The sequence below is a fragment of the Canis lupus genome, chromosome 5, assembly GCF_048164855.1.
Source record: "Canis lupus baileyi chromosome 5, mCanLup2.hap1, whole genome shotgun sequence".
NCBI lineage: Eukaryota > Metazoa > Chordata > Mammalia > Carnivora > Canidae > Canis > Canis lupus.
In genome coordinates this window covers 61,696,404-61,984,761 of record NC_132842.1, presented here as the reverse complement: position 1 = coordinate 61,984,761, position 288,358 = coordinate 61,696,404, and the positions used below count along the sequence as shown (strand labels likewise).

Below are 288,358 nucleotides of genomic sequence, written 5' to 3'. Positions count from 1 at the left end.
AAAAAAATTTGCCTTTCCTGCCCTTTGCCAACCTCACCAACACCACTGAAATCCAGCCGGGTGATTATCCAAGGATAAAAGCTTTTATCATGAAAAGTTTTGTTTGAGAAAGCAGGAACTGTGCTTCTCACTGCCGGCTTTCCTGCGCGCCGGGATTCTGTCCACACTCCTACAAAGGCCAAGATTATCTCTCTCTGTTAAGGGTTTAAAATCCTACAAGCCGGCCATGCAAGTGACCAGTATCAGATTATGATAACAAGATCATGTCCAGTTATAAAAACAAGTGTCTAAACTTTTCTCATGTCACTTTCGCCCGGGGTCCCTTCTGGGGGTGGGGGGGAGCTCAGCTCATTTTGAAGGCAGCGCTTTGAACTGAATTCATGGGGTATTTGCATAAGAAGATTTGAGGCTGAAGAATGGCCTGCTATTGCATCTGCCCATTAATATGCCTGCTAATTCAGCACATTGTAAGCCTATTGACGGCCCACAAAGAGCTCAAATTCAAGGACAGTTATCCTATGGCCATTGTGAGTGCTTCAATTCAAGGAATATGTTCACTGGAGGAATACAGTTGTTACAATTAGATATTTTTCATGAAACATTATAAAGAACTAATGACAACCAGGAACACAATACTGCAACAACCACCAAAAAACATTCAGAACTCCATGTGTCAGCTTGCCCCTCTCTCTCTCTCTCTCTCCCTCTCTCTCTCTCTCTCATAATCTCCCCCACACTTATTTTCCCAGATGCAGCCGGCTGGAGATGGATGGAGACCTCTAGATGTGAAAGCGCGTTTATCTGCTCCCTAAATTTAAATAAAAAGCAAAATGAAATAAACAGATCCCGGCAGAAGAGGAGAAGCCCACATCGCCGGCATAAATAGTGGTTAATTTAATCCCGTTTATGAAAAAACGTCACACTGTCACCTCTGAGGGACACACAAGGCAATATTTTAAAAAACGTCACACTGTCACCTCCGAGGGACACGCAAGGCAATATTTTAAAGCAACGATGAATTATTTGAGAAAGCCTCTCTTTTCTGAAGTTGAGGAAAGATGTTTATGCAGATCTAGGAAAATTCCAAACAAGCAGAGAAATGGTGCTGACTTGTGGCCGTGTTTAGGCGCCTGGGGGACAGTGGCATTTTTGTAAGAGAGTCCTCTCTCTCTCTCTCTCTCTCTCTCTCTCTCTCCCTCTCTCCCGCTCTCTCCATCGGAAGGGTACTTGCAAAAAGGCCTGGTCGGGAAGGCAGGCGGTTTAGCTGGGCTGGGGAGGCCAGCAGGAACTTTCTAAGAAACTGGAGGCTAAAATGCTCTTTCCAGCGGGGAGTTTGGAGCGCCCGGCGCGCCCAGGGACGCCGGGGATTGGGGACATTGTCTGGGCATTGTCCTCGGCTCCCACTCGGCCGGCCATTGTCACAGGGGCCCATCAAGCCCCGGGCCTGAGCACCGGTTGTATTTTTCTCACTCTACATCCCTCAGAAAAGACATCAAAGACCAGGGAGATGTGCTTTTTGCTTTGTTTGGTGTCTGATTCTCAACATGTGGCTTCCCCGGCCAAACTTCGGCACCTTTTAACCTATTCTGTTCAGCTTAGGCCTGAGCTGTATTTGAGCATTAGGGAAACTATAGTAACCAATAATCTGCCTGTTGCTGAAAAGAAACTATGTATCTTGTCACACAAGAACTGTCGGACGATCACCGTCCTAGACCGGACCCTTTAGGGGCTCCTGGCTTTCTTTCCTGGGGCTCAGCCTGCCCCTCTGAAAAGGCGTCCGAACCCTTTGCCTTTCTAGCATGGAGGACCCGTGTTCATGTTCATTTATATTTAACAAATAAGGCATTGTCCCTTGCAACATATCAGCATTTGATTATCTATTACAAATGTTTTCATCAAGTCAGAAATGAGGCCTCTTAACAAAAGGGAGGAAAGAAAAAACCCCTTTGGTGCAACCCAGGGATGAGCCAGAGACTGGGATTTTCTTGGTGGGATATTTGGGTTCTTTGGCACATCGCATCAGACCTGTTGCACACAGCGCCACCAAAAAAAAAAAAAAAAAAAAAAAAAACTAGGGTGGTGGGGGGCCGCCTGGGGCATCCCCTAGCAAGAGAGCTGAAGATGCAATTATGTGGACAAATGTGGGCTGAGCAGAGCCGTGTGGGGTATCTTTTGAGAATAAGCTCCAGAGCCTGACTCCAAAGGCTCAAATCCCACCTCTACCTCTTACTGGCTGTGCAACCCTGAGCAAGCCTCCTGAGGTCTCTGAACCCCGTGTTCCCTCACCTTAAAATGGTGATATCAACAGACCCTACACGGAAGGCCTGTAGAAGGATTAGCTGAGCTAATCGTTGGGACAGCACAAGGCCCAGCACACAGCAAGAGCTCATAAAGGGATGGTCGAAATTGTTCTTTCACGGAGCAAATACTGCACGGGTGGTACACAGGTTTGGGGGCAGGCAAATCCACAAGGAGGATCCAAATGGATAAATAATAGTGGCAACTATTATTATTATTGCATTACATTTCTACTGATACTCAAAGGAGGAGACAGACATGAAATAAATATGAAATATAAGAAAACTAACAGAAATAAGGAATCGCTGCCAAAACAATTACATTGCTTCAATAAGCAACTATTTACTATTATGAAGAATAATATCTCAAACAGAAATGAAGAACAAGAATGAAAATAACTAGGATAATAAAAAATGTAAAGCTTTGTAAATGAAAGCTTCACAGACCCTCACCCAGGATCCTGAGTGGCCATGGGAATGGGGCGAGGGGTGCAGATTGAAGGAGGTGCTGACTCTCAGAGACTTGCAAGTGCAGATTTTTGTGCCCCAGGAGCCCCATGGCTTCCCAGTCCCCTCCCCCCTCCTGCTCCTGAGATGGGCACTGTGAAAAGTGTGACCTATTGACTTGCAGAATTTTCTCATTTTGCATACCAGCGTTTCACTGGCAACGTGACCTCCACGCAGACTGTTGCAGAGCTCACTTTTTCACTTATCCAAGAGATTTTGGACATCTTTCCATGCTGAACCTGCATAAGCACTGCCCGATCCTTGTCTTTTTTTTTTTTTTCCTTTTTTTAAAAAAAAGTCTTAACTTTTTTGTTTGTCTTGCACTTAGGTAAGGCAAAAATGATTGGTGACCATGATTATCATTTAGGTACAAATCCTGTCAGGCTTTTTTTTTTTTTTTTTTTTTATGCTTCTATGGAACTCATGATGGCTCACATTTTGCTGGATGTGTATTAAGAGCCTGTGATAAAAAAACTTACACTGTATTGACTCAGTTTTTAGAACAACTAGTTGAGGCTAGTGGGTGTCAACATCATCCTCATTTTACAGAAACAGAAACTGAGGCCAAGAGTGAATTTAAGTAACTTGTCCCATCGTGAAGCTACCGAGTCCAGATCACAACCCAGTGTACTTCCTGGAGCCTATGCCCCACCCCCCACAGGTGTGTTAGGGATGTGAACTCACACTGTGCGCACACACCCATTTTACAAAGACACCATGGTGCTCCGCATATCGCCTGAAAACACTGTTATAACCGACCTTTGCTTTACAGACAGTGACATTTGCTGATGGCAAAGCGGCCCATTGCTTGGATGGATGGATGATGATGTACTGAGGTTGTTTCTGGTTTTCTGTTCTATCAGGCAAACATATTGCCTGTGGTCTGGGAGGGTTTAAGAAAGCTCAGGGCTCAAAGGCCGTGGTCTTTCGGAGCAGCCGTGCTCACACACAAAGCAAACACTTGTCCTAGCAGCAACAGGTGTTTACTATGATCCCTCCAGAGGTGCACAGTGAGGCTCAGAGAGTCTATGATATGACTGGGTCAAGATCATGAGTGAGTTGGCCAGGCAGCTAGGTTGAAGCATATCCAAGAAGCACCAGATCCTGGCTCCCCAGGAGGTCTGGTAGAAATGTCCAAGTTGGAGCACCCCCTTCCTGAGCCAGATACACAGGGAGAGCTTAGGGCTGGAGCATGAGCAACACCTCCTCATGTTTCCATAGGTAAGGCTGTTGACAATGACCCAACCAGATGAGCAATCAGATCTTTTTCAGCCAGCTCTGAGTTTGGGATGCCAAGCCTATCAGGTTCTTGCTCTTACCATATCCCTGAGCTCTGGAAGGCAGCCCAGCACCCCTTCCCTAGCCCCACTTGTCAGATAGGAACCAGAGCGGCAACACCACTGATGTGTCCCCTGTGAATCCTGTGCTCCCCTAAACCCCAACTCAAGCTGTCTAATGAACCCATCTTGGTACCTCTCTGCTAGCTCAATGTCATTTGGAGCCTTTTCCTGCTGCCTGGGTTGGGAAAGATAGCAGCCTTGTCCTAGCTGTTACTTGTCCCTTCACCTTGCTCTCTCCACCTCAGTCTTCGATTAAAGGCCAAATCTCACTGTCTCTGAGACCCTAGGAATCACCCAGACCAATTGGAAGATGCAGTTGTTTGGGGAGGCTGAAGGACAGAGAGGGTGAGTGACTTGTCCAAGGGCACAGAGCATAGAAGTGGTCAAACGAGGACAAGAAAAGGCCCAGGGCTCTCTTGACACACAAAACTGTGTTCACCCAATTACATATTTAACAGATACTTATTGAGCACCCACTGTTATACCAGGCAGTGTGCTAAGCCCTCAGGATATAAAACCAGATGAGTCATGGGGTCTACCTCTAAAGAACTGCAGAGTCCTACTGAGCAGGTGGACATATAAATTACAAGAATAGAGAACTCTGATGGGCTGGAGCATTAGTCAGCTTGGACTGCCATAGGAAAACACCATGGGTGGGGGACTTAAACAACACAAATGTGTTTTCTTATGGTTCTGGAGGCTGAGAAGTTTAGGATCAAGGTGTCAGCCAATAGAGTGCCTGATGAGGGCCTCTTCCTGGCTTGTAGATGGCCACCATCTTGCCAGGTCCTCACATGGCTTTTTCTCAGTGTGGGCGAGTGGCCCACATCAAGGTCCCAGTTTCATCGGATTTGTACCTCACCCTTAAGACCTAATTTAACCTTAATTATCTCCTGAAAGCTTTATCTCCAAATATAATCACACTGGGGGTTGAGGTTCAACATATGAATTTGGGAAGGGCATCATTTAGTTCACAGCAGTTAGTAATAAATACAATAATAATAATAATAATAGTAATAGTAATAACTTGCATTTATTTAGAACTTCTGTGCCAGGCATCATGCTAAGTACTTTATATACATATATAGTTTATTCCTCCCAGGTACCAAAGGGGTCTGAGCTACCATCATCCCTGTTTCACCAATGGGTTACCTGGGTCCGCTAGAGAGTTGAAGTAACTTGTTGCAAGGACACACGGGATGACCCCACAGCACGCCCCCTCCACCAGTTCTGTGGGGGGGAGGGTGGGGAAAGGTTCACAGAGGAGGTGATACCCTAGAGAAGTTTTGAGGGACCAGGAGGAGCAAGTGTCAACCCACGTTCCCTCCCTCCAAATCCGGTGACATGTTTCTTTTCCCAACCCACCTTTTCCTTTCAAAAGTTTGTAACTGTGGCCAGGCCGGGGGTGGGGGTGGGGGGTGGGGGGTGGAAATGCTGCATTTGCAACCAAGTCTCTAGGCTCCAGACTTAAGTTCGCCTGCATTAAGTGCTTTCCCAGTGACCCAACACCGCCTGGCAACTGGCCGCCTTCTGCTTTTGACAGCTTGGCATATTTGGTCATTTACTGGGTGCATGTGAAGATCAAATGGGTTAAGATTCTTCTCTTTAAGCAGCAGGGTAAAGAACATCAAAAAGGTGTACATTTCATTTCCCCAGTTTTGATTAAGTCAAGCATGAAATGAAATGTAATACCCTCAAGTGGCCGGGGTTTACACCATTCATGTCGTTACTTCTGCTTCAGGAAGCCCAATCAGCCCTGGGCGAGGGGAACAAGCTAACAGAGTTTTAGGGTGGCCAGATGGACGGGGTTTACCGTGGTTGAAAAGGCAGCTTAGTGCTTGCCTCTTCAAGCCAACTGTGTGAAATCCTGGTGTGGCCCCTTCCCCTCTGGCTGGCCCACCCCCCCACCCCCCACCCCCTGGCCCGGCCTCCCTCTCTGTGCTGTTCTAGATGGAGCAGCCAGTTCCCGGATGCCATAGCGTCCATCCAGGGCTGCTCTGCCTCTACCCTGAGATGCTTCCTGGTCCAACAGGCAAGAAGAGGATCCCCCCACCCCACCCCTTCTCCGGCCTTGGAGTGTGTCTGCTGGGACAGGGTGGCCCTAAGAGGGAATTAGCATTCAAGGAAGGACTACAGGCCTGGGTCCCTCCCTGGATGCTGTCTGGGGAACTCATTAATGAGTAAACTCATTGTGTGGGAAATGGGGGGAGGCGGGCACCCTTTTGTGCCAGGTACACTGTCCAGCCCTGAAGAAGTGAACCCAGCCACCTGACCCCATTTGGTCTAGCCAAATCCTAAAAGGTGAGCTGGGAGCACCAAGTAAAGATTTACAGGCCGGCCCTGGGGTTTACCAGCTGACTCAACTGAAGCTGAAACTAATACTGAATCAGTATCAGGGAACATTTTTTTGCAAGTAGAAGCCGTTGTATTCATTGGTCCACTTTTCGCGAGCCGGGGGATTGTTTCCTATTGGGAAGCCAAAGTTATAGTGTTGGCTTCCGATTATAAAAAGAGAAAACTTCAACCGAACTTACCAAATGTCTACTTAAATATCTAAAGAGGGAGGATGATGTTGCTGCCTCTGAAATTTAACCCTTGTCCGATGGTATCTAAACAATGAAGAATCAACCAGAAGAACACAGTAGACCATTCTTTTCACGAAAGCATATTGAAATGCTGAAAAAAAATTAAAAATGTTTTCAGAAAAGATCTTTGGAGTTGAAGAAATCCTATCTAAGGTGCGAGGGGCAAGCATCTTATATATCGGATAGATTGCTGCGGGCAGGGCGGTGGGGGGGGGGGTCCAAATTCAAAGCTTCGGGAGCTGGCAAAGTTTGGAGACAGCCAGGCTTGGCAGTGGGGAGATGTTGTTGCTCTGCGGCCACAGGCCTGAAATCGGGGGGTGGGGTCTGGGGGGGGGGGCGGTTCTGAGGCTGGAAAAGACCCATTTTCCAGAGGTGCTTTCTGGAAGGTTCTACGCCAGGCTCAGCAGAAAGCTTCAGGCTCTCTCAACAGCTGGAGGAGAATAGCAGGGCTTTGGGAAGAACTTAATAGAATCCTTAATGCCGCTAACAATCCGCTGCTATTGAACTGCATTAAGTAGATATTATGGAAGGACAAAGAGATAAATAGCTCGACATCACCCTCATTCGCATGCGGCCCCCGGCCGGGACCATTTTATGGGCAGCACCATTGTTCCTGCACTCCCCAGGTTAGCTTTAACTTGCAAATGATCCCCTGAAAAGGAAAAGAGAAGTGGTTTTCTTTTCTTCTCTCCTCCCCCACCCTCCCTCCTCTCTCTCTCTCTCTCTCTCTCTCTCTCTCTCTCTCTCTCTCTCTCTCGTTTCTGTCTCTGGCTCCTTCTCTCTCAAAATGCCCCTCACAGAAAGAAAATCATTTTAGGCCGTAAGAAAATGAAAGGCATTGTTACCATGGCCTGGACCGTAGCAAATGAGATACATCACGGGCTCGGGAGCTGAAAGCTACACTCGAGCTGTTTTATTTTGGTGCTTTGGAATGTGGTCCACATGAGAACATAAACAATGCTAAATCTGTATGAATTAATAGGCCGGGTTTGACATATTTCCCTTTGTTTGAGGCCAAACAGGCCGGGGGGTTGGGGTGTGGGAGGAGAAGGAGAAGGGAGAGGAGAAATCTTATTTGATTAAAAAAAAAAAATCCAATAATCCAGCTGAATAGGAGGAGTGCGCGTGGCCACCCTCCTTAAGACGGGCCTTCAGAATCAATGGCCAGCCAGCGGCCAGCCCGTGGAGTCTCATCACTTGCTATGATCAAAATGCTTTTTTGAAAAAAAAAAAAAAAGAAGAAGAAGAAGAAGAAGAAGAAAAAGAAGAAGAAGGTCTCCGTAGAATTGTTTGCAAACTGCAAAGTGCTTCAGCGGCTGACACGAAAATGCTGGAAGCCGGAAACCTATTCCCAGGCAGAGGCCTTCCCTGTCACCTTGGTGGGTGAATAATTGTGCCTTTTGCATACGCCTTGTCATCAGCAGCAGGAATGAGGAGGCCCCGAGGACCGCCCTGGCAGCGCGGGTGTTGCACCAGCAGAGTAAATTAAAACACGGATTACAGCTAGTATGATTGGGGATGACAAGCAGGGCGGGTGTAGCCACAGAACGAGCCGTGTTGCCCATATGGTCCTCGGGAAACCCACGCAGCGCTGCTTTCTCCCCAGCCTGCTCCAGCTGCCCGGCTGAAGGGGGCATTTAGGAGGCCTCGAGCCATTTTCTGGAACTGGGAAAATCCGTTTCTCTTCTTTGCAAGTTCAGAAATGCCACCAGCTGCCACCAGGTACCAGGAGGTTTAAGTGGGGAAACCCACCCACCCCCATCAACCCCTACGTGGGTGGCACTCAGGGGAAGGTGCCTGGTGCAGGTGGCCAGGCCAGCAGGCAGGGCCGCTCTCTTTTCTTGCTTGAATTCAGAGAAGCATCATTCTGGGCCATTGGAAACTAGGTTAAGGTGGCACCCCTGCCCACGTGGTCGCCACCATCGTGGGAGCCGTAAGCCAGGGCTGCCTTGAGAACACCACTTAGTAATCTGGCAAATGTTCATCAAGCTGGTCCTATGTTCTCAAAGTTGTAGGTGTCGCTCCAGGACCGGTGTGAACAGCTTGGGCGGGCAACACCCTGTCAAGATGCCCAGGAGGGACCAAGTAGGGACGAAACCTCCACGCGATGTCCACCAAGCCATTGCTCCCGTGTGGGGTAGCATCCCCGGGAGGAAGGGGTGTCTTTCCCGTTTTCCACGAATGCACCATCTGGGCATGCAGTGGCCCTGTAGACGGTGCCACTTTGCTCGGACTCTCTGGACAGGTCTGATCATCAGTCCCATTTTACCGATGGGAAAATTGAGTCTCAGAGAAGTTCACCATTTTGCCTACGTCACATAGCTAAGAAGCGGAGAGCTAGGACCCCAACCCGCGTTGTCTGAGTCCAGAGCCTGTCCCTCTCAACCACCTCGTGGCATGCGGGGAAAAACAGGATGAGCCGGGGAGAACTGGAAATTACCTCTTGCCCAGAAGCTTCGTGAGCACAGGGGGCTGGAAGCACACTGTGGCCATGGTTCCTGGCATCAGGACAGGTAGAGGGAGCTGGAAAGGGGGGGGGGGGGGCGACAGGAAAGGCTGAAAAATGCACCAGGGGACAAAGCAGGGTGAACCCTGCCAGGACATCAAGAGGAGGGTCACTTCCAGCAAAGCCCAGGAGTATCTTCCAGGCCTTTGTGATTTCTGCACAGCCCACACCGGAGTCCTGGGGTGCTCACACACGCAGTCCAACGCAGGGCACTTGGGAAACCAGGACCAGTGGACAACAGGCTCACCTGCCCTCCCGCTGAGGAAGCATTTTCACTCCCATCCTCTATGACAAGGGAGCATCACAGGGCAGCCTTACCCTTTAACCGCTCTTGCTAAACTTACCAAGTGAAATAAATCTTCTAGCACATCTTCTGTGGAGAAAATTCCATACAACCGGATCTCTCTCTACGTGTCGTCAAAGGTCAAGGACTCACGTGTGAACTCCAACCCTGAAAAGTCACAAATTACATCTCATTGACTTGATTCCTCCGTGACCTTAACCGTGTAGCACGAGGACAAGAAAATACCTTGTCAGAAATGTGCCGTCAGGGGCGTAAGGATGGTAGGGGTGGCACACAGAACATTTGTCTTTAAAAGACTCAAATATCAGAGTCAGGGAGGAGAGTCACCTCTGTCACCACTTGGACATCAAACAGGGGTTTCATAGTGCTCCAAGATGAACTTCCCTCGTCTACCCTTGGCTCATCGTCTCACCAAAACCAGCCCTGGCACGTACCTTGTCTCCATAAGTGACGAGTCCATCTTTCCAGTTGCTCAGGGCCAACACCACGGGCCTGTCTTTGGCTCTTTTCTCTCCCACATCCCACATCCCCTTCATAGCAAACCGTGGCAGTTCTACCTCCAAAGCACGGCTGTCCTGAAGGGTCCAAGCCCTCATCATTGTCCAGATAGTTGTCATATCCTTCTAACAGCTTCCTGGTTTTTACCTGCTTCTACATCACAATCTTCGAAAAGATTCTTCAGCTCAGAACCCTGCCATGGCCTCTCATGTCACTCAGAGTAAAAGCCAGAGTCCTCACCAGGACCTGTAAGACCCTACTTTCTCCATACCCTCGTCACATCTGGGCTACAGCCACAGTGGGCCCCTCATGGTGTGTCCCATGCACTGCAGGCATTCCTGCTGCAGGGCCTTTGCACATACTTGTTGCTCCACCTGGGCTGTTCTTCCCCCAGATATCCATGGGCTTTAGGCCATCATTTCCTGCCTTTGCGGTTCTTCCCAATACCCCAGCAGAGAGGTCTTCCCTGGCCTCCCTAAGAGAAATAGCCACATCACTCCCACATCCACATCGCTTTCTCTTCCCCCCACACTCAGCTCGCTTTGTTTTACTTCCTAACACTTCTCCAAGTAGACTTTGTTCAGCTTATCTGCTAGTTGGGAGATAGAGACCAGGAGTACTGGGCTCCTTTATGTCCTTCTCAAGCCCAGACCCGAATCACAGGCCCAGGGGTTCAAACACTGGGGTTTTTAGGAGGAATAAAAAAAAAGGGACCTGGGACATTTCTGGAAGCCCCTTTATTCTGTGCTGGGAGAGAGAAGGAGGCCTTGAAGGGACAGGTGCTCTCACAGAGAATCTACTTAAATCACTTAGCAGAGGGCCTGGCACATAGTAGGTGACCAATAAAGGTACACATTCATCGTTGTTATTTTTATTCCCCGATTCTTGGATTCCACACAGATCAATTAAAAAAATTGGCAAAAACTTAAATTTGGGGTATCTACGTTAAACAAGACAGTGATTTACCAAATACAAACTTTTTCTTTTCTTTCTTTCTTTCTTTCTTTCTTTCTTTCTTTCTTTCTTTCTTCCTTTTCTTTCTTTCTTCCTTTTTCTTTTTTTTCTTTCTTTCTTTCTTTCTTTCTTTCTTTCTTTCTTTCTTTCTTTCTTTCTTTCTTTTCTTTCTTTCTTTCTTTCTTTCTTTCTTTCTTTCTTTCTTTCTCTTTCTTTTTCTTTTCTTTCTTCTTTTTTCTAAACACAACCAAATGCTTAAAATTGATATACCTTTAAAAAACTTTGTTCAGGGCAGCCCCCCGTGGCTCAGCGGTTTAGCACCGCCTTCAGCCCAGGGTGTGATCCTGGAGTCCCAGAATCGAGTCCCACGTCAGGCTCCCTGCATGGAGGCTGCTTCTCTTCTCCCTCTGCCTGTGTCTCTGCCTCTCTCTCTCTCTCTCTCTCTCTGTGTCTCTCATGAATAAATAATAAAATCTTAAAAAACAAAACAAAACAAACAGACAAAAAATATTGTTCAAACTGAAAAGGCTATGATAACCAATGTAATACCCAACCCTACCCTGGGTCTTCTCTTGCAGGGGGAAATTTCTTCCAGAAACATCGCTGAATCCCCTGAAACACAGATGATAAAGGAGATAAAAGTTATTGTGGCCAGGTTCATCTTACTGAAGTTGAAAACTATATTGTGGCTAAGTGAGAGAACATCGCCGTTGGTAGGAAGTCTCCAGGAAAGTATCTGTGGGTACCTAAGCTGAGCTACAGAGAGTAAAGAAACAGATTTGGGGTGTGTGAATGTGTGTGTGTGTGAGAGAGAGACACGCACAAATGTTGAAGCAATGAGATGAAATATTAAAAGTAGGAAGATGTAGGCCAAAGGAAGGGGTTTTCTTTATACTGTTTTTAGTTTTGTAACTTTTCTGTGAATTTGAAATTATTTCCAAATAAAAAGATTTAAAAAAACCAAAAAAACAAAACACCCAACAACGACCCAAACACTGCTTATGGTTCAGGACTTTCATGTCACAGGACTTGCATGTTATTTTTAAAAACAGGAGGGTAGGATACCTGTGCAGATTAGTTGAAAACATAGGGAATTTGCTTATCGACCTTCAAATCAACAAAAGAAGATAAAGTTCCAGCTGGTAATGAAGAAGATGGGTGTTCTGTTGGTTAGTTTTTGGTGGTGGGGAGGTGGGGGGGCTTTTTGTTTTTTGTTTTTGTTTTTTTGAGTGTTTGCAATGCCCTCAAGACTCTGAAAAGTGAGGTTTCATCTTAAAGTATGAGAAAACTTTGGAAGATTGTTAAATGAAGCCTGCATTGAGATGCTTCGAGACAGGGAGCTTCTTTGAAGTAGTTTAGCATTTCAGAGCTTCACATGTTAATTGTATGCAAAGAAATAAAACACTTAAGCAAACTTCAATCTAAGGAGATTTGCATAAAGGATTAGGACCCATTGGCCCTCCAAAACACTCTTCCATCTGAAAATGGGTGCGCTGGGCTCTCAGATCCCCCAAATTTCTTTGTGCTCTCACTGAAGTCCGATTTAATCCCGCTTTCTTCATTTACACCTTCTCCCCAAACCTCCCAGGCCTGTGCTTTGAGAGCTAGGGATCATTCTCCTCCCTGGTTGAGGGGGGTTTTTCCTTCATTAATTTCTCTAAGAAGATTACCGAGTGCTTGTTTGTTGTTGTTGCAGCAACTAATTTCCCTAAAGCTCTTTGTTTTTCCAACTGGTTTACACTTTAATGCCCTTGGATTGAATTTCAACAACAAGGGATCAACTTGACCAGCTCTCTTTAGGAAGAAAACAAAAACTGGAAACTTGGTGTAAACTATTTTCATCACAGGCCTGCTTTAAAAAAAAAAAATACATATTCAGCCCTCTCGACAGTTTTCAAAGAGATGTGTCCTAATTAGCATATCATTCAGGCACTGTTTCCTTTCCTAAGTCAAGGTGACCTTCACTGGAACGGAATTTCTCTAATTCCACTGGCTAAGTGATGTGAAAAGTAACATCCCACAGCATCCTGTCGGCAGAGCGGGCTTTCAAACATTTGGCCTGTGTTTTCTTTCTCTCCTGTTTGTTTGTTTCTCTCTTTCTAATATGCCTCGCTTTTAAGAGCCCAAGGTTGAAGCCGGATGGCAGACACCGCTGCAAGAACTTCAATATTGTGACATTTTGAAAGTGATCAGAAGACTGTGAGTTAGATCTTGTTTAGAAATCCCTTTTTACCAGGATAATTGTATGGAAGCTAAGTGGTAACCCCCTTCACTCTGATTCACAGCCATTTAAACATTTGTGCCAGTTAATTACCATAATTGGTTTGTTTAATTAGCATGAGGAGCACAGGCGCTTTCGCACACAGGGACGCCTTTATTTGCTGGGAGATGCCGCCACTGTCAAGCACCCCAAGGACACCAGCCTGGCTATTGAAGGCCTGAGTTTGGCTTCAGGGCTCTGGGGACTTGCTCTGGCCCTAAGTACCTTGAAGATTGACCCTTGAACTTTCTAAGCCTAAAATGCTATTGATAGTCTGTACTTGATCAGAAGAAAGGAGGTGGGGGGGGGGGGCCGGCAGGGGTGCCCTGTGGCGGGGCTGGAGCTCAGCAGACCTTGGGGGTTCACCAGATTCATAGGCAGTGTGCCCGGGAGTCCCTTCTGAAGGCAGGATCTGGGGGACCCCGGGCTGTTTTGCTCAAGGACTGTTAGCCCGCACCTGATGAGGTTTTCTGCTCTGAGTGCAGCGGATGGGAAACTCCTGGCCAAATTCTCCAGCCCAGGAATGACTGGGGAGAGCCTACTAAGTGCAGAGTAACCTGCTAATCGGAGCATCACCCATTGGGAGAGATCGTAGAGGCGGAATTCAGATCGTCCGGGTGTAAGACCAGCATCGCGCCCGCCCTGGGTGAGAATGGCAGGGAAAGTTCGAATCAGGATATTCCATTTACAACGTGCAGTTTTGTGTCCTTTTCTTTTCAAGATTGATCTGTAGGACCCAACAGGTAAAGAAAAACCTGTCATGCTTTTAAAGTGTTGTGAGTCTTTGGTTGTACCTTGCTATCGATTTGGGACGGGGTTCCTCCCTAGGATAGTAGAAATGTGTAGGAGGGGATCCCTGGGTGGCTCAGCGGTTTGGCGCCTGCCTCTGGCCCAGGCGTGATCCTGGGGTCCCGGGATCAGGTCCCGCCGGGCTCCCTGCATGGAGCCTGCTTCTCCCTCTGCCTGTGTCTCTGCCTCTCTCTCTCTCTCTCTGTGTCTCTCATGAACAAATAAATAAAATCTTAAAAAAAAAGAAATGTGTAGGAAAGGAAGGATTATTGAAAACCATCCCAACAACAACAACAACAAAAGAAAACCATCCCAACCAAAGGAGTCCCACATCCCACAGGTGAGCTATCTTAGATTCCCAGTGAGTGACTTTGGCCTCCCCTAAAACATTCCAAGGAGAAGGACGGAAGTGCTCAGAATTCTGAGTGGCTAGAGTGTAAATCAAGGACAGAGCACCTTCTCATGTCCTCAACCATGCAGAACCTGCAAATACATATATTTAAAAAGCGCTTTGAGATAAATATCTTCAAGGACCTCTAGAAGAATAACTTCAAACCACTTGAAATCCATCCATCGTGATTTTGGTCAATAATTGAATTGAGAACACTCAAGGAATAATTTTTTGCTTTTTTTGGGGGTGGGACAGAAGTCCCACATTCAGATTCTTTTTTTTTTTTCTGATTGTGCTTTAAATTTTATTTGTCATTAGCTTTTTTTTTTTTTTTAAAGGAATCCACCGTCCTAATTTGAGCTCTGATACGACCTAGCTAAAGGTTCATGGCCAAACGGTAGCCTATTGTACACAATCATATAATTTAATGAAAGCGAGTGCACTCCATCTTTCAAAATCTGCACCAGCGCCCAGCTATTGATCTGACATTTATCCAGGCATGTCTTCTTGTCCAAGTGTCTTAATAATCTAATTTGAAAATAGGACTCTTCTTTGAGAATATCTGAATTTGACCTCCACACTTCCTGCAACCTATGGTAATGTTGGGCTAATATAATTAGGAGGTAAGCTAGCATATGCCTGGTTTTATGAGGAAGTGAGCGGGGGCAGGGCATCATTATTTGACAGTTATTATAACTTTAGAAAGAGTCTCCACGTACTGAGGTGTCATGAATAATTAAGAGAAGTGTTGCCGCCCACTTTAATTAGATCTCCGTGCATTTTAAAATAAGTATGTGGAGGCCTGTGTGTAACAACCAGAACTCTCTTATTTGGGCAGCAGAAAATACTCGTACCAGGGACCCTACTGTCATTATTACTCAGATTGCCGAAAGGGCGCTGCCACAAAAGGGAGCCTCTGCGTCTGTGCACCTTCTCCCAGAGCTCCTCTCCCTTGTCAACACCCTGCTCCCGGCATCTCACCGCCCTCCTATCTGAGCCAACATCAAGATGTGGCTGCTTCTCGCATCATTATTGTTATCAACCAGAGCAAAGTCAATGTGAAAGCCACCACTAAAAGAGCAGTGTTTGACATCACGTTTTGGACCTGAATAAGCAAATAGGCAAATCGAATCTTCAGGGTCAAGCTTTATAGTCATTTTTATGACCCAGGAAATCAGTTTTGGTGACAGTGATGACAAATGCTGAACACAAAGGCCTGTATAAATACATCTATGAATGTTGCCTTCCAAACCCTCGAGGCCATTGGTCAGCCCAGGGCACTCCCACCAGGACACCTACTGCTCCGCAGACACCTACCCCACTGGAAGAAAGAAGGCCAGAGGGACCAGCATGTTGACTTTAAGTTGACTTTAAGTTTCTAACAATATGTGTAAGAGCGTGAGAGGGCCCTGCTTAACGGGGGTGGGAAGTTAATGAGGTTGTGACACCTTTGAATTTTCCTGACGCTGCTATTAGCAGGGAATAGTTGGTGACCAAAGTTGTCAAACTTGGCTACTCACTGGAATTATCTTAGGAAAAAATCTTCATCGATTAAAAAAAATTTTAACTGAAATGATCCTCCTCCTCCTCATCATCATCCAAGCTTTAAAATTTGTCTTCATGCCCAGGCCACACTCCTGACCCACTAAAGCAGAATTCCTGGAGGTCGGACCCAAACATCAGAGTTTTTAAAAACTCCCCAGGTGGTTCAACATGGGGCTACGTTTGGTTTAATGTTTTGAAACAGGAGGCCGCCTTAGAGAATATTTTTATTTCAGAACCTCGAGTTTTGATGGCTATGCTGTAGTTCTCCAGAAACAAACAAAATAATAACGATCAGTTAAAGACGTGGACATGTAATAGCCTAATTATACAAATATTGTCGGTAACCAGACGCATTTACTGGAGAGCCTCCTGCTTCTCCAACAGAGCGTGTTTGTGTTGCTCATAATGGAAGCCCACCTCCCACCTCCCCCTCCCTCCATCTGTTGAACTAGCTGGCACAGGGGCTGCCCTTTATCTCATATTTAAAACACAAGCAATGACTGAAATTCATTTTCAATTTATTTTCCAATCATATGAAAGGAAGAGAGAGAAAGATTATTCTATTGAATCTTCTTCTGGCTGGTAAAAGGTTGGTAAGGTTTGTTCTGGATGCACGGAGAGCTCCCAGGATAGTCTATAGGGAGCGGAGTTAATCGAATAAACTAATCTTGGCTGTGGAGATTAACTCTCTGGCTGCAGGAGGCGAGGTGAGGCAAAATGCAAACAGCAGAGATCTCGAGGTGCTGGAGGCAGTTCAGCATCTCCCTTCCCTCGCCCTCCACCCCATGCAAGGGCTCACTCCCCCTGTTAACATTTGGGAAAAGGGTAATGCCTGGCCAGCCTGCTGGGTGGAGCCCAGCCCCGAGTGTGGTGCCTGGAGGCTGAGGTCCCTATGAGGTGGTCCTTGGCTTTTCTCAAGGGGCAAGACTGCTGTCTTGGGGAGCTGGACCTTTGCCAGCTGCGAGTGTGCTGGCTGCATATACTACCTGGGGGTGAGAGTTTGGTTCAAAGCGGCCCCTGACAGTGGGTAAGCAGCCTGACTCTAAGAACACATCCTTTCAGCCTTTAGTTCCCTTAGCCAAGGCACGCAGGCCGCATTAAGGGGGGTGGAAACAACTGTTTCTGAACCCAGCCCCCAGCCTTCCTGGCAATCAGCCCCGAGGGTGGGAGGTGGGGGTGGTGCTGGTGGCCCGTGAAGGGTCTCTGAAGGGTCTCTGGTCGGAGAGGGCCTCCTGCACCCTGGGAGGGCTGTCTCCCTCTTTGCACAGTTCTTGGGGGAGGCAATCTGAGTGCTGCTCCCCTGGGTCCACCCACTCCTACAACCCCCAGCTTTAGTGGGTCAGGGGCTCTGAGCCCCTCGCTCTGACAGGAGAGACAGTCGAAAGTGACAGCAGCAAGGTCCCTGGAGGGACTGCTGAGGCTCTCTGGTGGGTTGACACCTCCCTTCTCCCCCTCAACAATGCCCCCCAAGTGCTAAGCCAGTCAAGAGTTAATTTTGTTATTCTACAGATAAAATTAGTGTAAGCACAAAGGTGAGAACACCTACTTCCCTAAGATTGATCACTGCTCGCCAACTCCTGCAGCACCAGTGCAGCCTGGGCTCTTTCTAATTTCTCTTGTCCCAACACTTTCAAGGGTTCTGCAGTGGGTAGCTCTCTGGACTTCACTCCTAGCGACTTCAAATCTATCCCTTACCAACAGCCAGCCGGGTGAGGTTCTTTAATCCATGCCCCGTGCCAGTAGAGCAGACCGGTCCCACGGGTGCCCGTGGAAGCCGGGTGGCCTGGCTTTAAATCCCGGCTTTGCCACTGACTGGCTGGACAAGTCACAGAAATCTGTGCATGTTCTTCGGGATCATTTATACAACCGGAGAAAGACTCTAGCACTGATCGTGTGGGCTTGTTGTGAAGCCTGGGTGGCTCAGTACATGCTGTTCCCTCCTCCATGCCTTGCATCTTCCCAGTTAGAGAAGAGACCTTGAAGCTCCTTTGGCTTTCCCATCATCAGCCCTGATTCATGCTGAAATGAGGACAGATCCTTCCCTGTCCCCAAGGGAAAAGCAACTCTCTCCCCTCCCAAAGCCCCAAAGCCATCTTCCCCAGACTTGGCCAACCAAATCCATGCTGAAGACTGTTGCAGGCTGGCAGCAGGTGGCTTCCAGAGAGTAAGCTGGGAAATCGTAACATTTCATCATCTCCAGAGGAGTGGGGCTCTAGGAGGAGGAAGAGGCTACATAATGAAAGACAGCAGAGGCATTTACAGCATTAGGAGGCAACCCAGGGCACTGGGTACTGGGCACTGGTCTTTGTGCTCTACCTGTAGAGGATTCTCATCTATCCTCAGAGGAATTTTTAAGGTAGGTATTTTTATCTCCTCTTTTTGATAAACTGAAAGGGCTCAGAGAGGTTAAGTGACTTGCCCAAAGTCACATAGCAGAGCTGGAACTTGAACCAGGTTTTTCTGAAGGTGGAGGCTGTGATCTCAAACACCACTCTCTATTGATACTCACGATAGAGTATGGTCCCGATAGAACGGCCTTCCCTCATGATTGAGCTAGAAGACTTGGCATTAAATCCAAAGTCCTGTCTTCTAATCATGGAGACCCTCAGTTCTCCATGTTTCAGGGGAAAACCTAGACCCAACAATGTCTTCCAGTTGTAGCTGCTCTCTTTCAAATCCCAGTTCTGATGATACCTCTTCCAGGAAATGGTCGAAGGCTCCCCCAAGGCAAGGTGATCTCTCAGAGACTTCTCTAAGCTTCACTCTGTCTGATGATAAAAGGTAAACGCATCACTTCCTGATGGGAGGGGCTATTTGGGTTCAAACCAGTATCTCCGGGCACCTGGGTGGCTCAGTAGGCTAAGTGTCTGCTTTCGGCTCAGGTCATGATCTTGGGGGCCTGAGATTGAGCCTACGTTGGCCTCCCTGCTCAGTGGGGAGCCTGCTGCTCTCTCTCCCTCTGTGCCTCCCCCACTCATTCTCTCTCTCTCTTCAATAAATAAAATTTTTAAAATACCCAGTGTCTTTGTCTTCTTTCTCTTATTGCTACAGTGCCAGGTTCACGGGGAGGGTTTCACACACGTCTGTGGACCAAGACAGACAGCGGGCTGTCCTCTCTAGCTTCTCCATAGCAAGTGGCCGAGGTAGCAGGTGTATCCTTCCCAGCCTCAAACTCAGATGTACGCAGAGACCTTGATTCCCTGACGACCCAGCTGAACTTTGCTCTCCAGCCTGGATTCCACCCAAGGGCAGAAAACAGAGGTGATAAGCCCAGTGCAGGTTTCCCCCCTTAGTCCCTTTTGGATAAAGAATCCAGGCAAATGCAAGGCCTCCCTGCCCTCCTCTTCTCCCTCTCTCGACAATGTGGATTTAAGTTCTGGGAACTGGGGAGCAGGACATCCAGCGGGGAGGCCTCTGGTCCATCCTTACCAGCGGCTGTCTGTTCTGGGTCCTGCCAGTGGCCATGGCTTACTGGCAGCCAGGCCTGGTGGTCTCCATACAGAGATGTGCAGCCATTGAAGCAGTGCCTCTGAGGCTCTGACGTCTCAAAGACTACGCCCAAGAGTGGATGGGACACGGGACAGAGGAGTCTGTCTTTTCCATAGTCGATCTTTCTCCTGCGTGTTTTCAAGAGTAGCGACGTTCTATGTCTAAGACATGTCTTTTTAAGATTTTATTTATTCATTCTATGAGAGACACACAGAGAGAGGCAGAGACACAGGCAGAGGGAGAAGCAGGCTCCCTGAAGGGAGCCCGATGTGGGACTTGATTCCAGGACCCCAGGATCACGTCCTGGGCTGAAGGCAGACGCTCAACCACTGAGCCCTCCAGGTGTCCCTCTAAGACATTTTTGATACAACTTGGCCACTAAACACAAAGCAACTGTTTCATCTGATGCTCCACCAAGTGACCAGTGGTCTTTTCCAACACTAAGTCTATTTGGAAACTTCTCGAAGCTTCCACATTGTGGTTAACCTGCTCTTCCCCGCTTCTTTGCAGGAAGGCCATGTTCCCACTACTCCCTCTTGCAGTTCACATTGCTGAAGACTTGCAGGGGTTCAGGCCTGTGCTGAGCAGTAAACAGGCAGAGCCACTGGATTCTCACCCGCCCTATGAGGAATGTTCAGTCATTAGCCTTCTGTTATACAGATCGGGAAAGCAAGGATCACTGAGGGCCGCTGTATCATGTCCAAGGCCCGTGATGGTAAGTGGCATCCCAGAAGTGAATTGGCACTTCCTAACAGTGAAGTGCATTCAGTGGCTCAGGGTGACATGTCTGAAGTTTGCCCCGATCGTGCCCCCATAGCAGCTCTTCTGCATGAAAAAGTTCTCCAAGGGGGATCCTCAGCATCTCTCAAACTCACATGTCCTTTGTGTCTTTACTTGTCATTCCTTTGATTACCAGCCTCCATCCCATGCCCACGCTGTCCACCCAGCTGACTGGTGGTGGCCTCTCCGGTTCAGATCAGATCCTCAGGTCTGGGAACAGTAGCTGCTACATAGCAGATGTGCCCTATATGTCCCTCAAATAGATGCTGACCCCTCTATTCTATGTGCTCCTGCCTAATTAATTCTCCCTAAGACAGTTGCGAGTTTTGTTTCCTTTGCTCAGACCACTTTGGTGGCTCTGTGTTGACACAGAATGATATCCGTGTCCTTCTGTCTGGCATTTCACATCCCTAGAGTCCATCCTGAACTTCAGTGTTCACTCTGCTTCTATTCCAATCCAGCTTCCACTGGGAGCCATTTCTCTAGGAGGCTGCATACCTCCCTGTCTTCCTCATCTTAGCCAAGCCGTTCCTTCTGGCTGGCAGCTTTGTCCTGCCTACCCCCCATCCCCTGCAGAAGAGCCCTGAGAATCCCTAAATGCTGCCTCCTTAAGGCAGCATCCTCTATCTCCCCATCCAAACCCCCAATATACTGGTGTCCTCCTCTATGGTACAGTAATTAAGGGCCCAGCTTTGGTATCAGAGAGTCCTGGGTGCAAGTTCTGGCTCTTGTCTCTTCTGGCTTCGTGACAGTGGTCAAGCCATTGAAGGAATTGGAGAGCCAAAAAATGGAGGTAATACACATAGGTCAACTTGGTAATTTAAGAGAGATGATGCTCCCGAAGGGGTTAGCACTGTCCTAAGTGCTTAATGATAGCAATTAATCAATTATTAATGACTGTCCACCAGGATATCTTATCTTCTCTCTTCTATAAGACCCATGGTTCTCAACTTTGACATCAGAATCCCCAAGGGAACTCTTAAAAACCCTCTCAGAATTCTGCCCAGGATGCATCCTCAGGGATTTTGACTTAATTGGTCTGGGTTGGGATCCTTGCATTAATACTTTTTATTTATTCTTTTTGTCTATTGTTACAAAATATACATAATATTGATCATTATTTTAAAAAGATTTTACTTATTTATTCATTCATGAGAGACAGAGAGAGAGCGGCAGAGACATAGGCAGAGGGAGAAGCAGACTCCCTGCGGGGAGCCCGATGCTAGACTCGATCCCTGAAACCTGGGATCATGCCCTGAGCTGAAGGCAGACGCTAACCGCTGAGCCACCCAGGCGTCCCAATATTGATCATTTTAACCATTTACAAGCATACGATTCAGTGGCATTAGACACATTAATGCTATTGTACAAACATCACCACTACCTATACCAAAAACCTTTTCATTACCTTTGGGAAAAGCCATGCCCATTAAATAATCACTCCTCCTGCCCCTCACCCCAACCCCTTGAAACCCCTGTTCTAGTCTGTCAACGAATCTATGTATTTTAGGGTCCTCATATAAATGGAATCAGACAATCTTTGTCCTTCTGTTTTTTTTAAAGATTTTATTTATTTATTCATGAGAAACATAGAGAGAAGCAGAGACACGGGCAGAGGGAGAAGCAGGCACCCTATAGGGAGCCTGATGTGGGACTCCCAGATCATACCCTGGGCTGAAGGCAGGCACTCAATTACTGAGCCACCCAGGGATCCCCCCTCTTTCTATAACCAATTTCACTCAGCATAATGTTTTCCAAGTCTATCCATGATGTAGAATATATCAAATTTTCATTCCTTTTTATGGTTGAATAATATTCCATTGTATGTATATCCCGTATTGTTGATCCATTCATTTGCAGAGGGACATTTGGGTTATTTCCACCTCTAGGCTGTTGTGGATGATGCCACTGTGAACATGGGTGTATATGTATCTGCCCCAGTCGCTGTTTCCACATCTTTTTTTATTATTCAAATTCAATTAATTAACACATAGTGTATTATTAGTTTCAGAGGTAGAGTTTAGTGATTCACCAGTCTTAAGTAACACCCAGTGCTCATTATATCACGTGGCCTCCTTAATGCCGGTCACTCAGTTACTCCATCCCCCTCCACATTTCCCTCCAGCAACCCTCAGTATGTTTCCTGGTGTTTAAGAGTCTCTTGGAGCACCTGGGTGGCTCAGTTGGGTAAGCATCTCCTCAGCTTCAGGTCATGATCCCAGGGTCCTGGGGATTGAACCCTGCATTGGGCTCCCTGCTCAATGGGGAGAAGTCTGCTTCTCCCTCTCCCTCTGCTCCTCCTCCCCCCACCCTCCCCAGCTTATGCTCTATTCCTCTTTCTCTCAAAAAAAAATATATATATATTTTGAGAAAAAATATTTTTTGAGAAAAAAAATTTTTTTGAAAGAAGAGTCTTTTATGGTTTGTCTCCCTCTCTGATTTCATCTTTTTAAATTTTCCTTCCCTTCCCCTATGTTCATCTGTTTTATTTCTTAAATTCTACACATGAGTGAGATCATATGACAATTGTCTTTCTCTGATTGGCTCATTTCACTTAGCATACTACCCTTTAGTTCCATCCACATCATTGCAAATGGCAAGATGTCATTTTTTTGATAGCTGAGTAGTATTCTGTTGTATATCTGTACCACATCTTCTTTATCCATTCATCTATTCATGGGCGTCTGGGCTTTATCGATAGTTTGGCTATTGGACATTGCTGCTATAAACACTGGGGTTTCCACTTCTTTTGAATGTATACCTAGGGGCACAATTCCTGGGTCATATGGTAGTTATGTATGTTACCCTTTGAGAAACTATCAAGTGGTTTTCCACAGCAGCAGCACCATTGTTATATTCCTAGCAGCAATTCATGGGAATTCTAATATTTCCATATCCTCACCAACACTTGTTATTTTCTGTTTTTTTTTTTAATTGTAGCCATCCCAGTAGGTATGAAGTGACATCTCATTGTGGGTGTTTTTTTAAGATTTTATTTATTTATTTGAGAGAGAGAGAGAGTACAAGTAGGTGGAGGGGCAGAGGAAGAGGGAGAAGCAGACTCCCCGCTAAGCAGGGAGCCTGACCTGGGGCTCAATCCAGGACTCTGGGGATCATGACCTGAGTTGAAGGCAGATGCTTAACTGACTGAGCCACCCACATGCCCCTCATTGGGGTTTTGGTGTGCATTTCCCTAATGACTGATGGTATTGAACATCAGTGTGTTTATTGGCCATCTGGTTATCTGGTTATCTTCTGCAGAGAAGTATCTATTCAAAAACTCTGCCTATTTTTTAATTGAATTGTTTGCAATGTTGTTTCAGGAGTTGTAGGAATTCTTTATCTATTCTGCATATTCATTCATTTGTGGGTATATGGTTTACAATTTTTTTCCCATGCAGTAGGTTATCTTTTTGCTTCCTCAATAGTCTTACTTGGTACACAAAGGCTTTTAATTTCAATGAAGTCCAATTTATCTATTTTGTATTTTGTGTTTTGTATTGTCTGTGCTTGTCATGTCACATCTATGAAACCATTGCCAAATCCAACGTCATGATGATTTATAGAACTTTATAGCTTCAGGGCGGGCTCCCTGCGTGGAGCCTGCTTCTCCCTCTGCCTGTGTGTCTCTGTTTTGCTTTCTCTCTCTCTCTGTATCTATCATGAATAAATAAATAAAAATCTTAAAAAAAGAGAACTTTATAGTTTCAGCAACTCAGCTTAAATCTTCGATTTATTTTGAGTTTATTTTTATATATGGTTTAGAGTAAGAGTCCAACTTGATCATATTGTGTTTTTTTAAGATTATTTATTTATTTATTCATGAGAGACAGAGAGAGAGAAAGAAAGGCAGAGACACAGGCAGAGGGAGAAGCAGGCTCCATGCTTCTCTGACGTGGACTCGATCCCAGAACTCCAGGATCACACCCTGGGCCGAAGGCAGGCACTAAACCGCTGAGCCACTGGGCTGCCCCAACTTGATCATATTGTACTGTGAATATCCAGTTTTCCCAGCACCATTTGTTGAAAAGACTGCCCTTTCCTCATTGATTTGTCCCCTAGCCAAAGATCAACAAAAATCTTAGTTTGGGCTGTTATGGGCTGCTATAGTATGGCTAGACAGTCTATGTTTAGTTGAAACAACAAATGTTTGTTTTTCACAGCTTTGGAGGCCAGAAGTCCAAGATCAGGGTGCCAGTGTAGTTGGGTCCTTGGTGAGGGCTCTCTTCTTGGTTGGTAGGTGAATACTTTTTTGCTCTGTCCTCACATGACAAAGAAAGTCAGCATCTCGCTCCTGTCCATTCTTATAAAAGCACTGACAACATCAAGAGGACCCACCTTCATGGCCTAATCATTTCCCAAAACCCTCACCTCCAAGTACCATCACGTTGGTGATTAGAGCTTCAACATATGAATTTTGACACAAATGTTCAGTTTATAGCACCATAAAGGTGAGGGTTTATTTCTGGGCAGTTATGTTGCATTGGTCTATGCTTGCCCTCATCCCAGTGCTGTATTGCTTTTATAACTATAGCTTTATAGCAAGTTTGAAAGTTAGGCAGTGTGAGATCTCCGTCTTCTTCTTTTTCAAGATTGTCTTGGCTATTTGGGACCCCTTGCAATCAATTTCATATGAATTTGAAGACCAGCATTTCCATTTATGCAAAAAAAAAAATGCTTCTGGAATTTTGATCAGACTGTGTTGAACCTGTAGATCATTTTGGGTAGTATTGACATCATAACAATGCTATGTCTTCCTATCCATGAACAAGGGATGTCTTTCCATTTATTTAGATCTTCCTTAATTTCTTGTGTTTTTGTTTTTGTTTTGTTTTGTTTTTGGTAGCTTTCAGTAGGCAAGTCCCTCACCTGCATGGTTAGATTTATTTCTAAGTATTTAGTTCCTTTTAGGCAGTAATGTAAATGGAATTGTTTTTTCATTGCATTAATATTTGTCAAAAGCTCCCCAAGAAATGCTCATGTGCAGATGGAGTTAAAAACCACCCTCTTAGGGATGCCTGGGTGGCTCAGTGGTCGAGCATCTGCCTTTGGCTCAGGGCATGCTCCCGGGGTCCTGGGATCGAGTGTCACATTAGGCTCCCTATGGGGAGCCTGCTTCTCCCTCTGCCTGTGTCTCTGCCTCTCTCTCTGTGTCTCTCATGAATAAATAAATAAAATTTAAAAAAAAACAAAAACAAAAAAAAACAACCCATCCTCTCAGTCAAAGTTGCCTAAGGTGGATGGAAGGCTTGCCAGGAACCCTATGGGACCTGGCAAGCACCATCACACCAACTCACTGGTCAGGAAGTATTTTCGGATGTATGTGTGCACAGCTTCCTTCTTGCAAAATACATTTTTAATTTTAATATATTTTGGGGTGCTTAGATGGCTCAGTTGGTTAGGGGTCTGCCTCCAGCTCCAGGTCATGATCCTGGTGTCCTGGGATCGAGCCCTGAGTCAGGCTCCTTGCTCAGTGGAGAGTCTGAGGCCCCTCCACCTCTCTCCCCAAGCTCATGTTCTCTCTCTCTCTCTCACTTGTTCTGTCTCTCTCAAATAAGTAAATAACATCTTAAAAAAAAAATATATATATATATATACACATGCATCTATGTGTATGTGTATATATATGTTATGTCCTCACCCTTTCCATATCTGACAGTCAGTTCCCAGAGGGAGGGCCTATTTCTCACTGACTTCTCTGCAAGACTGGGCTTGTGGAGGGAGGGCGCTGGTATTGCTATGGGGCATCTCCTACGGGAGTAGAACTTTGGGGACCTCCCCAAAGAAAAGCAATGAGACCTGATTTCAACCAAGCAGTACTTGTGAGAATTGACCCCTGGGGACCAATAGTGGCAGATAGCCTAAAGGGGCCAGACTGATGGACGGGTCAGCTAGAGGAAGGAGGGCGATCTGCTTTGATCAAGGAGGTCAGCACGGACACCCCACGACGCACATATGTGCACTCCCTCCCACCACCTTCCTTCACATTTATTATAGGCACCCACCATGGCTTGTGTCTGGGGCCTTCCAGCACCCCCAGCACCTCTCACTCAGGGACAAGTGGCCTGCTGCTGCGGGGTTTCCGGTCAGGAATTCGTGACAATGAAGACTCCAAGTTCACCAGCCTGCCTGGCAATGCTCACTGAGAAACCCAACAGATGGGCTCTAATTGCAGACCTGTTGTGGGGACATTGTTAACAAACACACAAGTAGCAGTATACAGGGCTTTTTGGAACCGAATGTGACTTGGCAGCTGGGGACGGCTGTCTAATTACCAACATCTGAGTTTCTTGTTTAATGAAGGGGAATGTGGAAACCGGCCGGGCTCGAGGCAGCCGGGACAGGGGAGGATGCCAGGCAGGGCTTCGATGACCGTGCCTGTGCGCCCCCTGCCTTGGCAGCCAGGTGCCTCCATGTCACACGGGGACCTCTCTGCTCCCTTCTCCCAGGGACCCAGGCAGCACTTTTGGGAGTGAGGATGGGAATACCTGAGATCCTCAGGAATCCTCAGCCACAGACCATTAGAAAACAGCGCAGGTCCCTTATATTCTTTAGGTTTTTCTTCTTAGGTCATCAGACTGACACTCGGGGAAAATCCACCGCTCTTAATCTGTGACTTCCTGTATCCTTTTGCACAATGCTATTTAACCTTGAAATATACACAGCTCAGTCCCCCAATTCATAAATTGGCAATCGTGCTTGCTTGGGCTTGTGTAGACTTACTTTGTCTAAGTCCTGCATTAAGTGCTTTACCTGATCAGCCCACTTAACAATCTTCCTAGACTATTTTCAATTTATTTTAATTTTATTTTTTCTAGCTTTGTGAATTATGATTGATGAACAAGTATATATTTCGGTTGTACAGTGTGATTTTTAAAAAGATATCCAAGTTATGAGTTCACATATAGGTAAATCATAAAAATATATAGAAATATATAGTAGATTGGGATAACTGGGAGTGAGTTTACCATTTATCCTATTCTAGGATAGAGAACAGAGGAAAGATTTATCAGTGTATTGAAAAGTACCAGGGAGATAATAAAGAGAATAGAAGTTAGGAAAGCAACTCCATAAAGTTGTTTATGAATTCCTGGGCTTGCCTCTGGGCTGCAAGCATGTGGATCTGATACAGATTAGCATATCAAAGACTTTGAAACTAAACTGACTCATAGATCACTGGCCAAGTGCCAGACTGGTCACTGGGTTGTGTGCACACAGACCAGAGTCAAGAGCACTACAAAGACTTACAAAGACTTTAAAAACCGAGTTGGGCTTAGAACCCTATCCCACAGAAGACAGGTTGAGAACCTGCAGTCCTACCAAGCCAAGTCAGTTGTCTGCTAAAATGAAAACGTGAACCTTCCTATATTAGGAATAATTAATTCCTAATATAATAATAGGATTTATATTAACCCCTGTGTTTCATAACACAATATTCAGAATGTCCATGATAGCATTCAAAATTACTTGGCGTGTAAAGAACTAGGAGAATCTCAACTTTTATGGGAAAAGACAACAGAGGCACAATCTATAAATTCAAGAAGCTCAGTGATCTTCAAACAACTAAACATAAAGGAATCATAATCAAACTGCTGAAAACTAGATCAAAGAAGAAAAATTTTTACATGAGCCCTATTAAAATGATACATTAGCTATGGAGGACAATGATTAGAATGATTGTCAATTTTTCAGCAGAAACCAAGGAGGCCAGAAAGAAATAAAATGGCATTCTTGAAGCACTAAAAGAAAAATACCAACCCAGAATTCTATAGTCAACAAAAATATCCCTCAGATATGAAAATGGAATAAACATGTTTTCAGGTGAAGGGAAACAGGAAAAAAATATATACTACTCTCCTCTTCTTAAGATCTTTAACATATGTTTAATGTTTCAAAGCAAAAATGATACCGTTGTCTGATGGGGTTTTCAGTGTGTGTAGATATAACATATAAAACAATGATAACATAGAGGAGGGTGGGTAAAAGTACCCAAGATTTCTACTTTTGACTTGAAGTGCTAAGCTATTGATTCTAAGTAGACTATAAAAGTTAAGTATGCATACTGTAATCTCTAGAGCAACTAATAAAAAACTAAACAAAGAAGTATGGTAAAAAAAAAGTGACAGAAAAATTAAAATCAAACACTGAAAATGTTCAAACAACACAAATGAGGGCAAGAAAGGGGGAACAAAGAACAAAAAATAGAGATAATAAGAACAAGGAATAAAGATGGACTTAAACTCAAACATATTGATAATTACATTAAATGCAAATGGTCTAGGGGCACCTGAGTGGCTCAGTTGGTTAAGTGTCTGCCTTCAGCTCAGGTCATGATCCCAGAGTCCTGGGAAGAGTCCTGTGTTGGGCTCCCTTGCTCAGTGGGGAATCTGCTTCTCCCTCTCCTCCTTGCTCATGCTCTCTGTCACTATCTCTTTTTTTCTCTCAAATAAATAAGTAGAATCATTTTAAAAATAAGTAAATGCAAATTGGTCTAAACATCACCAACTAAAAGACAGAGAGTGTCAGAATTGATAAGAAGACTTGGCCCATGTATATGCTGTCTACAAGAAATTCGTCTCAAAGACAATCAAGAAGGCTAAAAGTAAAAAGGTAAAAGAGGATATGCCATGCAAACATAAATTTAAAAACAGCTGCTGTGGCTATATTAATATCAGCCAAGTATATTTCAGACCCCCCAAAATGACTAGAGATAAAGATGGACATTAAATAATGACAAAAGGATCAATATTCCAAGTAGACATATGATCCTAAGTGAGTATGCCCTGAACAACAGAGCTACACAGAGACATGAAGAACAAATCACAGGTGTATTTCCTTTTGTTGTGCTTTGCTTTATTCACTCTACAGAAATTGTGGTTTTTCCAAACTGAAGGTGTGTGACAACCTTGCACTCAACAAATCTGTTGGCATTTGTATCCAACAGCATTTGCTCACTTTGTGTCTCTGTGTCAAATTTTGATAATTCTTGGGACACCTAGGTAGCTCGGCGGTTCAGCATCTGCCTTTGGCTCAGAGCATGATCCTGGGGACCCGGGATCAAGTCCCACATCAGGGTCCCTGCATAGATCCTGTTCTCCCTCTGCCTATGTCTCTGCCTGTCTCTCTGTGTCTCTCATGGATTAAAAAAAAATGGTAATTCTCACAATATTTCAAACGTTCTCATTGTTATTATATTTGTATGGTAATCTATGATCAGTGATTATGACTCACCAAAAGCCCAGATGATGGTAGGATTTTTTAGCAATACAGTATTTTTAAATAAACATAATGAACATTTGTTTTTTGTTTTTTGTTTTTTGTTTTTTTTTTGCATTGGTTTAATTTTTTTATTGGAGTTCAATTTGCCAACATATAGCATAACACCCAGTGCTCATCCCATCAAGTGCCCCCCTCAGTGCTCACCACCCAGTCACCCCCACCCCCTGCCCACCTCCCTTTCCACCACCCCTTGTTCGTTTCCCAGAGTTAGGAGTCTCTCATTTGTTTTTTTTTTTTTTTTTAAGACATAATGCTATTATGAAGACATAAAAATGCTATTTTTAAATAGACTACCGTACAGTGTGAATATAACTTTTATATGCTCTGGAGAACCAAAAGACTCATTTGGCTTGCTCTACTGCAATATTCACTTTATTGTGATACCTCTAAGTGTGCCTGTATTAGAACTGAAAGGAGAAAAAGACAAATAGACAATTATACTTGGAAACTTTAATACTCCTTCTTCAGTAATACACAGTAGACCCCAAAACTGCAAGGATATAGTCAAACATAATAATCAACCAACTGAATCTAAATTTAAAAAGTTACTCTACTAATAGCATGCTCTTCTCCAGTGTACATGGAACATCCATCCAGATAAAATATATGGTGGTTCATAGACTGAATTTTAACAAATTTAAAAGAATCAAAATCATACAAAATATGTTTTCAGATCATAATGGGATTAAACTAAAAAATTAATAACAGAAAAATAACAGAAAAGTCTCAAAACACTTGGAAATGAAACAACACAGTGCTAAATAATCGATAGCTCAAAGAATGAGTCTCAGGGGAAATTAAAAAATATGTTGAACTGAATAGAAATGAAAACACAGCATAACAAAATGTATAGGATGTAGACAAAGCAGGGCTTAGAGGGAAATTCATAGCATTAAAATGCTTATTTAAGAAAAGGAAAACGTTCTCAAAAGTCTCAGCCTCTACCTTAAGAAACTAGAAAAAGAAAGGCAAAAAAAAATCATAAGCAAGCATTAAAAGGAAATAAAAAAGGTAAAAGCAGAGCTCAGTGAAATAGAAAACAGAAAAACAATGGAGAAAATAAATGAAACCAAAAGTTGTTTCTTTGGAAAGATAGAGAAAAATTGTTAAACCTAAACCAGGGCTGACAAATATAAAAATACAGAAGACAGAAATTACCAATATCAGAAATGAAAAATCATGGACATTAAATTGATAATAAGGAAATACTATGAACAAATCTAGGCACATAAGTGAAACAACTTAAGTAAAATGGACCATTTCCTCATAAATCATGAACTATCAAAACTTACACACAATAGTCCTTTTAACTCTTTAGGTCTAAAGCTATCAAAGAAATTAAATTCATAGTTTAAAACCTACCAGAAGAGAAATCTCCACTCCCAGAGAATTTCACTGGCAAATTTTATAAAACACTTAAAGAAAATGTACCACGCGTTATCTACAATCTCTTCCCAAAAGTAGGAGAATAATTCCTAACTTGGTGCTGAGGGCAGCATTATCCTGATACTACAACCAAACAGTTTAGACCAATATTCCTCAAGAAGCAAATCCTCAACTAAATATTAGCAAATCAAATCCAAGAATAGGTTAAAAGAACAGTATGTCATAACCATGTGAGATTTATTTGAAGAATGTAAGACTGATCAAATATTAAAAAATGAGTCAGTGTATTGTGCCATAACTAGAGTCTAAAGAAAAAAATCATATATCCATATATATTGATGCAGAAAAATAATTTGGCAAAAGTCAACATACATTCAAGTTAAAAACTTTCAACAAACTAGACATAGAAAGACACTTTTTCAACCTATAAAATAAAGGAACCTGCAAAAACCTATATCTTACATAATATTTAATGGTGAAGAGCTGATATTTTTCCCCTCCAAGATTAGAAGCAAAGCAAGATGCCCACTTTAACCATTTCAGTTCAACATCATACTGGAAGTCCTAGCTGCTACAAAAGGGTAAGAAAAAGAAATTTTATATATTACATATATATTTTTTATGTTTATATTTATATATATAAATATGAAAAGACAAAACTGTCCCTATTCTCAGACCATATTATTTTCTTTACAGGAAGCCCCAAGGAATTTACAAAACCTTCTAGAACTACTAAGTCAGTTTAGCAAAGTCAATAGGAGACCAGCTCAACTCAAAAGTCAATTGTATTTTGATACACTAACAGTGGACTATTGGAAACTGAGATTTAAAAATTTATAATGCATGCCTCCCTCCACCCATAAGTGAAATATTTAGGTGTAAATCCAACAAATCATACATAGATAGGTTCTATGTGCTGAAGACTACAAAATGCTGTTGAAGGAAATTTAAAAGGACCTAAGCAATAGATATATGGTGTTCATGGACTGGAAGACCCAACATAGTAAAGATGCTAATTTTTTCTATGTTGATATTTAGAAATAACTCCATTTCAGCTGAAAATTCCAGCTTTCCCCTTTGCTGTTGATATAGATAAGAGGATTTTATTTTATTTATTTTTATTTTTCTTCAAAGATTTTATTTATTCATGAGAACACACACACAGAGAGAGAGAGAGGCAGAGACACAGGCAGAGGGAGAAGCAGGCTCCATGCAGGGAGCCCAACGTGGGACTCGATCCTGGGTCTCCAGGATCATGTCCTGGGCTGAAGGTAGTGCTAAACTGCTGAGCCACCTGGGCTGCCCTAGACAAGAGGATTTTAAAATTTGTATGGAAAGCAGAGGAACTAGAACAGCTAAAATAATGCTAAAATAAAAGAATATTGTTTAAGGAATCAAACTATTTGATTTGAAGACTTGCTATAAAGTTACTATAATTAAGACAGTTTGGTATGGGGAACAGATCAGAAACATAGATTAACAGAACAAAATAGCGAGTCCAGAAATGGACTCACACAAATATGGAGAGTTTTTAACAAAGGTGCAAAAGCATTTCAATGGAGAAAGAAGGGGATCCCTGGGTGGCTCAGCAGTTCAGTGCCTGCCTTTGGCCCGGGGCGTGATCCTGGAGTCCCGGGATCGAGTCCCACGTCAGGGTCCCTGCATGGAGCTTGCTTCTCCCTCTGCCTGTGTCTCTGCCTCTCTCTTTCTCTCTCTATCATGAATAAATAAATAAAATCTTTAAAAAAAATAAATCAATGGAGAAAGAATAATCTTTCCAACAAATAGTTTTGGTACAACTGAACATCCATATCACAAAAATGATTCTTGCCTTAACTGTGTACCTTATACAAAAATTAACCCAAAATGGATTTTAGATTGAAATGTAAAATATAAAACCATAAAACTTTTAGAATATTTTCATGACTGAGATTAGGTAAATCATTTTTAGACATGACACCAAAAGCATGATTCTGAAAGAAAAAATTGATACATTGGGCTTCATCAAAATTAAAAAATTTTGCCCTGCTAAAAGCACTATTAAGAGAATAAAAAGATTGGACCTACTACCTATATATTGGAAGAAAATATTCACAAATCACATACCTGACAAAGGACTTGTATCCAGAATATATTTTTTAAAAACTTTCAAAACTCAACAAGAAGAAAACATTTAATTTAATTTAATTAAAAAATTAGCAAAAGAATAATATTCCATTGTATATATATACCATACCTTCTCTATCCACTCATCAATTGATGGACACTTATGCTGCTTCCATATCTTGGCTACTGTAAATACTGCTGCTATAAACCAGGGGTGCATGTATCCCTTTAAATTAGGAGTTCTTGTATTCTTTGGATAAATACCCAGTAGTGTGATTTTTGGATCAGTGAGAGAAACACAAATACCATATGAGTTCACTCATATGTAGAATTTAGGAAACAAAACAAATAAGCAAAGGGAAAAAAGAAAATAAGAGAGACAGCCTAGGTGGCTCAGGTGGTTAAACTTCTGACTCTTGGGTTCGGCTTGGATTGTGATCTCAGGGTCCTGGGGTTGAGCCGCACATTGGGCTCTGCACTCTGTGGAGTCTGCTTGAGATTCTCTCTCCCTCTCCCTCTGCCTTTCCTGCTCATGCTCTCTCTCTCAAATAAATAAGTCTTTAAAAAAAAAGAAAAGAAAAAAGAGAGACAGACAGACAGACAAAGCAAGGAACAGACTCTTGACTATAGAAAACAATCCGATGGTTACCAGAGGGGAGGTAGGTGGGGATGGGGGAAATAGGGGATGGGGATAAAGAAGGGCACTTGTGAAGAGCACCAGGGGGTGTATGGAAGTGCCGAATCACTATATTGCGCACCTGAAACTAATAGAACACCATATGTCAACTAACTGGAATTAAAATGAAAACTTAAGATAAATTTTTTATAAAGGAAAAGAGAAGCAGCAGCACCTGAAACCAAAAAATTGCCAAAAGATTTGAACTGACTAAAGAGGATATACAGATGGCAAGTAGGCTCTTGAAAGGATGTTCAGGGGCACCCTGGGTGGCTCAGCAGTTTAGCGCCACCTTCAGCCCAGAGTGTCATCTTGGAGACCCGGGATCGAGTCCCACATTGGTCTCCCTGCATGGAGCCTGCTTCTCCCTCTGCCTGTGTCTCTGCCTCTCTCTCTCTCTGTCTCTCATGAATAAATAAATAAAATCTTTTAAAAAAAAAAAGATTTTTTTAAGATTTTCTTTTTAAGATATATTTTTTAAGATTTTTAAAAAAGATTTTTCCCTTTCTAGCTATTAGGGAAAATGCAAGTTAAAATCATGTTAAGATACCTCTCCATTCCTTTGAAATAGCCACGAAAGGCAATATTGACCATACCAAGTGCTGACAAGGATGTGTTTTTCTCTGGAAAACAGTGTGGCAATTTCTTATCAACTTAGACATATGCTTATCCTATGACCCAGCAAACTCACTTTGGGGTATTTACATTAGGGAAATGAAAAGTTATGTTTGGGAACCCATACACAAACATTTCCAGAAATTCTATACAAAATTGTCAAAAGCTGAAAACAATCCAAATTTCATTCAATGAAAGGATCAACAAACTCTAGTACAGCCATACAACGAAATATCACTCAACAATATAAAGGAATGAACTATTGATACAACGCTGTCAACTAGGATGGATCGCAAAGGCATTATGCTGAAAGATGCAGGTATTATTTTTTCTTTTCTTTTCTTTTCTTTTCTTTTCTTTTCTTTTCTTTTCTTTTCTTTTCTTTTCTTTTCTTTTTTTTCCTTTTCTTTTCTTTTCTTTTCTTTTCTTTTCTTTTCTTTTCTTCTTTTCTTTCTTTCTTTCTTTCTTTCTTTCTTTCTTTCTTTCTTTCTTTCTTTCTTCTTTCTTTCTTTCTGAGAGAAAGAGAGAGAAAGTGCAAGAGAGAGGGGCAGAGGGAGAGAATTTTAAGCAGGCTCCATGCCCAGCGTGAGGCTCGATCTCATGACCCTGAGATCATGTCCTGGGCTGAAATCAAGAGTGAGATGCTTAACTGACTGAGCCCCCTGGTGCCCCAAGAAGCCAGTCTCAAAAGTTCACAAAGTGGATAATCCCATTTATATAACTTCTAAAAAAGACCAAGCTGTAGTGACAGAGAACAAATAAATAGACACCAGGGGTTCTGAGTGGGGAGAGTTGTGAAAGAGGTAGCAGGAGGGAATTTGGGGGTGTGATGAAACTGTTCCGTGTCCTGAGGGCGCTGGTGGTTATATGAATCTATACATGTGTTAACTTTCATAGAATTGTACACTAAAAAAGTCAATTTTATGGTCTGATTATTAATCCAAGAGAACATTTGAATTAATAATTTTTAAAAAGATGACATAGCTTCGCCTGGTCATCTCTCTTGGGACACAGACCTTTGGAATCATGAGCTCCCATGAAGCCACCCTGCTGGAGCGACCACGTGGAGAGCCTTTGGGGATAGAGAGATGCTGGAGGTGTCCCACCTGTTCTAGCTCCCATGTGTTCTGTCTTTTTTAGCTCAGCACCAGCTAAGGGAATGAGCTAGCAACTTCAGATGACTCTAGCCCCAGCTGTCCATCTGCAACCATCTGAAGACCCTGAGTGAGGACCACCTGGCTGAGTCCCCTCCACCTCTGGAAGTGATCATTAAATTGTCATTGGTGTTTTAAGGTTTGGGGTGATGTGTTACATATGGCGGATAACTAGGAAATTATTTTTTTAAGATTTTATTTATTTATTCATGAGAGAGAGAGAGGGAGAGAGGTAGAGACACAGGCAGAAGGAGAAGCAGGCTCCCTGTGGGGAGCCTGATGTGGAACTTGATCCCTGGACCTGGTATCATGCCCTGAGCCAAAGGGAGATGCTCAACCACTGAGCCACCCAGGCGTCCCTAACTAGGAAATTATTGTTTTGTAAATCATTGTAAGCGATCTCAGATCCTTTTAGGTGGTATCGAGTAGAACAGAGACAAGGAAGTGACACAGGAAATAGGAAGTAATTGAAATAATAAGCTATGATGTTGTAAAAGCCCAGCCTCACCTGGCTCATGGGTGTCTGGTGATGTTAGGACCCATACCTAGTCCCAATCACAGTCATGTGTCAAGCTTCTTGCCCCCAGGGGCTATAGCTCCCCGCTCCTGATTCCTGGCCCTAACTAAAGGGCATAGTAAATCCTTATTTAAAAAAAAAAAAAAGGAAAGAAAGAAAGACATACACACACACACACACACACACACACACATATCCCATATATTTACATATAGTTAATACATGGGCCTCCAGGGCTAGGAGACAAGAGAGTAGATGGTATTTCAGAGTCCAGAACTCAGGGCTGTCACGTGGGAGCTGGAACTTTGGAAGAGGTAAGGAAGCCTGGGAAGCAGTTTATAGAAGTCAGTTATCTGTGGTACAGAACAGAACAGGGGGTGAAAGGAGGAGTGGGAGAGTGAATCTTCAAGCAAGACAGGGCAGGTGAGCAGCCTGGAGACTGATCACAGCATCTGTCTCATGGAACGGGTTCAAGGACTACCTGAGTTAGTAGGAGAATATCTGGAACTTACTTAAGGGACAGCTGCTATTACTGAATCATAGGAATTACAGCATCCCATGTATGGAGACAAGAGGCAAAGTGAGGCTTTGAGAAGCTGATGGATCTGTCACACAGCTAGGAATGTCTTTTGATAGGAGAGAAACCAGAAAAAATGGAAGAGAGTACAAAACTCAAATGCATTTTGGGGTTCAAACATGAAGCTTCAAAGACATTTCTACAGTTCACATCCACATCGAACTGATTCTGAAGGCCTTGATCATCTGGCTGCCTTGAAAGACAAGATGGACTTGCAAATCCAATGAATGCATTTAACAGAAAGGGCCTGTATTTGCGAGAATCTATGTTCCATGAGAGCATGGGATTTGTGTGCTTTATTCGCTGATGAATCTGTAGCACCTGGAATAGCCCTAGCATTGCGTAGATGCTCAATAAATACTTGTTGAATGACTGAAGTGTAATTGCTGACAGAGTGTTTGTTCTTAGTGTTAATCAGTCTGCCTGATGAAACAATGGTTTGATGGAAGGGGTTGGAGGTTGCAAAATTGATGGGAAATGGGATGAGGGACAGTTCCTAGGAATAGCAGGAACCAAAGTAGCTCGGGGTCTACAAAACAGGAAGAAGAGACTCAGAAAATTCTCATTCCAGGAGCAGCCTGTCTGGACATGGCTTCTAGGGGGTCATTGTTGCCTCTGTCACCACCAACTTACTTATGAAAACAGCCTCCAAACATCATTGCTGTTCTAGATACAGGATGGGGGGGATCTAATTTGGTGACGTCATGTCACACACTAGGAGTGTTAGGAAGACCATTCCCCTTTACCCCAACCCCTCCCAAGCTTCTCTAGGAAGAGGTCACTTTGGGATCTGGGATGTCGACCTGGGAATTCTTCTCTTGCCAGATATGACTTAGTAGAAGGGAAGTAATTCTCCATAAGCAATAGCAGAAAAGCACCATAGAGGAATGATCAAAGGACATGGGTTCTGGAGCCAGACTGCCTGAGTTCAGATCTTGATTCCTGTAGCAAACACACCATGCAACCTTGGGCAAGGCCCACTCTTTCTGCCTTGGGTTCCAGATCTGAAAAATGATAATAAAGTAGTTAAATGAGCTAATGCATGCAAAGTGAAATAGTATCTGGCCAGAGGAAATTGCTCATTGAATGAAGAAGGTCATTAATAGTAGGAAGAGGAATGGACTCTGAGCAGCTACACACTGACGTGGGCAAATGTATCAGTTATCATCCATAATATGCCACGTAACAAACAAACACAAACCCAGTGGTTTAAAAATGAAAAGCTTGGGATCCCTGGGTGGCGCAGTGGTTTGGCGCCTGCCTTTGGCCCAGGGCGCGATCCTGGAGACCCGGGATCGAATCCCACATCGGGCTCCAAGTGCATGGAGCCTGCTTCTCCCTCTGCCTGTGTCTCTGCCTCTCTCTCTCTCTCTGTGACTATCATAAATAAATAAAAATTAAAAAAAATAAAATAAAAATGAAAAGCTTTTAGTTAGCTCATGGATCTGCTGGTTGAATGGGTGGTTCTGCTGGGCTAGGCTGGACTGAGCTCACTCAGATGTCTTGGTCAGGTGACAAGTCACCTGCAGGCTGATTTTGCAGCTCTTGGCTCCCATTTGGAGAATTGGCAGGCTATTGTTCAATCTAGGATGGTCTCCTCTCTACTCCATGTAGTCAATAGGCTAGTCCAGGCTTGTTCACTGCTGGTGGCCCTGGCAGGGTTGTAGAGCAGAAGCATGTGAAGTCTTGTGAGGCCTAAGCTTGGAGCTGGCACATTCTGCCACATTCTGTTGCTTCTGCCACATTCTGTTGGCCGATGTGTGTCAGATTCCACATATTGAGATCTTAACTTCCGGGACCTCAGAATGAGACTATATTTGGAGAAAGGGTCTTTAAACAGGTGATCTGGGAAAAATGAGGTCATGTGGATGGGGCCCCAACCCAATATGACTCATGTCCTTAAGGCATAGACATGTCCAGAGAGAAGACCATATGAGGCCACAGGGAACAGACAAGCATCTGAAGCAACCCGGCAGACACCACCGTGGACTTGACCTTGACCTCGGATGGCTGGCCTGAGGAACTGTGAAGGACTAGGTTCTCGCACATTGAGGTTATGGAAGCCAAGCAGACTGTGGCCCCTCGCCATGGCAACCTGAGCAGACAGGTGCAGGTGTCGGTAGACTCCTCCACTTCTCCATGTGAGAAACAGCGGTAACATTGCAATCCATGTGTTTCCAGGGAGGCGGGAGGAAAGGGGGATTTTTGCCATCACCTTACTGCACCCAGAGATGGCAGTGAGTAGCTGCTGATCAAGTGGCAGAGTGATGGGCTGGAAATCAGCAAGCTTGGCTGCGCTTCTAGCTCTTACCTGTGCGGTGAGAAGGGCTGGACCAGGTCTTGCAGTGACTCACCCCCCCGCCCCCCCCCCCAGGTCTGACAGCGGAAGCTCAGGTCCCCGACTGAGCTCCTGCTCACCTCTCTCCCATGCGTGAGGACGAGACCCTCCTGCACTCATCTGCTGGGCACCCCTCTCCGAGGACTTCAGCCTCCCCAATAACCACTTCCTGCTTTGCAGATGGAGCCTACCTGCCAGGGAATGTTTACCTACCAGTGCGAACGCAGCGCCTAAAAGCCCTGCGTCAAGGAAAAAGCAACAGTGGTATCTTTCTTGTTATCTCCTGGACTAGTCCCCTTCCCCTCGGGAGGGCGATTTAATGAGTATGGATTTGGGAGAGCTTTGCTGGTGGCCTTTGGAGAATTTGGCTGACAGTAACGATAAGAAGGGGAAACTCAGACAAGTGAGAATTAATGAAATCCCAGCAAAAAAATATCTATTAAAGGAGGAGGGGGTACCTGCGGAGAGGGAATACTTGGCAAATCTGAAAACACATCCATCAGGCGACCTGGATGAAATGAGCACCTGGCCGAGAGAATTCCCCAAGCACCCAAGGCTGACTCCTTAATCCTGTCAAATCGTTGTGGCTGGAGGAGATGAAGCCGCCAGAACATTTGAAAGAGCAGCAAATGGATGTCACAGATACCTGAAAAGAAAGAAATCAATCCTCCGATAATCATCATCATCATCATCATCATCATCATCATCATCATCATCTGAGCTCTTAATGTTTGCTGGGCACTGATCTACATTTTTTAAAGTGTGTGAACTCATCATGCTCTTACAAAGGTCCTACGAGGCAAATGCTGAAATGCTTTTGTCACTCATTTTATAGACAAGGCAAGAGGAGTACAGGGAGATTGACTGTTCCACCCAACTTCTCACAGCTAATAAGTAAGAGCACTGCACTTGACCTTGGGTAGGCTGTGTCCAAAGACCAGATTTTTAACTACTTTTGCTGTGCTGAGTCTCCCAACTTTCTGGAGCCTGCTCCATGAGAAATGGAGAAATGGCTCATTTTACAGATGGGGAAACTGAGTCCCAGAGAGGGCTTTCAGTAACACCAAGCATCTGTAGTGTCCTCAAAGTGCGGGGTACTTCTTCACCCGAACGCCTGATCCTCTTCATCCAGCTGGTGAGCTTCTACTTACCTGCCGGGGTTCTCAAATGTGCCTCCTTTGGGAACCTTCCACACTTACCTCGGGCCAATCATGTTCTTTCTCTTTGGACTCCCATGAACGGGATAGCATGTGTCCTTATTAGAATGTTTCTCATAAGAAGTAAGTTTTTTTTCCAGAAGTTTTTAAAAAGAAAAATACAGAAATAAAGATATTTAAATATTCATATTCCCATGAACTAGAATTTATGTTTGTTAACATTTTGCCATATTCAGTCTATCTTCCTAAATAAAAGCACTCAAACATAGCAAATAAAATTGAGGTGCTATTATTATCATTTTTTAAATAAAAAGGATGAAACATTGCCAGTGAAGTTGAAATACCACATCTGTAGTCTCCTTCCCCTCCCTCTTCACTAGTGTGAATCTCTTGAGTGTCCTAAGGATTTCTTTTTATATTTTATTTATTTATTTATTTATTTATTTATTTATTTATTTATTTATTATTTTGAGAGAGAGAGTATGCCTGGTGGGAGGGGCAGAGAGATAGAGAAAATCTTAAGCAGACTCCATGCCCAGCATAGACCCCCTACACACGGCTCAATTTCATGACCCTGAGATCAAAAAATCAAAATAAAACGTATACGCATGATTGGACAAAAATTGATAACTACCACCAATGACAAAAATTGAGTATTGCAAATACCTCAGGCTCACTGCACTTCCTTCCTCATTGTAATCCTCCCCTTGTACCACCTGTAGATCCTAGACAGTGTAATTTGTTTTTTTCCTGATTTTTGAGATTTGTAGAAATGGAATTATTCATTAAATATTCTTTTGGGTCTTGCTGCTTGGGCTTGGATGTTATGGTGGTAAAACATTGTTGCCTGTATAGTGTGCTATTGAATGATGCAGTATGCTATTTTTAGATGATGGGAATTTGGTCTGTTTCCAGTTTGCGGCAACTGTAAGGACCATGTCCAACAATCACACTTTCAGATATTTATCCAAAAGAATTGAGATCAAGATCTTGAAGAGACATTAATACTCCCATGTTCAGTGTAACACTACTCACAATAGTCAAGATATAGAAACAACCTAAATGTCCACTTACAAAAAATGGATTTTTGAAGTAACACACACACATACACAAACGCACGTACGCACACATGCACACTGAAACTTGGTTCAACCTTAAAAAGAAGGAAATCCATGAGAAAATGCTCTGAATCACTCGCCATCAGGGAAATACAAATCAAAACCACAAGATACCCCCTCACCCCAGTGAGAATGGGGAAAATTAACAAGACAGGAAACAACACATGTTGGAGGGGATGTGGAGAAAGGGGAACCCTCTTGCACTGTTGGTGGGAATGTGAGCTGGTGCAGACACTCTGGAAAACTGTGTGGAGGTTCCTCAAAGAGTTAAAAATAAAGCTACCCTATGACAATCCTGCAGCAATTGCACTGCTGGAGATTTATTCCAAAGATACAGATGCAGTGAAACGCCGGGACACCTGCACCCCAATGTTTATAGCAGCGATGTCCACTGTAGCCAAACTGTGGAAGGAGCCACGGTGTCCATCGAAAGATGAATGGATAAGGAAGATGTGGTTTATGTATACAATGGAATATTACTCAGCCATTAGAAACGACAAATACCCACCTTTTGCTTCAACGTGGATGGAACTGGAGGGTATTATGCTGAGTGAAGTAAGTCAATCGGAGAAGGACAAACATTATATGGTCTCATTCATTTGGGAAATATAAAAAATAGTGAAAGGGAATAAAGGGGAAAGGAGAAAAAATGAGTGGGAAATATCAGAAAGGGAGACAGAACATGAAAGACTCCTAACTCTGGGAAACGAACTAGGGGTGGTGGAAGGGGAGGTGGGCGGGGGTTGGGGATTACTGGGTGACGGGCACCGAGGTGGGCACTTGATGGGATGAGCACTGGGTGTTATTCTATCTGTTGGCAAATTGAACACCAATAAAAAATAAATTTACAAAAAAGAACCCTGTAAGGACCATGTTGCTATGAACGTTCTTGCATGCCTCTCCTTGTGTACTTTGCACATTTCTCTAGGACACAGGCCTCGTGTAAGAACTGCTAGGTCACAGGGTGTGTGTAACTCCAGTTGCATTGCATGACACTAAATTGCCTTCTGAGAGCTTGAACTCTTAACCGTGATATCAAACCACCTTACCCAAAGCATGTGTTGAAAGCATCAGTGGGTTTTAGAGAAATTGAAATAATGCATACGAGGAAGGGATTGCGTGAACCAGAATCCGAGCGCCTGTCTACTGAACTATGCATCTCCCTGTGGCACACGCAGGCTCAGGACCCTGGAAATAGCTGAAATCAGCTGCCCTGGAGGGTTGTAAGGAGCACATCACACACTCATCCAACTCTCTGCCTGGACGGCATCTGCTGACAAAGCAGAAGGATAGATGTTACCAGTGATTTGGACTTTATCTCCTGACTGCTTCATTACATCCTACCCACAACGGCACTGAGGAACGGTCCCAGGGAGGCGACACAGAACTCACAATGCTGTCACAGCTGCACTGGGTGGCCCTGCCTCAGTTTCCCTTTTGCTTTTCTAGGACTTCTGAGGACCTAGAATTATTGCTGTGAGCCAGTGCCAGTGTCCTCTTGGGGAGCGCTCTGGTACACACCCATTCCACCTTTATCCACAATATCCTCAAGTGGACCCCACCGGGGTCCCTCAGAATGACCAAGAAGCCCCTTCATTATTCTGCTCAATATGTCAGCCAGGGCTGTTTACAGATCCAAGGATTCTCTTGCCAAATGTACAGCCTGCTCCCCAGGCTTTCATGTTATAATGAAATGAAGAACAAGCAAGACATCTTAATATCCCATTCTGTGAGAAAGTGAGATTCCCCCCCCCCTCCTTTTCTCTTAATAGATAAATTAATATCATCAAACATTCTGGAAAGATCCTTTATGAAAACATCTCTCTTGCCAAAAAAAAAAAAAACTTTATTATAAAACTGGAGAAATTTGTTTCAACTTGTTAAAAGCCTTATTCTCAGCCGTGAATTCGGTTCCCATTTTTTTTCTCCTCTTCAATTAATTTCACACTAATCCATTTCTTTATCAGACGCTGGAGTGAATGCTGTGGAGTCAGTGATGAAGATGAGGGGCAATGGAGGTGTTTGGCTCTGTAATTTCATCCTTGAATTTTGTGATTACTAACAGGACAACTTTTTTAATTTGCTCTTTTGTCTGGATTCCCTGGCTGGCAATCTGCTCGGTGAGCTCGGCTTTTTAATCAATCACCTAGATAATCAAATGTCACTGGCTATCTGCTCCGTGTAATTACTTTTGCAATTAAAAATCAACCTCAAGTTGCCTCATCTAATTAGAGGGATGGGCAGATTTTCATCTAGATTGATTTTTTAATAAATATTGACTTAAAATGCCATAATCTCATCATATTCTTTCATTTTCTTTGTACCAAAAATCAAACAAATGGAAGAATTAGCAAGCAGAAGGAATCGTGGGACTTCAAAAGCTTCAGACACACAAAACTATGCTGTACAGAAGCCCAGCTTAGCTAGCCTAATAACAACACTCAATGGCTTCCACCTTTTATTGGAAAAAGGAACAAAGCAATTCAATGATTATATTTCACACTAATATTGTTGCAAGTGCACAGTTTTAAGGGCTTCTAATTTCATTTATTGTGCTGCCAGGGACAATCGTTTCTATTAATGTTATTGTTTCTTTTAAAGCAATCTCATATTTGCTATTAGAATTTTTAGCATTGACAGAAAAAAAAAATACGTGTGTGCTTCATACTGGAACCACCACCGCTGTGAGTTTTCTTAAACACACAAATGCCACTCAGGGCGGACAATTTTCTTGTTTTGCTGTCTTGTGTCTTTCATGTATTGTAATTAAAACATTGTCAATAACACAGTTGGTTGCTTTTGGGTTGTAGCGGCTGATGTTGAACATGGAAAATCCACAATCTGGTAAGGGATTACCTCCAGGAAAATAACACACTTTGCTCAGAGAACAATTGTCCCAAGATGAAATGTAATGGTATCTTGTGTGCCTGTTAAAAAAAAAAAAATCATGTCGGTGACCCTGACAGAACTCCATTTAAACCTCAGCTGATTGGAGCGATGATGAAGAAGTAATAATCCTTCTAGCATCCCTGCTTTATTCTGGCACAAAGGAGGTACTTCTGTCTCCTTGTGTGTTCACACTATAAGGCAGGGACAGCGAGATGCCCCCATCTGACTGCACAATTCCCTCAAAGAATAGGGGCGACAAAGCCATAACTAAGGCAAGTCAAACTTTTGGCTCTTGGTGGTGGCAAGACAAACAGGGGAGTAAGGACAGACCTAAACAAAAGAGCCCAGGGCGATGGGAAAGAGAAGAGTGACTTCGCCCACGCCTCCCTCTGCCCCGGAGAGAAGTTCCTACCTGTGTGACCATCTCCTCTATACTTTCTGCATCCAAGCCATCACTCCCCAGAAGGACAGTCCCGGGGCTATTAGTCCCATAAAGTATCATTCCAGAAATGAGGGCTTTGTGGTCAAATCACTTTCAGAAAAACACAGTATCTTCTACTTCCTTGTTTGAGAGGAAAAAAAAATACGTGTTATCCTAGAAAGTCTCTGAGAAGTCCTGCGACCGAGAGGCTCATCTGGTGCGGAATTTATCAAATCTATTGTTTTTTAGATTGTTCTACTGCATATCTGTCATCGATCAATCATTTATTTATTCAGGGCATACAATATGGAGACATTGTCTCAGTATAGACTTTGGGAAAAGGTGGGGTTTTTTTACACTAACACCAAAAAAATCTCATTTTCTGCACCATCTGCCTCTCTGGGGGACAAATGTTGTCTTCTAGATGTGTTGTCGCTGATTTTTTCTTTTCTTTTTTTTTTTTAAGATTTTATTTATTTATTTATTTATTTATTTATTTATTTATTTATTTATTTATTTTAGAGGGAGTGTCCCCATGCGAGAAGTGGGGCGGGGGGGAGGGTAGAGGGAGAGGCATGGGAGAGATGGGGAGGGAGAGGAAAGGAGGGGGAATTTCAAGCAGACTCTGTGCTGAGTGCAGGGGGTGATGTAGGGCTCAATCCCAGGGCCCGGAAATCATGACCTGAACCAAAACCAAGACTTAGGCACATCCCTGACTAAGCCACCCAGGTGCCCCTGATTCTGTTTTCTGAGTGCACAGTGATATCTAGCCCATGTTTTCATATGGCCATCTCCAATGACCTACTGAGAATGAGGCAGGCAGTGGGCAGTGCTGGGCGTTGTCTGCGGTTCTGGCCAGAGGGACATCCCACAGGTGTGTGCTCTGGCATCACCAAGCATCGTGCAGGGTGAAAGAGTTGTCTTGGGTGCCCGCTGCCATGGGGAGGAAAGGCAAAGCTCCACCAGGAGTTGAGAACATACTAGGGAGAGGAAAGGGGAAGGTGCGTGAGAGAGACAGGTTGGTGTGCATGGAACACTTGCTGCACAGTGGGCCCTGGGCTACATGGGCTGCCTTCATGCCTCCTGGCATTTGATGGCCACAACAACTCAGTGAGGTGGGCATCGTTTGGGTTATTGTTCTCCCCATAATATAGATGGGGGAACTGAGGCTTCCAAAAATGAAAGGCCTGTGAAGGGCGAGGGAGCTGAGCGTTGGAGGAGTTAAACCCCAGACCCATGTCTGAAGCACACCCAACACTTCAGGCTCTGAACCCCTTCATCTTCTAGGAGTAAGCCTGGGGACAGGAAGACAAGGCCCCTGATGTGAGGCAGGGGATTGTTGCTGCTGCAGGAGAAATATCACTGCGGGGTGGGTAGCACCATAACCCTGTCACACACCCCAACCGCAGTGGCCTGGGCCATCAGCTCCCTAGTCTGCCAGTGGAGAGTCTTCCAGCCTGGATTGGTCTAACTCGTGAGTATGTGGCCAGCCCTGGGCCGGCTAGGGGCTCCCCTAATGTGGGCTAGTTCTCTCCCTTGTTTCAGGGCTAGCTGGCTGTCGCCGGTCTAGGATGGCCCTGGCTTACATAGCTGGGCCACTTGGCTCTGCGCCGTGAGCCACATCTTCCCACGGGCTGGCCTGGCTGTGTGTTCTCGTGGAACAGTCAGAAGAAGAGGAGATGTGCGAGCACATTTCCAGCCTCTGCTTGCTTCGTGTCTGCTCCCAACTTCTTGACCAAAGCAAGTCACATGACTGAGCTCAGAGCCAAGGGGGGCCCACAAAATGACAGAATGAAGGGTGTGGATCCAGGAAGATGAAGGGAGAAGTGTCGCGATTGTCAAATCAAGTCTCCAGTTTATCAGCACCCGCCTCATCAGACCACTGGTCACCCAGGATATGTCATCTGACCAGACCAAGGTCCGAGCCCTGTCTTTCTCCCCAGGCTTGCCTCATACCAATGAACCATGTATTCCCTCTTCCAGAAAGGTCGGTCAGTGCTTGGAGGCCCTCCCTATCCAGATGACTTACATACCTCTCTCAGAGAAAGGGTTCATGCCTAAAGGGCTGCCTCTGGAGGTGAAATTGGTGACCAGCTGTCTGCTTCTCACCCTGGCCTCTGTTGGGACCGTGTCACTGGCAAATCCCTGACTCAGGAGTCAGAGGGAAGCTTTAGAGACACACAAAGCCCAGGATAATGCCATGAGGAACACTGATAAATGAACATGAATTCTTTGAATGCAGGCACACTTTTGTTCATATATAAAAATGCATAGAAATCTTCCCAAATTCAACACGGGAAATATGCCCTTTGTTATTTTCCTTAAAATGTGATTCCTTTTTTTGGTTTAAATTTTCCTTTCCACTTTTGTTAGTACCCTGTTTGTAAGAGGCAGATTTCTGCTATCCTCAGGAAAAAACCCCACCAGTTTGCAATACAAACATGAGGATGAATGGCCATTATTAGCTGGTCTTGGTGTTGGGCAGCGATAGGGAGTAGTGGAGACTGTGACAAATTGACAAGCCCTCGGTTCATCTGAACAATTCATCTGTTTCTTCTTTCTAGCTGCCTCTGGCTGGGATGGGGGTGGGGGGCGGAATGTGGGGGCCATCTGTCATGGCTTTATTTTCAAAAGCAACTAGAAATCTGGATTTTGATATGACCTCTTAGATGGTGGCTGTCTGTTAATGAAAGGAGCATGCAGACCAAAGGCAACTTATCTGTTGACCACATCCAGCCCACAGGTCACACTAGTCTGGGCTAAGACTTCATTGCACTGATAGGGAAACTGAGGCCCAAAGATGGGAAGGGTCTTGCATGAGGTCTCAAATAGTCCTTTTCAAGGGTTTAACTAGTGTCAAACTCCTTGGATTGCTGCATGGTCTGGACTTTGATACCTTCCCAGCCTTAGTTTCCAGAGGTGCTATTTTTTTTGTTTTTGTTTATTTGAGAGAGAGAGAGTAAGCAAGAGAGAGAAAGAGCACACAAGCAAGGAGAGGGGCAAAGGGAGAGGGACAAGCAGACACCCTGCTGAGCAGGGAATTGGACATGAGATTCAAACCCAGGACCCCGAGATCATGACCTGAGCCAACGGTAGATGCTTCACTGAGTGAGCCACCCAGGTACCCTGAGAAGTGCTCTCTTCTCAATCATCCAAGTATCCCTCAAACTGGCCTCACTGGACTTCTTTAATCTTTGGCCAGACTGTTCCATATGCCTGGAATGTTCTTCCAGGCACAAGTCAAATGTCAGCCCCTCTTGCAAACCTCATCATTCCCTCGGACAAAATCCATCACTCTTACGCATCTGTATTACAGCATTTCTTGTTCTGGGTTCTAATGTTTCATCCTTTCTTCATTGAAGTTAGTCTGAGCTTCTTAAGGGCAAGTACCCTGGGGATCCCTAGAGCCTAGCACAATACACGGCGCATAATAAGTTCTCAATTAATGTCTGTGGAACAAATGAAGACAGAAATGAGAGAATAATGAACGGAGTATGTGACCGAGAAAAGCAAACTCTGTTCACCCAGCTAGTATTCTTCGCCACACACACTACCATCAGGGCTCTTACAAGACAGGAAAAATTAATGTACACACAGGGGGCAGTAGAGCAGAGAGGCTGAGAGAGTGACTGTCTTGGGGTCAAAGGCTGTCCCTGTTATTTACCAGCTGCGCGATCCCTGGCGAGACAGTGAGCGGTGAGGCCCAAGTGTTCTTGGCTGTGAAATGGGCTCATAATGGCACCAACATCAATCGGACTGCATGGGCTGCACGGGACAGTGTACATAAAGCACGTAGTACAGTTCCCCGCATGCAGTAGGTGCTCACTAAATACCAGCTCACATCATTATCAAGGAGAGAAGCTTGATGCTCTTTGTCCTCCAGCAGTCCCCAGCCTGCTGCTCTTCCCCCTCCAGGGATGAACAGGACCCCGATACCAGCTACATGGAGCTCCGAAGCCAGGGCGGTGCTGGGCAGGAACTCACGGCTCTGGGCCTTGAGCACAGCCCTCCTCCTCCACCCCTGCGCCGAAGTCAGACCCCTTGCAATCAGCAGCCTCTTCAGCAGCCCGAGACATAAACGCAGCCGTGACTTGCTCATCAGGGCTTTTCCCACGTAAGCCTGGGTAAACACGTCCCGGGAGTACCTGAACTCAATATCAGCCCGGGCCCGGGGATTAGCAGGCAGAAGGGGCTACCAAGTGGGATCCTTTATACGTTTTCATATCTCTCCTCTCCAGGAAAACAAACAGCCTCTGCCGAGTCTCAATTGTCCTTTCTGGCAGCGCCTGTGATCATCCTAAGAAGGCAGCCAGCCCAGCCGCCACGTAAGCTTGTCATGTGCTAAGGCAAGGATGCTCCTGGAAACCCAACCATGATCACTGAGGTGTGGGGTCCGCTCAGACAAAATGTGCTCTTTCCAAATTCAATTACGCTTCTTTAATAGTAATTATTATTATAATTATAATTATTTTTATTGTTCTCATTTCAGTGTTATACGTAATAAGGCGATCCCCACAAGTTGAATTTATGACCAAATAAATCAGCTGACAAAGAAGAATAGCCTTGCATTTTTCAGTATAATATTTTAGTTGCATTTGCATTTGGAGGAGGATTTGTGGCGAGCCGGAGGATTAAATCCCATGAAATCATTATACAAATTTCAAAATGTCAAGTGCTCTGATAGAGATTATGATTTTATCTTCTTATTTTGACAGGAAACCGTGTGTGGCCACCTCTGTCTTAGAACAAGCGAGGAAGGGAGGCCAGGGGAGACCAAATAAAGATAGAGGAGCTTGCAAGTTTCCTGATCAGCTGTCTTTATTCTGCTTGCTTGTACGACAGAGCGTAATAGACATTTTCCTTTGCACAAAATAATAAGAGCGGTACTTATCGCGCGGTGCCTCCAGCCAGTGGCAAAAGTAAATTAGAAAAGTCCAATGAAGCTGAGAAGTAATTAATCATCATACAGTGGGGCCTGTCAAATCAGAAGGGTCCTTCCAGCTGATAATGCTCCCCAACTCAATTTAGACTGATAGAAATTAGAATTTTTTTTTTTCCTCTGGCAAAAACAAAAAGACTAGAGTTAGCACAAATGTGGCCAACTGTTGGCTTCCTTGACTGCCTGACCCATTTACGGCGATGTTTGCATCAAGTTTAACTCAAGCCCAAATTGAAGCAACATCGTTTACTCCTCGAGGCAAAGAGAAATCATAAATATACTGTTTTAAGACTCCACCCCCCACACCCCCCTTCCTTTTGCCCTTCACCCTCGCCATGTAGCCTTAGCTACGTAAGAAAAATTAAAGTTTGGTTCTATGAGTCAAGTTAGCTCATCTCCCCATAGAGCTGTGGGGAGGGAAGCATTTACTCTGTTTCTAATGAGTCTAGGCTCTTTGGAGATCAAATAAAACAAATAAAATGGGTCCAATAGAAGCCACTGAGGGCTGCAGGCAGAGGGAAGAGGATAGCAAGCTGCTTTCAGATTCTTGAGCCCTGAGGGGATGGGGAAGATGGAGCCTCCTCAAAGGGAGATGGTCACCCCTCCAAGGAAGACATCTTCCTCTTGAAACAATTTATGCTGCTCACACTGTAGTCCAGTTCCCCCACTCAACCTCCACCACCAATTCTGGTCGTACCACGATCCAAAGGACAAGGTATTATTTTTATTGCTTCCTCCAGATACTCCTGAAGGTGAGGGGCTTTAAGAGGCTGCTAGGACAGGGATCTTGAATTCAAGTGTCCACAGAGACCAGGAAATGGGTGAAGCTGGCAGAGGGTGAGCAATAGGGAGCAAAGGGGACTGTGGCCAATTGGAGCTTCCTTGTCTTTCCCAAAGGGAATAGCCTTTACCTGACTCCAAATTATCATTGTTTTGTTTTGTTTTTAAGATTTTATTTATTTATTCATGAGAGACAGAGAGGCAGACACATAGGTAGTGGGAGAAGCAGGCTTCCTGTGGGGATCCTGATGTGGGACTTGATCCCAAGACTCCAGGATCACAACTTGAGCCAAAGGCAGATGCTCAACCACTGAGCCACCCAGGCACCCACCAAGTTATCATTGTTGAGGGACAGTTCATATGCTGTGTTGCCAGACCTTCTGATCAGTCATGATAGGCCCCAGCTCTAGAATTTAACATAAATTGTTAAATTCTTGTTTTTGCATGTAAGCAATTTATGGAATTTAAAAAAATATGTGAGTGTATCCATCATCATCTACCATTTGTGGCTTTGGTCTATAGAAAACTGAAGGCCCTCAGCAGACACTGTGTTTTCAGGTGAGGCTTTGGGTCCTACAGACCAGGGTTTGAACCCTGCCCCCCCCCCCCCATTATGAGTCAGGAGCTCCAGGTCAAGCAGCTTTGCTTTTATAATCTCAATTCCTGCATCTGTAGAAAGTGGCCCATAATTGCTACCAATTTTACAAGCTGGTTAAAAATACAGAGTCCTCCCCCTTACCCTTACCCAGCCCACATCAGTGTACAACCAAGGGCAGCAGTTCATTGGATCATCACACTGAGCCACTCCAAGTGCCTCAACTTCCACATGCCTGCATCCATGGTCGCTAAGGATAGCCCGTGTCCTTAGCACTTACACGAACTTTCTGTCAGCCCCTCACTTGGAATTTGCTATTCTGACACTTAGTATTTCCCTTCCATTTGAGAAGCAAAGCAGGAACCCACCAAGTGGTCGGAATCAAAGAATTTCAGACTGCAATTACACTGTTCAAAGCTAGCACATTCTTTTTTTTTTTTTTTTTTTTTTTTTAGATTTAGTTATTTGTTCATGAGAGAGACAGAGAGAGAGGCAGAGACACAGGCAGAGGGAGAAGCAGGCTCCCCATGGGAGCCCGAGGTGGGACTCGATCCCAGGGCCCTGGAATCACTCCCTGAGCTGAAGGCAGATGCTCAAGCACTGAGCCACCCAGGCGCCCAAGCTAGCACATGCTTATGTAGGAAACCTAACTGTCACCATCTCCCCTCCCCAAATTAAAATGGCTGCCGTGTTGGTTGCGTTGTCCTGCTTATCATTCGAGGCCTGGGGGCACAAGTTAATTTGAAGGCAAGATGGTGACTCAGAGGAAGATAATCTTTTGTATGTGTTATTTATACAGTGGGCTTTGGACGCCAAAGGTCTCAGTGATACCTGCCTGCGTCTTTCACTTCCTCCATATCTGATGGCAGAGAAATAACCACATGGATGACAACCACGACGGCAGACAATCACGGTCATGTCTTCTACATCGTGCCTTCTACTTGTGTTATTTCTAATCCTGACAGTAACACTGGATGGTTAAATATTTCCATCCCCCTTTTACAGATCAAGAAACTAAGGTTCAGAGAGGCAAAATAACTTACTGAAGGCCACACAGCTAGTGTGCACAGGTATTAGGTCTTGTTGCATTCGAAACTCATGTTGTATCTGCTGTTCGACTTTGGGAAGAACTCTCTGGTGGGTCTCTTTCTCCTCTCTCTTGATTTCTTTCAAGACTTCTTCTGTCCTGCTCATTCATTCATTCATTCATTCAAGTATTTATAGAGTGCCTACTGTATTCCAGGCTTTTCCTTAGGGTGTCCCAATAGGATTGATTTCCAGCCATCGTGACAAATGGCCTGTGGGGCCTTAGGGAAGAGAAGGGGGTAGTCAGTGCTGATAGTCCTCTCTGAGGCGATTGCTAGAGATCATGGCAGCTTGCACTGGGGTACCCGGCCGTAACAGAGGCTCACCCATGCAGAGGCAGAGTGAATAGAGCACATACAGATCCAGACACTTCACGATAGTCCTGACATGAGCACCCCGGCTCTGCTCCATGCACTGGTTCAGAGTCTGGCTTCCTCTCTAGTTACCTTGTCATCCCCTCGGAGAGGGGTCAGCAGACAGTAAATGTCTTTGGCTTTGCCAGTTATATGGTCTCTGTTATGACTCCTGATTCTGCCACATTGGAGCAAGAGCAGCCCGAGGCAGTATTCAAATGATGAGCATGGCCAGATTTGGCTGTCTGTGGGCTAGATTTGGAGTGGAGTTTGCTGACCCTGCCCTAGGGCATTGTCACTGTCTGCTGAATCTCTGCTTTGTCCAGATTCCAGCCAGTCCAAGGGGCAGGAGAGCATGGAGGAGGCACACCTGATGTGTTAAAGCCCAGGACTGGAAATGACACACAATGCTTGGCTCATGTTTTATTGGCAAAAACAGAGCACGTGGCCACAGTCAACTGCAAGGGAGTCTGGGTAATATAGTCTAGTTGGTCCAAAGGACCAAAAGAGAGAATGGAGTTTGTATGGATACAGTGCAGTTCCCACCATAAACCTTAACCAGAGCAAGGGAGTCTGCACGGACAGCGATTCTCTTTCCTCAGTGACATGTGTCCTTCATTACCCCTCTGGTGTCATGTTCTGCTTGGGGCTGGTGAAGCCCATTTGGAGGCTGCAGGAGAGTGTCTTGCAGCAAAGATATCCTTTTGGATTTGATCACCTGGCTGTGAATTACATCCCAAAAGATTCTCATTTCACTATAGGTCCTTTCAAAAAGCCAGCTATCCTTGAACATTTGGAGGGAAAAATGATATGCCAAATTTCTTCTTGTGCACAACCAGTGAGGGATGCACTCCGATTTTTTTCAGATTCAGTTGTGCTCTTAGGGCTGCTCTTGCCCTGCAGAATGAGCTCCAAAGAGTCTGGAGAAGATGCTTTCTGTTTGGTGCCCTGGCATCTTGGGTCAGCCACCTCTACTGGCACCAAACGTCTGAGAAATCAGCAAGGGTTTTCCTCTAATAGCCCCAGAGATGAGGAATAATGGGAGGTAGGGCCCCTGAGGCTTTCGGGTGGAAGAGACAACAGCATCCATCCAAACTGCCCTGGGCCCAGTGGAGAATCTGGAGGTCCCAGCGTGTGCAGAACAGAAGCAGGAGGATGCCTGGGCCTTATGTTCTGCTAGAGGTCCAGAAGCCTGGGTGTGTTCAGGCATTCTCTTCTGAGGACAGGGCATGGCCAGGAGGCTACTGCAATCCCTCCCGGCAATGGGAGCCCCTGACCACCAAATGCTTGTCTGTCAGCCTCCTGACAGGGCTTGTTTTGACCAGTTTAGTCTCTACATTTGAAATATTACCACCACAGAGGCCCTGCCATCCTGCCATCCTTCAAATGCTGGGGAGGATAGAAGTATGGAAGGAGAGGCCTGGTCAGGCAACATTGTTGGCCTTTGGGAGTGTTGGGCAATAATACCTACTGCATTTTCCCTTCATCCATCCTTGAGAGGATGAGGGGTACTGGGAGTGACTGTGGGAAATGCAGTCTGTGCAAGAGGCTCACATGCTTGTCATGGAGGTATTAGTCCAAGGCCACAAGGTAGAGGAGTGCCATTTTCAGAGTCACTGATACCCCAATGAGAACCACCTCAAAGCTTTCTGCATGTTGGGATGCCTGGGGAGCTCCGTGGTTGAGCATCTGCCTTTGGCTCAGGTAGTGATCCCAGGGTCCTGGGATAGAGTCCCACATCCAACTTCCTGCGGGGAGCCTGCTTCTCCCTCTGCCTGTGTCTCTGCCTCTCTCTGTGTGTATCTCATGAATAAATAAATAAAATCTAAAAAAAAAAAAAAAAGCTTCTTGCATGTTAATAATCACAATACATGGTACCGGCCAAGACTTCATGTGTGCTACATGCCACATCATGTGCCCTTCTGAATCCCTCGATGTGTGTAAAACTCATTTAATCCCCACAGCACCCCAGGGCATTGCTCTTATTACCCACACTTTACTGATGAGAAAAAACAGGCACAGAGGAGTTACGCACATTGCCTAAGGTCACACAGCTTGGACCCGCACAACCAGAAGTCAAGCCCAGGCAGTCTGGTTTTGAGTCTGTGTTCCTACCACACTGGACTATTTCTTGGTACATGAGCTGAAGAAGCATACATCAAAAAAAGCAGCCACCCTCTTCACCTTTTCTTTTGTTATCTGCAAGTGGCCGAAGGAAAGGAAGGGAGGCAAGGAAGAGAAGGGCAGGAAGGGGAGGAGAAATGAAGGGAGGAGAAGAGGAGGGAAGAGGAAATCCAGAGAAATAATGAGCAAGAGGGAGAAATCGGCCTGGCTGAAAGCAAACCACCCTCCCACTGCTGTTGAAATCTACATTTTCTCCTGGCTTATTTACAGACTGGGTGTTAGATCCTAATAAATGGGAGGATTTTTTAAAAGGTCCTCAGGATAGCAGAGCCAAGCTAAGCAAACGGCTCGTGTACACAGCCCAGGCGAGATGAAAGGCCCCAGCCGTCCAGGACCACTCAGGCCCCTTATCTGCCCCTGGCCCTCTGTGGGTTTGAGAAAGCCCAAGTGGGTGGCGCTGGCGGAAAGTTCAAAGTCACTTTTTGAACAGATAGCGCAATCAAAAGTTTGTCTATCTGTTGAAATATTTAGGAGAACAAGATATCACTTTGACCCGCCTACACCTGGGACCTTTCTGAATGCTGTTAAGATGTGTTTCAAGCTTGTTTGTAGTCTTAATCTTTAATGGGCTTCTGCGTTTTTCAAAGGGTAGAATTTGGCACAACAAAACCAAACCAAAAAAAAAAAAAAAAATTTCTCCCCATCAAGAGAGGTATGCTTGGTGACCTTAGCCATTCTCATGCCTTCTGGAAATCAAAAGAGAAAAAGGTGTATGGTCCTATCTCAACCTCAGAGTGGTAGTAGTGTACCTCTAGTCTCCTTTCTTCAACCCAAAGCGCTAAGATACGGAGCTGAAGCCACCACCTGACTCCCCAGGAACTGGCCCTCAAAGAAGGCAGGGAACCTAGAAATGAGGCTTGGAGTTTATGGCGAAGTTGTTTTTGTCCTGGGGATCCTGGGTGTTTGAAACCAAACAGGATTAGTTCACAGAGTACAAGGATAGCTCTTTTGAAGAAAAGTAATCTAGCAACTGAACAAAAGAAGGCAGTTAGGGCACAGAAACCCTTCAGTAAAAACTGGAACGTCTTGACTCTCTCACCCCCAAACCAGACTGTCCCTGAGTCTGCTTATTTTTGTCCCTTACAATCTTACTGGGACTGTAAAATGGAGATAATACTGTCACCTTAACAGAGTCAGCATGAGCTCTAAAGGTACAGAGAAAAAAATAAATAAATAAATAAATAAAGGTACAGAGTGTAGGTAAGATGTCCACATGCTACTTGGCATATAGAAGGAGCAAAATGTGTAGTATTGAAAACAAGCAAACAAAAAATGTAGCTTCTTTTGTCTCTTTTTCCTCCTCATCTGTATCATCAATCCTCAGGATGACTCCTGTGAGTCCCCCAAAATAGATCTTCTAGCTTGAATACAAACCCTATTTGGTTGTGTGGAGATCCCTGCTGCCTGGGGGATACCTCCTCCATCCCAGAGATGACCTCATGGCTAGCTATCCTCTCCCTAGCCCATGAGCCAAAAAAGAGAGTCCGATCTTTGACCTTCACATTCCAGGGGTAGTCTAGAGCCAGAGCAGGTGTAAAAGTAACTAGGAAAAGGGCAAGCGTTGTTCAAGATGGCAGCCCCCACCCACCTGCCATGGTCTTTCCATGTGGTGGTGATCCCAGCAGGTCAGCTATGGATCACAGCCTATTCCCCACCACCATCACCTCCACTGCTTATGTTTCTCTGGATCTATCTCTTTTTTTTAAATATTTTATTTATTTATGTATGAGAGACACACAGAGAGGCAGAGACACAGGCAGAGAGAGAAGCAGGCACCATGCAGGGAGCCTGACATGGGATTCGATCCCAGGACCCCAGGATCATGCCCTGGGCCAAAGGCAGAAGCTCAACTGCTGAGCCACCCAGGTGTCCCTCTCTGGATCTATCTTGTTAGAGCTACTATGTTTCCAGATCCTGATTCCTCGTCTATGAAATGGGGATAATCACAAGATGAATCATAGTAATAATACTTAGCCATTAATAGAATAATTAATATATGCTAGGCCCTGTGATAAGCAATATTGCTTTCTACAATTTCATTTCAATTTTCTTAGTAAGCAGACAGCTGCAAATTAAAACTGCTCTGCGACACCGTTATGTTTCCATCAGCTGGCAACAATTAAAAATGTCTGACAATACCAAGCACTGGCAAGAGCATACGATCGCACCACTGTGTCGGGAAAGAGTTGGCAATAGTCAGTAAACTAGAGTAGTGCATACCCTGTGAATTAGCCATTCTACCTCAGGCAGAGCCCTAGGGAAAGTCTCACACATGTGCCCTGGGAGACACATATAAGAATCTATACCTGGGTGGGGGGCGTCTGGGTGGCTCAGTTGGTTAAGTGAGTGACTCTTGGTTTCAGTTCAGGTCATGATATTGGGGGCGTGAGATCCAGCCTCCTGAGTGGGGCTCTGCATTCAGTGCTCAGCATGGAGTCTGCTTGAGATCCTCTCCTCTCTTTCTCCCCCTCCCCCACTATCTCTCTCTCAAATAAATAAATAGGTAGATAGATAGATAAAATCTTTTTTAAAAATGTATTTTCAGGGGTGCCTTGGTGGCTCAGTTGGTTAGGTGTCCAACTCTTGATTTTAGCTGAAGCATATGATCTCAGGGTTGTGAGATTGAGCCTCATGTGGGGCTTCGGACTGTGTGTGAAGCCTGCTTAAGATTTTCTCTCCCTCTCTTTCCTTTTCTATCCCTCTCCCTGCCTCCTCTCTCTCTTTCTGTTAAAAAAATTTAAAAAAAAATTTTTTTTTCACAAAACATTACTCTTGAGATCAAGAAAATTGAAAATAATGTAAATGTCCATCCCCAAATGGAACATTCTATGGCAATGAAAATGACTGCTTAGTACCATACATATTAGCATGGATGAAGAAAGCATATAGCAGAAAAATATGAAAAATATTTTGTAGAGGAACATATATAAGTAGTTCGAGTATAAAGAAATACTTGGAAACGAGCAACCTTAATTCAGAGCAGCCGTTCTCTCTGAGGAAGGGGTGGGGAGAATGTAATACAAGAGAGAGACACAAAGGTGGTCTACTATATTTGTAATATTACTTATATATATGTATATGTGTATATGTATATATATATAATATATACTTTTTTTTTTTTTTGAGAGAGAGAGAGAGTGCAAGTAGGGGGTAGGTGGTGGGGATGGGCAGAAGGAGGGAATAGAAAGAATGTCAAGCAGGCTCCATGCCCACTCTGGAGCTTGCTGTGGGGCTCAATCTCACAACCCTGAGATCGTGACCTGAGCCAAAATCAAGAGTCGGCTGCTGAACCGACTGAGCCACTCAGGTGTCCCTGTAATATTATATTTCTTAAGCTGGGTATATGCATGCTCATTATATGATTTTCTCTTAATATTTGGGGGATATCTTAAACATTTCATAATTCATTGGTAAAAATAAATTAAATTTATTAAAATACAACAAGCAAATGAAATTGAGTTCAACCGTTCAACCTCTTGGAAGGAAGAACCTGCTGGAAAGGAACCCACTAGAGCTGCAAAGGCAGCCCACTGAGGTCAGCCAGGGCCCCTGGCCACCCTTCCAGGGCCATACCAACGGGTCAGGAAGGCTGGCTCCAGTCCCAGCCATAGGCCTCAGCAGAAGCACCCTGGCAGGAATTCTAGGCACAGGAAGGGTCAAGACAATGGGCTGAGAGCAGATGGGGAGCATGAAGCCCCTGGACCAACAGAGGTCCTGTCGTGAGTCGGAGGGAAATGATGGATTTATATATTTAATGGAAAGGAAACTGTGGCAGAGCAATAAAACTATGGTCATGTAAGCAGGTATGTTTGGGGGGGGGGGTGTTTAAATCTACACTCTGGAGCTCCTGCTCTGGTACAATTCTTTTGTTAGATCAGGTAATATTTTTGAAAAACAGCATTACAAAAGGTTAAATGTAGAACAGATGTAAGTTATAAAATACAAGCTGATCAAAGCTGAGATTTTGAGACAGATATGTTAGCAAATGATGATAAATCCGTCCCAGTAGGACTGTAAGAAGCAGACAAATGTAACTATGGAAGAGCGAAAGTCAAGGGTTGAAACGGGGGGAAGGGGAAAGAGTGAAAACAAATGTTGGAACTAATTCTGGGGAACTCACACAGAACATCAATGAATCTGTGCCGAGAGAGGACCGAGACAACGGACACAATGTACTCCGTTTTCTTTCAAAGAATAATCAAATTCCTGGGTTTTGAATAATCCAATTACGGATTCCGATCCCAGAGCCTCAGCCATCTCTCCTTGCACCGGTTTCTGACTCTGGAGTTCAACCTTCGCGAGCAACAGATGCTGGGTTCTGGTTTAAGGCTTTTAAAAATCGGCTTTTTCGAATTTGGGCATCGAAACCCGCTCATTAAAAAGCCAGATAATTTATAGTCACATCATTAAACCGCTTCCTCAGCCTACCACGATAAACTTATCATGGGAAGGGGGGGTGGATTTCAACAAAAACATTACCACTGCTTTCTGGGAAGGCAGCAGAGGAACAAAATTAAATAAATCAAGCCTCTCTGTGTCAATAAATGAAGCCCACGAGAAGTAAACTATTTACTGAGGCTTGAGTGAAACAGAAAACATTTAAAGATCAAGAAAGAAAAAAGGGGGTAATTGTTCAGGCTGTCAGCAGGGGACTGCTGTGATAATTTGATCTGAACTCTGCTAACAAATGACCGAGCCGTTCTTCCAACTTTAGTATCTGTTTATGCTCCTACAAATTGAAACCCCGCCGCTCAGCTGCGCAGAACAGGGCCGGGTACAATAGCACATCAGCCCGTCGATTAGTTCAAGGTGGGGATGGATTAGCTGTCCATCCCAGGCTTCCAAGCCCTCCAGAATATTTTGTCTTTCCCTGCTGGGGTAAAAGGGTGCAGACATATGTAACTAATAAAGAAACAGGCTTCTATGGACTGGAGGTTGAATGGAAGGAATGCAGAACAAAACTATAAAATAATAATAGACAAAGGGGCAGTGAGGACCAGGCGGCGGTGGGGACGTGCAGGGGGGGTTGGAACTCAATACCTCTTCTGCTTACCCAGGCGGGGCTGTAGCACCGGCGTCCCCCAAAAGTTTTCAGAATGGAAGGGGGGCCTGTTGTGTGTATGATCTCCTAGCACACGGCTCCGGGCCAGGCGTGCCAACATTCAGGACTGACGGGAGATCAAAAGCCTGATAAATGAGAGGAAAGGGAATGTTTGACCCGCTAAACCATATTCTACAAGAATCCCAGGCTTTTAAAGTAATAAGCAAGGCCATAAATTACAATGTCTTGGGTATATTCTGATATATTCTGATGCACACGAATGCTATTCGTATATAACATTTTTAGAGAGATCTATGAGCACTTGAATGCATAAGAATCTAGCTCACTATTAGAATTCTGCGTCTAGAGTCCCCATTTGGAGAAAAGCAACTTATCTTCCTGGGGTTTCAGAAGCTAAAAGGGATAATTAGGTGAAAAATATGCTTTAAATAAATGGGAGCAAATGCAAAATGACACCAGCCATCCATACACTGCTTTCTTGGATCAATAATGAGTCACATTTAGAAAGGGAACTTTGGGATCAAATGGGAAGAAAAGACGAATAAGTGAATGCTTAGGCATAGCATAGGGTTAAAACCAAGGGCTGTCGATTGATTGGAGGCGTTTCTCCACCATTTTGAGCCTGTGATCTTGGTCAGCATACTTGGCCTCCTCAAGTCTTGGTTTCCTCACGGGTGAGTAACAGCAATAATCATAGCCCCTGCGTCCCAGAGCTACGAGAAGGCGAGAGTAGGCAGGGCATGTAGGACACAGTGACCTAACCCACGGGAGGTGTTCAGTAACTATACGTAACATTTTGTTGATATGGTTATTATCATGATCACTGACAGTGTACAGATGGAAGGAGAGGTATATTTGGTTAATCTATCAAACAACTCTGCAGAGAAATCAGAAAACTTGGGGAGACAATTATAAAGGAAGCCACTGCAAAAGTTTCCTACTAATTGGATTGTTTCATTGGCCTCCCTTTTCCAAATTTTCAAACCATTTGCCCCAACCTACTCTGAGACAAGGCTGACAAACTTTCCAGCAGAGGGCACTGGCCCCATTGAAAGTTGAGGAGGCCATTTTGAAAATGGCTGCCTTAACTGTCCCAAAGAAAACACGTCTGCTAGCCACTGAGACAAAAACATTTATTTCCGTCCAGGCAAATTTGCCTTCAGACCAAAAGCATCTCAAGATGGTCAATGGTTTTGCCTGCTAGGATGCTGCCAGATAAAACAACTGCTTACTAGGACCAAAATAACTCCAAAAGCCATGTGATGAAGAAAGCATGAAGAATGCAGAAGGAAAAGCATCCTTAACCTCAAGCCTTTCATCCTTCAGCGAGCTTGGTCGTTCTCAACCAAGGGTGATTTTGCACCCCAGGAGATATCTGGCAAGGTCTGGAGGCATTTTTGGTTGTCACACGGAGAGAGAGAGAGAGAGCTTGCTACCGGCATATGGCAGGCAGAGGGCAGGGATGCTGCTAAAGCTTCCACAGGATGTTTAGGACAGGAGTCCACAACACAGAATAGTAGGGCCCAAATATGAATAGTGCCAAAGTCGAGAAACCCTAAACTACACATAGATGTGACGCTGGTCTTCCTCTTGCCTCAGCTTAGCTGGGGCATACGTTAATGGCAGAGATGTGATGTTACTGAGTCTGAGTCTCAGCAAATTAAAACAGAAAATTATAGTGAACAAAAGCAGCTTTTGGCCAATCAAGCTTCAATCAGGAAGGAGAGAACACAGGTGCTGAAAACACGACTTTGATTTTTTTAGCCCTGAGCTTCAGAGAGAACAGCATGATTCCCGAGATTGTCCAGTTCTTTTTATTTTCTCAAGGTGGAGAAGCTAATGGCCGGAGACTGAATACTCACAGCTGTCCTTAGAATCTCTGGGGGATGCTGAATACTCTAGAAACTAACCAGAGATGGGAGCTAGATTGAGTGGGAGGAAAATCCAGAACGGTGTTAGTGTGGATCCCAGTTTAAATCATAGCTTCATCTCTTAATAATTGTGTCACCTTGGGCAAGTTAGTTAATCCCTCTGGGTCTTAGTTTCATATCCACCAAACAAGGTTATCCCCATCCACCTTGCCAGACTGCGGGAGGCTTAAGTTAAATAACGTATCTAAAGCTCCATATTCTTAACTTCAAGAATGGAAGACGTGTCAAAGTGCCCAGTGGATATTGACATTAAGTTCCAAAGGTCACCAATATTTACTGAGCACTCAGTAAGTGCTGTGATTTGCATTGATTAGCTCACTTTAGCCTTCTATTACTTTCCCCATTTTACAGATGGAAAAACTGAGTAGGAGAAGCAGGGTTTGAACCATAGCGGTTGGATGCCAGAGGCCATACTCATAACCTCTACCCCACCTGCCACATTTAAAGAGGTTAGGGCTGGAAGAAATATCAGAGATCATTTAGGCAATCTTCTTCATTTCTCAGATGGACAACTGAGTCCCACGGGGACTGAGCAGTTTGCTTGTGATAAAGCTGGCATGGAAACTAGGGGTAGGGTAGGGTCCTGACTCTCATTTCTTCCAACAAAGAACAGCTCTGAATTTTTTTTTTTTTTTTTTCAAAATCAGATACCATTTTCCCAGCACAGGGTAAACACAGGACAAATCACTTAGCATGTGTATCTTAATAACCCGACTTGACTGAGATGAATGAATTCACATTCAGTCATCATATAAGCCTATTAAATATTCCAGGAGGCTGCAGTATACATTTTAATGGATGTTGAAACACTAAGCGTGTGTGTTTATGGCTCTTTTAATCTTGCCAGTTTTACTAATATGATTAGTTCAGGAACCATTTCACATTGAGACTCAGATATCAAAAGAGAAACACAGAAGTTTCTAGAATATTTTGTACCTTGAAAAAAAAATTTTTTTTGAGTGGAATATTTGGTTCTCAACCATGAGCTCAGTTAGGAGAGGAAAACATGAATGGCCGAAATCATGACTTCAGTGCCTCTGACGCATCCATGGGTAGAAATCTACCATTGCGTACTTTGAAATGCCCTCCTCTGTGGTTGTTAATTGTGCTACTTCCCTTTTGGGGGACCCCAGGACTTCACACACAGATATTCCCGGCTTCACTCAAGTTCCAGGCATGAGGGTACATAGGGCACCAAGTGGAGTGCCCCCAGTCCTGCCTCTTCACTCCCTGTGCCTGATATTTATCAGATCACCCACTGTGCCATGGTGAACAGCGGCCAAATGAGGAGCTCGGTGTCTGGGAAATGATTGAAATGGCCAAGTGCCATGGTGAGAGTTGTTTGTTCTGGGAATGGAAGGAGGAAATTGTCGGAGGAAGTGAAATAGGAAATGAAGAGATCAAAGGGAGGAGGAAATGAGATTGAATTGAACCCTTTCTGGATTCAACTTTGCACTCTTAACCCATGTGAGACAAATGATCAGGCTTTAAGCAGCTGGGGCCTGTGAAACACTCTCCAGCCGGTGCATCCTGGCAATGGCAGCCCCCATTACCTTACCCCAAAAATGACTGCAGCTGGGAAGCTGAGGGTAAGCCAAACCCACTTCTCATGGAAAGAACAGTGGTGAGTGTCCCAACCAAATCCCCAAATGCCAGTTTAACCAATAAGCCCCTTAAGCTATGGGATAGGATGAGTATATAGAGCCTGAGCCAGACTCTCTCTCCAAGAACGAAGTGAGGTCTCACCCAGAATCAGCTACTTTCCTAGTCTCCACGGTGGGAAATGGGGTTTCCAGAAGACACAGTTAACAACAGAGATTGGGTTCCAGGGCATAACGGGGTTGTGAGCTGTAGGGATTCAAGCCCCAGTGATGGTCCTTTGTCCTGGCCTGCATGTCTGGGTCATTGCAAAACCCAAGGGCAACTGTCTGCTTCCGGTCTTAAGGAGTTAATTCCTATATTATCCAACTGGAGTTCTGATCCCTCACCCCAGGTGACACAAGTCTTTCAATAACAGAAATTTATTGATCACCTAGAGGAAGACGTTAGGGAGACAGAAGTGGATAAAACAGACTAAAATCTCTGCTCTTGCTCAGCAGATGTTCTAGTGGGGCAGCAGGCAGTTAAATGAGACCAAGGTCTCTTGAGGTTAAATACATGGCATGGAATGTTCGAAGATGATAAATACTAGGGAGAAAATAAAGATAGGGAGATAGGGAGTGTTCTAGGAAAAGGGTCCAAGGGGAGCCTCCCTGGGAAGGTGAAGTTTAACGAAGGCCCTGAAGGAGGGAAGTTAATGAGACTGGGGGAACATCTGGGGAAAGAGCTTCTTTCCTTCTCTTCTCTTCTCATAGCAAGCACATATCCACATCCTTTTTGGGTCTTAAAAGGGTTTTACTTCTTGCAAATAGGAAAACTGGTAAGACAGAAACAAACAAAAGAAGGGTCTCCTCCTATTGCAGTATCTCCCAAAGGCCCACTGAGATGCTAAATATAGGACTTTGGGTGCCCATCTCCAAATCTCCAAACCAGGCCAATCTGCATTCCAGAAAACACAGCTGGAGGGTCTTCTAGGCACTTGACCTAAGGATGAGGTGTGGGAGAGGCTGGGAGGGAAGAGGAAGGGTAGGGAAACGGCCCTGGGCCTGGAGGAGCATCCATGGGTTTGCCTGGCATCTGTCCTTCCTTCATCACCTCCTGTCATACCTCTACAGACCCTGTTGGGTTGGTAAGACTTGGGACCTGGGGTAGGGGTAGGGGTTGGAGGTAGCGTTATTCCAAACAGTGGAGAAATATCAACAGGCAGAAATTGAGACAGAAGAAAGGGGCAGGAAGATGATTTCCAAGGCCACTTTTCTGGGGAGGCTACTGTCCCTGCTCTAGGGATCCAAACAGCTGCCTTTAGACACCTACACTCCACAGCTTTGCACAGTAGAGCATGAGGAGGTCTATGGTATCAACAAGCAATACCAACATTTATAAACATGCACACACACACCCCAGACAGGATCCTAGAGAGCTGAGAGTCATTGCCAGAAGTACATGGTAATGAGGTGTATCCATGATATGCTCGAGGTCTGTAATTTCCACGTCACAAGGACTTGAACTCTGCCATCCTTTGGTTCCTTGGTGTCTGAATACCATTCCTTGTCTGAGGACAGTTTGAAACCTGACCTTCTAGTCATTTCTACTTCTTTCTGGAAACCCAGGTGGATGTTGGCTATGGTTTCCCATTCTGTAAGAACTAGATGAGATAGCTCTATCTCTCAGCCTGTGCTCTCTGTAAACAACACTGTCATCCCAGTGGCTGGCTCCTTGGGACAGTTCTGGTGCTTGAGTGCCTATTTCGGTGGCATGATCTCACTACCTGGCATGTGTGGTCCCCATGCTCCATACTCCCAGGACTCAGAGATGGAACCAGGCCCACCGTGACTCCCAACCCCTCTCTACACCCAATGCACACACGCGCACACACACGCACTCCTTTCTGTACCTAGTAAAGTTGACTTTGCTGAAGTTTTGTGATGACAGGAGAGGAAGAATGGAGATTTGGATCACAGGTACGCAAATGACTTCCTAATGGCCAACCCTACTCTTGGAAATCCTTCACTTCCAGCCATCAGAGATTTTTCAGTGGCTGAGTCACTCCATATAGCTAGCCTGCAGCCATTTCCTATTCTCTTCTCCTGGCATACCGTCCCCGAGAATTTCTAATTGAGTTCTTGTCAGCTCCTGCTCTCACACTCAGATCCAAGAGGTCTACCGTGGGCAGTCCCAAATCTATCGAGTTGTCCAGCAGAAACCAAAGATCTTTTTCATAAGATTCCCTCTTCTTGGAAAGCAAACTCCCATTTCAGATATATGTCAATAAGCTCTATAATTTGGGGGCTCAAATGGGTTAATCATGGGGCAGGACAACTCATTTCTCTGTGATGCCCCACATGATGCCAGAACACATTTACCTCTAGCATACATTTCATAGTTGTTTGGTTAAGCTAAAAACGCTGTTGGGGGAAATCTAGGAGAAGGCTCTCAGGGACTTAGGGGAGAGTGAAGGCTCTGAGTGCTCGGAGGCAGGTGGGGAGTAGGCACAAATCTGTGATGTGAGCCTACGAAAGCAGTAAGAAGAAATTTTGTTGGCCCCTCTCTCTGCCTGTCTCTTGAAATCTGACCCATTTGTGGTGGCTGATTGTTATCCTGCTGACCATCTTTTTCTCAAGAGCGTTTACACACATCAATTGAGGCTGCCAATCATATGGCCTTACGTCATGGGCTGTGTGGTCGGCGTGTGACTCAAGCTGACCAATCAGCATATCACAGCTGTTGCCCATCAGAGGCATCTCAGGTCTTCTGCTAGAGCTTAGAGGAGAAGTGTGTTCTTGTCTCTGGGCACTAATTAAAAGGATGATGTGACTATCTTGGGTCTTGTTTTCCCCATGGGAGATGGGGGCAGGTGTCAATGCATATGCTGGTGTCGGGGCTTGAAGGGGGTTCTGCTGAGCTGCTCGTACATCCTCAGACTTACTGCCCAGGATTTCTGCCTTCATTGCCACAAGGTCAAATGGTGCCATGCTGTCTCTTCTCTCCCAGGCTGGATTTTTCAACTCCTTTTCCTGTCTCCCCACCCTTCTGTGCCCTTCCTCTGACCTGTCCCTGATGGTCATCTGCCATCTGGTTTAACACTTGATTCTGATAACCCCGAGTTTCACAAACTTCAGTCCCCTATACATCACCTTTGCTTTTATTCTTTTTTTTTTTTTGCTATAACCACCTGCCATCTAAGCTACTAATTATTTAATTAGCTTCTTCACTATTTTTCTTAACCAGCTTATTTTAAAAGCAAACTGTATTTCATAAGAATAAACTGAAAACCAGTGGTTACTTGGCATAAATAGAATGTAAATAAAGACACACAAAAGTCGTGTTATTAGATGCTAGCTAAATTTGTGCCTAAGGTTCTGTCCTGAAATGCCCTTTTCATGTTAGAAGGGAAGCTGGCAAGATTTAGCAAAGTATTAAAGGCATATTGGCACCAAACTTAGACTTGCTCTTGTCATTATGAAAAAATTGAGAAGGGATGGAAATGAGTTAATTTTCTCATTAATCACTAATTAATGCCATGTACATGTACCACCTAAAATTGCTTGAGTGCCAACAGAACTTTGGAAAATGCTAAACTAATCAACAATCAATAACTATGCCATTTTATTTTATTTCCTTTTGTCCTATGCTCACCATGTTTTCTCCAACTAGACCATAAACCCCTCAAATGTGGAGGTCAGACTCCACCTTCTTGATAATTGTATCCAAGAACCCACAATTGTGGGGCCTATTAATAGTCCATCAATGCTCATCGTCCTGGTCAAAGGTTTGGAACTCTTGGCAAATGGGGCGATATTTCTCTAAAGCTTTATGGAGTACGCTCATGTTCTTAAGAGTCTCTGAATGACAATGAATGAAATTCTCAGAAATGATCGACTTCTCTCTAAAATTCACAGCGGAGAGCCTTTTGGAGGCCACATTCTGGTTACTGTCAAGTTCCCCATGCACCCAGGCTATTTTCTCTATATTGCCCTTGAGGACGGCAGTGAGACAGATCAGCTTTGCCATCAGCTCACCAGACATGATCTGACAATGCGATTCCCCCCCACCCACGTTGAAATTGATCCATACTATGGCACTCACACACATGACAAATACTGGGATTCTGAATTGGATCTTAAGGTCAGTTTTCTTTTCCATGAGTATTTTATGGCAAGATCAGGTTTCAGAGGAGAAGCACACAAAGACTCAAGAGTAATTTTGTCTCATTAACAGCCCAGGGGAGTCCTAAACCTCTCTTCACTGTCCTGCCTGGTTTGTTTAGTGGCTGAGTTGTAGGTGGGTGGGTGGGGGTGGGGGATAGATAAATTGGTAATGAAAATTATACTTGAGAACATAAATCCTTTTTGGGAAGTTAGCAGATAGAGTGCTGATTTGTTACAAGAATAGGATCCTAGCCTTCTTGGACTAGGAATCTAGTTTTAAAATTAGCCTGATATTTAACATTTAAGGACAATATCATATGTTGCTGTAGTTAAAGACCTGAGCAGAATCTCAATGAACCCTCCAACAGGAGTGATTTGTTAGCAGGCACTTGAGATCACCAGCGACAATTCATTTCTGTAGAGTAATGTAAACTAATTATCTACAACGCAGAAGCAAGGACTGTGCCTGCATGGTAAATTGCAGAATATTGCATTATAAGAAGAAATATTAATTCACATAACATAACATTAAAATTGATGACAAACTTTTTCCTTTTTTAATTGTTTAATTTTTTAATTGCTATTGTCTTACAGCAGCAGACATCACGTACCTCAAGAGGCACACAAATGTATTTGCCTGAAAGCACATTCTTTGCAAGAAAAAGACATGGTTATTCAGAAATGACTGTCTATTAGTTCTTTCTTTCATTTCATGGAAATTTATTTACTCTCCTGAGAAATACATTTTAACATGGGGGGGGTGGATTTTTTCTTAGTGTCTTAGTGTATTTTTAATCAGAGCAGGTCTTAAACTTTTAATAAAATAAAGGAAGCATAGCCATCAAGATAAACATGAAATCCTAAGAATTAGCATTCTGACTGGAGGGTTGGCACTTTATACTTTCTCTCGATCACAAATTGTTATTTGCCACCATTTTCTGTCCCTGAGTGCTCAAGATAAAACTGACAATTTGATGGAGAGATTCCTATCACTTAGTTCTCTCTATAGGTATAGCAGAAAAATGCCTAATTGAATTATTTATTTCTTTGCTGTTCCAAATGAAATTAACAGTGTGTGCCCAGAATGAGTAGATCTTGCCAAGAATGTCAATCAAGCAAGTGGCTCTCAGGTCATTACACTTAGATCAGATTGGGGTGGAGGAGGGGCAGAGGGGGCGGGCTTTTCAGGGCACCATGTTGTCAGCTCCAGGGCTGGTTCTTCATTCAAACTACCAGCTGACTCTTCCCTGGATTTCTCTACAGCTTTCACTTTTGTGGCACTCTGAAACTTTCTGGGGTTTGAGCGTTAAGACCCAGAGCTAAAAAAAAAAAAAAAAAAGACCCAGAGCTCCAGATTAGTGGGCATGGGCTGTGTGACCTTGTTCCCCTCCCTCCCAACCCCAGCTGATCAGACCAGAGGTTCTGACCCAAAGGCAATAAATAAATTGCTAGACAGTTCTATGGCAGAGTCTGGTGCCAAGAGTTCTGCCTAAATCGAGGCAAGGGAGTTGAACAGAGTTCCCTCCTGGGCATATGGGCTGAGAGGCTGAGTTAGTTAAGGTTGTGCAGACAGGTTGTGTAGAGTTGTGGCTGGAGGCCATGCTGAGTCAGCAGAGGTCAAGGAGGAGTGGGGAAGAGACAGAAATAGAGAAGGCAAGAAAAAAACAGAGAAAAGAAATTATGTGCCCATGGGAGAGAGGTGAAGAGGATTGCCTGGCCCTTGATCGTCAACAAATCCCCTGAAACCTGGCTGTATTGTCCTTGGATTACAGTATCCTTCCAATAACCACATATTTTTATTTCCACCAGCTTAAGTGGCTTTCTGTGCTTTGCTACCTACATCAGGATGACTAGCGCATCTTTGGAGGAAGCACATGGACTGTTTCCTGATGGTCACGTGTCCTCTTACCTTTGGATGTTTGCACACATTGCTGTCTGCCTATAGCACCTCTTCCCTGCCTTTGCCCAGTCAACAACTGCTCTTCCCTCATGTCTCAGCCAGGGAACCCCTCTCCCAGAAGCCTGCCCGTCCTACCATGAGCTAGGTGCCTCCTCTTCTGTTCCACAGCCCTCTGCTGTGGCCTTCACCACACTGTGCAGCAATCAGCATCTCGCCTGTCTTACCAGGAGCCCTGTAAAGGTAGGGCTGTAACACCCAGCTCTTAATTTGAAGAGCTGGAACACTGAAAAGGCTGTATATCTTTTCATTGCAAGTTTAAAAGTCTAAAAACCACTTCCATAATCTTGCATTCACATTCTTCAACTTGGCCTTCAAGGCTCTTGATAATCTGACCCCCATTGCAGTTCCTGACCTATTTCTCACTACCGAGTCCCATATGCTGTTCTAGTCAATCAACAAAGACATCAAGAGCCTACTTGGATGTGCAAAACACATGGTTGCCAAACTCGATGTTTGCTGTTTTTGGATCCTGTGAGTCATTTCCTCACTTCAAAAGACTTCACTTGGAGAATTATTTCTCTAATAAATGTCTCTTCTCATCCATCTCTGGTTTTCAAAATCTCCAAATTCTCAAAAGTTTCCCCCTGAATCCAGTTTAGAAACAAATTCCTTCTCAAAGTGGTCTCTGGTCCACTTGATTGATCTTCTACTTCAACTGAAAGGGAAAGTGTATCCCTAGGAATCCCTCTGCACATACCAAAGAGCAGTCTTACAGTATTCAGAATCGTCTGACCTGGATCTGCCTTATGCCCTCCTTTAAAATCATACCCTCCTCAAGAACAAGAGCCATGCCTTATCCAGGGCACCCTTGCCCCAACATGCACACAAACTAAACAAAAGATTTTTACCATGTACAACATCCTTGGGCTTAGAGAAGCTTAACTTTCCATAGTACTTTATTCTTTTTATCAGAAAGTGGGAAGTGACAGTAAAATGACATTTTGCAGACTAAGGAAAAATCCTGCAAAATTAATGCCTGGGATATTTGGCCCCATACCTATTTTCTGATCCACAGGCTAGAGGATGATACATCTTAGGTCATTCAGGTTTCAGTGACTAAAAAGAGGTTCAACCATGGCCACTATTCTACTCACTAGGTCATTTAAATGGACTGGTCCATCTTAGAAAAGATTTCAACAGGGCAGCCCAGGTGGCTCAGTGGTTTAGTGCCACCTTTGGCCCAGGGTGTGATCCTGGAGACCTGGAATCGAGTCCCACATCAGGTTCCCTGCATGGAGCCTGTTTCTCCCTCTGCTTGTGTCTCTGCCTTTCTCTCTCTTGTGTGTCTCATGAATAAATAAATAAAATCTAAAAACAAAATATATTTAAAAAAAAAGAAAGAAAAGATTTCAACAGATATTATTCTGGTTTAGTTGATTAACCCGGATCTTGCTTACTGAATTATTGTGCCTTCTTGTCCACTGAAGTGTTACTGAAGTTAAGAAACACTGAGGAGGAAAGATCTTACCCTATGTATTTAATTTTAAGCCTCAGCATTAGTACTTACCATTACTAATACCCCAAAGAGAGAATGGGTATCATCTCTGTAAAGGAAAATAAAAACAAAACAGAATTTCAGGAACATGTTACCAAAATACTACGTGTTGAATGCTTACTACATGCCAGCGATTGTTCAAAGAGCTTTATCTGTATTAGCCCACTCAGCCCTCACAGCGTCCCTGAGAAGTAGGAGCTGGTTTTTTGTAGATGAGTAAAATGAAGCACAGAAAGATTACATGACGTGCCCAATGGAAGAGCTAGTACTGATGGAGCCGGGATTTGAACCCCAGCTGGCTGGCCTATTAACTTTTTCTCAATCGCTGTGCTTTACTTCACAGAGCATATGGGTGAGCTGGGCTGCCCTACTGCAGGGCTTTTAAACTAAACCTTTGTCTGCTAATAACTGATCACTTTGCTCTGTACTCTTGCAGCCTAAGGATTTTAGAGGTGGTTTTCCTTCATCTTATCTGTCCACCAAGGAACTAAATAATGAAACAAAGCAGGTCTAGGATATTTGACCCATGGCAAATGCAGGATAGGATCTGAAAAGTCAGTTTCTTTTCTCTAAATCTCCATTTTCCCTCTTGATACCTGTGGCGGTATTTCCAGAATTCAGCCACCAAAGCGCTGCCCTTCTGGCTGTTCTCCATCTGCCAACTCCCACTCCTGATGCACTTTCATCCCTGCTCCAACCTGCTCCTTGCCCTGGGAGCCTGACCTCTGAGGACTGCATCTCTCAGCCTCTCCCTTGACCTTGGCTTCCAGTTGGGTTAGGCTGTTAGAAGGCATCAGCAGGATGGGGAAAGATTTCCCTGCTTCCCTTTGGGCAGCAGCTATCTTATTTGGCTCTGGGGAAACCTTCCCTTCCCTCACCATTCAGCCCTGAGAGGCTATGGCTTCCCACAGATCCTGATCCTCGATGCACCCCATCCCTCCTTGGTTCCCCCAATCCTGCCCACATCTCTATTACTAGTCATTTCATTAACCTCTTTCCAGCTAAAATTCCTTGAGCATGGCACCTTTGCTTTACAACAACCTTCTTGATTTTGCCATATCTGAGGACTACTCATATTAGTATTTCCCTAGTATTTTTTCTTAAAAATCAATTAATTCATCTTATGTTTTAATTCTTTTTAAAGTAGATATTCAATTCCTAGCACCTAAATTAAAAACCAGGGGCATCTGGGTGGCTCAGGTGGTTAAGCATCCACTCTTGGTTTCAGCTCAGGTCATGATCTTGGGGTCATGAGATCAAGCCCTGCATCAGGCTCCATGCTCAGCAGAGTCTTTTGGGATTCTCTTCCTTTTCCTCTCCCTCTCCCTCTGTCCCTCTTCCCACTCCTGTGTTCTCTCTCTCTCTCTCTCTCTCTCTAAAATAAACAAACAAATAAAATATTTTTTAAAAAATGAAAAACCATGTTCACTTACTCTAAATGAAATATAACTATATATTTAAAAAAAAAAAAAGTAAAGCAGAAATTTTGTTATCACTAACTCTGGGCAGCTGCCGTGCTTGCCAAGACTCTGAGCCTGAGTCCTCCCCCTCTTTGGTAAAAATGGAGATGAACAAGTATTTAAAAGGTTGTTAAGGGCATTTTACCAGCAAACTGAGACATCTTGATTGATACAACCAGAAGGATCTTGAGATGACTATGAAGGTAGGGACTTTCTCATGGTGGGATCTATGTTATTTGGTACGCCATCTAAAAGGCAATTTGTATCTCAACTTGTGGATAATACTGCCCCACAGCAACCAGTAGCAAAGTTGCTACTGACTCAGTTTATAGCCTCAAATTATGTCTTTGAGATGAAACTAGAAGATAATAGAAGGTAACAGTTGCTACTACAAGATACTAGAAGATGGCACTAGCATAAGGAAGCATAATAGACACTTACACAGTTGCATGAAATAATTAGCCGTCTCTCAACACCAACAGCAACCACCCTGACAGTAATAACAAAGACACATGCTTTTTGCTTCGAAGAGATGTTGGTCTTTCTCTGCTAATACTCTTCACTACGCCAACTTGACAAACAGGAACAAGTGGGTAGGTCAAGTGTCAATGTCAACACGCGTGTGTGCATAGGTGCGTTCCTGTGAAGTTGTAGGTATGTGAGGAAGTTAAACTTTACCAGAGCAAACAGTGTGAGCCATGCACACGGTGACACTTCTTATTGGCTGGTGTGGATGGTGCAGAGACATCTGTATGTTTCTCTTTCACAGTTTGATCACCAGACTTTTCATTTCACAATCTCAGCATCAACTGTGTTGATCAGATGTACACATGCCTAATCAAGAGTTCCAGCGAGGTTGAAAACACTGGGTTAAATCATGTCCAGGGGCTTTCTTTTGTTACATTTACCCAACCCTGTTGCTCCTGCTGTGTTTTATTAGGCAAATATAAAATTAACAACACAGCAATAATTATTTCCTAAACTGGTTCCAACACAAATTTCCAATTTGAGGTCAGATGTATTGCCTAATAAAATTTTTACAGCTGCAGTCAAATGGTGGTAGTTAATTCCTGGAAAATACAATTCTTAATTCGCCAGAATTAGTTTTAAGTCTTGATTCATCCTATAAAGACGAATGTGTATTACTGCAGTTTATACAAAATGTTCAAACAGTAATATCCAATATAATAGCTTGCATAATTTCAGCTAATTCTGTTAGCGGTATTTGACCTACTTATACTTTCACTGAACCATACATCACGGCTTTAAGATCATTGGGTCTGATCTTTCTAAATTGCCCTTTCTCGAACTGTATGAGCATTGCTTAATGTTATGCAGCTAAACACGGAATCATGTCAAAGAGGAAAGAATAATTGGAATACCCATGAAGGAGGATTCTATTTGTACTCCTATTGCCACCAGTCATTTGTTACTTCGAGACCTATGCCTTAATCACAGACTTTGAGCCACTGTTCTGAACTGGAAAATTTACACCCATAGACTTGCAGAATTCAAAACGTTTCATCTGCTCAGGTTCCTTGGTACCTTAAAATTAAAAATGTAATTAAAAATTTAAGGATTAAATTCAAGAAGAATATTCATAGTCAACACAGCACCTGCTATGTACCAGGCCCTGTTCTAAACGTTTCATATACGTTACCTTTTTAATCCTTACAACGGTTCCAAGAAACATGAGTTTTTTGTTTTGTTTTCTTTTTTTTTTCCCCCCACCCATGTACAGATGAGAAAACAGAGGCACAGTGACAGGAATGTATCAAATACAGTGAAGTTGCAAGACAAGTGGAAGATGTGGGATTCACACCCAGGAAACCTGGCTGTAGAGCCTCTGCTTTTGAGCATTTTGCAATATCATGCGAGATAAAGAATCATACCTTAAACAAACAAATGATCAACAGTCCCCATAGATGGTGGGTCCCTCTCCTTTTCTTTTTAGCTATGTAGCGACAGCAGCAGGAGAGGATTGGGATACATATGAACGATTTAGAGATATAAAAGACCAATAGGAAGATAGCATTTGAGGTCTTCCTTTATGATCTATCTCATCTAAACATTGTTTTCTAAGTGTCCAAGACATGCATCAACAAAAATCTAGAAACTTCTCTGAGGATAAAACCTACACACTTCTGAAAGAGGCCACCTTCTGCAAAACAAATGCAGACCAACTTCTTGGCGAGAATCACGCAAGTTCAGTCATGCTTTCTTTGGCCTCTAGAAATAATTTGTTCCTTGGCACCTGGTTGCAGAGTGGTTGGAAAAAGCAAAACTGTTGTACCCTGTCAGGCCTGAGTTAATTCCTGTTTGGCCACTCCCTAGCTCCGTGGCCTGAAGCAAAGCACTTAATGGGTCCATACCTTCATTCTCTTCATTTGCAAATGGAGTAGATTTTTTTCTTTCTGCCCCGTCCTTTATACTCTACTTTCCAGGCACTGATTTCTCTGTCAGGGTTCAGGAGTTGCAAGCAACAGAATCCGGCTCAGACTAACCTAAGCAAAACGAGTTTGTGAGAGAGATGTGGAAAGTAAAGAAAAAGAATCAGCTGGGGAAGGAACAAGAAGCAGAGCTTCTCAGAGTTACAGCCACAGCTAAAGAGATAAAGCATGCCAAGTCCACGGCACGCTGAAAGTGCTCAATAAAGGCTCATTCTTTCCCCTTCCATCCTGGGCTTCTTTTCACCAAATTCTTCATCCATTCCGACACATACTGTGCGCCTACTCTGTGCAAAGCACAATGATCAGTATAAAGAATGTGAAAAGGAATAACTCAGCCCCTGCCAAAAAGTCAGCAATGCCCTCATCCAGAGTATTATTTTATGTTGTTGAGAAATACCCAAATGAATCATTCATCTCTGAAATAAATGGCTAATGTCAAAACATTTACTAATGCAGACAACGCTGACTGAAATAAATGGCTGAATAACCCATTGTTTGGAAATCTATGAGAGTAATATATATTACAATCAGATAAATCAAAATTACAAAGGATTTTCTGCTGCTTTTCAAAATGCTTGCCAGAAGTTGGTCAGATGACAGTAAGAAGGATAATCAGTTTAACAAGTGGTTGCCGGTTACCTCTGGGGAATGAGCTGGGGAGGGGGGTGCTGAGACACAGGAGGGGGTGGCGGACACGGAGGAGGACCACATTTCATCATATGATCTCCTGGAGAGTCTGAATTGTTCAACTAAATGTGTTTATTCTAGAGTAATGAAATAACAAGTTGAAATAAAAATATACTCATCAGGGCACTTAAGGTTGATTTAAAAAAAAAGAAAAAAAAAAAAAAACAAAGAGCTTGAGCTAGGCTAAGCAGAAAGTGGGGATTTAGTGGCTCTGAACTTTAGGTAAGGGAGAGAGTAAGAGTGGAACCAACCAGCCAGACATTCTCTCTTTATATCTCTGTCTCCACCACTGCTTCTCATCCTGAATCTCTTCTGGTGGCTGCTGTCATGAAGTTCAAAGTTCCATTAACAGTGGTTCCAGGGCTTGCATCCTCACAGCTTTGTGACTGGAAAGAACAAGTGTTTGTCCCTAGTTGTTGTTGGAAAATCCCTAGGGGAGGACCCCCTTCCCCCTTCCCCCTCCCAGTCACCCTTAGCCTGGGGTTGAAGGAGTGTAATTGGCTCTGCTTGGGTGAGGCGCTGACTCATCGACTAACCCCTGGGGCAGAGAGGAGGTGGTTGTCATGTGCTCCAAAAAGAGGAAGGTGGGAGAGGAGCGGAGTGACATCATCAATCTAGTCCCTGGGAGGGGGGTGGCCCTCTCCATGTATGGCTCTAACCTCCTGGCTCAAAGAAGACCTTAGACACCTGATCCTCAATTTTGGACAAGTCTTAGGAGAAAGAATGTGAGCATCTGAGTTGTTCATACTAAGTCAGGAAGTAAAGAGTGAGTCACTATTCTTGCTTCCCTTCTAAGCTAAATCCAATTAGATAAAGATTAGGACTGCAAGTCCCTTGACTTTTTATCTTTGCATCCTCCGGACTGTGCATTCATGTCATGAACGTTTATAGAGTGCCTAAGATGTGCTGGATACCATGGGCATATAGCCATAGGCAAAATGCACCTGGTGGAGCATGGGTTCTAGTGAATGAGACAGCAGTAAACACACACACACACACACACACACACACACTCACGCACTGTTATACAGTTCTTCAACCATTTCAGGTTATGATGGGGAGCTAAGAAAAAGCTTAAAGCAAGGTAAGAGGCTAGAGTATCAGGTATGGGGGCTGCATTATAGAGTGTGGTCAAGGACAGCCTGTTAGAGGAAGAGACCATTCAAATGGAGACCTGAGTAGATAGAAGAGAGTTTTCTGGACAGATTCAACTGCATGTGCAAAGGCCTTACCATGAGCATAGGGTGCAGCAAGGAAGGTACCTGGTGGTGGGGGGGGTGGGTGGCGCAGAAGGGGAATGGGGGCGAGGCAGAGTAATGAAGAGGGACAGGCTGGTTGGCCTGCTTAGAGGCGGCCTTGCAAACCAGAGAGGACTCTGCACATTGGTGTGTGATGAGCAGCCAGGGAGTCCTTGAAGTAGGGAAGTGACAGGATCTGATCCATGTCTTTAAAGTGCCTGGCCAGTGGTAAGCTCTCAATAAATATTAGTTAACAATTAACAAAAATGCTCAGACCAAAAAAAAAAAAAAAATTAATAGTCTCCCTGGCAGGAGAGAGACGGTGCTACTGGCTACTAATGAAAACAGACTGACATTTGTCCAGTGCTTTATACTTTACAAAGCTCTTTCACCCTGATGATCTCATCTGACCTCTCATATGGACACAGATCTATGACCACAGACACCAAGGCCCGTGCGTGGCACAGACAAGTCTGCTGCTGCACTGCACACAGGTGTCTCGAACAGCTGTCAGAGGCCAGCGTGGGCTGAGAGCTCTGAAGCCCCCCCTCCTTAGCATGCTCTCCCAAACCCAAGCAGGGAGATTCTCACACTCATCTTCCTGAAACTATCCTGAAGGCTTAGTTTTGCAAACCAGGGGCCCCGGGGAGACCAGATCAAGAGCAGATTATGTATGCTCTGGAGGATTTCCTTTCTTTCTCTCTCTCCCTCTCTTCTACTCAAACATGGGGGCGGGGGAGGTGGTTTGGTGGCTAGAAAAGAAAAATTATTTAACTTGCCCCTCAGGCCTGGGATTAAGGCTATTAGAAACAATGGCAGTGGGGAGCACCTAAAGGAGTCCCTGATTTAAAGAGCTGATGACAAGGCCCTCAGTGACATCATGGGGCCACTCTTGGGAGCAGAGCTGGACAGTCACCACCCCCAGACTCACGGCGCCTCATGCCAGGGCCTCAGAAATTACAGTGTCCACTGGGTTTCTCGGTTTTCGGCTAAAGTCATCTTTCCTGGACTATTCCCCCATCCAGACAGGAAAGGGGAACTTTTACCCTTCTCTGGGCCGCCCTGGCACACAGGGAGGGGGCTGGGAGGGACGAAGATACCCAAGGAGATAGGTAGGTTCCCCCCCTCCCCGCCTCCACAATCCCAGGTAGGTCCGGGTGCTGGTTCCAATCCTCTGGCTCGCAATCTTCTGTGACTGTAGGCAATGGGTTTAACAGCTGCCCAGCCAGACAGTGCCAGATTTGAAGCTTAAAGGAGCTCCTGGTTCAAAGGCAGCGGTAAAAGACACATTTCAAGGGCAAGCCCCTTAAGACGCGGCCCAGGCAGGGATGGGAGCCCTGGAGCTCAGGGCGCCGCTCTCAGAGGCTGGCCTGGCCTCGCAGGCTGGCCTTTACCATCTCAAAATGCCATTTCTACCCTGGCATTTCACTTTAGATACGGTGCTTCAAATGTCCTCCATCTCAGTGTATTTTTAAACATTTCTTCGTGCCACTTTCCAGCTACTTCTTACAAGAGTCATAAGCTGGGGGCCTTTAGAATTTGTGGAATGAGCGCAATTGTTAACGGGCTGCCACAGACTCAGCAGCAAAATGCATGTGTGCCTTCTGGACCCAAAAATACAGTCATAGCGGAAAGAAAGCAAATCGACATTCTCTGTTGTCAATCATGTTTATTAAATTAAAAAAAAAAAAAAAGTCCTCTCTCCCAGGCAGTATGAAAAGTGGGGGCCTGGGCGGGGAGCTGGGGGGCGGGAGATGAATTTATTCTGTGTTGGAGAGCTCAGCTAAAAATGTCATTAACAGACACAATTATGCATTCTGATGCAAAGTGCTTCAAGCTGACAGTGTTGGGGGGGGGACGTACAGTGCAGCTCCCAGACCACAGGCTGCAAAGTCTCTAACAACTTTATTCATCGACGCTGGCCCGCAGTTCAATCCCACTTCCTTTGAGTATCTCCTGCAAATAAAAGGCCCCATTCTTTGGCTTCCCCGGGCTTTCTTCGGAGTGAAAACATCACTTTGTGCCCACGTTGTGTTAAAATAACAGATTTGTGTTCATTCCTGTAGGTTTCGGATGAGGGGACTGGGGCGGACTATCTTCACTGCGGATGGCGAGGCGCCTTTTTGGGGAGGAGGCTGCAGAGAAAGGGTCTCCCACAGGGAACCTTTGTCCCGGAATGCAAATGAGCCTCCGCGAACGGCGGGACAATGCCAGCCCGGTCCCAGCCGCGAACCCATCCATCTGCAGCTACTTTGTTAACCCGATGTTACGTGCGTTCTTTCTCTCACACAAAATACTTGATGTTGACAGCTGTGAATTTTAAACAACCGTTCCGTGGTATGCTTTTCTAATTTTGTGTATTCAGATCGTTTCTCCATATTGGGGCAGGAGTGGGGGGGGGGGGTTGGAAGCCAAGTACCTAGGTTCCTTCCTTCGTTGAGAGATTTCGTGCTTTTGCAAAGTCAGAGCGGCCCTGGTTGGTAAACACAGTGAAGTGTGCCCCACCCCCCCTTCCCCCAGCAGCATTTGGCATGACCTGGGAGGGCAGGAGTACTTTCAAAACAGCAACGGCTGCCCAAGATGACAAGCCAAGCTGGTCTGGAGGCAGGAGCCTGGAGTGACAGGCCCACTCAGACATACTCCGGGGGTGCCCAGAAGCTGGGGTCCTCCTTCATGACTCCCCTTGCTTATCTGTAGAATGGGCCACGACTAAACGTTCTCCAGAGGCCAAAAAGAAAGACCTCCTGTATCTGGGCCGACCCAATTTTATTTCCCCTGTCCAGTTCCAATCACATTGTTCTGGCTGCCATTTTTCTTCTTAAACAGAGTGCAAGAGCGTGGATGTTAAGTTTTTAAGCATAAAAGAAAACCGAGAGAGCTCTCAGACTGAGGCTTGTGTTTTTAAGACACTGGATTGGCTGCACAGTTTTTTAGTTTGTGTATTTATTTATCTCTTTGCATCTTTGACATGAGGCCAACCAAACACACACGTGACAGAAACAAGAACGCTAAACAAGGAAAAAGAAGGTTTGCGGTAGGGCCCTCAGAAGGCTCATTACGTTTGCTGTCACTGAACTTTGAAATCTGACTCAGAGCCTCCTGGCAGCAAGAGTGAAAGGGGAATGATGACCGATGACAAAGCCTTACTGCACTGCTGCACACAGTTCTTCGGACAGGAGAAAAATTTTCCAGAAGCTTCATTTTAAAGTAAACTTTAGAAGGCACCTGGGTGGCTCAGTCGGTTAAGCATCTGACTCTTGGTTTTGGCTCAGGTCAGCGTCTTAAGACCCTGAGATCCAGCCTCATACTGGGCTCCACACTCAGCTTAAATCTGCTAGAGATTCTCTCCCTCTTCCTCTCCTTCCCCCTCTGCTCTTCCTCCCACTTGCTCACTTAAATAAATAAATTAAATAAATAAATAAATCTTTAAATAAGATAAAATAAAATAAACTTTACACTCAGAGCTCTTCAAAAGGGGGCAATGAGAACAGAAGTTTGATGCCAACATGAGATTAAACCCAGTTACACAATTCTCAGAGCTAGAACAAAAGAGTGGGGCAAATGGGTGCCTAGACTGTCTGGGGCCCATTCCAGTTGCTTGTTGGCAGCTTTGAAGACTTCTGTTGTGAGAAGGATTCAAGGCCACATCTAGGCTGGACAAAGAGGGCAGATGTTAGCCCGCATGTGCTATGTATCTCCTCACCTTGGGCTAAATATATACAGCACAAATGAGCAGATTTCTGGTGTTCCACTTAATCCAAAGATAGAACTGGAGTAGACCTCAAGAGTATATATGGCTATGGTTACCTTTAGGCGTCCCTGAATAACACTCTTCTTGGTTGGTTGGGTCTTCCAGAAGATCTAGAAGGCTGATTCGTGTTTCTATCAATGCTTATAAGTCAGAGGAAGCAAGTGACAGGGTTAATAGCCTACACTGGAGAAACCTGCCCTGTCATCACATCTCCCTTCAGAGCCACACCACCTCCTTGTGGGCCTGGGCCATATACTTTTTTTTTAATTTGTAAAATATTTATTTCTGCAGGACTTTGGGGGACTTCAACTTTCTTTTACTTTTCTGTATTGTTTGAACTTATTATAACACATACTACTTTTATGATCAAAAGGCGGTGGATAAATAATTTTAAATTAATCAGTTTTGTTTCGTCTTTTCACCTCAAGTCATACCAACATTCTATAAGGAAGGGCTAGTCTCACAGTGTACTAACACACCGAATTGATGAGCAGAACTTCATCTAGCTGAATTCCAAATGTCCAGAACCTTGTAGCTCAGGCCACCCTTGGAGGAAAGCACATGAGATAACAGTTTAGAGCATTTGTGATGTCTACAGATTCGTGTCTCTGACGGAGTCACCCACTCACACCTACGTCCCAGGAACTCCACATCCACAGGACAATGGCCCATGGTGGGGGGGTGGGTATTGAAGGCTTGCCGATTCCCCTATAATCATGAAAACAATTTTTTAAAAATCACTAATAATCCAGGCAGGAAACACAAGAAGGACAAGAAGGAAATGCGTAAAAAACAATTTTGGAAATGTGTTAAAAAATGGAAGGGGTTGTGCCAAAGACATAAATTCCAGGTAACTCGGCTGGATCCATAGGTCCTGCCTTCCACCTCACGGTGGGGATCTGTGCATGTGTGAATTTTCAAAGCAGCTTTTCTGGTTAGCCTTCAATTAACCAGAAAATCAAATTAATTGTGCATGAAGTTCTATTTCCAGGACACAGTCTGACCCATGGAATATGCAAATCTGGGTAAAAAAAAATAAGTCATGCTAAAGTGGGGCTCTCTTGTATTTGTTTTAGAGCATGGAAGAATGGAAAAACAAGACAGTGAGGGCCCCGGGCCAAAGAAAATGCTATATTTAGATGCGAAGGGCTTTGTTTGGCCCTGCTACCAGTGTAGACACAGCCAGTCAGGAACAAGGGGGCCATTCAATCAATCCACCTGACACGCTGCTGTCGCCGGCTCGGCCTTGAGTTCCACAGGCACGGAGCTCAGAACCATCCTGAAAGAGGCTGTCGGCTGAGGAGGGCTAACAGCTGCTCTGTGGCAATTAACCAGCAGTTTCTGTTGCTGAAGGAGATTATTTTGGATGGCGTAAAGAGATTCAAATAAAAATGTCAACGTGCCCATTACGGATGAAAGTTAGAAAAACTTAAGTGGCCCCGAATTAATCACTATTTGACAGGGCGGCCCGTAAATGAGTACTGAAAATCCTCCACAAATCTATTTTCCTGCCTTTTTGGTAATTGTAAAGAAGCTCGTCGGGGGTGGGGAGGGCATTTCTTGGCTACAACCTTAATTCATCTCGGAGTGAAGATTTAATGACAAAGTTACAAGCCCTTAAAGTAGCATTTATTGAGGGGCTAATGAGCGTCCCTAAGAACTCTGTTAAAAAAAAAAAAAAAAAAGAGGCAGCCACCATCACAAGAGGCCTTTGAAAATACCGAAGAGGGGGGAGTTCATTAGTCTTTTTTTTTTTTTTTCTTTCTTCCCCTTTCTCAACAATGAATATTTCTGCTGCCAAACCTTCAGGAATAGGGTTGGTTTCCTTTCAAGTCATTGATGCAGATTTTGCTTCTGCGCGGAGTCCAGACAACCTCTCGGAGGAGAAGCAGGAAATCACACCGTCAAAGGGAAACTGTGCATTCCTTCCTCCCCGGCTGGGTCGGCCCCTCACAAACACTGGATTTATGCTGCGTTGCCAAACCGCCTCCGATTTCCATGCCCTCCCACGGCTAAGATAACGAACACTGCCTTCGGCCTCTGAGAGCTGCACTTATTTAAAACTCCAGCTATGCGGTAACAAAACCGGCTGCTGTCACCCCAAATCGAGCAAATGAGCTCCTGTCCTACAGCATAAAAGGTAAGAGAGTTATTGAATGTTCCCCGCAGAGCCGGCCCCATTCGCCCTTGCCCTTTCTTGGCACCTACCCCCCCACCCCCACCCCTTCTCCTGGAATCTTCTAGGCCCTCCTGCCTCCAAGCCTCCTTCTGTCTCTGGGAGCACAGGCAGGACTAGCTGGGGCCAGTCTGTTTGAAACAGATCGAGTTTTCTTAAGTCAGGATATTTTTTTTTCTCTTTTAAGTAAAAGTCCTTATAGGGAACCCTGTAAGGAAAGTGGAAACTAGCAAAGCACTTTGACTTCCAGTCTCTTCTGGGCGGTGCCCAGGCACCAAAGTATGGTACGTCTTCCAGAAGCGTGAATACAACTGAACAGTTAACGGGACGTGGGGAAGAGACGAGGGTGGAGGGGGAAGCTGTACACCCTCAAAGGTGAAACAGGTATCCTGACTCCTCCTCACTCACGTCCAAGAGAATCATGGTTTTTGGAGCTCTTCTGCCCTGGGAGTCTCGAAAATGATCTACAGCTGCGGTGAAACTGACACGCAGAAAATATGAGTGTTTAGAAACTACTCCCGTCACAGTTTGGCCAAAACATCCTACTTCTCTTAGGACAGAAAAGAAAGGCTTTGCACTACAAGTGCCTCCATTGGGAGAATACATTCATTAAAATGACATTTTGCACAGCTGCATGAACCCGGGATCTGGGAGATGCTTCCTGTGTGTACCATAGGCCCCGGCTCGTGAGGGTTCACACCCGGTGGCACCGTACCAGGGCTTTCATGGCCAGGTCACTCGTTCTGAAGGAACTGCCCCCTCCATATCACCTGGGAAGGACTCTAATTCGCCCCTCACTGGGGACATGTCTGTATTTTGGAGACCATCTCTTTAAATACAGTCACCCCCGTAATGCTGCACATCATAGGTTTTCCTTCCGAAGGTTGACAAAATTCAACGGGCATCGGGGTTTTTTTCAGCAGCACATAGGTAGTCTTCGGCTTCCAAGAGTGAAGCTACAAAGGGGGCTGACAGCTCAGGTCATGAAGGAGAAAACATACTTGCTCTGCATCCTCAGGACAACCACTGCTGAGGATGTGAAGGGCCACTAATAATCAAGAGTGATTATATATAATGTTATTATCAGAATAGCTTTGGCTTAGGTACCAAATGATGGAGTAACACTTTGTATCCTTTTTTTTTTTTTTTTTTTTTTTTTCCAGTTAGGCCAGGCAACATGATTTCAAGACTGATGGCACGACCTTCACTTATCTTCACCACTGAGAATCCAAGAGCTCGGAGAGGTTCATTACTGTGCCAAGCTCCCGCCGCTAGTGTGTACGGAAGATGCAGGACTCAGCCGGAACTGGCCTACGTGCAAAGCTTTGTCCGAAATCACTGCTCTGGTCCGCCCCTTACACTGCTGCCCACATTCACACCGGCCTGACTGTGTAGCCACCCTTCTAGCAACTCTGGCGCCGCAACACTGAGCCCTGCGCTCCCCAAGGAGGGGCGTCCCCGGCCAAAGCGAGGGCATGGGCTGGAGTCAGAATGCCTGGGCTTGTTCCGAACCTGGTCTGCCGCGGGCCGGCGGGGCGGGCCTCTGCACATTTCCTAGCCTGTGTCTTCATCTTCAGAATATCAAGCTTTTCTTTTTTCCTTTTCTTTTTTTTTTTTTTTTAAGATTTATTTATTTATTCATGAGAGACACACAGAGAGAGGCAGAGACAGGCAGAGGGAGAAGCAGGCTCCCCGTGGGGAGCCCGATGCGGGACTGGACGCTGGATCCCGGCATCGGGACCTGAGCCAGCGGCAGACGCTCCACCACTGGGCCACCCAGACGCCCCATGATCAGACATTTCTAACTAACATGGTCGCTGTAAAAAGCGAAATGGGCTAACGTGTTTAGATACAGGATAGTTTCCGGCACGTAGTAGCCACTCAGTTAATGCTAGGGAAGGAGGAAGGGAGGGAGGGAAGGAAAGAAAAAGAAAGAAGAAAGGAAAGGGAGAGGGAGAGAGAAAGAAGAGGGAGAGAGAGAGAAAGGGAAAACGAGCGAACCCAAGGAAGGGCACCTGTTCTCCGGCGCACTGAGCCACCGCAGAGGGGCGGCATCACCATCACCCCGCGAGGGTACTGGGAGCACCTCGAGGCTTCGCACGAGCCTCCCAGGCAGGCGGCCCCGGGGCCTCCCACGGCTCACGATCTCCGCGGCCTCCTCCGCACGGCCTCGTCCCCACCGGCTCCCCAGGCGGCGCCAGCGACGTCCCCGCCCCGTACCGCCCGCCCGCAGGAGCCAAGCTGCCGGTCCCAGCATCCTCAGCGCTGGGCGGGTCACGTGACCACTCCGGAGCCAATCACGGGGCCCGACGGGGGCCGCGCGCTGATTGGCTCTCTCCCGTCACGTGCCTCTGCGCTGCTCAGGGCGGGAGCCCCACGGAGAGGGCGAGGCGGGCTGGTCTGCGGAGGGAGATGGGGTGCGTGAGCGCCGGGGCCGCAGGGCGGGGGCTGCCGCGAGGGAAGCGTGCCTGCTGAGAGCGGTTCCTCGTGTTGCTGGCGTCGCTGGTTTCGAGGTCGTTGGTGTGGTCAAGGACTAGCGCGTGGGTGTGAAGCTTGGCTTCCTTCCTTGGAGCTGCGTGGCCCTGGGCAGTTAGTCCCCCTGCGCCCGCCCAGCTTCACGCCTGAGTGCGGTTAGTGCTGCGCCGCCCTCGTGGGTGGGTCGCCGCCCGCCGCCCGCCGCCCGCCGCCCCGCGGGTGTGCGTGTCAAGTGTTGAGCGCGCCCGTTGAGGCGTCTGCCGAGCGCCTGGCGCGCCCCCGACCGTTGCTAGGTTGGTGGGATGCCCCGGGGAACGCGACAGAGCAACAACAAGATCTTTGCCCTTGTGGACCTGACCCTCTAAGGCAGAGAGAGGGGACAGAGAAGAACGAGATAGTCACGCGCAAGTTAGGTAGAAGCAGGATGAAGAAAAGGAAGTGGGTCAGGGTGAAGGCGCCTGCAAGAGCAGGGGGGCGGGGGGGCCGGCTGGAGCCGGGACGCGGAAGCCCAGGTCTGGAGGCGTTTGGCGGGTTAGCGCTTGGTGGAGTGGGGGTATTGCAGGAAGGGGGCCTGGCAGTGCAGAACCCCAGGGTAGGAGCGTGCTTGGGATTTCTGAGGAGCAGCAAGGAGACCAGGGCGGCTGGAGACAGCAAGACAGAGAGGGCAGAGATGGTGGCGTATGACCGGGCAAGGCAAGAGAGGAGTTCAGGAAGGGCCTGGGAGCGCAGGGAAGACTTGGGATTTCACTCCTAGGAAGTGGAACCCCTTAACAGGTTTGGAGACTAGGGGGGAGCGGATGTGACTTCCTCTGTGACGGGCCGGTGGTGGCTGCGGCGTTGAAAATAGAATAGCTCTGGTTATGATTGTTCTGATGATGACTACATTTCAGTTCAGCAGGTGGGAACGCAAGTACCTGGTATGTAAAGCTCATTTGGGGATACTCCTAGAGCAAACACTCCAAGGGGGCTGTCTTGCTCTTATCTGAAAAATAAGATGCACCTCCGATGCACTTTTGGTGCATTTTCTCTTCCAGGGCTTCCAAAGAAACAGGACCAGGAGATGTGCAGATTCTTGATGTGTCAGGCTCATTTGGTATTGTAAATGACTCCTCTGAAGAGGCCTCCTTCATTCAAAGGCAACATCTGTCAGGAATACCACGGATCTCTGGGAAAAGCATGGTCTCCTGAATCAACAGCCATAATGACAGCTTGTTGAAGATTTACATGGCTTCTGATTTCAGCCTGATAATTCCGTTTTAACATGGTGAGCTGGCGGTATTGGCACTCAGCTTGCTGAGCGTATCTTATGTCATCGGATCATAAGAACTGGCCGATGGAGCCTAAAAGATAAGTCCGAGGAAGTAGATTAAGAGTGTCTATGGTGATTCTCAGCGAATGGATCCGAGTGCCAGAGGGATGGGGCCCGATGGGAGGTAGATTATATGACAGGTGCTTTTAAGAGAATTGTGTGCAGTCTCCTAGTAACCTCACCCTGTGCTGGCTAAGCTTTGGGCTTTCTTTGCAGAGAGGAGAAAAGAAGGTCCCCTGTGTGGAACACCTTGTTAGAAGGGCAGGGCAGGACAGTGAGACTTGCAGATCGTTCCATCCACTGCGTGTTTGGGATGGAAATCCATGGAGACCCTTCAGAGGAGAAAGATGCGTATTTAAATGCTTCGTCTTCCTGGTCTCTTAGAAACCATTAAGGCGTCTCATTTGCAATTTGTCTAAAATCTTTTGGGATCCATCGAAGCTTCCAGCTAGTATCATCCGTTAAGGCTAATAAATCTCCTATGTTTGTTTTTCTACCTTTTGGTCTTTTAAAAACTTTGTATTACAGTATAGTATTTATACAGAAACGTGCACAGATCATACTGTACAGTTCGATGAATTTTCCCGAAGTGAACACCGTGATGTAGCCAATACCCAAGCACATAGAGTATATTGCCAGAACCTCAGAGACCTTTACAACAGAAACCACTATTCTAACTTCTAGTACTATAGAGTATATTGGGCTGGGTTTTTAGATTTTATTTAAGTGAAATTCTGTATTAATTTGTGTATAGTTATAGGAAATTCTCTATTAATTTTATATAAATGAAATTCTACAGGACATCTTTTGTATCTAACTTCTTTCACTCATATTAATTTTGTGCGATTCATCCGTGTTGCTGTGTGTAACAGTAGTTCATTTATCTTTATTGCTATGTTCCATTTTATGAATATACTATGATTTCTATAGCCAATTAACTAACAGACCTTTGAGTTGTTTCTAAGTTCTTACTGTTGTAAGTAAAGCTCCTATGTATATCTTTTGGTGAACATTATGCATTTCTCTTGGGTATGTATCTGGGATGGAAATGTCTGGGCCATAGGGGACACCTATGCTTGGGGTAAGTACATACTGCCACAGTTTTCTCTATGTGATTCTACCAATTTGATCCCTATCGGCAGTGCATGAGAGTCCCACTTTTCCACATCCTGGACAACATTGGCATTTTCACATTAGCCAGTCTGGTGAGTATGAAGTAGTAGCTCATTTTCATTTTAATTTGCAAACTATTATCTTTTTTAAAAAAGATTTTATTTGTTTATTAGAGAAAGAGCACAAGCAGAGGGGAAGGGTAGGTAGAGAGGGAGAAGCAGACTCCCCACTGAGCAGGGGCTAGGTTCCAGGATCCTGGGATCACGTCCTGAGCAGAAGGCAGATGCTTAACAAACTGAACCACCCGGGCGCCCCTGCATACTATTATCTTGTCTTTCAACTATCAGACACTTTCTGGACTCCTCCTCTATACAGGGTCAATATAGCAGACATCTGCACACACATTATTCTCACACCAACCTTACGGGACTCAGGGTTTTTTCTCATTTCCCACAATCACATATAGGGTCTTGGTTTGGCCAGAATATGGGACTTTCAAATGCCAAAACCAGGAAAAGTCCCAGAAAACTAGGATGATTGATTATCCTATGGCTAAAAAAAATGACAGAGCAAAATATTCAGAGATGTCCTCACTTCAAGTTTTCTTCATTATATGTTATGTTCTCACTACTCCAGGGGAGGTCCCTGGACCAGCAGCATCAGCTCTGCTTGGAAGCCAGTAAGAGATGCACTATCTGAGACCCCACCACAGACTTTCTGAATGAGAATGAGCATTTTTCCCCAGGTGCTGTGTTGTACCCTCACAGTTTGAAAAGCACCACTCTGTGCCGGTAGTTCTCAAACTTGATTGCACTTGGGAATCATCTAGGGAGATTTACTGTTACTGTGGCCTGGATCTCATCTCTAGAGGTTCTCAACTAGTTGGTCAGGGAAGCTGCCTGGACAGTGGATTTTTTAAAGCCTCCTGAGTTATTCCAACATGCATCCAAATTTGAGAACCAACGCTCTCTCTCATCCATGTCATGCAACCTTGGATAGTATACCTTTATTGTAGTCTTTTCAGGATTTCATAAGCAAGACTCTGATCACCTTCATTTGCATAGTTTAAAGAGTTTAAAGATTTAGGTCATCATGTCTTTAGACAACTCCCTCCTCAGACTGAAGCATCCAGCACCGGTCTTTGTTTTCTGCTCATCCTTTTGCCCTCAAATGGAAGCACTACAATTACCTTACAATTCTGAGTGTAACTCATCCTGAGTGGATCTTCTTGTCTAAGGAGAAAGAAAAAGGATTCAAGCCTGCATAACAGGTCAGAGCTCAGCTGCACAGACATTCCCCAACACCCACATACTTGACAGCAGAGACAAAACATCCAGATTATTGACCGTTTCTTCTTTTCATCCCAATGATCTGAGTTCACAGGGCTGAGATGCAATTAAAAGCTAGTCCAGGCTAACAGCCAGTGGGCCACAGTAGCTCAGGGGAGCAGTAGCTCTAAGAGCTGGCAAGCCTTTGCTTTACAGATCCTGATTATTCTTTCATGGTTTAGCTTCCAGCACATGGCCTGGTTTCCATGTAAGACGATAAGGCCTCTGTGTTCTTTCACATGCAGACTAAAGACTTCTGGTTACTTAGATGAAGAAATCAGGTCCTAGTGATGGCAAAATATTTACATGTTGATTTAAGCTTGTCCATGAAATTGGGGATAAGGAACATTTCCATTGAGAGGGGGAAACAAAGAGTTCAGAGCTACAGTGGCATTTCAGTGGTATTTATTTAGGTAGAAGAGGCTTTTCCAGTGCCTACTCCCTTCCTTTTCTTTTCCCCTGGATGATTTTGGGAAATCCTTAAGTTCCTAGTACAAAAACAACCAATATTGTGTTATCTTGTTGGGGTGTTTGTGTTTGTGTGTGTATGAAGGGTGAGAGTTGGAGAGTACAAGAGCTGTCTGAAATGTGGAATCACATAGCTCATTGCAAGATAGTTTTTTCCATATTTGCAAATGTTTCAGTCTGTGTCACACTATAACATACTGTGATTATACAAAGGGATTTCCAATTTGACTTGTTATTTGCCAGTATCTGCAAAGGTTAGTTTTTTTCTGCTTCAAAATAACATTGTTTGGGAACAGACACACTACTGTTTTAAGTTTTACAACATTCAATTATTTTTAAAGATTTTATTTATTTGAGAGAGAGCGTGCACATGAGTGTGGGGGAGGGGCAGAAAGAGAGAGGCAGAGAGAATCTGAAGCAGACTCCACACTGAGTGCAGAGCCTCATTCAGGGCTCAATCCCATGACCATGAGATCATGACCAGAGCTGAAACCAAGACTTGGACGCATAACCAACTGAGCCACCCAGGTGCCCCTACAACATGTAATATTTTAAAGACTTACAAATCTTGAGAAAGATACTCCCGGAAGCATCCTCCGGACTCTGGTGGGAGATTTTATATAGTTAGGCATCATTATAATAATTTACCGTTTGTTGACATTGAGCGTGTACTATGATCCAAGGTGGTCCTATGTACTTTATACATATTAGCATATTTATTTCCAAAGCCCATTGGAAGAAATGTGTTGTTATTTACCTTTTACGAATTAAAAACTGAGTCTGCAGTTGATAAGTAACAGAGCCAGGGTTCAAATCTAGGTTGTCTGATGTCCAAGCCTGTGACTTTCCAGTTTTAGTCCTGGAAGTCCTGCGTCCTGGGCAGCCCTTCAGTCCCCAGCAAACCTGGACAGTTGGTCATCCTACCCGTAAACACAATACTTGACCTCCTCCTGTATACAACTTCTTAGACTTAGGATATTCATATTCTTGCAATTCCAACACTGCTGTCCAATCCAATAAGCATTTTCAACCATCAACTGTAATCAAAAAGCTCTTTGCTAGGTGCAATTAGGATCCAGAAATAAAGATGTAAACCCTACTTTTTAGGCCACTTGCAAGTAACCTGAAGGGAAGAAAATACATGTTATTTTATCAAGAAATCATGCATTATCTTTGGCACTGTACCTGTACAAACACCAGATTTCGGTGTTTGTGTGTAACGCAGATGCTGATTTTTAGTTGGCCGCATAATTATTTGCTATGACAGTACAACATCTTTGTGAGAACAGTGTGGGGCTGGGGTGCTTGGAACTGCTCATCCATGCAAAGAATTCTTGTCAAATATTTTAATGAGAAGAAAAACATGGCAGTCATGATGAAAATCCAAGGTGACCTTGGGCTGAGCAACACATTGCTGATCACCTAATGGTTTTTTAAGGCCTTTTTTTTTATGATGATGATGATGGTGATGATGATGATGATGATGGCTTGTTTGCAGAGTTACTGTCTAGATGAGGGAGAGGAGGAGAAGCGGATTGGGAGACCACCTTAAGAAAGCATCTTTGTCTCAACATTAAACTTTCATTCCAGCAAATACCAGATAACCAGCCTCTAAAGCCTGTTTCTCCTTGGAAGAAATTCCCCTTGGTTATATGGTAGGAGGAAGCAGCATTGGCCTTACACCACCCTCTCCTCACTCCGTGGCAGGCAGAGTGCACACCTAGCCTTGGCCAGCCTGACATCTCCACGCAGGACTCTGTGTCCTGGATGAACAAAGAGGAGGGCACAGTTAGGAATTCCCTTGAGAAGCAGTGGTGTTCAGAACCAGGCACAGTGACCTCCATATGTCCCATAAAAGATGGTGGAGATGTCCTGCCCATTGTCTGGGGTTCTAAATCTTTCCCTAGCTTGGTGTTCTTGGTCTCTCTTTCAGCCAGGACTGATGTTCAGTGGGTCTGAATTAGTGACCCCATGCCAGTGGTTAAAGAGTTAAAATACTTTGGCTCATTTGATGAGGAACCCACAGCCCCCAGCTCCCCAACTGCACCTGCACATGGTGCTGCTGTGGCTGAGTGAGCCCCCTTCTTTGGAATCTACTCAGTTTCCCCCATCATCCAGGAACCTAAGGGTTCACTCTCAGAACAGCAGGAGGCCACCAGGAACTTACTCTAGCTCCCTTCTGATTGGACAATTCCAGGTCCTGTGAGTTACTATGTTGAATATCAATTCTATGCACTCTGATAAACTTTGAATACAATCCCCTTTTCTCCTTAAGCTAAGAGAGTCCATTTCTATGTTTGCAACCCAAAGCCCTGATTGATACATGCACTTCTACACATTTAATTTTATGCAGGCTATATTTAGGGAAGGAAAATTTATTTCTGATAGGTATGGGAAAATGAGTTACAGAAGTGTACCTGCTGTGAGGGACTTATGTGAAAGTACTCCATCTTGACATGAAAATATTAAGACATGAAATTAACTTGGTAAAAAACTAACACGGATTTAATGTTTATGTTTGCAAAGGTCTTCCTTCTTTACTGTATCTCATTACAGAGCACTTTGCTCTACCCTCTACATTTGAGATACAGGTTAAGGCATGACATGTTTTGTATTATCTCAATTTAGAGTGAGGAGTGACTAATCACACAACCATGATAGCACAGAGCAGGGGTAACCAGCTGGGGCTCCTGATCTAAAAACCTGCCCTGTTCCCTTTGTATTTTGTTGCTTCTCCAGGTGGGTTGTTCACCATGGTTGAAAAATACCGAAGTCCCCTGCCTGCCAATTTCAGAAATTCTACTACTTCTCTTCCCCCTTTGGATTGAAGTATTGTCTCTAGCACAAGTTTTCCAGTTATATTTAAGCCACAGTCATCCGGAATACTTTATCAGAGGTTACTTTTAAAAATTAGCTAATGCCTACCTAGGAAAGCAGAACATTGAGGGAATGGGAGCTTCAGAAGGGCCACAGGATCTTTGTACTTGCTATTTCCTCTGCCTGGCAACCAGAAATAGTTCATAGGCTCTGATAAAGGTCAATGTAATCCTGTTGTTTTGATTTTTTCTTTCTCCACTCCCACCCTCAGTAACACCAGCTCCCTAAATTGATGGAAGTAGAATAAGGATCAGGAGAAAACGTCAGAGAGTATAGGTTAAAAAGTCTCCCTCTTTAGTCAACAGAACATTTATGTGGAAAGTTTTGGTCAATGCCTGAAAGTAATTTCCTGGGATGGACTGAATTGGAACATGATTACAGAAATTAACTTCATTTAATCAAAATATAGCGGGTGGGTGGGAGGTTGGTGGGGGGAGCAAATCATCTAATCTGAAACAAATCGGATTAAGACCTTTAGAGTTCCTAAACCTTGGAAATACTATGGTGCTCCCCTGATCTACCATATAGAGTTCACAAACGTATGCCACCATAAAATACAAAACTCCTATAGAATATATATGTATATAAAAATAGCTCATTGGAAGAATTTCTTAATGCAAAATTCTGGCTAAGCTCATCAGAACTTAAATTTTTGTGATGTCTCTGTTTTTTCTTATGCCATAAGCACATGTTTTGTTGGTTTCTTGAGCAATCTTGTACTCACCAGGAGTCAGAATACAGTGTCTTAGACATTTATGAACAGTGTGGTCCTGGTTTAGCCTCAGCTTCTTCGGATATAGGACTCATGATGTCTATTTGCCTCCCACAATGAGATTTTGGCTATGACAATGCTTGCTAAATAGTAAAGGGCTGTATTATGTAGGCCGTTATTAATTCCGAGTGGTTAGTGATAGATTGTAAAGACATACTCAATGTTCCCTAAAGTCTGAAAGTGCCAATGACTCTAAAAACATGTTCTATGTTATGCTCAAAGAGCAATAAGGTAGGGGAAAGTACAGTAGGTTTTTATGCTTTGAAAAGGAATCACTTGCAGCCTTAACATTTGTTGGAAAGGCTAGAAAAAGGGCATTTTCATACTCAACGAATATATATCTCATGATCATGAATCCACAGTCAGAAGTTACTGGATGATGCCCACCAAAAGATAGGGACATAGATCCAGGAAACAGAGATCCAACTTAACAAAAAGAGTAAAGGGTCTCTCCTTTTTGCCGCCATCCTGGTTGTGTGTGGTTGACTGTAATTGCCATGTCTTCTCACAAGACTTTCAGAATCAAGCGATTCCTGGCCAAGAAACAAAAGCAGAATCGTCCCATTCCCCAGTGGATTCAGACAAAAACTGGTAATAAAATCAGGTACAACTCCAAGAGGAGGCACTGGGTCTGTGAGGAAGCATCGCACATCATGAAATAGCAAACATAATTGGCACACATATTTAAGCCACGTGGAGATCACATGTTCCTATCCTATCAACATGGAAACATCCTTCCTACCTGGCCAATAGACATGTCTTATCAAGGAAATGATTTTCTCTGTTACTATGCCTCTATACCAGTAGGTTGGTTCAGTAATAAATGTGAGACCTTTCAGCCGAGCTGCTGTTGTGTCCTGATTTGTCAAGTACTGAATTCCTCCTCCTGTCAGATCTCACATAGCACTGTCTGATAGAACTTTCTGCAGTGATAGAAATGGCCCTTGACAACCAAGTATTTAAAGTGCGGCTAGGGGACGCCTCTGTCTGCTAAGCATCTGCCTTTGGCTCAGGTCTTGACGGGGAGTCTGCATGTCTCCACCTCTCTGCCCCTCCCCCTGCTTATGTGCTCTCTCTCAAATAAATAAAATCTTAAAAAAAAAAAAAAAGTAAAGGGATTCCTGGGATGATGCTGAAGAAACATATAAAGAAGTCAAGGTAGAGGACAGTCAGTCCAGACTGAGTAGGAGAATGTGGTGCTGCTAGAGTCCAAAAGGGATGTCTCCTAGAAGAATCCCAAACTGACCAAATAGCAGATGTATTTTAAATGCTGAGAGAAGAGTCACAGTTTTGATAGGGAGTCTGCAAGTGGTAGCTAGAAAACAAGGCTATTAGCAACTCCAGAGAAAACAAAAAGTTCTACAAGAAGGAAATGTAATCATAATTAGTGGCTCAGTTGAGGGTAATATTGATATGAACATGACAAGGTAAAGGCTGATTATTGAACTAAATCAAATTGTGACATGACTCTATTGGGAGGAAGGTGACAGGAAGTCAGCCTGTGTGTTGCCAGGCACGTGTGTTGGGGGCAGTGGTGAGAAATGCATTAAGACCAAGAACACTCATATTCTACGGTAGGAAGTTAACAGACAATACCTGGATTTAAAAAGAAAAGCCATACAATCATGTTATTTAGAAACAAGGAAATGAGTTTCCAAACATATGTCAGAATGAACTGAATATATCTTTTAAGGGTGCACGATTGGGGTGAGTGAATAGGAAACTGAGGAAGCAAGGGGGAGCCTTATTGAATTTTAGAACCAGGAACATGTATAACTTTGGGGGAAAGTTTTTAATTCAAAAAGAGACAGGAGAATTCAGGCTAGGATGACAATAGACAGGGCAGAGGTCTGAGCTCTTCAGCCACAAACAAGGGGGAGTTAAAGCAGAAAGTGCAGCAGCCAGATTAAGAGCCGCCAGCTCTCTAGCTTGACTCTGTCTTCGCCTGGGAATTAATAGGTTACAATGAACATCTCTACCTGGGAAAGGCCTGGCTGGCGCACAGGGTCAGCACTCCACAAACACTGACAACAGCAATAATGAAGCTGCCAATCCCAGGGGCACGCCGGGGACGCATCTGCCACAGGCTGGTCTTGCAAGCTGTCAGCTTTCTTAAATGCACATTGCCAGGCCAGAGGAAAGATGTCACCTGCTCTCCCTGGTGTACCTTCACTGGTTACTGTGTCTGCTCATTTCCACAAATTAGGTCCCAATATGTCCAAATATGGGTTTCTTTTGTTATAAAGAAGGTGCTGCTCTGACTTGGACCAAAATTATTGGAGAGCCCACAAAAGTAGTCTGAAAATGGATTACTAATTTGAGATCCAGGTAAGGAAGTCTTGGTGGGTTCTTTGACGCCCCCCCCCAAAAAAAATCTACACAAACTTGCATATTTATGCAGATGTGCATCTGTTTTGTGAAGGTTCAATACTTAGCTGTGCAAAGGGCTGGGGTTGTGACCCAAAGCACCAGACTAAAAGCATCAAATACCCAGCCAGGATAGAATGATGTCTCCATCTTCGGGCATCTCACCTATTAAGGACTATAAGAAAACACAAGCATTTTGGGGGTCCATAGGCTTCTAGATAATTCCCAGCACCATTATTTCAGGTTTCTTCATCTTGCAAGAGTCAACCCATTCAGCAACTACATGTAGAGGTAGGGATGTCAGCCTAATGTAGCAGGAAAGATGCAAGGCATCATGGAGAGCTCATTGGCGCTTCACTCTTGAACAGGACCCTGGAATTTACAATACCCTCCACCTCCGACCCCACCCCACCCCCAATGCTATATTGCCTGGTGACCCTCCAACAGCCTGGAAAGGAGCTCATTTTAGGGACTAGAGGTGAAGGCTGAGATTCATTAAACATAGGAGACTGTCAGGGCACAGTACAGGTATCTGTAGCAAAGACCTCAGGACCAGAAACACACAGAAGTGGTGAAGAGCACTGTTGTCAGAGCCACTCAGTCTTGGGTCCTGTTTGTGTCATATTAACAGATTGATTTGCGGCAAGAGGTTTAACGTCTGCAAACCTCAGCTTCCTGGTCTGTGAAATGGGAGTCATTTTACCTGAGTCTTCAGATTTTTCCCAGGATTATGTAATGATATTAAAGGATTTGATGCCAGGGAAATGGCTAGCATTCAGCAGACAGTCATTAGTATCATTACTTTATAAAAAAAAAATACATAAACAAACATGATGGACTCTCATCTTTTAAGGAGAAAATAATTGTAACATTATATCTGTTTTTCATTCCAACAATAATATTCTTATCTGATTACCTTCTATTTCTTTAGTTCAGTTGTTCTCAGCTGGGAGAGAAGGTTGTCCCCCAGGGGGCATGGCAATGTCTGGAGACATTTTTGGTAAGTCACTACTGGGGGGATGCTACTGGCATCTAGTGGGTGGAGGCCAGAGATGTTGCTAAGCCTCTGTAATGCACAGGGCAGCCCCCACAACAAAGGATAATTTTGCCAATGGTGCTGAGGTGGACAAAGCCTGTTCTAACACTAAAAATGAAACTTAAATGGGAAAAATATACCCTAAGGACCCTACTGAGGGCACCCCTCCGTTCTTGGAAGAGACAGTGGTTCCATTTTAAGAACATCGTTTCCAGCTGCTCAGCTTGTCATTTCTATTCTGACAATCAGAGAGAATGAACGTCAGCGTTACTGTGTGGCCGCAGGGTGAGGCAGCCCAGCGCTGGGGATGGGGGGTACCCCTCCAGAGGGGCAAAGCTAATGTCTAGGACTTTTGTAGAACAACAAAGCTCTATGAGTGTCCATTGTGTTATTAATTTCAACTTTTTTTTTTTTTAAAAGATTTATTTATTCATGATAGACACACAGAGAGAGAGAGAGAGGCAGAGACACAGGCAGAGAGAGAAGCAGGCTCCATGCCAGGACCCTGATGTGGGACTCGATCCTGGGACTCCAGGATCATGCCCTGGGCCAAAGGTAGGTGCTAAACTGCTGAGCCACCCAGGGATCCCCTAATTTCAACTTTCAGTAGGAAATCGGTTTCCAAAGGTAAATTGAAGCTTAAGGTATGTTCAAAGCATCAGAGAGCAATTTCGCAAGTGTAACTTTTTAACATCCCCAAACCTCTCAGACATCATTCTAAAATGAGGCTTACTCTGATTGAGTTTGCTGACACCGGTATTAAACGGTGATTTTCATGTCATGGTTTTGGAACCGTTGACCATCCTTGCAAATATTACCAACATAAAAACCATTGCACAGAGACAAAAATTTTAGATTATTATTTACTCAACGACACCCTGCCTGTTTCTGATTGGGTTTTCAAAGACGGAAAGGCTAAATTATAGAAATAATACAATCACCCACACATCCCTTTCTCTTCTGTTATAAATCCATACCCAGATATGTTGACATGAAGATACACGATATCACAGAAAGGACATCCAGAGTGACAGGAGGACTCCAGCGGTTGAATGGTGGGTTTTTGTTCCAGCTCCCAGAGCCCGTCATCCTCCATACCTCTCATCAGTCTTTTGTGTGAAAGTCTTTGCTAAGAGTCAAGTCTCAACTGATAAGGCCTTGGAGACATAATCATTTTCCATTGACAGCACCTTGCAACCAATTCACAAACATTTTCATATTAATATTGAGCAATTTCCCTACATTCTAATCCATCAAAGTAGGCTATTAATCCTTCCTGTACCATTCTCTATTCAAATGCTAACAATTTTCTTCTCACAAGCTAAAACATTTGTCCGACAGCCCCTCACACAAAGACCCTGCATTGTTAGCGATGATGGATCAGAGTGTTAATATGAAGGATGCAATGTAAATTATATCATTGATACTGTACATATGTAGCGGAAGAAAATCTTTTTAAGAGATCATTTGTATGCTAAAGATAATGAAAGTGATCCCATGGTACAGCAACCTTAATTTTCCTTCCTAAGAGAAAAAAAAAAGGTTCTTTATAGTAGAGAATATGGAAAATCCATCATGATTTACAAAGGCACAAATGCCATCGTTTACTTTCTGAAAAAAAATACCCCGTTTCATTTATTTATTTATTTATTTATTTATTTATTTATTTATTTATTTTATTTTAAGGATTTATTTATTTATTTATGATAGACATAGAGAGAAAGAGGCAGAGACACAGGAGGAGGGAGAAGCAGGCTCCATGCCGGGAGCCTGACGTGGGACTCCATCACGGGACTCCAGGATCTTGGGACTCCAGGATCGCGCCCTGGGCGAAAGGCAGGTGCTAAACTGCTGACCCACCCAGGGATCCCCTACCCCATTTCTTTTAAAGAACTTATTGAAATAACTGGATAAACCATGTTAAAATCTCTTAAGAATCACATACCCTATGGTTACCAGGAGAACAGTATGGATAGCAGAGCTCAGTTTGGGTTGGAAAATAAATTCAGGGTAGTGAGAGGTCAGATGATTTATATTAATTATCTAATTTATTGAATAGTATAGAAACTTGGAGGGGACTACATTTGTGGTCCCCCCCCCCCCCCCCCCCGCCCCAAGGAGAGTGGTGAAGATAGCATGTGTTAAGAAATAGGATGGAATTTGGTTGATGTTCACATAACAATGTTTGTAATAGCACCTGGGCTCTACATCATTATAAACTCCTGGGGGCAAGAACTGACCATCCAAATGGGGTCTTGTGTTATTTTTCCAGAATACATAGCAAATCAGAGGTCTTAAGTAGCACTAAACTAATCACTGTGATGCTTGATTCACTTATATTTATTTATTTTCCACTTCTGAGTTGTCTGGTCTCCGAGTTTCCTTCTGTATTAAATGGCTGCTTGAAGGCAGGTATCTTAAATTCACCCTTGATATCTTTTCACCAGACCCCACCTCCATCCAGTCTTAAGACTTGTCACTTCTTCCTGAAAAAACTCCCCCTTCCTCATCTGTCTCTCCATTAGCCACTTCCACCACCTTCCTCTGAGACACCACCATCTTCCATGCGGATGCTGGCTCATCTGGTCCCTTTAGGGGTCGCTTCACCCCTTCCTCACAAAGCAATCCTAGGGATCTTTAAATGCGCATTTAATCATGTCACTTCACTGCTTTAAAAAAAAATAAGTTAAAAATAAAACAGAATCAGTGGTTTTTCTTATCCTCAGGTTCATGTTCCAGTGTCTTCCTGGGGGCTGACAAAACTTTGCTAATCGGGCTCCAGCCTATCTATGTGACCTCAGCTCCTGCCACTTAAGTTAGAGAGTTCTCCCTGTTGGCCAGTGCCTTCCCTTCCAACTGTCCTTGCCTATGCTTTTGCTTGCCTGGAAAACTGTTTCTCATGTTCTTTTCTAGGTTAAGTTCTCTATGTATCCTTCAGGAATCAGCTAGAACACCATCTCTTAAGGAAACCTCCTCTGATGACAACTCCTTGTACCACCCTATCCGGCCTCCAGTCTAAACCAAATCTCCACGTACCGCCTTCATTTTCCCTTCAGAAAGATCAAGGATCTGCCTAACATTTATCTCCCATTAGGACTGCACAGTCCAAAAGAAGAAAGATAAGGTTGGTTCTGTTCATTCTTGTATCCTCTTCACCCCACACAGTACTTGTCATATAAACACTCACTAAACAGTTGAGAAGTGTTAAATGAATAAACTTATCTGCACAGAGCATTTTACTAGGAGCTTGGGGGGATAAATACAAGTATAAGACACACTATCAAGAAATTACCATGTGAAACTTGCACTCATTTAAAAAAAATGACAGCAGAAAATCTGAATCTTTATGCTTTTATCTATTTGGAAATTCTCTCCCCCATCTTTGTATGCATTTGGTTTCTTTCAGGATTTACATAGTTTTGCATCTGAAAAGATACTTGGTGGCTCTCCTCTCCTGTTGAACTCCATTAAACCTCATTATTGCTTTTCAAGGATTAAGACTTGCCCCCAAGGAATTAGTGGGGAGCACCCCCCTCTTCTCAAGCAGCTCTTGTGATAGGCTGGTCTCCAGCCCAGGGAGTAACATCCAAGGAGTTTAAACTGCTTCTGGCCATGAACCAGTCAGGTGTGATACTCAGGCAAGAGAGAAAAGAGGAGGAATGAGTAGAAAGGAGAGAGAAGGGAAGAGAAGATCAGAGAAGGAGAGTTTTGAATGGAACGTCTTCTGTGGGCATGCTCAGATAAGGACTTATGCCTCAGATCGTTCTCTCTGCTAGCTTCCCAAAGCCCTCTGTGATAGGTATCGAAGACAGGAAAGGACCCTGATCCAGAACAGAAAGAGCTCTGGGAGATCACAATGAGGAAAACCAACCATCCAGGGTCTCAGCAATCAGGGCAGGCCAAATCCCTCCATTGGGAGGACTCCCTGGTCCTCCCTGAGTGCAGCGCTGGGCATCAAACATCCTGCGAATGTCTGTACACTTGGGCTTCATTTCCTCCAACACTACATCCTGATGACTCCCTGATGATAATAAGGATCTACTTGGCACAACCAGTCTCCTTTCGCCTGCACAGAGCGCTCAGAGACCATGATAGAAAGGCTCACTCTTCTTTTTACTTAAGGAAAAGACCTGTCTGTTTACAATGTACTTGTCATCTCCACTCCCTGCTGAAGATTTGCTGCAGACAGTGAGCAATCATTTTAAACCAGATCTAGGAAGTCTTGGTATATCAGGTTTTCAGAGTATCACCTTCTGCTTTGGCTCATTGGCTTAATCTATTTTTCTTAAACCAAGTGACTCTCAAAGAGATGGTTACATAGTCACAAGACAACATGTGGCTTTTATTTCCTCTTTCCTATCAAGTGTCTGAAAAGCCCCGTGCTGGAAGTTAAAATAATCCAGGCAGTCGTAATCCTTGCCTGCTGAAGTGGTGGTGAAATGTGTGACCGAGGAACGTTTCTTGCACCTGCTGGTTTGCTATGCAGGCTGAACTTGGTGAAGCACTGGAAAGGTTGGTGGCAAGATGTCAACCCGGCAGCGTTTGTTTCTAATAACCAAACACTGAAAACAGCCTGAATGCCCACGGCTAGGGATTGGGTTATGCACATGATGGCATAGCCCTGTGGGGGAATAGAATGACCCTATCAGCCAAAGCTTGGAGAAATACATGCCCATGATATAATGATATGAAAATTGCTGAATACCCAAACACCTACATAGCATCGTCTCAACTATGTAACAATGCACAGGGTAAAACAAAACAAAACAAAACAAAAACAAACAAAAAAAACCACCCTCAAGATCTTCACTGGGAAGTAAGATCACGTACATTCCCCCCTGACTTATTTTACACTTTTGTACTTTCTGACTTTTCAATGAGGGAAATGCATTCTTTGATAGATAGAAAAGAGTTTTGTATCTATTTCTGTTTCTCTCTCTCTCTATCTATGGTCTTCTTAAGGCCAGAAAATTGGTTTCCAGAAGATATCATACATTGATCTAGATAGATAGTAAAAGATCGAACATTAGCCCCAGGCTTAGCTGCCCCCTGCTCACCCCATCTCCCTGGAGACCTGGGTCCAAAAGAGAGGAGTTTCAACCATTCTACCTACACTGGTAAATGGGCCAAAGAATCCTCCTGAGAAAGCCAACTTTTCCCCATCCCTGGTGGCCACAGGGACTAGTAGGATCCAGGCCAGTTTAAACAGAACGAGATAGTTTATCTGACTTTCAAAAGAGCTGGATAGGCATTTTGGAAGTGGAAGTGAGAGGAGAGAAACCTGCCCCTTTTTCCTGGGGCATTTAGCGGGGCGCCTCACGCAATTGCACATTTACGTTTCCTAATGAGGCTTACGTTCAGGGGTGTGGTCCACACACAACCACATGGTTGCCCAGAGCCTTTCTGCCCCTGGTGCTGAAAGCCAGGGGCTAGATAATTATTCAAGGTCAGATTTTTCGAGTTGGATGCCAGGATAAAAAAAAAAAAAAAGCAAACATTAAGGGTTAGCCAATACTTCGCAAACACTCATTTAAGGATTTCCTAATCACTCTAAGTGGCTCCTCCAGCTCTTGCACTTAAAAGGCTGCTGTTTTGTGTGATGTCATCTTTCGCCCATTATCTCAGCAGTCAATTTGCAGTGTTCGGAGAGGCAGCAAGAAAATGTTTGCAAACATCAACATTCTCGAGTCTTAAAAGATAATCCCCCTTTCAACTCCCTATGAGTGTATCAGCAGCACAGTTAGGTTTTCAGATTCCTCTAAATGGTAACACCACCAGCTGGATTGTACAGAAAACCTTTCTTCTGAAGAACTCAAAGACGTTTCTGAGTGGTATCACATCAATCACCTAGCAAGTCCTCAGAAGACTGGCCAGGCAGGTAGTTGGAGGGTAATTAGAAATGCGAATTGATAAAGCCCCTTTAAAATAGCTCCCAGAGGCAGCTCCTACCTGAGGGAATCTGGTGTACGATTTTAGTTTAAGGATAGCTGGTGCCAAGAGGTTCCGACCCACTGGACATTTGCATTGCTTCATTAAAGTCTTCAAAATAGCTATAGTATCATTAGCATCTCCATATTGCCAGGGGAAACTGAGGCAGGCAGAGGTTCAGCAACTTACGCAAGGCCATTTAGTTTAAGTGACAGCCCCAGAATTGGAACTTAACCAGATGTGTTTGACTTTTTAAAGTTTCACGTCTAACCCACCACATGGAGACACAATCTCCTTTCCCTCCTGTGGAACATTTTCACGAGCACTGTGCCAAGAAGCCTTCCTCTACCAGTGCAAATCTTGCCTGAGTAGAATGTTTTAAATCTTGGTTCCTCCAGGTATGAGCTGGGTGACCCTGGCCAGTCCCTTAACTTCTCTGAGCTGCTGTTTCTGTGTTTGCATAATGGAAATTATAGTTCTTACCTTGGAGGGTCTTTTTTTTTTTATAGAATTATTAACACTTTTTAAAAAATTTATTTATTTATGATAGTTACAGAGAGAGAGAGAGAGAGAGGCAGAGACACAGGCAGAGACACAGGCAAAGGGAGAAGCAGGCTCCATGCACCGGGAGCCCGATGTGGGATTTGATCCCGGGTCTCCAGGATCACACCGTGGGCCAAAGGCAGGTGCTAAACCGCTGCACCACCCAGGGATCCTATGGAGGATCTTTTTTTAAAAGATTTTATTTATTTATTCATGAGAGACAAACATAGGCGGAGGGAGAAGCAGGCTCCATGCAGGGAGCTTGATGCGGGACTTGATTCCAGGACTCCAGGATCATGCCCTGGGCTGGAGGCAGGCACTAAAACTGCTCAGCCACCCAGGGATCCCCTATTGTGGACATTAAATGAGATAATGCATGTTAGATACCTACCAGGGTGCCCGGACACAGTAAGTGTTCAACAAATGCTTATGTATTATTATTAGGATGTGTAATCTAGATAGTAATATAACACATATAGTTTTTATTATATCTTATTTATATAAAAGTGCAAAGAAATAGGATTGTTATTATTAGTAGTATATACATTATATATTACTATAATGCATATATTTATTTTGATATCTTATTTACATATGAGTATAACAAATAAATAGGATTATTACTATTACCATTATTAGTATATATTCATATAATGCATATTATTATTATATATTATTTACTTGAGAGTATAATAAATGAACAGAATTATTATTGCTATGATTAGTAAATATATCCTATATATTTAGTATAATGATATATTTATTTTTATATCTTATTTACATATGAATATAATAAACAGGATTATTACTATCACCATTATGATTAGCATATATATTCTATTTATTAGTATAATACATATATTTATTATCATATATTATTTATATGAGCATAATAAATGAGTAGGATTATTTTTATTACTCTTAGTAGTTATGTATCTTATATATTTGTCTGACACATATATTTATTATATATTACTTACAAACAAGTATAACAAACAGGATTATTGTTACTATTCTTCTTATTATTATATTGTCCCTAAACTCCCATCATGCTCTTCAAGGGCTCCACCTGACTTATCCCCAAACTGACCATTTGTTTAGAAGGATTGGCACGCAAACTCTGTCTTTGGGATCTGCTCACCTGAGCCTTCAGCTTCTTGAACGTGGAAGAGAAATGTTCCCACTCTGCTCTTCCTTGAGCCTGGTTCTCCCTCTGCAGTCACAGGGGAAGTATTTACTAAGTAAATCCTCAATCCACTTCCAAAGCAAGGAAGCTGCAGTTAATTTCATATGCGGGGAGAGAGCCCATGGCTCAACATTAGTATCCTAATTTATGAAGAGTGAAATAAACTCCAGACTTGGCCAGCTGATTCAGGTGAGGGGATAATAGAATAGCAAGCAACACCCTGCCAAGTAACTCAAATTGTATAAAATAAAATTCAGCAATATTTAAAAGTAATTCAGCTCATTTGAAGCTTCTAGCCATTCCCAAACTCAGTAATAACTAAAGCATGCAGCGTAATGAATAAAATGAAAATGTGACCTGGGATCTCACCATTTATTTAGAACTGAGAAACTGAAAATTGCTCTCTCTAACTGATGGGCCTAAAGTTATTACTTCATTCACTTAAGCATTTTACATAAGGCAATTCTCTGATGATAAATCACATTGAAATTGATTTCAGTTTAAAAATGAAAAAAAATCCACATTAACATGTGGACGCTTAAAGATCTGTAGATCTGAATTATTGGGGTGCTCATGCTAAGAATGGATGACAAATTGAAAAATAAGCATGTACTCACTTTTAGAAAATAAATCTGCTCCTCAGAACCACCCATTATGCAAGGAAAAATAAACTGCCTCTCATTTCATTAGGAAAACTCATTTGCATCAACATTTATACTTACATATGTAATAATGCATGGTCCCAGCCTGAATACAAGGTGGTAATTCAATCAAAAAGCTCCGTTGATATGCTATCATAAACAGCAAAAATGGAAACAGAGCCTTGGGAATAAATCACCCTCTTACTATTCAGCTGGGACCATACTGGGCTATTTTACACTACATGCATTGGTGCAATATTTCACAAATATAAAAAACTGTATTTTCCTTTTATTTACTGACATGTGGCTGTTGAACTGGCAGCTTATGGGACTCCAGCAGGTGCAGGGATGGATCCCAGTGGTGGAATCAGACGGCAAGCGATGACAATAAGGCAATTAAAAATTTTTTAATTAAAATAATTTTAATCAAAATTTCGAGGGAAAAAAAAGACACTTGAAATTTTAATCCAAAGCATAAGGTTTATACACACATCTCCATTTGGAGGGAAGAAACCCTGGTGAAAATTAGCATCATTTTCAATGCAGCCATATTTTCAGTTGCTAATTAGACATCTTCTCTTGGCTGATCATATAATTTAGAAAATGGGTAAGTGGCATTTTACAAGTCTTTACAAGGTTATTTCTTAGACAGTGTTGAGTAATCTGGGTGGCATGGTACATGCTGTTTCCTCTGCCTGGAATATTCCTCCAGTGTATCCTCCTGCGGCTGGCTCCTTATCATTCAATTTTGAATGCATTTTCTCACTGAGGCTTCCTTAATTTCCTCCCTGTCACTGACCCTGCCCATCGTTCTCCTACATCATCCTGTTTTTTTTTTTTTTAAGATTTTATTTATTCATGAGAGATGCAGAGAGAGAGAGGCAGAGACACAGACAGAGGGAGAAGCAGGCTCCAAGCAGGGAGCCCGATGTGGGACTCGATCCTGGGACTCCAGGGGTCAAAGGCAGACGCTTAACCCCTGAGCTACCCAGGCATCCCCCCATTCTGGTTTTTAAAAAAACATTATTGCAGGAATCTTTAAGCATGTATTTTTTTTAAGATTTTATATATTCATTCATGAGAGACACAGGGAGAGGCAGAGACAAAGGCAGAGGGAGAAGCAGGCTCCCTGCGGGGAGCCCGATGTGGGACTCCATCCCAGGACCCCGGGATCACTACCTGAGCAGAAGGCAGATGCTCAACCACTGAGCCACCCAGGCACCTCTCTTTAAGCATATTTAAAAGTAAAGAGAATAATGAGAATGAGTCTCAGTTTCAGCATCACTGACACTTGGTCCCCGCTTCGTTTTCCTCTCCGCGGCCCCCCACTCCACCCCTGCCCGCGGCCCCTGGCTACCTTCTCTCATGCCCTGCAAATTCAAAGCACATTCAGAACATAGTGTCCTTCCCTCTGGAAATCTGTTGGTGTGTTTCCCCAAAATAGAAGGACTTTAAAAAAATATAATCATAACATCATTATCACATCACAATTTTTTATCACAATTTTTAAATTCATAGTAATTACTATCCATATCACCACATCACCAGGCAAAGTGTTCACATTTACCCAATTTGTTTGAATTGGGATCCAAATGAGGCCCAGTCCTTGTAATTTTCTGTGCTATATCAGTCTTTAGGATTTTCTTACATCTCTTTCTATTTTTTCACTTGCAGTTTTTTGGGGGAGGATATAGTTGTGTTAAGCTAGGTCAGAGGTGCCTGGGTGGCTCAGTCAGTTAAGCATCTGCTTTTGGCTCAGGTCACGATCCCAGGGTCCTGGGATCCAGCCCCACATCAAGCTCCACACTCAGCAGGAAGTCTACTTCTCTTTCTGCCCCTCCTTCTTCTAGCGCTCTGTCTCAAAGTTTTTAAAATCTTTTTCTTTTTAAAGAAGCTAGATCATTTGTTTTGTAGAGTCTTCTATAATTTAGATTTGCTGATTGCATCCTATGGGTCATTTGATAAGTACCACTATCCCTTGTATATCCTGTAAATTGGTAATTAGGCCTAGAAGCTTGAGCAGATTCAAGTTCAATATGGTTTTGCAAGATCATTTCATTGGCAGTGTTGTGTTCTTTCAGTCGGAAGTATACACTATCTGTTTTATCTCTTTCCATAACATTACAACTCATTGGTATTCATTACCTAGATCCGTTGATTCATTAAGTCTTGCAAAAGTGATGCTCCACTTCCAACATTCCTTCTCCATTTATTAGCTAGAAAACTTTTATAAGGAAAAATTTTCCTTCATCAACTATATGGATACCCTGAGATACAAGTCATATAAAAAAGTAGGATAAATACTTGATTTATCAGTTTTTCCAAAGATTTAAGTGGTTCCCTAGAATTCCCCAAAGGGACCAATGACTCAGTGATTGATCTATAACTATCTGTCTAGCAACTATCTGTATCTATCTATGTATCTATCTAGGACCAAAGTGACCTTATTGTAAGTAAATTTATTTAGGGGGACATATAAATGTGGTTAAAAAATAAGTCAATTAAATTATAGAGGAAGTAGGACAAAGATATGTCCCAAATTGGGACAGTTGTAAGTAAGTGATGGAAGTTTGGAAAATGTTGCCTTAGAAAGCAGTTCTCACCAGGGTTGGGTAGGGGTTAGGAAGAACTGGGTTTGATCCATATCAGCCAATGGTATGAGCCTACCTGTTGTTAGAATTGATCCACCAACGGAGGGAGGTCAGCTTGGAACCTGGGAAGCACTGATACGAGGAGGCAGAATGAGATGAACCTACAGGAGGGGATAGCCTGTCCCATCAGAGTTCTGATGCCCCTGCAGGGCCAACCTGCAAAGGGTCAGAGGCGCTGGACTGTCCTCACATTTTCTTTTTTTTTTTTTTTTAAGATTTTATTTATTTATTCATGAGAGACACACACACAGAGAGAGAGCGAGGCAGAGACACAGGCAGAGGGAGAAGCAGGCTTCATGCAGAAGCCTGATGTGGGACTCGATCCCAGGACTCCAAGATCACGCCCTGGACCGAAGGCAGGCGCTAAACCACTGAGCCACCCAGGGATCCCCTGTCCTCACATTTTCTTTTATTCATCCAGCAATGGACACTTAGGTTGTTTTTATGTCTTGGCTGTTGTGAATAATGCTGCAATGAGTGTGGGGTAGAGATATTTCTTCAAGATAATAATTTCATTTCCTTGGACTAATGCTTAGAAATGGAATTGTTGGATCATATGGTAGTTCTATTTCTAATTTTTTGGGGGAACATCCATATTATTTTCCCTGGTGGTTGCACCAATTACATTCCCACCGAGAGTGCACCAGGATTCACTCTTCTCTACATCCTCCTAATGCTTGTTATCTCTAGTCTGTTTGGTAATGGCCATCCTAACAGTGTGAAGTGATATCTCATGATTTGCGTGTCCCTGATGATGAGTGGAGTTGGGCTCCTTTTCATGTATCTGTTGGCCCTTTGTATGTCTTTTTGGGAAAAACAAGTCTATTCAGTTTCTTTGTCCAGTTTTTAATCTTTTACGTTGGGAATTGTATGAGTTCCGTATATATTTTCATTTTTAACCTCTTATCAGAGATAAGGTTTGCAAATATCTTCTGCTCTTCCCTGGGCTGCCTTTTGATTTTGTTGGTTTTCTCTGCTGGGCAGAAGCTTTTTAGTTTGATGTAGTCCTAACCTGTTTATTTTTGCTTTTGTTGCTTGTGCTTTCGATGCCATATCCAAAAAAATCATTGCCAAGACCAATGTCAAGGAGCTTTCCCCGGTTTCCTTCCTCCGCCCTCTTTGAGGTTAGTCATGGTCATGTGATTTGCATTGGCCAATAAAATGTGAGCAAGTGACCCCAGTGAGGATTTGTCATGTGCTCTCCCCCTGCCACTGCAATCTACTACATTACAAAGGTGCCTATTCTCTTAGCCTAGATCCTGGAGTGAGGATGATCCTTGCAGATTGGGTAGGGAGTCCCCTACCCAACCTGCAATGGACATGGAGCATTGGTAAGGAATGAAGATTGTGGAAGTAAGCCATTAAGATATGAAAGTGTGTGTTACTATTACCTTGACTGTTACAGATAGGCACAGGTGGGTGGATGGCTGGTGGAAAGTATTCTCTGGAAAGATAGAATCCAGCCCAGAATGTCTCAACCCTGGCACTGTTGATATTTGGCCTCCATAATTCTTTGTTATAAAGGGGCTGCCCTGTGTACAGTAGGATGTTTAGCAGCATCTCTGGCCTCTACCTATTAGGCGTCAGTGCCACTCCCTTCCCGAGTTGTGACAACCAAAAATGTTTCTAGAAGATTATTATATGTTTCCCGGTTGGAGGGCCACACTCACCCCCATTTGAGAAGTCCTGCTCCAGACAGAACACGGCAAATTCAGCAAATACGTATGGGTCAGGGTGGGGCTGAGAGAACAGGGAATGGAGGAAAATGAGGCAGGAAAAGAAACGGGAACAACTCATGACAAGAGATTCAGGCTGCGGACAGACGTCATCAAATCTGTGCTTTGGAAAGATCGTCCTGGCTGTTCTGGATCACTCTGAAGTTTCCAGGCCTCTTGCCAGTGAGCCTGATCCCAGCGAAGTGACATGTGGGAGTTGCTGCCCACAGCACAAGTCCTAGTTAGCATGAATTAGTGTACTGGTTTGCATGAGCCCATCCCAAACACGGTCTGTCACCACTGGGTTCAGCATGAGCTTCTGGAAGTGAAGTGGCAGTGGGGTGACTGCACCCATTTAATACATGGGGAATTATAAGGCTCAGATAAGAGAAGTAACTACCCAGGGCAGCATGGCTAGGAAATCCACATCAATGGCACAAGACTGAAGACTTTTGCAACACACAGCCCATGCTTGACTCCAGTGAAGGGTGAACATAGATTTGAGATGAGTAGGAGAAAGAACTTTCTGACACTGAGTCATCGTAGAAGTGGTGTTTCTCACGATACTCCTACATATGGCTTATGCACGGCAAACACTCTTCAAGAAACCTTAGCAATATCCCCTCACTTAATCTGCATAAAACCCTATATGGTAGGCACTATTGTTATCCTCTGTAATATGCATGGAGAAAACAAGGCAGAGAGAGTTCACATAATTCATCCAAGCTGTAGAGCTGGGATTCAAACATGATTTGTCCATAGGCCGAACTATATTGCAGTGCTACCTCTTAGAGATCTTATCATGTTGTGGGCTTCCAGCCACTGGAAATTTCAGCCAAGGCTGCTCATTTTACTAAATGAGATAGGACATGTAAAAACACCAAGTATGGCGCTTACCACATACCAAATGCCCAAGCTCTGGAAACCGACCTTTCAGGGGGTTCCCGCATGGATGCTGAGAGCACTAGAAGTCTCTTGAGGCCCCTTGCAGCTGGTGTTGCTATCAGCATCCCCACAGAGGCATAAGCAGCCCTGCACCCTCCAGGGCTAGTCTTGCCAGGAGAAAGCCAACAGCTTGGACAAGCACCACGGCACAGAAACCTGAGCAGCTTACATGGCATAGCACCTGCCATGCGCCAGACCACATTCTGAGCAAACAGCCAAGCATTAACTCATTCAATCCTCCAACAATCCAGACTCAAATACTGTTATCACTTGGGGTTTACAGATCAGGAGGCAAAAGCTAAAGGAGATCAAGTAACTTGCCCAGGAACTAAAACGAGACTCAGATTTTTTTTACACAGTGATGCTGAAGTTACAGACTCAGAGGCTGGTCCTGAAGCCACCACCTAGTTTAGAATCGAAATGGGCCTAGATGTTATACGTTCACAAAAGCGACTCCAGTTGGAGAAAGTCAGATATTCAAGAAAGGGATGCTCACCTGTCAGTGATAAAACCAGAGGCAGAGCCTGGGTGGTGAGAGCTGTAGCAGTAAAGAGGCCCTGTGCTTGGTCTATAAAGAGCTCAGAATCCAGGCAGGGAGAACCAAGGCAGTAGGAAGTCTCTCAGAAAGAAGGGAGGACCTGGTTAGTGCCATCACAGAATGGATACCGCCCGTCTGCATTTCAGAGACTCGTTGCACGCCCCACCTCCTTTTAATTCTATCAGCAGCAAGGAACAAAGCCAACCTTACCAGTGGAGTTCTGAGTGGCCTCAACAATTCACGGAGACCTTGATACCCTGGAGAGCAAGGAATGCTCCGTTTGTTAACTATATCTCCTGCAACCGCATGCACACACACCTGCAGGTGCACACATGTGCACACACGCATATGCACACGTGCAGCAGGAAAAGGCATCAGCAGCACTGCCATTGCCTCAAGGGCTCTTGATGGTCAGGTGGGAGGAGCAGAGGCCTGAGTCTGGACACTTCCACCATCCCCCTGTTAGAGCACCTGCTTTGTGCCATGCCCTGGGATTAGTTAAAGCCAAAGGTTAATTTTTTAATTAATTTATTTTTTAAAAAGATTTCATTATTTATTCATGAGAGACACACAGAGGCAGAGACACAGGCAGAAGGAGAAGCAGGCTCCCTATGGGGAGCCTGATGTGGGACTCCATCCCAGGACCCCAGGATCACAACTTGAACCAAGGCAGATGAGACACTCAACCACTGAGCGCCCAGGTGCCCCAAGCCAGAGATTTAAACGAAAGGTGTGTGAGGTGCCAGGGAGCAATGATAGGATGTTTTCTCTGAGTGGCCTGGTCAGTGGAGGCAGGACTCTGTCCTCTTTAACCTTCAGATGCCCAGGCCCTTACGGTGTCAGCCACACAGAGTCAGCCAACAATACACATCTCTTGAACGGCTGAATGAAGAGGTCTGTGACCTTGGCCAAGGTCAGCTTCTTCCTGGCTAGCATGAGGACTCTGCAACCCTCCGGGAGGATGCCTTGTGGAAGGTCTAATGAATGAACGTCTGGGAGAGGCTTCCAGGAGTGCAAGGCAGGTGCCCACTTCCTAGGGAAAGAATCTACTTTCTGAAAATGGACCTATTCACCAGATCTCCTGTAACCATGAGAGAATAAGCTTCATCGTGCAGTTCTGAGTTTTTATTTTACTCTCTGGCTTGCTCCCAGCGAGTGAGCAGAGCTTCCTCGTCCTCTGACCCCCAGCTAGTAGGCCTGCAGAACGTTTGGGGGCACCCCCACCCCCATGCAGCTCAGCCTGTGGGCAGCCCACTTTCCCTTCCTCCGCTCGTCTCTCCAGCACGCGCCATAAAACCTTTCGCTGGACCACGGAAAGGCAGCACTGCCTCAAATGCTGGGTGATTCAGGAAGCTTCTTTCTCATTTTAATTGGTTTCCTAATTGGACTGTTTATGGGGTGTGCAATAGCCTGGGATGAAAAGGCTAGGCGAGCAATTATGTGCCTGGCATTCCTATCTGGCAGGAGTTAATACTTTCATAACAAGAAGGAGAAACCCCCGAAGTTCACCAAAATGCCATGGTTTTGTTCTCAAGAAATACCTAGATTTTGAAACAATCCCCCAAGTCAGAAATGGTGTCAAGCCCTGCTTACCCAGTAGCAAGCGGGCGCTTCGTGAGTCTTTGGGTTCCTTTTTGATTTAGTGGAACTTGCAGAACGGGGGGCTCTCTGGGGCCTGTCAGGTTTATAACTGTGCACTCCCTTCCTGGCTGCAGATAAGGGGGTAAGGAGGGCCCTTGAGGGGCCTGATTGATTCTCTGGAACGAAGGTTTGTCTTCCCTGGCGGGATGGATGACTTCATTCTGGTAGATGAGGTCACCCGAGTCAAGGCAATAAAGTGTCTGATATTCACATGAAAGCCAGTTTTCAAAGCAGCCTCTGAAGGCAGGCCTCCCCGTGCCCCCATTTGCCTATACTCCATCAGCAAGCTGTGTCTACACTAAGACCCTTCTTTCCTTGGTACAATTTATTCCAGAAACTCCCCTCCCCACCACCAAGCAAATTCTGAAATTGGATGGTTCTGATTTATAAAAATTTGGGGACGGGGCGCTGTGCAGAAAACCTGTCCTTAATGACTTGGACATTTGGCTGAAAGAGGCTGAGTGATGTTTTCCCAGAGGAAAATATATTCTAAACACTGCCACATCATTTCAGCTGGGTCTTTGGTTGTTTTCAACAAGCTCACTGGGCTCTTTCAGCCCTGGAAGTCCCTGGTATCAATTTTCTGGTAGAGAGCAGATCGGGAACATAGCTGTGGTCTAATCCTGTAGATTACAAGTAACTTTTTCATAATGCTGCTGCGCTGACATGGCAACACTGGGGGAAGGTTTGGTTTGGGGGGGGGGGGGACAGAAAAGAATTTGTTTTCCAAGAAAGGAAGAAGAGGGATGCCTGGGTGGCTCAGTGGTTGAGCGTCTGCCTTCAGCTCAGGTCATGGTTCCAGAGTCCGGGGATCGAGTCCCACGTGGGGCTTCCCGCAGGGAACCTGCTTCTCTCTCTGCCTCTCTCTCTGTCTCTCATGAATAAATAAATAAAATCTCTTTAAAAAAAAAAAAGGAAAAAAAAAAGGAAAGATGCTCTCTATGTCAGCAAATTTGAAATCTTAGTCCCCAGGGCAAAGTCTGATTATGATTTGGGTTTTGAACTGATCTTATTTGGTCCCATTTGACGTGCTTTCTAGAAACTGGTTCAGCACTTGGTGCTTGGTGTTGGATCTGAGTCATTAGCCAACTTCCCCAAGCATTGGTTTGTTATGTTAAGTAGTTCCCACCCGAATGCAAATAAGGAAATTCTCCTGTATTTTATAGAAATTGAGATGCTCTCAGTCTGAGATGTAACATCGGTGTATGTGTCTTGGAGAAAGGAAGACCAGTGGGTATTTAAACCATATCCCAAACCTTTCTTATCATTTGGAATTTCTGTTGAAGAAGTTTTTGGAGGTTTTGTTTAGACATAGATTTTTATCACGTATCATCCTTGGCATTCATAAAAAAATGGAAGTGGGATATATCAGTTAAAGCAGTGACAACCAGGTCATGACCACTACTTGGCTGGAAGCAATTGTAAGAAACCATCAATTGAAAGATGCATGATGACCTTAGAGATGGTCAGATGAGACCTGGTGTGTGTTATAGCAGAGGGAACACGGGAGCTTGGCACAAGTAACTGCTCAATAAAGTACAATCATTATAGTATTAATTATTAATCCTGAGGGGACTTGTAATGTGTGTAATTGCAAATTTTCTCCTTTTCCACTTTTTATCACAAGGGAGATTTCAACAAGTTTAATGTCTGGGTTTTCCGGGACAAAGGCAGTGCTTGCCACCTGTCCCACAGTACCCTGGGGTCTGACAGCCAGGATCTCTTCCGGTAATTCCACTGGGGGTCATCATTGACCCCATGTAGGTCACATGTCCACCCTGAAGCCTGGATTTGGGATGTTCTGGTTTGCCAGACTTGAATCAAGTGCCCACCTCTGCAGCCAGGGCTGGAATCAGCCTTATCTCAGCATTCTCATGCAGAGGGAGTGGGAAGGAGTGGTTTCCCCGGAGGAGGATCAAGGTGATGATGCATTACCATAAACAGGAGAGATGGCTGTGGGCAGTTAAAGCCACTTCATTGGATTCAACTTGGCACTCAGACATCCACCTTGATGAGCCACCTTGAGCCCAGTCCTTCCCAGGAATTCAGGAAGCCCCTGATACCCTCAGTTCCCCCATGAGGACCTGGAGAACTCACAAGACCCTGGCAAGCAGTAAATAAGGCACAGGGTTACTGGACAGAGGACTCCCAGCTCCCCATGTGAGACAGTCATGGAGCACTGCATCTCTTCCCAAACACATGTGCAAGGATGGCAGGGGCCAGTGCTGAGCATTCCTGGAAGGGGCTTCCAGCTACACTCAGCAAGATCACCACCCAACTGTGCTTGTGCTTCCTCTTTCATATTGCTGGCTATTGAAAAAAAAAAAATGTAGTCAAACACATCTGAAATACTTCAGCTAGGTTAACATTCCTAAAAAAGACAGAGGCCATCAGTTAAAGAGATTGAGAAAAATGTGTCAGCTGCTCATTTGTTGATGGGGAATTCTAGCTTTATCCCTTAAACACCCACCCCTTCAAGAAATATGCTAGCTTTAAGTTTTTCTAGCTGTAAAACATCACATAACTTGCAGAGATGAATTTCCAATATTATCAAATCTACTGTCGTATTTCCCAAAATGTGGGTGTGAGTGTGATGTGAAAAAAATAACTACTGTCAAATAAGTTTGGGAAATACTGTGATCATTTGTTGCAGAACTTCTCAGAGACTTTGATGATAATGGTGTTACTCAATAGTTGCTGTATTATTATTAGCACATCTATGTGTCGTTCACAAATAGTTAATTTTCTCAACAATATCTTTATAAGGTAAGGAATATAATAATATCATTCCCATTTTATAGTCAAGGGAAATGAGGCACATGTGTTCAGTGACTTGCACAAGGATGTGGCCAGAATTCAAATCCAGGCTGACCCCAGAGCTCACATTCTTTTAAGCTCTGAAACCACACTTAACACCACTTGAGTGTTGATATGCTTCATGAGTTTCCAACGGAAAAAGGAGAAAAAGTTGATTTTTTTCAAATTCATTTGACACAAATCCTTTCTTTTATAGGATCTCATGAAGTTAAGCTTGCACACATCCTGTGTTGGAAAATGCTAGCCTACAACAATTGCTCAGTTTTCTAAGCTCCACTGAGCCCATATTTATGGACCATGAACACCTAGCATATTCCAGGTGCTGCATCTGTGACTGGGGTAAGGCAAGATTCCCACCCTCGGGGAACCCACCATCTAGAAGATAAAAGGACAGATACTTCGGTGCCATGTTGGACATAAGAAAAACAGGTTGTGGATGGGGGGGCAAGGAAATCAACTCTATCTGGGGATATAGGCTATTAAAAAAGGAGGTGGGCCTTACAGGGTGAGTAGAACCCACCAACCAAAGAAAAAGGGACAAGATCATTGCAAGTGAGGAAGAAGCACAGCTACTTCTACTCCTCCCCTGTGGTAATGTTTCAGAAAGAAATGCCATCTGGAATGTTACAGGAGGCCTCAGAATTGCTTGTGAACTCTCTAACTCTTGTGAACTCTTTTCTCTCGAAGCCCCTCTAACCAGGAAGATGGCACACAGGTGATGCTGGGTCCCTGTCCCGTGGGAAGGTGGCTCGCCAGACTCGATCACCCTTACTTGTCTCCAAAAGGTGCCAACTGAGTTTTGTGAGGTCTTGAGCATCATCCAGAAGCAGATCTCATCACCGATGGGGCAAGGCTGCTCTGCACAATGACCTTATGTGGTGGTTTTAAAATAGGACTTTCTTTGACTCTCTCCTTTGAAAAGATAGAGGCTTAGTTCCCTCCCCTTGAATGTGGGTCAGATTCAGTCACTTAATTTTTTAAAAAGATTTTATTTATTTATTTGAGAGAGAGAGAGAGAGAAAGAGAGAACAAGTGGTGGGGAGGAGCAGAGGGAGAGAGAGCCAGAAAAGCAGAACTTCGCAGGGCTGTATCCCAGGACCCTGAGATCATGACCTGAGCTGAAGGCAGATGCTTAACCCACTGAGCCACTCAGGTGCTCCTAGTGACTTGATTTTAATGAAAACAACATGACCAAAGGGATTCTCTGTGGCTTCTGGGGCTAGGTCATAAAAAGCCTACAGCTTCTGCCTGGCTATGTCTCTGTCTCTCTCCCTCTCTCTTCATATTTCCCTGTCTGTCTCTTTGTGTGCCTCCCTGTCTCTCTGCATCTCTGTCTCTCTATGTCTCTATCTGTGTGTATGTCTCTATCTCTCTCTGTGTCTCTGTCCCTCTCTGACTCAGTCTCTTGATGTGTCTGTCTCTTTCTGTGTGGGTCTCTGTCTCTTGTTTATCTCTCTTCCCCACTCCGGACACTCATGTCTGGAATGCAGCCACCATGTCTTGAAGAAGCCCAGACCACCTGGAGAAGCCACATGGAAGGATTCCCCGGCTCGTCCCAGCTCAGCTCACCACCAGTGCAGCCACACATGGAATCACGTGATGAGTGCCCTGAAGCCACCCAAATTTAGCTCCACAGCCAGGTAGTTGTAGTGGTCAGAGATGGGGAGTATCCAGAGAATTCCTCTCTTTCTAAAATGCCTACTTGTGTGTATCTCTTATTCACTAGGCCCCATGTGAAGAGAACCACAGGAAAAATGCAGAGGACAGCACATTTATTGGGGGCCTTGGGACCTAAGAGTGCCCAGGTCCAGAAAGTTCTAAGATTTTGGCTCATACAGAGGCTTTAGAACCTTTTTAGCAGATACCATGCAAATTCCACCAATGCTCAAAGCACAGTAGTGATGAAAAGCCTTTCAAAAGGAGTTGGAGACCTCCATGGCTCAACCAGGCACTCCTGGGCATATTCAGTCTGCTTTGCTGACTCTTGCCAACTGGCGGAAGTTTCTCTTCACTCAAGACCAGCCACTTCCCTGGAGGATCGGTGACAAAGCAGCTCCAGTGTAGCTGGGGAAATCCTGACCTTGGCCTCTGATAGTTCCTGAACCCCTCTACACAGGGGCAGGTGCTGGGTGAGGACTGTGCAGAGGAGGGAGGAGGCCATCACGCCACCCTTCGTGAGCTTCCAACCAATGCCACCCTTCTAGCCTTGGTTGGGTGAAAGCTGCTGGAGGCCACTGTCCCAGCGCAGACACTGCCAAGCTGTCAGCTTTCAATTACGGGTTGGAAGAATCTTTCCCAATCTTTCTCCTTGGAGGAAGGTAATTGGGTGTACCTTTTCTTAAATGCTTTAAGAGCCAGGATTGAAATTAAAAGAGTTTTCTCTTCAACTGTTAAAGAGAGAGCTGAATTACCCAACAAAGGCAACGGTCTAAAGCATTCTGGGGAATGGGGGTTTTTGTCTTCATTATGGAGGAAGGACCTGCTGCTTGCCAGGCTCTGCGGAGCGACAGCTCTGAGCCAGGAGCTCTGGACCCTGGGTGGAAACAGGTGGTGAATAAGTAGTGGCTGAAATGGTTAATTACTATGGCAGTAAGTGGCACCGAGAAATACAGGGGACTCTGAGGGTGGCTATGGAGGGAGAGTCAAATGCACCCAGGGAGTCAGGATTCCCTGCTTCCTTCCATCTCAACCTTGTCGAGGCTGGTGCAAAAAAGTCCCTCCCTGAGCTTTGTGGCAGCCTTGTGAGAGACAGCTCAGAGGAAGGAAGGTTGCAGCCAGCTCCCCCCTTTCTTTATAACCAGCATCCATATCCTTCCCCACGGGGCGCCTTCAGCAGGTGCATGAATCCATCTCCCACACCCGCTGCCGTCCACACAAATAAAATCCTAAGAATGGCCAATATATTCTGAGCCAAGTCACAATAGCCCGCGAGAAGAAATGCATAAACTCATAACTTCAAACCTAGGCTATTTAGCATCCCATTAAAAATATTCAAAATATAAATCAAAATTCATAGGAATAAGTAATATTCAATTTAGAATTTATGGCATTTTAAAATAGGATGATTTCCTCAAATGTGCAATAAATTTGGTTTTGTGGAATTGCGCTTGCCACCTTATCATGACAGTTGCTTTATCTACACAGCCCACCAAAGCGGAGTCACTTTATAGAATCTAAATTCACAAATCAACTGTCGTCTTCACTTCACTGATTCATTGCTGATGGGCCTTTCACAAGGTAAAAAAAAAAAAAAGAAATCCCTTCCGAGTTGACAAGAGTAATAAATGGGGAGGTGAGCGCTGCCCATCCATCCGCTGGCCCGCTGACCCGCCTATAGTGATACACAGCAGAATAAACTCATAAACCAGCCGCCTCTTTTGACCTCTCAGAGTAAATGGAAACAGAAGAGCGTTTATGATGATCACTCTGAGGACTGGGGGTCTGACCAGAGGATTATACAAACTCGAAGAGCACCTTGAAAACAGGAACCCAGGCCAGCCTGTGGAGAATCCAAAATTTTGAGATTTTTGGAGAGGTTTTCCCTTCATCAGTTTTCATTGTCCCCGCTGTTCTGTTGTTTATTCAGGTGAGAGAGTGCCGGTGCAGGACACACAACGGGGAAGGGGCACCTCAGAGTCTTGCAGAGAAAACATGGCCTTAAGTCTTAGGAAGAAGGGAGGAAGGAAACTGACCAAATCAAAGCACACGTTTGTATTGCAGAGATGCCTAGAGCCGCCTGTGTGTAGTTTCTCCAAACAGCGAGTTCTAGACCCAGACAAGGTAAGGAGGACCCCTACTTTGTTAATGCAAGACATGATGATGATTAATGAATACACAGCCATTAGTTCTTTACTAAAAAATATAAAATTGTCTTTTATTTAAAAGTCAGAGCTAGAAAAAAAATGCCCTCAGTTAATTTAAGAGTGACCCAAGCTTAATAACCTGGTTAAAAAAAAAAAAGAGCAAAATTTATAGAATGGAAAAGCATATTTCAGTCCCCAGTTGACAATATTCAAAGCCAAACTCTTAATTGTGGTTGACAGAAAAGTCAGAAATGAGTCCAGTGGCATCTTAGTCATGACACAAGCACATGGGTTTCAATTTTCTGAACTTAATTCTGGGACAGAAATAGCATGTATGGATTCAGATGACTAACAAGATGTTGAATATCAGCTAGTATCCAGAAATGCATTTCTGCTTGCAAGAAGTACTCCACAGTAGAGATGTATATAAGCAAGGGGTAATTCTGACCTCGTATTTAGAATCTGTACCCAGATGCTCCATTGGCAAGGTAAATGTAAGTGGGTTTTTTTTTTTTTTAAGATAAAGGAATTTTAAGGAACTATTTTTTTTTAAAGATTTTATTTATTCATTCATGACAGACACAATGAGAGAGAGAGAGGCAGAGACACAGGTAGAGAGAGAAGCAGGGAGCTCCCCATGCAGGGAGCCCAACGTGGGACTCCATCCGGGGTCTCCAGGATCACACCCCCTGGCTGAAGACTGCTCTACACCGCTGGGCCACCGGGGCTGCCCAGGAACTATTTTTAATAGTAAATATAGCACCACATTATTATAGAATGGTTGGAAGAGGAGAAAGGTCATGCAGAAGGACATCACCCTACTACCACAACTGCACTATTATTATTTTGTGTATTCACATTTACTTTCACGTATGTTCATGGGATAGCATATACATAATTTTATATTTTTTATTTTAATAAGTTTTTTTTTACTGTTTGCTTCCTGTTTTTTGTTATTATAGTTTTAATGGCTGCATAATTATCTATCAAATAGATGCACTCTAATTCAGGTTATCATCCTTTAGTTTATGACTGTTGGATATTTAGGCAGCTTCTAAAATTTCAGATTATAAATAAGGTTCTGATTACTAATTTCATATTTGTGAAAAATATACTCGTTGACATTTAAATTTCAAAGGACTGGTTAAATAGCAAGTTAAATATAGCAGAGGAAGGAATTAGGGAACCACAAGATAGATCTGAGAAACTTACTCAGCATGCAGAATGGAGGCATAAAAAGATGGAGCAGGTGAAAGAGAGATTGGGGGACACACAGGATGAAATCAGAAAATCCAAATACATTTCAGAAGAGTTCTGGAGATGAGTATAGGAAGAATGGGAGGAAATATCATGCGAAAATTGTAGATGAAGGCTAAGAGTTTCTCAGAATTGAATTGTCATGAGACCTCAAAAGAAACATATTATATATTGGGGAGAACAAATTAAAGAAATCCACACTCCTGTGTATGGTAATGCAAGTGCAGAATACCAAAGACAAGGGAAAGATCCTTAAAAGCAAATCAAGACTGGAATCAGAATGACAATAGGCCTATTAAAAACAATCAAGGCTAGTAAACAATAAACAATGGAAAAATGTCTTCATGTTGCTAAAGGAGAATACTTTTCAAAGTACACATAGTTAATTACTCAAAAGTAAAAATCACGGAAGTTTCCAAGTAAAGACTGATAAAACTTACTACTCAAAGATCCTTGCTACTAACGGATGATGTAGTGAAGGAAGGAACTGAATCTTGAAGGAGGAAATGGAATTCCAGAAGCATAAGGAGTAAAACTGACAAACTTTCTACAGACCACATTCTACAACCATAAAACAACTAAGTTATAAAGAAAGAGCTAAACTTAGTGTGTATTCAGGAATGAAACAACATGAATGACTGCAACCGAAACCTCCCATAGAGATGGGTCACAAAAGAAGCTATAATAAAAACAGTGAAATATTTAGGACCAAATAGATAATAGATTGGTTATCAAAATTCATGCTACAAAGACAAAAGTATACTAAGTAAAATAATTGTAGCTCTGAAGTCACAGATTATAAAAGAATTAATGAGATCCAACTCAAGACTTGGAAAATACACCATGTTTAAGATAGTAGGGATAAAGAAATAACAAAGAACAAAAATCAATAAAATGGAAAGTAAAATACTTTGACTAGCAAAATTAAAAGCTGCTTCTTTGAACAAACAAATAGATAAAACTCTGGCAAGATTCCTTAAGAAAATCAAGGAAGAAGGCCCAATAAGCAATATTAACAAGAAGGGGAACATAACCATAAATACATAGGACTTTTCAAAATCATGAGAATGCTATGAACAGCTTTATGTGAATAAATTTTAAAACTCAGAGGGAATGGAAATGCTCCAGAAAGAGATGGAAATAAAAATTGACTGAAGAAGAAATAGAAAACCCAAGAAGTATGTTAAATCCACATAATCAGGAGTCACAAAACCACTTTCCACAAGCATTAGGCTCAGATGGCTTTCTAAGTGAGTTTTATCAAATCATCAAAGAATTGATAACCTTTGCTTTATACAATCTTTACCACAGAACAAAAGAAGGTAGAAAATTTTCCATCTAAGAAACTAGTTAATCTTGACATAAAAACAAGGACAATACAGAAAAGTAAAACTACTGGCTTACTTATGAATGTAGATGTGAAAATCCTTTTTGAAAAATCTAGCAAGGAAAAAAATTCACAAGCAAGTAGGATTAATCCCTTCTAGAGCAGTTTAAGATTAGAAAAATGCATTAATGCAATTCACCATATTAATATATTTCAGTATAAAGACTGATCATAACAATAAGTGCAGAAAGAAAATTCCAATTCAACTCAACTCTTATTCATGATAAAAGTCATGGCAAACTGGAAATTGAAGAGAATGTGTTTTCCGTGATAAATAGCATCTATCAAAAACTCATAGCAGATATTCTATATGGTGGTAAAACTTGAGAAGCATTATATTTAAAGTCAATAATAAGGCAAAAATGATTTCTATTATCATTTTTATTCAACATTATTCTGGAGGTTGTATAAGGTGTAATAAAATAAGAAAAATAAAGCAGTAAAAGAATTTTAAAAGCATAAATTTTAAAAATTGCATTATTCCTATGCATTATTAATATCATTGTCTCCATAGAAAATCTAAAAGAATTTATAAAGTCTAAGATAGTGCGGTAAGGTTGCTAGGTACAAGATCAACATACCAGAAGCAGTTACGTACCTACATGCTAGTGAGACACTATCAAAAATGTAGTTGAAAAAAAAAATCTCATTTATAATAGCAGCAAGCATTATGAAGTGCCTGGGATTAAATATATACCAAAATGTGCAAGGCTTTCATGATGAACATGATAAAACTTTATGGAAGATCATGAAGTACTATAAAAATAAATTCAAACTATTTGTGGAAGGATGTCTCAACATTACAAACATGGCCATAATCCTTGAGTAAATCTGTAAATTCAGGGTGCCTGGGTGGCTCAGTCAGTTGAGTGTCTGACTCGATTTTGGCTCAGATCATGATCTCGGGGTCCTAGGATCAAGCCCCACATCAGAGCTCCATGCTCAGTGGGGAGCCTGCTTGAGATTCTCTCCCTCTCCCTCACCTCTGCCCCTCCTTGCCTGTGTGTGCACTCTCTCTCTCTCTCTCTAAAATAAATAAATAAATCTTTTTTAAAAAATCTGTAAATTCATACGATTCCAAGCAAAAGTCCAGCAGGTCCTCTTAGAAAGTCACCAGTTGATCCTGAAATTCATATGGTGTCATAAAGGTTGTTCAATCACACTCAGTAACTCTAAGCTATTTTCACCATCACCATCATCTCCATGTACAACATGGACACAAAGCAAGGACTTCAGGTCTCTCTAGTGATAATCAATTTCTGTTGTGATTTTCTTCTAAGAAAATGCATCTTGGAAATGGCAATTGCCATTTCATCAGCTACTGGAAAGACAAGTCCCATGACATTGCTTTTGCCAGCACAAAGACATTTGTTTACTGGAACTATCAAGCAGTTGCTGACGTCCAGGCCCCCGTGAGGCCATTACAAATGACAGTTTCTTACACACTAAGGATGCCTCACCTGACAGTGCAATGCCAGGAGACAAAAAGACACCATTTGAGCATGAATAAAAAACAGAGGTCTCTTTAGAATGTGAAGCAACACTTGTCGAACAAACGTGACCTTTCTGTTTTCTCAGGAACCAAGGAAACTTCCCACCATTTCTCTGGTTGTGATATTTGGTATTTTTACATGTCTTTCAGGAAATGCCATCCTTAGAAGGATGAAGGCTGGACTATCCCACTCGATGCTTAGGCTTCTCATTTGATCTTCATTCATTTACATAACAAATATTTATTGAGCATTTACTACATGCTGGGCATAGTTCTAAAGGCTAGAGGTGCAGCCATAAATAAAATGGTCAGAAATACCTTGCCTTTGAGGGGCTTACGTCCTAGTTGGGAGAGGTGGGTGTAAATGAGGTAATGAAGTAAAAATACATAATATGTTTGCTGGTGGTGAATGCTTAGCAGAAAGATAAAGCAGGAAATGGGACAGGCGGTATGTGTGAATATATATATGGTAGTGGCTTAGGGCTGAGGGGGTGTCTAGAAGAGAGAAGGTGACACAAGTAAAGATCTGTTGGAGATGCAGGAGTGAGGAACAGTGTTATGAAAAGAAGGAACAGTAAATACAAAGTATTTGAGGAAGGAGAGTCCTGGCTCATTCAGGAGACATCAAGAAGTCCATTATGACTAGAATAAAATGAGCGCAGGGCAGAGTAACAGATGAAGTGGAAGCAGTGGGGAGGAGCCCAGTTGATGCTGGGCCTTAGAACCCTTGTGAGGAACTGGCTTTTGGAGAGGTATGGGGAGCTCTAGAAGGGTTTTGAGCAGAGGAGTGACAAGACCTGACGTATGTTGTTAAGGTATCCCTCTGGCTGCTGCCCTGTCTGCATACCAGAGGGGGCTTAGGTGGAAGCTCAAAGTCCAGGTGAGAGGCCACTGAAGTGCATTTGGTGATCAGTGGTGGTACTTGGGCCAGGAAGGCAGCGAAGGAGAGGGACCCCAAGCTTCCACAGCATCATCTTCCCCTAAAGCCCAGACATTGCAGGAATTCAAGCCTCTCAAGTGCCCTGTGGCCCCTGAGAACACTTTGTTGAGAAATTGCATTATTTCAGGGGGAGCTTTATCACAAGCATATGGGGATGGTATTCAGATGAGGTAGCCACCATCTAGTGGGGGGTGGAATGGATTCTGTTTTGCCCAGCCGTGGCTGAAGATAGTCTTCTAGAAGATCCTTCCCCTGGGTGAAGATCCAAAGGTGAAGCCATGAATCCTTTGCAGAACCTACTGGAAAGAAGAATTTTCTGATGTGGTCAACAGCCCCTCCAGACGTTTCCAGTTGTCACCAACACCCTGGAACAACAGTGGGTTAGTGACCCTGACTTCCTCTACTTGATAATAAATATGTGAATGTAGATAGATATAGACAAAAAGATATACAGTGATAAATCCCTGTGTTTTTCATTACTACTTATTGATCTACTACTATGTGCCAGGCATCACATTAAGACTTCAACATAATTTATCTTATTTAATCCTCTAAAACAAACTCAGCGTGGGGGAGGTATAAATAGCCCAGTTTTACAGATGGAAAATCAGGACTCAGAAAAAAGACACAAGTCTATACATCCATTAAGTGATGGAGTTAATATGAAAGCTGGCCTGGCCTCAAAGCCTTATGCTCTGTCCACCATCCCACACTGCCTGGAATTGGTTGACAGACACTATTTCTCTTTTTTTATTATATAGTTGGCATACAATATTATATTAGTTTCAGGTGTACTGCATCCGTGATTAGATATTTATCTATATTATGAAATACTGACCACCATAAGTGCAGTTACCATCTGCCACCATAAAAAGTTATTACATTATTATTCCCACACACCCTATCCTGTATGGCCAATGGTATAGCCACCGTCATCCCTATGACTTATTTACTTTATTATTAGAAGTTTGTATCTCTTGATCCTTTTCACTTATTTTGCCCATTGCCACATGTCCCTAACCTCTGGCAACCACTACTTTGTCCTCTGTACTTACGAGTCTGTTTCTATTTTGTTTGTTCGTTTTTTGTTTTGTTTTGTTTTTCTTTTTAGATTCCACATATAAGCGAAATCATACAGTATTTGTCTTTCTCTTTCTGACTCATTTCACTTAGCATAATACCCTCTAGGTCCACCCAGGTTGTTGCGAAAGGCAAGATCTCATCCTTTACTGTGGCTAAGGTATATTCCATTGCATGTAAATACCACTTGCCTTTTGACCATTCATCAGTTGATAGACACTTAGGATGTTTCCATATCTTGCCTATTATAAATAATGCTGCGATGAACATAGAGGCACAGGCATCTTTTAGAATTAGTGTTTTTGTTTTCTTCAGCTACATACCCAGAAGTGGAATTGCTGAATTGTATGGTAGTTCTCTTTTTTACTTTTTGAGGAACAGAAAAAGTACCATGCCCAACCGATGAGGTCCCCTTTTTGCTATATCCTCCACAACGCTTGTTATTTCTTGCCTTTTTGATACTTGCCATGCTGACAGATTTGAGGTGATTTCTTATTATGGTTTTGAGTTGCATTTCCCCGATGATGAGTGATGTTGAGCATCTTTTCATGTATCTGTGGCCATCTGTAACCTTCTTTGGAAAAATGTCTATTTTGATCCTCTGCCCATTTTTCTTTTTTTTTTTTTTTTAAGATTTTATTTATTTATTCATGAGAGACACAGAGAGAGAGAGAGAGAGAGGCAGAGACACAGGCAGAGGGAGAAGCAGGCTCCATGCAGGGAGCCTGATGTGGGACTCAATCCCGGGTCTCCAGGATCACACCCTGGGCTGCAGGTGGCACTAAACTGCTGCGCCACCGGGGCTGCCCCTCTGCCCATTTTTCAATTAGATTTATTTTTTTGGTATCAAGTTGTAGGAGTTCTTTATATAATTTTGATATTAACCCCTTATCGGATATATTGTTGATAAATATCTTCTCCCATTCGTTAGGTTGCCTTTTTGCTTTGTGGATGGGCTCTCTCACTATTCAAAAGCTTTTTAGTTTGATGTAATCCCAGTTCAGACACTGTTATTTCTGAGGGTGGTTTCTGGTTCATTTCAATGGGAGGTTTTGTGGACATGAACTTTATCTGAGCTGTCACTTGGATTCTTCTTTATTCCTAAGTAAATGGTGTAGAACAGCGGTTTCCAACCTTTTTCCTAAAGGATCAGACAGAATATTTAGGCTTTGTGGCTATCTGGTCTCCATTACAACAGCTCACTTCTCCTGTTGTAGCAGGTACATGACCATAGGCAACACACAAACAAATGTGTGGGGGCCGTGTTCCAGTAAATCTTTCTTTATAAAAACATGTGACCTCGGCCCCTGGGCCAGAGTTTGTGAGACCCCTAATGTTGAGGCTGAGAGAATCGTTCCCAGATCTGGGCTGACTGGTTCACCACCCACGGAATGTGCAACCTTCAAGAATTTATTTCATCTCACTGCATGAAATTGAGACAAGGTTGTGAGGATCAAATAGCTAAATATGTATGTTACTTAGAATTTCTCAAAATGAAAAGTATTATTGTGTGCCTTCCTTCAACATTGATTTCAGCATAAAGAACTCAAGTCTAAGCAAGCCTACAGACCTTAAGATCTCAGAGGAGAGAGCACTGTGTTTTGGATGACATCCTATTGATTTTCAGCATAGTCCATATTTTCGTTGAGTACCAATCATGTGCCAGTCATGAGATGAGGATGGAAGGTGCTGATGCCCTGATGTGCTCTGTGATAATGTTTGAGTTTGAGAGAGTACGTATTTTGTTTATCAATGAAAAAAAAAAACAACTTTCAGACCAAACAATTATTTTAATTTAGTGCTTTTTTGTTTTAAAACCAATCCACTAAGATGTGACTCTGAGGTCCTTAAGTACAATTCACATCTGAATTTGACTCCAGTCGAGTTTGGTCATTACAGTTTAACCACAAGGGTATTAATTGAAACACTAGGAAATACCTCTGGTCAGTTTCATTATCTAATGGCACTTGGGCTTTCTAATGCATCTTAATAAGAGCTCCTGCATATGCATAGACTATTAGATTTTACAAGGAACAGTTTCTACTGATTAAAAAAATAAATAAAAACTGGCCACATTCTCCTTAGGCTTCAAGTACTTATTTTTTTTCTATTAATTTTTCCAAATACGATTGTACTTTAGGACAATCACTGGATTTCATTAAACGCTATTAGAATTTTTGCTGTTGTTGTTGGTCTATAAAATTTAAAATCCTCTGCTGGTTCAACTTATATATCTGAATTGAGTTCCCTAATGTTACTGAGTGCAAAGATGCATTCCCTCAAGTGTTCATAATTTCTACAAAAAAATGGTAGCTTTATGCTAGACATAACATTTTGTTTTCCTTGACTTCATTTAAGAATTAAGTGTACCATTTGCTAATTAAATTACTCAGTATTGACTCTAAAACTTTCTGTTTAAAACCTGATTTGATAAAAAGCCATTTGAAATGTTAGTCCACTGTGTTCTTTCAGGGTGTGGGAGCACTGATACTTCATGCTCGACACATGATCTGGGTTCCACAAGATTATATTTTTGTTTTGAAACATATTGAGAACACAGTCTAAAATAAAAATGCTCAAAGCTGTAATCATATCAATTTATTAAGTACTGACTGAGTTCAATTCAGATTTATGAGGGGAAAAAAGGAAATAAGAAATAACAAAGTCCTAACCTAATAGAAATTGTGAAAAGACCTCCTTTTATTTTTTTCTTCAAAGTTGGCTCTTGTTCAAGCTACATATGGTCACATAATCTTTTAAAAAGCACAACTCAAGTCTCAATTTAATTATGTAATAGCATAAATGGAATTACATTGTTGATGAAGTTCAGTGCTTTGGCTTAAATGCACCAGGCTGGCTGAGTGACCCTGACTCAGTGCACTTGGCCATTGAGGCAGCCCAGGGCGCCTCCACTTCTCGCCTCCCTAGAACTAAATCACAGTCACTGGGCTGGATGGATCCTTCATATTCATGGCATCCCAGTCACCTTGTAAACATGTTCATAATGCAAGGTTAATAAGTGCTTTACAGGAATGCATTCTGTACTCTCTTTCTCCTTTTTGTATTTTTGGGGGGCCAGGGATTAGCTAATGGAAAAGCGTTGGCTCTCATAGAAGAATTCTAGCTTGAACTCTGAATGGAGACTGGGTAAATATTTTACCATGCATTTTACCTTGAGCTCTATACCTTTCTAGCTGTCTGCCGCAGAGGCCAGTCTCCATATGGCTAATGATCTGCAAGGAACATAAAGGACCTGCAGATCAGCCTTTCTCTTATAGATGAAGCAACTAAAATATGGGTGAGTACCTTTGGCTAAAGGTCATACCCTCAGTGGCTTGAACTCTGGAGCCTGGCTCTTCTGATGTCAGCCCCAGACGTTGGGTTAACACCACCCTGTGGTGTACAAATCACCAAGCTAGACTCCCTCCTGTCCTGGCACTGTCAACATATGCTTCCGTCATGGAACACATCGCTGTGTCCTGGTGTTTTCCAGTAGAGTTGAAATTCTTCAAGGGATTGCTTTTTTTTCCTCCTCTGTATTCTCGGCATCTAAAACAGGGTCTGTCACATATTTATAAATGGCACTGTGACTGGACAACTGTCTCTGCACGATGACAGATCTTGATACTTTACAATTATTAACTCCTAGAGATCTGTTTTCTCAGATAAAGAAACAGACCCAATTAAAGTTAGGTCATCTGCCCAGGTTCTCATTACCAAGCAAGTGGCGAGTAGGATTTGGACCTGAATCTGTCTCCCAAACCCACACTTTTTATGTCATACCCAGGACTAATGGAGCGTGAGGTGGAAAATGACAAGTTCCTACAGGAACCATATTTGAAACACCATGGGACTTGTGGAAGGAATCACCATTGGCCAGGAAATCTCCTGGGCATATCTACCCTCCAGGATTCTCAAATAACATCTGAGTGAGTCCAAGAGCTTTCTTCCCTGCTCATTTTCCAGTGGGAGTTTGTCCATGGCAGTGTGCTATACCTTTTTGCCATTAGACCCGAGAGCCATAGGAGATTAGCCTCTTCAGTGGAGGAGAAGGAGAGCACTGTGGCCCGGTTAATCAGAAAGCATGCCAAGGTACTTCCACTAAGCCCCAAATAGCTGTGCTAATGCAGGGCAAGCAGCAGCCCGTGAGCCACTTAGCAACTGAGCTTGAGCCTCTTAGTGGTGGGTAAATCCAACCATGGCTCACACAGGAAGCCACCTGCCAGAAAACCACTTGGTCACAGCACCATCCCCTGCCTGCCGCCATGTGTCATGCTACCTCATCAAAATCACTCAGCTGCTCCTTAAAATTTGTGAAGCTAATCCTTGACCATTCAACCCATTCTTGCCAAGCTCATGCTTACTGGTCATTAGCTACAACACCAACTTACATCGTCTGTGAAAAAGGATTTGTGGTGATATTTCTGGCCTTTGAACTTAACATACGATGGAGGGATGCCTTCTCACAACTCACTAACCTGCTCCCGTTAGAAGGAAGACTTCTGGTTCAAATGAACCAGGGTAACTTACAGAGTAACTATTTCTGTTGTTTCCTCTTCTATGACCTTGCCTTTTTAAAGAAACATCTATGGTTTTGTTCACTTCCTTACTTTTGAAAAAAAAAGTCATCCTCTTAGAAATCAAAAGTCATCTCTTCTTCATTTTAAGTAGTAGGAGGTAATAACTCATCAGGCTTCCCTTTTTGCTTGGATTGCCAGGAAGCTCCAACCAGAATTTTTCATTGCGTATGCTTTCCCTTAGCTTAGATAGAGTCACCATAATCACTACCCCCTTATTACTCAACATTGTTCTTTTTCTATTCTTTTACTGTTTCTGACCTTTTTTGGGGGGAAGGGGGGAAACTACCTAATTCTTTTTTGAAAGGCAGAGGAGTATAAATAATTGAATCATTCTTGACCCCAATACACACTGCAGATAAACGTAGTCTTTCAGAAATGATTCTTCCCTTCACCCCGCCATTGTAAAATTCCCGCTGGCACATCCTTCATATGAGCAGAGAATCACTGATTCTATACCTTGCATTTGGCCTCCAGCCTAGACCTCAGACACAGACGCGGAGTTAAGGCCCCTCTTTGAGAACTCAGGACGATCAATGTTATTGCCACTGGCAGATTCCGGGCCCCTCCCACAGCCTCCCTCCAACAGGTTACAGGATCAAGATATTCTGATGCTTGTTATCACTTATTATGGCTGACATACAACCATCCGAGAATAACATCTATTTTAATGTCTGAATTATTTTTTCTAAAATTAATGGGCAAGATCCTAAAACTCTCCTTATTACAAAAGACAATTTGATTAATCACAAATAAAACCCCTCTGAGCATAAAACGAATAAGGTTTGAGCCACTTCGAGTTATTTTTTCCTGTCTGATAAAACCATTATCACGTTTACAGCTTTTACAATGCTGAACCACATTCCTTTGATCATCTTATAAAATTAATTGATCTTGCTTATCTATTGTTCTATTTTAAATCATTTAATTGAGGATATTAAGAGAAGTAATGGTAACAACTAAGGCATTTATTAGGCACTGATGTTCAAACTTGCAGTATGATTTTCATAATCTGAATTTCTCTATCACCAAATTCTATTCTTGTGGGAATTTACATATAGAACACCTCTAGCCACAAATAATTTGCTATTGCTTAACGTTCTGAAGGACAGACATACGCTGTTGCAAATCACTGTAGCTATACTTAATTTTAATTATTCTTTTAAATCAGATAGATACCCTGCAGTGAAATTCTTATAATTAAATAGAAATTAAAAGTTTCTAAAAGCCTTAATTTCAACTTCAAATTTAAATGCAAATGAATGCAGGGAAGAGTCTCCCTCCCCCACCCACACTCTCCAAAATTGTGAGAGAATTCCCTAAAAGCTTGGGCTGATTATGAAAGCTTATTTTGGCTTCAAAGAGACCCCTCAGCTCCAAAGCCATTTCATTTTGTGAGGCCTGGCCAGTGCCACCTACTAGATAATCTGGAAGACCCAGTTTCCCCAAATGACAGATGCCCAAGAGAATTCTTTTAGTTTGAGTTCCCCTGGAAGTAGAACCTGTGAGAAGGATCCAAGTGCAAACTGCAGGGAAGTGGTCCCAGGAAACTGAGCCGTAGAATAGAAGAGCGAGACAGAAAAGGAAGGTAGCCAATAAGAGGTATGTTAAATCAGTTGAACTGGGACTTGAGCCTGCTGGAGAACACTGGAAGTCAGTGTAGAATGCGGTGGGTCTCAGACTTATCCCATCAGACGAGTGAGGGAGCTGGGGTGTTTAACCACCCCTCCTGTCAGGCCTTGATGTGGTGTGCTTCCGAGCAAGTCAGCTCCCTGGCACTGAAGTCCTTGTGTGTGAGCCTAGTGAGGGCCTCAGCCTGAGAAAGACCCCAGGGAAAGGGCCTCAGGTCCTGAGAATCCCCGAAGGACCTGAAGAAATCAGGCCCCAGGGGGTACCGACAGCATCCCCTGCAAGGAGCTAGCCTAGAAGTTCCAAACTAGATGCAGCTGGCAGCTGTGTTTCCGTTGACTCATACAAAGTTGTTTTGTTTTTGTTTTTAACATTGAAAAGTTTTACCCAAGAATTGGGATGTCTGCATTCTTTGAAAAAAAATGATCTAATCGATATAGGACAGGATTGGAAACTTTGGAGCAAATTGACTAGCCAAAATTTGGCGACTAAGTTGTGTGTGCCAAGTATGTAGCCTGTGGCATATATTTACACAAAAGACCCCAAGACTAGGTCCTTGTCCTCCAGAAAGTGACAGATCCTCCCTGCAGCAAAGCGGTGCCAAGTGGTCTCTGAAGCTCGGAGGAAGATGCAACATGAGAAGGACTAGCTCTGAGTCCTGGGCATATGCACCAAACTTTTTTTTTTTTTAAAGATTTATTTATTTATTTATTTATTTATTTATTTATTTATTTATTTATTCATGAGAGACAGACAGAGAAAGAGAGAGAGGCAGAGACACAGGCAGAGGGAGAAACAGGCTCCACGCACGGAGTCTCCGACATGGGACTCGATCCTGGGACTCCAGGATCACGCCCTGGGCTGAAGGCAGATGCTTTTTTTTTTTTTTTTTTTTAAGGCAGATGCTTTTAACCGCTGAGCCACCCAAGGATCCCAAATGCACCAAACTTTGTTCTCCAGCTATATCCTGGGACAAATGTGCCCTCCAGGCCTACCCATGGTCCAGCCATGATGGACTTATATAGCACTTGGGGGTGCACCAGGCACTCTTTTAAGTGCAGTGCATGCATTTAGACTCTTTGAATTCTCGTGACATCTTATGGGGGTAGGGACTATCTATGGGGCAGGAAACATCTTTCCCACAGAGAAGTGGATGCTCAGCAAAGTTAAGTAACTTTGTCAAGGTAACACAGTAAGAAGCAATGCAGTCTGAATGCACTCTGAGTCCAGAGTTTGGGCCCTTAACCAGTAGAGCACTGTCTCTAAATGCCTTCCAGAAACAGAACCAATGCCTACCTCCTCTCTCGTGTTCCTGTCACTCCTCCCAGCTAGAGCCCTCCTGAGTCATCCTGGTAATTCAAGATCCAGCTTCCTGGCTCCCTCCAAGGTCTGCCTAGACTCTCCACCACTCCAATCACAAACTTTTGCTGAATTTCTGCATCACCTTGTGTCTGACCTCTGCAACCTGACACTGAACCCCACAGGGTCACTGACAGGGATCACAGTTCTGAGGGTGGGAAAAAACATATGGCAGGCAAAACCACAACTGGCTAGATCAAGTTCTCATCCAAAAATAAGAAAAGTGGCATTAAACATATTTTAAAAAATACATTGATATCGATGTTTCAGACAGCATCTGTTTCTGAAAAAAATTAGCTTCTTTGCCTCTAGGAACTGCTGTGGAAGGTGACATTGGCTGTGACCTCAAGGTGCCCCAAGAAAGATGTGCCCTTGACTTTTACGCCATAGATCTCTATTAAAGTTATCAGACTGGCTCTTACTGATTTGAAATTTTAATGTCATCTGCACCTGAAGTCATATCTCTGTTTTCCAAAATCCTCAACAAAATGTTAGTGTCTTCACAAATGATTAAGGTCCTTATGGATACATTTTTTTCTGGACTATCTCTCACTCAAAATTCACAAAACTCTCTTTATACAACACCCTATGTCTTTCCACATCTTCATGAAGTAAACTTAAAAGTCTTCAGGGGCAGGTAGGTTATGAGAGCAAGTAAAGTGACCCAGGTAAGAAATAGGACAAATTGAAGGTCACTGGAATGTAGGTACCTTCTATTACTGAGGGAAACCCCAAAATCCATATCGCAAAAATCTCCCCGATGATAAATATTGCCAACTAATTTAATTTTTTTCAATGTAATGCAGACCAAATTTCATACGTGTGTGTGTGAGCTGCAGAGACCCAGTTAGTAGGCTAGTAGGCAGTGCGCCTAGTAGGCAGTCATTGTCATGTTGTTTAAGCACGTGAACTTGTCACATATCAGTGGTGACAGAGGTTAAAGTTCTGAAATCTACACATAAAACCAGTGCTGTGATTGCCAAGGGTTTCGATGCTTCTTTTGAGGCTTTTCCTTCCCAAAGCAGTAAACACCCAAAGGAGACTTGCACCTGTCAACCAATTGAGTCTTTCATTCAACAAAAATTTGTGAGCACCTGCCCTATGCAAAGTCCCGCACTAGACACTGGGGGAACAGGAGTTAACAGGAAGACCAAAATTCTCCTCCTTCATGGAACTTACCTCTTAATTAGAAGATGACATCCACCACACCTGAGAAAATAGGAGTTGGGGCAGGTGCCGGACGAGACACATTGAAAGGACTGATGTCACTGGGTGCTGAGCTCAATGCAGCCAGGCTCTACCAGCCCAGCCCGCAACCCACTTCCACTTCAAACCCGGGAACCTCACGGTCATTTTGGATCTCATTTTTTGCCTACAAGTAGCCGTATCCCAAGCCAGATTGAATATAAGCCCTGGCACTTTCTCTGCTTCATCTCTGCCCACGCTTCAAGGCTGTACACGGCAGCTTTGATTGTTTCACTGAAAACCATTTAGCAGACGAAATATCTCCCCGCAACGAGTGATCGTCCCTTGACCTGTCCTTTCAGGCTGAAGTCAGCGGGAGATGCTAAGAAGGCACGTGTGTTATTTGACAAGTGTTACATCTGCTACAACAGCAGAGACACAACCTTAACGCTCATCGCATGGTGCCATTTTGAACCCGGTGCGCTGGCGGGATGGCATTAAGGGGTAATGGGAAAGCTGATGGCTCACGGCTGACACACCGGGATGCACAGACAGCAAAATAGCAGAGCGGTTATTTGCTGTGATTATGATCGTAACCCTAACACGGGACTCAGACACTCATTTTGCTCCAGAGATGTGCATGTGCGGCGCGGGGGTTCTTGAGCCGCTTTGTGGTTGAGAGAGTGGGGACATCTCGGTGACACATAGCAAATCAAAGTGAGGCTCTCCCCCACCCCCATTCCCATCCTCGCAGAAATAACACAAACTCAAGGACACTTGCAATAGGAGCAGCCAAGGAGTAGTGTTCTTACTAGAAGGGATTAGATGAAGTGTGGGTAAAAGCAAGTCTCATCTCCTCATGGAAAATACTGGATGTGGACATAGTAGAGGAGTAGCAGCAGGCTATCCGGGTTCAAGTTTTAGCTCCATCTAAGCTGCATGAATGGAAGGTATTTTTATTTGTTTTGTGAGGTTGGTGTCTTCTTCAGTTGCCACAGGACTGCCACTGTCAAATACGGAGCCCTAGTAAGGGGCTCCATCCGAGGCCCATTTTACAGATGAGGAAGCAGAGACCAAGGAAGTTGAGTGCTTCCTGGAAGTCACACACCAAGTATCTCCTCTGGGCCAAGCAGCACTGTCCCCTGTGCTGGACCCAGAGAGGATTCAGATGGGCCCAGCAAGGAAGCATGAAGTATCACTTCTGCTTGGGGTAGAGATTGACCAAGGTGAGGGGAAGCCCACAGGAGTGTGAGACAAACTTCAGGATACTGGTAGTGGGTCTGTCTGCACCCAAATCCCATTCTCCTTTTTAAATAATTGCCTATTTTGACTTACAGAGCCATTTAGATTCCACTGATCTATCTACCATGGGCACTAGAAAGAAAGAATATATATGTTCTAGCTAACTGATATAGGACATATCAGTTAAAAGCTTTTCAGTCATGAGTGATGGGAAATACAACTCAAACTGCTTAACAAAGGAATACTTTGCATTTTAATTTTATTCTTATTTTTTTCACAAACTGATCATTTTTGTTATTTTAATTTTTTTCAACAAATAATTTTTAAGTATGTTCTTATAGGTAAAAAAAAAAATAAGATTGCCACCTTCAGGCATGGCTGGATCCAGTGGCTCAAGCAACATCATTAAGATTCAGTTTCTCACCACTTCTTAATTAATGTTTCCCTCCATGTTGGCTTCACCCTCAGGCGAGTTTTCTCCATGTGGCAGGTCCCCAGCAGCTCCGGGTTCATTCTTCATAGCTCCCAGCCTGACGAGAAGAGAAAGCTTCTTTTCTCCACGCAGCCTAAACAAAATTCCCATGCCTGACTCTCATTAGCCCAAGTTCTCTAACATGTCTATCTCTGAACCAATTGCTGTGGCCAGAGATAGGATTGTCTGATGGACCAAATCAAACCACAGGCGGGCAGTGGAGTCCACACTCCCCAAACTACGTTGGCTGAGGTTACAAGAGGGGGCAGTTGCCCTGGAAGAAAACTGAGGTGGTTGTCAGAGGGCTGATCTGAGACACAAAGATGCCCACCAAAGGAGGCTGGCCTTTGAAGAGAAAGCTAAGACCATGAGGAACCCCTGTGCCGGTGGTGGGCCTGGGGAAGGTGGAGTGGAGGTCTCCCCAGGTTGCTAGGATTTCATTCAGTGGAAAACATGCAGGTAATTTTAATTCCAAAGAAATAACCAGATTGAGCAATTCCTGTATTGGTATTCCAAAAAAACTAACTAGCAAAACCGAAAACCAACAGCGACAACAAAAAAGCCAACACCAGCCACACACCAAGCACCTCTGCCTCCGGTGCCTACTGCTAGAGCGCTGACAGATTGCCAACACCCCTGCCACGGGCCTTGTTCAGCAACCTACATATTTAGGCCGCCTTCTCGGGGGCACTGGATTCCGTGGCAGAGACACTCTTGCATATTTATTGCAACGGTGCTCTGCGCACATGCTGTGTGTTGGCTTGCTGGCTCCTCACGTCTATTTCCTGGCTTTCTATTGATTTGAATAAAATCATAATTGCCACGGAAGCCTTTGTAACTCAACTGGAAGTGATCCACTCCCCAGTGTAAGATGTACCATTTGATGTCATTCTAGAGTGTTCTTATCTCGTCTCCGAGTGACTCAGAGTATTCTGGGTTGCTTGACTCTCTCCCCCTTGCAGATGCCAGATGGAATCCTGCAGATTAAGGGGTCGAGAACAGTCAGTGTCCACAGCTGAAGAGAGAGCACTGCTGCAAGCTGCGTGGGGCTGGGGTTTGCTTGCGGAACTGTAAGCCCTTCAAATAGCTCCTGTCCTAGAGTTGGTGAGCACTACTTTGAGATGATTCTTGGCCTCAGTTTCTCTTATTGGAGAGAAAGGGGTGGGGAAGCAGCTGTAGGAGAAAAAGCTAGAGTCCAGCTGTGTTAAAACTTATTTGAGTTTCATGGTTTCCCACAAAGTTTGAAATAAACAGCATTTGGGCACGAGTCACCACGCCACCAGCCCCAGAGGTGGGTCTTCTGATGGACTCATCCTGCACGACACAAAGACACTCACTGTTCTACGCTTCTAAAGATGATGGGCCGTTCTCAGGCACGAGTCTGAGTGCACACCCCCAGGCTTGGAAAATCTACTTCCTCTGACCGCGGCTCCCTCATGACCGGCCTCATGCATCAGTGAGAAGTCTGGCCCAGGACCGGCCCACGGGGAATTTGAGCATCAGGCTAACTGGCTTCTGGAGGGAAGGGACCATCGGAGGGATTGGGAATCTGGGATCTTGCAGTGTTCCCTATGTGCGGGTATGGACGGCAAGGGGGCTGGAGACAGAGGCCAGGAGTGACAAGCAGGAAAATAAAAAAGAGAAAAAGGCTTGTTTGCCACTTAGACAGAAAGGGATGATCATGTGCAGTGTTCCCTAGATAGTTCAAAGCAAAAAAAAAAAAAAAAAAAGAGTTTCTAGATGGACTTATTGGCCACTACTTTCGAATGGTACCGTAACAACAAAAAGGTTTGCCTCTGGAGGTGTCTACTTCTCTGAGCATTTCTCCTCTTCTGTGGGCTGTAGACTCATAAGTTCACCAGCAAATCGGGGGCTCCTGAGTCCAGGTATGGATGCTGCTTGAATTTGCACCTCCCTCCCACTCCCCCTGCCACCAGTTTCAAATCCAGAAGCTTAAACTGAGTGTCCGTGTTAGCTTGCACTCCAGGAGTCAAGAGAGTCTTCTTGGCCTTGGTTTTCAACAAGAGGGGTCAGCAGATATGGATTCAGCCAGTTTGAGGGGAGAGTACCCTCTGTGGCGGGAGCTTGGCTAGGGCAGGAGATACTCAGGTTCGAAGGTCCTCGGAGGGCTCTCATTGAGAACCGCGCACTGATGAATCAGTTATGAACAATAAACTGTTCAGACAGTGGCAGTGGGGGTGCAAAGGAAGGGGTGCCAGTTTGTGAAGGGGGAAGCACCAGCAGGAAGGGCTTGAACCGGGCCCTGAGCCCCCTGAAAGATGAAGACGTGCGCTCATATAGCATTCAGTCTTTGCCAGGAACCGGCCCAAGAGCTTTGCATCCATGAAATAATTTCATCTTTACGAGTCTGTGATACAGGCACAGCTGTTATCCCAGATAAGGAAACCGAGGCACAGCCACAAGACCAGGACAAGGGGGAGGCCCTAGAGTATCTCCCCACATTTTACACCCTACCAACTTCCCTCACTCTACTCCTAGCCCTGTGCGCAGAGGGCCCGGGACTGGCTGAAGGTCAATGGCTAGTAAGTGGCAGAGCCGGGATTTGGAGCAAGGTGGTCTGGCCGCAGAGTCTGAGCAGAGTCAAGTCATGCTGGCCCTCCACAAGTGCGTATGGAGCCCCCCCTAGAAGCCAGGCACTGCTGTGAGCACGGAGTATAAAGACAGGAAAACCCACACTGTCCCTGCCCACAATCTAGTATGTGTGGAGGATTATCAAGGAAGCAAACAGAAAATGACAGCTCTGATATGCACTGCAAATGAGAGGTCCATAGCGCTATGAGGATAATAACAGAGGGATCTGAGCCAGTCCAGACGAGGGCCAGGATTGGGAGGGAGGAGTGAGCTTCCCAGATTGAAAACAGAGCCAAGATCAGAAGCCCGAGTAGCAGTTTGCTACAGAAAGGAGTCAAGTGTGTCAGGCCAAAGGAATAGCACATGAAAAGCCCCTTCCTGCCGCTGGAGTGAAGGGAGTGGTCAAATGTATACCTACCTGGAGAGGCAGGTGGGGGCACAGGCCCTGGGGACTATGATAGAGTTTGGTGCTGATCCTGAGGGTGCTGGGGATGGGCTGGGAGGAGCTCCAGGAAGAGCAGACAAGTAAGGAGTAAGGAAGCCATGGCAATAGTGGAAGGAAGAACGGGGAAAGACTGTTCTAAGACAGGTGCTAAGGGTGTGGAGCAAAGGAAAAGGTCCCAGGAGACATAAAAGGGGGACAACAGCCAAGACGTGGCCACCAGATGGAGGTGGAAGATGAGGATGACCATGGTGGCTCTCCAACACTTCTTAAATTGAGCCACTCTGCTGAGTGTTAGTGGTGTCCCATTAAGGTTTTAATTTCTCTCTCCCTGACGAATCCTAATATTAAGTACCTTTTCATATTCTTCTTGATCATTCGTGTATTTTCTCTTCTGAAGTTCCAGCTCAAGTCTTCTGGCTTTGTGTGTGTATGTGTGTGTGTGTGTGTGTGTGTGTGTCTTTTTGTTTTGTTTTGCCCATTTTGAAATTGGTTTGTCTTCTTGATATTGATTCGTAGGAGTTCTTTATATATTGTGGATATGAATTATACTTTGTGAATATCTTCTCCCAGCCTGTGGTTAGCTTTTTAAATTTTACAACAGTTTCTTTCATCAAGAAGAGGCTTAAATTCTGATTCAAGTTTGGTTTATCAGTATCTTCTCTTACATGGTTAGTTCTTTTTGCGTCCTACCAAACCTGGCCTGCCCCAACATTATAAAGATATTCTCTACATTTTCTTTAAGAAGTCTTATGGTTTCAACTTTTACAATGAGGGTATATACGCCCCCGCTGGTGTCCTGGGGGTGCTGGGAGGGTAAGTGAGATGACAGGTCTGGGGTGTTTTCTTCTTGCAGAATGCCAGCTCACAGCCTGGTTCCACCCACTGCGTAGCTAAGGACTTGGTTACTACTTGCCCTCTAACTCCCCCTTCTAACCCACTGTGGCCCTCCAGTGCTGACTTCCAGAGGGAAGAGGCCGACATCCTGCTCCCGGGGAGAAAACACGCATGCATTTTTGGTTTGTGTTTAATCACTGCTGGCACAGAGTGTGATGCTGGTGAAATCTTACTTGCTCCATCTTTATAAAATATTTCGTCTTTTAATTATATGAACTGCCAAGATCCGGGTGCCTGCTTTAGTCATTTCCCCACTGAGCTCTCAGCACCATCTCTCTGTGGCCTCTTCCGAGCATCTATCACGTGTTTGCAATCGCTCCAAACCCATGAATCATATTTAAATGCTTTCCATATCCCATAATTCTCCTTTTACTGCTGTATTCAGTTAATTACACTTGCTCCCTATTCATTGGAGACATACAGTTTGGGCTGGGATTTGGAGAGAGAGGGAGAAAAAAATGAAAACAAACTTCATAATGAAAGTTCCTTCATATTTGTGAGGTTTAATCCAGGTTTGTGTTTCAGCTTGCACTTTGAATTCTTTCTCTAACTGCTCCTAAGTAACTCCATCTGCCTCTGGGTCGGTTCCCATCCTTAGACTCATTGGTGGAAATCCCTTTGTACAAGGATTGCCTTCATATTTAATATATTTCTAACATATCATCAGCATCGCACCCACTCATGTCAACCACATCAGGCCAGATCGCTCCATTTCTCCAAAGAACTGAAGACTTAAAAATGTGCACAGCACAGCCAGCTGGTGGGTAGCAATGCTACTTCTTTTAAATAGTAAAATTGAAAATGTTTGTAAATGCACGTGTGTGTGTGTGTTTGTGTGTGTGTGTGCATGTGTGTGTACACAGTTGGGGAGAACGGGTGATTGAGTGTAACGCAGAGGAGTTAGCAACAGGAATATTGACCTGATGCTGGCATCAGCCCACAAACCTGGCATTTCATTAAACAAAGAGAGAAATAAAATAATACTAAAGCTTTATCAGTTTATAGAAATTCCAACCTGGGGGAGGGCGCCTGGGTGGCTCAGCTGGTTAAGCAGCAGACTCTTGGTTTCAGCTCAGGTCATGATCTCAGGGTTCTCTAATGAAGTCTTGCCTGGGGCTCTGCACATGGCATGGAGTCTGCTAGATTCTGTCTCCCTCTCTCTCTCTCCATCCCCTTCTACTACTGCTCTCAGGCTTGTTTCAGTGCGTACTCACGCACACGTGCATGCACACACACACACACCCTCTCTCTCTTTTTCAAATAAGTAAATAAATAAATATGGAAAATCTTAAAAAGAAATTCCAACTGGGAACACAAGGTGAAAAATGAAAGGTGATATCCTGCCTATGGTCTCCATGGTCCACATGATGACTCCCTGCTCTCGCTCTGACTCCTCTTCCTCTCTTCTCCCCTGTACTCTGCTTTAAGCACACTGCCCTCCTTTCTGTTCTTCAGATACACCAAGACACTCCCACCACAGGACCTTTGCACTGGCAGTTCCCTCTTCCTGAAATGCTCTTCCTGGAGCTAGCTTCTTCACTTTCTTATGTTTGTATTCCAAAAAGTGCCTTCTCAGTAAGGTCTTCTTTGGTCCTCTTATCTAACATTTCAACAACCACCACACCAACACTTTCTTCACCTTCCACTGCTTCCTTTGCTTTGCCTTAGTACTTGTGACCATTGGGCACACTACTTATTGTAGTTATTTTTTTTTTCTTCTCTCTCATCTTTTTCCCTACTAAAATGAAGCTCTGGGGAGTGGGTTTTTTTGTTTCCTTTTGCTCACTGCCATATCTCCTGGTGCTGGCATGGAGAAGGTACTCAATAAAAATTTCAGCTAGATGAATAAACAAAGCCACAAAAAAAGATAATTTTCAATGCAGGGAACAGTGTAGCATGTTGCTGTGGGAGAATCATTCAAGTGAGTGTGAAAACTGAGGACCATCAAAGAAAGTGCAGTTGGTGAGATGATCTACTGGTTACCAATCCCTTATCCCATCTTTCTTTCTATAGGTAATTTGAAGTCATATAATATGTAAGCCTTTGTGTGGCTTCTTTTACTTAACACCACGTTTTGGAAGTTCACCCATGTTGTAGCAGATAGCAATACTTCATTTTTTTCATAGCCAAATAATATTCTAGTTTAAGTATGTACCACATTTTGTTTATCCATTCATCTGCTGATGGACATCTGGGCTGTCTCCATCTTTGGCTATTGTGAATAGTGCACAATGACCATGGGTATACAGGTAATTGATATTTAAGCAAGTACCTGTAGATATTCCTGACTTTTGAGTATATGCTTAAGAGTGAAACTGTGGCTTTATGTGATAATTCTATGTTTAATTTTTTGAGGGACTGCCGAATTGTTTTCCATAAAGACTGAACCATTTTACATTCTTCCTCCAACATACAAGAGTTCCAGTATCTCCACATTGCCACCAAGACTTGCAATTTTCTGGGTTTTGACTGGAGCCATTCCAGTAGGTATAAAGTAGTACCTCATTGTGGTTTTGATTTGCATTTCTTTAATGACTAGTTTGTCATTTCTCTAATTTCCCAACTGACTAGTGATGTTGAATATCTTTCCATATGCTTATTGGCCACTTGTATATCTCCTCTGGAGGGCTACATTTCAAGTCCTTTCCCCATTTTCAAAATTGGATAACTTGTCTTTTTGTGGTAAGATTTTGTTGTTGCTGTCATAAGAGTTCTTTATATATTGCAGATACTAAACCTTTATCAGATAGATGATCTGTAAACAGTTTCTCACATTCTGTAGGTTTATTTGCTTGTTCTTGACAATGTCCTTTGATGCACAAAAGTTTTTAACTTTCATGGAGTTCAATTTATCAATTTTTTCTTTTGTTGTCTTTGGTGACACATCTAAGGATCTTTGCCAAGTTAAAACTCATGAAAATTTACTCTTATGCTTTCTTCTAAGACTTCTATAATTTTGGCTCTGGTATTTAGGTTGTTGATCCATTTTGAGTTAGTTTTACCATATGGTATGAAGTATAGGTTCAACTTCATTCTTTTGTAGCTACATATCCAATTGTTCCAACATCATTTATTGAAGAAACTATATTTTCTCCATTGAATGGTCTTGATACCCTTGCTGAAAATCAACTGGCCATGGATGTAATTTTCATGCCTTGGCTTTGGGGACTTAACACTCACTCTGGCCTCTATCTCCTTTTCAGGCTCCACACCTTCTTCCTAGCCATTAAGGCTCAGTTCTGTGAATATTTTTTTTTTTTATCACTCCATACTTGCTCTTTAGGCAATCTCTAGCCTTAATTACCACTCATTTGTAAATAATGCATAAATGTGGATTTCTTGCTAACTCCTTTTCTCAGAGGTTCAAACATGCACATCCAACTGCTAACTTGCATGGGTGTACGTGGCTGTCAGAAAGTCATCTCAAAATTCACATGTCTGAAACAAAACTATGGAGCTTTTACCTCATTACCTGGTTCTCCTCTGATGTTTCCTATCTTAGTTAAGAGTATAATGAGTTCTCCTGTTACCCAAGCCCATTGTCTAAGGGTCAGTCCTCCCTAACCTCCCATGGCTGATCTTCCAGCAAAGCCTATGAATTACATATCTTATCAATCTCTCAAATCCACCCATTTTCTTCCTTCTCTACAAGTACTGCACTATATTTGAGGCCTATGTAAAAAAAAAAACCCATAAACATTATTTGGGAACATAACGTTTTTAAAAACAAATGAAAGGATATACCATGTCCATGGACAGGAAAGTTAATATTGCACAGATGTCAATACTTCCCGGTTATAGACTCAATTCAATTATAGTCAAAGTAATTATTCATTTGCACAATAAAAAGTCACATTGGTTGAGTACTAAATGTTGACTGCTAAGTACTAAGTGACAAGGCAATTTAAGAAGTGTTCTGCAAAAAGAAATTAATAATAATAAATAAATGAAAAACTAAGAACCCTTCTGCAAATTAAATGGGCAGAGATATTGAAGATGTTGTGGAAAATAATAATGAATAATAAACTGATAAACACAAAAACATAGCATAAAACTGTAATTATTAAGCCAGCACGTTACTGACATAAGAATAGACAAAGAAATCAATGGAACTAGACATAGATTTCTGGAATGTCAAATTTCTGAGCAAATGATTGCAATCAGCAGTTTTAGAAAAACCAGTTAGCTACAGAACAAAAAGACATTTTGCTTCATATCCTATACCGGATAAAAATAACTTCTAAATCAATACAAAACTGTGTAGAAAGTGAAAAGCTAAGTATCTAAGTAGACATTAAGTAGATATATGTTTTTAGAAGGAAAAGACATTTCTAAGCCTAAATGCAAATGGAAATACCAGGGACATAACAGGAGGTTTGGATGCATAAAAGTGGAAAAGACATTACAATATCTTACATTTAATTAAAATCAAAATGTAAATATTGAATTAAGTAGAATGCAAAATATCTTATATACAGAGGGTTAATATCTTTAAGCTCTAAAGAATGTTTACAAATCAGTAAGCAAAAATGAAAGCCCTTGTAAGCAAATAGTTAAAGAATCCAAACAGCTGTATATATGTATATATACCTACATATACATACATACATATATAATGCATATACACTTATATACATATACACACACATATATATAGCTGTTTATTAAAATGCTTAATTTAATATAGCCACAGATTGCAGACAATAAGAAGGCTTGAAAATGTCTGAATGAATTAGGTATACATACTATGATGGAATACTGTACAGATATTGAATACACTATTTTAAAAAATATCTGATAAAATGAAAGTATGCTCACAATATAATGCAGTGGAAGGAAGAGAGAGTAAAGAAATATATAGGATTAAAGTGTGGGAAGAAATACCATAAAGTGTCATCAATAATTTTTCCTGAAAGGTAAGCATATGGGTGACTTTTATTTATTTGCCATCCTTTCTATCATGTTCTAAATTTTCTATCAAAAGAAAGGTATTTTTGTTACTTAAAATTTCTTTTAATAATATATGCATTATTATTATAAAGCTTTCAAATTGTGGGTTAAAATATGGAATCCTTCCCTTGCCTCCTGTCCCCTCTGTGCCTCTCTAAGAGTGATTACTATTAAATTTAATATATGTTCTTCCAGACACGTCTCTACATGTTTACAACATATGAATATACATGATAAATATTTTCACAATAACTAAGGTTATTTAATACAAAACAAAACAAAAAGAACTAGGGGAGCATAAAGAGGATTCGCTAGGTATTCCAGCCAATTATCCAAAAAGTAAAACTCAAGGAATGATGACTTTGCCTTTGTCTCAGGGCTCAATCATTCACTTTGATTTTTGAATGAGCAGAAAAGAAAATCTATGGAAAAATGCTAAGGTTGTGGTGGTGGGCAGGGTACATTACTAGATAGCTCAAATAAATTATAAGCAAATGATATATATATATATATATATATATATATATATATATATATATATAAATGTTAAATATATATATATTTATACTAAAATGTTAAACATGCCCCAGTTGGTGCTCTTTGACGCTTTTGAATAAGTATATTTGGGAGAGTAAAAGTAATGTTTGAAATACCAATAAATACAAGGGGAAAGATCGCCTGCACAATGGGAGGGCAGAGCAAGCCATGTGGGGTGTCCCTGTCCTCAAGCCTGGCTCCTGTCGCTCCCCGGGTGCGGGTGGTGGGCAGCAAGGTGAGGCCGAGGATATTCCACGGCTCTAATCCCATTCTACTTTATGACTCGCTGTAGAAATGACCTCTAGCGAGATCTGGCCCTTGTTCTATCCAGCAACTAGATTTTTCTTACAGAAAATAAATTAAAAAGGTGTGACCTTGCTGAAGGCTTGCCGAGAAAATGAGGTACATCTTGTCACAGGCAGAGGAGCCTATTTGTTCAATTTGAAAGGCTGCCGCTTTGCTCCGATTAGAAGTTAAGATAAAGGCTGGGGATGAAAAGAGGGGAAACATTTCTAAGCAAGGAAATTAAAGGGCTACATTGGAGACCCTTTCAGCACTACAGTGGGCTTTTTGTGTGGGGTTTATCGGGCCCCATCAGCCACACCTTGTCCCTGTGCTTGGGGCTCCCTCTCCTCCGTGCACACAAAAGCCTGCCGTGTAGGGAGCGAGCAGAAGCCCCCCCCCCATAGCCATCAGGGGCACCCCCCACCCCCCCACCCGCTGCAGGTCGACGCTGGGAAAGTGACCCACCCAAATTTGACTCACTGGGTAGAAGACTCAAAGTCATTTCGTCCATTTCACTGAAGGGACTCAGTCAAGAAGCTTCCTATCCTCCTGGCCATTAAATGTAATATATCTTGGGAGAACTCCTCCCAAATTCACTCAAATGAAGGGACACTGAAATGCCTTTGTGTCCCTGAAAGTTTCAAGCCAACCCATGTTTCCATCCAAAGCCCCTGCAGCAAAGAAGCCTTCTTTCAACTTCTCTCCTCATGGTATAGACATCTTTTATGTCCCAGAATGTCTTTCAACTTTTGAAGTCATGGCTCATTTGGGAAAAGAGGAGGCAAGAAAAAAAAAATGCTGGGCTTTTCCACATGCTTTACATTTCTAGCCAACGTTCTGTTCCCTGGTTCTCTTTGCCCACGATAGCTGTATGGGCCAGACTTCTTAACCTAGGATTCAACGTCTTGATCACATGAGATAAACTCATCTCTCCAGTTTTCTCCCTCCTCATTCTCTCCTACATTTCAGTCTTTAAAAAAAAAAATTATTTATTCATGAGAGGCACACAGAGAGAGAGGCAGAGACATAGGCAGAGGGAGAAGCAGACTCCATGCAGGGAGCCCGATGTGGGACTCGATCCCTGGACCCAGAGATAATGCCCTGAGCCAAAGGCAGACGCTCAACCACTGAGCCACCCAGGTGTCCCTCTGTTCTAGTCTTGAACATATTTTTCACATTTCATATTTCACCTCCATGTCCTTGTGTGAGCTGCTCATGCTGCTGGAATTCCTCTCCTCACCGTACTTATGCGATCATGTGTCTTTGCTTGCTGAGACTGCCTATTTGGGGAGTGTGTTTGTTTGTGAGGGCTGCCATAACACACTAGTAGCACAGACCAAGTGGCTTCAACAACAAAGATTTAGGGCAGCCTCGGTGGCTCGGCAGTTTAGCGCCGCCCTTGGCTCGGGGTGTGGTCCTGGAGACCCAGGATCGGGTCCTGCAGACCCAAGATTGGGTCCTGCGTCAGGCTCCCTGCATGGAGCCTGCTTCTCCCTCTGCCTGTGTCTCTGCCTGCCTCTCTCTCTCTCTCTCTCTCTGTCTCTCATGAATAAATAAACAAAATCTTTAAAAAAACAACAACGACAAAGATTTATTTTCTAGCAATGTATTTACTGTTGCCCCACGAGGGCAGGGACCATACCCAGCTGGTCTCCATCATCTGCCTAGAGCCTGCAAGAGTTCCACGTCTGCACTTCATCCATCATGGACTGCCCTCCACAGAGCCTAGCATGGCTTCTCATTCTTAGCAAGCCCTCAAAGAAGGTTTGTTGCCACTGGAGTCTGCAGTAATGTTCTAGAACCAGAACAAGATCCAGAAGTGTCTTCAATTTATTAAGAATAACTTAGCTTTGTTCACTCGGGTCTTAGCACAGAGTGCGTAAACACTGAATTATTTGAGAACTGGTGGTAGTGGGAGCCTGAGGATACATCTGTGGAAGTATGCGTGGTGAGAATGGGGCTCAGAAAGAAGGTCATGTATCATCAGCCTGGCTGTCTATCAGGGTCCTGGCTCTGGCATTTACCTGCACAAATGATTTCCCTTCCCTAGGCCCTGTTTACCTATTTGAGATATACCTCAAACAATGAAAAGCCCCTTCTCCATCCCGAAGACGAGGAGGAGAAATAGGGCTTCATCTGGGCCCTCGGTGGTAATTTCATAGTGGTCTAGTCCAATTTCCTTTTCCTCTTCATGAGAACAAGGAGAGAACTGGGGTGGGGGTGATGGATTCCCCCACCAAATCCTGTGGCAAATACCATTTAGCACAGGAATACCTACTATTTCACTTCAAGGTGGCTTCTCTTCCATGATGTCAGCACCATCCCTCTCTTTTCTCAAACCTTAGCCAAATCTGCTGGGCATATGAAGGGCTCATGTGGGTGGGTTTTAATGCAGAAACCAAAATGACTAAGTCTCATACCTGAGCTGAAGGATCTCGAGTGATGGGAAGCATGGAAGTATGGCAAAGGAGTCCACAGAATAACACAATGAACCAAAAAAACAAAGTCATGTGGGATGGAAAAAAATGCCCCCACCTCCACCAAGTCAAGGAGTCAGTTACCAACTACCCTCCAAAATCTCCTGAGAGGTTAGGAAGGTCATGGGACTCTCTTCATGCTTGGAATGGGATCAGGTCAATTTCTTTTGGTTCTCAAGAGAAGGATACCTCAGCCAACATCTGAATGAGGCTAAGATGCCACAGTTGGAGGAGTCAAGTCTCATGGCCTTCTCCAATATTAACACTCCAATCAAAATGTTTCCAGAAACATTTAAACAGTACTTGGTTACCATTTTTAGTTTGGAGACAATAGTTTTTAGAAAAGAACTGAGCTTCTTCCAATATTATGCACCCCCCCATCCCAGAAATACTCTCTTTAGATGAATGTCCAGCAGAACAATTGGTCTATTGAATGAAGCCCAAAAAGTCTTACTATCAGCAAGAAGATCCCTGGGCTTAATCTTATTATGTCGATCTTATTTAGCATTCTAAGAGTGTTGGATGCTTGGTCACCTGGAAGAACAGGGAAGAAATGCCACCAACTACCAGGAAACCCAACCATCAGAAATGCCTGCTCCTTACAACAGCCAGTGACAAGGAGAATTATGACACCCTCACAATATTACTAAACACTGTCAGGAACAAATTGCGGTGTCCGACCTTAATGATTGCTGGCTGAGACTGCAGGCTGAGGCTGCCTTGTGAATATTTCTGTAGACATAGTTCTTTAGAGTCCTTCAAGTTCACCTTCTATGAAACAGGAATCCAAGGAGTATTTGTAAGACATTTGATATGCCATGCCACTTAATAACAACATTCATGGTGTCACTGTGTCCCAATTTGTTCACTCTATCTGCATTTATATTTTATGTGTGACTAAAGACAGAGCTCTATTACCTTTTGCTTCTCCCTACTGGCAATACTAATCATAATAATAACCACCATTTTTGAGTGCTTATTAAGTGTTCAACCAGAGTCTAAGCACTTTATTCGCTTTGTCTTTTAAGCCTTATCTGTAATGATCCTGTGAACTTAGCACTGTTATTTCCCCGGCCTTACGCATGAAGACAGTGAAGCTTAGAGAGATTTAAGTGTCTCCCCAAGGTCCAGGTCCCATAGCGCGCAAAAGAGACAGACAGGATTCAGATCCAGAGCTTGGGCTTCTCTCCATAGACCCCGCTTTTATCTATAATCCAACACACTCCCAGCAATGCTGATGCAGGTGAAGGGCAGTGTGGCTAAACTAGTCTGTGGTTAATGCCTCTGAACGTCTACTCAAACATGTTTCCACCTGTCATGGACAACAGAAGCAAGAAGCAGGCCAGGATAGGCGGTGGTTTTCATGACTCGCCTCTATTCTTGCAGCCCCATGCTTAATACCCGCCCTCATACCACAGTAAGATCAATGGTAAAGAGCTAAGTGAAACTACAAGTGAGTTAAAACTACCGGTATTAAGTCAAATAGTGTTTCGGGATATCTGTGTAGCATGTACGTTACAGACCTGACTATTATAACGGGTTATACGTGATGAATATTTTCAATTAGAGGGCATGAAAAGTCATTGATTACAGGCCCAGGAGAGCTGATCTAAAGGAATAACTAAGGATGATTCTAGCAGTGGGCATCGAGGCCTGACTGCAGCATCAGACAAAAAAAAATATCAGATGGTTACCTTGATCAAAACAAGCGCCAGGGATAATGTGAAAATCCAAGAATATAGGACCATAAAGGAACTTACAGCATGAGAGGCCAGGGCATACAGAACGCATTGAGAAGGGTGTTACACACATCAAGAAGAAGCTAGAGGCTCATTCCCCGGTAAAAAGGGACATGGCAGCTCTCCCCTGCTCCATCCTTATAACGATGGTCAGCCATGGTCCGTTGGGAGCTTGGCCGCATGTTAAGTTGGCCTTGAACTCCAGTTTCATGGCCTGAGGCACACGTACCTTGAAGCCTGTAAGCTCCCTTGGCTCACTTCGTTTCTCTACCTCCACATTCCTGGGGCTACAGGTGCTGCTTCCTCACACCACGGTGAACAGGAGGCTCAGCCAGAGGCTTTGTCAAGCATTGTGGGAACTGAGGGGCTCTAGGAGTTCAGGGGCAAGGACACAGGGCAGGGGAAAGGTGCATTATCACCCACGGGCAGTCACTAGCTCCCTACCCTACTTCCCCCATTCCTCCTCATGCTAAATATGCCCGCATGTCTTACTCAGAGCCCCTCAACCTTCTCCAAGGGCCCTCCAGAGTCTCCAGCTCTATCCCAAGCACTTCAAACTTTTTTGCCACAAGGAAAGATAAGATCTGGTGAGTAATAATTTCTCCATCTCATTTTCTGGGGACTATATGCGAATGTCTGGCTATAGAGAACAAAGTGGGGGTGCCATTATGAGGCCTCAAGAATCTCTGAATCAAATCCTGTATTTGGATTCGTCCTTCACTCTGTCTCCTTAGATACTACCTCACAGAAGTGAGATTTTGCTTTTTTAAAATTTATTTGAGAGAAAGAGAGAGAGGGAAGGAGCAGGGGGAGAGAGGCAGAGGCAGAGGGAGAAGCAGACTCCCCGATGAGCAGGAAGCCCGATGCAGGGCTTGATCCCAGGACTCTAGGATCATGACCTAAGTTGAAAGCAGACACTTAAACCACTGAGCCACCCAGGTATCCCTGCTTTTTTATTTGAGTTGGACCTTTCAGTGCTCAGGTTTGGGGATACCGCCACCCAAAATGAGAGGTTCAAAGAATGCTTCCAAAAACCAATCTCTTGTCCTCTCCACCTCCGAACACTTCACGGGTGATCCACTTCTCCATTCAGAGCCCATCTCTAAGGTGACAATGGAGCCCACTGAGACTGGCCCGGAGCTGGTGCTCATACAATGCATGGCTGGAGCTTACATAGCAACTAGAAATACATTTAGTTTTAACCAAATTCATTCCTCTAGATAATGGAGTCAACACGCTAAACACTTCATCAGCTACACTCACAAGGGGAACTTCCCTGAGCAAAAGAGGGAGATTTCATTGCTCTAATCTGAACAATGATTCAAAAGCAACTTGAGTTCTGTTTTCTGTCTTCAGTATTACTTGCTGAAATCATGTTGTAAATGAACCAAGATGCCTGAAGAAAGTAATACGATGAAGTAAAAGAGGGGAACAGCAAGGGAGAGAAAAGCAGGAAGCTCCCTCTTTTGGAGGACTGACTACGTACCAGACACTAAGACAACTAATCCCTAGGATGATTAGAAGCTCCCGAAAATGTGTTGATTGCCTTTTTCCATTTACGTTTTTAATTAAGTGGTTTTCCAGTTTTGTAACTTTGATTTGCTATAAAAGGGCTTTTGCAACACTTTCCATCATGCTTCCTCTTTCTTAAGCTTTTCAGACCCAATTTTATATATTCTAATTGCAAACTCTAGTTCAAGTTCCTAAAACACTCTCTTATAATTATCACCAAACAAATGCAGTGATTCCACAAAGCTCAAACATGTGTCGCATTAATTCTCACAACCAAAATACTTTCATTTTTCTTGGACTCCAAGCAAAATGGACCATAAGCACAACGTTTGATAAAATGACAGGTGGAATTCCATCCAATTAAGACATAAATATTTTTCCAGAGGCTAAGCTCACTGCAAAATAATAATCTTCACTCAACACATCTTTACATGTCTTCGGCAAAACACCTGTCTAAAACTGTTAACACTAAATATTTTGGGAGCTCTGTACTTCAAAGACATCCCTGAAAACGTCAAGCATTGTTAAAATGTTGAAGTAATTTTGGTTAAATGCTTCTGTGACAACTGTCGGACTTGATTTGTTTTAGCTGAATACATTCTGAATATTGCTCGGAATCTGTGAATTGGTCACTTGCCAAAAGGTGAGAATTGGGCTGGAGTCAAAAGAATTATATGCATCAAAGAAATGAAAAAATGGGGGGCATCTTTGAGTATTTTAAAAATGCAATTTATCTTCTAGGTTGGAAGCTTCAAAAGAATATTCTTACCAAGTGATAGCACTTGCAGTAAAACCCTAAAGTATACAGTAGAAGTCATTCTGATTCCTGGCCAAATTCATACCTGTAGAGTCACACCCACAGTTCTTCATGCAGAGGAAAAAGTATATTTTAAACTACCCTTGACAAAATTAGTGATTAAGCAATAAAGACTTGACGTGTTTTCCTAGAACCTTCTAGTTAGTTGGTTAGTAAGTGCTTAGAGTTCTTGGAACCACATTAGAAATATTAGAAGTAGTGAAAATATTCATAACATTGGTCCAACAACGCTGTTTCTCCCTCCTCTCTCCCCATTTTCAGATAGGTAAATTGAGGATCCAAGACCTAGAGCCAACCATAGTTAGTGAACGGAAGTGCCTACTGCCAAGAGTTTAAAAGTTTGAGCTGAAGGGTGGGTGGTAGGGGAGATCTTTATGGAACATATCAATACATGGTAAAAGGAGAACATAAATGTCAAGGAGATCTAGTGAGATCAATAATAAGAGGACCTGAGGTTAGCTATTAATCACAATGGGCCAGACATCGCACTAAGCAGTATATGCATGATCTCATTTAATTCTTACAGTTATCTATACACAAGAGTACCATTATTATCCTCTTTTATAGATAAAATCTCTAAACAAATTGTCCAGATCAAGCAGATAGCAACTGATAGAGTCAAGACATGGAGTCATTTCTGATGTCAAAATCCTTGTTCTTAACCATATTTTGATCTTCTTCCCCACATGTTCATGTTTCCAGAGCTTGTTTTTTTTACACGAATTCAAGTAGGTGCCATTATGACTTGAGCAATCTGCGGTGATCATAGTTTTGAAGGGCTGGACCAGCTACAGAGGTCATGCTTAAGCTATGGAGTCTGCGGAGAGTGTGTTTTCAAGACTAAAAGTATAACGGCTATGGTCTGGCATTTTCCATGAGACCCCAACGAAAACACTCTGTCTCACTGTCCCCTTAAGGACTTATTCTTGGCAGACCACATGTTCACAAAGATGTCACAGAATATTCCAGGCCTCGACTTAGTCTGAGCATCTTGGAATCAACCCAAGAGTTATCCATACCCCTGGGGGCTTCCAGATCCCCAATCTAACCTATTTTTATTGATCACCATTAGGTCAGTCCTCAGACTGAACATCCAACGTTAGTCCAAACCAGACCAATCCTGACTGTGCAAGAAATCAGGTTTTTTTTTTTTTTTTTTCCCCTTTCTCCATAATTGGCTTCTTTCTGGGGAAAATGTCAGAAACCTGAGTCAGACTGGAAGAAACAGAAACGGGGATATACCAGCTGAGGCATGTGTGCCTTGCAACTATGATGGAACCCAGGGACTGAAGTAGGGTGGGAGCAGCACTTTGGTCCTCCCACTGTGTTGCTAAGCTCTGGCCCTGGCTCTATCATTGGCAACACTCTTGGGCTGGACCTGTCCCCATGGAGGCAAGGGTCCCTGCTTCCTCCCCTGCAGTTCCAGGCTTACGTCATTCTCATCGCCAGCAATCCCAGCAAAGAGAAAGTTTCTCCTTCTCCATTTTGGCAGCAGAAACCCCAGCTCGGGTCTCCCAAGATTAGCTCACTCACGTGTCCACCAACCAAGGGCTGTGGCCCCAGGGATGGAGTGTGCTGATTGGCTGGGCTTGGGTCACATGATCCCTCCTAGAGGCTCGGAGATGTTGGGTTTTGTAGGATCCCAAGAGTTAAGGCCGGGGAGGGTTGGGGTTGGCTCCTCAGGAGGAGAATCTAAGACCTATTACCAGAAGGGGGTGGGAAATCAGTGCCAAACAGGCGAAATCAACAGATGCTTAGACCACCTCCCCTCCCCGAGACACTGCCACCCCAGCAGAGAGAGGAAGGGGGCACTCCTGGGGGGCTCAGCGGTTGAGCGTCCGCCTTTGGTCCAGGGCGTGATCCTGGAGTCCCGGGATCGAGTCCCACGTCGGGCTCCCTGCATGGAGCCTGCTTCTCCCTGCTTCTCTGCCTATTTCTCTGCCTCTCTCTCTGTGTCTCTCATGAATAAATAAATAAATCTTAAAAAAAATAATTTAAAAAGGGAGAGGAAACAGGGACCAGAGAGAGTTACCTCGACTGGGTACCCAGGAGCTGAAATAGGGGTGGGTGGGGAAGCCAGATTGGGGGGGGGGTGTCTCAAACTTTAGTTACTCAGAAGCTCCAGGACAGCTTGTTAGAAATGCACATTCCTCTTCTCCACTCTAAGTTCGAATTCTGCAGGTCTGTGGCATGAGAATTCACATTTTTTAACAGCTCCCCTGAATGACTGTGGTGTGGTCGGAGGCCTGTGAACTGTACGCATTCAGGGGACATTGGTTTAGATCCTGGCGAGGGAGACCAGCTATTGAATATTAAATAAATGACTTTCACTAAATCCCAAATAATAGCCAGAGGGCGTTTTTTTAAAACAAACAAATCTTGACAGTTGCTTTGGTGAATTTCTCGCTCAGTATCAGCACCTCTCACTACCTCGTGGGCAGTGCAGGGTGCTTAATAAATGCTCTGGGAGATGAGGATCTTTATCAAGGCAATTTGCTGAGGGCTGGTTTGTTGATCGGTAATGTGGGGACATATGGGATTTACAAACAGCTTTGGATGCCAGATCAGAAACCCTGCAGTTTATTATTAATTGCATAAGCCTGATGATGGGAATACAGTATCTTAATAAAATAAGTGGACTTCTAAAATCTTTTTTTAAAAAGAGAGAGAGAAGGGAAAGGGGGGGAACACCTCCATAATTAGGAAATTAATTATTTGTAAAAGGCAGAAAAGTGGAAACAATGTATTATGATTTAAATTCTTCTGTCCTCTCTTCTCTTCTTGCCAGCCACACCCCCGCTCTTTTCTTTTGTGTTCTTTTCTTTAAATGCACCATTGGTAGATAGCCAAACGCAGAGCAACAGTGGGAGACATACATCTTTTTCAAGTGCTCCCCACAGGGCTGATAGGACAGGAATCTCAGGGAAGCTCCCTCCAACCAGGTCCTAGGAGAGCTTGCTCTTGAAACTTGAAACTTCCCAAGTGCTATCACTTCAAGGCACACAGACCTAAGAGGATTAAGGTAAGTATCCCTCCTAAAAGCCTGAAAAAACAAAGATTAGTTTTTAGCATCACAAAGAAACATATATTTATATAAGTTCTGAAGGAGAAGAAATATGTGAAGACTTTTGGAGAGGGGGTGGAGGTAAGGAGAGACGCTGGAGCAGAAAAGGCAAATCATCCCTAAACAAGGGAGAGAACATTCCTACAAGCTTATCCACTGTTTACAAGGAAACAGATTGGAATTAAAATTTACGCGAAAGCAACACAGAAGACCGGTGTGCCAAAACCTCATCAAGCTTAATTTATTAAGTGAGAACATTTGTGATTGGACCAAACGGCAGACTTTCTCTTTTTTCCATTGTATGTGAAAGGTGCTAAGGATTATTCATATAAGAATAGTTAAATCAACAGTTCCAGAGGAACTGGTTCATCTTCAAGAAAAAAAACCATTTCAAAAATAGCTTTCTATATATTCATAGTGGAATAAATCACTTAAACTTCTACAAGCTGTGGTTTCCAAGGAAAATCAGTAATGCAAAAGAAAAAAGTTTTGGAGGCAACAGTCCCATTTAAAAGTCGAAAGGAATCTATAAACTTCTAGAAAAGGCACATCCATGCGGAAGTGTGCGTATAACTCATTGGTTGCACTGGAAATATACTCCTTTCATATTGTCTTCAATCACACCGATCTTCATACAATTTTGTTTTTCAGTCTTTATTTCTTCCAGGCAAAAATGAATGAATACTTCCTCCTCCCTCAAAAGGAAATGGATGCAGATTTCACAAAGCGAGCAAAAAGCATTCATTTTGCTCAAAAGTAAACGTCCGCCAGAAGGTTCTTTCGTTTGAATAGACTGAGAAGGTAAACCTGTAGCTCCAACATGGTCATCGGTGACATGCGACCCATTTACTTCATGTCTCGCTCATTCCGAGAGAGACACCAGCATGGCAAATGGTGTCAGTATCCCCTGGGCTCCTGCGGCCAGGTGGGCCCGAGGCTAGTCCCAGAAACTCCAGAATTCGCCAAGACTTCAGGTGGACTGGGTTTTGCATCAGTTCCCTTTGTCAAGTCAGAGAGGTCATCTGTGTCTGCATCTGTGTCTGCATCTGTCTCGTTGACACCACTGGTGGCAGCAGAAGGTTATGCACTTCAGTGTTAAGGATCCCTGCGCATAAGAAAACTTCAAAAACCCGCTGTAACCTCCCTGGCTGTCCAGCAACCTCTACCTGCCCTCACACTGACAAGGATTTGCCTCCACCAAGTTTTTTCTGCCAAGTCAATCTACTAGCACTAACCAGATTCCACCCCCTAATTCCTTCATTCTCAGATGCACATGTTAAAATTTCTGAACAAAGTGTCGCCTTCTTAGAGCCAGCGAGCCCTCTGACGTGGGCAGTGTCTCCTCCTTCACTCATCTTACAATAGGCTGCAGCTTGAAGTCAAGGCAGTATGTAAACTCTCCACCACCCACTAGTAGCCTCACCTAGAAGAGAAGTATGATGTCTAAAGGGCTCAGCTCATCTGCAACAGCTTCCGCATTAAGGGTGGTAGGACACTGAATGCAAAGATGTATCCTGTCTATTTGGTTAAAAAAAAATCTGCCAAAGATGCCAAAGCATAAAGAAATTTTTCCTAATCGTCTTGAGAATGGGCACTTCTCTTCTGTCCAAAATTCTATCAAGCAGGTTAAGACTTGTCCTTGGAAACTAGGCAACTTCAGGACACTGGAGAAAGCCTTCTCAGTCTGCTCCCCACTTTCTGACAAGTCCCTTGGAGAGGTGGCTAATCAGGACCTGGCTCTGATCTCATGAAGACTCTTCCCTGGCGTTGACCAGATGCCCGTCAGCATTGTTGGCAGACTATTTTGACACTAGCAGAATCTTCTGAAAAAAGCAGTGAGTTAGAATAATGGACAGAGCTTTTTTATTCACCAAGTAGCAAAACCAGATGAAATGTCAAGCTTTGCAGGTGTACAGTGTCTTAGGTTGGGTTTCCCCCAAACAGCCCCTGACACGGGGATTTGAGTGCAAATAGTTTATTTTGGAGGTGATCCCAGGAAGCACCTGTAGGGGAGTGGGGAAGTGAGTCAGGGAATGGAAAGAAGACAATAAAGAGTGCATTATGGAGCAGGTTATTGCTGTGGGCCACTCGGGCTCAGTCCTCCTGGCAAATCCTGGGAAAGAGTGGAGAATGTGACTCAGAATTGTCCCAAGCAAGGGGGCAGGAAGATCGGGTGCTTCAACATCAAGCCCATCCATCACTGGTTGAGGCTGCTCCCCTGGAGATACTAACTTTCCCACATTTGGGGCCTGCCTGATGCATGGGCCAAGCCTACCCCAGCAGCCAGGCAGAGAGTGGCAGGTGTTTACAGCAAGAAGTCATCAGAATGCAGGGACGGTGAGTGCCGAGGAGATGCCAGCAGAGCACAGTGTCTGCTACACACAGATACTGTAGGTTTCTTCTAAGGCAACATCTCACCATTTCCAGGGATGTGACAATTTCTAAAAACAAGTTCGCAAGCAGTGAGTTTTCTTTGTCCACATCGTGTAATGGTCAAAAACAGAGCTGTGCAAAAAAAAACCATCTCTAATCTCCTCCAGTTATTTGATGAAGGAACGCAGATGGGCTTGGAATTCCTCCACGATCTGCTTCAGAGTCACAGATCGGTCACTCTGAAATGGGTGATGTCACTTGACCAAGGAGGTTCTACAGTTTTATTCCTCCTTCCAGACCATTCTGAGTTCAACTATTTGCAAGGTGCATGGCTTCAACAAGGCTGCCGCCAGCTCTGTGGATTATTAATTTCATCAGTGCTGGGATAAGCCATCTGATAGGATGCATTGAAACAAGACAGGTTTTGCATGGATAATTACACAAGTTTAGGCAAAGTTCTAGCATTTTCAAAGCAAGTCTACTTCTCATCACACATTTGACCTATAGGATTTTCAAGGTGGGCAGAAGGAAAATATTCCTTTAACTCTTTCAGCTTCGGGTTTCCATTGGCCCAAATCTCACTGCACAAGAGGCATGGCTTTTTACTAGGTCTTGTTACATCCAGCGCTGCAAGTAAAAGGGGCTCGTCATATTTCCTTTTCTTTTTTTCTTCAAATATTTTATTTATTTATTCATGAAAGACAAAGAAAGGCAGAGAGAGAAGCAGGCTCCCCATGGGGACCCCAATGCAGGACTCGATTCCAAGACCCCAGGATCACTACCTGAACCAAAGGCAGACACTCAGCCACTGAGCCACCTAGATGCCCCCATATTTCCTTTTCTTGAACATTTTCAATTGTGGCCTGATGTAATCAAAGGTGTGTGTGTGTGTGTGTGTGTGTGTATGTGTGTATGTATTATGTGGGACGATCTTCATTCCTATCAGTGGAAGATCAACCATTATGATCAACATGTGGTACTATGTTAGTCTGAGTGATTGTTCACATATTTTTTTTCCTTCCTCTTGCACTGTGGGTAGAGTACACGTCCCTACCCCACTGATCTTAGACGGGGTCATGTGACTCACTTTGGCAAATGGAAGTTTACCACTAAACTAGCGGAAACTTACATCCTTGTGCACTTTGTTCAGTTCTTGTGCCTCTGCTATACTTTGTGAGAAGAGCATGTTCTGGGCAGCCATCGGTCGAGAGGATAGATAAAGCAGATCTGAGCCTGACCTACAGCTTGGATCCTGGAGTCCAGCCTGGTCCAGTCAAGTTGTGCCCAATCCACAGATCTATGGTTGACAGATAAATGCTTGTTATTTTAAGGCACCAAGTTATGGTGCATTTTGTTACACAGCATCATTACAGCAAAAGCTGACTGACATGTTACTGTATAAAGTAGCACCTTTTAGCACCTCATACAAGCTTAGAGTGAAAATATCATGGTACAGTTGGATTTAAGACCTTTTCTTTTTCCTCCAAAAGCCAAATTTTCAAAAATAAAAGGAAGGGCATCGTAAAAACAAATATTCTTTTTAGTGTTTTACTCTCATTTCTCCCCCCAACTATATGATCTGTGAGAACTGGCCTGTCATTCTATTCTTCTTCATTTCTGTGGCTGGCACTAATTAGCAGTCCATTACAATGCCTATCTCCCAGCTGATGCCTTTTGATGTGAACTTTTTCAAGTACCACCTCATTGTAGTTATAACCTTACAACTTCTCACTCTGCCACAGTTTAATTTGTAATCAAAATTATGAACTAATGAAATAACACAAGGCTTGTTTTAATAGGGTGGTTTGCTTGTTTGTTTTCAAAATTATACCAATTTGCCACTTTACAATGTTCACACCTTTTTTTTTTAAATGAAAGCTACATCTTCACTATCACAATTTGAAATGAGATGCCTCCTAGACTTGTTGCATACAATTAAACCACAACAAAAGGAAGCCGAAGTCATTTCACTTTTCATAAGGCTGTAATTATTCTTTAACTATTGGAATACGACATCCCTTAGGAGCTAATTATTGAAAAGCTCTCATCACACATAGGAAACACACAAACAAATCCTTCAAGCACAAAGTAAATGTTCAACATTAAAGAGCCACATCCAGGAAGTCATACCAATCAGTTGGTCCAGCTAATTACTAATCTGATTTTTGGAGTAGTTGCATTAGATAATTATGAGGCCTATTCATAACATGAAAAGCACAGCCTTTCATTGACTTTAATAAAGATCTAGCTGCAAGAAAAAATGTACTAAGAACCATAATACAAAATTTGCATTGTGGCAGAACCTGGAGAAGCGTGGTAGACGTTTTTTTTTAATAGAAAACATTTCCTTTATCACATGATAGATATATTTAATATATGTTTTTATGTATGTCACAGTAAAAGGCAAAGTGAGCTAGTGTGTCAATATGATTTCATATGAATCATGCAGTACTGTGTAAGGCCCAGTTCAAATTTTTAAATGTCTTATAAAATGCTTCATTGAGTCCGCTAAGACTTGCATTAGATATATATATAGTGTAGTAAAGATTATACCATGGATCATATTCTAAAGGAATCAAAGTCAAAGTCATATACACAATGTGGTGACTGCTTTACTCATTTTAAGATATATTTCTGTATAAGCATATTCAAATCCTTAATTTTAAGTGGTTTTAAAACCAATAAGCACACTCATACACTATTGATGGGAATGCATATTAGCACAGATTTTACAGAGGGCAAGTAGTCCATAACTATGAAAATTAAAAATTATCTACCCTTTGACCTAGTCATTTACCTTTTTATCTTTATCTTGCAGATAGACTTGTATTAGTGCTCAAAAAAATGTATGAGGATGTTCATGACAGCATTGAAGGGTGGGTGGGGGAATAAATAAACAAATAATCAATCAAATTGTCAATTAATAGAGGACTGCTTATGATAAATCCATAAAACCAGATACTCGGCAGCTACTAAAGACAGAGAGAGAGAGAAGACACCTATATACACTGTCATGAAAAGAAATATTTAAGATATATTAAATGCAAAAAACTTAAGTGATAAAACAATGTATATAGTGCAGTGTATATACACTTTTACATAATCTAAAAATGTATGCATCTATATCCCAGATAAATATATACGCAAAAATTTTTCATCCCTATGTATGTTTATGTGCGAATTTGTATGATAGTGGGTAAATAGATATATGGATGACAGATGGATATGGATAAACCTTCTAGAAGGACACACAGGAAACAATTTCCAGCTCTTTCTTCTGGGGACTGGCACCCTTGCAGCACAAAAACAGCCGAAGACAATACGAGAAGGAGTGAGCACGGGTGTGTTTGGACACAACTTTAATGGATCAAGATACAGGCCATCCCATGACCTGTAGTTTGTGATCCCCTGCCCTAAGGATGGAATCCGGTCTTCTTTGTGGCTTTACGTGTCATTCATCATTTACATGCTAATGACTCCTGGAAGTGGGTCTGTCTGACTTCAATTTTGCCCCTGACTGTGATACTTGCATCCTACTGGGCACTTAACATTTTCACTTGGATGTTACAGCAGAGATGGGTCCACTACTCCTGTGTCTCCTTCCATAGCATAGTCGCTGCTAGGAAGCAGCTCCCTGGCCAAGCCAAGGCCTACCTTGATATATATATATATAAATAAATAAATTAGTCATCTAAAATTTAATACGTCTGAAACAGAAACTTAATGCTTTTCTTCTATGCTCCTTTCCTAATATCCCATTCTCAAAATGGCACCTCCATTTATCTATTTCTCAAGCCAAACACTTTGGTGTCATCGCTGACTCTCCTTTTCCTCACATACCTGACATCTAACCCATTAGTACCTTAAAAATATATCTCAAATTTGGTCATTTTGTAATGGCTCCACGTCTGACACCCTGACCAAAATCACTGTCATGGGCCACCTGGGCTATTGTAGTGGCTTTCCTGATCAAGCTCCCCATTTCCTCTGGACCCTTCACCTCTCCTTGTCTAATTTTCCACATCAACTCCTGTGTGATCTTTTCAATACATAAGTCAGGTCACATTACTCCCCTAGAAAAAATCCACATAATGGTTTCCATTGTGTCTGAAATGAAATCCAGACTTTGAAATCCCAGTGTCAAGGCCCCACTTGATCTACCCCATGACTCTCTCTCCAAATCCATCTCCCATATCTCTTTCCCTCCAACTCTGCTAAACTATAATGCCCTCATTAACTCTTCCTCAATCATGGTGAGCAAATTTCCCTCTCGTGGTCTTTTATGTGCTGTTTCCATGATTTAATTTGCTCTGTTATTCACTCTCTAGTGTTCTCTTCTCTGAGAGGTCCTCTATGGCCACACTATCTAAAATATCAACCTTGTCACTCTTTATCACCTTGCTCCACTTTCTTTATCCTCACAGCATTCTCTACTGGATAGTAGTATATCTTATATCTATTTATTTGTGTATTTCCATTGTTATTGTTAAGATGTAAGTCTTGTGATGGCAGGAACTTCATCTGTTTTGATCATTATTGTAAGCCCAGCACCTTGAAGTATGCCAGGCACATACAAGATGTTCAATAAATATTACTTAAATGTTTATTTCTTTTCCTTGATTTTTTCCAGAGCTCTTATGTATTGGGATCTGTCCTCCCAAAACCTTCATATATGACAAACAACCTGGCTATACATGTATAATATCATTATAAAGCCTTTCCTTGCAAATTCTGCAAACATTGTTCCATTGTGTTCTGACTCTCAGGTTTGTAGAAGAACTTAGAGGTGACCTGATTTTCATTCTTTTTCAGATAATCTGATTTTTCTTTAAGGGTGTTTATAATTTTCTAAAATCAGTAGGTGGGCTGATTTGAGTCTGTCTTCTCTATAGTTTCATTTAACATGCGATGAACTATTCAGATCTACAAACTCAGACCTTTCTCAGCCCTAATTATTTTTTGATCATTGCTTTTATTCCAAGTTTGCTTATATCCTCCTCAGAAACATATATAACCATTAAGTTATTATTAAGGACCTGCGTTGTGACACTACCTCATTGTTTCACTCTCTTGGTCTTGGTAGCATGGCTCAAGTTTGTTCTTCATGACACTCAGTTTTCTTTTGTATGTTTTGCTTTCTCTTGCATCTGATGAGGATTTTAATTTTGTTTTGGCATTTAACTTGCTCACAATTCTTCACCCTCTCACCATATGAGATTCTGTTGTCAATTTGTATCTGCCTTTTGGCTTTCATCTGCTTCTTCAAAAAATAATAGTCTCCTTGAGTATTCCATGGAGAATGCTAAATAGCTTTCTAATTTCCTTTTTTGTTTCTAGCAGAAAATTATTTTCAGAGGCCTACGCATTTTCTGAGTCTTCAGGATGAATGCTCTATGGTAGTCTTTCATGTGTTATACTTTTCTCCCTGTTTACTCACCCTTAAGTGAGGAGAGCTCTGTCTATGCCTAGCATTTGTCATCAGACAATGTTGCCTCAAAGAGCAGTACTCATGCAGTAGAAGAGCAGATACACATGTGTCTAGGTGACAGGGAGCTTGAATTGTGAGAAAGAGATGAATGAGTACCTGATTCCATCATTATTTTGGGATACAAATGGGGCATGGATTATGTTTCTCAATCCAATTCCATCAATTAGGAAAAAAGCAGCCAATCCTCCTAGATTCCCTACTTCAATTTATAAAGAATGTAACTTTTGTCTTCCACCACTCCCTCTATCAAATATTTCTTCTGCAGTTTTTCATAACCCAATTCATTTCTTAGATGAAGCTGGCCTTTATTTCAGCGATTGACAGCTGACATACATTTACTTTCTATGGTACTGTTGATGATGGACCTTACCAAAGAGTCTCATTATTGTTAATTACCAAATGGTAAACATTACCATAAATTAGAACCCTTGTGGACATCTACTTCAATCAACGGCCCTTTTCACCTATTTCCCAAGGCTTAAAATGCGTGTTGACAATATAGGGAGTTAGATAGGAATGGGCTACAAGGATGAGGCAGACACAGACTACCCCCAAGGGAGCCTGTAGTCTGACAGGAATGAAAAACAAGTGCCTGGGGCATTTGACAATACAAGGCCCAAGTAAAGAAAAATAACTGTGGCATTGCAAAAAAAAAAATGACCAGGTAACATATGTCTAGGTTTGCCAGGACAAGGCTTCAGGGAAGAGGTGATATTTGGGTATGATTCAGTCACAGAGATAAGAAAAGGCTCCCAGCACAAGAAAAGGCTCCCAGCATGAGAAAAGGCTCTGATTAAAGTTTTCCCAGAGTTAGGAAAACTTGCCTGGGTAAGGATAATAACAAGGAATTGCATGTGGCTTGAGTATAGGGATGTGTTAGTTTCCTACCACTGTATAAAAAATTACCATGAACTTAGCAGCTTGAAATAACAAACATGTATCATCTCACAGCTCCTGTGGGTCATAAGTCTGGTCTCAGCCTAGCTGGATTCTCCACACAGGGCTAAAATCAAAGTCCTCCTCTCTGGAGCTCCTCTTCCAAGCTCATGTAGTTGTTGGCAGGACTCCATTCCTTGCTGTTGTATGACTGAGGTTCCCGTTTTCTTCTTAGCTATCAGTCAGGGTCCACTCATGGCTTCTAGAGGTCACTCAGGTTCCTGGCCCTGTCGTTTCCTCCTTTGTAGACCCTCTCACAACATGGCAGCTTACTTTTTCAAGGCTAGTAGGAGAATCTCTCTGACTTCTGGAAGGTTCCAATCTCTCTCTCTGTTTTAAAGTTCACCTAATTAGGTCAGGCCCACCCAGGTTAATTTTTTGATTTAACTCCAAGTCAACTGATTAATAACCTAAACCTACTCATAGGTTTCTCCCATATGCAAGGGGAGGGATGACATGTGGCATGTATACCATGGGGACAGGAGTCTTAGGAGCCTGATTAGAATTTTGCCTATCACAAGGGGTGATAAAGAGATTGGAAGGACATTAGCCTTGGTGAGTGAAAGTGTCAAATGGAGGACCTTGATGGCAAGCTAAGGAGTTTGGAGACTGACGATTTTTAGTTGAGTAGTAGCATAATAAGAATTAGAACAGAAGATGGCAGTATCTTTATCAGAATTCTGCAAAGATTTGGATAAAGTTATTTTACTGGCATGTTAAAAATTAAAAAGTTTTTGAGCAAGGATGGCAATTAGTTTGCATTAACACTGATCAAGAAGTAGCGGCTGTCTGGAGGACTCTGTTGGGAGGATCTGGGGCCATTTATAGGCTTAGCAGGCGGCAGTGCTGAAATCTCTTCGAAATGTCTCCTGGGGTGAGGGTGATGACAAGTGGTAGCACCAGAGTTGAGGACCGGCCACCCTTGGCACCTGAAATAGTTTCAGACCCGGCACCTCTGAAAAGGAAAAGAACAAGTCTATTTTCCAGGATTCTGTGGCTTAGTCTAGCAACCTCCAAAGCAAATCAAAAATAGCAAACATTAATAAGATCTTCAAGTCTTTTCCAAATGTCAGGAGTTAGAGCAAAATACAAATAAATTAATCCACTGGGAGCTGCTTCTATTCGTTTCTCCCTCCCAGTAAAAACACAGCTCCAAAATTTAGGAATTTCTAACAGTCTTTTTAAACACAAGAAAACAGGTCTGCTGCCAGGCAAAGAATTCAAACGCACTCGCTCTGCACTTTGATGATACATTCCAAGGCTGCACAGAGAGGGAGGAGGGAGTTAAACATCTATGATGGGTCTGAATCCCAACAGGAAGCACAAAGGCAGGGTCATGTGTGGGCGTGAGGGGTATGTCAGCTGGACAGAGCACACTCCCACCTGAACCATCCACTGCGCAGGCTATCCCACCTCCTCTCACTAGCCTCTGGAGCAGCTTTAGGTTTTCAGACTCAAGGGCAAAAACCAAGAGCCTGCATGGGCATTGTTGCCTATGACGAAAAGATCTTCCCTGGCTACTTGTTACTACTAAAGATGGTGCTTATGAGGCCATGACTCCAGGGCTCCACCTTCTAGTGGGTAGTAGATTAGGCTTACCACTAGACAGATGGTTTCTCTGCACACCGTCTTCCTTATGTCCTCTGAAGGAGTACACTTCCCCCCTCCATAGATATTGGGCATGGCCATGCTTTGGGCCATTGCCTCATGGCAAGTGAGGTGTGCCTCCAGCCCACCCCAGTGTTGGGCTTGGCCATGTGACTTCCATTAGCCAATGGGATGTTAGTGGTTCTGATATAATCAGAGGTTTCCCTTCTTGTGTTTTAGCCATCACTGGGAGAGAAACATGCCCAGACAAATCCCTGGTCTGAAGAGGATGAGAAACATTTGGAGCAGACCTAAACCCAACCACAGCTTGGATTCAGGCCTGCCAGAGCCCAGAAGAGGTCAAGAAAGCTATCCCAGCCAACACAGGTGTAAGCAAGAATAAATGACTTAACTTTTACCACTGAGTTTAGGAGTGATTTGTTACACAGTTACTGTGGCAACAGTTGACAGGTACAGTGGGTGTGTGAGGCCTTAGGCAATTTACTTTCCCTGTCCCTCGGTTTCTTCACACAGTGAAAGGGTACAACAGTGGTGCCTCCTCATGGGGGCTGTTTTGAGGATCAACAGACACAAGGCATCTAAGTGACTGATGCAGAATGAGCATTAATAAATAATCCTCCTCTTGGTCTCTTTCTCCATTTATGTTTTCGTTCTGGCACAGATTGGTGGGGGAAAGGGGGGATAGCCAGGTGTGAGAGTAATTTCAAAACCAAGACTATGTCTACACTAGCGAAGGAGCCTAGATCTGCCCCTCCTTCTTCAATTAAGTATTGTTGCTCCCACACATATCAAAGGCCCTGCCATATGCAGCATCCTGGGTTACTACTCAGGACACAGACTTATGTGGTCTCAAATCTTAGACGGGCTGGGACGCCTGGGTGACTCAGCGGTTGAGCGTCTGCCTTTGGCTCAGGACATGATCCTCGGTCCTGGGATCCAGTCCCGCATCAGTCTCCCCACCTCCCTGCCTCCCTGCAGGGAGCTTGCTTCTCCTCTGCTATGTCTCTGCCTCTTTCTGTGTCTTTCATGAATAAATAAAATTAAAAAAAAAAAGATCTTAGAATGGCTGTAAGACAGCAGACAGTCATGGGTAAAGCTCTGGCGGCGGGAAGGAGGAGCCTGGGGAGGGGCTACAGATCCTGGGCCACTCAACAGCCTCTAGGGCCAGGCTGCAAGAGGCAAGTTACTCTCCTTGAGGCTGTGGTGTGGGGGAGTTACAGATCACTAAAGTCTGCAAGAAACTTCTGGAAGTTCTACCCCAAACCTAGCACCAATGAAGTGGCCCAGGGCAAGACTGTGGCTTGGAGCTCAGAGTTGAGAATTCAGAATCAGAAGGAGAAAGAGTCCCCTGGAAGACACTCAGGAACAAGCCAGAAGATTCATCTGGGCTGGGTGCTTTGAAGGACCCCAAGGCAGGCACTGAGAAGCACAGTGAAACAAGAAAAACCTTGAACTCTTCCAGACTGCCTGAGGTTCGAACTCTGGCTCAGCTATTTACTAGTTGTGTGACTTTGGGCAAGTTAGGTAACATCTCTGAACCTTATTTTCCTTAGGGTATTAGATACCAGAATTCTCTTGTCAGGTCCTTATAAGCATTAAAATCATTACATATATAAAGCACTCAGAATGGACTAGAGTAGGTCTATTATTATTGCTGTTGTTACAGGCTCACAACCCCATATCTGAATCTCTTGAGCTAGAGATATACGTTTTATAATTTCGAATTGTTCAGATTTTAGCAAAGAAATGTGCACATATAAATATTTTAGAAAAGAAACACGGAGCCCTTATAAAATTGTAGCAGGGTCTGGGGCTGCATTCTGTAACAAAATTATGTGAATATTTATGCAGTGAAATGTATGAATATTTAGATCAAATAAAAACTATAAATAGCTTGAAGTCTGTGTGGGTCAGGTTTTGTTACTATGTAAGATTTTTCAAAAAAGAAAGTAAACAAAAACAAAAAGAACTTTGAGTTTCTGGAGCTTTGGGGTTTTGGGAAATGCATAGAGGGATGGTGGCTTCTATCACTGGAAGTGATTGGAGGCTGCATAAGTGTGTGAGGCCAGGAGCAAAGGGCAAAGAAAGGTCTGGAAAGACTGTGCGGGTGGTCTTGGAGCTGAGACTCTCAATGATTGGAAAAGCCTTGAAGGCAGGACTCAGGGAGCAATACAGGTACCAATGTGGGCAGGAAAAGGAGCCCAGGATGGATTGCTAAGAATTTGTCAAGAGGTAAACTAAGATTGGATTACAAGAGCCTTGAATGCCAGAATAAGAAATATGTATATATAAATTCTATATAGTGAGTTTTACTAGGATGAAACTGAGCACTCTCTGCTTCTGATATAAAGCCAGGCAGGTCCTTTAGAAAGGATGGTCTGGAGCAATGCCCTCATGCAACTGTGTGCCTTGCTCTAGAATGCTCTTTCTTTGACCTTCCAAGTCTTGCTCAGCCACGCCACCCACTATGGGACAGTGCCTTTCACCACAGTGGCAGATACTGTCAGCTTCCCACCCAGGTCACCTTGGTACTCACCTGTTGACACGGAAGGATGCTCACTGAGAATGCCTATGCGTTTCTGCCAAGAGATTTTTCTGGTGGACTCTGAGCTCACAAGCAGAGTAAATGGGAAACACAAAGAGTTAATGTCCTCAGAAACACCCCTTAACAAGTGACTGTCAATAATAGCTCCCATTCCTTCAGCCTTCAGGTAGCAGTTAAGGATAACACTGAGGCATGTTCCCCACTGTCTTCTAGGCCCCAGATGTCCCCTAGCAGTAACATTCAATGCATCTTATGTTGGCCTCCTGCCTATATTGTTTTGGTTTCATTCCTTAAAGGTAGGGATCCAAGTTTTGGGATCACCTTCAAAATAAACTGGTTGCACTTAAGTCTTTGTCTCCAGATCTGCTTACGGGAAACCCTACCTAAGTCACCAGTCATAGGAATGGACTTGACACTGCACTGACAAATTCATGCCTTGGTTCATGGTTTCTGCCAAGAGAAGCTAAGCATCTTGAGGACAGGAATTTTTAATTCACTTTTGAATCCCTGTGGTCCCTGGCAGAGGGTAAACATCAAAGAACGTGGATTGACCTGGAAAATTGGGTATGTTGCAATTACTTGCAAGTGGCTAAAGGTCATCAATGACTTCAGAGGTCAAAACTTAGCTTCTGGGTTTTAGTCCTTTGCTGTTACACTGACTGGCTTGATGATCTTAAGCAAGGCTTAGCTAATCTCTCTCTAAGTTTTAGTCCCTATCTATGAAATAGGGATAATAAAACTTGTCCTATGGAGCTACTATGAGAATTAAATGAAATCATGTATATGAAGCACCAAGCATATTTCCTGCCTCTCTGTGTTAATCATAGCTCTATACCCACCCTGTTCCCAAATAACCCCCTTCTTTACCCCTCACCTGTCCATAACCAATTCTTTGAGTCATGCTTCTCTTACCTACTTATTGAAATGGGTTCAAGGTCACATGCATATAATTTACTGCATCTTATCTCCCAAGCAGAAAATCTTAATCTTTAAATGAAGGCTTTGTGGCAATTTTTCCATCTTTCATCGCTAGCCCCCAACACAGACATTTTCACACACGCATCCAAATTCATAGACTTATTCTTTACATTGCCTGGGCCCTAGAATACTTGGAATAATACAAAGAATGGTCTTACCCATGAAGCTTATCATGAAGATCACAAACATGGAGCAGGAAACCCCTAAATGATGTTCCACAGTCAAGAAACGTGTATCATCCACATGGGATGTATGTGTAAGTGTGTGTGAGTGTGTGTGTGTGTGTGTGTGTGTGTGTGTGAATATGGAGGAGCATGCTTATGCAGGCATAGATCTTACCTGTCTTACTTCTTTAGTTCCCCTCCTGCAAGCAAATGCGGAGTCAGAAGACATTTTGATAGCATAGTAAGAGTCAGAGTTCTGGTTTCTAGTCCTAAAAAAGAGAGAGGGTTGGATAACTCTAAACATCTCAGCTTCCTCTCTGGGCCTCAGTTTCTCAACTTGTAGGAAGAAGGAAGAGTAAATGTTTTCTAAGGATCCATTTATAATGGTCTTGGGTTTAGAAAGTTAAATTAGAGAAAAATCTGAATATAAGAAGAATGCACCATGTGGTTTCACATTGTTCCTTTTTAAAACACCAACTGAAAACTGATGTGTTAAAAAAAAATGTCCATGCTATTACACCCACTATGCCTTCTTTATGAACTGGGGTAAGGAGGAGAGATTTATTTGAAAGTCAATAGACTACAGTATTTACAGGTCTACTGTATGTGCTAGTTTAAATTCAACATTTTGAATGGGGTAGAAACAAACACATCGGAATTTGACCAAGGATACATTCGTATGTCAGTTTAATGCTCCAGCTGTTTAATCAAAATATGAATAAAAGGTCTAAAGCCCAACAAGCAAAAATATCATAGTTGTGGGATTCAGTGATTGCTTCCCCATTGTCATCCAATTACTGTGTAATTTTTCCCTGTGACTGAATAACTAACTGTTAGCAAATAATGAAAAGGCAATTACAGCCACGCTTTGTTCCTATTACTCCCTTCGTTTTATTCTGGCTGTAATTATTGTCAGCGCTGGAGGTTTACTGTACCATGGAAGCAGCACCAGGAAGGAAAATGGAATGGGCCTGGTGCATGGAAAATTGCAAATGTCACAGCTACCTTCATCGGCACTGTTGGACTTCTGAGATTAAAAAAAATCAGAGGAGAAAGCTCTCCATGTGGGTTTTACAAATTCTCTACCTCAAGCTGTTGTGGCAACTGGGAGAGTGGAGACAGGGGTGAGGGTGGGGGGCGAATGGGGAATCGGTACCATGTTTGTCCTATGTGCCTGTGTGCAATTCCCAAAGGACTGTGCCTTTTGCCGCAGTCTGCCTGAAAGCAACTCTTGAAACTCTTCTTTTAGCCTCTGCTTCTCATTAATGGTCTCCATGCTGCTTCATAATGGGGAGTGGCATATAAATGATGCATTTTATGGGGTTTGATCTTTCTTCAGAGAGGAAATATGCTGCATATGGACAGATGTCAGAAAAGAAAATGATGATTGTGCCCTCTTTGTGTGGTTACTGGGACCTATTTTTAGAAGCTTAAACTGATCATATGTAATGTACCTTCCTTTTTTACTTTATTTTTATTAAAAAGAATCTGTTAAAAAATTAAGAATTTTTAAAAACCAAACAAAAGAATAGAGGTAACTTTCTGATATTTTTATCTTTTATTTGCTTAATAAACATATCCCGAGTACCTACAATGTGCAAGGTAGTAGGCTAGGTACTGAGGAATCAAAGATGAGTATGACATGAACCCTAACCAAAAATGCTCCATCTTTACACTCAAATAAAAATCTCTCTGCATGAAAAGCAACTGAGCATAGTCAAAAGTCAAAAGAACTGTATGTTTAAAGACCTGGATTCTAATTCAAATTCTACAACTTATTTACTGATTTATTTTTGCTGTATCAGTTAGCTACTGCTGTGTAACAAACTATTTCCCAAACTCTGTGGCTTAAACCAACAATCATATATAACTAAAACTTATCGGTCTGCAGGTCAGTGGCAGGCTGTACTCCTGGTTGGGATTGGCTGGAAGCTTTGCTCCACATGTCTGTTCTCTTCCTTCTTGGAACAGCCGGCCAGCCTGGATTGTTCTTCTCATGTCTGAAGAGCAAGAAAGCAAGCAGAGAAATGCAAACACACCCACCAAGCAATTTCAGGTCTCTGCTTTAGTTATGTCTGCTAACATCCTATTGACCAAAACAAATTACATGGTTAAACACAAAACCAAGGGTCAGGAAAATATACTCTACCTCTCCATGGGAAGAACTTCAGAGATAGATGATAAAGGGATTGAATACAGTTCAAAATGAAGAGCTGGAGGAATTAATGGAATCCACTTTACTTGCATGTAATTCCATGCCTCAGTTTCCTTGTCTGTAAAAATGGAGGTTTGCTTTACCTGCTTTAATTTTTTAAAAAGTTTTTTATTTATTTATGATAGTCACACACACAGAGAGAGAGGCAGAGACTTAGGCAGAGAGAGAAGCAGGCTCCATGCACCGGGAGCCCAACATGGGCTTCGATCCCGGGTCTCCAGGATCACGCCCTGCGCCAAAGACAGACGCTAAACCGCTGCACCACCCAGGGATCCCTGCTTTACCTGCTTTAAAATACTATTGGAAGGATCAAAAGAGGCGAAGAGTATTCATATGTTTGACACTATAAAGAACGATAACTGTGTAAATAATTACTGCTCTTACCTACTTTTATTTTATTTTTTAAAAAGATTTAATTTATTCATTCATGAGAGACACGGGGGTGGGGGGGGGGCGGGGAGAGAAAGGCAGAGACACAGGCAGAGGGAGAAGCAGGCTCCATGCAAGGAGCCCAATGCGGACTCGGTCCTGAGTCTCCAGGATCACACCCTGCGCTGAAGGTGACGCTGAACCGCTGAGCCACTGGGGCTGCCCTCTACTTTTAATACCATAAAGTGTTATGATTTCTTTTTTTTTTTTCCAGAACAAAACAGGAGATTCTCCATAAACTTCACATTTCTTTTAGTTCAACCATCAGGTATTCTTTCATCAGAGGTATTAAAATGGAAAATGGGAATGTCTTACTTATAGTAATGTCTTACTATTCGTTCTTGTATTTGTAAAATAGGGCACTTCTCCAAGACCCTGATCTGATTTAAGGGCAGAAGAATCTCAAAAGCTATTGTTTTGGTTCCTGTGGCGGCCAGCCCTGAGAGTCCCCTGGGTTTAAGGTGGAAGGAGAAAACATTTATAGGCTAACACAGCTGCTTTGGCAAACTACTGCCCTTGGGTTATTTCCATAGCAAAAGGAAAGAAGGTTATAAGGGGTTGATTGGCCATAAATAAATAAGCAAGGATATATACATTCACAAGGACAGGAGAAAGGCAGATTAGTAAAACCAGAGATAAGGACATAGTTAAAAAAAAAAAAAAAAACTCAGAGGATCTGACAGATTTGGATTTGAATCCTTGCTCTACTACTTAATAACTGGTTTATTTAGCTCCTTGGAGCTTCTTGTTTCCTTATTTGCAAATTTGGGATCTAATACCTTACTCGTTGTACTCTTGTGAGGACTCAGTGAGATATAATACATACATAAAGTTCCTAGCATTGCACCTGGTACATAGTATATACCCAAGAAATTAGTTCCCTTTTCCCATCCAGATATTTTGAAGTTTATTTTCCTGAGAATATGTCAGGTCACAGTTATTCAGTTCTATGACCAAGACCGTGAAATACTTTATTTTCCCCATTTACCATATCTCAGGCTAGCATGGATCGCAGTAATAGCAAAGTCTCCAAGAATAACTTTGATAACACGAGCAGACTGACTAAAATGTGTTTTGCCTGAGAACATCTCAATCACTGCAGAAGTCAGAGAACCCAAAGAACTTGTCCTCCTTGCATGTGGTGTACCACATCTGGTGCTATTTTCATTTGGCAAAATCCTATTCATATATAGATTAACTGTATTCATCCTCCAGGCCAGGTCATCTCTGCTTCTGTCTCTGTCTGTCTGTCTGTCTGTCTCTCTCACATATATACATAAACAACTTGCCTTAAATATGGTCGTCGTCTCTTGGGGGCCCGGATTGTAGCAATTTGAAAGCAAATTGGAAAGCCAGACCCTCTCATCGGGCTCAGAGGGAACCATGTGAGAACAGTATAAAAGAGAAAGAAGAAAGAAGTTGTTTACATGAGAATATTGATGTGAGTATCCTAAGAAACATAGCCAGCTAAATTCAACATATGTATTTTTAAAAAACACAAGTGAACATACAGGATGTATTGCAGGAATATAATATTTAATACTAGAATAAATTCAATATTATTAACCACATGAAGTTAAGGACAATAATTATGTGACAATCTCAGTAGAAAGTAGAAAAAAATGTTTTCTAGCAGGGACATCTAAAATTTCTTTTTATTTATGTTTTTAAAATATGGAACTAGTAGAAAACAGCCATCATCTGATAAAGAGACTATAGCAAAAGACATACTCAGTAGAAAAGCATTAAATGTGCTCCTTTTATTTTTATTTTTTATTTTTTTTCTACTTTTTTTTTAAAAAATATTTTATTTATTTATTCATGAGAATACACAGAGGAGAGAGAGAGAGGGGCAGAGACACAGGCAGAAGGAGAAGCAGGCTCCATGGAGGAAGCCTGACGTGAGACTCAATCCCAGGTCTCCAGGATCACACCCTGGGCCAAAGGCGGCGCTAAACCACTGAGCCACCCAGGGTGCCCAAATGTGCTCCTTTTAAGACAGTATAAGTCAATAACTCAGTGCCTTTATACTAACAATAACCACCTAGAAAGTGGTAGCAAGATAGGGTATTACCTACAACAAGTTAGAAAGTATCAAGCGCACAAAAGTCTTCTAAGAAGAAAAATAAATAAATGAAAACATTTTTCAAGGGCAGAAAGGAAGATTTAAATTAAGGAGCAGACATAAGGTGGGGGTTCAGTTGGTTGAGCACCCGACTCTTGATTTCGGCTCAGGTCATGATCTCGGAGTCATGGGATTGGGCCCCACATTGGGCTCTACACTCAGCATGGAGTCAGCTTGTCCTTCCCTCTGTTCTTCCTGCTCATGCTCTAAATACATACATACATACATACATACTTAAAAAAATAAAACATGCTCCTGGATGGAATGGCTTGGCAATAAAAAGATGTTAGATCTCCACAAATAAAAATTAAAAAAATATAATTCCAATCAGTGCCCTAACCAGATTCTGTACTTTATTGGTATTTAAGAGAGATATCATCACCAGTGAATGGGCAAGTGCAGATTATTTACTTAGTAAAAGGAGAAATGAACTCACAGCATGGAGAATTTGGATCACCACCTCACACCATAGACAAAACCATAAGCACTAGATGAATGAGATGAATTAAGACTGAAATATGGATAGTAAAACTTAAGAAATATAATCAGCAAATGCGATAAATATAACTGTGACCTTGGAGTAGATGTTGATTTTTTGGGTCAAAATCTAAAAGAGCAAATGATATAGTAGGGGGGAAAAAGGGCAGTGGGGTACCAAAAAGATATGAATATTTATTTCCCAGAAAGGAAAATAGAAATAGGTAACATATATACAAAGCTCATGCCTTGCTGATAGTCAGAAAAATGAAGATGAGAACACAATGTAATGGCATTTTATACCCGTCAAATTGGGAAAAGCATCTGGCCATCTGATAATATGCAGTGATGGTGAGGATGTTAGGACACAGGCACTCTCCTGCATGGATTGCTGGTGGGAATAATTAATGAGGTATTTTGGAGAGAAATTTGTCAGTAATTAGTGAAATTAAATACAAATAAATCCTGGGATCCTAGAGACCCCCTCCCATGAGTGTCTATCCCAGAGACATTCTCCCAAAGGTTCACATCAAGACATGGATGGAGTCTGATTTTTGAAGCATGGTTTGAATTGGCAGAGCTGGAGGTGCAGAGGTGTCTATCAGAGGCAGAACGGAGGGGTGAACTGTGTTTCTGGTACACAGTCCCTTACCTGCAATTTTGAAAAGGAAAAATCTCTGAAAATATGAAGGTGTTTTTTTTTTTCCATAAATTTGAGACAAACTTGTTTGGTGGCAAAACTTGAATCGGCACAAAGCTAGCTAGATTCTCTTTATTTCAGTTAGTGTGACGATTCACACATTTTGATGTGGAAATATATTAACGGGCATGATGACGGGATGCTGCCTAGGGCTTGCAGAATGAGATGTGTAGTCCGGTGTCTCCTAATTATAGCCCATAGAGCTATACAAAATATGTTCATATAAGTGTATGGAGAGAGACGCCTGTGTGGCTCAGTGGTTGGGCGTCTGCCTTCAGCCCAAAGCATGATCCTGGAGTCCCAGGGTCGAGTCCCGCATCAGGCTCCCTGCATGGAGCCTGCTTCTCCCTTTTCCTGTGTCTCTGCCTCTCTCTCTGTGTCTCTCATGAATAAACAAATAAAATCTTTAAAATAAATAAATAAATAAGTGTATGGAGAGGTGGATTCGAAGAGCCCCAATTAAATTCTCACCAGCAAGGATGCAACTATGGGAAGTCAGAGATTTGGATTAGGATGGGACATTTGGAATGAAGGGAAAAACATTTTTTTAAAATAGACTATAAAAAATGAAAAGAAGTACACTGGAAATGAAATGCAATGAAATGAAATTTAAAAAATAAAATAAGACAAAGCCAATAGATGATCATTGACCAGCAGTTCAGCTGTGAAGGGGAACTTCTATAGCAGCTTCCTACATGTATGTTGTTTCATTTTTACAAAAGTCTCATTCTCCCACACAATAACTTAAGACTTTCTTAAGTCTCTATCCTCCTCAAAGATTGAGTACTCAGAATTCGGAGCTCGAAACATACGTGTTGATTAGAAGTCTGTTGGGGCCAAATAAGTTCAGCTGGGGAGAATCATGATACCAGGGTTCAGGGGTGTGTTCTCACCAAGGTCAGCCCAGGTGAACTATCAACCAGCCAAAAGATCATTAGGTTTGTGAGGAGACCTGGCTTCAACTCCCAGCTCTGTCTGTTCTGTGACCTTGGGCAAGTCACTTTGCCTTGCTGGGCTTTGGTAGTCTCTATCTGGTCTCCGCCCTCTCCTGCAGATGACCTCTGTGATGGAGCCATTATGGATTCCTTGCAGGCGAGAACACACACACCTTCTGACATCTCCATGATTTTGCATGTCTAGTCTTCTCTGCTAAGCTACATGCCCATCACACCTCATTGCTCAGGGAAATCCCCAACTTGCCCTTCAAATCAGTACAAACCTCACTTCTACTGTGAAGCCTGTTCCCTCTCTGTTCCACTTACATCTGAGATAGATTTCACTTGGGGCATTTGCCAAATATTCTTTGGATGGATTTGAATGCATGACTGTTTTGTATAAAGATATAAACAGCTGGAGGACAGGAGCTGCATCTCATTCATCTCTATCATCCTGAGGCCTAGCACAGCTACTACCATGTATTAGATGCTCAAAAACTGTTGGCCTTCACTTGGGGCTTTATTAATTTGCAAGTAGCAAGTAGACTTGCAACTACAGTCAACTGACTTCCTAGGACTTGCTTCCTCAGATGTAAAATGGGGCAAATAATATTTCATAAGGTTGGTGCAAAATAAAAGCATGATATCACTGAATCTCAGGGTAAGAAGGAATCCCAAGGAATCCAAGGGTCGTTTGTCCAACCACCCAATAGAAGCAGACATTTCACAGTGGCACTCAGTACCTCCCAAGGTAGCCCAATTCCATCTTTGGGGCAGCTCTGGCTTTTAGAAATGAGTTGAAATCTATTATTCTGCTGGGTCATCCAGGGATGCAGGAACACGCTGAGGGTGAGCTAGCCTTAATTCTCATCCCCCATCACACTATATGTGTGTAGTCGAGACATTCACAACAATGTTCCATTCATCTAGCATCTGGGAGAGCAGGCTGATCTATGAAATACTCAGATGCTTTCTCTTGTATTTTGCATTTTGTTATTTAATTTGGATGATTCCTATCAGAAATATTTCAAAGTATGTAATTTTTTCCCTGCCTATTTACATGAAGGGTATGGATCATCCTTTAACCAAGCTGTTGATACGAATGACTGCATTGATGACGTAGTCTTTCAAATGGTGATGTTCTCAGGACTGTGGCCAGTGTATGGCCTGGACTAACCGATCCTAGGCAGCTCACATTCCATGTGCTTTGTGTTTTCTGTTACTTTTTATTTCTCTTCTAACACGAAACTAGAAGCAACCACTTGTTTCTGTAATTGTATCAGCTTCTAATAAGCTCTTCCTGCCCCTGCCTCTGAATGGTTTGCTTAGAAAGTACCATCTCCAAAGTTGTTAGTAATGTTGGTAAAGTAAGAGTAAGTAAGATCACTCTCTGTGAAGTCCCTCTATGAACACAAGGGGCTTTGTGCTATCTATTTTGATTTAAGTTCTTTTCTCCCTTCCAGTTGGCTGTGTGCTGGATGGAAGGGTTCACCTCATATTTCATTGTACTGATGTGTCCCCTCCAGCTCTGCCTTTGCCCTCCTTCACCTTGTTTGTGTCTCTCAAGGCTGACACCTAACATCAGCCAGCTTCCCCTGCCAGCTGGATTTCAGTTGAGTTTGGGCAATGGGAGGAACCAGGGGAAGATTGCAGGAAAAAACGAGAGAGAAGTTAAAGTTATAATCTCCATTCCTTCCCATTCTGGGTGATGTTCCCCAGTTAGAGGATGCCACCCTCCATGACCACAATTCTTAGCAGGTAGCCTCTCCTCCAAGGCTCCTGGTCTCACTGGCTCTGGTGATACCATCCCTTTCCCCTTATCTTTTCAAGCTTTGGGATGGTAACAGTTCAGGATGTTTCATCATCCCTTGTTCTTTCCCTTAATGCTACCCACACCTTTGAAGTTGTCCCTCCATTAAACACCCTGGAACCATCAGAGTGGATTATTTCCTGCTAACCTTGATTGAACCACTCACTCCCTTGACAAGTATTTATTGAGCATCTATGTGTTTGATACTGAGGATACAGTGGTGAACAAGACAGACATGTTCTTTCCTTTGGGCAACCTAAGTCTACCAAGGGAAGACACAGTTGTGACTGTGATGAGCATTTCAAAAGGGGAGTGTGGGATGTTTTGGGGCCTACAACTATGGCAAAGTGGTCCCCAGGCAAGAAAATGTAGCTGTCCCTATACGCAGCTAAAATAAAACGTTCATTCTCTAATTTTCTCCTAACTCAGTTCACAATAAACAATAGTTTCCATCTGCCAGGTCAAAAAGGGACACCAGGACATGATCATCCCGACTTTCTGAGCTACAGAGATCTAGAGGTAAGAGGCAGGGAGGGCAAAAGGGAGGCTCAGCACATGCCCTAAAGAGAGGAAGGGAGCCCCAAGTGGTGTTCAAACTGGAAATACCCTCAAATTTCTCCACCCCAAATCAGACACCATTAAGTTCTCCCAAACACTTCCTACAATTCCCTCCTGCTTCCAGGAGACTACTCCATGTAACATAAAAGAGTGACACTAAATCTAAAGGTAAAAGGGAAGACGTCATTACCAGATTAATACATCATGAAAAAAATTCACATTTCTGATAGATACTTAACAGTGCATTGGTGATTAAATTAATTGCACGTGGCGAACAGGAAGATAGCTCTTTAATGCATGTTAAATATTAACAATTTGAGATAATAGGAGTCTACACGGCTTCTCTTTACAGCTTCCTTTGTCAACGAAATGTACTTTCGTCGGAAGAAAGAGATGGTCTGGAATGTGATCGTCTTACCCAATGAAGGCCAGCCCTGCGCCCCACAACACCAGGGCCACCAGCAATCAGCTTAATCATAAATGACCGGAACCAAATGGATTCAGGCAGCCAGGCTGACTACTGAGTTTAAAAGTTTTATATATCAAGAGTCTGAATGCCAACTAAATCAAAACCTTTCAAGGCAAATCAAAGGGCCAGCAGATTTCTCCCCTGCTTCTGCCAAAAGCTTTGTTTCACCATTTCCTCCCAGGGCCGTCAGGAGGCAGCGGCTGCTGGGGTGAAGTTCAGCCCCATCCAGGGGCTTCTGTACCTGCTCCATTGTCCCCAGAAAGCCGACCATCACCTTTACGTTAAGAGCATCAGAGGGCGGGTGGCCGGGGAGGTGGGGGGAGCAAAAAGGAGCAAAACAAACTGATTGATTGCAAGCCCAGCTATGATGTCAGCATGAATTAATGTTTCCCACAGCCATGCTAATCAGCTCCATGACATAATCACGGCTTCTATTACACCGGTGAGACATCAAAGTTATTCCAAAGATAACATAACACAACACTCGAAGCCCCAGGAAACTTCCACCACCGCTTTTAGATGTTTTATAAGGTTACCGATCTTTTCATTGCTGGGGAAACAAAAAAGCTGAAAGGAAACAGAATATTGAATTTGGGATGAATCAGGGTTGGAAAGTGATTTCATCGCAAATTCCAAATGTTCAAAGAGATAGTAGCAATTAAAAAGCTGCAAGGGGTCGCCCTGTAGAAGCAGCTCTGAGCAAACCTTTCTTAGGCGGGCAGATGGGCACAATTCCCAAATTGAAAAAAAAAAAAATCTAAGTCTGTATGAAAGGTATTTGTTCAAATGAGCAAATGAGCCCACGAAAAGTGGGTAAGATAGAAGAGTACGGAGCTCAAGATTTGCTTCTCTCCCCTGACCTCTTCCAGATATTTGCCTTCGGGCCAACTATTAATATCTCTGAGACTCATTCTTCCTCTGGAAACTGGAAATCATGATATCGAGCTCACAGCAGCGTTGAAGGGCTAAAGCGGGGAATATATTCACAGCCCTGCGTCAGAGTGGGCACCCGGTCAGCGCTCCAGTTATTATTACTACTACCGATGAACATTTGACATTACTCAACCCCAATACGCTATTATTACTAGTCGTAACACTTGTTTACAGCGTATGCTGTGCTGATGATCCACACACGCCACCCTCGTAAGTGCTCACAATCCTATGAGCTAGGTGCTGTTAGCCTAATTGACAGATGATGAAATTGGGGGACAGGGAGGTTTAAGTTACCTGAGACAGAGACAAGACGTTACAGCTGGACTTCAGACCCATGCCATCGGGCTCCAATCTGTGTTCTTCACCACTACTTTCTCTATACTTTGCAACCGAGTGTACACACATACACACACACACGTAGGCACACAGCACACTTATGCACCATCTAGAGTGAATGTTGCCGGTCCCTAACCATTTATCCTGATGATTGCAGACTCGGCTTTTGCAGCTTGACCTACTAGAATGTGAGGTCCAGCAACTCCACTTGCTCAGTATGACCTTGGGTAAGTCACTCAACCTCTCTGAGACTCAGTCCTTGATCTGTACAATGAGAATACTCCAAGAACCTACCCCTCAAAGTCTTGTTGTGGGAGTTAAATGAGATGGAACCTTTCAAGTGCTTAGCACCGTGACCAAAGCTTGATAAACACCTTTTAAGTTTAGCTATTGCTATTATTATAAACAAATAAAAATTATGTCTGTCTCAGTCTCTGTCTCTTTCTCTGTCTCTCTTTCTCTCTCACACACACTCACAGATCAGTGGCAATTGCGGGCCTATCTGGGATGGAAGCTTCTAGAAGCATATGCATCTGACACAACTATTCGTGCTACAAGGTTTCCCTCAAAGCATCTGAGAGTTACAGAGGAGGGAAGGGAGGTGGCCACTCCACATCCTACAGATGCCCCTTCCTCTCTCAGACCCTCTGCAGGCAGGTCCCTGTCTCAGCAGCTGCCCACTTCCTAGGTATGTGGGCGGTTCTGAAGGATGCCCATAGGAGGACGGCAAGCTTGCCCGGAGATGAGGCTCCAGGGCCAAGAATTCCACTGAGACAGGGGAGAACGGGGTGTTGCCAAGCCTCCTCTGCAGGCTCACTATGTTCCCTAATGGTTTCCTACTAGGTGAGGAAGCCTCAGTTTGCCTACTTGCTCAGTCTCCTCTATGCCCCGTGGCCATATGATCTGTGTGTTGATTTGCAGAGGAGCAGTGGACACCTGGCTCCTTTACTTGATAAAATGAGCAGTCCAAAGTAAAAGGGACACCATGGCTTTTGTGGTGTTTCTGCCACCATGTGGGTCCAGCAGGGGACAGTGGTGCTGTGAGGAGGGTGGCGTGGGGGCCATCTTCGGTCCTGGGGGAGCCACCATCAAAGCTTCACTCTGGGCCCCCAGGAGTCTTTCTCTGAGGATCCATCTACGGGTCAGACAGCTGGACCTGAGGAGGACAAGAGGGTTAATAAGAAAAGGATGGGAGCAGAGGCCAAGAAGAGAGCACAAAGGGAAGAGACAGACAAGAGGGACATGGAAAAGAAGAGTAGCCCCTTGCAGAAAATGTCGTGTCTCTAACTGTGGCCTTGGTTGTTACCCATTTAACTTAGTTTATTTGAGGCTGATGAAGAATGAATGAATGAATGAATGAACGAATGAATAAAACCAAAAATCAGCTACAATTTTGCCTAGAATTGGCTGGTTCCTTCAAGTGAAGAATCCCAGCTAACCTGGTTCCTTCTGCTTCTGGGAATTTTATAATGCGTCTGTGAGGTATTTCCTTTGATTTATTTACTTCCTTCCAACTTTTTTAGAATAGACAAAATTGGGGAGGAAGATGTCTAAATCAAGGAAGCCGACCCCTGTGACCTTCCTAAGTTTAGTGGCAATCTACTTTTCTGAAGCTGAAGCTAAACTAAATTTGGTACCTGATACATTCATTCTACAGATCAGTCTTGAACACGGTGCCTAACTGGGGACCCAGTGGTGACATATCCCCTGCCCTTGGGTTGCTTATGATCTAGAGGAAGAAAGAAATACAATACGGAGTGGTCAGTCAGTGCAGTACTAGACACAGCAGGTGACCAACTCACACCTGCTTGGCTTTACTACTGATTTCAGTCAGGCCTGAGTGGACAGCACCAGGCAGGGTGCATCCCATTGTAAGCCAACAACCTGGGTGTCACACAGCTTCATTTGCTGGATGCCCCTTGGCATCCTAGAAGCTGTGGAGAGCTTGCTCAGCCCATGTTCCTGCACAGCTAGAAAGTGTAAGGAAATTAATAATTCCTGGAGCAACATTTGGCCAGTAGGGACCGAACCAGCGGAGAGACGACTGAGATTCCCATCCTTCAGGTGGCCACGCTGGCACGACTCCATACACTTCCCAGCTGCAATCTCAATAATGGACCGTAACGTTGCTCTTCTTCCTTCCTGGTTTTACTCTCCCTGCACCCTGAGGTCACCTTCCAAATGAACGACCTCGGCCCAAGTGCTTGGGTTGCTTTTGAGGGACCCAAGTCAAACAAAGTGATCTAGGTCATTCTAGAGGCATCAAACCTCATCTTGGGGGCAACAGAGGCAGGCATCCTGATAATGTGTAAACCAACCACTGAATGTTGAGTGGATGGTGGGCAAATCGAGATGCGCAATGAGGGAGAGGTAGAAAAGAGGCCCGTGCAGAAAGCACAAGTTGGAGCTAGAAAAACACGGCATGTTTGCAGGACTGCATTAGGCAGAAAGCCCACTCACATTAGAAAAATGTGTCTCTGGAACCAGACCGAAGACTTCTTTCCTGTCCTTGTTGGTAGACCCAAGAGCTACCTCTTTGCTATTGCAAGTAATCATATGGGCTCTGGCAAAGGAGTTGTTTGAGTTTTTTTATTTGTTTATTTGTTTTAGCAAACATATTTGCATTTTGTGAAAGACCCATAGGAAAGCATTTTGTATGGTAGGTGGAGGCCTTCGGCTTGCTGGACCAGAGAAAGCAAGCAAAGAGTAGAGCAGGCCGGGTGGAACCTCTAGGAGCCTCAGTCCCTTCATCTGTAAAATGAGCCCATATGTCTCAGGAAGAACTAAGTCACTGGTACCGATGGTATCAGAACGAAGATTGTCAGTACAACCGATCCAGTCTGGGAAAATAAATGCAGTTGACCAAACTTCTTTGGACCAAAATGACAGACCACATCCATCCAGCCATCTCTTGGAAGAGCAGGTGTAAATAGTTTCCAGCAAGTAAGATATTCCAATTGAACACAGCGGGGCCGGGGAAGGGCACGGGGGGTAAAAGGCAGAGGGGGCTGGAAGCGTAATTGTACATTTTGACATTAAATGAATTACATGGAAATTATATGCAAATCATTATGTAAATGCGGCATATGTTGTTTTCGAGTTAACAGCTTGGACACTTTTAATAATTGCAGCATTTTTCAGGGTGAATTAAGAGCCCCAATAAACTATATTTAGGATCTACTTCAGATGAACAGGATTTAATGGCCTTTGTTTTTCATTTTAAGTGGCTCAGGTTAAGACAGAAACTTGAAATTCTCTCCCTTAGCCCTCCGAAGGCCATTATATATTATACCAGATTCTTCCAATGACAATGAGGCTATAGGACAATTAATAAGCACATTAATGCCAAAAGCCTTTGAAAATATGAACTTCTCAAGAGAGCACTGCTTTATTTTATTTTATCCTTTTATGCCTTGTGAACTGATGTCAAAGATTAAAATGAAATATCCTTCCTTCTATTGTATTATTCCTCCCTAATTTAAGAAAAAGGAACCCCAACATCACATTTCTGGTTCTTTTTTCTTCACTCTTGCAAAATGTCCTCAAAATGCTTATTTTCTGAGAAAACTCGGCCACTGTCCAAGCACGGTAGGTAGAGCAAGTGAAGAAGAGGCTTTCAATTTCCTTTGCAGACCTTCATTTCGGGAAATATTTTAGGCTAGATAACCCGAAGACTCTCAGATTACAAAACCTCTAGAACTAGTGGATGACATACAATGAACATCCTTTTAAAGGCAGCAAAGCGGAGCTTGAAAAAAAAGAAAAAAAAAATCAGGGAAATCCCCAAAGGCTTAAAACAGAGAAGCCTTTGAAGTCTGCAGAGTTACACGTGAAACGATACTGCAGCTGCCCCAGGGTGGGGGCTTCGTGGCAGCCAGTCTGGGCAAAATGGGGGCTTAGGTATTCACCACCACACGGGGATAGGAATTAAGGCTTTACATAAAGTCAGGACACTCAAGGAGCTACATCCCCTGTGACAGGGTGGACCAGGCAATCTTCTCACCAGCAAAGAAAGAGAAAGAACATGGCTTGTTGTAGACCTGTACCTGGGGGTCAGCTGGGCCCCTAAGTTGAGGGATGTCCACTGGAAGTATCCCCATGGGCAGCTAGCAGACTTAGACAAGCACCGTGGAAGGACACAGTCCCAAACCTGCTTCTATAGGTTTCCCTCACATAAAGCTCCGCTGACAATGAGGTCACAATGCACAATTACAAAACACAGGAGAGAAAAGCCAGCTTCCTGGGTACCCCAAAGGCGGGGCCTCCAGGCTTCTCTCCCAGCATCCAGGAATAAACCGTCTGATGGTCTGAATAGGAGATTCATCTTTGCACCATCTCTGATTCCATAAATCCTGCTGATGGTTCTTCTCCATGAATGTGGTTTCTGGCAGAGGGACTCTCTGCAATCTCCACGTGAAGAGTCAGGAAAGCATAGAGAAAAGGTGAAACGCTCATGTTTGTGCGGTTGGAGATATGATCATGAACTTCAAATCCCCAAACCCTCCAATCCTGGCCAACTGCCCACATGGAAGCACGACCCCAGGGCAGCATTCAAGAACTAAAAATGCTGCATATCCTGGAGTGTTCAAACTGAAACATTGCGTCCTGAGGGATGGATTTATATTGATGGAATTTTAAGCAGCATGACAGGCATTTTGTTTTTGTTTTTATTTTGGTTTGGGTTTTTTTTTTTTTTTTAGATTTTATTTATTTATTCATGAGAGATACTGAGAGAGGCAAAGACATAGGCAGAGGGAGAAGCAGGCTCCCCCCAGCCTGATGTGGGACTCGATCCCAGGACCCCGGGATTATGCCCTAAACCAAAGGCAGATGCTCAACCACTGAGCCACCCAGGTGCCCCAATGACTGGCATTTTGGATAGGACTTCCAGACAAGCAAATGAGGCCTCAGAAGTAGCTCATCTCATATATTCAGGGAGAAGACAAATTGGGGGAAATGCAGGTCCCCAGGGACAACTGAGTTCTATCAGTAACCCTAATAATTTCTACTTCTTATTGAGGGTTTTTTTTTTTTTTTTATTGAGGGGTTTTTGAGTGAATCTCTGCTCTACTCTAAAATAAGCCCCATCTCCTTGGCCTATTTTTAAGGATATGACAATTTTGTTCCAATTTACACTTCTGGCCACATCTCCCAGGGATCCAGGCAAATTGGATAATAGCTATTTTCCAAACACAGCTTTTGCTTCTCCACTTTCTGGTGTGTGTGTGGGGGGGTACCTGCCTCTCTGCTCCCTCACCCACCAGCCCCCATTCCCATATCCTTACAGTCGATGGCTACTCATTCCTCGAAGCCTGACTCAAATGCCTCTTCCTCCAGGAAGCCTCCTTGATTTCCATTTCTAGAAGTGACCCCACGTGCCTGGAGATGCTATCATATTCTGTCCACACCTCCCTTCCAGCCCTTATCCCATTACACTTTCCGTTGTAGTTCCTGGTGACCTCCAGCCTAGAGCCCATGAAAGACAAGACTTGGGAAAATATCTATAGAATAATTTGAAGAGTTGTATGAAGTACTTCTGAGATAGGACTACAACATTACAAAACAGTGCCTGTGCCACAAAAACCTAAGTGCCCATGTGTCCTCACGTCCTTCTGTGTGTAACATGGGCTTGGCTTCCTGTAGGCCACAGGTAAGTGAAATATTGAGGTCAAATTTCCAACATTTTGGTCATTTGAATGCCTGTTGTATGTAATTCCTCTATCTGCATATGATCTATACTATTATTTATTTAACAGTTTTCTTTAAATTGACTCACTAGTTTTAAAATTTTTATTTATTTATTTGAGAGAGAGAGAGCATGAGCATGAGCAGAGAGAGGGGCAAAGGGTGGGGAAGAGGGGGAAGCAAGATTCCCTGCTGAGCATGGAGCCTGACACAGGCTTGATCCCAGGACCTGGAGATCACAACCCAAGCAGAGGTCAGACACTTAACCGATAGGGCTACCCAGGTGTCCCTAAATTGATTCACTTTTAAAAATCTAGATTGAAAACAAAAACAAAAACAAAAAAACAAAAAAAATCTAGATTGATATATATATATACATATATTTATTTATTTATGTGTTTATGTGTTTATGTATTTATTTTTTTATTTTTTTGAGAAAGAGAGAGAACACATGTGTGAGCAGGGGAGGGGGAGAGGCAGAGGGAGAGAAGCAGAGGGAATCCTCCAGTAGACTCCACGCTGAGAACAGAGCCCACTGCAGGGCTGACCTCACAACCTTGAGATCAGAACCTGAGCCAAAATCCGGAGTTGGACGTTTAACCAACAGAGCCCTCCAGGGACCCCTAGATTGATATTATTTTAAAAGGAATCTTTTCATCACTACCATAACTGGGAAATTAATATCACTTGGAATAAAAAGAAATTGCCATACAAAATAAATACAAGTATAAAGACAACACTACTATGAAATTCTCACTACTATGAAATTGGACCTAATTGCTTGCCCAGAGCTCGGTGCTTGAGGCCTCTGTGTCTTTATTAAAAGGGAAGGTTAACAAACATTAGACAGGTGTCAAGGCTCCATGAGCAAACGAAGAGTTCCTGTTTCGGGTAATCAGGCCTCTGAAGGAGCGCGTGAAAGGGAATCTCCTAGTTACCACTGATTCAAGGTGATTCAATGCACTGCCTCGGGAAACCCTAAAATCCTAATATCATCTTGCTTGTTTCTAGCAGTGAGCGTTCAACAATGCGGTGGGGGTGGTTGTATAGTGCAAGGGATGCTTGCTACAGAATAAGTGAAACCCAAATTTGAACCCCACTGTTGTCACTGGATGGATGAATGATCTTAGAAAGTCAAGATGCTTTGAGCCCCAGTCAACCATCAGCAAAATAAAGATAATAGACCAGCTTTTAGAGGGCCAACATGAGCTTGGATGTAATATCTACAAAAGGACCAGGGAAGTACCTGGCACATGGTAGGGTGCTCAGTGTACCCTGGTAGTGCTATTCATTATTGGTGGTGGTGTTATGATTGGATTAACATCAAAGAGCACCTCTGAAGGAAGAAAAACAGATGGAACCAAACCAGATGTTACTAGGAGACAAAGGTAGACACAAAGGCTGTGCCCAAGCCTGAGAACCAGCATTGTTCTACTTCTCACTTTGCACAATGATAGCCAGAACTCAGCCCCAAAGAAGTTGTTGGGAGACTGGCTTGGCATGGTCTCCAGGTATCTTGGGTACCTGTTATCATGACTGCCAAGTTCCTGTTGGTACCAGGACGATGAGACATCGAGGGCTGTCATCCATGACCCTCCCCCTCCCAGTGAGCAGTATAGTCTCTCAGAGAGGGTACAAGGGAGGCATGGGCAAGGAGTGGGAAGAGTGCCACTCCAGGGGTGGGGGAGCCACCTATAGAGTCAGAGGAATCAGACAGGGAGAGATAGGCAAAAATGGGGTCATACTGGGATGAACTCTCCCTTACCATCATCCCCAACCCCAAAGTCCCAGAAATTACATGGAAAAAATATTGTGAGTATTCTGTATATACAAGGCACAGAATCCCTCTCTGTCTGTCTGTATCTCAATATCATCAGTCTTCTCATCTTGAGAAGAAAAGATCGGAAGTGACCAGGCAAAAGGAAGACTTGTAAGTTGTGCCAGGCTTAACCAAAAGAACACAAGATAAATAAAAAAAAGTCCAAGTATTTGGCCAACATGATATGTAAATAATGCATTGGGCTTTCTACTTCCCATCCATATGCATGATTCTACATGCTTACTCAGATACTTGCCATGTACAAAGAAAGGGAAGGAGGTTCATGGTTTTCTTTCTTTTCTTTTCTTTTTTTTTTTTTTTAGGTTCATTGTTAGGTAAACATTGCTAGAGTCCACTGTTTAGAAAGGGAACAGGAAAAAACATAGAGGGAAAAAAGTAGAGCCGGGTGGGGGTCGGGGATCTGTCAATTCTATGATTATATTGTCTATACAAGACCATACAACTAATTTACATATTTTGTTCCTGAGTTGTCTAAACTGACCAGTTGTTTGAGTATCACACAAGCTCTGGAGCAAAGTATTTTGAAAACAGCCTGTTGTTCTCACACCTGAGTCTTGAAATGTTAGTGATGAAGTGAGTGGGGTTTAGTCTCCTTACCCTTCAGATGTTGGTACTACTCCCTTAGCACCCCCATTGAAGCTAAAGTTAAGATCCAAGAGACCTGAGTTCAAATCCCTGTCCCACCGCAATTGAATGTCCTTAGACTAGTCTTTTTAAATTCTCTAGGTCACAATATCCTCATCTACAATACAGACGAGCAAAATAAAAGTTCACTTTGAGTGAGCATTCTAATGTGCTAGGTATTGTACTTGGAGCTTTAAATCAGTTTATTATTTACAGAGGTTTCACTATTTTTAGAGGTTATTTCATTCATCCTTACAATCTAGTGAAGAAAGGACTGTCACTCCATTTTACAGATGAAAAATCAGGTTCAATGAGAATAGTGTCCTTGTGCAAGTTAATAATGGATATGACCAAAAAGCATACCCAGGTCCATGTGTGTCCTTTTATTATTCATGCACTCATTTCTTCATTCATTAAATGTTTGTTAAAGGTCTTCTGTGTTCAGAGATAAGCATTATTCAGAAATTTACCCTACAGGGCCACTTGGGTGGCTCAGTCTGTTGAGTATCCAACTCTTGATTTTGGCTCAGGTCATGATCTCAGGGTCGTGAGGTCCAGCTCTGCACACAGCAGGGAGTCTACTTGAGATTTTCTCTCTCCTTTTCCCTCTGCCCACCCCCCAAAAATAAATAAATAAATCTTAAAAATAACCTTACCCTATAGGAATGCTGTGACTATCACTAAGCTAACAGGTGAATGCACTTTGGTAAGCAGTTAGGTGAATGAATGAACATATGCTCTATGTGTTTTACTTCACAGTGGTGGCTAACTTCTGGTGAGAACTTTCTAGGTGTCAGGCTCTGGAAAGGACCCCGGCAGGGGGCAGAGACAGTACCCCAGCTGCCCAATTCCTCCTGGAACCACTGCTTCGAGGCCTCTCTGAGATGCCGGCATCCTGGGACCCCACTGCATTCTGAAGCAGCCTTCACCTTCCTCCACTCCTGATTCAGTCTAAGGAAGAGCCAAAAACTTAGGAAAAACTTCTGCTTGGAGCCAATCTCCTCCAAGAGAAATTCTAAAATACCCTGGAAGCAGCAACTTTCTTATCTAAACAGATGATAGCAAATTCTTTTCCTTCCCTGGCAGTGATCTCTGTTGGGGAGGAAGTCAGGCAGCATGGATGAGGCTGGGTACATGACCAGCTGTCCCACTTGAGAGCTCATTTGGATAGATACTTGGGCCTCTCCACCAATGATGCTGGTAATCCCTGAAAGATCCGTTCCATCCTCATCTGAGCAAGAGGCTCCCTCACCATTTGCTCACATCACACAAACACACTACAAAGAACATGGCCCCAAAGAGGGAAGGGATGCCCCGTATGTGTTAATAGGCTCACCATTGATTTTTCTCTACACTTGAGACTCCTTAGGACAACTTGGCATCTAAAGTTCTAAGGTCGGAAGTTAACCTCTTGACTCTTCCATAAGGAAACATTCATTCCTTTGGAATAGAGATGCACCAAATATTCAGTTTAAGCAAAAGCCTTGAAATGCATGACAACTTGGGGTGCCTGGGTTGCTCAGTTGATTGAGCATCTGACTCTTGATTTGGGATCAGGGCACGATCTCAGGGTCCTGGAATTGAGCCCCTCGATAGGCTCCACAGTGGAAGAAAATCTGCACTCAGCAGAAAATCCGCCTGAGGATTCTCTCCCTCTCCCTCCGCCCCTCCCCCAGCTCACATGCTGTCTCTTGCTCTCCCTCTAAAATAAATAAATAAATGTTTTTTAAAAATGCACAATAAATAGCAAGCATGTGTTTGTTAAAAACAAATTCATTCCATGATTTCTGATCCTTATGAGATTTTGATGATCTCATGACATTTGATTCTTTTGTCAGAAATAAGAGAGAAGGACTCAGAACAACAAATGTAATGATGGGTAACAGTGTCTTTTAAGTGGAGAGAGAGAAGTTAAAGAGATTTATTGTTTGAATCATTCTAATTAGTTGTACCAAACGAATAAATAAATATACAGAACAAAGGATTTGTAAGGAAAAGAAAAAGTGCTGTTACACAACAATAGCTAAAGACAGAAAAACACTATTATACAGGAACTAAACAAAAATATAATTGACATTGGATGATACTACCATCCTCTCTGATGTTGGATGATCCACTTCGACACAAGTCTATTTGGCTTTTATTGTCCGCTTCAGTCAATTCCCTTTGAAAAGAAAAATCAAACTCTCACAGACCCACAAAATCTCAAGGGCCTAGGATCCAGTTTGAGAAATGCTGTTTGGGGAGCATCAGAAGCTATTAAATTAAAATAGGTTTGCTGCTAGTGGTGAAATGAGTAGTCAGAGGCCTTTTCTTAAAGACTGTCTTAAAAGACAGGATTCTATATGCTGCAAGTGGAAAAAATCACAGGACTGGAACCACCCAGACCCTTGAGCTTGACCTTGACGTTGTCCCTTACTTCATTTGTGACCTTGGACAAATCCTGTAACATTTTGGAGCTTGTTCTTCATCACCTGTGGAAAGAGATTGGACTTCTTCAGGAAGCACCCCTTAGTCTCCCTTTTAATTATAAAATTATGTGGAATTTATTTTGCTTGTATGTTTTTGATATGTTAAGATGTTTAGACTTGCTCATATATTTATAAAACCACAGATGTGAAACATTGGTGTGTTTAGGTGGTCCTGGCTCCAGAGTGAGCATAGTTGAAGAATCACTCTTAAGAAGCCAAAGTAGAATATGAAAGAGTGATGAAGGATGAGCCACATTATCTGGTTGGACTTGACTCTGAGTTTCTTTCCTTTTGGTCAAATATCTGATAATGTTTTACTTAAACATCTCTGCCTGGTCCTAGCTGCTAGAATGAAGAGAAGAGGACAGTGTTCATACATGTCTAGGATGTGGGGAGGGGCAGCTTTGTGATACCAGTGTGGTGGTGGTCACTTGTCATCAAATGGCACCCAGGACAGGCGTCTCCAAAGATCAGAAAGGATGGCCCAAACAGATCACCCTCTGTGCCATTGGTGGCCAGCTCCATTGAGCAGGATTTAGTCTTAGTTACAGTTGGTAGATTGCTTTACCTAAGCTCCTTTGTATAGGATGGTGGTACTTTTAATGTTTATATTTGCAATGGTGTTGATGGTAGGCACTATGGCTTACATATTGGCACCTATGGTTGGCCAAACCTTATACCCATTGAAAAAGTGAAGCCGAGGAGGAAACTCGAACACTCCCACTAACATCTGTCCATTAAACAAAGAACAAGCACCCAACTAGTCACCAAGTGAAGAGCAAATTTTCAACATAACCAATAGAACTTAGTTTGGCAAGTCACCAACTATGATTTTCTGCAAATGGAGTATAGAACAGCAAAACTCATATTCCAGTAAATATGCGCCAGGACCATGTGTGGCCCCTGGCAGATTCCCAGGGTGAGCAAGAAGACAAATGGTAGACCGAGAAGTTCACAGGACTCAGACTGCAAATTCCTGGAACAGTCTTATGAAAGTGTCAGAATATCAACTTTTTGCAAGAGAGTGTTTTGACAAATAAGAGCATTCTATTTAGGATTCAACTATTCACCGGGAGAGTTTAAGGAAGAGTGGAAAGTGCTCTCTTCATATTTCTGAGTATTTAAATTATGTTTTGTCATAATTTCACATCCAAGGCCCAACCAATCTTGACAGCAGTCCATGTAATATCTAGAAATACAGCAGCTATTTTGTAACCAAGAGGACAAAACTATGTATTAATATTAGAAGAGTGAAAAAATAGAAAGAACTGGAGTCATGATGGCCCTGCAAAGCAGCTTTTTAACTTGGACCACCTATCTCTGGAGTTTGTTTTGTAGGAAAATAAATACCTATGTTTTTAAGTCACTATTATTTAGGTCTCCCGTCATTTGCCTGCCAGATTACCAGTTTATTATCAAAGGATCTAACTCAGGAACATCCAGATAGATGAGATGCACAGGGTAAGCAAGGTATGGGGAAAGGGCAAGGAGCTTCCATACTCATTGAATACCCCACTCTTCCCAACCCAGAAGCTCTCCTAACTGATCCTTTGGGTTCTTATGGAGACTTCATTACATAGCCATGATTGATTGATTAAATCACCACCTCCCCACCTCTCTCCCCTCTCAGGAAGATAACACTAAGAGTTTTTAGCCCTCCAATCACATGGTTGGTTACCCTGGCACCCAGATCCCACCTTTTAGTGCTTTCCCAAAGTCACATCACTGACATAAACTCAGGTGTGGTTGAAAGGGACAATCAAGATACCTTGATTGCTCTTATGACATAGGAAAGGATTTTAGGAGCTTTGTGCCAAGAGAGGGGACTAAGACCAAATATTGATTTTTTTATTATAAATTACAGTATCCCAACTGCTGATGACACTAGGTCTGTGCAAGAAATAGAGGGAAGCAACAGAGCATCCGATGAATCTGCAAATGGAAGAATCTTAAAATAGCCAACAAGTATTCACCAGAAAGCAAGGAAGACTAATATGAGAAGAGTGGCTGCAATTAGAAGGGGCTTTGCCCAGTCTACTAGAAGGTGGTGGGTAGGAGGGTCTGTAGCAAGAATTGAAGAGACTACAAGAATCTGGTTCCTCTCAACATCCAAAACTGGTATGATGGGACCCCCTTTGAGGGGAAGATCACACACTGAGGAACAGCTGGTAGAAACAGAATCAAAATCAAATAGGAGAGAGTCAAGACACCCCAAGGAAGGAGAAGGTATAAATAAATATGGGGAAGAGAGATACAGTCAAAAAAGATCAGAAAATAAACCACATACCTTTTAACACTACACAAACACACCATAAGAGAGAGTTCTCTGAAGTTATAAAAGTCACCCTGAGCTACACTTCTTTCTAAAAGTTCTAGAAAACTATTTTTATATAAATATGAGCACTCCACATGTACTAAGGATAAATCTCATACAAAGTTATTTAAAAAAAAAAAAGAGGAAAAATTCTACAGAACAGTATTCCTGTGGACAAGGAAAGTCTGCCAGGAAAATAGGTCCACAAAATGGATTAGAATTATAAACTTCAATTTTTAAATGAGCTGAGGGGTGCCTGGGTGGCTCAGTTGGTTAAAGGACTGACTGGCTCAGGTCATGATCTCAGGGTCCTGGGATCAAGCCCCCAGCTGGACTGCATGCTTAACAGGGAGTCTTTTGAGGTTCTCTCCCCTTCTGCCTCTCTCCCTCCCCCTGCTCCTGTTCTTTCTCTCTCTCTCTCTCTCTCTCTTCCTTGCTCAAATAAATAAAATCTTTAATAGAAAAATAAAGAAATAAAATGAGCTAAAAGACAATGAGAAAATATGCAGGATACAAAAAATAATATGAATCAGAATTAGAAAAACCTGGAGAGGAAGCAATAGAAACTTTAAAAAGTAGAAATTTCAAAAACATTTTTAGGAAATGAAAAATTATACTAGAAGGAATAAAGGTACAAATAAGTAAGACAGCTTATGCCTTAAGATAAACAGAAGATCAAAACAAAAATATAGAAAAATAAAAGAAAAAGCAAGAAGGGTTTGAAATAAAAGGCAAATATTTAAGACAGGCAAAGACTGTCCAACATATGAATAATAGGAATGGTTTTAAAAATTTAAACCAGGACAAGGAAAGAGAATGAATACTAAACATTCAGGAAACTTTACTGGAGAAAACAAAGATTTGAAAATAGACATTGAGAGAATACAATGCATGCCCAAGAATATTGACCCAAAGCTACCAACACCAAGCCATACAGTAGAAAAATTAGTGATTTTAGAAAGAAATAAGAAAAAGAGGAAGAGAGGTTGCCTGGCTTGCTTAGTTGATAGAGCATGGGATTTTTCATCTCAGTCATGAGTTCAAGCCCCATGTTGGGCATGGAGCTTACTTTAAAAAGGCAGGGGAAGAAAGTGAGGGAAGGGAGAAAATGGAGTAAAATATTTAAGAAATTCAAGGAAAGAAAATGTGAGTCAATAATTTTTTATTTAATAAACATCACTTTAAAGTACAAAGGACACAGACAAATTTTATCACATCAAAGAACTCAAGTAGTATTGTTCTCGTGAGCCCTTCTTGAGGAATTTTCTAAAACATAAGCTTCAGACAACCAAGTAACTTGAAAGGCATCAACACAAGCACTGGTGGTAATCTCTAAATACAGTTACTTATGGAGTAAGACCCAAATAGGGTTAATGGCAAAGGAGTAGAATTTGTAAGAGTGACTAGGTTTGGGCATTGTAGTTATGGTCCAACTACAAAATAGAGGAAGAATGAGAAGAGCACATGGAAAATTTTAAAGACTTTTCTCAATGGTGATGTTCATGGTGTAGTATCATTCTGAAACTCTTGTTTACTTTGGGGTCAAGGAAATGAGTGCTGTGAGATATTCTGATTTTTTTTTATCAATTCTTTTGTCCTTAGAAACCAGGGTTCTCAGTGTAGGAAAAAGAGATGCAGATGCATTGCAGAAGAAGCTAAGTTAATGCTTTTCTTTTCTTTTCTTTTCTTTTCTTTTCTTTTCTTTTCTTTTCTTTTCTTCTCTTTTCTTTTCTTTTTTAAAGCAGTAACTATGGTCTGAAGTTGGAATTAGAATCATCAGTATAAATCCATGGGGTCCAATGAAGAGTTCTAAAAATAGCTGTCCAAAGCACAAGGACTGTGATCTTGAAATACTATTCCCTACTCATGGAAGAAACCAGGACATCTTAGAAAAATGGCTGATGTTTATGTCTGGGGCAGGAGTGTAAAAGATGAGCCTAAAATATCTTGTCATATCAGACATCCAGAAACCTTTCAAAAGTTGGGGTCATGTGAAAAGGTCTCAAGAGCCAACTTTGAACAGGCCAAAAATGGAGCCACTGAAGCTTCAAAAACAAAACATTACATTTGATTGCATCCCATCAAACATGTTTAAGTTCATGAGTTTATAGTGACATTTTGTAAATAAACATTTTATTTTAGAATAGTTTTAGTTTACAGAAAAATTTGGAGATGGTCCAGAGAGTTCCCATATGCCCCATACCCACTCTCCCCTATGGTTCCCATCTTACATTAGTATGATACATTTGTTATAATTAATGGACTGATTTTGATATGTTATTTTTAACTAAAGCCCAATAATCTGACACATCTCTCCATTTATTTAGATCTGCTCTGATTTCTTTCATTAGGGTCTTGTAATTTTTCACATATAGATCCTATACATATTTTGTTAGATTTATACCATAGTATTTTTTTCTTTCTTTTCAGCTTACCTTCTGTTTTTCCCCTCCCTTCCTCCCTCTTCCCTTCTTTCCTCCCGTCCTTTCCATCACTTCCTTTCTTACTTCATTATTTCTTTCTGGTGCTCAATTGGTTTTATTTTTTTTTCTTTTTTAATGACCATTCATAATGATATTTTTAAAGATACTGATTGGTCACTTTTGGGCTGATAGGGAGACCATTCATTATCTTGAAAAGTAATAAATATAAGGGAAGAATTAAGCCTCTATCCACTGGGCATTCAAATATAAATGAAAGCAAGCCTCTCTTTATATAGTAAGGGAAGTAGGCATCGACATCTATGGCTGCTAATATCACAAAAGAGCCCCATTTGTGCTTCTCAGAAAAGAACACACTGCCAATTATATTCTTCCCAAACAGATCAGATGCGAGGACCATCCAGCCTCTGGATCCCATTGCAGGAAAGAATGCCAAACAATATCCTGAATTTGCAACCAAAAAAACCCAGACTGTGAGAAACTCTTAAGACCAAATGTCCTAAATTCTTCAACAGAGGTAGTTAAGGAGTAGAGAGAAAGTGTATAGATGAAGAGAAACTTGAAGAACATAAAATGCCTTTAAAAATGGGCAAGTGTCTAGGGGCTCCCACTTGACCACAAAGAAAAGCAAGAAGGTGACGTAAAAGTCAGGATCGTGGGGAGAAAGAGTGCTGTCCTTGGAATGGAGCACATAAAAGGTTTACTGGGATGACTGGCAAAGTCCTATTTCTTTATCTGAGTAGTGACTGCAAGGATATTTGTCTTAGAATAACTCCAAGTTACACATCTGGTGGTGTGTTTTTTTCTGTATTATTTTACTTTAAAACGTTAACCAAAAATATAGGAAGAAGAAAGAAAATGGAGTATTCTCGTCTTCAAGTAAGGTCAAGTAAGTGATAAGCAAGTTACATACACTTATGAGCCATGAGTAATAAGTTAAACATTTTCACTTTACCTAGGAGCCAACACTGTTGGATTAGGCTTATATAGCACTCTGCAAAATACACATCTTTCATTGCTGTTCTGAAATCCTGAATGGATCCTTTGTTACACTTCATTGTAACAATTATTCAAAGAAATTAGCAAGTGGGGGAAAAAAGAGAGAGAAATAAATTAATGCAGAAAAAGACCCCAAATTCAACAGCCTATCCTTCTGTTTTTGCAAAGATCACTCTGAGAGATTTTTCAAAAATCCCAGGAAATTGAAAACATCTCCAGTGCAGATGATCAAAGCCCTTCCTATGGGATACTACTTCATAATTGAATCATGCAAACTGCTGAGAAGTTTATACCCAACCTACATTTTCTGTGATGTTAACCTATTATTCCTGGCCCCCTTGTGTACTTATATTATTCTCAAAGATATCGGTAAATAGTCCCTTACCTTCCATCTTACCAGTCAAACAAACATGTACAGGAGAAGTTGAATGCATAAATAGTCTCTGCTCATATATTTGCAGTTCAAAAGATTGGCCCACAAAGGGAGAAACTAGAGTCGAAATTTTCTCTTTAGAAGTGTTTAGATATTCACGGGAGCAGAGGCAAAGCTTTCGTTGCAGAGGGAAGACACAACCGCTTTAGATATGCTATGGGCAATGACTACATGGCTGTTTTTCCAGACTGGCCTTAATTTTGCTACATCTTACAGACAAGTGACAATGGGGATCTTCCCAAAGGTGGGAAAACCCATTTTTAAATTTAGGCGTATGATAATCTTCTCTTAAAATGGATTAATCTTTCAGGTTTGGACTTAACCTAGACCTTAGCCAATGGGGAGAACTGAGGTGTAGAGAAATGAATGCCCTCTGCCAAGGTCAAACAGCAAGACAGAATCAGGATTTGAATGCAGAGTTCTTGCATTGACCAGCAATGTCCATAGCTTCTAAGTTAAGGCAACTCAGAGATATTTGTCAAGTATCCTGAAACTGGGGTTGGGGTGGGTGAGCTGGTAGGATTTTTGCTAGTCAAGACTACTTTTAGGACATGTAACCCCCTGGGTATCAGGGAATGCAGAGAGGCAGGCTCGTTGGGCTCTCAGATAAAGGAGTAATCCTAGAAATTATATATTTAGAAAGGATGCAAGGGTCTACCTTTGGGCAGTTGAGTCCCCTGGATGTCAGGGACCAGGATAGCACTGGGAACAAAGATTTGGTGCATCCATGAAACGGAGAAGATACTAGGTCAAAGGCCAAGGAAGGAGAAGCTCTCCCCCAGGTAAAAGTATGGCACTGGTGAAGGAATGATGTCCTCGCCAGTTCTATCCTAGGACTGACCCCGGTAGAACTCCTAATCCCCAAAGATCTTAGGTGGCTGTTGACAGAGCTTGGGGTCAGCCTGCTGCCAGCTGGAATTATCTGGATGACTAGAGGAGAATATTTCACCAGTGTCCTCTGGTTGCTGAAGTCGTTTTTGGAAATATGTACTACATAATTATGACAGATTTTTGAGACCACGAAGTAAAAAAGAAAACAATAATTTCACCTCTGTCAATATAGTATAATCTTCCTTCCACTCCAGGGTGTCCAGAAAGTAAAATGTTATCGGTGGGAAAATTGCACGTATTAAAATCTTTCCAACTTTAATGTTGTTCCAAAGGAAACGACATCATTTATTTCCCTGTACTTTGGAAGCAGCCAAAATCCCTCTAGGTCAGAACCGAAAAGCTGCAATTAGCCAACTAATTTAGACAAATGAGGGAGGGTCTATTTGCCCAAATTACCCAAATAATTGGAATTTTGTAGATCTGGCCCCCCAAATAACAGCAGCCTAAGTCTGAATCCTTGTGGTTACCTCACTAAAGAAAGCAAACAATATATTACACGACGTGATATGGGGAGTTGGTCTTTTTTCTAATTTTTTGACATTAGATCTATTGGAAACCCATGGCAGGAGAATCCCATATGGGTAAGAGAGAAAAAGATCCAATTAAGTAGGAAATGCTAACAAGCTGCTTGAGTGAGCTCTGAGGCATGCCGGGATATTACATGTCCACAAAGAAAATATTAATTTTAAGCTCAAAGAAAAAATTTTTAAAAAGGGAATTTAAGGGAGGAGGGGGAATAAGAAAAAAGTGTCAGGATATTTATATAAACTGTCATTCCTCTGTTTTCATGAAGGCTCATGCCCTCTAAACAGTCAATCAACACTCTCTCTGATCACAGACTTCGCTCTGATTGAGTGGGGAGATGTCAGCCAAGGAGAAAAACATGTGGAAAATCTGTTAACCATGTGTGTCATTCCTGATGTCAACATGTAAGGAAATATGGGAGCGGCCTCACATTTGTGCATTTCCACTCCAGCTCTGAGAATGGAAAAGGGCATCGCTGGCTTTTGGAAATATATATTTATGATCACCATTGTTGTTGTGGTAGCGGTAATGACGATGATGAAAACACACAGGATTCAGTGTGAGCCCAACAGCAATACGACAAGACCACCTGGCGCCTGGGGACACCAGCAACGTGTCAATAATGGTTTGGGAGCTTAACATCGCATTTCTTGCCAACAGAGGGCTGGATGTGCTCTTTTTTGGAAATACTGGGATTTTTTTTTTTTCTGGTCTTACCTTAAAACCTCTTTCTTGACATGGGATTGAATTCATTTTTTTTTTAAAGATTTTATTTATTTGTTCATGAGAGTTGCAGAGAAAGAGGCAGAGGGAGAGGCAGGCTCCTCACTGAGCAGGGAGCCTGATGCAGGACTTGATCCCAGGACCCCGGGGATCACACCCTGAGCCCAAGGCAGATGCTCAACCACTGAGCCAGCCGGGTGCCCCAGGGTGTAGAATTTAAATTGGCTTCAGTGGAAGGAGTCGGTGAGAAGCGAGAGCTCCCGTGGCACTTTTGCGCAGGGCCTCGCGTGTTGGGCAGGAGTTCTGGGGCACCAGGGAGAACAGCGGGTGGTGAGAAATCAATTCTAGTGTGGTCATATTAGGGGTTAACCTGGTGACATCGGAACAGTCGTGGAAACTTCTGAGCCTTGGTTTCGTGCAGAGTGACAAGTTTGGCCCAGGGCAGCATTTCTAATGCCGAAACAGGCATGCAGATCACCTGGGGATCTTGTGAAAATACGGATTCTGGTTCAGGAGGTCTGGAAAGGGACCCGAAGCTCTGTATTTCTAATAAGTTCCCAGGTGATGCTGGCCCATGGACCACCCTTTGAGGGTTTAGATGATGTTTACAGTGGACATCTCCTCCTCCTGCTCACCCAGCATCCAAGGATTAGAGCATCTTCGCCCTCCAATAAGTCGCCTAGTTTTCTTTAGGAACCACACCTCCTCTGTCTCATTTAGGGCATTCGGGTAAGCTGATGCTGATCCTAACCCCCAGCTCCAAGAATGGGCCCAGGTCCTAGGCCTAGCCAATCAGGGCACCTTATCTCTGTACTTGGTTCAGACATGGGCCCATGACCCAAGTTAACACAACACAGGGCTTTGGCTATCTCAACTATGGTGAAAGTGATGTCCTCTTACTTGGAATTATAAACTATAGCTAGGACATTAGTGACACGGAGAAGCCATTTTATCACATCTTGGTAAGTGCTGCCTGAAAATAAAGTTGATAGAGAAGAAAGCAAAGTTAGGAGATCAAATGACATTCTAATTACATCATTCGAACTCCTAGATACAGCCATGCCTGAAGCTGAAGATCCATGGCTTCCATAGTGACAGAAGCTAGTCAAAAAATGTACAGACAGGTTACAGACATGATACACTTATAAATTGCAGCTGCATTATCAATATTTTCTCCATCACTGTCTTACTATAGACCAGAGGTCAGCAACTTTTCTGTTAAATGCCAGATAATAAATATTTTAGGCTTGTGGAACATAGGTCTCTGTAAGAACTCCATGTTAGCACATAAGCAGCGATAGATAATATGCAAACAAGTGGGTGAGGCTGTGTTCCAATCAACTTTATTCACTAAAATACGCATCCAGGGGCACCTGTGTGGCTCAGTCATTTCAGCATTTGCCTTCGACTCAGGTCATGTTCTCAGGGTCCTGGGATTGAGCCCGCAGCCTGCTGAGCAGGGAGCCTGCTTCTCCCTCTCCCTCTGCCCCTCCCTCTACTCTCTCTCTCTCTCTGTCTCAAATAAATACACATAATCTGTAAAATAAGCATCCAGCCCTCAAACTATAGTTTGCCAAACCTGGTCTAGACAACCAGCAAAGCCTTGACTTCTAGTATTTACCATTTTCTATAGTGTAAACACCCCCACTGTGGCTGATGTCAGGCTACGCATGTAACGTCACCGAGTGTAGAGCTGGGGAAAGATGAATGAATACCAGTCACCTTTATAAGACCTTTCCATCATACAGATATAATAATCTCAATAACTTAGATCATAGTAAAATGTAGTAAAATAATTAGGAAGGTCTGAGTTTTAAGTATTTATCGACTTTGTCTTGATATCATTTCTTTAATTGTAAGTTTATAAAGTTTACTTTTGAATAATATCTTTAACCCAAGAGTTCAAACGTGAAACAGAGAAACCAGGATCCAAAGATATCACAACAGTAGATCAAAGTTTGGAAAGGGATTAATGGCATCTTCAGGAATTGTAGTTTAAAATTCCAATGTATTAGACAAGTCCTTTTTGAAATGGTAATGCCTTGTACCTGAGTAGAAAAGACAATTAAGATAATGTGTTAATTTTCCCCTTGAATCTGACAGTAATATTTTGATCCTGTTAATTATCCGGAGAACAGAAAATGTATATAATGTGAGAGCTCTGTGCAGAGCTGACATGCTCGCTGCCTGGTTAAGTAGGCACACTTATCCTATAATTAGCTGCTTGGAATGCAATTTCCATCCTTTCCTAAATACACCCACTAAAAAATAAACCAATGTGGCGTTTCAGAGCGGCTCCAATCCGGTTTTACCCCCTGGGAAAGCAGCCAATGATTATTTACTAAAAGTTATCCTCCTTTCAAAACTATCAGAAAATAGCAATCGTTCGCTAATGATTTCTGGCAGGTGAGGGTAAATCAATGCCTCAAGAACAGCGAAAGACCATGTCATTAGGGCTCCAGCACGCTTGCCTTCTCTGAGGGATAAACTTATCGATGTCGCTAACTGAGCATTTTAATGAGAGTTCATTACAAAAGGGCAACCTTTTAAGTGGGCAAGTCAATCCATAAAGGGGGAGAAATGTGGACCCCAAATCATTCTCATACTGGCAAAGAGGACTTTCTAGAGAATTTTATGAGTTTCAGGACATACTTTTCTGAGTAGAAAGTGTGGCCCATGTAGTCATATATTTCAAAAGATACATGTTTTTAAGATTTTAAAATTTGTTTTGAAAGAGAGAGAGAGAGCACATGGGGCAGAGGGAGAAGGAGGCAGAGGGAGAAGGAGAGAGAATATGAAGCAGACTCTGTGCTGAGCCCGACCTGGGGCTCGATCTCACGACCGTGGGATCACGACTGGAGCCGAAACCAGGAATTGGAAGCTTAACCAACTGAGCCACCCAGGTCTCGTAGAAAGATATTTTATATTTACTCTTTTAAAACAACCTGCAAAATAAATAAATAAATAAATAAATAAATAAATAAATAAATAAATAAAAAATAAAAAAATAAAAAATAAAACAACCTGCGCCAACACCTCTCTGGGAGAGCTAGTGAAGGAGGTGAGTACTTCCATTAGGATGGTGGCATTTGGTCCATGACACTGTGACACTCTGTATCTACCCATGGTATTCAATATGTCCTTATAAATCACAAACACTGCTGCTCAGTCAGTTTTATTCCTATCACACATCTGCAGGTCTGATATCCTCTGGTATTTTTTTTTAAAGATTTTATTTATTTATTTATTCATAGAGACACAGAGAGAGAGAGAGAGAGGCAGAGACACACGCGGGGAGAAGCAGGCTCCATGCAGGGAGCTCGATGTGGGACTCGATCCCAGGACTCCAGGATCACACCCTGGGCTGCAGGCGGTGCTAAACCGCTGCGCTACCCGGGCTGCCCTCCTCTGGTATTTTAAATAAGCATGTTAGGGTAGAAACAACACCAGGTCTGGAGTTAAAACATCCAGGTTCGGGTTCTAAGTCATTCTGTTTCTAATCATAGGACCTCGAAAAAGATATGTAAGTGTTCTGGCTCTCAGGCATCCACAGCTATGAAAAGGACCACGAGACAATCAAGGACATTTATCTTCTAGACCACCGTGCAAGGGTAAGGGCTTGCTACTTTTGCCTTTGGCTCCCCACACAGAGGGCCTCGTTCATACAGGGGCTCACAGATCTGCAGAATGAATGCATGCATGCTTTTCTTCTTTTAATAATCATCCATGTAGAATATAGAGCTTGAGATAAAATGTACCCAGGGAGCCTGGCAGCGTGAGTTCAGATGTCAACTTTGCTATTCACTCAGTGGCTAGGTGATCCTGGGGGAAGTTTCTTAATCTCTCACTGCCTCAGTTCCTTATCTGTGAAATGGGAACGTGATCATGGTTCTCCGTTGGATTGTTAGGAAGGTAAAATGAGTTAATATGAGTAAGTTTCTCAGCACAGTTAGTGCTACACAAGTGTTAACTATCATGGCTTCCATCACTAGGACAGAGAATTTGCCAAACAATATACCATGTTCCATGTCCCACATTCAGCGCTTATTATTTCATGGATCTGTTTCTGCTAGGAATTATATTAATAAGAGAATGTAGGAGTGCCCAGGTGGCTCAGTCAGTTGGGCATCCAACTCTTGATTTCAACTCTCGTCATGATCTCAGGGTCCTGAGATCAAGCTCTGTGTCAGGCCCCGTGCTCAGTGGGGAGTCTGCTTTAACCCTCTCCCTCTGCTCCTCCCCACTGCTCATGCTCTCTCTCTCTCTCTCTCACAAATAAATAAATGAATAAAAGCTTTTTGAAAATGTAGTTTTTCCTTTACATCTTGCCTGGGTATGCAAGTCTTGATTCAGATGCGTCACTGCATCATTTGCCCTCCTTCTTCCTCTTTCTATGACTTGCATGTGCTCATGAAATTCTTGTAATGAGTTACATGAGCACTGGTGAGGGTCTCATTACCAGGATCCCATGAGCACTGATGAGGATCCCATTACAAGGATCCAGTGAGCACTGGTGAAGATCTCATTACAAGGATCCCATGAGCATTTGTGAGCCTGGGGCTTGGCTTAGACCAAGGGGTTGGGGTTATGTTGCCTTGATTAATAATGATCACAGTGGAGGATTAAGTAAAGCAAGTTTTGTTCAGATTGGAGGCAATAGGAACAGTTTCATAGAGCAAACAGGTTTTTTGTTTTTCATTTTTCAATGTCCAAACATGGCATGTGGCCCCATGTCCCTGACAAGGTGAGGCCAAGAAGGAGGGAGGAAGTCCAGCTCCTATCTGGGGTTTTTTTCTTCAATCAAAGCCAAAGCTCCACCTTCCAGGCCAAGTGGGCGATTGCCCACCTTCTCTTCACCCCTCTCTCAGGGCTGTGTGCCCAAAGGGAAACAATCCATCACCTGCACACCTGTGATGCCACGCTCTCATGTTCCTTCCTTCAGCCTTCACTCCATCTCCAACATTCCCTCAGTCCGATGTCCCTTGAATCCAGCATTTATGTTTTCCATCACTCATTCATTCAAACATTTATCGAACACATGCTGTGCACCTGCCTCCATTCTGGGCCATGGGAATGCAATAGTAAACTAGACAAAACTTCTGTCCACATGAAGTTGACAGCCAACCAGCTCCTAGGTCATGTCGAGGCTGCTGGACTGCAGACCACACTTTGGGCGGCAAAGTATCTGGATCCCTTCTAGATGCTGCATCCTCAAAATGAAAATGCATTGGGGCACCTGGGTGGCTCAGCAGTCGAACGTCTGCCTTCAGCTCAGGTTGTGATCCCAGGGTCCCGGGATCGAGTCCTGCATCAGGCTCCCTCAAGGGAGCCTGCTTCTCCCTCTGCCTATTTCTCTGCCTCTTTCTGTGTCTCTTATGAATAAAATAAATAAATAAAATCTAAAACAAAAAATGAAAATGCATTTTTTTCATATATGTCACATCTCTCCTGGTGGTACTTGGTGCAGTGGTGGATTCAAAGTCATCAAGGCACAGAACACGCTCCTGGTGCCCACAAGTTCTCCCTGGTACTCTTCAACTCCACTTTCAGGGAAAGGACATGGAAGGATGTTTTTTCTTTAGCCATATTTCCTACTATAAAACTAAAGACCTTATCTCCTGATAGAGGTGACAGATGAAAACTTAATTTTAGGACAGAGGGACCTCACAGGTAGTCCTGAAATCACACCATGGCAACATCTCTTATTTTTCTGCCTACCTTCATGCACTGAGCATTTGATTTGTGCCTACATTGTGCCAGGCATAGTGCAACCAGCTAGGAATTTAGTGGCTAAGAACCTAGACAAAACCTCTGTTCTCATGGAGCTGGGAATCCCATGGATCATGGGGAAGCCTGACCTGGTCTAGGGGCTCAGGAAAGCTTTCCTCACCCAAACAATGCTGGTGTTGAGATCTGAAACCTTCTGAGGATGGTTTAACCAGGGAAAGGGCAGGGTCTAAACAGGGAGTAGTATGTGCAAAGGCCCAGTGGTAGGGGGAAAAGGTAAAGGGTTTGAGAACTAAATGGCAAGAAGTGGAAAAGATAAGGAGGGTGTGGGAGATGGGGCTGGAGAGGATGCAAACCAGGCAGGTCTCCTTAGGTCCCTGGGGGCTTCATCTAAAGAGCAGTAAGAAGCTTTAAAAGGATGTAAGTAGGAACATAACCAGGTCACTCTGGCTGCAGTGATTTTTAAAGGTCAGTCAGGGCCTTCTGTGATGGTTTAGGCAAGGAATGAGGAAGCTGAGTCCAGAGGTTATGACTGGAATAATCAATGGGCCTGAGAAGCAGATGTTCTGGCCCTCAGGCCATCACTGGGCTGTACCTCCCCTGGTACAGGCAGGTATATACCTTCCTGTCTTCTTTCTTTGAAGGCAGGGGCCTCCCTAGAGTCTAGTCCATTGTCTGACTTGATCCTAAGTAGCTCTGATCCAGATAGTGAGACAAACACAGAAATGAAACTGCTGGAGAAACTGCAAAGCATTGAATGAAAATGATTGCAAGGTTAGTAGAAATTAGGTATGTGAGTGCTGAAAATCTATGGGGTAGTGACATGATTAAGAAGGGCCAAATTTTTAACTGGAAACACATAGGGACTCTCATAAGAGGCCATGCCATCCCCAGCAAGAAAACTGGTTGGTGTCCCATTAGCCTGTTATAGCCCTTAGGCCTCTTTTGTTAGGCCTGCACTGGGCTCAGTAATGTAGCATTAAAAAAAAAAAAATTGAGTTAAATTAGATGCCAGTATGTATGTATGTATGTATGTATGTATGTATGTGTTTGGATTTTATTTATTTATTCATGAGAGACACACAGAGAGAGGCAGAGACACAGGCAGAGGGAGAAGCAGACTCCCTGCGGGGAGCCTGATGCAGGACTCGATTCCAGGACCCCAGGATCACACCCTGAGCCAAAGATAGACGCTCAACCACTGAGCCACCCAGGTGTCTCAGTTTTGCCAGTTTTTAAATAATATAAAACATTGGGAGGCTTAGTATTAAAAAAAATCTAAATTTCCAAATCCCATGGGGGATGGGGACAGCCATGAGGTGCCATCCCCGGGGCTGCACATCAGCATCTTTCCTTGGCTGGGCTGCGTATCCTGCTTCCCAGTCAGCACGGGATTTCCCCTGGTCCTTTGCTGTCCCCCAACACAGAGGCTGATGCCTGTTGCTCTGTGTTGTCATACCTGTGACATGGTTCTCTGGGCAAAGAGGAACGTGACCTCATCATCTCCCCACAACTTCTGCCTTTTGCCTATTTGGGGGTCAGCACTGTTCATCCTTGGACTCGGGTTGAGGAGGGCAGAGAAACTGCCCAGAATGCTGGAATCTGAATTATGATTTCTCTTTCTTGTGTCTTGGTTAAGCAGACTTCTATAGGTATATTTAAAAGATTGAAGGGCACCCGAGTGGCTCAGTTCGTTAAGCATCTGACTCTTGATTTCAGCACAGGTCATGATCTCAGGGTTGTGGGATCAAGCCCTGAGATGGACTCTGTGCTGAGCATGAAGCCTACTTAAGATTCTCTCTCTCTGGGGCAGCCTGGGTGGCTCAGTGGTTTAGCGCCACCTTTGGCCCAGGGCATGATCCTGGAGTCCCAGGATCGAGCCCCACATCAAGCTCCCTGCATGGAGCCTGCTTCTCTCTCTGTCTCTGTCTCTATCTCTGTCTCTCTCTCTCATGAATAAATAAATAAAATCTTAAAAAAAAAAAAAGATTCTCTCTCCCTCTGCCCCAACCCTCTCCATGCTCTTGCGTGCATGTTTCTGCACTCTCACTCTCTTTCCCTCTCAAAAATAAAGCAAAAATTAAAAAATCTAAACACCAGTAGTCCTTTTTTAAGCAGCAAAATGGTTGGAACAGGCTCCGTTGTCAGGCAAAATGTAACTTCTTTCTCTACGTCATTGATTTTTCAATCAAGAGATGATCATAAGTAATTGCCTCATGGAAATAGGTGAACATTTCTGTTGCTCATAATTGAGTTATTACATTTAAAATTTCGGTTTGACAGAAGACTAAAACATACTAGCTAAGAGGCACAAAGGAGAAGACTAATAAGTTGAAATCAGGATCCAGAAGAGGTACCTGCCTCCCCATGTTCACTGTAGCATTCATATAGCCAAGACATGGAAGCCACCTAGATGTCCATCGATGGACAAATAGTAAAGCAGATGTGATATGTACATATAATGGAATATTATTCAGCCTTTAGAAAGAAGAAAATCCTGCTACTTGCAACAACATGGATAAATCTGGAGGGCATTATGCCAAGGGAAATAAACCAGACACAGGAGGACAAATACTGCATGCTCTCACTTATATGAGGAATCTAAAATAGTCATACTTTATAGAAGCAGAGACTGGGATGGCAGTTGCCAGAAGCTGGGGTAGAGAGGGGATGGGGAAGCATTCGTCAAGGGGTACAAACTTTCAGTAATAAAGAAGGGTTAGTCCTAGAGATCTGCCATATAGCATGGTGCCTAGAATTAACAATACTGTATTATACACTTAAAAATTGCTAAAAAATATATAAAGTGTTCCTATCCATAATAACAATGATGAGAACAATATAGAAGGCAGGAGGAAACTTTTGGAGGTAATGGATATGGTTATGGCCTAGATTGCAGTGATGGGTTCACAGATCTATACTTCTCTTCAAACACTTCAAGTTGTTTTACATTAAATATGTACAGCTTTTCATTCATCAATCATACCTCAATAAAGTGATTTTTTAAAAAGTATTTCTATCAGTACTATAATAACTTTTTTTTTTAATTCGAGAAGACCAGGTGTTGTTGAGAATAGTAGGGAATGGGGTACCCCTTCTTATATACTGCCGATGAGAATGTAAATTGGTGTCATCAGTTTGGAGAGCAACTCAATGGTCCTGGGGAAAGTTGACAATGCCTAGAGTTTAGGTCTAGGTCCCTGCCCCAGAGATACCCTCAGTTTATGTGCACAAGGAGACATCACCCCTGTTATGTTCCTTGCGGCCCTGTTTTTAATAGTGAAAAAGTAGAAACCACCTAAATGTCTTTGAGTAGAAAGATGCTAATGTCCTGGCTTCCAGAGAGTCCCAGAGTCTCAGCCTCGTCTATTCAGGGTGGGGACAATGGTCCCATAGAGGTTGCAGCAGAGCTAATGGCAGTAGCACAGGCCAGCTGACATGTCTTGCCCCATTAGGGACTATCTACAGGAAATAGTCATGCCTCTTAGAGACAGCATGGGCCAGATCGCCCACAATTCATCAACTCATAGCTTGTGTTCATATTCCTAACAACCAATCACATTATCAAAATGCAAGCAGGCATCTGAATTCAAACTATGGCATTGCCATCAAGCGATGTCTTTCTGTTTATATATTAGGATCTAAGGGTTTCAAGTGATTTAGGGGACGTTATTATTAAGTAGCATGTGTTAGGGAATCCTAGATCCCAAAAGAATGTTTTCCCAGAGACTCTCACTGGGGCACATAGTGTATTAGTAATAATTGCAATCATGGCTTGGGTTTATCACAAAATTGTTAAACCAGACCAAAAAAGGTAAAAAAAAAAAAAAAAAAAAAAAAAGATGTGCGGCCACCAAAAACTAGTGGGAAAAAAACAAAACATTTTCAGCTCTTAGAGTTCTAAGGTTTAGTTTCCTAAGATTTTACTTATGTGAAACATCTTATTCCCATTGATACCAGATTAAGGAGGCCTCTATGCATTTTCTCAAATGAATCAAGCATTGTTTCATTGTTTCTCAAAGCATTTTTAAGAGCGTGGTGACAGAGGAAATGTCTGAATTTGAAAGGAAGTCTTAAGGGGTTGTGAAGTCTCAGGAAAGTTCTTAAATGACCTAACCAGATGTTTTGAAGTCTGATACACCCTTAACCCAAACTGAAATTCACAACAAAGTCAAAAGTAATAGAGTCAAATTGATTCCAAAATGTCTTTTCTAACAAATCTGTTTACACCCATTGACTTTAATGGGGCCTGATTCCTACTTGGGAGAGATTATATGGCCATGGAAACAATGAGATGCATAATAAAGTTTGAAGATGGAATAAAACCTAAAACTCGGGTAAATTCTTAGTGTTGGCGAAATTGAGAATCCACATTTCTGAGGCTACACAGATGGCTTATGTTGGAATCCCAGCTCTGCCACTTGCTTGTGATGACCCTTTTGTGTCCTTCAGCTTTCTTATCTGTAAAATGGGGATAAGAATGATACCCAGCTCTCTGGGATGTTGTATGGATTAAATAAGACAGTGCAGGGAAGAGCTAGTAAACGTAGTAGATGATCAGTAAATCTTACCTATTGGAATCCTTTTATTTTATGTATTTCTTAATGTTACTTATATTATTGAGACAGTGAAGTCATGGACAAACTGGGACTTGTCTTTTTATATTGACATGGAAGACATTTAAAATTTTAACAATATTATTGAAGGAAAAAGAGGTTCTCTAGATATCTTCACCTAAGAAACAAAATTCCTGGGGGAAACTGAGTGCCTTTCAATTTTTTTTTTTTAATTTTTTTTTATTTTTTTTATTTTTTTTATTTTTTTTATTGGTGTTCAATTTACTAACATACAGAATAACACCCAGTGCCCGTCACCCATTCACTCCCACCCCCCCGCCCTCCTCCCCTTCTACCACCCCTAGTTCGTTTCCCAGAGTTAGCAGTCTTTACGTTCTGTCTCCGTTTGAGTGCCTTTCATTGCTTTGTTCACTTTGTGCACAGGACATACCTCAATTTGAAAGGGCTTGGTTTGGTATAAAGCGTTTGAGACATGAAGCGAAATGTAGAGACAGAGTCAAAACAAAATGGTGCTGAGTTGCCCTGGATGAATAGGACCTTTAAGGACTCAAAAGAACACCAGGCTGGGCTCTGGAGACCTGACTGCATGGTGGCTTTCCGGCTAACTTGACAGGTGACCCTGGGCGAGCACGACACTTTGGGTTCTCTGGACCTCCACTTGCTCACCCCCCAAGAGAGTTGAACTAAATGGCCAATGGGCTGTAACTGCTTGTAGGCAGCTGTGATATCTGGCTGTTCCCAGGGAGATCTGACTCTGGACTTGACCGGGAGCAGCCCCCTGCTCCAGTCCAGAGTCAGCCAGGCACCCCCTCCACCCCAGCTACCTTCTCACTTCCTGCCATTGGGCTCAGGGGCCCCCGGGTGTGAGGATGCCCACAGGTCAGCCCAAACCCCTGGCCACCCTGGGAGGAACAGTGCTGCTGACTCCAATTCAGTCCGTGTGCCTGTCTCACACAAAGCCCTGTTTATCCCACTGGAGAGGAGGGTGGAAACCACTTTACTTACAGCAGAGCTGAGGAAATAAATATTCGAGAAGCAATATAGCTCATTATTTTTGAGGACTCTGGAATGAAAGTCCAGGCTAGAAAAACAGCACAACAACCGCTAGCATTTCCATTCTGAATATATGCCAGAAGCTCTGAAATAAAGATAGTGCGATTTGTTTATTATTCCTTCTCTTTAAAACCTGCATTAATTCTGATTTCTATTTAAATAAGAATGATTAAATTTTATCAGCTGAGATGGAAATATTGTGATAAACACTGGCTCGTGGCCAAACTAATCTCCCAAGCCCACAGCTTACGGCCATTGTCTTGTATAGATATTTGAATGGCAATGGGCTTTTATCAGTATTTCTAAAGGCACTCATTTAATTATGTGGTTGTAAGGATTTTCAAAACCCAAAAGAATACCATCAATACATATTCATTTCTTGGATTAATTCGACATTAACATCAGAAAATATTGTTATTTAAAGGATGCTCATACTTGTTTTTGCTCTTGCAAAAAAAGAAGGTATCCAATTCTGGTCGCCACGACGTCTTTGAAATGTTCTGTTTAAGTCAAACTAGGAAAATGCAATGCAAGGAGGTAAGGCTGGAATTTAGAATTATAGGGATTACAAGAAGGACTCAGAAACTTCATAAGTGTTTAATAAAGAGGTATACTTCACAGAGGTTGGACCATGACAAGGAAACAGAATCTCTGATCTAGGAATTTTGGACATGTGCGTGGATCTCGTCAATCAAATATAATGTATCTGAAAGCCTCAGGAAAAAAGGTTCAAGGGCAGGAGCAGTCTACCTACACAGAATGTTCATACTTAGAAACCCGAGTGATCTAGATTTCATTCCTACGGGGGATACTACATTTCTTCAAGAACTGATTAAAGATGCAACAATACATCCGACACCTTCAGCACTAATCATGCTTCCTCCAAAGCAGATCTTTATATTTCAATTATGATGAATCTGCCTTTGTGAAGCGAAGACTCACAGTCTACCTTAAGCTTGGGATTTCTTCTTGTGTCAGGGTGGCGGACTGGGACAAATGCATTCATTGGAACTGAAACCCATATGATCTGTGTCTACAAAGTCAACTACCAGTCACTTGGTCTCTCTCTCTCTCTCTCTCTCTCTCTCTCTCGCTCTCCTTTTTTTTTTTGCTTTGCTTTCAATCTGACCAAACTACCAGGCAATTCTTCCTGTGTTGATTATTTGAGGGAAGGAGTGGGGATGGGAATTGGCTAGAGAGAGAAAAGAAATAGAAGGTGGGCAGTTTGCCTGTCTTGTGAAGACTGCTCTGTTTTTATGTTGCTCAGCTGCCCTGGTTGGTGCGGGACTGACAAGTTTCCTGGGACAAGGCATTTTCAGTACTAAAACCAGGAAAGTCCTGGGCAGAAACAGGATGGTTGGCCATTCTATACTAGTCTTCTTTTGATCTAGGCTTCCAGGTCAAGCCTTTTAAAGGCTCAAACAAGCTGAGAAGAGTGACATTTAGATCTGATAGAGGATTATCGAAAGGTACAATCTGTCACAGCATAAATACTAACGAACGTGCATGGAGGAAATTTGTTATATAGGATGAGAGAAGTAAAAGCGACTTTAGAAGCTATTTCCTGCAGAGTATGCTCAGTGCAACACAAATTCCTTGGGATGATACTCAATTTTATGTGAAAAATTGTTCGGAGACAGCATAAATTTATGCCACTTAAAAAGGCCCTTTTACTGCAGGACTTCTCTGAGCCTTTAATAAACTAGTCTGCATTAAGTAACAGTATGTTGTTAAACATGTTTGGCTACAGAATCCTTTCTACCAGGGATCATCTTATGATATGAGTGTCTGGGAGATCCTACTTTAGAAAGCAACTGCTCTAGGCTAAATTCCTCGTTTTTTTTTGTTGTTGTTGTTTTGTTTTTTTAAGATTTTATTTTTTTAAGTAATCTCTACACCCGGTGCAGGGCTTGAACTCAAAACCTCAAGATCAAGAGTCACATGTTCTACTGACTGAGCCAGCTGAGTGCCCCAAATTCCTCATTTTAAATATGGGAAGTACTCAGATCAGTGTGGTAGGTTCCAGACAAGACTGGCACTACACTGATTTCTCAGAATTAATATGCAGAAGAAGCACCCAGGGCCTCCTGTTCAGGGGCATTCTGATTCCATAGGTCTAGGGGGAGGCCTGAGATTCTGTCTTTCGAACCAGCTGATGTTGATGCTGCCAGGGACCACACTTTGAAAAAAAGAAGCAAGAAAGTGGGATGCCAGTCTTTATGCTTGTCCCACGCCAGCGCATTGTAGCCTCTTTGAAAGTGGAACTGGCTGGCGCTTCTGTCAAAGCAGTACCCTTGCCTCATCCTGGTTTCAGTTGCTGAGTTTATATCTCTAGTTCTTCAAAGCTACTTGCTAGATTGATAGAAGCGCATCAAGATTAAGGAAGTATTTCCTGGCCCCTAAAATAAATTTCCTCTTTGCTGTATTAGAAATTAGAAACAGATAAAGCTTTTGACCAGAGGTCCTGTATAGAAATTCAAATAAAAAAAATCACTCAAAATAACTGTTTCATTGAGTCCAGCCAATAAAAAAAAAAAAAAAAAAAAAAAAATGCCTTCCGTGGTCATTTGCATGTATTTTTCAATTCTGCTGGGAAAACATGGCATGCGTCTAACCAAAATTGGTTCGATAATTGTGCAACTATCTGGCGATTGCCAAAATATGCATACAGTGTAACCACCAGATGCTCACTCAGCATGAAGATTCTATACTACAAGGAAAACATGCTCGTCCTGATGCTTTAAGAGCTTTTGGACCTGCGTGTATATAATCCCTGCAGCCTTTTATTTGTGGATGGTGCTAGGAAAAATCAGTTTATTGAAACTGTTTCAGTAGAATAGCCATATAGCTGGCTGATTTAGGGGCAGGGTACGGGATGGTTAAGGAGAAATGATTCCAAATGAAGAACACTAACTGGCTTCTTGATTAAGCTTTTGGCTCTTTAACAAATGGTTGTGGCATATTTCAAGGGGTAGACTCTGTCCTTATCTCCATGACATTGAACCACAGGTAAGCAGAATGGCACCTGAGCAAGGTAGGTCATCGATGGTTAACATATTATTCTCACTGGTGGGCCAGCCTCTCCCCCAGAAAAGGCTGAACTCAGACACCTGGCCCACCTGGCCACATCAGCTATTTGACCATCACCTCATAGATCTCAGCAGAAGGGGAGGAACTTCCCAGCCTCTGAATGGCCTGGAGATTCGGCCCCTGGACACTAGAAGCGTAATCTAACTGTAGATCGAAGTCCCAGGGAGCCTTCACTTGATGTCATGATCTCACACAGAGCAGAACTGCCAAGTCCCAACAATCAAGGCCTGCAATGAAGGCTTCACTCTGCTGCCCACTAAACAATGCTTCATTTTTGGTCTGTTCACTATAAAATGGGAAATAGTTTTGTCTTATAGGGTACAGGGTTAAATTAGAAAAATTTGCATATATTACATGCATATATTAAATGAGAAAATTGGGTATTTTACTTTGCCTATATTACAAGGCAGATGTTGACAAGGGTGAGCTATAGTTTAGGTTTGTATTTTTTTTTTTTTAATCATTGTAAATACACTTGAGACCCACTGCCCCACCTCCCTGGTAAGGGTTGAACTACACAATACAGCGGTTGTTAGCTGACTTTCTGGTTTCTCAATCAAACTTGCATCCTATTTTGCCAGTTTCATACATTCTCATCATAACGTGTGTCCTAAGATTAAATGGGCTTCTTCTAAACACCAGCTTCGTGAAGCACTGGGGAGATCAACAGTGAGTAAGATACTAGCCCTGTGTTCGAGGGTCCCTCATGGGCTCCTAGGGAGGTAGACACAGCAAGCAGTGATTATAAAACAGGCTGTAAGTCTGCAGGACAAGGAAAGAGGGTTAGCTCACCCAGCCTCTGTGGAGAGCCAGAAGAGGAGCCAGGGAAGTGTGAGGGAAGCTGTCTGGGGGAGGAAGCTCTCAGATCCCCTCCTCAATCTCCTCAACTGGCTCTTCTTCCAGCACCTAAAGTGACATACATACCCCACCCTTGATCCCTTCTCTTCTCACCTCATGCTCAGGAAATCTCATACCTCCTGTTCTGCATCTGCACTCCCAGCTTGACTCTTCTTGAAAGCCTCAAATTTGATGGCCTATGGGTCGGTTGGGTCTTCCAGAAAGCAGAGGCTAGAACAGAGTCCAGAGTTAGGACTCTGCCTGTAGGAGTCATGCCTGTAAAAGATAAAAGAGGATGTATCATTCAGACATTGCTGTGTAACCAATTACCCCATAGTCTCTATGGGTTGAGAACAAGGGTAGGAGGGAACTGGGCACATCTGACTTGTGGTCTCTCACAAGGCTGCAAAGTGTCAGTGAAGTTCTGGTCTTGTGTAAAGGCTCAGATGAGGAAGGATCTTCTTCCAGGTTCACTTGTATGGTAGTTGGCAGGACCCAGACTATTGCACTGAGGGCCACAGATGGTTGTAGGCTGCAGCCTACCTGAAATTTTTTGCCTCTCCGTAGGGCAGCTCACAATATGGCAGCCTGCCTTGTGGAAGTGAGCAAATGGGGGAGAAAGCAAGAGAGTGCTAGTAAAGTCATGGTCTTTGGTAACCTACTCTCCAAAGTGACTGCCCATCACTTTTGCTGATTTCTGTTTGTTGAAAATGAGTCACTAAGTCCAGCCAATATTCAAGAGAGGAGATGACACAAGGGCATGGATACCAGGAGGCAGGGATTATTGAGTGCCATCTTAGAAGGTGGCCTGGGACAAAGGAGGAAGCTGGACAGATTGGGGGGAAGCCACTGGGCCACAGTGCAGACCTGACAGTGATGAAGAGAGGAGAGGGGAGGAAGTAGGATAAGGAAGACAGAACCTCAGAACATGAGGTTCATCTGATAAAGTCATCTCAACAGGAAGCTTCAGAGCAAAGCTTGTACATTGATAAAGCTCCGCACTGGGCAAAATTGGCCAAGATCTGGGGACTCCCAAGAAAGAGCATGGGTGTTGGCTGAAAGCTGAGTGGGTTCTGAAGGCCAGCAGCTGGAGGCTGTCAGGTAACTGCCTGGCTTGCTGCTGAATGGTGGGTTCTTCCTTGAAGGGCGACATGAGAGGCACACTTTCATGGCCACCACCTCCACAGTAGGCAGGTCAGTGTTTTGTACAATCTAGAAGCTCATCAAATGCTTCCACCAAATGCCTATCAAATGTATAAATTGTTAATGATGCTTACAAAAATATCAGTTATGTATTATTTATATGAGATGAATATTCATCATCATATTGAGACTGTTGCCAGACACACAGTCAACCAACAGGGGCGTCTGATCACTTGATACATCTCACAAGTTGAGTTCTTTCCTACTTCCTCTAAATGATCCTGGCTTTGTGCACACAACCTCAGAAAAGGAGCAGTGTGGACCAACGTAGATCTCGATCTGATGGGTCTCTCTGGCTTTTGGCCTTCTAAGCTCTTTAGTGAGAAGAGAAGCTCCCCAAAGTGCTGGAGGTTGGAGTCAGGTCAGGCCTCCTACCTGTGGGAAACACACCATTAAGCCTCAGGAAGAACATGTTTCAATTTATACGTGATTAAATCTGACTTCCCCCATCAGCTCTTTCACACTAAAGTGTGCCGCTCACACTTCCAGGAAGAACCCACCATTCAGATTGTCTGTTCAATGCCAATTACTCCTCTATACAATGAGCTCCATGAGAGCAGGAACAAGGCTGTGGGTCCCCATCATTTAGTACTGGACTGGCAGAAATGTAGCGACTCAATGAGCAAATGAGTAGGGAGATGAGTTTGATCTGTTTTGAAAATCTAGATTTTCATGGATCAGACTTACTCTGGCAAGAAGGTGCCTGCATATTCCCAGATCCCTCTTGAGGACAGACACCAAAAATTTATCTCACTCAAGGGCTCTGTAATAATGTGTCCAGTTTAGTCAACTTGATAGCAAGGTGACATTTTTGTGGTAACTTCACCTGCTCAAAAGCTTTCTAAAATATATTAATCTAGCTATCCTGTCAACCTATATTCATTAAGCACCTAGGGTGTGCCAGTCTGAAAGAGATTAATGGTTGGTTGATTGACTCTCTTTCACCCAACTTACCATTTATTCTCCTTTTGGTTTTTTATTTACTTTTTTATCCATCCACATATTTATTCATTCACTTATGTGCACCATACCTTACTCTGATATGGATTGAAGGTGGTTTATAGAGACTCATAAACTACACTGCTATAATATAAATAATGAGTAGGTGAAAAATGAAAAGGAAAAGGCATAAACTCAGTACATACGGGCTGAAGTAGGAATAATTCTTGGCAAAAGAATGATGGACTGGACTCTCATGATCATGGCAGACGCTCGGGTATAAGACAGTGCAATAGATCTACTATAAAAAAATTCATTGTGGACAGTTTTCTTCATTTAAACATTGGAATAGTCCTTTCTTTCTCATGTTTGTGTGTGTTTTGGGGTGCTTAGAAGAGCTCAAGGAGCTCATTCATTCTTTTTTTGTTTTGTTTTGTTTTGTTTTCTACTTTTCTTGTTCTTGTATTTACTGAGTACTAGCTGCATGCTAGGCCCTGAGCTCAGTATCATGGCACTAAGGAGAAGGATGCTGAGTGCGTGTTTCTTCCTGTGAAAAGAGCTCCAGGTCAGAGAGTGAAAAGACTTGAATCTTGCTCATGGGCCCTGAGGTTGCATTACTATCAGGTCTTGGCCAAGTTCATCCCGGTCTCACTGGGCCTCCATGTCCTCATGTAAAAATGATGATCTTGAACATCCTTAACTAGATGTAAAGTTACGTTCTATAGGACAAAGTGGGCAGAAGTAAAACAATTCAGCCATTCTCTCAGTCTCGTCCAACAGTTTGGATTAGCATAGCTTGGGGCAAATAATCAAGGTCTCCTGGAAAGTGCATTTTTGGTGTTTTATCCTCAGCTGGCATGCACACCACATGGGCGTGTTCTGCTAACAAAACCCCAAAGCACGATTACCTGATGGACCCTCTAAAGATATGTTGACCAGAAAGATAGGTGCTTCTACAACAAAAGTTATCTCTCAGCATTCTCAAGGACTCAAATGAAAACATCCTATCTAAAAAAGAATAATAATTGCTAGCACTAATTGAGCTTTGCAAAGGCCAGGCCTTCTTCTCAACATTAGATAATGCATCATCTCATTTCATTCCAGCAATAAACCTATGAGGCAAGTTTTCACTATTGCCCCTATTTTATGCCTAAGGTCAACATGGCACAGAGAAGCTTTAAGGACAACATCCCATGTGGCAGACTGGAGGTGTGAATCCCGCAAGTCGGGCCTGGAAGAGGGATCTCCCCTTCTCACTCAACCACATCTCCTTTCAGAGTGTCATACCTGTGGGCCCCTGGGTGCTCTGCTAGGTTGTGGCTTAATTTTTTAAAAAAACCAACAGGCCTTACCTCTCATGTTTCTGGTGCTTCTAGCTAAGAAAATAATCTAAATTCAAACAGATACGGGAGATGCTTTCTAGAGAAAAAGAGCCCAACTTCTCAACCTTCACTCTCATTCTTTCCAACTCCAACTAAATACTTTTAATTCTCAACACTAAAGTACATGAAGATACTTGTACTCCACATCCGGGGCTGGTGAACATTTTCTACGAAAGGCAGATGGTAAACGTTTTACATCCTGGGGACCAAAGGGTCACTGTTATAACTACTCAAATCTGCTTTTGTAGTGAGAAAGCACCCAACAGTTAAACAAATAGGCATGGCTGGATTCCAATAAAACTTTATTTATGGACGCTAAATTTTGAATTTTATATGATTTTTATGTGTCATGAAATATTATTCTTCTTCTGATTTTTTTTACAGCCATTGAAAAATGTGAAAACCATTCCTACCTTAGAGGATGAACAAAAATGGGCAGTGGGCTGAATCAGGCCCACGGGCTATTGTTTGCAAAATGGCCCCAAACCACTCACTCATACTCTGTTATCTAATTTCTTCGCAATATTTATCTATGCTTTCTTGGTCGAACTTTTTCTTTCTTTCTTTTTCTTTTTTTAGAGATTTAAAATTTTATGTCAATAAATATTTAAGCATCAAGAAGATTAAATCCCACATCTGCGCTGGCTGCCAATAAGCAGGAGTCAGAGCCATTTGTCTATACTTGTTTTGAAATGCAAGCCCAAGACAAAGTAAAATGCATTCCCAAATATCTACAAATGCACACATGAAATATAGGTGTATTTTAAAGAATAACCTAACAGAAAGTACTTTAAATTTCACAGCCTTTGCTAATGCAGGCAGCTAATCCTATTTACATTCATATTAGCCTTGGTATCTTTTTCCCTAAGATTTACCTATTTGTATGCTTGCATGAGTTAAACTGCCTTTTGCATGATATCAGTACTTTTGTAATTTAAATCTATAAAAGGCAATTTCTTTTAAATATACTTCCTAACAGTGGGTGAAAGAAGCACCAAAGTTATTTGAGAGCTGTACACCTCAGTAAACATGTGCGCTGAACTCCAGGCAATGTGCAGAATGCAGGAATTAATCTTCTACTGTAGAAGTGGAACAGAAAATAAAATCAAGGCTGAGAAAGAAATAGCCTTTGAAAAGGGCCAGTTTGGGCTGTTATCGAAGGAAATGGTGTGTTTTAGAACTGGTATTTAGACAAGGAAAACTTTCTCACCTCCCAAAAGACTGTTGAGTAGGCTTTCCTCCTGGGGACTCTTTACATCCAAAATCACGTTAGCCACTCGATAAGCAAGCTTTACAATTTAATGTTGGTGTTGGCTGCTAAAGAGAACATGGTGGGCCAGTTGGTGGCCAGGGAAAATTTTCAGATGTCAATTGTGACCCCCCGCCATGGGACACAGGAAGTAAGCTGTATGTAATGGAGGGGGCAGGGGGTGAGGGGGTGACGGGGTGAGGCTCCAAAGCTATAGAACACATTGTATCCAGTGGGAGTTACATTCATCCCTGGCACCATTCCTGTGAAGTGCTCACCTTCACCACTTCCAGTTGACATAAATGAGATGCAAATAGGTTAATATATAATCTTGCCCCAAAGAAGTAGTGTTTTCCCGCTATGTAGGACATAACACATCAACACACTTCTTTTCTAAGCAGGGCTGGGATTTTCCTAGCAAAAAGTAACAGTGCGTGAAATCAGAGGGGGGCGGGGGCATTTCCAGATGCATGCCCTCACTTCTGGCTACATTGAGCATCTGGTCCCAAGAGAACTGGCCCTTGGGTTCACTTCCTCTGACTCAGGCCAGGGCACACTTTCCAGAGCTTACCAGGTCACTGGCTTGGGCTTGAGGGAACCCGTTTCAAACCTCAGTCTCCCACTGAAAGTAACCCCTCTATGAAACCAGGAAAATTCAATGTTTTAAACTTTGTATCTGGAGCAGTGGATTGGTCAGACTTGGGGCCTGAGGCTCACACAGAACTACCCCTCCACCCAGTTGCAGGCAGACCTAGGGAAGGGAATGTCCCTCCAACTGATCTCTAAACTTTGCCATTCCCCCTTCCTGTGGCTGTAAGTCCTATACAACCTGAGTGTCTGGATGGAAAGGGGGCATTCTGCTTACTACCCAGTTAATTACACAAAGCTCATGACTACTGAAGTCCACAGGCACACACACACACACACACACACACACACACACACACACACAAACCCACCACCCTGAAAGGAGCCATTATAAATGTTTCATGTGGAACTTTCACAACCCATCAGACTCACCAGAGTTTTCAAATTAACTCCCTTTCTGCCCAAGGGGATCGCTCTGAAAGAGATTTCTCCAGCCTGGAACCTCTGCAAGAAAATGCTGAATTTGAAACAGAATGCAAATAATGCATTTTGACTCCCTAATCAACAAATGGGATCAACTTGAATTGATTAAGAACCTTTGAAATTAGCTGTCTTTAATTCCCTCCATGGCCTGCTGCTGGTACTCTGAAGACAGGAGGTGTGTGTGTGTGTGTGTGTGTCTGTGTGTGTGTGTGTGTGTGTCACGTGCATCTCTGTGTACTTAGAGTGGAGGTTGAGGAGTTGGGTCTCATTTTCTTCCAAAGCTCGTAAGATGGTCTTTTTTAAAAAAAATAAAAAATTATTTTAATGGTGACACAACTCTAAGAAAGAAGGCATTCACCTGGTGCAATTATATGGCTTTTCGTGAAGTGCATTTCCAATAGTTACTTGGCTGCATGAAACCTGCACAACTTCAGTGAAAAAAAAACATAAAATCTGAAATGAATGTATAAATAATATGCAACTGTCTAGACAGTATAGGGCACTTGCAAAGAGAGCAGGTCGGGAAAAAATTGTCCATCAGTCAGACAACCATAACTGATTCTGATGCTAACTAATGGTGCAGATATTCAGCATTCTCTCTATGCGAAAGGCTTCGCTGAGCATTCGTTCTTCCCAAGCCAGTGGTCTTCTACTTATCTAGTGCTTTATGCAGCCTTTGGAAAATGCACTTGCTATTTAAACATTAAAATTAATGCCCAAAGAATAGCGGTTGAGCAAGGGGGTGCCACTGACCTGTGTGATTGGCTTTTGGTAAAGCAAAAATAGCCCTCCTCGGTCAACAGTATGTGCTTTCCGTATACCCACAGAATCTTAAACAGATGTAGTTATGGAAACTTTAGGATAGCAAAAGACCCAAACACACGCATGCACCCCCTTCATGGAACGTTTCTGTTCTTGAGTTGTAACGTGCGATGACGGGTTCAGGTATTTAAATTTTGTACTGCTGGCATTTTCAAATTATAATAATCTGTATATGTAACAAAAGAAGGAGGGGTTTGGAAATGAAATCAAATGTGTTCAATAATTATTCCGGCCTTTTAGCAAGAGCAGGGATTGCCCTGCTCTGTGGCAGCAGAGAGGACCCCCCTATGCAATGGGGACACCACACTGAAATTGCTCTGCTCACAAATTGTGAGCGTGAACCAGGCTCATGGGCTTGTGCCTAAGGCTGGGGAGGGCCACCAGCTGGCTCCCCATTCTGAGAGTCCCACCTGCTCTTTGAGAGAGAACCCAAAGCCATGGTACCATCAGGTTCCATGCCTGTTGAGGGAAAGAGCCTTGCTCACGTTGCAGGGAAGAAGTTCGGGGCAGGCAGGTGGCTGCCCTGCACTGAGCAAAGCAACCACATTCTCCAAACTGGTCAGACCTTTAGGGAAAGCAATGACAACAATAAAATAATAATAATAATAATAATAATAGTAACAGTGTCCATGTATTGAGAGCTTACTAAATGTCTGGCCTGAATTTGGAGGCACTGTCCCATTTAACCCCCACAAAAATCCTGCACAGTCGTTACGATTTATTATCATCATTCAACTTTTGAGAAACTTGATGATCAGAAAAGTTAAGTAATCTGTCTAAACCAAACAGCCAGGAAGTGGCTGAGTGCAAGTTTGATTCCAGGCTAAGCTGGAGGCTCTGACCTCTCCTGGCTGCCCAGATCTGCTCCCTACCCCACTCAGGGCTCCCTTCCCCAAGAGGAGCAGGGGGTTACCGCATGTAGGGCCCACTGGCGCCAGAATGCTTTGCTTCTTGCAAAAAGCAAGATACATACTTCAGCTGTTGGCATGAAGACAAATTCAATCTGGACTTGATCATATTTTTATTCTACCAAAGCCCTAGTAAACTATAGTTTTAATTTTTTTATTTTAATTTTTTTTTAGTTTTTTACTGGAGGAAAGGACCATGAAGACAAAAATGCTGCAGACCCATGAATTTCATAAGGCAGCCCTGCCCCCACTAGATCCTGGAGCTCTCTCAGAGTCTATTTTCTCTCTCTACCTGGAGGGACATGAGGCCTGGAAAGTGTAAGGAATATATCCTACGTTGCCCAGCAAGTGGATGATTAAGCCTGGACCCTTGATCTTCCCATCTCGCTTCTGAGCCATTGCCATGAATCGGAAACCTAAAGCTTCTTTTTGTTCCTTCTAGTCATAGGTGGGGGCATACATCTGAAATGGCCTTTGATGGACTTTTGCTCTTTGACATTTAACATCTCACAGGTTAACATCTCCATGACTTTTTAAAATAACTCAAATAGGGAAAGCACAAGGGAGAAATATGGTGACTCCAGCTGGTTCTTCCCTCAAGTTGCCACCGTTTCTATTAGATCCAAAACCATACATGAAGGGGCTCTGGGAAAGTTCAAAAGGCCTTATAGGGTTGAAAGATCATTATAAGAAAGCATTTATTGGGCTGGATGGTTAGAACCAAAAAATGAAAACAATTTCCTTTCAAAGCTGCCGGTGGACATTCTGGAACATCTATCTGCGTGGTCTACCTTTTGGGTTTAAATTTGTCAGAAGCACCCTTACGCAGACCCTCCCACTGGGAGTGGTGGTGGCCACCCCATCCCAGTCCCCATTCCTCCAAGGCCTCCCTCTGCTTCCTCTCCTTCTTGACGGCCAGAGACCCCACCACGACCAGGATCATTTCATCCTCCATCCATTCCTTCTGGGCTGCCCCTGTTGTTTCTTTTTAATGCCATTGATTCATTTCCTTCTTGTTTTGACCAGGCAAACAGCACACATCTGCTGCCACCAGGAGGTGTCAATAGTTCATACTGCTCAATTTGTGTGCCCCAAGCCCACGGTAGGGCTGATGGTGCAAAGCTTGATTCTCAAGTTTCCATTTCAAAGTATTATGCTGCATTCTTGGCATTAAAGATTCATAGGTTGAATTAAAGATTTATTTTAGGGGGTGCATTATTATAAGGCAAATCACGTTCTTTTCATTTTAAACATACTGGCTATTACGATTTCATCTTTTTTGCTAAAAGCTCAATTACATCAATATCACTCGAGACCCTCCAAACACTAAGCTAAAAGCCGGGCTTCTCAGCGGCCAAATGCCTATTGCCCTTTAAGGATTAACTTTGCTGAGAATGAATCCCATCCCTCCAATGCAGAGTTATCTCCCTAATAAAAAACGGAGCCAGTTACACCTTTGCTTAACACCTCTGGCTCGCTTCCTGTGGCTTACCAAATGAAGCTTGAACTTTTTCCTCTGTCTTACAAAGCCTTCCACAGCCTGAGCCCAGCCTGCCTCACATTTCCTGCTGTGTCCCCCACTTCCCTTCACACTAGAGGAGAGCAGGCCCTGCCAGAGCGGCCTCTCTTACACAGGAGGGTCACTCTTTCTGCACCCTTCATTTGAGACCTAGGTTAAGTGACACCCAAATGTCCCGCACCTTCAGGCAGAGTGCTCACACAAGTCTGTGTGCCTCTATGATCTGGTTTACCTGGCCATATCACAAAATATCTCTATGTGCATCTGCTACTCCCGCCACCCAACCGAGTTGCCAAAGATAGGAGTTGGAATTATTTTTATTTGTAACCCCAGGGTCCAGCACAGTGTCAAAAGCACACTCCATAAAGATTAGTAAGCATATCAATAAATGAATGAGCAACTGAATGAATCCACCTGCCCAAGGACTAACAGGCATGTGGTCAAGAGAACAAAACAATAAAATCACCAACATCATTAACATTTCAATTCTTATATTTGGTAAGTATAGAAAACACTGAGTAGATACAATTCTCCAGGGAGGCTTCTAACACCAGGAGGTGATTACATTAAGTGCAAGAAATCATCCACATGGTCCTAGCCTTGGGCTGGGACCTGAGCTTCTGAGCTTCATTTCTGTTGATCTGGTCTGATGAGGTTTGAGATGGGAGACAGTGGTCCTATTTGCAGTTGACCAAAGAAGTGTCTGCTTTACAAAGGGGCCATCCTGACATCACATCTTGGAGGAGGGTGTGAGAGGCAAGAGGTGGAAGCCCAAAATGGTGCCACAGATAACAGCCATATATCCTAGTTGAATGATGATAACAGCAATAAAAATGTTTTGACTTTCATCTATCTGATTCTTGTAGCTATTTCTTGATTAATTCTGACCTCAGAGGGATGCCTGGGTGGCTCAGTGGTTGAGCGTCTGCCTTAAGCTCAGGGTGTGATCCTAGAGTCCTGGGATCGAGTCCCGCATCAGGCTCCCTGCATGGAGCCCGCTTCTCCTCTGCCTATGTCTCTGCCTCTCTTTCTTTGTGTCTCTCATGATTAATAAATAAAATTTTAAAAAAATTCTGACCTCAGAGGGGAAAAGTTTAAATTAACCACTTCCAAAAGCCCAATGGGTTGCCTGCATTCTTTTAGCTCTGAATTGAATGACAAACCTCTGGACCACAGCAGGACCCCATAAAAAGATCTCTTTCCTCAACAGACATTTCTGATTTAAGGAGTCTACCCCATTTGATTTCATTCTGAGTCTCCATTTCCTGTTTCAGAAGAGAACCCTGAGTCTCACATCAATGCTGGAGGTATGAGCTATACACCAAAATGTGGGTGACAACTACCACAGCAACAACCATGCCAGAATGAGACCTAGCATCTTGGTGAACTACCAGCCAAATTGGATCCAAACTGTTCATCCTACACAACATGAAATAAGCCAAGTTTCACTGAAGAAAAATAGATACCTAAGACCTTACCTATGACCCTAAAGCAAAACCATATCTTCAAGATACTTTCTGAACTGATGTTTCATTCTGTTCCTGTATTGAATTCATATCAAGGGACATTTTTTTTCCAGGCAGAGAAAAATATTCAGCAAATTTGACCATGTTTATTGCTTCCTTCTCTTCCTTCTGCTTCCCTCAAATTAAATCGCATTCCCTCTTGGTCACCACCTTTCCATTCTGTTTCATCTTTGACAATATATATGCATGAATGACCAAAAAAAAGTAGCCAAAAGATTTTTATCTAAGTTGGCATAATATTTCATGTTTTCTCAAAGAAAAATTTTGAAATTCATAGCTGCCACACATATGATGACAGAATTTCCTCTTTTTAAGAAGCTTGAAAGAATTTGTGAAGGATGATCTTTTAATAGATTTCAAGTAGATGAAACATGTCCCTTTGCCATCCAGGTAGTTAGCCTGTGGGGCTTCTAGTTCTGACTTGCACACTGTTCAAACCTGACAGTGGAGTGCTAGTTAAATAAGAGAGTTGGAGGGCCATATGCCCGTTTGATTGTTCATTTGCTCATTCATTCATTCATTCATTCACTTATTCAACAAATATTCAGTGAGCCCCTCAGTGATCAGCCCTCAGCGGATCCAGGGGAATTAGTAGTGAATAAATCATAGCCCTCTTTGGAGTTCACAGATTGGTAGAGGAATGAAACAGCAGTGGATAAATCGCCCTAGGATCAGGGCCACAGAGAGGTAGCAAGGAACTCCGAGGACACCTTGCACCTCTGATTAATGGTAGTGACCATTTATTTACCCATTAATGAAACACCTATTTCCAGGGAATTTGACTTCAAGGACCTAAGTTTATTCAACTCTATTTAACTGCATTCTGTCAAGTAGGAAGTACTTGTAATCCCCAGAAGGGCCCCTGCACAGCGTCAGCAACATAGCATCAGCAGGCTGGGCTGAGATTAGAAATGACCTGGGGGCACCTGGGTGGTTCAGTCCTTTGAACATTTGACTCTTGATCTCACTCAGGTCTTGATCTCAGGGTTGTGAGTTCAAGCCCCATGTTGGGCTCCATGCTGGGCATAAAGTCTGCTAAAAAAAGGAAAGAAGAAGAAGAAGAAAAGAAAAGAAAGAAATGACCCAAAATAACAGTGGTAGCCAACTGACTGTGCGTTTACTTTGAGCTACTCACACTTCAAAGCACTTAAATTCATTGTACCCTCAAAACCACCCTCTAAGGTTGGTACCATTGTAATCCTCATTCATAAATGGTGAGCCTGAAGCACAGGAAAGATGAATGACTTGCCCAGGCACACAGTTTGTAAATAGAGCATATATCTTTATTTACTCAATGAAATACAATCTAGAGGTGTTCTCTGGAGCTATCTCCTTGCTGTTAGTTTTCTCTCTTTCTCCCTGTCTTTTATAAAAATTATGTGTACCATTCACAAAGGCAAACAAATGAAAAATCAAAATAAGTGCTTTGTGGGTTTGAGGATTCACAGGAATCCTCTGTTTTCTCAAAATTTAAACTTTTTAAACTTTTTAAATCTTCTATGAATGTTTTCATATAGGTCTAAAACATACAGCTTATATTTTTAAAAAGCACTAATGTGAAATCTAACAGGTAAAACTTATAATCTGAGCAAATGGGTAAAACATATAAAAGTAATAACTTAGTTTTTCTTTCAGTAAGACAAACTAAATTTAAAATGAAATCAGTAAAGTCAGGCTCCCTAAATTCATTTTAGAAACATGCACATAAAATCACCACAAAATTATAGGTTATTTTTTTTAAAAAAATGGGAACAAGCCCCTCCCTTACTTTTCAAAGATGAAAGAAGAAAGACTTATTGAACTCTAGTGAAATAAAGATTTGAGCATTCATTCTGCCTGAGGGACTGTACTTAATCATCATGCCTCAAATTCTCACTACTTAGAGATATTCCTTTGAATTCAAACATTGTCATCAGAAGGTTTCTATACTCTGTGTATTGACCTAAGAGGCAAAGAAGCTTATTATAACATATTAGTATCTTGTGATAAAATATTATCACTTAATCTGTAAAATTAGCTAACTACAATCTTGGAAAGCATTCAGGAGAACTATAAAAGAATAGGACTCAGGGAAAGTAAATTTAATTAATGGTGAATCTTCATGGCTTTTCATGTCATTTTGAGAATTCTATTTCTTATTGATTTGTAAGAACTCATTATATATGTTAGTGAAAATCTGCTGGGTTTGATCCTTTGCATCTCTTCTCCTTTCTTCTGGTAACAGAATCACCCTGTATTATGAAAAATGCATTCCAGGTATTTTGTATGGCACTGACCTACCCCTCTCCCTGCCACAAGGGTAGCACATGATCCATGCCTGGCCAGAAACATTGGTGGATAAACTACTAGAACCTAAGAACATAAGAAAAGTGACCCTCTTCCAGCCACGGGCTTATTCAGTGATGGACCTGTGACCCAACCTGGACTAAAATCCTTCCAAAACCTTTCCTGCCAGAGCTTCAGAGAAATGGCAGTCTTTCCTGGGGGACTGTTAAGCTGGTAGGGTAGGAGGCGCTAGACTACAGACAACCAACATGGCTTCCTTATGAACAGAGCTTAGATCACTCCATCCCTGGACTTGCCAGTTACAGAAGCTAGCAAGTCCTCCTGTATGCTTCAGCAGTATTTGAACTGGATTATTTTCACTTCAGGAGAAAGCAGCCTTACAAAACCACATATTGAAGATATTAACGTTTTGTCTGCCACATATGTGGCAAGTGCTTTCCCCAACGTTTGTCTTTTAATTTTAAGGTTTCTGTCCTATAGAAGTGTTTCATTTTTAAGGAGTTAACTCCTTTCCCACTTTAATGTCTAGTTTTGTTCATACACTTCAAAACTACTCCTCAGAAGCCTTCTTGAACCAAAGTTAACAAATAGTTATCTTTTTTTTTTCTAGTACTCTTATGGTTTTATTTTCACGTTTAACCTTTAATCCGTCTTAAATTTGTTGTATTGTCAGGTGTGTAATAAATCGGGAGCCAATTTTGTTCACAGATGATCAGTTGTCCCAATGTATTTAAGTTTCATAAAAAGCTTCCTGAGATTTCCTTGGCACTGAATATGTGTATGAATTTGGAGAGAAGTGATATCTTCATAATATCAAGTCCACCCATGCAAAAATGAGATGCACTCTTGAATTATTAAAGTTATTTTTATGTTCCTCAGTAGAGTTTAATAACTTTCTTTATACTGGTCCTGAGCAGTTTGTGTGTGTGTGTGTGTGTGTGTTTTAAATTTTATTTTATTTTATTTATTTTATTTTATTTTTTTAAATTTTTATTTATTTATGATAGAGAGAGAGAGAGAGGCAGAGACCTAGGCAGAGGGAGAAGCAGGCTCCATGCACCGGGAGCCCGACGTGGGATTCGATCCTGGGTCTCCAGGATCGCGCCCTGGGCCAAAGGCAGGCGCTAAACCGCTGCGCCACCCAGGGATCCCGTGTTTTAAATTTTAAATGAAGCTGTTTAAACCATCATATTTTCTAAATCACATTTACTGTTTATGATGCCTCTTGGTCTTACAGTTAGGATAGGAAAGCCCCAGTCTCTCAGTATTCCCTGGGTTTTTCAGATGGTCAATTTCAGTAACTGTAGATAATAGTACCCTCACCACCTCCTTTCTAATACATGAACCTCATTTCTTATTTTCACTAATTGGCAAGCACTTCCAAAAACTTGTAAAACATATCCATGACTAGATGTGTGCATCTTCTTTCCAACTGTAATGATATGATTCTAGTGAGTTTCAGAGGTAAGCAAAATGAGATTATATATGATGAAATTATCAAACATAGATTAAGATTCTATTCCAATTTTTATTGAGTTTTTCTTTTTCTTTCATGTGTGTTGTTGTTGTGGCAAAAAAATTACCTGTGAAATGCACAGTTCTTACTTGTTATAGTTTGATTAGTTTTGAAAAATGCATATAGCCATATAACTCAGGGGCATAACATAATCTAGAATATTTCCATCATTTCAGAAAGTTCCATCCTATCTTTTCCCTGTTGATCCCCATCCACATCCTGACTGAGTCAAGTATTGATCAAATTTCTGTCACTGTAAATAAGTTTTTTATTGAGATATAATTCACATACCATAAAATTCATCCTTTAAAAGTGTATGAGTCACTAGTGCCTGTGATACTCAAAAAATTTTACAATTATCCCCACTATCCAATTCCAGAGTATTTTGGAATATTCTGGAAAAAAAGAAACCTGTACCCATCAGCAGTCACTTGCCATCCCCCTTTCCTGGCAAATGGTAATCTATGTCCTGTCTCTACAGACTGGCCTATTCTGGTCATTTCCTATAAATGGAATCATGCAATACATGGCATTTTGTGTCTGGCTTTCAGTTACCATAATGTTTTTAAGGTTTGTCCATATTGTTTTATGTATTGTTACTTTCTTTTTATGGCTACATAATACTTCATTGTATGGCTATACCACATTTTGTTTGCCCATTCATTGGTTGATGAATATTTGGGTTGGTTTTTGCTCTTATAAATAATTTTGCTATGAACACTGCATACAAGTTTTTGGGTCAGCATGTTTTCCATTGTCCTGCATATATACCTTGGTCTATAGGTTAACTTTGCCTGATTTAAATTTGATATAAATGCAATTATACTTCTGGTGTGTGACTTCTTTTGATCAGCATAGGTTTTTGAGCGTTGTTCATGTAAGTTGTTTTGCTTTAGTTCTGGGTAATATTTCATTCTTATTTATTTATTTATTTTTATTTTTTTAAAGGTTTTATTTATTTATTCATGAGACACAGAGAGAAAGAGAGAGAGAGAGAGAGAGAGAGAGAGAGAGGCAGAGACACAGGCAGAGGGAGAAGCAGGTTCCATGCAGGGAGCCTGATGTGGGACTCCATCCCAGAACCCGGAATCACGCCCTGACCTGAAGGCAGACACTCAACCGCTGAGCCACCCAGGCGTCCCTCACTCTTTTTTAAAAAAATTTTTTGTTTTAAGTAATCTCTGCACTCAACATGGGGCTCATCCTCATGATCCAAATCAAGAGTCATGTGCATCTCTGACCAAGCCAGGTGCCTCTGGGTAGTATTTCATTCTATGAATATATCCATTTGTTTTCCCAGTCTCCAATGGGTGGACATGTTCTCAATTAGGGGCTATTATGAATAAAGCTGGTATGAACTCGCCTCTATACATCTTTTTATGAACCCATGTTGTCATGTCCTTTAGGTATATAGCTAGGAGCTGAATTGCTAGACCAAAGAATAAGTGTAGGGTTAGCTCTACAAGAAAATATCAGAGTTTTCCATGTGACCGTACTACATCCAATTCTTACCAGAGATACATTCAAGTTCTAGTCACTCCACATTCTCATTAACTTTTGATATTTTCAGTCTTTTACAATTATAGTTACTCTTTTGGGTGTGTAGTGGTATCTCATTATGATTTTAATTAATATTTTTCTGATAACTAATGATGTAGAGTGTTCTTTTATGTGCTTACTGGCCATTTGTACCTCTTTTACTGTGAATCATCTGTTCAAGTCTTTTGCACATTTTAAAAGTTGTGTTGTTTTTTCAGTAATCAGTTATGAAAGTTCTTTATATGTTCCAGATACAAATTTTATGACTCATATATTTTTTGTGAATATTTTCTCCCAGTGTGTACTTTGTCTATTCATATTCTTGATTGTGGGATTTGATGAGCAGAAGTTTTTAATTTTGATGAAATTTTATGGTTATTTCTTACAGTATCTTTTCTAAGAAGTCTTTATCCCAAGATCATGAAATATTTCTCCTATATTCTCTTCTAGGAACTTTTTAGTTTCAGCTTTAACAATTGGGTCTATGATCCATCTCAAATTAATTCTTGTATATGGTGTGAGGTAAGGGTCAAGGTTCATCCCCACCCCCCCAACCCCCCCAGATATCCACTTCTTCCAGTGGCAATTGTTAAATGTTTTCCTTTATTGAATTATTTTGGAACTGTTGTCAAAAAATCAGTTGACCATGTAAATATGGATTTATTTCTGAAATCTCTATGTGTTTCATTAATCCATCTATTCTTACATTAATCCCATACTAGTTACTGTTACTGTACCTTCCTAATAAGTCTTGAAGTTAAGTAGTATGAGTTTTCCAAATTTGTTCTTATTTTTGAGGTTGTTTTGACCACTTTCATTTCTACTTGAGTTTTATAATCTGTTTGTCCATGTAGACCAAAAGCCTGTTGAGATCTTTATTGTGGTTGCATTTAATTTAGAGATCAATCTGGGGGGAATTGACATCTGAATTGTATTGAATGCTCAGATCCATGGATAACATATCTCTCCACTTATTTAAGTCATTCAGTTCCTCTCAGGAATATTTCATAGTTTTCAGTATGGTAGTCTTACACATTTTATTAAACTTATTTTTAAGGGTATATTTTTATGATATTAAAAACATTTAAATTTATTTTCCAATTTTTTGCTACTAGCATGTAGCAATACAATTAATTTTTATACATTTACCTTGCATCCTGGCACCCTGCCAAATTTATGTATTTTGGCACTTTTTGTTTTTGTAGTTACCTTAGGATTTTCTGTGTATGTAATCAGGATATCTGTGAATAAGGACAGATTTACTATTTACTTCCTCCTTTCCAATCTATATGTTTTTATTCCTGTTTCCTGCCTGAATTTTACTGGCTATAATCTTCAACCCAATGTTGAACAGAAGAAGTAGAATAGTATATTTTTATCTTGTGCCCAATCCTAAGGGGAAAATATTTAGTCGTTCACTATTAAAGTTATCGGACTCTCAAAGATGCTTTTATTAGATTGAAAAAGTCTTCTCTTATTCCTAGCTTCTAGGAATGTTTTTGTTTTTCTCCAAATCAAAGCACTCCACTGAAAAAGCACAGGTCTTTCCTCACAAGAGAAGAAATGTTCCTCATCGACTAGGCTGAAGCAGGAAAGAAGGCTAGTCTTAAACTAGAGGAGAGATGTCTCTCTTTCTGAAACCAAGAAAGGTTGGGTCTAAGAATCAGAGGAAAGAGCATGCTTAGCAAGATTACAGGGATGGAGACGAAGCAGCATAGACAAGCTGCAGTAGGCTAATGGTGAAGGTGAGGCTCTAAGTGAGGTCAAGTTAGGGCTTTGGGTTCAAGACACACCTGTAGTTTAATGGGGTGAACAATTCATCCAGGCTTGCCTGACACTGTCTTAGTTTTAAAATTGAACGTTCCTGCGAACTCCCTTAGTTCTGGGTAAATTGGGATAGTTGGTCAACCTAGGTATTAGTCATATATTACTCTTTGTGTTGTATTGCTGATCCCCCAATAATTCAGAAAAACCTGGTTGGAAGCCCCAACCCCGTCTTAGCTGTACTTTGAAGAATAGGGCAGGGACATGCATCCACGAGCTAGAAGAACCTGCCCCAAAACTGAATTATCTGGTAAGAGGCAGTGGGCTGAGGCTATGCATATTAATCGGGACTGCAACACAGAAGTGGTCTTCTGGAACCCCAGGAGAAAGATAAGGGAGGCAAGAGGGATGGGATGGAGCCTGGACTTCCTGTGGGGGCTTATACAAACAGGTCCTGACCTTGAACAGGTGAACTTGGGGACATCTGGGATACAAATTGTTCAATACATCTTCCTATATTATGTGGAAAAACACATGCCACCCTCAGAGTTGATTTGCCATTCCTTTATTTGTTTGCAAATATACAAGTGACATTTTTCATTCCTAACACCAGGTGTTCAGATGTGGAACTGCTTGTGCATCGCCGTCTTCTTCAATGGAAAGAGTTAGACAATTGTCTTAGGACCTGGCTCTACCGCTTTCTAGTGTGAGGACCTTAGAAAGATTTCTTAAGGGACACCTGGGTGGCTCAGTGGTCGAGCACCTGCCTTGGGCCCAGGGCATCATCCCGGAATCCTGGGATCGAGTTCTGCATCAGACTCCCCACAGGGAGGCTGCTCTTCTGCCTATGTCTCTGTATCTCTCTCTCTGTGTCTTTCACGCATAAATAAATAAAATCTTTTAAAAAAAGAGAAAGATTTCTTAAATCTTGGAAGCATCACTTTCCCCACGTCTTCCATTCTTTAAGAATAATTCAGGAGAACTAAACGAGATAAGTGATAAAAACAGGGCCACATTATGAAATCCGCAGGCCCTTGGCACTCTGCCTTCATGGGTCCCTTCCTCCAAAACAAAGGGATAAAAAGACAAATATCATCCAGGTGGGATTCATTATTATATTCATTATTATTATATTAATTCTTAATCTTATTATACAAATTGATTAATATGTTCTTATATTATTAAATTTCTTATTTTCTTCTGGTTTTAAAACAAATGAAAATGAACACATTCTTGTGGGCTCCGAGGCTCCTACGCCAGCCCTGGTGTCAAGTGCTGGCACGGAATGAGCGCACAGTAGGTGCTCTCTGATTCTTATGCTCTTTCCCTTCCATCATACATCGAAAAGAGGTTTTTTAAAAACTTCGAGTGGCAAATTAAAATTCAAGAAATAAAGTAAAGAGCAAATGCTCCTCAAGCCAGTGGATGTCTGTAACAGCAGGTTTCACTTATAGTGAATATCACTTTACTGCTTTTAACAAACTTCAAAGAAAATGTTGTAAGGCCATTCATTCTCCATGTCTGTTTCACATCAGTCACAATTATATCCCGGCTTCACTTCTCCCCCCTTGTTATACCTCATAAATTGTGTAACCAGAATGTATGTGTAGTATATGGATTACATTAGGAATTGTCAGAAGCAGCCTGATAGTAAGCATCTGCACTCCCCCCACCCCTTTCTGGAGTATCTGAATTGCTCTGAAGGTACATTAAGGCACAGCACCAGCGATAATGGGGTCAGAAGCACAGCTCGGGGAAAAGGACCCGACGTTCTTAAGGGTCCCTCTGGAGAAAACTGAAATTGCCACGGTCACGTTTAAACAACGGTGCAACACTCCTCTGATGAATATGCTCGCTTACTTGTTGCATGGTGGGCAAAAATGAAGACAAAAATCAAATGTCCAATGAAAGTGAAACCTCGCTGTGGATCATGGAGGAAAATGTGGGTTTCCAAAGCAGGAGAGTGTGGAACCCCCAGAGATGTCATTCCGGCAGAATTTTCTGTAGCAATGAAATATCTCTGAGATGCCCAACTTGGTTCTTCTCGGCTCCTTTCATTCCAAGTGGAGACCCCTGGGTGTTAGCAGCCATCCTTCCCATAAGGAAGCAACTAGGGAGATGGAATGACAACCAGAGGCCTCTCTGGAAACCTCATGGACTCCACAGAGTGCTCGATCCTCCCTCCAGCCCTCCCTGCCCCCACCCTGGTCCCCTCTCCCCACATTGTGAAGAACCAAGGAAATGACTCAGCAGTGGCCAGCAAATTTTTCTGTCTGAGAGATGCAATTAAAAAAAAAAAAAGAGTTATATGGCCGAAGAATACAGATTACTTGTTCTAAATGTAAGAGCTTTAATAGATTTATATTTATCATTCTTGTTGCATTTATAAGATCATTGAAATTCAACACTGTCTCATTGATCCAGCAATGGGAGAGAGAGCTGCTTCCCACATGTGGCTTTTCCTGATAACCCGAGCTTTAGACCCTTTGAAGCACCAGTACCTGTGATAGTTGAATCTCTTTTTTTTTTTTTTTTTTTTGGATAAAAATTTCCAAAATGTCACACGTGTTTTGCAGCCTTTCAAACAGACTTTCCTGAAACATAATTTAGTCTTTGTTGAGGGTCAGCCTGTGGCATTCTGCTAAATGCGTGGAGAGGGTGGATGCTGCAAGGACTCTGGCACGATGTGGGCTGGCTTCCCACGACACTCTGCTGTTGCTGCCGCTGCTCAAATTTGGGAACAGTTACATATCTCATCGCAGTCCCATTCCCATCCGCAGCGACAGACCAGAGCCTGCCGCCTCTGAGGGATGCTGGGAGTGTTAACACCTGCTACTACTATTTCAAGTGTTCCCCATGATGCTTGGGAGATAGAAAGCATTTTTTTTATATAGTATTAAAAAATGTGGAGAATAATATAAATAAAATGAATAAACAAAATGAAAATGTAATAAAAACTGTAATAAGCTGGGGCACCTAGGTGTCTCAGTTAAGATCTGTCTTCAACTCAGGTCATGATCTTCGGGTCCTGGGATCCATCCGCATTGGATTCCCTGCTCAGCGGGGAGCCTGCTTCTCCTTCTCCCTCTGCCTGCTGCTCTCCTGATTGTGCTCTGTCTCTCTCTTTCAAATAAATAAAATTTTAAAAAGAAAAACAAACTATAACAAACTGAGAGAGCATCTTGATGCTACAGACATGACATTGAAGGCTTCTTAGTAGGCCGAATTAATTCCACCTACCCTAGACGGCCTCAGAGCTCCTTAGCTTCGGTTCATGGTTTCCCTAACAGTTCTCTGTACAGTCTTACAGTTCTCTCCTCTCCATGGGCTCGGCGCTGACTTCAGCTCGTTTCTCCTCTAGTGTTTTGCTTCTAATATCCTGTGAGAATGGAAGCCTCATCAGGTTGGAAGGAAGTATTTTTTTAGCCAGAGCAGGTGAGGTCCAAGGCATGGCTTTAGATATTTTTTCCTGAGCTGGGGGTGGAAATGTACGACCATTAGTGCATTGTATTAGTCAGGATGGGCTAGGCTTTGCTGCAGGAACAGACAACCATAAAATCTCTAGGGGCTTGACACATCAAAAGTTTGTTTCTCATGCATTTGGTGTGTTCCCTTGGGCTGCAGAAGGGCTCTACTCAGTATGGTCATGCAGGGACCAGGCTGACAGAGGCCCCATGTTCATCCATGCTTCCACAGTCCCATGTAGAGAAAGGGGAAGTGGCAAATTGCTCAGTAGGTCTCATACATTCTGCAGAAAATCACATATGTCTTTATGCTTACATTTCATTGGTGAACATATTTGACTTCTCAAAGGCAGATAAATGCGATTCCTTTATGGGATGGCAATGAGGCTGAAGGAGAACTAGGTTATCTCACGCATGGCTTTGGGTTTATATATTTTAGCTAATAAAAATCCTATCTTATATTTATTGTGTGCCAGTGCTGTGCTAAGTGCTTTCCATGTAATACATATATCCCCCTCTATACATATGACAAAATTAAGACTCAGACTACTTAAGTCACTTGTTCACAGTCATAAAGATAGTAATAACATGGCTAAACTGATATTCAGAGCCAGCCTGACACCAAAGCCCCATGGTCTTAGCCAACTTTTTTTAAATCTCAAATACATTCTCTATCACTGAGGTCAATAAAAGCCTTGAAGTAGGGAGATTCCTGGCTGGCTTAGCCAGTAGAGCATGTGGCCCTTGCTCTCGGGGTCCTAAGTTCAGGCCTCACACTGGGCATGGAGCCTACTTAAAATAAGAAACTAAAATAAAATAAAAAAGAACCTTGAAATGAGTGACTTATCTTATTGTTTCATCTGTGCAATTTATCCACCAAAGAATGCTCAAAATTTCCTCTGTTCCTTGTCTGTCTTTCCACCAGAGGGACTGCTTTCTTTTTTTAGATTTTTTTTTAGATTTATTCATGAGAGACACAGAGAAAGAGAATGGGACTCGATCCCAGGATCCCAGGATCACGACCTGAGCCAAAGGCAGGTACTCAAGCACTGAACCACCCAGGTGCCCCAGAGGGACTGCTTTCAATTGAACACATACATTATGAACATTTACCATGCGCTTAGCTGTGAACATGCCATGAGGGATTCCAGGGCAAGGTCTAATAAACAACACTGTTCTTGAGCTCTGATTTTCTATAATCTTTTAAGAGAGATCTCCTGAATAAAACAATTAAAGAAGAGATATAAGATATAAGACATATGTGGGATCCCTGGGTGGCGCAGCGGTTTGGCGCCTGCCTTTGGCCCAGGGCGCGATCCTGGAGACCCGGGATCGAATCCCACGTCGGGCTCCCGGTGCATGGAGCCTGCTTCTCCCTCTGCCTGTGTCTCTGCCTCTCTCTCTCTCTCTGTGACTATCATAAATAAATAAGGAAAAAATATTAAAAAAAAATAAAATAAAATAAAAAAGACATATGTATCAGAGTTAACAGAATATAGTTTGCATCATGTGCCACAGACCATTCTATTTGTTGTTGTCAGCATCAGGGGCTAGGAAGAAGAGTCTATGGATTGGCAAAACCTGGATAACAAAGGCGTTAATCCTAAAGAAGAGGATGTATGAAAGGGGAGGAAGTTGGCCTGATGGGAATGGGAAATGCAGGTTAGGGGGAAAAAGAGGCAAATTAGGAGGGACCTTGAATATCAGGGAAAAATCAAGATCCTATTCCATTGGTAAAGGGATAAAGAAAGATACAAGGCATGTGCTAATTATTTTTTTTTCAAAATCCTTAAAAAAATATTTTATTTATTCATTTGAGAGAGATAGTGAGAGAGCGCACAAGTGAGGGGGCAGAGGGAGACAGAAAAGCAGACTCCCGCTGAGCAGCAAGCCCAATGCAGGACTTGATCTCAGGACCCTGGGATCATGACCTGAGCTGAAGGTAGACACTTAACTGACTGAGCCACCCAGGTGCCCCATCTTTTTATAAATGTTTTAAAAATACAGAACATTGCAGATAACATGGAGTTTGTTTTGCCTTCCCACCCCAACCCCTCTTGGTTGCCATCACCACTTGTCTCCCAAGAAAAATCTACTCTCCTGATTTGGTGGGTAACTTTCCAGTTTGCATTTTTACATTTTTCTTCTACTGGTATGGAAGTTATGTATTCAATTTCTATACTTTAGGGCTACCCTTGTCTTAACATTTGCACCTAAATTAAAGTCTAGAATTACCCAATATCACTTACCTCTTTTGAAATAATGTGTGATTTAACTCTGATCTTCTATATCATTCGTGGTTTTATGACTTAGAAATTTATTTCTACCTTAGTTTTAAACATTCATAGAGGAGACTTCAAAAAAATTTTTGTGTTTAAGTAATCTCTATAGCCAATGTGAGACTCAAACTTACAGCCTGGAGATCAAGAGTCACATGCTCTACCAACCGAGCCAGCCAGGAGCCCCATAAAGGAGACATTTTAAATTATGCTACTGAGGGTTTATTTAGCTCTACCCTACATTTATCCATTTCTTCAATGCTGCATTTTACTTCTTTTCCTTTTTTGCCAAAGTAAATATTCACATACTACCCAACACAAAGTGTTATTTCCCAAAATAGTTTCTTGATGTCTAAAGTTGACTTTATTTTACTTCCACTCTGGGATGATAGTGTGTGTCAGCATTTAGGTGCATTTTTCCTGTGGACCTATCCCTGTCTTTACAACACAATAGCTGTGTTGTGCCAACTATGGCTGCTTTTGAGAAGTACGCTCTTGATAGAAGGTAACATGTTCTTCTTCTTTCTGTTAGTTTTTAAGGCTAATACTCTGCAATTCAACTACTGTGTTTAAAAGTGGGTTTATTTCTAATTATACTGCATGGCACCTGGTGTGTTGCTTTAATTTGAAGACTCATGTCTTAGATAATGGTAATTTTTGACTATTATCTTTTTGCCTTTTACTCTATTTTTTTTTCCATTTGGAACTCTTAAGAAACCTATGTAAGACCTAATTTAATCAACTTTTGTATTTTCCATCCCTTTGCCTTTTGTGTTATAGCCTAGGTGATTTCCTCTGATCTGTCTTCCAGTTCACTTATTCTCTCATCAGCCACATCTACTTATAGTCCAACTGGCCTATTAGGTTTTCATTCCTTTTTTTTTTTCCTTCATTTTTAGAACCTCCCCCCGCAAAATCTGCCCATTTTCAAATAATTTTATTCTTGGATCGTGTTACCATTCCTTTTTTCATGTCTTGAAATGTTTTAAAATATTCATTTGAAATTGAATTTTTTTTTATTGTTATTCTATTATTTCTAGTTCTTGAAATGCAGGTTTTCTCATTTGTCCCCTCTATTGTGATTGGCTTCCTTTTGTGGTTTCTTTTCTTTCTTTTCTTTTCTTTTCTTCTTTTCTTTTTTCTTTTCATTTTGTTTCTTTTTCATTTTTTCTTTCTGTAAACTCTTCTTTATGGAGATGACAGAGAAAGGGGAGTCTATGGAAGTTTCATGTGCTCTAGAGCATCCCTCTGAGTATTTTTACATTTACCAATTCTGGACAAGATTTTAGGAAAATTCTAATTTTGAGATACCTGAGTAATAGTACCAGGCCTTACACCATTGTGGCACGAATCTCTATTTTGGGGGGATGATTTCTACTACTCACATGGCCTTGTAAGCTTCCCTACTATCCCCTGAGACTTGTGGATGGTTTCACTAGTCCCTGACTCAGAAGATACTAGAATAGCTCTTCAGGACCCCTGGCTTCATGCATGTAGCCTGGTTCCTGTTCCTGGCACTCATGGGGCCTACTCAGGCCTACACGATCCTGCTCATAGTGCTTCAAGCTTCAGCTGCTGAGGCTTCTCTGTCCTATTGATTCACATGGGCACATTTTCATTTCACCTCTCTCTTATCATGGCAGCTCAGTATCTTGTCTGTTTCTGACACTTGTAGGTTTTCTTTTTTGTTTTTAAGTTTGAAATTGTGTTAAAAATTGGGGAGGGGGCATATGTTCACCCACATATCTATATATGTGTGAAGTGGAAGGAATTTTTTGTTGCTGTTTGCTTAATTAATTAATTAATTATCCATTCATTCATTAAAAAATTTTTTTTTTAAGATTCCCTTATTTATCTTAGAAAGAGAGACTGCACAAAAATCCAAGTGGGGAGAGGGGCAGAGGGTGAGGGAAAGAAGCAGATTTCTTGCTGAGCACAACTGGATGAGGCTTGATCCTACAACCCAGAGATCATGACTTGAATTAAAATCAAGAATCAGATGCTTAACCAACCGAGCCACCCAGGCACTCCTGTTCATTCATGTATCCTGTGCATCAGCTCAGGTTGGTGCTATTGAACTGCCTCCATGGAAAAAGAATTTTAAAGGAAAATGCATGGGACTTGGCAACTTGTTATGTGGAATTGCCCTAGTTTGCATTCCTACTTTCTCCAAAAGAGGCAATTCTGAGCTAAGAACTTGAGAGCAGGTATTTAATACGGAAAATGAGGGAAACACCAGTAGGGAAGTGAGGAAGTTAGAAAGAGAAGGGAAAATGGCCAATAATGGGTATTATCAAGTCATTTATTATTCTGGGCAACTGGAACTTAATCCTGGGGAAACTCGGGGAGTTCAGTTATCCTACCCAAAGGGGTAAGGAAGCTGAGGTATTTATACAACCTACTGTTGTCACTGGTTGAGGAATGCTGTCAAGAGGTAATCTGCCACCATCTCCAGCCTGCCACATGGATGGGTTTATTTCTGTATTGAGCAATACATTATCCCAAAACTTAGTGGCTTAATATAATGGTACACGTTTATGATCTCATATCCTCTGTGGGGGTTAAGGATTTTGGAATAGCTTAGCTGGTTGACTCTTCCCCTTGAGGTTGCAGTGAAAATTGGCAGGACTTTAGTTATCTGAAGACTTCACTAAGGGTGGAGGATCTAAGATAACCCACTCACACAGCTGGCTAGCCAGTGCTGGCTTTTGGCTGGAAGCCTCAATTCCTCTCCCTGTAGACTCTCCCATTGGACAACTCTAGGGTCCTCATGACAAAACATATGGCTTATGCCAAAGTGAGTGATCCAAGACAGAGCATGGCCACAGTGCCTTTTATGACCCAGTTTTCAAAATCACATTGTCATTTCCACCACATTTCATTTGACAGAAGCGAGTCAAGTCATGAAGTCTGGCCCACATTCAAGAGGAGAGGAGGGAGGAGTGTCAAAGAAACTGTGAACATATTTTTAAACCATCACAGCAGGCAAAGAGAGCTTTGGCAGCCAGAGATGGCCTCAGGCAAGGAAATGCAGGTGCTTCTGGAAATCAGGCAGGCTGAAGTGGGTAAGAGCAAAGGGGAATAGGTAGGGCACCATAGCGCCCTCTACAGAAATAAGTAAAGATGAGACCAATCCGTTTTCAAGACGTAAGGAAATTGACCTGTTACAAAGCAACATTGCAAAGGCCAAGGAGATGAAGAGGGGGTGAAGATTGGGACGTTTTAGGGATCAGTCTGCTGTGACCACTAAGAAAGAAAATAATTGCCAATTAGATTATGATTCCCTATTGGCTGTAGGGTGTATCCCAGGTTCAGAGGCATGAATATGAGGGGAAAAAAATGACGTCTTAGGATAAAAAAATATAGTAATTGCCCAAAGAACTTCAGAGTTTTACATATACAATTTTTGCAAAAAACAAAACAAAACAAAACAAAACAAAAAAACACTCCTAAAGTTCATCTTCCATCTTGTATATAAACCATTAAATATTAGGCATAGTCAGTAGCATGATAGGGAGTCATAGGTTTGGGTCCTTACAGGGCCATATCTTAAAATTTTAATGAGTCACATTTTAATCTGCCCAAGCCTCAATCTTCACAGCTGCAAAATGAGAATAAAGTACTGCTTTGCCTCTCTTACAGGTGAATTAAAAACGAATTCAACGTCATTTTATTTTTTAAAAGATTTTACTTATTTGAGAGAGAGCGAGAGAGAGAGAGAGAGAGAGAGAGAGAGCATGAGCAGGGGGGAGAGGGAGGGGGAGGGGGAGACGGAGAGGGAGACACAGACTCCCCACTGAGCAGGGGGCCTGACTGGGGTCTCCACTGCAGGATCCTGGGATCATGACCTGAGCGGAAGGCAGATGCACAGCCGACTGAGCCACCCGGGGGCTGTGCCCTCAACATCATTTTAAAATTAAAGTTTTATCAAGATGTGGGGTGCAGGTACCTGTGATGAATGTTCAGAAGCAGCCAGAAAACTCACAGGTAGCACGGAAGAAAAATGAACATTTTCTCCTTGGAGCTCAAGAAAAAAAAGAAGACACTGATTCCTTATCGTGCTAGTCAAAGTGGAATGATTCCTGCATTTTAAAGAAATTTCTCTGTTTAAAGACAAAATGGGAAAAAAATGGGAGTTGGTGGTTGGGGACTTGGGGGTAGTCCTCTGCAAGCAGTTGCTGCTCAGAAATGAATTGAAGGAGGAAAAAAACCCCAGTGGGTCATTTTCTAGCTGGTGCAATAAACCCAGGCTCAAGAGAGCCACATCCCTCATTGGCTGGAGCTAGCAAACCTGGTTATTGTTCACACATGGTCGTTTCCTAACGGTGCCTGCGCGAACCGAAACGGAGACAGAACTTGGGGCTTTCAGCCAGAAAAACCCGGGCTGCCACTTGGGGAGCAGAAAGCTCTCGATATAAAGAAATGACACACACCTGAGCAGGTCTGATATATATTCCTTTCTGCAGAGGGCAGTGGAGTACATTCCTGGGCCATTCATCATGTTGCTAAAATTAGATCCTGCTTAGAAGGAATGATATATTACTGATTACATAATAAAGATAGCTATATTTCTCATGAGAAACAGAAGGGAGAGATATATTTAGGCGTAGGGCAAATATATCCTTGATATGAAAAATGGATTCATTAAGTATTTAATCTTTATACCATTCCTGTGAAATAAATGCACACATACATCACACGTGTTTTAAAGTGACTTGATAATTAATATTGTTACACTTGAGAAAAATCCTGGCTCTCCATCGAGAAGTCACGTCAGGAGTCAGAGAAGGCAGGCCGAGTCTTGCCCTCCGCCGACGTCTGAACGAAGCAGCTTGGCTGCACTTTCAAAGCCAAGTGAACCATCCCATGTGCACGGAGGGGGTGAGTTGCGGGTCTGCACCGTGATTTCATCTGACTTTTTTGGTGAGGCCCAGCGGGAAGTAAATGCCTCATAACATTTCTAAGGGTCACAGATTGGCAGCTGAGAAGATCCCACGTACCAAAAGGTCTCTGTTAATTGAGTAAACCTTCATTTTTCCCCTTTGCACAAATAAACCTGTTCCTCCTCTGTCTCATCCCACTCTCTCCTCCTAGAGCCTCGCCACAAAGAGCAACCCTCACATTTCTTAAAACCTGAAGCTGCTGAGGAGGCGTTTCCAGATATGCTGGCGGTGATATTCCAACTTAAAACAAACACGAGTGTGTTTGATTGGAGTTTAAACAAACACACAGATTTGTAGCACCTCGGGTGTCAAAGATCAGTAAAAACAAATCTGGGTGGAATGAAAGAAGAACATAATTCTAAGAATAATAGCTTTGAATAGTAGATTGACCTAACTAAAGATTATTTTAAAGAGATTATGGGTAGGAGAAAAATACGAACAGGCTAGAAGGAGTTAAAAGCTCACTCCTTGTATGTTTATGCTGTGGGAAAAGAACACAGATTATGAAGTCAGATGGGCTTGGGTTCTGGTCCCAGCTATGGGATTTTTAGGCAAATGACTTAACCTATCTTGAGCTCTCCTTCATCTGTAATATAAAAATGAAAATCCTCTAGCCAGGCTGTTCTACAGGTTGACTGCATGCACGGCAGTGAATAAGACGCCAGCAGCAGTCCTCTTTCATTCTTCTTCCCTTTGCCTCCACCCACTTACACGAGCACAGGAAGGTGAGGCCAGAAACTCTTTCCCTCTCTCGGTGATGAAAAAAAGAAAGAAAAGAAAAAAGGAAAGGAAAGGAAAGGAAAAGAAAAAAAAGAAAAGAAAAGAAAAGCAGAAAAGAAAAGAAAAGAAAAGAAAAGAAAAGAAAAGAAAAGAAAAAAAGAAAAGAAAAGAAAAGAAAAGAAAAAGGAAAAGACCTGCTTCCACTACTTTACCAGGCTAGAGGTAAACGTTGAAGTTCTAGAGAATTCATGCAAGGACACATTCATGCAGCAAGTCCTCAAATTGGTCAGGATAACCTAGGCTCTGCTGCAACCATAAACACCCTCTGCCGCTCTGTGGCTTAGCACAAGAAAGGTTCATATCTTTTTCATGCCATCTGTCCAGTGTGGGCCAGCAGGTGGCTGAGCTGTATATAGTCACTCAGAGACCCAAGGCTCCACCATCTTTTGATGAAACCATCTGAACATGAGGCTGATGGTTCATCGTCTGGTCGGGGCGGGCTACAGGGGCCAATGGTGACAACAAAATAGCAGTAGCTCTTGATTGCTTCCACAAGGAAGTGATACGTGACACTTCCTCTCACATTTCAAAGGGTCAGGGAAATGCAATGCACCCAGGTGCCTGGAGAAGAGGAGGTTGGGAGCTGAAGCCCCTGTGCTGGAAGCCAGGTGATGAACCCAGGGTGCCTAGAACAACTGGGTGTATAGGCTTCCCACAACCCTGGCTGCGGTTGCAGTAGCCCTGGCTTCCCTGCTTCCCTGGGAGAAGGCTGCTTTGTAGTGTGGACCTACCGGTCCTGGACAGAATCTAACCCAAGCCCGCCGTCTCCTCAGGTTCATGCCTTTGAGCGGCACTCTGTGGTTTTCACTAGTGACCTGTCTAAGTGGTTTGCACACCTTTCTCATGCCCCACTGAGTTGCCAAATTTTGGACACTTCACAGCCATGTGATCACCACTGTCACTGTGTCACACCTTATTTTCACTCCGGGTCAAAGTAAACTCCCTGTGTAGCTGATGTCTGTATGATGTTCGCTTCTTTCCAGAAATGCTCCATCAGCACCTCCTCTGTTTGCCTCCTACCCATGGTGGACTGATCTCACTAATGGTCCCCATCCCTCACACCTCCCCTTGCCATGTGACTGCTAATGAGGTGAACGCATTTCTTTGTGAATCCAAAGGTCTTGTTCAGGGGTCCACGTTCAAGGTGATGGATCTGTCAGAGGATTTGGTGGTGGCAAGAGGTGCCAGGCTGTGATGAGTCGGGAGGGACACCACTGTGATTTGGGTCACCCTACCCATTTGAAGCAGGACCCCAGTTGGTGGCTTGGGGCACGGGGAACAGGGCCTGACTCCAAGAGGAAGAGGTTGGCAGGTCTGTGCCTGACTACGTACCAGCGGGCTGAGAAACCAGGAAGGTAGTCGAAGAGCAATCAGGAAATTGAAGACCAGGCCCAAGGGGAGGGTGAAGTGACAGCACCACTAGGCTCATCGGAACATGGTGTGAAAGACTAGTTCTAGAAACCATGGCGATGTGGACACAGGGATTCTGAGCTGAACGGGAATCGGGCACCTGTACCTGAGGGCCTGGGCAAAGCAGAGGTCAACAACTGTTGCTCACTTTCCTCAAGAACAGCTGCTGGCCGTCTGTTGACCCGCAGTGGTTTTCACCCCTCCCTGTGATTCAGGAAAACATACTAGCGCCTGAGCTCACCCCGAGGTCAGAATTTGATTGGTCCTCGTTGGTAGGATATAACATTATCAATAATGTGCAGCCTGAGTTGAGAACCATTTAAACAGTCTGCCTGTACCCCCTGCAGGCCCCTGCCCCAGTACAGGACTGCTCTGACTTTTTTTTTTTTTTTTTTTTTTTAAGATTTATAGGTTGATTTGATGAGGGGGCAGGAGCAGAGGAAGAGGGAGAAAGAAACTCAAGCCGACTCTGTGCTGAATGCAGAGTGTGATGTGGGGCTCAACCTCACGATCCTGACATCATGGCTTGAGCCTTGAAACCAAGAGTCAGACACTTAACTGACTGAGCCACCCTGGTGCCCTTGCCCTGATCTAACCACACTTGACTGAAGCACTTCTGCCTCCAAGTTTTTTTTTTTTTTTTAAGGTTTTATTGATTCATGAAAGATGAGAGAGAGAGAGAGAGAGAGAGAGAGGGAGGCAGAGGAAGAGAGAAAGAGAGGCAGAGGGAGAAGCAGGCTCCATGCCAGGAGCCTGATGTGGGACTTGATCCTGAGACTCCCGGATCACGCCCTGAGCCTAAGGCAGGCACTAAACCGCTGAGCCACCCAGGGATCCCCTGCCTCCAAGTTTTAAAGAAAAAAATTAATATTTGCACACATGTATACAGGGATGAGACAATCTTTTTTTTTTTTGAGAATAACTTTTAATCTGCTGATTACACATACAAGTTATTTAAAACCTGTAAGTTGACCACATATAGGCATTTGACCCAGCCTCATATTTGTATGTCATCCTCAGTAATGACCTGGGTCCTTAAAAAGACAGGGAATGTATCGTAAGCCCTCAGAATACTTTATGCTACGGAGATTCCTTAAAGATTCATCTTAAAGCAGATGGTGGCAATTTAAAAATGACACAATATTGGCCTATCGACATATTTTTAAAATCTATTCTCACCAAACCCTGGAACTCTAGGGTTCTTAACACAAAGTACTATGTGCTAAAGAGAAAATAAAAGAGATGCCAGAATACACCTCAGATAAGGGGTTCTTTGGGATCTGGGGTTGGGGCAGGCCTCTTGGAGAAGGTGCCTCTTGATTTCAGGCCAGAAGAAACTGAACACAGCAGTTATGTGACCATCTGGGAAAAGATTTCCAGGCGGAGGGAACTGTCAGGAAGAAAGTTCCTGCTGAGGATTCTTGCTTGATGATCAATGAAAGAAGGGCATAGCATGGCTACTTGAGATGATGCTCACCAAAGTTATTTCCTCATCCAAACTGGTGAGATCCTCAACCACCTGAAGGGCAGAAAGTGAATACCACAGAATAAATGAGGAATAGGAGCTTAATATATTTTTAAAGCACCATGAATAAGCACAGCTGGTCTTATAGACAGTATTCTGGGGATGGCATTATACTCTTTTGCATACCATTTATAAAGAACGGAGACAGGCATGGCCCTAGTCAGTTTTCCCTATGAGTGATACAAAATAATCTTTTATTAATCTTATTTAAAATTTGTTACCATTGTACATGATCTCAGAAGACCAAGTGGAGAACATATTATACAAATCAAAGGAATAAATGAATATGAAAGAAAAGACAATTATATGCCCAAACAAAAATTTCTGCCCATTCTGTTACACTATAAAGCATTTTGTAAATGTAAAGATTGCACATAAATATTAAGTAAATATATTAATGTAATCTTCCTCTGGGTTTTTAAAAGTAAGAATCTCAGTGGGCAAAGAGTTATAATTTCATATTTAAAAGTTCTCTCAGGCCCATGTTTTCCAGCATCTAGCAGTTACCACAGGAAAGTCGCTATCTTGGTGGAGATGATGAGGGTGATGGTTGAAAGCATTGAGTTGGGAGTAGATAGAACTAGGTTCAGGTCCCTACTTTGCCATTTAATAGCTGTGTGACCTTGGACAAAGCAGATCAGCTATCTGAGCCCTCATTTTGAAATGTGCAAAGTGTTAACATTTCTTCCTAATTCAAATTATTGTTGTTGGAATAAAATGAGATTATTTAGAGAATGAATGTAGCACAGTGCATGTGACATCCTCACGCTCATGATCACCATGTCATCTCATCAGAGGACATGGGTATGTAAGGATCACATACTTAAGTAATTGGAAATACACAAGACAGGCTCAGGATAGACTGTGGCACAGCAGTTGCCCTCACACCAGCAGACTTGGCATGGTCAACAGCTCTTCATAGCTTTATCAGTCAGTCCTCTCTGAAGAATCCAGAAAGGAGAGGATCAGCTTGTTGCCAACCGGTTGTACATACAGCGTAGCCACTTTGGCTTCTAATTCTTCATTAAGGAGTTTGACAATAGTCTTAAGAATGACTTCTGGAGAGAATTCCTGTCACCTGGAAACTCAAAGGATGCTGCCAATCTATATAAATAGGAAGCCAACTATACGATAATAATTTACTCTGGAGAACTGTAAAGACTAATGTTATTCATGATGGTGAAAGATATTCCGTTTTAGGCATATTTCCTGTGCTGCTACAGGGGGATCAACATATTTTCCCTTTTCCATTCAAAACAAAGACAGTGCATTAATTAGAAACATTGGGATTTATTCTAGGGAACAACTTGGAATATAAATTGAGGATGAAAAGGACACCATAATCAGGAAGCATCCACCAAGACCTCAACTGCTGGTAAGGTTATATACACCTTCTCGAGCTCTACTGCTCTCTGTCGTAAGATTCATTCTGCTTAGCAGCTTTCAACCTTCCATGGAGTAACTGATTAAAATAACCACAGCCTCATGCTTCATCTTTTAACCAAAGGGTGTGGATGTTTCTTTACTGGCATCATCAAAGATCTGGTGTATCCAGAAGAAAAACTTCATTTCCTGTTAGATCAAAAAGAAAATAAGATTTTAAAAACAGGCTGATACTACCAATTACTAAGTGATTTTATAAACACAAATTCTTAAGGGCTTGGTACATTTGCAAGCACACTTCATAATCAAAATAGATGGATCCTGTAAGGCAAACAGCTTACTAAAGTTTCATGGAAAAAAAGTAATGAACCCACAGTGAGGACTTGGGTTCAAGTCTTAGGTCAATTATTGAGCAGCTGAGTAGCCTGAGGCTTGGTCACTTCACTTCTTAGAATGTATTTACTCATCCATAAAATGGGAGTGGTGGTATTTATTTCAGGTTCCTTGTAGCATTGTGGTGGAAATTAAAACAGATAGTGTGTGTGGAAGTGCTTTCAAACTGCAAGAAGAACTGCTGTGTAAATGGTATTGTTATTACCAATTTCTAAGAATTATTGAACACCATATCCTTAGACCATATCAGCAAGCTGACACCTGACAAATGAGAACTCATTACTGTGTCATATCCCATTGTCTGTAGCTGTTTTCATTCTCAGCTGATAGGGTGGGCCTCTGTTGCCCTGTCAGCATAAATCCTTGGTAGAGGGCATTTCTCTAGAAGTGGAAAGGATTTCTAACTCCTGTCCCATCCTGTACCTTTCCACATACCCATACAGCCAAATGAAGGTCACTCAAAATTCCTCAAGCAAGAAAAGAGGAACATAGGAAGGATGTAGACACCTCCGTTTTAGGTTTTTCCATTTTTGTCAAGATTCTCTAGAGATCTGAATGGCCATAGTCTCCACTTCTGAAATTGCTGTGTAACAATAACTAGTTATTTACCATTTGTTGAGCACTTAAGGCAGTTGGTCATAACATAAGCTCCTGATGTAGAATATTTGACTTAATCATTACAACAAATATGAAATACTGGTATGGCCCTCCATGGACAAATTGGGAGATGAAGACTTGCAGAGGCTGGGCAACTTTCCTGAGGTCACATAGCTAGCTCATAAGTGGCAGAGTCAGTCCTACATCCCAGATCTGCATGGTCCCAAAGTGGATGGTCTGACCACTACCTTGTCAGATTTTTTCCTAAAAATTTATTCTGTTGTTACTCTTAGTTTTGTCTGAAATTTTCCCTTGGATAGGTTGTTATGTGGCACATCGGCTTCTTCCAGCATCCAAGTAGGTACTGTCAAATGATTCATTTTTGCATCCAACAAGTATTTATTGAGTATCTGCTATCTGCCAGCTACTGCACTGCAGTGGAAGGGTGTGGGGCATGACTATGAATGAATACAGTCCCTTGATCCTACAGAGCATCCTTTCTCCCTGAGACATGCTGATGCATGAGGCTTGAGGAAAATCTCTTCAAATCAAAATACAGACTCATGATCACTATTGTTTATGAGAAGGTTCACCTTTGGCTTCCTTTCATTTCATTCCTTCAATCAGTGAAACCATGAATATTAGTCAGGTTCCTCTGAAGACTCAGATACTGTACTAGCCAATCTAAAGATAATATTGTATCAGCTACACCCTTTATTTACTCACAGTTACTAAAGAAATACTAGGGAATACCATTAAGATATGGTAATTCTCCGTTAACCATCCTGATGGGGGAAGGAAAATAGTTGGGATAAAGTGTGTGTACATGTGTGTATGTGTGTGTATCTCTTCCAGGTGATACATGTGTAGACCAAGAATTTGAGTGTGACCAAGAATTTGAGACTCTTTCCATTTTCAGCTTTTATAAAGAACTTTTGAGTTTGTAAACAATCCTCTTATTTTGTTCTGTAGAAGAAGTACTTATACATAGTACAACAGCAAAGAATTTAGGGAAAATAGGGACACTTGGATGGGTCAGTGATTGAGCATCTGCCTTCAGCTCAGGATGTGATCCCAGGGTCCTGGGAACAAGTCCCACATCAGGCTCCCCCCAGGGAGTCTGCTTCTCCATTCTGCCTATGTCTCTGCCTTTCTTTCTCTGTGTCTTTCATAAATAAATAAATTAAATTAAAAAAAAAAAGAATTTGGGGGCAAAAAGAGGTAAAAGGAAAGGTGAAAACCTCCCTGGATAATCTAGGGGCTGAGCAAACTTTTGAATGATTGTCATTGTTTTTAATGTGTTCCCATAGTTTCTGAGCACCCAGATCAAATCGAGGTTTCTTTTTTCCCTGAATGGTGATACCCCTCTGGACTATAAAACTTATTTTCATATTTTGGGGACCCTTTTCTTTGGAGAAATGTAAACTCCCTGAAGGAAATAGCCCTGCTATGTTCTTTACACCCCCAGTGGACAAGTTGGGTCACATAATAGGCACTGCATATGTACTTGCTGATTAATAGATTATGACTCTTAGAGAGGTAACAGTAGTACATGAAGAATTCCAGAGACCAAAAGCAAAGATATATTACCTAAAAGCCTTAATCTTCCCATCTGCTAAAGGCACTCAGTGTAGAGTGGTTAAGAAACCAAATTCTATCATTTTCTATTTCTGAATGTTTAGACAAATTACTTAATCTAATTGCCCCTCAGTTTATTCTCAACTATAAAACTGAGTATAATAAGATTGTCTAGACTGGAATGTCACTGTGAGGATTAAGTTAGTACAAGAATGGCATTTACAACACTGGCATGTAGAATGTATGATAAATGTTAGCTATTATTATTTGTGATTTTTTCTCTTATTTCTGAGGATGCAAAAGTCTTTCAAAATGAGAAAATAAAACATAATATATTATTTCATTCCAAAGATGATAGAAAATTTCATCCTTATCACTGCTTAAGTTTAATTTAAATAATGAAATTCAAAGCTGACCTCTGGTAAAGATGGCAGACTGCACACATGCATCTACTTTCACTCAGCTTCCTAAAATGGCAGAAAACGATCTTTTAAAAGGATGAATCTTCAGGGATTTGGAGAAGAAGAGAGGAGATGACAGCAACAAAATTTTCTCTTTTTTAAAAGATTTTATTTGTTTATTCACACAGAGAGAGGTAGAGACACAGGCAGAGGGAGAAGCAGGCTCTCCAGGGGAAGCCCCATGTTGGACTCAATCCTGAGCCTCTGGGATCATGCCCTGAGCCAAAGGCAGACTCTCAGCAACAGGTGTCCCAGCAACAAAATTTTTTTTAGTCAGCCTCACACATATGGAAAGTAAATTCATAACAGCCCCAGCATTGATTTGAAGAACAGTGGGGAAGGATGGAGTTTGAAGGGCAAAACACAGCAGAGCATCCAAGAGATACGTATACATAAAAGATCTAAGTGTAATTAGCATGCCAGGAAGAAATGATAAGAATTAATATGTAAGAATCTTCAAAAATGAATGACAGATATCAAACAACTATTCCAAGACACTGAAAGAATACCAAGGAGAATAAATGCAACCCTTCCATAAGAATCTCCACACCAAAGGCATATTATATTCAAACTGCTGAAAACTAGGGACAAAGGGAAAATTATGAAGGCAGGCAGGACAGAAAGAACATTCGATATAGCAGAATAAAAATGAAAGATAAGAATACCACAGATCTCTCATCAGAAACTATGCAACCCAGAAGATAATGGATTATGTCTCTGTAATTGAATAAAAATCTGTCAAATCTGAATCCTATACCCAGCAAAAATGTCTTTCAAAGAAAAAACATAGGAGAAATAAAGACTGCTGAACACAAACTCAAACCACACCTGAGTGAATTCATTGCCTGCAGACCCATGCTGTAAATAAGGTTAGAGGAAGTGCTTCAGGCAGAAGGACTCTAATAGCAGACCCAATCTTGGAATCTACAACCCAAAGAAACTGAGCACCCTGGAAATGAAATAACTAAAGATAAAGTTCAACATCCAGTTTTTATTGTTTTCAACTGTTCTGGAAGATAACTCTCTATAGCAAACATAGTAGTCTTGTGTTTTTATGGCATATGTAAGAGTAAGTATGTGGCAGCAATAAAACAGGAATGTGAGCAAGACATTCAGGACTGTATTGGGGTCCTTACACTCATCATGAAACAGAATATTATTTGAATGTAGATTTTAATTATATAAGACATATACGGTAACCTCAAAGGTAGCTACCAAATTTTTTTTCAGAGGTGTCCATGAGAATCCAAAGGTGGAAATAACATTGAATCATAAACAGGGCTCAATTAATAAAAAAGGAGGCAAGCAGGATGGAGAAAAGACACAAAGAACAAAAGGAGCAAATAGAAAACAGTTGGTTAGATGATAGGTTTTAATTCAATAGTCACATGTGATGTAAACTACACTAATCAAAATTTAGATCGTTAGATTAGATAAAGAAATAAGAGCCTACTATCTGCTGCCTCTAGAACCACCAACTTAAATATAAAGACCCAGGTTGGGAGAAAAAAAGAGATGTCTTGTAGACACTACGCAAGAGAAAGCTGAAGTAACTTTATTAATATCAAAGCTGGCTTCAGGGGTGCCTGGGTGGCTCAGTCAGTTAAGCATCTGCCTTTGGCTTGGGTCATGATCCCAGGGTCTTGGGATCGAGCCTCATGCTGGGATCCCTGCTTCCTCCTCTCCCTCTCTCCCTCTCCTTGTTCATGCTCTTTCTCTTTCTCTTTCTCTCAAATTAATAAATAAAATCTTGAAAAAAAAGTTGGATTCAGACAAGAAATTTCACCAGTAATAAAGGGGCTTATTACATAATGAAAAGAGTTTCAATTCTCAAAAAAAGGACAAAAGCATTGATAATTGGATGCCTATAAATTCAAAGCTTAGGGGTACCTGGGTGACTCGGTCAGTTAGGCATCTGCCTTCTGCTCGGGTTATGGTCTTAGGGTGCTGGGATCAAGCCCCACATCGGGCTCCCTGCTCAGCAGGGAGCCTGCTTCTCCCTCTGCTCCTGCCTACCACTCCCTCTGTTTGTGCTCTTCCCTGTCAAATAAATAGATGAAATCTTTTAAAATATTCAAAGCTTAGGACAAGTGGTTAAATGCCTTGCAAAGCACATCTTACCAACATCAGCACAAAAGAAACAGAAAAATGCAAACAGAATTCATTTTGTATTTTCAAATTGAATTCATAATTAAAAACCTTTTGACAAGGCAAAGCTGGGCCCAGATGGCTTTTACTCACAAATTCTATCAAAATTGTAAGGGAAACACAAATATCAGCTTTACCCCAAACTCTGAGAATATAGAAGGAGATGCTATTTGAGTTGGTTTAGGAGGCCAGCATGACCCTGTTCCCGAAACCTGACAAAAACATTACAAGAAAAGAAAATCAGAGATCAAGATGGTGCATGAGTAAATATATACAAAATCCTTAATAAAATATTTTAAAAATCAAATTCAGCATCTTATGATGGGGATAAATATTACTAAGAAGTGGAATTTAGGCCAGGATTGCAAGGTTGGTTTTGCATTTTAAAATCAATAGTTGTAATTCACCACATTAATAGAATCAAGAGAAAAAATTTGTCGATGCAAAAATTTTGACAAAATTCTACACCGATTCATGAAAAAAACCCTCAAAAAACTAGGAAATGAAAGGAATGTCATCAGCCTGATAATGAGCATATGCAAAAGGAGGATAGTTAATGTCATACTCAGTGGGGAAATATTGAATGCTTCTTACTTCAGGAGGTATGATAGTGACAGTGATAGTCACTGTCTCCACTTCTGTTTAGTAATACACTGAAGGTACTAGCTAGTAAAAAAAAAAAAAAATGTGAGAAAAATTGAAAAAGTTTACAAATTAAAAAAAAAGCAAAACTGGAAAAGATATACATGATCATATATATAGAAAACATTCTAAGAAATCTACCAAATTTCAATGTCCAAAGTTCCAGAACTGAAAGCAAATTTGGTGAAGTCTTAGGAATCAAGGTCAATATGTAAAATGTTAATTATATTTCAATTTTCTTTACCAGTGAACAATTAGAAGATAAAATCAGAAAGCAGTTTATTTACAATCACAGGAAAAACATAAACTACCCAAAAATAAATTTAAGTAAGTATATGCAAGACTCATATCCCAAAACCTACTCCATAAGCCATGTGACATGTGACATGCTTAGGGATTGGAAAAGTTAATATTGCTGAAGTGTCAGTTCTGCCCATATCGATCAATAGAGTCAGTGTGATCCCAATGAAAATTTCATGAATCTTTTAGTAGAAATTAACAAACTGATTGCAAATGTCTATGAAAATGCAAAAAAGGAGGAATAGGAAAAAGAACCTTACATAAAGCACACATTTAGAAGACTTACACTGTGAGCTTTCCAGACTTACTATGAAACCACAATAATTAAGACACTATACTGTTTACATAAAGACAGATAAACAAGTCAATGAAGCAGAATAAATTCCTGAATGAGATCGACACATATGGTCAGTTGATTTTCATAAAAGGCACATGTACAAACACACACACACACGTGCACACATCCACTGGGGAAAGGAAAGTTTTTGCCACAGATCACGTTAGAATAATTGTATATCCATTAAAAAATTACAAAAAAAAAAGAAAGAAAGAAAGAAAAAGATCCTACTTTCTACCTCACACCATACACAAAACTTAGGTTGTGTCAGGCCTTAATGTAAAATCTGAAACCATAAAGTTCAATGTTTTCTCAAAGAAAACATAGGAAAATATCCGTATGATCTAATGGTTGGCAAAGATTTCTTTGACAGGACACAAAAAGCCCTTCTTGTAAAAAAATCATGAATAGGACATAATCAAAATTTTAAATTTGTGCTCATTGAGCAACACCACAGGAGAAAAGACGAAATACAGGTGGGGAGAAATTTTTGCAAAGCCCATTTCTGACAAAGGACAGGTTGTCTAGAAATACAAGAACTTCTCCGATTGGGTAATAAAAGAGAAGCCGATAGCAAAAGACTGGAAACAATGGGAATGGTCATCAGCAAGTACATCTGTAAACCAATGATAGTATACTCTGCAGTGGAAACGTCATTCGGTCATTAAAAGGAATAGATTTCTGCATGAGTCTTAAAAACATCATTTTGAGCAAAAGCAGCCAGATGCAAAAAGTACCTACTGTATGATGCCATCAAAGATGTTCTAGAGAAGGGAAATGGAGTCTGTGATGGTAGAAAAAAAGCGATTGCTTCATGGAGGGGGATCAACTGCAAAGGTGTACCAGGGAAGTCTCTGGGGTAATGGAAATACCCCACAGTTGGATGGGTGTACAGTGAGGTGGGTGCATTCATTTAAAACTCATTGAACTGTACATTTCAAATCTGTGCATTGCATTGTACATAATTACACTTCGACTTAAAAAAAGGAGTAATTTAAAAAGAATACCTTAATGGTAAGTGAAAGGAGCAAGTTACAACAATATGATTCCATTCATAGAACATTCAAAAATAGGCAAAGCGAAACAGGCTATTTCTCACTGTGAAATTAATTTCTAAACAATCTGCCACAAGAGCTGAAAGTGGTTGCCTCTGGGGAAGAGGAACTGGGGAGACTGCTATTTTTCTTCCCAAAATTTAGACTATGTGATGCTTTGAGAATCTGTGCATATCTAACCTCAGTACAAATAAAGACCAAAAAGAAAAAAAAATCATACCCATTTGCAGGCTGGTGATCTTAGCTTCCATGGAGAATTGTTGACATTCTCTTCAGCTAGGGAATTATTTCTGGTGGGTGAATCATGCAGAAACTTTGGGCCGCTACGTCTGGGGGACGGCGTCCATTTGCTGTTGGTTGTATATTCTGGGCCACCTTGTTACTAGTCAAGCATGAAAGACAGTGCGGGGGGCGGGGGGAACCCAGCACATCAAGTGTGACAATACACTGCAAAAGTGTGCCTTAATTTAGAATACGGGTGCAGAACGGTGACAGGAAGCCGCTCTGCACTCCCTAATTACAAAGTCTCACTTCCACCAAGCTGACACAAATGTTAAGTCAAATTAAATATTGTCTAATTAACTAGCATACACGGGACTTCAAGACTGGTGACTAGGTATTATTGGGCTGAATAAGTGAAACGCAGGGACTTGCAGCGTCTCGGCCAACCCAGATCTGCTAGCTCAGCCAGCTGCGACAAGGGTAGGCCATTTTGTTTTCACACGTCTCTCCTTCAGGGCCCTGCCTGTAATATTTACAGAAAAAGGCAATGCTAGTAAACAGTTTCACACAATGAGGTGTGAGAGTGGATAGGGGCCTATTCAAGCTCTGAACTCCCCTGATGAGCTGCCAAAAGTTGTTATGAATGGCCCGGCTGACAGGGTGATGACGGATAAAGCAAAAACAAACAGCTCGGGTAATTCATGAAAACACACAGCACCAAGACAACTCAAAGTGGCGAGTGACAGTTAAGATAATGGAATTTTGGAAGCTTTTCTTCAGGGGTCCTTGCCATACAATTATTCTGTTAATAGATTCTCCCTTAATGTGGCTGGATCTTCAACTTTTTTTCCCACTGAATAATATTTATTATAACCGGTGCCACAGAAGCACGGGCCCTGGCCTTTCAAATGATGGTCAGTTTCTCATACAGAAACCGGAGCGGGATGAAATTTTTTTTCTTTTTTTTTTTTTTTAGTTGAGGCCCCGTGTCTGCCATTTAAAGAAATAAAATATCCCCTTTCCGTTCCTATTACGAGAAACATCTCGAAGCATTCTTCCCTCATTTCTCTCATTTATAAACCATCCGCCGCAGACCTTTGATTAGAAAATAAATATTGGTTTGCACACTCAACTGCTAATATTTTCAAGGAGAATGATTTAAATGTGGTTGAAGTCGGTTTCCAATTCACATTGCCTATTTGGGGTTCATTCCCTTAAATCAGGCGTGACCAAGCAAGAAAGTATCAATTTGTCAGTGTTTTGCCTTGTACCCAATGGTTTGTCATGAAGTACATTCTGGTTTCTGTAACAATGGCCTATTGCTCAATTAATGTTTTAGAAAACAGAAACACGAATACATATATGAAGCATGTGTTTGCATGTACATAAATACTATCTGATCACGTGCCCAGAGAAAGAAAGAAGGAAGGAAGCAGAAGCCAGCAAACATAGGAGGAAAATTCAGATTCTGTTTATTTTATTTTTTTTGGTATGTCTTTGAGGGGCCCCTGGGTGGCTCAGTCAGTTAAGCGTCTGCCTTCGGCTCAGGTCATGATCCTGGGGTACTGGGATTGAGTCCCGCACCCTTCCTCTCCCTCTGCCCCCTGCGCGTGCTCTCTCTGGAGACCACCCTAATCAGAACTTGCATTCTAACAAGATCCTCAGGTGATTCATCTGCATATCAAGGTGTTGAGAAGCTCTATAATTTAGATGACTGAGTTTTCCTTAATAGTGTAAGTTCTATAGCTATAAAAACTTATAAGGATAAAGATCCATGTTTCACCAAAAGTTGAAAACTAGATTATAAATTATTTAAAGCGACCTGAAAGAAACTTAATATCTTCTTTCCAATTTCTTATTTTCTTCTCCCCACTCCCCCATGAAGTCTCAGAGTATCCTTGAGTTCACCAAGCCTTCTAGGGAGGTGCAACCCTCTGCGAATCACTTTCCTTCCGCCCCAGACATTCAAGGACTCACCCAGCACATTTTTGAGTGATAGGCATGATTTAACAGACTGGATTTAAAAATCCAATCACTGCAGTGAACTATATGACTTCTCTGGCAACAATAAAGTCATTTTTAAAAATCATATCTTGACTGCAGTAGCAACTGTTTAGCGGCTGGAATTCAGAGTAACGTTTTTTTACAGGAGAGACGTATCAATTGTTAGTCCTATACAACAGAGCTGCCCTACACCTGCCAAAGTCAGCAAAGACCCACCTCTGGGCACGCATTCCTTTAGGCTGTGTGGTCCTTAGTATAACTAGCTAATTACGGTTTTCTTTAGACTTGAAGGGACCGTGAGACCTGGTTCAACTCTCAACAGCTTTTTTGGGTGTTGATAAATTTAAATACATATAAATTTAAAAACTTAACATGGCCCCAGGTACTCTAAATAAAGGCAGAAGACAAAAGATAAGTTGGGGAAGCTATTAGGGACATGTGAAGCTGTTGGCTCGTTTCCTTAATTGACAAAGGGTTTTAATAATTCAGTTTGAAAAATACACACCCAGTGGGAAAGTGGACGAAGGATATGCATAGGCAATTCACGCGGAGTTGTAAAAAATACAAACTGAATAAATGTATAAAATGGTGCTCAATCTTCTTCATAATTAAAGGCATACAAATCAAAGCGAGTGTGAAAGAATGGTTCTTACCAATCTAGTTGGCAAAATTTAAAACGTTCGGTAATATCAGTAGTGTGCAGACACAGGTGTACTCGTCCAGCAGGGGTGATAATGTCACTTCAGCTGTTTTGAGGGGCAGTTTGGTAATATTTACCAATATTGTGAAGGCACTTACATTCTAAAGCAACAACTCTCCTGCGAGGAATTTAATCTAGGAAAATATTGGCAAAAGTGCCTTAAACTAGATGGATGAGGATAATACACAGTGCGACAGTATTGGCGTTATTGGATGTCTGGAAGCAACCTCAAGGAGCATCACGCCAGAGGGCTGGGCAGCTGGGACAGTGCAACCCAACAAGAAGGGTTGCGAGAAGACCGTCGCAGCCATCCAGAGAATCATCCAGACCAGCACATGCTGCTACAGAATGATTTCTGAGATGTACCAGTCATGGAGAGACAAAGAACAGAAAAGCAGGAGATGGAGCAGTATGTACAATTTGATGTTTTTAGGTTAAACAAAAATATGTATATATTGGTCTATGATTGACTTTTTTCCCCCCGGAAATATAAGCAGCAGCTAAGATTGTTTAACTTTGTGATAAGGTTGAGGAATGGGAGAAAACCTTTTCATATAATTATATGTTTATCTTTTGAATTTTCTAAAAGAGCTGTGTGTGTGTGTGTGTGTGTGTGTTTGTGTGTGCGTGTGTCTGTGAGAGAGAGAGAGAGAGAGAAAGCAAAACCTTGGCATTGACATTACAAGCCATTTTGTTTTATTAGGTCCCAGATGTAAGAATGTTGTGGAAAATTCTTTGGAGTGACATTATTCTCCATAAGCTTATCTTCACCACTGGATTTCCACAGGCAAGCAGATTTCTCAACCACAAAGCAGCTAGATTTCCCAAAGAACTGCTGTGTCCTCTGGGCAATGGTGAGCAATTTTGGAGGGTATAGAAAACTTCAGGAATTTGGGGAAAGCATAGTCAGAAAAATTTAGCTGCACACAAAATTCTGGGTTCATTTTGGGGTTTTATAAGACACCTGAGACCTATTCATGGACTGCGGGGGCTCAAGACCAGGAAGTTAAGGATCAGCCACCCTAGAGAATCTTGAGGTCGGAATGCCACCGGCTTTATAATTTTATACATAGCTCTTTGGCTGGACCATTTGGCCTTCAAGGCCTTGCTGGGCTGCTCCTGTGGGAAGACCTTCCTGCCTCTTCCAGGCCAGTCCAGCTGAATCAGGGGGCCTGCTTTGGCAATTACATGGCACTCCATGCTTGTCTCTATAGAGTGTAATATCTATCACGCTGTGTTATAATTGTTCGCTTGTCAGAATCCACATCAAGATGGTTGGCTCCTGCTGGGCAAGGGCACTGGTTTTATTGATCTTTCTTTTTTTAATACTTGGAGACATTAAAAATGCCCAGTAAATGAACACATGAATGAAGGTCCAGTATAAATCATCAGCTCTTTGTGAATAACTATCTACAAATCTGGTTTACTCCATCCTGGGCAACACAGCCATCTTTCCAATCCCATCATAGAACTAGTGTGATGCCCTTCGGAATCATTTAGAAGCTCTAGAGGAATTAAAATTTTATAAGCCCAGACCCACATGGACCTTACATGTGATTTCTCTAATCCAAGGCTCTGACTCCGTCCTTTAACCCACTCAAGCCCTCTGGTCATAAGATGAATCCAGCTGATGAATAGAGATGGGCAATTTAAATTAAACCATCTGGGGTTAGTAGAATGAATACTATTCAGACATCCATCAACCCGGCTACCAATTGGGTTTCCTCTGATCATCACTCACAGACTGGTGAGAAGGAAGAAGACAGAATCAGAGTATAATGTCCTATACCAGCATACTCTAGGGGCATGCAATGTCACATTTCCCTGTTCTAACCAAGAGATAATATTAGAATGGATAAAGAGTGCTTTTAGACCTAAGCAGGAGTTCTAGATCAGCATCCACGAAATCATGACCAGGTAAGTTATTTCCTATGAGACTCAGTGCACTAGTCAGGATAGGCTGGGCTATGCATAAAAAAGTCCAGTGGTTATATACAATACAGGTCTATTGAACTCACATTAAGTCCTCTGTGAGTTCGGTGAGTTCACTAGGGTGGTGGTCCTCCACGTAAGACTCCACAATCCAGCTTCTATTATTGAATTGACATTGCCAGCTCAACACAGGTTGCCATGATGGGAAGACAGAGTGCTGAGTGCCCATGCTTATGCTTGTAGTCACCTATGCTTTCTCTGGAAGGGACACATGCCATCTCCATTTACCAGTGGCTGGAACTAGTCATGTAGTCCCAGACTAATTGCAAGGGAGTTGAGGAGTACAGTCTTTAAAAAATACGACTTGCTCAACACATAGAATTGTGCAATTAAAGCCAATAACTCCCTATCTGTTCAACCATTAGGCTTGTTACGTTGTGGGGTCACCACGTCTTCAGGGAGTGAAGCACTGTGATGGTGTGAGCTAGTGTGCCTGTCAGTGTGACTATCTACCAAAGGAAGAAACCAGGTCCTGGGATTTGACAGGCAGCATCATGGGGCAGTGGGAACCTGCCCAGAAAGGCCTGGTCAACACTCCCATGTGGTCACATTCCAGTGAGACACCTGGACAGAAACACATCACAGTACTTTCCTGGACTTGTACCAGCAGCGAACAACAATAGCAAATTGCAACAATACTTCACAGTGATGGTGTCTATCTTTCTCTTTTAATAGGATATCCCTCTAATTTGTTTTGCTGCCATATGTGTAACTACTGCTTGATTAGGTTGACTTTAGTTTGGTTAAATATATCCAAGGTACATATAATTTCAGGAATAGACAATATATTTTTAAATATGATGTGATTAATATTTAACTGCTGGGTGAAAGAAGGAAAGATAAAAAATTGGGAACATTACTTGCAACCTTAGAACCAGGTAATATGCTATTGCATTCTGTTTTCTAGTTTCCTGACTGTACTCTCCATGTCATTGTAAGCACGAAGCCTGTAAATACAGGGCTCACTCACTCCACCACTCAATCACACTGGTAAGTTGGGTCATTTATTTCAAGTATTTTATCTAAATAAAAAAGCAATATTCATAAAATAATAACCAAATATACAGATTCTTGCATAGCCTAACCTAAGGATAGATAAAGCATTTCTTGTATTCCTTAGTTCATCGATTTGATTTCAGTTTGTTCTTAAACATGGAAGACCAAGAGCACAAAAGGCTTTGTTTAAAAAGATAAGCCACCTTGTACCACTCAGCATGGGCTCCAGTGGGCCTCATTCTACAACATTCTACTGTTTAGACCTCAGCGTAACAGAGTGACTGCAGAGCCATTTTGTGTCAGGCCATTTAAAAACTGTTTTTTTTTTTTTTTTTTAGGGAATAATTATCATATCTTATGGTCTTTCAGGATTCCCCAGAAAAAGCATTCAGCTGCTACACCAGCCTGGCATGTCACCTACTTCCAAGGAAAACCCACTGGTACGCCCAGCACGTGTTACAAGCAGGTACTGTCCGTCTGATTCTCAGTGCTGTGTCACATTTATGACACACAGCCAATGAACTAAATCACTTTTGACATCTTACACCAGTCTCTGACATGCTGCCAATGTAAATGACATGACATACTAAAAAATGATAATATTTAAAACTGTGATACTATGTGACTCCAAATAATTGGGATGTAATAACACTTTCAAACGTTAGAATGGAGTGATAATAACCACTTTGTCCCATTGTGAAAATACATCTTTCTCAGAATAACAACACATAAATAATAGCTACCAACATATTTAATGCCTGCTATGTACTGACATTGTTATAAGGACATCCTCCTCGTGGCAGCCCTCTAAGGCAGGTACTATTATTTACCCTTCCTTTTGTAGACAAGAAAATCAAGGGCCAGAGAGGTGAAGTGACCTGCCAGAGGTCACACAAATGGTAAAGGGAAGAAGCTCCATTAATAACCTTGCTACATACACCTCCTTTGGAAGAAATCTAGAAGTCTCAATAGGCCTTTTAAGATTCACTCCATTAGGGCGTCTGGGTGGCACAATGGGTAAAGTGTCTGACTCTTGGTTTTGGCTCAGGTCATGATTTCAGCATTGTGAGATCAAGCCCCATGTCAGGCTCTGGGCATGGAGCCTGCTTAAGATTCTCTGTTTCCTCTCTCTCTGCCCCTTCCTTTGCTTGTGTGAGTACTCTCAAAGAAATAAAAATAAATCTTTTTAAAAATTAAAAATTAACAAAAACATAAAATTTATTATATCAACAAAATTATAGCCCTTATGGCATACACCAGAGTAAGAAATATGGAGGGGCACCTGGGTGGCTCAGTGGTTGAGCATCTGCCTTTGACTCTGGTCATGATCCCAGGGTTCTGGAATCGAGTCCTGCATCAGGCTCCCCACAGGGAGCCTGTGCATCCCTCTGCCTATGTCTCTGCCTCTCTCTGTGTGTCTCTCATAAATAAATAATAAATAAATAAAATCTAAAAAAAAATTAGAAATACAGAATACGCAAATATTATGCCAGTCTTGCTACATGAAAGTCATCAGGCAAATGACTCAGCTTCTATGAACCTCCATTTCTTTATCTCTAAAATGGAGATGATGTTTGTTAGCATTAGCACCCTTAGTACAAACATTTTGAGGCTTCAACACTGTTAGATTGAAGCTAACAATGAACAATAAACCCCCAAGACCTCAGAATGTAACTATATTTAGAGACGGGGGCTTTTAAGGGTTGATTAAGAAAAAAGGAGGCTGTTAGGGTGGGCCTTAATCCAGTTATGACTGGTGTCCTAACAAGGATGGAGATCTGGGCACACAGAGACACCAAGGATGTACACGCACAGAAGAAAGACCACATGAGGACATGAGGATAAGATGGCCATCTATAAGCCAAGAAGAATGGCCCTAGCAGACATCAAACCAGCCAACACCTTGATCTTAGACTTCTAGCTTCCATAAGTATGAGCAAATACATTTCCACTGTGGAAGCTACCCAGTTGGTGGCATTTTATTATGGCAGCCCTAGAAAGCGAATCCAAATACGTGTAAAATGATTAGCGTAGTACCTGGCAAATAATAAGTGCTCAAAAGGGTTTTACTATTCGTTCAATTGTGACTACGCACAAATACATACACATAGAGCCTTTATTTGGGTTTGAAGAACATGTACCCTGAGGTATTCAAACCTAATTTCAAAAACGCTTCTTTCCCAATCAATAGACTTCATGAAACTTTAATTAAAAGATTGAACATGGTTCACTTTTCAAACTCAGAAGGTCTAGCTAACATGGCTAAAAGTCAGTGACTATTACCTTGCATCATATTGTGATGTGAAATTGCACAGGACTTGGAAAAGCTCCTTTCCTTCTAGGTAGTTATCAGAGCCTGTGTAGTAAGTGTAGGGTGGAAATCGACACCATGGATGGTAAATACACAAAAGTCATGAGGCAAAGCAGGTGTGAATATCCAAACACAAACCAGTGTGGATCAAAACAAGTGGCACACTGAAATCTCCTTGATTGAAGCTACCTTGATCAGAGCTGGCATATAAATGTCATTCTTGAGGGCCAGTTCCAATCACCTGTTTTGAGCTCTTGTGTTAAGAAAGGTTCTGATGTGGGGTGCCTGGGTGGCTCATTTGGTTAAGCTGCCAACTCTTGATTTCAGCTCAGGTCATGATCATGGGATCTTGAGATCAAGACCTGAGTCTGGCCCTGTGCTCAGTGGGGAGTCTGCTTCAGGAATCTCTCTCTCTCCCTCTGCCTCTCCTCCCTCCCTTCAAATAAATAAAGAAGAAGAAGGAGGAGGAGAAGAAAAAAGATTCTGATGACACATTTGCGCTCAGAGAGGAGTGCCAGAGTGAATGAAGGACACTGTTTGAATATGTGGGGAGAAGGGTCGGGGTAAGTGTGCTGTGAGGTTACTAATTAGATCTGGAAATTGGTTAATGGGCCCTTCTGACTCTCCTCTTATAGGTTTAAGGCCTCTCAAAGATTCAGCTTCCTGTGCATACGGCATGTATTTTAGTATCATAACTCAGCAACTCTGAACTCACTAAAAAGTAAATGTTTTTCTTTAAACATACATGTCTTGTGACATTCAAGCTTTGTTATTCAAGAACATAAGGAAAACATTCTGTCTTGAGCTAACAAAGTCTATCAGCTGAATCCCTTCTCAGGTTGCTCTAATTCGAGTTGACTAACCCATAGGATCACACATTTACAGAGAAGACAAGTTTTTCCTCAAAAGTTACCATGGCAGCCTTTGGGTCACCACCAAAAAATTGGGTTGTACCTCACACGTTTGCATCCATGGCTTTGCAATCTCTAAGTACTATTAAGCCACTGATAAGTGCATACTATCTGGGAGTATGCTAGGTCAAGGGGTGCATTGTCCACTGAGCTGTACCCTGGAATGCAAGAGGGGACCTATCGGCCCTATAACACTCCAACTCTGCTTGCTTCTATACCAAAGATCAAGCTCATGCTCTAAGGGTGAGCCCCTTCCCTAGGTAACTCCATTAGAGAAAGCCATTGCTAATGATTAACAATTAGCATTTACATCCAAAGTGCCAAGTTGTCTAAAGAAAGGTGCTAAGAAGTCTAAGAACCTGAGTTTAAGCCCCAAATGGGCCAGTTGGCTTCATGCAGAGAAACATCAGTCACAGTCCCCCACCCCCACCCTGGCATAGTCAGAAGGGGGAGGGGCAAAGGGACCGACTCAAGTCAGGCTCAGACCACTGTGTGACAGTTCGAGGAGCAGGGGCTGCTCAGAGGGTCCCACTCTTCTACTCCCCAGGAGAATCATAATCCAGTCTGATCCAAGACTCAATATATATCACTGCAGTAGGAAAACAGAAGAGAGGCTCATTTCCTCCTACATACGTGATGCCCACAGCATCTAACACGGTTCCTTATGCACCGTGAAGTACACAAACGGCTGTTGCCTGACTACATTCTAAAGTAAAAACCAGTCAACCACTGTTCACTCAATCTAACAGAGTATGCTAAGATCCAATTCGTTGGGGTTAAGTTGGCTCATGCAGTAACCTATTGTACTGTGCTAAAAGTTCTGCCCAAAGTTTGCAGATTTAAAAAAGAAAATCCATTCCTATATTACTTTAAATTTTCATGCAAAATAGAAAATGGAACAAAATATGGATTGTGTTGGTTTATGTTGAATATGAAAAACTATGGAGAAGACTGGAACGATCCCTTTGAGCTCTGAGAAACTCACAGGCAAAAGGTAAAACAAAAATTAAAAATTTGACAGGCCAGCCAGCATTAAGACTTCTGAGATCAGGGGGTGTCTGGCTAATTTATATTTATTCTAGTCTCATTCATGCTTTCCAGCTATGCACAGTGAGGGTTTGTAAATGGCACATTTTATGCCTTTCCATAAGCAGTGCCTTGTCAGGCCGGCTTTGCGTGCCACTGGTGGAATTGTCATACTGTGGCAAACACTCCAAGTGGCTGTTCTTTTCCTGAGAGAGGAAAAGAGATAAGCTTTTATGTGTAACAAGGATTTCTTTTAACTGATTCAGCATACCTTGTGCTTCTGGTACATGGACCTTCCCTATTGAAATTGCATTGGGTGATGCTTTTAAAAATGTTGCTTCTAAGAGAATCCAATCTCTCACTCACATATCAGGGCTTCTAGCATGTTATCGAAAGAAAAACCCTCAAGTTCCTCTGCCCTTCTGTCTCCTGCATGGCTCTAAGGAGCAGCGAGCACAAGGATAGAAAATGAATTCAGGCAGCATAAGTGGTAACCCTGTCCTCCGTTTCCTCTTCTCTGCAACCCCATGGAATGCTTTTTGAAGTCAGGAGGAGCTCCATGGGAGGTGAGGGCTGACTTTGGCTGCCAGCAAGCAGAAATGTTCAGCTACTTAACACGGGGCCACATGTGGCAGCTACAAAAACATCACCAGGATGTGAAACCTACTTACTTCGATGGTATTCCCCTGGCCCTCAAATCTTTTCAAGCTTAAGGAACTGGAGGAGTAGATGAACTTGAGCAGTGGGGGGGAGGGGGATGTCTTGTGATTTCAGCCCAGAATTTGTTCTGTACAGCAAATCTTGGAACTGGGTCCTGCTGTTTTTATCCTACACTGTCTTGTAGTCTTGGGCTGCTTTGGAGGGCTGCATTTAACACCAAGCCCAGGGACCCCGGGGGCTCTGGGGCCACTAGCATCTTAGGTGTTTTGCATTAATGGTATGTCAGAAGGAAATACTTGTCAGGGTAGGTCCCTCCAGGATCTTTCTCAGGCTGCACACTATACTTAATTAGGTTACTCCAGACTACAGGTTCTTTTATCCGATGGACCAAGGAGTGTGTGCATTTGCCAAAAATGCTTTGTGGCTGGCTTTCATGCCCCTTTTTGCCTGGGGAAGCTGCAGATACGAGTCCCACAGCCCTGTGAGGAGTGAGCTGCTCAGTGCGGTGTTCACGCTACAAAAGATCGGGGGCTGGAAATGTCATTTCTCCTCTGTGCCAACGAGAGTTGGATGGGAGAGATGACCCCCATGCTCTTTCCTTCCTCTGAGATGTCATGACTCCAGCCAGCCATTCTGTGATGCAGAAATGGGAGGGAGAACAGGACCATGGAAAAAGTAGAGCATGACTTTACCAGTGGAAGCGCTGGCACTGGACAGACGTGGGCCCAAGTCCTAGTTCATGAATCGCGTTTGTGAATCAATGAACTTGCCTTCTGAGCTTCCGTTTTCTTACTCATGAAACAGGAATAATGGAGGTACTCTACCCTCATGTGGGAATTAAATAAGATCGTGCATGTTGCACATGTAAGCATGGTGCCTGGCACACAGCAAATACACCATAAACATGAGCTCTCATTATTTGACACCATGGGTCAACTTCTAACCCCAGAGCACTGAGCTACACACTTTCCTCCAAAAGGAACACTCATCACAGCTGGACCACAGATGTGGAGTGAGGAGAGGAGGAATGGGAGGAAAATAGAAACACAGAATCTTCCTCTCTAGAAGGATCCCAATGTCACTCCTTCCTCAAGCAGTATGTGGTTCCGGATCTGACGCCATTACAAGGTGCCACAGGTACTTCTGATGGCAGCTTCCTCCAGGTGAGATGCAAGGAAAAGTGCACACTTCTTCCCATCTAGAACAATCTAGGCCTGCTTTGGTTAGTCTCACTTATTCACTCAACCGAGATGGATGAAGCTGGTGCCAGAATCTGAGTAGAGCGATAGCAAAAGACAAAGCTTGCAGCCTAGAGAGGAGGAGAGATAATCCATGGGAAAGAAAATGGAGACCCAGGAGAGGCTTTCTGAGGAGGTGATAGTTGAACTAAGGCCCTGAGGAAGAGGACAAGCAAATCCCAAACCAAGAGGTTGGAAGCCCCAGGAGAAGTAGGAAAAGTCCGTTAGCAATAGCAAAACCTCTGGGGGTGGCTTGCCAGGCATCCATGGTCAAGGACACCTCCATCCAGAATCTTCCACATGGAGATCATTACCTTGCCCTTCCACAGACCTCTGAGAGCACAAGCAGCCAGCAACTTTCAGAAGCAACTTCTCGGCTCTTTACTGGTTTAATTAAGATACTCTGTAATTACCCTGAGGTGGATCAGACCCAATTTCGAAGAGGTCACAGAAGTTTGCACAACTGGAAAATGACCACAAGGGTGACCTTCCTGTGCATCAGTTCAGGAAATGAGAAGTTGGTGGGGGGCTCAGGGGTGGGGTTTCACACACCTTTTTACTTGCCTTCTCCACAACCATTCCCTATGTGAGTTCTTCCCTTCAAATTCAATTAATAGATGCAGAAATTCTAAGTTGTACACTAATCACAGTTATATTTTATACAACTATAATATTGTATTAAGCAATATAAGCAATTAAGACAGTTAGTCCTAGCAGTCAGTTAGACTTGGCAGCCAATGATATCATTACTAGGCTACTGTTCATTTTGCTTACTGAGCCAGCCAGCGCATGTCTGAGTCTCTGTTCATGAGCCTGCTCTTTGGTCTGTGCTATCGTCTCCATGAGTGAGCATATATATATGGAGCGCCTGCTTACTGCATGTATGGCACCATGAGAATAGCACTATTTAAAAGGGTAGCATCTGCTCCTGCAGTATTTACCAACTAGTAGGACGGGACATGCACATAAATCATTTATGCAACTGGTAATAGCCATCAAGCCAGTCATGGACCATGAAGACCAGGATCTCGCCAAAGGGGGGTTTTAGGACTGATCTCTCTCTGAAACCATCCCCTTCCTCTATGACCCTTGGTGCATCTGTTCTCTCTTCCCTGAGGATATAAGGTGCAGGAGAGCACAGAGCTGGTGGAGGAGGCTTAGAAGAAAGATGATGTGTTTGATTATGGGTGTTTTTTCCACCATCCTGGAGGCAATGCTCAGTGGCAACAAAGAAGGATGTAGATTCACCATAAAGCTGTGTGTTCTCAACACTAGGGAGCACTCCAAAAACAAGGCATTTAATCAGGGCTGTCCTTGCTTCCTGAGCTCTCATGTTCATCTTAAAGTCCAACCAAGACTTCACCAGGATTTCACTCCAGTCAGATTTTCTGTGAACTAAGTCCTCTTTCTCAGGGACACATTCATTCTTCTCCCACTTCTCACCCCAAACTGCTTCCTTTCAGATGCTTCAACTATAAGAATTACAGGAGCTGGATTCTAATCTCCTTTCATTTCCTTCAGCTTAATTTTTTTTTCTAGAAACTTTTTACATCTGTAACCGTTAGACTGACCCAGGATCTTCCAAATCCCTCTAAAGTCAATTTCTTTGCTTATGGACATGTCTGCTCTTTTTCTTCTCTAACAAGTGCTAGACTGCTTGGTCTAAACCCTTGACTGAGATTCTTCTAACTTCCCATCTCTCAAGAGAGCACATACCCACCAGAAGTCCTGCATGTTTACTGGCCTCAGTCTAACATTACTGACATTCTTCAATGATTGTCCTAAGCACTGTCACTTACTTTATTGGTAGAAAGAAATGATTATAATCCATTCCCCATATATAAAGTCAATGGGTACATTGTGGAAATTAGAAGAAGACGTCCCTGGGGTGCCTGGGTGGCTCAGTCAGTTAAGTGTCTGACTCTTGATCTCACTTGATCATCGCAAAGTGAAACTCATCTATCAACAAGTTCCATAAACATACACAGAGCTTCCAATCAGCTTTTTTAGGAACTTCATCTTACATATTATATAGCCAATGACCACAAAACATTTTTGTGGGGCCCACCCTCCCACAGCTCTCTAAAGAAATATGCATGGAAGTAATACATTTGGAGGAGATCCTCCAACATGAAAGAAAAACACCTGCAAGCAGGAAAATGGGATCTGGAGGAAACCAAGACCAGGCAGAGAACGAAAGAGAGTATTGTTTAAAATCAAATTATTAACACTAGCCAAGGAGCAAAAGCAGCCACCAGAATCTGGAAGAGCAAGAAACAGATTGTCCCCTGGAGCCTTTAAAAGAAACCAGCTCTGCCAATGCCTAGATTTTTAGCCTTGTAAGACTCATTTTGAACTTCTGGCCTTGAGAATTATAAGTGAATAAATATCTACTGTTTGAAGCCATTAAGTTTGTGGTGATTTGTTATACTACCAATAAGAAACTAACTATAGGCCTAGGTTTTGAATATAATTGTAACTTATAAAAGTGAAGTCTAGGAAATCTCTTTTAAAAAAACAAACCCTAATGTCATTCATGAGGTTAATTTTGCAAACTTCCCCCACTGGCTAGCAAAAGAGAAAAACCCTCATAATGGCTCCCCAAATCTATTGGAAGGCAGATAAAACAAGGTGGTGACTTTGCCATCTTGTTTTATCTGCCAAACAAACTTCGGTAACAGGCCTATGTTCAAATTCTGGCTTTCCCAGAATTTACTCAAATTTAAAGTGTGGTTAATAATACTTACATATATTTGTTGTCTGGATTTCTCCCAGATGCTACCAAATTAAAAATAAAGCAAATAAAAAAAGAGATCCATCAAATTATTAATAACCTCAGAGAAATAAGATTTGATGCTACATCTATGAAACAAGAACAGGCTGTCATAAAACAGGAACCATCAGAGTATAAAATAGAGCTTTTGGAAAAGTGTGACACCTATCATAAAAACATTTTCAGAGGAAAGTATTTTACTTCCATGAATAGTTCTTTAGAAAGCTGTGGGAAGATGTGATCCACGCAAATGAGAAGCAAGAAAGAAGAGAACATAAAACTGAGAAAAGAGTCCAACTCAGAAAAAACAAAGATCATTATCCTTGGCTTATGGCCTTGCTGCCTGCAAAGCCTGCAATCAGCAATGCTCAGTTGATCTGTCTCACATTGCATCACTCTGATCCTGACCTTGCTGTCCCTCTGTTGCACATCTGAAGCCCCTTGTGATTACACTGGTGCACCTGGATAATACAGGATAATATCCCTAATTAAGCTCATTTGATTAGTGACTTTAATTTCATCTGCAACCTTAATTCCCCTTGCCATGTAATGGAACATATTCACAGCTTCTGGAAACTAGGACATAGACATCTCTCTTTACCACAACTTTATACCTTTCTAAATGATTTGCATTTGTTAATATAAGTCCATGTTGCTTTTATAATTTAAGATTAAGAGTATTTGATAGAGATTATTTTTCAAAATTTAAAAGATTTAAGCTTTCTTTTACATACTAATGATTAAAACTGTAATGTTGGAGGATTAGACAAATGGCATATTCCAAAGAACCAGCAATTTAGAGACATGTGTAGGCGGAAATAGCATTAGGCAAAGGTCATATCAAACCATATATCAAATCATATATCATGGTTATATCAAACCATGGAGAAAAAAGAATGGATGGTTTACAGAAGGAACCTGTGGTTGTTACCAGAAATAAAAAGTTTGATTTTTATTTCACACACAAACCCAAGTAAATCCCACATAGGTTAAAGATCAAAACTTCAAAAAAATTAAAAGTAGTAGGAGAAAATATGAGAAACCATACTTGTAAACTTGACGTAGTGAAAGGCTTTCTCATACCTCAGTCCATAAAGCAAAACTTGGTAATATTAAAATAAAACAAGGTAAAAATACAAGCAACAGGCTTAGAAAAAAATTTAATAAAGTAAAACAAGGAGTAGGGGCACCTGGGTGGCTCAGTCAGTTAAGTGTCTGATTCTCGATTTCTGATTAGGTCATACATAATTTCAGGGCTGTGAGATTAAGCCCTGCACCAGGCTCCATGCTCCCTAGGCAGTCTGCTTGAGATTCTCTCCTTCTCCCTCTGCCTCTCCCCTGACTCACTCACTCTCACTCTCTAAAATAAATACATAAATAAATCTTTTTTAAAATGTATAACAGAGATATTTTCTGTAATTTGATAGTAAGACAATACTATAAGAAATGAGCAAAGGACACGAACAGGTCACCTCCCTAGAGAAGGAACATAAAGTTAATAAAAATATGAAACTACATTCAAAGTTGCTAATAAGGAAAGGCATATTACAAGGAAAAAACACAAAGTATTTCTGCAAGCACATCGTATTGGTTAAGAACTTAGACTTTGGAGTGCCAAACCTCCAGGGTTTGAAGCCTGGCTCTGCTAATTTTTCACTATGGCCTTCGGCGAGCTCCTTAACCTCTTCATGCCTCAGCTTCCCTCTATGTAAAATAGGAATGGGGATAATAATATATCTTAATGCTTTACTGTAAAGATGAAATGAGTTCATATATGTAAAGTGCTTCAAATACTGCCTGGCACAGAGTATTCACTTACTAAATACTAGTTCAATATTGTATTATGACACATGAACAAATGTACACACATACATGCCGCAAAATGCACATACCTAGGCACACTGAGAATTTCACTACAACATTATTTGCTCTAACAAAAACTGGAGACGACTTTAAGTGACATGAATAGGCAATAGATAAGTGAATTTTACATTTCCAAAAGTTGGAATGGCAATTTGCTGTTAAAAAGGAGGAAGATCTAGGCACCAGTATGGGAAGATGTCTATGATAAATTAGGTGGGAAGAAAAATGTCACAGACATCCACAGAATGACCCAAATTATGTTCTTTAAAAGCATTATATGTAATATATACACATGAATATATACCTGTATGTGCAGATGTATAATATGCACAGAAAGTGTTCTGAATGTTTAATATGTTATCAGACTGTTTGCAAACTGTTACGACCAAGAAGGTAAGTAGGATCGGGGGTGAAAGCAAAAGGGAAAGCTTATCAGATAAACCCTCGCATTTTTCTTTCTTTTTTTTTTTTCATTTTTCTTTTCTCTCTTTTGTTTTATTTATTTTTTAAAGATTTATCTGAGAGGAGGGAGGAGAGAGAGAGAGAGAGAGAGAGAGAGAGAGAGAAAACAAGTGGGGGAGGGGCAGAGGGGGAGGGAGGGAGAGAGAGAGGCAGACTCTCTGCTGATTATGGAGCCCAACATGGGGCTCGATCCTACCACCCTGGCATCATGATCTGAGCTGAAATCAAAAGTAGGATACTTAACTGACTGAGCCACCCAGGCGCCCCCCACCTTTTGTTTTAAAACAAGCACATGGGGATCCCTGGGTGGCGCAGCTGTTTAGCGCCTGCCTTTGGCCCAGGGCGCGATCCTGGAGACCAGGAATCGAGTCCCACATCGGGCTCCCGGTGCATGGAGCCTGCTTCTCCCTCTGCCTATGTCTCTCTGCCTCTCTCTCTCTCTCTCTCTCTGTGACTATCATAAATAAATAAAAAAATAATTAAAAAAAATAAAAATAAAACAAGCACATGCCTTTCTAAAAATTACAAGAAATAAAATAGAAAATCATGATCAGTTTGGTTACATTCTCAAAACACTGACATAGAGACAATGGCAAGTGAGAGGAAATTAGGAAATCAAATCATCCTGCAACTATTTTTTTTTCCCAGGAAAAGATGGAATGAGTGGCGAAGGAATTAGTCTAGTTGTGCTTCAAAGAGCGTCAGTTTAGTTATGGTTTTGAAAATACTTTGTGTGCTAAAAATGTCCAAGTCCTCCATCTTCCAGGGACAAAGACTCTATAACAAATTGCCTCCATTAATTGTTTCCAATGTCTGTACTATTTTGTGAGTTTCACGTCCCCTGGAAAATGTTTGCAAAATTCAAACCACGGGCCTTCAATATTACTTAGATGACATAAACAAATTAAAATAAGGCCAGCCTAAGCCAGTTGTGTTTATCGGCCTGATCCCCTCTGAAAATGAGAAATGAAGTCAAATACCCTTTAATGCTATTTATTAGTGGAGTAATATAATACATTTTGACAAGTTGAACAGTTGTAACAGGCAGCTGTTAAAGTCTCTACAGGGCCTGTTTAGAATGAAAACAGGAGGGAGAGACAGCTCTATAACTGGGTTTTAAGAACAGCTCAGCCATCAACTATATCCTAACCAAGTACTTTTATCCAGTTAATTTACGGAAGGAATCCCTTAGGGTCTCCAGCCGTCTACCAGCGCAGCTCATTAGAGCCCAGTATCCAACTTTTCTCATTGTAACACTGAAAGCATTTATGCTTAAAATGTAATTAAACTTAAAACAAACAAGATCTTTATTCCCTGACAGTCCTGCTATTTTTAAATTGACAAAGGCATGAACTTATATAGGATTATTTAGAAAGCACTATACATTTCAGCCACTTATGGCAAGACATTTGCCCAACTGTTCATCCTGCATGCAATTAGAAATCTAAATACTTGGGTAACGGGTTTCTACTGGGAATTAAACTTGCAGATCTCTTACAAACGAGTAATGTGGTAAGACTTGCTGTCCAATGAGGTGTCTTATTGAAATATCCCAGGCCAGTTCACTTGTCACGGCTGTCGTCTTAGCCGCTCGTACTCACAGTGTATAGCTTTCATTACGAAAATAGAAATTTGTGTCCTAAGTGCTGTTACATTACTAATGCTAAATATTTAATTCCCTGGGGTTCCAATTATGGTTGAGCACTGGCAACACTGATTCTACTTTTTAATAACAACTGTAAAAGCAATTTGAGCATTTTTCAATTAATTAAATACATAGCGAACGAGTAACCTCTTGTCATTTTGCCCTCCAGGACCTGAGCTAATTGGTGTAGAATAAAATGTTTTGAAAATTAACTGATATTCCGGTCTGCACAGTTATACCATTAAACTCCGGTTTGCAGAATGAAGTTTGTCTTCTAATAGTTACACTCAATAGAGTCTGCAGATGTGAGAAAGTACCTACATTTTATGTACTTAACGGTGCCTCTAATTAGAGCAGAGTTGAAAGTCAAGCGTAGCTCCTCTAAACACCAGTCAGTATCAATAACGCTTTGCATTGTTCAGAGATAAATGCAACAGATTTCAACAGAAGAAGGTTTCCCGGATTTCATTCCATGTATTCACAATTTAGCTTAGCCATTTAAAAAGTTTGCCCCTAAGAATTCCTATCATTAATTATAGTCACACACACAAAGAGCCCCCAAAATAAATTCTGACATTTCTGTCACAAGAGAAAAGTTCCAAACCAAAAGTCTGGGAAAGTTCTTCCTTTTCAACACTCCGTTGCAGTTTCTCCTTCCACCAGAGAACAATGTCATAAATAAGTTCTAAATTGGTTTCTCAGCTTTAAAAGTTATGGTGAGGATGAATCATAAAAGCAGATGCTGTTTTACCCACATTTTTAAATGAACCTTTTTCTGAAGTGCAATGAAATCTGATTAAAGAGACCATCTCCTTGTAGAAAAACGTCTCTGACAGGTGTTCTTCCAGCTTCGAGTCTTGATTGGCCATAATCTAAAATCCATGCTCAGAAAGCGAATGCCTTTTCGGCAGCTGTCTTTCTTACAGAGATGATCCCCTAAACAGGTTTCACTGAGTTAGGAATCTCAGCAAAAGCATTATGGCTCATGGAATAAGACACGGAAAGTGAAATTAATCACTCTGGGAGAGAGAAGAAAAATAATAGGGAACATGGAATCATTTCCATACCAATTTTTAGGGTTTAAGTCTTTAATATTTTGAAGATTTTAGTAACATCTTTGAGAAATGGGCTTTAATTACAGGATTAACTTGATAGTATCCGTCTGTTAATATAAATAGATCAGCCTAAATTTCTGATTTTTAAGAACTAAAGTAGATAATGAGAGTATTTTAGAATTTGGCGGGTCGGGGTGACTCCTCAGGAAGCGTTTCCACTCCATCAGAAAATACACGTCCATAAAAATGAAAAGAAAAATATACATCTGCTTAAGGTTTCTTTCAATATTATTCTATATGGAAGGCAGCATCTCATCAGACTTCAAAAACATTGGCCATTGGCTTACTATGGCCTATCCTTAACAATTCTTTTTCATTACCATTAACAATTCTTAAAACAAAAAGCCACAGAATTTGTAAATGACATGTTAAAACTAGTATTGCAAATTATCTTATTTCCAGCCCAAAAAACAGCTTAAATTTTAAGATCTAAAGATAAAGACACAAGTGGTAAAGATACTGTTTGTATTAAAGAATGGATAGGAAACTATTCCAAAATAATTTAGCATTTAGTTCTGAAAAATAAGGATTTTGTTAACAGACTACTAATCTGTATCCAAAACACAATTAAATAAAACAATACATGGCTCCCTAAAACATTGGACAATTATCCACATAATTACTAAAGCCACTATATTTTGTCCCAGGGCCCTTAAACTATGGCACCCAACTAACCAGCTGGCTCTCAGATGCCAAAAAAGCAGAGCAGGAGCAGGGCTAGCTGAAGACAACAGTCTGCTTCCCCTCAGGATCACATGCCCATCAAATTCCCCTCTTCTTGCTTTGGATGATTTTGATGCTTCATCCAAATCAAAGTGGTTGGCAGCTCCAATCTGCACGTTAAGAACTAAGTCCCACCAATCACTCACCAATACAATTATTTAGGAGCTGGGGGTCAGTGAGCTGGTCTGGGAAGCTGAGGATCTGGGCTCAGTTCTGAAGGCACTAACTGGTATGACCTTGGGCAGGGCACTAGGTGCCCCCATATCTCTGGTCTCCTGTTCTGACATGTGGAACAATATAATCACTGTGTTGTTAGGAAGACTCAATAAGAAAACATGATGAAAACATTGGAGAAGCTGCAGTGCCATGGAAATGTTAAGGTAACCAAGACTTCTAGTCCAACATTCACCTACTGGGACCTATAATAATGCTTTTTTCATTCCGTTATTGTGCAAAGAACCTAGTTAAAACTATATGTAATGCATCCATAATAATGTGCATTAAAATTTAGAATAATTTGGGCACTTTGGTGGCTCAGTTGGTTAAGGTTCTGCCTTCGGCTCAGTCATGATCTCAGAGTCCTGGGATGGAGCCCCCACATCAGGCTCCCCCTTAGGCAGAGAGTCCGCTACTCCCTCTGCTTCTCTCCCACCCCCCCCCCCATGCTCTATCTCTCTCAAGTAAATAAATAAAATCTTAAGAAATAAAAAAAAAATAAATTAGAATAATTAAGGACTTCACAGTTTGACTACAGATTCTTTTAGAATTAAGGCTTTTAGCTTTAGTCCCAATAAATTACAAGCCTAAAGAGCATACGTTGAGCAGTTTATAAAAGGAAATAGAAGCAATAGGATAAAGAAGAAAAGGAGAGTTAGCAGGATATTATCACAATATGGTCATCATTTAATAGACTATGAATTAAAATGAAGTCTGTTTTAAACCTGATTTTCTTTTCTAAGGAGTGTTCAGCTAGCTGCCTTAGGTCGCAGACAGGAGGCACAGAGCTCCCCCGTCTTGTAGGTGCCTCTCAACCTCTGCAGAGCTCTGGTAAGCAGAGAGGCATGTCGAGGGAAGGGGTTAGAGCAGATGTTCCCCAACTAAACACCCAGTTGGCTAAAACACATGGAGAATGGACATGTTAGGGAACAAGTGTTTTCGGAGGGACACCGCTTGCAAGTTAATACACCAATGAGGCCTGTGAGCCACTAGTGGGCCCCCAGAAGCCCTTTCTTGGGTCTGTCTATATTCTAACGAGTGCCACGGCTGGTCCCCAAGTACACAGAGGCATAAAGGTGGCAATCTGAAGGGCAGAGGAAGGACTACAGGTAGAGTCGGTGAGAAATACAGCTGACAGCAATGGAAGAAACAAGAGCCTTTCAACAAACGACAAGGAGAACTGAAACAAAACAAAATAAAACAAAACCAAACTCCCACATCCTTTAATGAGAGCTGAGTTATACAGTATGATTCTTACTGATGACCATGAGTCACTATCAAGTCCAATGAGACTGTTTCCAAGAGAAGAGGGAAAGGCATGATCCATTTTTAAAAGATTTCCATTACAAATAGTTAATGTTGATTCTTAAAACTTGGCCATCTTGTATAACACACTCCCTGTGGATTCCAGATTATTGTGGTTTTACTGTAGTTAGATAGTTTTATGGTTAATGTACTGTGGTATAAATAAATATAGCTTAGTCTAAGTGTCTCCACTGAAAATATGTATGTCATAAAATGACGAATAAAATAGGTCAATAACCAAACCCGTAGTAAATAATTCAAGCATAAAAGTACATAACATTAAAATAAGCTAAAACTGATCCTCTTCATTTGATACATTTATTCTAAATAGACTTCAAAACGAAATGTTCAAAAATAAATGGTGAGAAAAGAGTCTATGGGAAAACAGACCCAGCCTATGTATCTGTGTGACAACAAAGTAATATTCTACACCATTCTTATTGGTTTTACATCATAAAGAAGTGGTAGGTGCTCACTAAATTGATGTTGCACTGAAATATAATTTATCAGTGGTTCAATCTATAAATAAAAGGTAGGAAATATCAGGAATATCATCAATGCTTCCTGGGAGTATGTAGACATCTAATATGTGAGGAAAGAGAGTTTGAGATCTTAAAGGACTCTGCTCCACTGATAGCTACAAAGGCCACACTGACTAGGACTGCCTCTAGGAGCGGAAGTTTCTCAGTGAAAGGTCCTGGTTAGCTTTCAGAGTAGGGGACTGTGGCCAATCCAAGGACACTCAAAATAGCATCAAGAGATGATGAGGACAAAGTCAGGGTTCCAGCCTCACAGCTCTCCTGGCATTAGCATCGTTACTAGGTGGTCCTGTTCAGTCAGGATGACAAAATGTGTCCTGATGTGTGACTTGGAGGAGTTAGGGAGGTAGGGTGACCTCCATGGAGCCTCTTGGGGACCAAGGGAGGTGACAAAGGCTATCCCTTCCTTCACTACCTTGTGTGGTGCTGGTTATGTCAGGGTTTTAGTAACCCCATTGTTTTAGATTTTATTATTTTATTTTTAAAAAGATTTTACTCATGAGAGACACAGAGAGAGAGAGGCAGAGACATAGGCAGAGGGAGAAGCAGGCTCCCTGCAGGGAGCCCGACGTGGAACTCGATCCCAGGACCCTGGGATCATGCCCTGAGCCGAAGGCAGACAGTTAACCACTGAGCCACCCAGGCGTCCCTGTTTTAGATTTTAATTGATGTGGCAATTGGTTTGGGCATTTTATAGAGCATATAACCATGGAAACAAGTGTGCTTGCCTTTAATGTCTACTGGCTAATGTATGCGTCACTGTACTGTCTACCTCTCTATTAACTCAAACACATTAGTAAGCTTTGCAGTTTTTCATACAGGCTGAAAATTCTAGACAGTCTATCTAGACCATGGACCTGCACATTCTTGAAGTCCCAACTGTACCCCACTTTATGAAAAGTTTAATTCGACTCTCCAGGTCCCAAGTTTACATAGCCCACCAAAACCCAGGCAGTGCAAGCTGCTGTTTCTGAATCACTTCATGGCAACACTTCAGTCCCAAACAGTTCCATAGCAGGAATCTTACCCATCTATCTCATGCAGATCTGGGTTAAGGACTAATTTCACATTTACAGTGTTCGGTGTGGGCCATGCATCTTTCATTTTACTGGTAAAGGACATTTCAGGCCTCTGCTGCTGATAGGCAAGTAGAAGCAGATGACTCGTTTGTGCTATTTGGAAAGAAAAAAACCCAACAACCCAGGATTTAGAAACTCTACAGGTAAATTTATCAAGGCCTTTGAAAGGCTGTTTAGAGACAGGGCAGAGGGGGATACTCTCTCTCCTTTGAGTTGGGGTTGACAAACTATAACCTATGAGCTAAATCCAGCCTGCAGCCTGTTTTTGTAACTGTTATTGGAACACTTCTGTAAAAGTGTCATTGGAACACAGCCATACCCACTTGCCCATAGCTGTCTTTGCACTGCAGTGACAAAACCATTGCGATGAACGCTGTCCGGCCCACAAAGCCTAAAATATTCACTATGTGGCTCTTTAGAGATAAAGTTTGCTAAACCCTGCTTTCTTGGGGGCTGTCTCCAAGCAGGATGGGAATCCCAGAACAGCTGCCTCTATTGTGGAAAGCTACCTCCCCTACCACCAACCTCAAGGAGTCTCTTCCCTGCTCTCCCCTATCCCTGAGATATCCAGATGCTGGTTTCAGAGTTATTTAGTCATTATTCTGACCTAACGGCCTAAAATGCATTTCCCTTTCCAGTGTGATATGCCCAGTAAAGACACAAGGCCATGGAATTATCAGAGGTGTGGCTGGATTTGTAAGTTCCCTTTCCAGCTCCAGGCTCTCTCAATACTGAGCAGCTGGGCCTGGCCTATGCATTTGACATCAAGTACAGGAGAGCCGCAAAGAAGAAATATGGAAGATGAAATATGAATGGGTGGGTGGCAGTCACTAGAAAAGGTGAGAGGAGGAGGGGCCTTCCAAACAGAAGAGGCAGCAGGTATGCAGGCAAGGAGGTGGCAGTGCCTGCTGGGGTCCATTCCGGGAAAACCTGCTGCTGTGGAATGAGGATGCATGGCTGGAATGGTAGGAAACAATGCTAAAGGAGTCCCTTGGTCAGGTGGTGAGCAGCCTTGTTAGATGCTGCTGAGGGGCAGAGGAGTGTTAGGCAGAAGGGTGTCTGTATGAAGGATTTAAGCAAGGTGCGACATGATCAGATCTCCATTCTAGGAAGATCACTCTGACAGCAGCAGGGCTGAGATAGAAGGGAGGGGGGCATCTCTGCTCTCCCCTATGACGCTGTACCCTCTACCCCATGTCCATTCTGAAATTCCCTAATCATCCTTTTCTAGGTACTTGAGGTAGTTCGACCTGTTCCCTAGGCACTCAAGTCACTTTTTGGACAACTACAAAAGTATATAGTTTCTACCCCAAATCATCACTTTTCTCAACTGCCTCTTTGTCCCATGCTTTCTCATCCATCTGTAGCAATAGACCAATGGTTTGTTGTTGTTTGATTTTGTTTCTAATTCCAGTCTTCTGCAGGTATTTTTGTAAAATACAAAATCGTGCACTTGGATATCATGGCACTGTCAAACTGCTATACAGATTTCTCCAATCTTTTTCCTATCTTTGGTATTTATCTTGTCACAGGTTGATAATAGATGTCTGTGTCAATGAATTCAGTAAAGTTGCAGGAAACAAAACTAATATACAAAAATCAGTAGCATTTCTATACACAAACAACAGGTTTTCTGAAAAGGAAATCTAAAAAAAATCAATCCCACTTATAATAGAACCAAATACAATAAAATACTGATGAATACATTTGACCAAGGAGCTGAAAGAGCTTTACTTTTAAAATACAAGACATTGATGAAAGAAATTGAAAAAGACCCAAATAAATGGAAAGGAATCCTGTGTTTATGAATTAGAAAAATTACTATCATTAAAATTTCAATGTACCAAAAGATTCAATGCAATCCCTATGAAGACTCTAATGGCATTTATGAATACAAAAAATAGTAATAATCCAAAATTTATATGAAACCACCAAAGGTCTCCTGAGTAGCAAAATTAATCCTGAAAAAGAACAAAGCAGGAGGCATTACACTTCCTGATTTCAATGTATATGATAAAGCCATAGTAATTAAACAATATGGTACCTACATTTAAAAAAAAAAAAAACCAGCAAAACAAAACAAATAGACCAGTGGCACAGACTTAGGATTCCAGAAATAAATCCAAACATATACAGCCGATAATATTTAATAAGGGAGGGAAGAATAATTACTGGAAAAAAGACAAGTCTTTTCAATAAATGGTGCTGAGAAAATTGGAAATTCAAATGTAAAAGAATGAAACTTGACCCCTATCTTTCACCATTCACAAATATTAACTCAAAAATGGATTAAAGACTTAAATATAAACCCTGAAATTCCTAGAAGAAAGCACATGATAAAAGCTCTTTGATTTGGGTCTTGGTAATGAATTTTTAAAAATCACACCTAAGCACAAGCAACAAAATAAAAAACAAGTGGACTATATATCATCCTTTTCTAGGTACTCGAGGTAGTTCGAGTAAACTAAAAACCTGCACAACAAAATAAACCATTAACAAAATAAAAAAAAACAACCTATAGAATGGGGACTATCTGAAATTTCTATATATATAAGGAATTAATATCCAATATATATAAAAATATATAAAGAACTCGTATAACTCAATAACAAAACAAGACAAACAAAACCCAAAATAAATAATCCAATTATAAAATGGGCAAAAATTTGAATAGAATTTTTTCTAAAGAAGATATAGGAATGTCCAACAGGTACATGAAAAGATGCTCACCATCACTAATCATTAGGAAATGCAAATGAAAACCACAATAAGATATCACCTCTTACTTGTTAGAAAGACTATCATCAAAAAGACAAGACATAAGAAATGTTGGCATGGATGTGAAGAAAAAAGAACCCTTGTGGACTGTTGGTGGGATTACAAATTAGCACAGCCACTATGGAAAACAGTGTAGAGTTTCCTCAAAAAATTAAAAATAAAACTACCAATAATCTATCAATTCACTTGCTGGGAATCTATCCAAAGGAAATGAAGACACTATCTGCACCCCCATGTTCATACCAGCATTATTTATAAGTCAAGACTTCGAGAGAATCTAAGAATCCTTTGATGGATGAATGGATATTCATAATATTAACATATCATTCAGGCATAAAATATGAGAAAATCCTACCATATGTACAAAAACATGGATGGATCTTGAAGGCATTATGCTAGGTGAAATAAGTCAGATAAGATAAATGTAAATGGTTTCACTCACAAGTAGAATAATGCTAACACCCCGCTCCAAACACCAAGAACCCAGATTCCCAGGAAAAGAGATCAGATTTGTGGTTACCAAAGGCAGAGGGTAGGGAAAGGGGAATTGGAAGAAAGTATCGAAGATCAAAAGGTACAAACTTCTAGTTATAAGAAAAATAAGTATTAAAAATGTAATGTACAACACGAGGATTACAGCTAACACTGCTGCTGTATGATATACAGGAAAGTTGTTAAGAGAGTAGATCCTAAGAGTTTCCATCACATGAAGATATTTTTTTTCTTTTAATTGTATCTGCAGAAGATGATGGATGTTAACTAAATAATCATTTCACACTACATGTATCAAACCATCAAGCTATACATCTACTTGCAGTAATTTATGTCAATTACTTCTCAATTAAACTGGATCTCCCCCTACCCAAAATGCTTGTGGATTGTGTATTTTATCAGAGCCTAACAGACCTACAGTAAAGAAAATGCACACTCACAGCTGGCTATAGCCTTCCACAATGAAGAAGGGAAATGTATAAGTCCAGCCCAGTCTAGTCATCCTGTCCCACCTCAGCAAGGTGGGTGATGGTGGTGGGATGACTCAACATGTGTGAAGTTTAGGCAAGAGGCATATGCTCACTGAAAGACTGAGACCTAGTCATAAGGCTGTAGAATGGTTTCCCTCCCTCTGTGCCTTATCACCACATTGATAACAGCCTATTTACAATAGTTCATTTACCCAGTACATCATGTTTGACTATCATGAATAAATTACAAGGCATACAAAAGGCAAAAAACACAATTTAGAGAGATGGAGCAAGCATCAGAACCAGACATGGCAAATATATTGAAATTATCAGAATGGGAATTTAAAACAACTATGATCAATATGCTAAGAATGTAATGGATAAAATAGATAGTATGCAAGAACAGATGGGCAAGATGTGCAGAAAGATGGAAATTCTAAGAAAGAATCAAAAAGAAATGCTGGAAATAAAAAAATACTATAACAGAAATGAAAAATCCCTTTGATGGGCTTATAAGTAGACTGGGCATGATTGAGGAAAGGATCCCTGATCTCGAGGATATCTCAATAGAAACCTCCAAAATCAAAAAGAAAAAAATGACTGAAAAATACTGGAACAGCATAGCCAAGAACTGTGGGACAACTATGACAGGGGTACATATGCATAATGGGAATACCAGAAGGAAAAGAAAGAAATAGGAGAAATATTTGAAGTAATAATAATGGAAAAATTCCCAATATTGAGGTCAGACACCAAATCACAGTTCCAGGAAACTGAGAGAACAATAAGTATAATAAAGTGCCAAGAAATACTATACCTAGCATTTAAATTGCAGACAATCAAAGGTAAAGAGAAAATTCTGACAAGAAGGGTGCCTGGGTGGTTAAGTGTGTCTGACTTCAGCTCAGGTCATGATCTTGGGGTCCTGGGATTGAGTCTCACATCGTTGGACTCCCTACTCAGTGGGGAATCTGCTTCTCCATCTCTCTCTCCCTCTCCCTTCCCCTGTTGTGTTCTCTTTCTCTCTCAAATAAATAAATAAAATCTTTAAAAAAAATCCTGAAAGGAGCCAGAGGGGAGGAAAATGATATTGGTCAGAAACTCAGATCTACATAAAGAAAGGAAGAGCACTGGAAAAGAAATAAGTGAAAGTTAAAACAAAACAAAAACCTCTCTTTTTTCTATTTTCTATTAATTGATCTATTTGTTCAAAATCATAATAAAAGCAATGTATTTGATTATGTATGCTTATATATGCTTATGTATGTATATGGACAAGTGAAATGAATAACAGCAGTGATACAGGGACAAGATGGGGGAATTAGGATTATTTTGTTATTATAAGTTACTTACACTACCTCTGAAGTGGTATACTGTTATTTTAAAGTTGTATTAGTTGTAAATGTATATTGTAAAGTCTAAAGCAACCACTACAAAAGTAAAAAAAAAAAAAGTATAACTGATATATTAAGAAAGGAGAGAAAATGAAATACTATAAAATGGACAATTAAAACCACCAAGGGTGGGATGCCTGGATAGCTCAGTAGGTTAAGCATCTGCCTTTGGCTCAAGTTATGATCTCAGGGTCCTGAGATTGAGCCCTACATTGAGCTCCCTTCTCAGCAGGGATTCTGCATCTACCTTTCCTTCTGCTCCTGTCCCCCACTCGTTTTCTCTCTCTCTCTCTTTCAAATAAATAAATAAAATCTTAAAAAAAAATCACAAAAGGCAGAAAGAAAGAAAACAAAAACAGGAATAAAGAACAAAAGCAACAGATAGAAAACAGAGACAAACATGGTAGGTACTAATTCAACTATATCAAGAATCAGTCTAAACATCAAGGTCTAAATATACCAATTAAAAGGCAAACATAGTAACAGTGGATAAAAAATAAAAATAGTAAATTAAAAAAAAACAAGACCTAAGCATATATTGTCTATGAGAAACTCACTTTAAATATAAAGATACATACCTTTATATGATTTTAAGATTTAAAAGATTAAAAGTAAATAGATGGAAGAAGATAAACCATGCTAACACTAATAAAAAATAAAGCAGGAGTAGCTAACTTTAGACACAATACATTTCAAAGCAAGTAATGTTATAAGGCATAAAAAGGGACATTACATAAAGATAAGGGGGTTAATGTTCAAGAATACATAGTAATCCTTAATGTGTATGCATCTAACAACAGTCAAAATATGCAAAGCAAAAACTAATAGAACTGAAGGAAATATAAATGAATCCATTATTATAGTTGAAGACTTTAACACCCTTCTATCATAAATGAACAGACCCCACAGGTAGAAAATCAGTAAGAACATAGTTGAATTCAACACCACCATCAAGAAACTAAATATAATGGATATCTGTTGATTATTTCATCCAATGACAGCAGTATACACAGTCTTTTCAAGCTCACAGGGAACATTTGCTAAGGTAGATGAAATTCTGGGCCATAAAACACACCTTACAAGTTTAAAAGAATAGGACTCAAACAATATATACTCCCAAACTACACTGGAATTAAACTTAATGAAACCAATAACAGATAGCTGAAAGACTCAAGATACTTGAATATTAAATAACATATGGGTCAAAGAAGAAATCTCAAGAGAAATTTCAAAACATTTTCAACTAAATCAAAATGAAAACACAACTTAGCAAAATTTGTGTGATGGAGGAAAAGCAGTTTTTAGAGGAAAATTCATAGCTTTTGAATGCATATATTAGAAAAAAAGAAAGTTCAAAAATCAATAATCTAAGTTTCCACCTTAGGAAATTAGAGAGAAAAAGCAAGTTAAATCTAAAGTAAGCAGAAGAAAGGAATAATAAAAATTAGAGCAAAAATTAATTTAAAAAGCCAAGAAATCAATAGAGAAAATCAATGAAACCAAAAGCTAGTTCTTTGAAAGAAATTAATGAAACTGGTAATCCTCTAGCCAAGCTAATTAAGATAAAAGGAAAGAGGATACAAATTACTAATATCATAACTGAACGGGGGATAAAATGAATAATATAGGAATACTACGAATGTCGTGCTCACAAATTCAACAATCTAGATGAAATAGATCAATCCCTTAAAAGACACAATTTGCCAAAACTTACCCAAGAATAAACAATTTGCGTAGACCTCTATTCAAAAATTGAATCAATAATAATCTTCCAAAACAGAAAATACAGGCCCATATGGGTTCACTGATGAATTCTACTAAACATTTAAGAAAGAAATTATACCAATTTTCTTCAGTCTCTTTTGGAAGACAGAAGCAGAGGGAAACTTCCTAACTCATTCTATAAAGTCAGCATTACCATACTACTAAAATCAGAAAAAGATGTTTAGAGATTTTAAAAAAAGAAAACTACAAACCAAAATCTCTCATTAACATAGATGCAAAAATCCTCAACAAAATACTGGCAAACTGAATCTAACAATGTATAAAAAGAATAATATAACACAGATGGAGAATTACACACTATGGCAGTGTAAATGGTATTTATGCCAAGTGAACAAGGCTGGTTCAACATCAGAAAAGCAATTAATGTAATCTGTCACATCAACAGGCTAAACAAGGAAAAAAATCACATATTATTGATATATGCAGGAAAAGCATTTGATACAATCCTACACTCATTCATGATAAAAACTCTCAGTAAACTAATTGAGTAGAATTTCCTCAATTTGATAAAGCTTGTTGGCAAAAGCCCCTATAGATAACATCATACTTCACAGTGAGAAAACAGAAGCTTTATCACTGAGATCAGAGAAAACAAGGATGTCCCCACTCACCACTTCTAAGCATTGTACTAGAAATCCTAACTAATGTAATAAGACAGGAAAAAGAAATAAAAGGTATACAGATTAAGAAGGAAGAAATAAAACTGTGTATGCAGATGACATGATTGTCTATGTAGAAAATTAGAAAGAATCAATAATAAAAAAAAAACCTGTAATTAACAAACAATTACAAGCAAGACAGCAGGATACAGTTCAATATAGAAAAGTCAAATGTTTTGTTATATACCAGCAATGAATAAGTGAAATTTGAAATTATAATTATAATGAAATACTTAGGTATAAATCTAACAAAATATGTACAAGATCTATATGAGGAAAACTACAAAACTCTGATGAGAGAAATAAAAGAAAAACTAAATAAATGAAGAGGAAGCTCATGTTCATGGATAGGATGACTCAATATTATCAAGATGTCAGTTTTTCTCAACCTGCTCTATAGATTCCATGCAATTCCAATCAAAATCCCAGCAGTTATTTGTGGATATAGACAAACCAATCCTAAAATTTATATGGAGGAGCAAAAGATCCACGATAGCCAGCAAAGGACTGAGAGAGAAGAACAAAATTGGAGGACTGACACTACCCAACTTTAAGACAGTGTAGCATTAGTGAATTAATAAATGAATAGGTCAATGGAATAGAAGAGAGACTAGAAACAGACCCATATACATCTAGTCAACACATCTTTGATAAAGAAGAGGCAAAACATGGAGCAAAGAGACCCTTTTCAACCAATGGTACTATGAAAAGTGAATCTAGGGATCCCTGGGTGGTGCAGTGGTTTGGCGCCTGCCTTTGGCCCAGGGCGCGATCCTGGAGACCCGGGATCGAATCCCACTTCGGGCTCCCGGTGCATGGAGCCTGCTTCTCTCTCTGCCTCTCTCTCTCTCTGACTATCATAAATAAATAAAGAAAGAAAATATATAAAAAAAGAAAAGTGAATTTAGACACAGGTCTTAAGCCCCTCACAGAAATTCATTCAAAATAGGTCACAGACTTAAATGTATGGCATAACATTATAAAACTCCTAGAATATAACATAGAAGAAGCTCTCGATAATACTGTATTTGATAATAACTTTTTACGCACCACCAAAGGCATGATCCATGAAAGAAAGAATTGGCAAGTAGGATTTCATTAAAATCAATTTTTTTTTTTGCTCTGTGAAAGATACCATAAGAGAATGAAAAGAGGAAAACATTTGCAAAATACACATCTGATAAAGAACTGTTATCCAAAATAGACAAAGAAGCCTTAAAATTCAGCAATAAGAAAATGAGCAACTCAATTTAAAAATGGGCCAAAGATCTTAACAGGCATTTCCACAAAGAAGCTGGCAAATAAGCATATGAAAATATTTTGTAGGTCATCAGTGAAGTGTAAATCAAAAGAATTATGAGATACCATTATACACCTATTAGAATGGTCAAAATTCAAAGCACAGACACCACCAAGTGCTGGTGATGATATGGAGCACCAGGAACTCTTATTCATTGTTGTTGAGAATGGGAAATGGTGCAGCTACCTTTGCAAGACAGTCTGGCAAATAAATATAAAACTAAATACTCTTACCATACATCGCAGCAATGGCCGTCCTTGGTACTTACCCAAAGGAGTTGAGAATTTATATCCACACAAAAACCTACAGCAGCTTTACTCATAATTGCCAAAACTTGGTAACAACCAAGATGTCCTCCATTAGTTGAGCAGATAAACTGTGGTACATCCACAGACCGGAATATTATTCAGCCCTAAAAAAGAAATGAGCTATCAAACTATGAAAACACATGGAGGAACCTTATATGCATATTACTAAGTGAAAGAAGTCCATCTGAAAAGGCTACATACGTGTGATTCCAGCTATATGACATCTGAAAAGACAAAACTACAGAGATAGAAAAGGTCAGTGGTTGGCAAGAGTTAGTGGGGAGGAGGGAGGGATGAATAGGTGGAGCACAGTTTTTTTTTTAGGGCAGTGAAATTATTCTGTATGATGCTATAATGGTGGATACATATCATTATATATTTGTCCAAACCCACAGAATGTACAACACCAAGAGTGAAGCCTAATGTCAACTATGGCCTTTGCTGATTATGATGTGTAAATGTTGGCTCATCAATCCTAACAAATGTCCCACAATGGTAGGGAATGTTGGTAGTGGGGAGGCTGTGCATGATAGTAGGAATAGACTAAGATGTGGGATTTAAGAGATTTTAGAAGGTGAAATTGACCCAGCCTGATAGAAGGTATGAG

At 42.4% G+C, this 288,358-nt stretch overlaps 8 long non-coding RNA genes across 41 annotated transcripts in view; 4 read left to right on the top strand and 4 right to left on the bottom strand.

Moving 5' to 3' along the window:
- Nucleotides 1–11,865, top strand: part of LOC140633013 (uncharacterized) — a 57,182-nt gene extending 45,317 nt beyond the window's left edge. The window contains exon 4 of one of the 2 annotated variants that reach the window (XR_012030643.1): nt 11,570–11,865. This is a non-coding gene — a long non-coding RNA (uncharacterized lncRNA). Of the gene's footprint in view, nt 1–749; nt 862–11,569 lie in introns of those variants that run through there. The other variant, XR_012030642.1, reaches the window with a different exon arrangement.
- Nucleotides 11,866–84,797: 72,932 nt separating this feature from the next.
- LOC140633889 (uncharacterized) lies at nt 84,798–126,510 on the top strand. Of its 26 annotated transcripts, none has more exons than XR_012031473.1 (14): nt 85,018–85,260; nt 85,882–86,111; nt 87,299–87,361; nt 96,013–96,081; nt 96,538–96,672; nt 97,099–97,172; nt 97,828–97,953; nt 99,031–99,241; nt 99,524–100,629; nt 114,919–116,362; nt 116,449–117,040; nt 117,867–117,959; nt 118,309–118,502; nt 122,812–126,510. It is a non-coding gene; the product is annotated as an uncharacterized lncRNA (long non-coding RNA). The 26 variants fall into 26 exon arrangements; XR_012031462.1 differs by having other exon boundaries at nt 118,112–118,502; XR_012031469.1 differs by having other exon boundaries at nt 85,016–85,260; nt 114,919–115,507; nt 116,213–116,362; nt 116,449–118,502.
- On the bottom strand, nt 121,574–146,616 carry LOC140633891 (uncharacterized). 3 transcript variants are annotated; one of them, XR_012031482.1, is made up of 3 exons: nt 146,491–146,616; nt 144,938–145,048; nt 121,574–123,900 (listed from the first exon to the last, which is right to left on the bottom strand). It is a non-coding gene; the product is annotated as an uncharacterized lncRNA (long non-coding RNA). The 3 variants fall into 3 exon arrangements; XR_012031480.1 differs by having other exon boundaries at nt 121,574–123,897; XR_012031481.1 differs by lacking the exon at nt 121,574–123,900 and adding an exon at nt 134,982–135,203.
- On the top strand, nt 146,447–165,257 carry LOC140633892 (uncharacterized). 2 transcript variants are annotated; one of them, XR_012031484.1, is made up of 3 exons: nt 146,447–146,796; nt 147,831–148,047; nt 165,082–165,257. It is a non-coding gene; the product is annotated as an uncharacterized lncRNA (long non-coding RNA). The 2 variants fall into 2 exon arrangements; XR_012031483.1 differs by lacking the exon at nt 165,082–165,257 and adding an exon at nt 150,421–150,841 and having other exon boundaries at nt 146,452–146,796.
- On the bottom strand, nt 163,900–183,721 carry LOC140633890 (uncharacterized). Of its 2 annotated transcripts, XR_012031478.1 has the most exons (7): nt 183,583–183,721; nt 180,404–180,692; nt 169,706–170,549; nt 168,725–168,818; nt 168,544–168,588; nt 167,399–167,467; nt 163,900–164,209 (listed from the first exon to the last, which is right to left on the bottom strand). It is a non-coding gene; the product is annotated as an uncharacterized lncRNA (long non-coding RNA). The 2 variants fall into 2 exon arrangements; XR_012031479.1 differs by lacking the exon at nt 168,544–168,588.
- A 47-nt stretch (nt 183,722–183,768) lies between these two features.
- LOC140633887 (uncharacterized) lies at nt 183,769–189,986 on the top strand. The gene is made up of 3 exons (XR_012031450.1): nt 183,769–183,978; nt 184,985–185,186; nt 188,445–189,986. It is a non-coding gene; the product is annotated as an uncharacterized lncRNA (long non-coding RNA).
- Nucleotides 189,560–195,959, bottom strand: LOC140633888 (uncharacterized). Its single transcript, XR_012031451.1, has 3 exons — nt 195,867–195,959; nt 190,105–190,159; nt 189,560–189,849 (listed from the first exon to the last, which is right to left on the bottom strand). It is a non-coding gene; the product is annotated as an uncharacterized lncRNA (long non-coding RNA).
- Nucleotides 195,960–200,287: 4,328 nt separating this feature from the next.
- On the bottom strand, nt 200,288–244,395 carry LOC140633886 (uncharacterized). 4 transcript variants are annotated; one of them, XR_012031448.1, is made up of 8 exons: nt 244,289–244,394; nt 241,667–241,751; nt 219,560–219,631; nt 218,501–218,607; nt 215,210–215,344; nt 213,904–214,042; nt 209,792–209,924; nt 200,288–200,530 (listed from the first exon to the last, which is right to left on the bottom strand). It is a non-coding gene; the product is annotated as an uncharacterized lncRNA (long non-coding RNA). The 4 variants fall into 4 exon arrangements; XR_012031447.1 differs by lacking the exon at nt 241,667–241,751 and having other exon boundaries at nt 213,881–214,042; nt 244,289–244,395; XR_012031449.1 differs by lacking the exon at nt 241,667–241,751 and having other exon boundaries at nt 200,290–200,530; nt 218,501–218,604; nt 244,289–244,395.
- Between the last annotated feature and the right edge of the window lie 43,963 nt (nt 244,396–288,358).